Genomic DNA, 288,358 nt, shown 5'->3' with positions numbered 1-288,358 from the left:
AGATGGAGAGAAATCAGACTCCAGGTCCCTTCAACAGTACTGAGGAGAGGAAAGGTAAATAGAAGGTCTGTGCCATGGGAAGTACATATATCAAGACTGATTTTGGACTTGTAAAAAAAGTTGGGACTTCAGGAATACAAGCTGACTAAACTCTTGTATGCTCCCTTCTAATGCAGGACCTGAAGCAGGAACACACAAGTACTGTACTCAGGCAAAATGGCAGTGTTCACACAACCCTATTCTTCCATTCTGTCTCCATGTAAACTTACATTAGATGTTAAATAGGAATAGATATGTATGACACATTTTTCATCCCTAACACAGACTTGTTTCCTACTTAATAGTGTTAAAGTTTTTTTTTTAAAAAAACAAACAAACGAGAAATTAGTTGTGAAATTCTTCACCATTTCTAAAACAAGATTCCTCTCTGCTCAATTAAGTCTCTTTTACTTTTATTGTTGTGGGGGGGGGAGAGTTAGGGGGCTGGATATGTGCATGAGCTTTATATTGCTTTTTAAATGTCAAGATGGAGGTATACTGTATTGCTGTTGCCATAGCTCTGGGATACCATTTATAATGTCTTTCTGGGTGTTGGGTTGGGTGGGATTCTGGCACTTTGATTTCCAGTGCTGAACAAGAATTTCCCAACCTTAGAGATCAGGTTTTCTAGCAAAATGACTCTGGTAAAACTAAATAGAAATAAACCACTTCCCATCCATCTAGATTTTAGCTGGCAGAAATCAAAGTGAAACTCATTTCTTATTTTCTAAATTAGACAATTGCCAGTTTAATAACTGGCTGTTATGTGTAGAGCCACATTTTGTTTCAACAATCCTTATGTGATTTGGCCTGTTTTGGTTTTTATCATAGCTCTACTTGGAGAACCGCCTCAGGCAGCAACTTTTGGGGTACTATTTAAGGACAACAAATTGTCAATTAGTTTATTGTTTTACTACCATTACCACCATGGGGGTGGGGAATTTAGTTTTTCCGCCTCAGGCACTCAAATGTCTTGAGCCATCTCTTATATCACCCACATTTTAATGTGAAATTGCTATTACGGTACTTGGAGACAAACAACTGATTGGGAATAAGGTTGCCTGAAGAAAAATCCTCCCAGGCTTCCAGTCCGTCGCGCCGGTGGAATAGGACGCAGGCACTTCGCGCTACGAAGTCCCTGGCTTCGTGGAGGGGGGGGGGAAGTCTGCAGAGTGAGCGGACTCCCCGAAAAAACACCGGGTAGAGAGTCCCGGTGACATAGCCGCCCAGCTGTTTGCTCCAGACGCGATTCCTCCGCTGCCCGAGAGCTCCGTAGAGCGATCGAGAGCCAGCGGAGTGGAGTCGCGGGAGCCATTTTTTGGGTATCATCTTACCTCCTTGAAGTGAAGCTCCGAGTCCTTAGCCTGCAAGCGGCGGATTCTTCCAAGAAAACAAAAGATTTCTATAAAGTAAGTCAAATCTTTATTTGGACTTTAAAAATATCAATTTTGAAGATAGGAAGAGATTCCAAAATAACGGAAGCCGATCTCTTCCAAATGGCTAATCGGGAGGCGCATTAAATATTCTCAAGCCGAAAGGGGAAAAGTTTTCCAGATTGTGGACCCGAGAGAAAGAAAGACTTTTTCAAACCTTCCCAGCCCCCGGTGTCGGTACCCCTTGAGGTTCAGCATTAATAAGGGGGAAGGTGCCTTGACAGCTGTCAAAAGCTGTCAAACTGCTAAAAGACTAAGAAAATTGATTTTATTGTTGTGGATTGTAAAAACTGGTTGAAGATGATTCAGAAGTAATTTAATTGGAATTCAAATTTGATTTGTGATGAAGTTAAAGACAAAGGAGATCAGCCAAGATGGAGCCGACAACGTGGTAGAGAGGAATTTTCCAGTACCCTTTGGCCCTTATCTCCTGTCTGCCTGTGGTTAAGTGAAGTATGAAAACAAAGTTTTCTCGAGCCTTCCAGGAGGCTGTGTTGAACTATCTACAAATATGGGAAGACATTTACAAGGAACGGCAATATTTTAATCCAACAGTAACGGAGATTGAGGTGCAAGACCAAGATTTAGAGGACAATTTTGATTCTGAGACTGTGTGTGAGGAGCAACAATTTCATGATAATTTGGAGACTGATTTGGACCAAAAAAAATATGTGTTGGATGATGAAAAACAAAGATTTGAACAAGGAGACGAGGCCGACAAGGAGAAGCAAAGTGAAATAAAGATTGATGGAAATGAGGACCCTGGAGGGACTGAAATGTGGAGTGGTGTTAGTGAGGGAAGGGAAAGGCAGAGAGAGGGGGGAATAAAGGCCTGGAATTGGAAGTGGGAAAGAATTGGTGTGGGGTGAAAACTTTAGTTAAAGGTTTTTTTTTCCTGGCTGGTGAATAACGGTTTCTGAAATCTTGGCTAGCTAAAGGAAATGCTGATCCAATTGGGGGAAAAGACATTGGGAGGGGGGGAAGGAGAGTGTCTTATAAGTTTAGGGTTAGGAGTTTTCTGGAGGGATTAGAAGAATGGTTGAGGAAATATTTTAGAGTTTTGTTTCTAATATTTTTTGTGTTAAGAGAGGTGTTTGGGTAGAGAGCTGCCTGTCTCCCTCTCTTTACTCTTTGCACCCAGTGGCAGGGGGTGCTCTGAGGGGAGAGGGAGGGGTAGAAGGAAACCCAGACACAAAAATGGAACCTTTAGAGTGCTGAGCCCCTCGGGTTATCCTCGTGGCAGGAGGGGACTCGGGGGGGGAGCAGCATGAAGAAGGAGGAGGATTAAGTTATTATGATAAGAATAAGATTTTGAATTAGAATAGAAAACCCGCCATAATCAATCAAAGAAGTCAGGGAAACCAGGAGGAAGAGAATCGAGGAAGCCACAAACATATTGTTAAGAAAATAAGATTTGAGAACTTATAATTTTTTCTTTTTTCTTTTTCTTTTTTCTTTCTTTTTTCTTTTGTTGTTTTATTGTTAAGTAGATTGTTATGTTGAAGAATTAGCTGGGGGAAAAAACCAAACCTCAGAGAACCTCCGCCTCTGTCCTCTCAGTGGCAGGGGGGGGGGATGGGGGTGGAGGAGGGAGGGGGGAGGTCAAACCCAGCTTAAAATGGACCCCTTTGTTTCTCAATGCCCATGGGTACCACTGGTGGCAGAAGTGGTCTTGGGGGTGGAGGGAAAATGAAGGGACAGAGTTTATTTTGTATGTTTTGTCTGTCTTGTTTCTATAAAAACTAATAAAAATTATTATTAAAAAAAAGAAAAATCCTCCCTCTTATGTTTCCAGGTTCACAAAATAGCCTTTTGAAAATAATTGCCCCCCATAGCCTTTTGCAAGATTCTTAGTATTGAAGAAAAATGAGAACTACTGAATGCCAAGTACTTTTGAATAATTTTGTTCTATATAAACTGTTTAAGAAATGCCACTTTAGTTAAACTGTGGGTGGAAGCAGGTATAATTATCCATGCTATCTAGAGAGGAAATGGTTCTTGGAGCAAAGAGAATGCAACATCCCTCCAGCCAGATGAAAGCAACAAATATATTTAATGTTTCATTGGAGCTGGAACTGTCCAACATAGTTAGAATATTCCACTGAACAGCTTTCTGTAACCTGCTGCCTTCCGTATATATTCAACAACAACTCCCACCAGCTCAAGTCAGCACTGGAAGGTTGCAGTAGGGAGAAGGACTGCAGGAATTGGTTATGGTTTTAGTTAATTACTGAGGAGAAGGATCTTATATACAGAAGATGATCCCCCTTTATCTGAAAACTCATATTTAATGTGCAGCCACATAGAATTCTGTGATGCTATAATTACGGGCCTCTTCAGATTGTGTTTCTGCTACACATTTATTGTGTAACAGTTATTAATTTGTCAAGGATAATCCAGACAAGTATCATTCCTTTGTTGGTATATCACAGTTTCCCAGGACTCAATGTGCAATAATTTGCTACTGGAAAAATGTTATTTTCTCTCGTTGCCAGCATGTCAAGTACAATACGGAATGCAATATGGAGGTTACCCCTGTTTCTCCTATTTTAAGACGTAGTCATAAAATAAGCCATAGCAGGATTTTTAAGCATTCAAGGAATATAAGCCATACCCCGAAAATAAGACATAGTGATAGACACAGCAGCAATGCCAGCCGTGGCAGGAGGAGGAGGAAAAAAACAAGACAAGACATCCCCTGAAAATAAGCCATAGTGTTTTTTTTTTTTGAGGAAAAATAAATATAAGACGGTGTCTTATTTTCGGAGAAACACGGTAGTTTCATGGGTATCTGTTGAATAGTGCCAGTGGCATTGCCAATGACTGAATGCTAGACTTTCTGTCTGTACAGCTTTGTGAATGCAAATAAAAAGAAAACAGAATATTAAAATTTCAGTTTGGGAAGAGAAAGCTGCATGGGTCAGGTAAGTGAAATTTGAAGTTTGCATCTTTTTGGGTGGGTGGCTGGGTGTTCACTTAAAAATATATACACACACACTTTTTTCATATCTTAAAAACAAGGTTTCATTATTTAAATTGAAGCTGTCAGATTATACATTGAAAGCCCAGGGGTGGGGGGTGGGGAACATCCCTGGCTAGGTGTAGTAGTACCTCATTTGTATCAGGGCATCCATTCACTGGCTGCAGCCTTGCAAATAACCATCATGAGTTCAGCTCAGTAAATGAATTAAAAATATTTTACCAACTCCTGTAAAGAGATAACATAAGTGTTCATGCTGTTTTCTTGAAATACCTGTTGCTGCCTCATTGTCAGTTCACACTGAAGAGGGCAAGTGATTTCTCCAATGTATGGTGCCAATGACATGGCATTGTGCTTGTCACAAGGGCCCTTGGTTCCTGGAGCAAACAAGGCAGGATTCTGTGCCATCCCTGGGAAACATTCTGCAGTGAACCTAGGATGGCCAAGTCAGGGCATGCTAGCTGTATGCAACATCTTTGTGTTATACTCAAAGCTTTAATTCTCAAGTTGTGTAAACCCACTCACCCACCCCCAAAACCTGCTATTCCGAATTTAACTACCGGTATGTCCATTTTCTCATTGGCTTCTTCATACTGTAAAGAAGGATGAATGTGGGAGTAATGGCTACTGTTTTGAAAATTTAGGTGTAAGCACATCCTCAGGGCCAATGAATATTGTCTTCATCAAGCTGCTCTTAGCACCCCTCCCCCAAGAAGTCAGTGTCAGATCCCTTCCACAGCTACTTCAAACTATATACCTCTCAGTTTCATTAGGGCAAGATGTTTGTTCTTTTATATAAAAAAGGTAATGGCTTTTGAGCTACCAGCAGCCATGTAATCTCAACACAGCCAGAGAACTGAATATAAAAGCTGGGGACGATTTAGCAGCTGAGATTTGAACTACCTAACTACCTAACTACGCCAGTGTGGTGTAATGGTTAGGAGTGGTAGATTCGTAATCTGGGGAACCGGGTTCGTGTCTCCTCTCCTCCATATGCAGCTGCTGGGTGACCTTGGGCTAGTCACACTTCTTTGAAGTCTCTCAGCCCCACTCAACTTGTTGTAAGCCAAAAAATGGCTTATCTTCTGAGTTAGCCAATAAAACTCAGAAACAAGAGGAGTTAGGAGTCCATTATATTTATTGCAAAGCAATAAGGTTACAGTCGAATCTTTTCGCAAAACTGCAACCCCGCCCAAAGGTCGGGCAGGAATTTATAATATTTCAGACAAAGGATTTTGATTTAACCAATCACATAAAGCATTACATCATTTAATATTTTAATATTCATCATTATCTCATTTCATATTTAATACGTATGTCATTACCTAATCTAATACACATGTGCAATAAACATTGCTAACTAGGCCAAGGATTGCTAACTAGGCCTTTGATTCTCAATAATATGTTACATTGTGAGATAGTATGCGTGTTGGGAACCTGTGTTACGTGTACTATGTAACAATTTGTGTTCTAGCTTATGAATTATATCTTTGTGATTTGCGTGTTAGCTGACCTTCTGTTCTGGTAAAAGAACGGCATCTTGCTAGATCATCAGTTTCTTAAAGCAACACGTTCCCATAATTCACTATTATAAGCATATTCCAGGATTTATAGGGATTTACATTATCACCTTAATTGGGGCCCTTTGGGCCCCTGCTACAAACTCACAGAGTGTTTGTTGTGGGAGAGGAAGGGAAAGGAGAATGTTAGCGCTTTGAGACTCCTTCGCGTAGTGATAAAGCGGGATATCAAATCCAAACTCCTCCTCCTCCTCCTCCTCCTCCTCCTCCTCCTCCTCCTCTCTTCTTCTTCTTCTTCTTCTTCTTCTTCTTCTTCTTCTTCTTCTTCTTCTTCTTCTTCTTCTTCTTCTTCTTCTTCTTCTTCTTCTTCTCCAGCTGAGTCAACCATTGGAGGTGCTATTGAATAAATAAGTCCCCCAGTCTTCCCAATGCTTCTTCAGCTGCCAACCTCACAGCCTGAGGGATGCCACTTCTCAGAGTTCTGAGGAGCAAAGGTATTTCTTTCATTTAGTTAACCAAAGTCACCCTTAAGATTTAAAATTCTACTACTAGCCAGGTCTGTGCTGTGGGAGTTGCCAGGGGCAACCAGAGAATTCACTTTGAGTAGGAAGCATGGTAGGGCAGTTGAGGGTGTCAGTTGGTGCGAAGAAATAAATAAACCACATAGGATGGTACAAGAGGAATCATTGTTACTCCTGTTTGGCTCCTGAGAAAATAAAAAAAGAGGTAGACTCAAATTTACATCTGCTTCTGGGGAATGTCTGTCAAAACCTCTGAAGTGGCTTACAGAAGAGAAGAAAGATGCAAATTGGGTGCTGAGCTACTTGAAGAGGGTATGACCACTGAGAAGTGTCAATATAAATGTGCCTTTGACACCTGTGGGTCCCCTCAGCTGGACTCTCTTGAGCAAGGCCTCACATCCCCTTGTTTTCAGGTTCTTCCTTAGTAGTTTTTGTTAATGTAAAAGGGACTTGAACCAGCTGAAGAAGAAAAAGTCAAATGAATTTAAAACCTCAAATGTTTTAAATAATTAGATGAAAAAGAGACATTTTAGAGGTTTCAAAAGAATGGGGGACAATATGAAAATTGGAAGCATCTTGGGAAAGCAGAGACATATGGTAACCTTAAAAATATACCTCAGAAATTCTGATTTCACTGTCAAAACAGGAGTTGTGAGCCTTCTGCAGTGATTAGCTCTTGGCTTTTTGAATAAATTGATCTTGCATCATTCGAAAGCAAAACTTTAATATGAAATTATCAGATAAGTTTGCCTACTTCCATAGCAACCCAATCATTTTGATAAAGTGTTTTTGGTATATAATCTCAACAATAGCCAACATCACAGTCACAGAGATTCCCCTCTCCCTGCACTAGTGGCATACAGCCAGGAAACTGAAGTGTTTGGAATAATGGTAAGTAATATTTTGTTCCTTTATACAAGCCTGGTTAGGTAAGGGCCTTTGTGTCAGATCCCTCTGGGTGCAGGCAGCAGCCCTCAGTAGTATGAGCAGCAAACTAGATAATTGCTTTGTTGGTTCCCATCCAATAATAATTTGTTTCTTGGGAACAACTTCAAAGCTTAATCCTAAACTTAAATCCTTCCTTCCTTGCTGGAATTTTGATTTAGTTTTCAATGCTCTGATGAAGCCTTCATTGTAGAACTCAATGCATTTTTTGAATGCAACATAGAAATAATAGATGTTTCTTATTCCTGGTGGCTCTGTGGTATCCCCTGGCAACACCTCCCCAGGCGGGATTGGGCGATTGGCTGAGGTAGGCAGAGACCTCCAGGTATCCAGCCTGGGGAGGGCGAAGCCAGCCTGTACAACCAGGAGCCGCACTGGGATCCAGGGGGCTGCACAAGCATTTGAGGTGGGGAGTGGTCATTCCTGGTGGCTCTGTGGTATGAAATACAACAGTTGGACTCTGATCTGTACTACAAAATTTAAATATTATTTACAATTCTACTTTCATAAAGGCATTCTAGGCAAACTTCTTTCCTTAAGGCTGTACTCCTATCTCTAACTAAAGTATTCCTGACAAAATTATTTGAGGGAATTTGAACCCATGAACTTCATAATCTTCTTTAAAATTTGCATATCATGGATATAGAGTGTTGGACATGGAAGACCTGGGTTCAAATCCCCATTCAGGCATGAAACTTACTTTCACTCCTTCTAACCTCCTGTTAGATCTTCTTGGATTTGTAACTGGAGCCTCCCGGTTTGTGTACTGGTGACTTGAAGCTACAGTATATAGTGGAAAAGAAGGGCCACTATTGTCCTCTCAGGTTCCAGGAGTGATTCACCATCTCTTAACAACATGTTAGTTCCTCCTTGACCAAGCCTACAAGTCAGACCCCTGGGTTTAGCTCCTTGGCAGCTTTGTTTTCAACTTCTCAGCTTCACCGCCCATTTACCTACTTGCTCCTCCTGTCCCAGCCAACATTTTTGATGGACTACTTGGCTCTGGCTATGAGATCAACTCTGCCCTTAGAATGACTCTCCTGCATTGCTTTAGGGCGGTTTCCTACATTATGCCATAACCCCAGTGCTCCATCCAATTCTGATTCCAGTTGGTGCCAGGAACTTATACTTTCAGCCCTTTTTGTGTTTGGCTCTTGATTTATAAAATGTGTATACCACTTATAGTTAAAGCTATGGTTTTCCCAGTAGTGATGTATGGAAGTGAGAGCTGGACCATAAAGAAGGCTGATCGCCGAAGAATTGATGCTTTTGAATTGTGGTGCTGGAGGAGACTCTTGAGAGTCCCATGGACTGCAAGAAGATCAAACCTATCCATTCTGAAGGAAATCAGCCCTGAGTACTCCCTGGAAGGACAGATCGTGAAGCTGAGGCTCCAATACTTTGGCCACCTCATGAGAAGAGAAGAATCCTTGGAAAAGACCCTGATGTTGGGAAAGATTGAGGGCACTAGGAGAAGGGGACGACAGAGGACAAGATGGTTGGACAGTGTTCTCGAAGCTACGAACATGAGTTTGACCAAACTGCGGGAGGCAGTGCAAGACAGGAGTGCCTGGCGTGCTATGGTCCATGGGGTCACGAAGAGTCGGACACGACTAAACGACTAAACAACAACATACCACTTAATTCAAAAAGAAATCTCTAGTTTATGTAAGATATAAAAATGAAAAAAAGAATTGACATAAAATACACCAATAGTCAAATAAGGGCTAACCCCCCCCCCAAAAAAACATACAGTGAACTTTATGACCCATCCCTGATACCTACCTCATGCAGCTGATGTGAGGATAAAATGTAAATCCTTGAACTCTTTGTATGAAGTGTGAGACACAAATGTGAGGAATAGTCTGAATTCCTCTCCAAATGTAGAACTATGAATTTAGTTCCTACCCTCAAAGACATCGAATAGCTGGGCTCCTCACATCCCCTTGCTTATAGCAAATGTTTTCAAACAAAAAGCTGCATATGCAACACCAACTTCTTATTTGGAATGAGTTTCATTCACAGATAGAGAACTTTTACATTGAGATTCACTGAATTGAGTTAACTCTTGCAGCCTTTCCTAGACCAGCAAAGCTAAACCTCCTGTGGCTTTGCCAAACACCTCCAAGCAAAAATCATTATGTGTTTATTGGAAATGAACATATGAATGAAACAAGTATTCAGTGTAGTGAATCATGACGGAGGGAAGCAATCACCTGCACTGTCAGATTAAATATGACAGAAAACTTGGTGGTGGCATATGCAACACAGACTACTTCAAAACTATTAAAGCATAACCTCCAAGCTGAGAAAGTTTCACAGGAAGTTGTTGAGTACAAATGGCCATGTCGGACCTAAGCCCATAACATAAAAAGGAAAACAAAAATGTTTCCCTATTCCTTTAAAAACAAATAAAGCAAGAAATATGTGAAAATGTCCCTGTTTCAATATGAGCTTCAGGATTCCTCAGTGTTCATAATCTATATAGTGCACTGACCATAAGATTCAGTTGAGACCCTAATCCAGTGCTTGGGAAACAGCCCACCTTGATCCAAGGTGCTCTGTAGGCTGCTTATTTAGGCTGGAGTCTGTCCAAGTCTGCTTCATTTTCTCCCATTCATTATGGTGATGGTGGTGAACAGCTGTGTAACTCCCCACCCCCTTTTGACTGAAGTGGATGAAATTTGCAGGCATACTAGCCCTCCAGTTTAAAGTTTGCTTTTTTAAAAAAAGGAATTGTCTATAACTTAAAATTGTGTGTGGCATTAGATGAAATTTGCAGGCAAAATAATATATTCTGAGGGCATGAATCCTGCCAGATTTCAGAAGGATAATCGCTGTGGGTTTTTACTCAATAGTAGCTCTTACAGTTTTGGTGGGCTGCAATAGGAATCACTTACTCTTCCTAATATTTTGTGGGCAATTGGTCTAAAAATTATAGACATGAGAAAAGTGCCCATAGGAAAGAAACCTGACAAATGGTTATGAATTGGTCCAGGGGCTTCTTATTCCAGGCACTCTAGGTTTTTGCAGGGGTAGAAGTAAAAAATGGCTTGCTTTCTGCTGGGTGAAACCATTCAGTGACTTCAAACTGGACCTTTTGGTCACAAATGGAGTTCTCCCTCTGCCATTTCCAATCAAGACAGCCTCCCCCAATTTCATATATTTTGGACCACAACTCCCATCAGCTCCAGCCAGCAGTTGTCATAGATGATGGGAGTTGTAGTCAAAAATATTTTGGTCACCACTGGACTGGAGAAGCCTCCCCTGTGGTCTAGGTGGAAAAAACCATAACCCTGGCTAAGTAGATGGGATTTTAATTTACATCATCATCATCATCATCATCATCATCATCATCATCATCATTGTAGGGTTTGTATCATCATCAACATCATCATCATCATCATCAAAATGTATTTATATACCAACTTCTAAGTTAGGATTGAAGGTTGCTTACAGTTAAAAACAACTTTATAAAATGCAAAGTTATAAAAACAAACCAGTTAAAAAGAATAATTAAAATATATCAGAACACATTTATAACCAGCAATTAAAATACAGTTTGCCCTGACAGCAGCCCAGTGATCAGCACCATACCTTAGTTTTCAAAGGCTTCTCTGAATAGGAAGGTCTTAGCCTGCCAGTGGATAAGAGGGAGCTGATCTGACCTCTCTTGGGAGGGTATTCCACCAAATACTATTACCAGCTACAGAATATTATTATCATAAGCTCTGTGGGGCAGTTGGTGTGTGGCCAGAGGTTGGTCTCATGCCCCTTTTAACATCATAACAGTATGGCTTATTCAGATCACACACACACAGAAACACAGAATGCTACCTAGTGCTGATTTTTAAAAAAAAAACAAAGCAGAAATTCATATGGGCAGGGATTAAGCCAATCCTTAATATTATAGCTTGGAATGAGATCTAACACTCTAGAAAGATTATCTATATCAACCTGCTCAAGAGTTTTCATTCATTTTTTAAAATGAAAAATGAATGCCTCTTGTTAGCCAGGACATTTCTTAAGATGGATCACAAGTCTGATTCACTATGGCAACTCTTACATTGCTATGTTTAACTTGCTGCAATTCATTCACTCTAGGTAGTTAAATGACAGCGTTTGTTCCCTATTTACTAACACTGTGCCATTATTTTTCGGTTGTCACAGAAAACATGTTACAGTATAGGAAGCAGACTCTATTGAACTAACCCTATCAACTGCTCTGTCAGCAGTTCAAGATTTAGGGTGTAGGCCAGCAATTGCTGTGCCTATGTACTGCCTATGGAACAGCTACCTTTTCTAAATGTAGCATAGAAGTGCTGCACGAAGCTGTTGCCTAGCTTTTAAGTGAAGGGAGAGGGGCAGGGTAGGTGTGGGATGCAATGCATTGTTACAAACTAGTTGAATAAGCTTAGCTAAACCCAGGAATTTCCATGTTTGGCACAGATCAGGGGAACTGCTGCAGCCTGTATTTTCCCCTTCAATATCCTAAATATTAGGTAAATACTACCATTTATTACTTAATATTCACTAAGAGACTCTGGGACCCTGGCTATAACTGTATTAAAGGTATCTGAAGAAGTGTGCATGCACACGAAAGCTCATACCAAAATAAAAACTTAGTTGGTCTTTAAGGTGCTACTGAAGGAATTTTTTGTATTAAAGAGGAAACAGAGTGAAGGGTGCCTAACCAGGCAACAGAAGATCCAACTGGTGACACTCAGGAGGCCCAAGTGCTGTGTCTTGCTCCTCCTGCCCTGCCCTTGGACCGTAAAAGGTCCTGCAGTCTTGGGGAAAAGGTGGGCACTGCTATCACCGAATCAGGGGCTTAGGTCCCTGACTTTTGCAGCAGGCCCCTCCCCACTTTACTACTTTGCTTACAGGGTTCTGGGTACATTGTAGAGCACAGTGCTGATGAGACCCAACCATTTATTTTTCCTTGAGGCGCCTATCCCTCAAAATCAGGATGTGTAAATGTGCATCATAGCCCTGTGCCCTGAGTCCTTTAAGTAACCCAGAAACACCACTTCATTGGTTGGCATATGTGCTAGAGGCAGTAGAAGCTGTTACAGTGTTCTTGTAGCGCATTTTTTCTTTAATCTATATAAGCTGCGGTGGGGATTCTGCTGGCCCCAAAGCTGGGACAGAAAACAAAATACTAAAGACATTCCAGTCTTCATAGGTCATACTGGTGCAACTGGCACACCTAACTTTTAGTAGTAGCTTAATAGGACTGCAGATGCCAGTGTAACATGATGGATGAACTACACTTGCCATGCTTAGGATACTGCTTTCACTGCATGACAATTAGATCTTCTGTGCTTTGTTGTAGCTTGGTGAGTCTTTGTGGCATTATATAGGATGCACTAAATCCCATTCAACAGCAAAAAGGGGGGAATTTAATGATTTTCACAACAATATTGGGTCATTTGTTTTTAGATGTTCTTTTTAATGCCCAGGCTTTACAATCCAGCCCCCCTCTACACTGGGATGGTGGGGCAAATAGGTCATTTGGAAGGATGCAGGTGGTGCTGTGATGTAAACCAGTGAGCCTTGGGCTTGCCGATCGGAAGGTCAGCAGTTCGAATACTCGTGACAGGGTGAGCTCCCGTTGTTTGGTCCCAGCTCCTGCCAACCTAGCAGTTTGAAAGCCGGCGGGAAGGTAAACGCCATTTCCGTGCGCTGCTCTGGTTTTGCCAGAAGTGGCTTAGTCATGCTGGCCACATGACCCGGAAAAACTGTCTGCGGACAAATGCCAGCTCCCTCGGCCAGTAAAGCGAGATGAGTGCCGCAGCCCCAGTCGTTTGTGACTGGACTCTGCTGACCTCTGCAGAGTGACACCAGCATCACTCCACCAGTATAGAGCTCCCTGCTCTACCCACAAAAGTGCCACCAGTGGAATCCCCGATGGCAGCAGCCCACTAATACCTCTAGTTGTTGTGCCAGCCCCAGGCTGGCACAACAATTTCCCTGCTCCCTCACTTTCCACCACAGCCATGAATGTGGTTGTGGCGGCCCCACCAAACCCCACAGCTCACCAGCTGAAGTTTGGATTGCAAGCTTAACTACTGTATTAGGAAGCACTGAAAGTGCTCTGTCCTCTGAAACCCCATATGCATATAGGCCTCCTGAAATTCCTACTCACTTTAGCAGTCTTGATCTCTCTGTTTTTCTGACTGTGGAATACTCGTATGTTTCGGATTTACAAGAATTGTGTCATTGTCATACTTTGTTTGATAGGTGGATAACAGAGTGGGACTTGGTGATCTGACATACAGGGCACAAGATGGTGTTCCTTTATGACAATGGAATTCATTGCCTCTATGACGTCTAAGTTAAGAGAGGAAATACTTCATGGTGAGCAAAAAGGGTGTATTATTTATTAGGATAATTAGGAATCTATCACTTTCTTATACCGAGCAAATTAAATTCTGGCCTTTACTTACATCATCCTGTCTATAATGGCACCAATGCATAAGTTTAACGTTTTAGAAAGATGGCTTACTGGATTGTTTTTCATCTACAGTGGTACCTCGGTTTATGAACACAATTAGTTCCGGAAGTCTGTTCATAAACTGAAGCGTTCCTAAACTGAAGCGAACTTTCCCATTGAAAGTAATGGAAAGTGGATTAATCTGTTCCAGACAGTCCGCGGAGTACTTAAACTGAAGCGTTCCTAAACTGAAGCGAACTTTCCCATTGAAAGTAATGGAAAGTGGATTAATCCGTTCCGGACGGGTCCACGGAGTACTCAACCTGAAGTGTACTTAACCCGAAGCATGGGTGTAATTGGTTCCGGAAGTCTGCTCATAAACTGAAGCGAACTTTCCCATTGAAAGTACTGTAATGGAAAGTGAATTAATCCGTTCCAGATGGGTCCGCGGTGTTCGTAAACCGAAAATTCGTAAACCGAGGTGTTCATAAACCGAGGTTCCACTGTAATATTTTCACTTGGGGGCAGTGGCTACTCTGTAATTTCAACAAGGGCAGGAGGTACTAAACTGTTTTTCCATGAAAAGTTGCCTGAGGCCCAATGGCAAACACAGCAGATGAATACAGAAAGCTTTGGAAATATCTTAACTTTTCAGTGAGAGATCTGTAACCAGTTACTTCAGCTCTAGATTTCCTGCTTCAAGAAGGAAGCTAGATGACCTACAAGGTCCCTCCAATTCTGTGGTTCCCTGCTCCTTCCTTCATGTTCAACTCGCCTCACAACCTGTTTCATTTTTCCATTATCTCTCCTTATCTCTGCTCTCCACCATTCATCCAGAATCTCTTCATAGCTCAGGTTGTGCTCACACATGGGCGTAGCCAAGGGGGGGCAGCCCCCCAAATAAGTAAAACAATAGGAATACTTAACTAACTGACCAATCAGGGAGTTTCTGCCCCCCCAAGTCCTGCCCCCCTTACAGAAATCCTGGCTATGCCCATTACCAGCTTAAAACACAGCCAAGTTGTTCTCTTTCTCAATTCAGATTGATGTCAGTTAGGTGGGGGGAGAGCACATAAAATGCAATATTTCATACGAAACGACAGGATAGAAACAAACAAGTGGTGGGAGTGCACTGGAACTAACCAGGAGTGGTGGGTACATGGCCAAAATCCCCAAGCCTTCCCTAATTAACATACTGCCCCCAAAGCAGAAACTCAGCCTTTATGCACACCATACATTAAAAGCTCATGGCTTCCTGCAAAGAATCCTGGGAACTGTACCTCACACAGAGCTTCAAATCACAGTACCCTTAACAAACTACAGTTCCCAGGATTATTTGGGAAAAGTTTTGTCCTTCAAATGTATGGTGTGGATGGGGGGGGGGGCGGGGCGTGCAGAGAGCTGGAACTTTGAACTCACCATTTTTGCAAATGCCATTTAATTCATTTATTAAAATTCTATACCACCCTTCACCTGAAGATCACAGGGGGGTTTACAATATAAAAAACCATAAAAATATAGCATTATAACAAACAAAAACAACACCCCCACAGTTTAAAAGGCCATAGATTTCAGATAGTCTTGTTGTTTCTGCAGTCTGGTGATTCTCCTAGCAGTTCAGGAGTGATGGCCTAAATAGATGGTATTTTTCTCCTTGTGTGCTGGGTTTTTGTTTAGTAAACAGCAGTTGTGGTGATGAGAATCTAGATTAGACTTGCTATCTTTCAAAAAGTGAAAATCCAGACACAAGTGGTGTTGAGTTTTTTTTGGCAAAGTTGTTAAGCTTTTTTCTTTTCAAAAATGAAGTTTTCGATCTATTTTAAAGGAGATTAGCCTTAAAAACTGAGACTTCCAACTTCAGTTGCCATACGTCCTGATTTCCCCAGACATTTCAGCAATTTCTGCCAAACACTGCTTCCAACTGTAGCATTCCGGCTATGTCCGGGAAATTCCAGACATATGGCAACCCTAACCTAGACAGAGAGTGCAACAGCTGAAGCAGAGTCTTCCTCCAAACCATGGTTCGGATCCAAATCCTTCCACTTGTTCTTTAGTAAACAAAAAGTCAATCCCACAATGCCATTCCTGGCAAGTGTCTGGAAAGTTGTGTGGGTTGCACTTTTCTAACACTATTCCCACAGAGGGCAACAGCAAATTAATTGTAACTGAAGAGTGAGCTAATCGTTTGTCTAATTCAGCAAGTTTGAAGTATCTCTGAAAGTGGCTAATTGTCAGATGAATATGCACCAGCATTAACAAACAACCACAACCACTGTGCATTATAATCATACTATGGAAAAATGCCCAACAATCATCAAAGTGATCAAGCTTTAAAATAGCAGCAGTATTCTCCAAACTACCTTTATTCTGCCTACCCTGTTCTGTATGAGTCTCATTTATACTTTCTCAACCCGTTTTGAAAAATCTTAGTATTTTTCTAATCATTCTTTTTTTTGTCAGTTAATTTCATGCATAAATTATAGGTTGCACGACTGACGTTTTGTTATATCTATTTTCCTTTAAATTTCACCATAAACATTTTCTTGCAGCCTACTAGTCTTTCTATGCCATTTATTATTATATATATCCTCTTAATCTCATTTCCCTTTTCATCCTAAATTTTCCTGTGGTCAAAGCCCACAAGCCTTACTCATGCTAATAGCACTAACTCAGTGGTCTACTTTCATAATTGTGGCAAAGGAGCAGTTAGTTGTTAATTTATTTAATAACACCACCACCCCAGTGCCATAACCCACATAATTTCCTTTAACCATTTTCCTATTATACTTACATACACATTGGTCCTTCTGATATGAATTCAAACCCCTTGCATAGCTATAATGGCTCCTGCCTTTGGGAAGGTAACAATCAAAATGTCTTTCTGCAATTTATTTTATATAATAGCTCTCTCCCTCCCTCTCCCTCTCCCCGCCCCCCTCATACACTCATAAACAAATAACTTAAAGCAGGAAAATCAAAATCTTTATGTACTGACTCAGGTTAGGTAATCAGACAGTTATGTAGGGCCAACAGCATGCAATGAGGATCATAATGTGTATCTCATACTTTTGAACGCATGAACATAAAGAAATAAATAACCATACAATAAATATATATAGGCAATGGAAATGTTGGAAAAAAGAAGTCCAGATTACTTTACCCTCCTTGAGAAAGCAAAAGCATAGCTGTGGTTCAGTGTGGCACTCAGAAGACAGGAGCTCCAGGTGTGGAGCAGTGGTGACTGTCAATAATTACAGACCTTGCTGCCTAATAAATATGCCATTGCAGTGATCACAGGTGTAAATTAAGACATGTCACTGCACACAGTGCAAAAGAGCTTTGTTTTAATATGCCCTAAGCTGCTGTACACATATATTGTAAGCCTGTTCTGCCATGGTACTGCAGGGGTGTAGTATGTATTTTTTTTAAAAAAAAACACCCCACCCCAACTCATTATAATTAAGAGTTCTTCTACCCCAGCAGCTTCTTCCTAGTTATGACAAAAGCCCAGGCTTTAAAAGTAGGGGTTGCAGCCCCACCACTAGCCTATTAAAGGGTGTCCTGGCCACTTTGCCCATTGGGCCTGTCTCATATCTCTTGTCATGGGTTTGTCAGCCCATTCCACTTATGCGCCTTTCAGTGAACATCATAATGTTTGAAGGAGAGCTGCATGTCTGTAAGTAAAGTGGGACACAATGGGAGCTATGATTAGTTCTAGCTTTCTGCTTAATGTCTCCATTTTGTTTACAGTGATGGGGCTTCCTCTTCACATGTTACAGATGCTTTCTAGAGGGATGAAGGCAATCTTGTTTAGGGAAGCTTTTAATGTTTAATAGATTATTGTATTTTAATGTCTGTTGGAAGCTGCCCAGAGTGGCTGGGGAAACCCAGCCAGAAGGGCGGGGTATAAATAAATTATTATTATTATTATTATTATTATTATTATTATTATTATTATTATTATTTGTGATGACCAAGTGACAACAGTGTCTGCAGTGTCAATTGACCCTGCTGACAATCTGCTTTTGAAAATAGTGTCTGAAGGTTATTTAATTATTTGTTTAAAACACAAAGAACTACCCCCACAGCATGTTCCACATTTTAGGCTACATCCTGAGTGTGTGCCCTGAGTCAATGTCTGTCATAGGTGCCAATTCCCTGGGTTCCCGAGCACCCACAAAATTCCCCATGAAGGGGCTGGGTACCCACAAATTTCAGTGCTAGGGCCATGCACGGTCGTGGGGTCGGGTTGCCACTCCTGGTGCCCGTCTGTTCCTTGTAGCAGAATTCCTTGGAAACGTCCCATCACCTTCTTAGTTTCCGGAAGAAAAAATATTACCTTAACAGAGATCTTGAAAACTGAAATGAGCAAAACCAGAATCAAGCCTAAAGCCCTTGCCCTCTTAAAAAAGCTTTTGTCTGCCAGGACAAGGAAGGTGCTGCTTTGTTGCCTTGCCTAACTCATGCTGAGGTAAAGAAAGGAATCTCTAGTTTACACCTTTCACAGATATTCAACAGTCCTGGTCTGGTGCTAAATAGTTTCTATTAACTTGCAAACTGGGTGAACCATTCAAGATCCTGTCTTGGAAGTTGACCCTTTTGGCCACCCACCCCTCCTTCATAACTGGTGGATTTTGGTCTCTGACTTCATGCACACACAAATATGAAGTGTCTGACACGTGTGATTGCCCTGGTGGAACATGTGACATGGTGGAACAGGCACCAAGTAAAAAGGTTTCTCTGTCACCAGAACTTTGGCAGATTAAACATACTACGGCCTTTTAAATGTGTTTGTGGGAGTGGGGGTTATTGGTTTGTTTTAGTTTTGTTATGTATTTTGTGTTACCATTTTGTATTTTTATGTTGTTAACTGCCCTGTGATCTTTGGATGAAGGGCAGCACAATAAATAAATAAATAAATAAATAAATAAATAAATAAATAAATAAGGTAGGCATATGGATGATGCCCTTGTTTAGACCTTGGGTCACAGAAGATTTTCTATATGTGAGGGAAGCACTTGCGACCTTGGGGGGCTCAATCCTGTACAGAGCTCGATGTCTCTAAATCTACTGAAAAGAGTGTGTAGCATTGAGGTGTGTATGTGTGTGTGTGTATATACTGGAAATGTCAGGGGCCTGTGTGAACCCACCCCATAGTCACAACCACCCAGTTAATGCTGATTAGAGACTGGTAGGCAGATGAACTTTCTGCACTGTTTGAGTGCATATTATGGATGAAGGTGGAATTCCTATATAGTCAGTGATTTTGAGTGTGCAGCCATACAGACTATGAAGGGATGGCAGTTACTTTTGTTTAACTAATATGGTCTACATGGATTTCTTGTTTTTATCTTGTTTTATTGTGTGAACCGCCTTGAGACCTGCAGATGAAGGGTGGTATTATACAAAGTTAATAAATAATAGAATAATACAATCCAGAGGTGTGGGAAGAAGTTTTCCGCAGGTGTGAGGATGCTCAGATCCAGAGCTCTTTTGCCGAAATCGGCGCTAGGAAAGCTCCAACAGCAGCAAACCCCACGGGGAAGGAAGGCATAGCTGCCAAGTTATCCCTTTTTTACAGGGATTTTCCCTTATGCTGAATAGGCTTCCTCGCGAGAAAAGGGAAAACTTGGCAGCTATGAAGGAAGGCAAGAAGGAAAACCTAAGTGAGGCTCTTTTCTCGCCAACAGCCTGAGAAGCTCTCGAGAAGGGAAGTTTTCTCCGGGATGGCGAGCAGAGGCTTAGGCTGGCCGGGCCCCGGGGTTACCGATTGCCCCCCAATCCTGCTCGCTGGCGCCGTTCGCGGTTCTCCGCTGTCGCCAGTAGGAGGCGCTGAGAGGCTGGGCGAAGCCGGTGCTTCTGCCCTCGGGCTACGTGACGTTGGCAGCTGTCTCAGCCAGTGGCTCAGCAAGCGAGGCGAGGAAGTCAGGCCCAGAAGAAGAAATGTCTCCTCCGCCTCCATTTCTATGCTGAACGCGCGCGCGCGCGCGCGCACACACACACAGAGGTGTACACAACCAGATTCGTTGCGTGGATGCGTGTGAATGCTGGAGACTTCGTGGGCGGGCTCCTGGGAGAGTGACCCTCTCCAGCCCACGGCCCCTACCTCCCCCCCTTGGGTACCCAGGAGCGTTTTGCCTTGCGCCCCAGAGTCCACCTTACGTGAGACGTGGCTCCTTGGTTCCTCCCACCCTACCTCATATCTCTCTCTCGCCATGGTTTTCACCTTCCTTTCCTTTCACCACCAGCAACACCTCCGAGGAATTCCGTGGGGTTAATTTTTCCTGTTATTTATGATTGCAGAGGAGGACGATGCGCGCGGGCATCTCTTCCGGATTGCGCTGAGCCGCGATCGCTCGCCCGTTGGAAGAAGACCCCGCGTGTGAGCTGCGCGGACCCGAGCGTGGTCCATCTGCACTGGCCCTCTGCCCCCCTCCCCAAAAGGAGGAGAGAGAGAGTGGGGGGAAGGAAAAAGAAAACCACACCCCCCCAGCCCAGGCAGCTCCCCCGTGGACTTGCCAGTTGTTGCTCGTGGGAAGAGGCTCTTGCCGGTACGTAATGGGCTCTTCTCCTCTAGCGCACGATGGCTTGTTGGCGGGCTCGTTGCTTTTTCAGCTGGGATAGGGAAGACCGTACCCTAAGCAGCCCGCGTCTCGATCCGCCTCCCCTGCATGCAACACCGCCTAGCTAACAGGTAACCGTTGGACGGCGGGGAAGGGGTTGCCGGAGATGCTGCTGCTGCCATTGCTCCCTTAGACACACGTTGCAGGTGAGGGGCGATGGGCAGCAGCCCCGCGTGCCCGCTAGCGGTGCGTGTGCATCTCCCCGCCACCTTTCCAGAACAGTCAAATGCAGCCTAGCTACTCAGCCCGGAGACCCCCGCCCGCCCGCCTCCCATTCATTCATTCATTCATTCCCGGGGGTAGGGGGTGGCGGTGGGTTGCGGAGGAGGGGTGGGGAAGCGATCGCCGACATGTCAGCAGCAATGCAGATGGGGTTGGGAACGGCACTTGCTCGCCAGCGAAATGCTCCTCGCGAGTGGGGGGCTGGCTGTCGTGCGCACGCGCTCGTGTGTACGTGTGTGTGTGCGCGCGTTACGGGGTTCCTTCTCTCGGTGGTTTCTCGCTCGCCCGTTTCTCCAGTTCGCCTCGGTGCCCGTCCCAGCAACGGCACAGCTAGAGCATCTATGAAATATTTATAGAGCCGTGCCAGCTGTTGGCCATTCCTCTAGTGGGGGCTGATGTGGGGAAATGCGTTTTCCTTGCCATTCTTGGAAACGTGCTAGTGCCTCGCTACGGGAGCGATTCGGTCTTTCTCGCAACCAGCTCAAGACCGACCCTTTCCCCCTTTTTTCCTTTTCAGGAGGGGACGCCTGGGGAATAATCATGCTTCTCAGAGGACCAGCACCGACATCCGCGACAGCCAGAGACAGCCCCTTCTGCTAGGGCTCACAGGAATATATATTTATATATTTCTATTGTATTATCTGCATCCTTAGAAGAACCATCACGATTTGGTTTTTTTTTTAATGATCTCTATGGATCCTGCATTTTATGACCCTCCTCTCAACACGGTCTGATTCATCTTCGAAGCCGATCTCTCTCCCTCCCTCTCTCAACCTCGTTTTACATTTGCACCGCTTCAAGACGCAAAGATTGCCAAAGCCGAGCTTTCTTGCAAGAAAAATATTTTTCTCCCCCTCCAATTAGAAACATATTGCATCGCCCTCTCCCCATTTGCTCCCCAAACCTCATTCTTCTTATGTGGATATGCAAGCAAGAAGAGGAGACTGGATACTCCCAACATGCTCACTCCCTTAATCTGTCCGCCTAGAGGTTCTGCTTCTACAAACCAAGGTAGGAGGGGAAAAAAAGACTTCGCCTCTCTTTCTTTGCAGGAAAGGTGAAGAGGGGGTGGCGGGGGTGGGGAAGATAAAATCTGCCATGGAAAAGTAGCAACTCGTGTTTAGGGGCTCATTTGTACAATTGGCACGAACCACCTGCCCAGCAGCAGTAGCTCAAGCTCACAAAAGAGCCAGCCATGCTGTTCGGAGAGCAGGTACAATTTTAAGATGGGGAGCCGTGCAGACATGTTGATTCCTCCTTCGCTTGGCTCCTCAGATGAGATGGAGCAAAAGGAGGCAAGCCCCCCCCCCCCGCAGCTTCTCGCCTGCCACAACCGTGTCGCGGCTCCTCTGGCGATTGCAAAGGGGGTGGGGGTGGGGCAGGAGACAGGTGTCTAGGACAGGATCAAGATGGACTTGCCTCTCCCCCTGCACGCCCGAGCCCCCTGGCCTTCGCGAGCCGCTGGGGCAGCCGCCTCCTCGCTCTCCCCCGGCGGCCAATCGAACTGTGCAACATGGTAGTGGGCTGGCAAGATGGTGCATTCAGTCTGGCTGGAGAATGGCAGCGGTGGCAGCAGCAGCAGCAGGCCCTGGAGCTCGGGGGGAGGCCTGATGCAGCGAGGCGGCTTCTCCCGGGACGGGCTGCTGGCCACTGGCCGCCAGGGGGCTTGCCCTCAAGAGAAGGGGCAGGAGCAGAGTAGGCGGCCCAGAGAGTGGGCAGGTGCAGGAGGGCTGCTCCAAGTCCAAGCCTGCCAGGAGACAGGCTGCAACAACCCACTGCATGCTTGTATGGTCTTATTTATTTATTTATTTATTTATTTAAAGCTGCTTCTGGTTTGCATTTCTGGCTGGTGGTTTTCACCCCCGAGGTCTCCGTCTTCTTCCACCCCTCCTCTTTGATCGAACCATGCAGCCTCTCTGTCTCTCCCCCACCCCCCCACTTCACACGCGTTCGCGAGCAAACTGCTCCTCACTAGATGCAAAATGGCTCTCTGGCTGTTCGGCGGTGCCTACGCGACACACATCCCCCAGTGTAGGCACGAGAGAAATTGGACGTGCTCGTTTTCCGTAAGATGGTGGCAAGACAAAGGAGGACGGGCTTTCTCGCGAGTGGGTGTGGATGGCGAGGCGCTGCTGTTGCTGCCTTAGGAGAAACGCGAGCCAGGGCGTTAATTTTAGTCGCCATCCAGCTTAGGGGGCTGCCCTCTTCCCGGCTTGGGTTGCCCCCACTTCCTCGTGCCCTTATGCCTCCCTCCACCCCACCCCAGAGGCTCAGAGTGGCTTTTTCTATGGCCACCTTCTGAGCAGGGGTGGGGGTGGAAAGAACTGCACTTCCAGGCCCCCTCTGGCTCACCCCCCCCCAGATAGTCTCCCTTGGTCTCCCCCTGCCCCCCCCCCGTGCTCACGTTCCCCGCAGCCGCGAGACGCTGCTCGCATTCCGAGGCAGACGGGGGAGGGGGGAATCACGGCCGCCAACGGCGAAGCCGGCAGCGTGTAGCAACTGACGGCGGTGGGCTCGGTGGCCTGGCTCCGTCCGTGCCTACCACACCCCCTCGGGCTGCCTTTGGGTGAGACGGGTCGCGAAGGACCGCGCGGGGGTGAGGCGGACCCCCCTCCCGCCACGTTTGCCTGGCGCTTCTATAAATAGCGCAGGATCTCGGTGACATCGGCCTGCGTCCCCCTCGCCGCGAGTGGGAGTCTAAAGTTTACCTGCGCGGAGAAAGAGCGCGGGCGGGCGTGTGCGCGAGGGGCGGGGTCCGCGTGCCGGGGCAGAGGAGGCGTGGCTAGCTGCCTCGGAAAGGGCGGGGCTGCCTCCCTCCGCTCTCTCTCTCGGGCAGGTGTGCCCGAGAGCTCAAGGGGCTGCTTCTGCTGCTTTTGCTGCTGGGCGCCTCCTTCCCTCCCGCTCTGCCTTGCGGCACTGCTTCGGCGCCAGGGGACCGGGCTTGGATCTGTGCCCTCGTCCGGCCCTTCGGGCTTTCCCGCCAAGAAGCGTTCGAGGCTGGCGGGACGGAGCGGACTGCCGAGCGGTTAGCGGGATCGGAGAAGCGCCGGCTCCCTTTCCCACGCCCCCTTCGCCGCGGGCACCTCGGCTCCGGAGAGATCCCTTAAGATCGCTGCGGAGCTTAGGGCGCGGACTTGAGAGCGCAGCACGCCCCGGGAAGGATCCCGCGAGCGGAGGGACGCTTTTCTTCTTTTGCTAGAGGGGATGCAGGCAGGCGGGGCTGGGCAGCGCTGCGGAGATTCCGCGCAGTGGCCGCCGCGCCCGGCGGCGGATGGGTGGCCTCGAGCGATACGCTTGCCTCGCGGAGAACTTTACTCGATGCACCTGACCTGCTCCTTCGGTTCTCCAGTGATTCTCGGTTGCGTTTCGCTCGTCATTCCAATGCACGAATGTAGACGTTTCGATGAGGCGCTTAAAATATAGTTTGGAGCTCTCTCTCCTATTATTTGTGTCATAGAAGTGAATGTGGCGTGAGAAGTTTAGAACGCAGAAACTGGATGCACATTCTTACCAAGGTCTGAGTTTTAGACTCGATGCAAACTTATTTAAGCTTCACGTGTGAAGCTACTAGAATGCAGGTTGCCAGTGGTCATAGGACACTTAATGCACCTTTCCCCACATCTTTTTATCTTCATCAGTAGCAATCACCCATTCAGGCAAATAGGACAGGAAGGCTGAAATGCAAATTGTGCATCATGAGAGCTAATGTAACTTACTAGGATTCTCTCCTGCTTTGCTTTAATAATGCTCACAAACATAGCTGCCAAGTTTTCCCTTTTCTCGCGAGGAAGCCTATTCAGCACAAGGGAAAATCCCTTAAAAAAAAGGGATAACTTGGCAGCTATGCTCACAAATGATTCATTGGAAGGAATCCGATTGAAAGGTACCCAGAGCCTCATTTGTGAAAATGCCATTAGCCCCTGAATCCTCCGGTTCCAAAGCAGTCCAAACATAGGGATGGATGAAAGCAAGGGATGGGGAGCAGCAGCTCCAGGTCTTCTGTACTCAGGTGCACAGTTTGACTTCTTCAGTTCTCTTCAAACATTGATTAAATGTATTTTCAGCCACCTCTTTAATCTTTTCTACTTCATGCCACCACTATTTGGTACTTCTCTTGCTTGAATCGGTGTACAAGTAGTACAATCAACCAACAACAGAATACATCCAACAAAATGTAGGCCTCTCAAATGACAGTATGGTTCCCAAATAGCTTGGGCAACTTGGTTATGTGAAAAGCATACAAAGCCACTTCTATCCTTGGATCTGGAATAATCTGGTTAATAATCTGGACCTTCGTTCTCTTCCCATTCCAATTCATTGGATGCCTGCTGTTAATTTGGTGTGTGGGCTGGTGAACTTCAAAGAAGCTTCAAAACATAAGAGCTCTGCTGAATCAGACTAAAGGCCCAGCTTGTCCAAAAGTGTATATTCTCACAGCGGCCAATCAGGTGCCTATGCTAATCCCACAAGCAGGACATTAATGCAACTTCACTGTCCCACTCATGATTCCCAAAGTTTGCATTCACAGGCATAAAGAGGCTGATACCTGAACTATGAATGCCATCATTGGGACTAATAGTCACTGATAGCCCAACCCTCCATGAATTTGTCTACTTCCCTGTTAAAGCAGCCCAAGTTGGATGCCATTGCAACATGTTGCAGAAAACAGATGGGGTTAGGACTGCAATAAAATTACGAACTAACTTGTACAAAGTCTGACTGTTGGCAGAAAATGGGCAGGCAGATTAGGAAGTGAATGGTAAAGCAAGGGCAAAGGAGTGGCAGATATCTGTGGAAGGTCAAGGTGGGAGGTGGTGTGACCCTATAGTTAGCTGTGACAGTATTAAAAATGACAGCAGAATTACCTGTTCATTCACAGTGAGAGATACAAACATGCACATATAGATAGGCATAAACTTCAGATGTTATGTAGAATAAACAAACACAATGTGATACACATACATTCAGATGTATACACACACATTATTCCTGGGACATATTCCCCACATAGATAAAGAGCATACCAACCACAATAGGTAGATGAAAATACAGAATACACATCATGCAACATTATTATGAATCCACTCTTGCATGCTGACAGAAGAACAGACAGAAAGAAATGTACACTGATACATGCATTCATAGATGAAGATGAGTAACTCCCGAAGGGATGTAAATATAATAGCTATTTAATGCCAAGGCCAGGCTTGAAATATTTGAAGTAATTGCCTTTGAATCTGCAGCATTTTTACAGTGATTACTGGAAGTTGTTACAGGACATTTTTTCTATGCAGAGATCTCAATGTAGTAACCACCACACAATCTCTGGCACCCATTTATACATATTGTATAAACTACTTGTTTAGTTTGTTTAGTTTGCCGTGTTTCGACATGTTGGGAAGTCACAGTGCAAGCAGCTTCCAAAAACTGAAAAATAGATACTTGTGAATTCTTTGGATCTAGACATTTTCAGTAGATGCAGATTATTTCTATATCAGAAAAATCTCATCTGTGAAGTGGTCTTCAGACAAAAGCCCTAGATAACCTGGAGTAGGGCTATGGCTTCCAACCAAGTGGATGTGTCTTGCAGGGAAGTTTGAGGTGCAGCAGCTCTCATTTTAGAAATCAGGGCTGCAATCCTCTACACACTTGGTAGTAATCTCTATTGGACTCAATAGGATTTATTTGCACGTGAACATGCAGAGAGTTCTGTGCTGCAGGATTATTATAGCAATGCATATCACAAACAGTATCACACATAAAATCACACATAGATGGCACAAATCTAAAAAGTGCAGAGAAATTAAAAGAAAAATAGAAAAAGAATGACTATTGTTGCATCTGCTTCCCTGGAAGACCTTTTAACTGCAACACTAAAAATCACAGTAATTACCTTCATATTTTCCCACAATGAAAGAACCATTAAAATAATGTTTAAATGAAAATATGTGATGCTGACACACATGCGTTTTAGTTTATGTAGGTGCGGTCAGAGTGTATATGTATTGTTACCGGCCAACCCAGTCTTTCCTGAGCGGTGCACAAGATTTCAGGGGTCCTGGCACTTAACCAGGGTTTGTGTTTCCTTTGGAAAGGAGGCACAATGGAGGCTGTGGTGTATTTATGAATATGGTTTATTTACACCTGAGTCTACTATTGAAGGAGTTTCCATCATTCACACCTCAGGAGGGGCTTGCTTCCTGCAGGAGCGCCGCATTGGAATAAAAGGCACCCCAAGCACCACCTCTGTGTATCTCTTCCAGCTTGCCTCTGCCAGCCTGCTCAAAGTTCTCCTGCTGCCTGGCTTTTCAAATTTTAAAAGGCCCCTTTTTAAAAATAATAATAATAATAATAAAGATCACATTTTTTCCTTCAGCCTACAGTCAACTGTGCACTTGGAACTCCCCCTCCCAGCTTACATCATCAAACATTGAAATCCTAAACCTGGTCATTATATCCGTGCCCCCTCCCCTCACGGGAGGAGGGGCTCATACTCTTCTGTTTCAGCATAGGGTAACTGTGTCAGTTGCCCATTGCCTTCCCTTTACTGCATTATGGCTCTTCTCCCCAGGTAATTCCTGGCTAGGAAACTGATCCAGCATGCATTTCTACACTGCCAAACTGTCTCACACCTGGGTGAAGACTTCAAGCATTTAGTAATCTACATTTACCAACTCTAGAAATTATTGGTACCCAGGACTTTTATAGGGGACTCTACTCCCCACAATATCAATATATATACACTGGGAACTATTGCATATCAAAAATTCTCAGTTAGCTATGGAGTTAAATAATTGTAAGGTCCACTTCACATAGCAACATTTTCTGATAGAGATAACCAGCATCCAGGGGAAATGTTGTCAACATGTAGAGCTTATATTTACATACACACACGCAACTTGTCCGGTAGGATGACCTGTATTCCATGCCCCATCTTACATCCTTGTCCTTCCTAGGGACATCGTGGTTCCGTAGCTGATGGGCTCCGTGTGAAACTTCTTCGCATGCTAGTGATGAAGCTCTCGAGATAGCCTTGGCCACAGCAGTGCGTGCTTTCCTCAATGTGCCTGCTCATAAGTATGGCCCACCAAGTTAAGAAGAATTGTGCATATAGGATTGCAGCTGGATGCTCCTTGGAGGCAATGCACGCGTATAAATACACCGAAGAGACCCCCCCCCCAAAGCGACACAGCGGGCGCCTTTTGCGGGCTGGTAGTCACGCGCGGCTTCCCTCTCGCCCAGGAGACTCGCTTTTCCTTTCCCAGACGAGGCGGACCAAGCGAGGCCTCTTTGCCGTCGTTCCCGTTCCTCTCTCCTTGTCTACCCCCAGGCGATAAATTTCTGTCCTGGCAGACCTGGCCTCGCCCAACCTCTTTCGTCCAGGCCCGGCCGGTAAGCAGGCGCTCGCGAGCCGACACGAGCCCCGGGCCGAGCCTTCCCCCGCACCGCACCGCGCGCCTCTGCTCGCCCCGCCTGTTGCCTCTGGAGGCACGTGCCTGGCGGGAGCGCAGGCGCGTGTCCGCCACAGTAGGGCAACGGCCCCTCCGGGCAGCTGTTGCTGCTGGGCACGTTCGCAGTGCAGTGCCAGGCCTTCCTGTGCCGACGACCAGAGTCTCCCCGAGGGGCTTCTTCCCCTTCCCGCTCTTGGGTTTCGTTACCTCACGCTACTGTCTTGAGCGCGCGCGTTTCCACTTCGTAGGGTCCACCAACTCTCCGTTTCTTTTTCCTGTCTCTCTTGTATCGATTATAGCCGTGCCTTACCCGCTAACAGTATCTTAATCATACCTTAATATTTATTATACGCTGCTGAGGCGCCCGCAAATCCTTCAGAATAAGGTGAGGGGGATCAATCAGAACTCGTTTCCTTCCACACCTGCCACACCTGACCTTTCCTGCCTCCTTCAGGGCCTGCCCTGCCCAGAGTCCGCTCCCTGCAGCGCATGCTGCGCCACCGACTGCCATACCTCAAGGGGATCGCAAGGCGGTAGCAGCGCACACGCGTCGCGTTCCCAAACTGCTTCCTCAGTACTGTTCACACACACACACACACACACACACACACACACACACACACACACACACGTGTGCGCTCCACCCTTCTGTGCACACTTATCACTCCCACTCCCTTCTCCCTCTTGTACACATTTAATGCTGATTAAAAGCAACAAAATACCCTATAGCGCCTTAACGCTGACTAGTTATAACACATTCTCCCCCGTTTGAGAGTTCACGCCAGTAGTAGAAAATATTAACAGAATTTTCTTTCCTGTTATACATGAGGATGGCAGTAATTCGAATCCCTATGAGTTGTGAGTAGGGGACGAGGGCAGTGATCCCTTAGACTGGATTAATTCATCTGAAATAATAAGGCACAGCCTCAGCTGTCCAAATCTACACCCCCGGCTTATGCATTCCCACCCCACTCCCATATCCAGAGCTGCCTGTCGTTGGCATTTCACCTCCGGACTCGCATCAGACTCCTGACCCAAGCTGCCCATCTAGCAGCCGGGGAAACTCTCTTGTCAGCAACCTGAGCGGCACAGTTCCCCTCTCGTGCCTTTGTCCGGATTGTTTCATTTTTTTTAATCGCCTCTTTAAAGAGGAAAGCGGCTGCCGGCTAATCTGCCTCTGCTCGGCGAGACCTAGTGAGCTGGCCGCAGCCCAGGCAAACGGCTCCACCTGCTAGCAGGCTGTGAATCTGAGCAAAGGCTTCTTCAGTCACTGCAAGAATGAAGTTCAGGGGAGTCTGCTGTGTCTGAGCTCCTTGCTTGCTTGCTCCCTGGGATGATCGTGGACTTAAGAGACCAGGCAGAGGGAAGCTGAAACCATTGGCTGCCTTCATGATCAGTACTTCATTGATGAGGAATTAACAGCACTCTTTGGTCCATACTGAGTAACTGAACTGTGAGATTTTATTTTCTTGCAAGCTTTTCTTCATTTCCTTTTCCTTTATAGCAGGAGTCCTCATGACTCTGCAGCAGCACTGATTTGTGGGAGTCATTGCATATCTGATGCAAGCTGCCCTGGGTTGGTTGCACATACTCAACCTGCACAATGTGCAAGAAGTGCAGGTGCATGCATGGCAGTACTTGTTAGAAGTTGTATAGTTTCTGGGCGGCCCTGAAGTACAATCCTTCTTGGACAGGAGTTGGCACAAACTCTTGGTTTTTTGACCCCTGGCAATAAGGTGGAGGGGGGATGGAGAGCACATAACTTGTTACTAGGGAAGCAATAAGTTTGGGGAAATATCCAGTGACACCCCCTTTGCTCCTGCAGCACTAACAAGCAACTCAAAGATATGGGGAATGCATACACATCCTTTTGTTTTAATTGTTAGACGAAAAATCATATGGCATTTTTGGTCCAGTCAAGACAATTAGAAGCAGTGGGTCATGGAGAATCCATCCCTGCCCCAGAACTGCTTGTGCTTTTAAAGCAAAGCCTTATAAAATTTGTATTCAATTTGTAGTACAATTAATGGCATGAATGTTTTATGTTTCTGCTTGTCTTTTGGGAAGCGCAGGACAGATTGGTATCAAAGTCAAGTTTAAGGATAGATTTTAAATTATGCTAGCCCATGTAGTTAATAAAGGAAAACACAAGATTTCCAGAAAACATACGAAATGGTCAGTTGTAACCATGCATGTTTAGGAATGATGCACATGCAAGTCACATCGTCTCAGGAAATACTATAGAGTTTTGTTTCCCTTGGATGAAAATTCTTTGTTTTTACTTACAAGCAGAAGCTATTGGCACCAGGCCAATTCATAAAAGCAGCAGTCAGCTCCCCGATATCCAGAGATTTCCAGAGAGAGCTCTTTCACCCAAGTTAACTCACAGTTCTTAAAAATCCCATTTTTTTCTCCTGTTTAAACTAATTTTAACCTGTCTCCAAACCATTTCTCTGCCCCATACACTATAGGCAGGGTGTTATCATCCTAAACTCTGATAGCATCATACTTCAAAACCTGGAAAGAGATTTCCAGGTATCAGGAAGTCACCCCAGCCAGATGGGTGGGGTATAGATAATAAATCACCACCACCACCATCTCTTTTCATTGTTTTTCATTGATACAGTAACAGCTGCTTCTCCTGACTTTAACAAGCTATCATATCATGATATTGACGGTGTACACACCATATATTTAAAGCTGATGGTTTGCCCCAAATAATCCTGGGAACTGTCCCCCCCCCCCGCAAGGTACAATTCCTAGCACCCTTAATAAACTAGAGTTCCCAGGATTCTTTGGGGAAAGTGATGTGCTTCAAATGCATAGTCTGTATGCAATCATGAACAAGTACCAAAAAAAGTCTTACAGCTTCTTTAGCATAGATGGAATATGACTCCTATTAACCCCAACCAGCATGGCCAATAGTCAGGGATGATATCGGCTGTAGCACAGCAGCATATGAAAGGCCACAGGTTCTCTATGTCTGGACTGAGAACTTTACCATGGCATAAGGTTTTGGTAGAAACATTAAGTGTTATTCTGGGTGTTTGTGTGACACACACACAGTGAAAAATAAGGCAAATTGGGATGATTTGGGCCATGAACTTACTGTGAATAAGGTGTCTCAGTGGAGATGAGCTATCCCCTAAGCTTTGGAATCACCACGAGGCATCTGTTTTTCCAAAAAGTTAAACATGTAAACTTTCCCCTGTCTCTTTTCTGGGAAACAAAACCAAAGTGTGTTGGGAAACACCCAGAGCTCCAGAGGGGAGGCAGTTGAGAGATATTTTGTTTTGGGGAACAGTTCTAGCTTTTAATCACAGTGAATTATTTTCCAGTGCAACTCAAATCAAAGTGATTTGGAGGTGGGTTGTTGAAGTAAATAAGCAGACTTGTTCTTCACATGAGTTGTGTTTCTCTTCTGAGTTTTGGACCCAAATAATAAAATTGGAATGCCACATAACAGATCAGACTTATTCCAAATATTGTGGTCACTGTAGTATATATAGCTTTAATATATACAACTATATATATATATTTACAAACATGCACTTCCATGGGCTGAGAGAAAAATTGTAGAAGGCCGTGAAATTCAAGAGATAAAGTGTTATTTTTCCTCTGCAAAGTTCAAATGTATATAAGGAAAGGATTGACTCCATTCAAAAGAGCTGCCATTGACAATAACAATATTCCTGGGTTTGCTGTGCTAATTTAAGGTCTGTACTGTACTGGGAGAGAGAATTTTGGCCTTGATTAGCTGAAAGCAACACAGTCAAACCTACTGATACATTCTATTTCTTCGGTTTCACACTGGAACCTCTCTATGAAAGGCCTAAATTTTTGTTAGCATGTTTCTGAATGTTGTATTTTTGATGGCAAATTTGTGACCATTGGGACACATTTCCACTGGGATTGTTTGTCCTTTTTAAAAAGCAGAAAGTTTGGTTGGGCTGTAATGGGATAGATCATGTTGGTGGGTGAGCAGGTCAATGAACTCTTGGTTGCATATTGTTAGGTTATTAGCTGGCATCTGGGTATTTGCAGGGCCTAATCATTTTATTCTGTCTCTCTAAGGCGGCCTGTCATTGCTGTTGAGTAGTCATTTGAGATTAGGCAGCTGGGTTGTATGTCAGGCTGCAACCCTAAACTCTTTACCTAGGAATAAGCCCCACTGAATTCAATAGAAGTTACTTCTGAGTAGCTACCAGTATGACCAGGCTTGCAGTGTAAAGGTTGCGGTATTGCATATGCATGGGAAGTTCAGCAAAAATAAAAATAAAATCCACAAAAAAATATTGGGCTGCAGCAAAGATGAATCTAGTTAAATTGCCATCTCCATTACCCACTCATCCCACAACTCAAAGCCACTGCTCTGTTAAATGCAGGTGCCTTGTACCCCATTTATTTGCACAGACACATTTTGCTCTCCCCACTGCTAAAGGTAAGATCACTGATAAAACAGGAAACCAGTGTGCACTGGTAATCTTTCCATTTCTATTGTTAAAATTTGCAGTCCCACCCTGCACATGTTTACTCCCTCTGAACTCAATGTGCTCAATGTGTGCATGTGGAAAGGATTGCAGCATTAGTTTAAAATGGAATTCACAGAGTTTGAAAGCTAATTGTTGGTTTAAACAGTAACTATAAGGAATCCAGTATCCATTTGCTGTTTGGACCCCTCTGTGACTGCCTTGGCATCAGGGCTTCATGTCCCAGGTGTTAGTGTGCTTGCAGTGCCATATGGAAAGTCTGCATTTTAAACCCCCATTTGCCCTCTCTCCAGCGGACTACATGCTAAAAATATTGCAAAACCGTTGCAAAGATTAGTGTATTTTTGTAGTGAGTTTTATTCTGTTTTACTTAATTCATTTTTCAAAGCTATTAATTTTTGAAAGTTAGTTAATAAACATTGTTTAATACTGAGTAGTTGATACCTATTAATATAAATTAGAGTTGCTATTAACCCCAGTAAGACCTGAGTTAACAACCACTTGGCCAACCCTGTCTCTTGCAAGTGCCCCACTCAACTAAAATGTCTTTAAAATGTCACTGCTTGTAATATGCTGTGTCAACTATTAGGGGTTAAATAGCTCAGCTAATAGTGTGCAGATAAAAATCAGTTAGGCTGAAATGGTTCTGAGTAAAGATCGGTTCTGTCCTGAGAAGCTATTAGAAGTATTACCCTTAATGTAGGTTCCACTGCCAGATTGGTTGAAAAAGAGTGCAGAATTGGTGTATTGCTTTCATTTGTCATACTTTCCCCCTTCTGGTATTCCTTGTAACTAAGAGATGTGGCACTTTAGAAGCATAGCGGTGGGGAGGGGGAAGCAGGGCAGAAGGTTGGGACTTGCATGACAAATTTTATCATGAAAGTTATTTGGGTAAGCGTCATACATTGTTCTCAGTGCTAGGACTCTGCCCTGGGACATATGAGGTAGGATAGTAATACAGAAACTCCATCCCCGCAATAGCACCATACACCATAGCATAGTCCAGGCTTTCTCAACCTCGGCCCTCCAGATGTTTTTGGCCTACAACTCCCATGATCCCTAGCTAGCAGGACTAGTGGTCAGGAATGATGGGAACTGTAGTCTCAAAACATCTGGAGGGCCGAGGTTGAGGAAGCCTGGCATAGTCTTTCAGTTCCTGTTAGCACCTTTTATTGACACTGGGATGGTGCATGAAGAATAGTTAAGCAACGGTGCCTGCAGTCTTAACCAATCTACTTTGGAGTAAACTCCTATGTACGTGGGATTAGAACTGCAACTTGTGTGAGTCTGCTGTAGAATTGTGGAGTAAATCCCCCTTTCGCTTCATTAAATATAGTTAAGGTATAAAACGGGCTCAACTTTTTAATGGAGGTTACTATGAGATTTGAAGTAATAATCTAATGTTGGTTTCATATGTGAACCCCAGTTAATGCTAACTGCAGTTAAAACTTGTTGCCAGCGATTCCCTTAAGGTGGGAGGGAATAATCTATTTACTCCTGAAAGGGCAGAGGTCTGGGGAAGGGAAGGTTCGGCCCTACAGCTTGCCTTTAGCCAAGATAATGAGGGATCCTGTGTGTTATCTGTGCTGGTTCACTGCTGCTGCTCTATGTTACACACACATTAAGTAATTTTGTGGTGGCAGCACTGATGGCAGTGAAGCCACTGCTTTAATATCCCAGAGGGATGTAGTAGGCAGAAGGATCTCTGGGTACCATTGGCTAAGCTTTTCCTATTGGGGCCCTGCCTTCCGTTTCTGTCACTTCAGAGGAGGGAAGCTAACCAAAAGCAGCTTTTTTCACATCCGCATGAGAAGTTGCACCAGCCCAAATCCCTTTATCCTGTGCAAATGCAAAGGGTATGGGGGAGCACTTTCTTTCTTTGAACTTCTCACCACAGGTTGATCTTAGAGAGGGGTAAACAAAAGGACCTAGGGAAGGATGATAATAAAAAAGCAAAGCTTTTGAACGGAGAAAGCAGGAGGTGGATACATGACATTTTGATGGGCAAAGTCCCCAAACTGACAAGGCTTTTATTATTATTTTTTGATATACAATTGGGGGAAATATCACAAATATACAACTGAACAGACTTTGAGGCAAAAGACATGCAAAGGGAGGCCTGAATAGTACAAGTACATCCTTACATTCTGAACGACAATTTAGAATTAGATTTACTTACACTGTATATGGGATGTTATTTATCAGTCATTGCAGGGGGTACGGTATATGTCAGTTCTTGATTTGTGACCCTCAGATGGTCTGAAAGCAAGGGAGTCTAATTTGTGTTCCTCCAGATGTTGCTGAGCTCTATCTCCCTTCAAATCCCAGATAGCATGGGCAATAGTCAGGAATGATAGGTGTTGGAGGGCTGCAAATTAGCCACCCCTGTGTTAAAGAATGCTCACGTCTATGACTTGCTAGCCATTGCTACTAGGAAGGGTGCAAAGAGTACAGGACTATTTGCACCTCTCATTGTATAGAAGAGGGAATTTTTGAATGATAAGCTATACCTGCTGCAATTCCCACTTCTAAACAACTATTAATGCTGGAGTCCTGTTCTCATCTGATCACCCTGTTACCAAATGCTGGTCAGGACTCAGGAATAGTTTTCCTGGTTTTGCTGTACATTGAAGTTCAACATCTTGCAAGCCCTTTTATCCCAGTACATTAGTTAAATTAGATATCACAGTGGTTTCTGCTGTAATTTTGTTCGATGTGTATTTATGCACTAATTGATTGGAGCACTTACTGAGATAGACCCAGGGTGAGTACATTACATTTTCCCTTGCCTGGATGAGACTCACTTTCTGCAACAACTGAGATGGCTATTATCTTTTACTTTATTTTGTAAATGTTTTACGTTTTTAATTCCAGGCTTATAGAAATTGCCAGATCTATTAACTTTTTAGATTTAATTGGGGTTTGAAATTGTGTTAGTATGTTCTGCAAAATAAATGCCCATGATTAAAGCAAATAGTGAAATAGGCTCTCAGGTTCAGTTCAAGAGTGCCCAACTACTCTGTTTGATAAACTCCAGTTAGGGCATTTACAAAGGTGTTTTTGTTTTGTTTTTAAGGGAGGGAATTCAATTTCATTGTACTATTTAAAGTACAATGACAATAAAGTATCTATCTATCTATCTTTTCTTCTATGCATTCTTCATATTGTTATAACTGCAAAATCAACAACATTATGTTTTCCACTACCATTCAATATAGAATAAGGTCTGTAATTAATAGCTCTGTGATTATGCTGTTTTTTAGCTGGGGCAGTTCCTTGGCATCCCTGCTCCTTTGTTCGTTTGTTGGGACTGACTTTTCCCTTTCCTTTTGTTTTGCTTTTGAAGCAACCTTCCAGTAGATTTTCTAGCCAACACAAATAATTATGGACTTTTCATTCTCATTGTTGTTTAGTCGTTTAGTCGTGTCCGACTCTTCGTGACCCCATGGACCAGAGCACTCCTGTCTTCCGCTGCTCCCACAGTTTGGTCAAACTCATGTTGGTAGCTTTGAGAACACTGCCCAACCATCTTGCCCTCTGTCGTCCCCTTCTCCTTGTGCCCTCCATCTTTCCTAACATCAGGGTCTTTTCCAGGGAGTCTTCTCTTCTCATGAGGTGGCCAAAGTATTGGAGCCTCAGCTTCAGGATCTGTCCTTCCAGTGAGCACTCAAATGCTCACTGGAATTAATTCTCATTACTGAATTATTAAATGTTTAATTTGGGTGTTGCATTTAATAACATAGAACTACACAAATTTAGAAGAACGAGTCATCCATCCAATATCTTTGAAATTTCAGAGAGCCAATCACACTTGAACTTTCAGAAACAAAAGTGAATGCACCACTAACTTTTTTTTAAAAAGGGCAAGGTCCAATTATTTGTACTGGTCATTAAGAACAGATCATGAAGCAATGGGCTTAGACAACACATAAGATCAAACAGTTACAGGAAGAATATGTGAGGTTGATAGAGAACATCTTTTGGTGATATTTAATGTTAGAAATGGATGCCCTGGTACCCAATTACAGCTCAGCTCTCTTGTACATTTTCCTTGGTGGACATGGAAATTGAACATAATAATGGAGCGGGGGCCTGTAACAGTGAAATCCATCACTAGGAGAAGCTAGTAAGTTGATCAGCATAGGAAACATCAGGGGTTGAACTGTCTGATACGGTAAACTAAAATAACTTGCCTGTTTGATGTCACTCAGTATAGCTTCTTGAACTGTATTGACCATCAACTGGCTAACCTCTTCACATATGGTTTTGCATAAGCAAGATGACTGACCAGAGCCTTTACCTCCATACTGATTTATGTGAGCACACAGGAAAGGATCAGGTCTGGTGATTAATTCAAGCAATCCAAGAACATTACCATTGCTTGGTGAACCAAATATTTCATTGTCTTCCCTAAATGCCAAGCCATATTCTGCCAAAAGGGAAATCACTGGAATAACTCGCTGAAGTACGTGCCTCCAGTAATCCTGCTCTGCTTTGATTTGCTGTCAGAGTTTCGCTATGAGCATTTGACCACACTTTATTGTTAAGTATGTTAGCATAGAGTTCATATGATTTTTAGAATTTCCGTGGGTTTGAACAAGAAAAGTGTGTTGTCAGTCATTAAATCCAATAGAAGCTAAAGCTGTAGTTGAGGTAGTTTGGTTACAGAAACGTTTGCACCAAAACAGGAGACTTTTCCTTCTTTTGGAGAATACACTAGCCATTATCGAGGGTAGGTTTCTCCATTTACTTTGGTGGAATAGAATAAATTCGGGTTACAGGTAGGTAGCCGTGTTGGTCTGGATCGAAGTAAAATAAAAAAATTCCTTCAGTAGCACCTTAAAGACCAACTAAGTTTTTATTTTGGTATGAGCTTTCGTGTGCATGCACACTTCTTCAGATACAGTGAAATGGAAGTTTCCAGGCACTTATGTAGAGAAGGGGTGGGGAGGGGTGGGGATGGGGAGGGGGGATCACTCAGAAGGGTGGTGGAAATGGGTGATTGACTGACTGATAGCTGTTGATGACCGCAAACGACTGCAAATGGTTTTGCATGAAAAAGCAAGGGTTGAGATGGCTGAAGATCGCTTATCATGTATAATGAGATAAGAACCCGATATCTCTGTTCAAACCAGGTCCCTCCATGGTTTTGAGCTTGGTGATAAGTTGCTGAATTGCAACTTATCACCAAGCTCAAAACCATGGAGGGACCTGGTTTGAACAGAGATATCGGGTTCTTATCTCATTATACATGATAAGCGATCTTCAGCCATCTCAACCCTTGCTTTTTCATGCAAAACCATTTGCAGTCGTTTGCGGTCATCAACAGCTATCAGTCAGTCAATCACCCATTTCCACCACCCTTCTGAGTGATCCCCCCTCCCCATCCCCACCCCTCCCCACCCCTTCTCTACATAAGTGCCTGGAAACTTCCATTTCACTGTATCTGAAGAAGTGTGCATGCACACGAAAGCTCATACCAAAATAAAAACTTAGTTGGTCTTTAAGGTGCTACTGAAGGAATTTTTTTAGAATAAATTCTTTGACCATAACCAGGCTTGGTATTTGCATGTTTGTTTCAAAGTGGTAAAAGCTGCAGCTGAGTGCTGACATCCCAATGGAGCTTTCTTAATTCAGAATATTTCCTTGTTATTTGATGTGAACCACAAACCTGATTTCTCTGAAATCACTAGTCGCATGTGCTGTTGGTATTTTTGTGTCTGTAATGCGAGGTTTTTCGCTGAGATCAATTGCTTTGTTTTCCAATTCTTTAAGACAGTAATGCGCTTGAACTGCTTCTTTTGGTGTAACTGTCTCGTGGCATGTTGCTTCAACGCCTTGTGTTAATTCTTTGGCTGTTGGTCCTGTCACTTCATTCACACTTTTCTCCAGAAGTTTCTTTACTTGTAGAGGTAGTTACTGACAACTGTTCTCTGTCATGTTCTTGGGAGGCCGCATTCTGTATATAAACTGGTTGTTCTACAGTCTGCTCAGACTGGTCACTGTAGTTACAATACATTTATGTTTACAAAAAGAAGAAAATTAAGTATCTGAGGGTTTATGTAGGGCTGTTTCTGCCTGCTGTACAAAGCCATATGACGTGATTGGCTTTAAACTTTTGAGTATTTCCTTCTGTCATTTTTTCCTGCTTTCTTTTACTAGAACCACTTCCATATCGTTTATTCACCATTTTCACAAAAGGTCAAAATTAAATATTGTGATTCACAGTGATACAAAAGCATCCTCATGTGTTCTCAAAATGGATGCTATGATGATAGACAGTGATCTGAACTCTTGTATTGCTTCATTGCTGACTTAAAAGCTGCTCAGAACCAAATGATAAAGCCTCCACGAACTTTACTAAACAGTAAATACGAACTAGTGTAACTGTCATAGACTCATACGTCAAGTGTTTAATGTTACTAAGCAACTGGGCCTAGATAAATCTGCCTGTTTAAAAAAATGGGCAAGAGGCCATGCCCCCCCCCTAGATTATGAGGCTCTGGGGCTGCAGCATGTAAATCTGGCACTGGCTCTTGTGCTGAGGCCCTGCTTGCATGTTCCCACTGGCATCTGCTTGGTCACTGAGAGAACAGGATGCTGGAGTAGAAGGGCCATTGGCCTGATCCAGCAAGCTCTTCTTAAGTTCTTATGCACATAACAGAAAAATCAACTTGTATTCGATCACTGCATTTCGCTTAGAAATGCCTTTGCAGTGCACTGTAGCAGAAGGAATACACACAGCAACACATCAGATGAATACTTGTATGCATTTATAAAAAAATCCAAGAACTTGCAATACATGTGCCCATTTTCTAGTTTTGGTTCTAATTGGGAGGCATCATTGGCTACTGCTTTCCATGGTTTATGGATGCCAGGGGAAATTCTCCTGTGATAGATGTGGTTATTGGAAACATCTGAGAATGATAATGTCCCCAAGGGAAAGCCTAATGAAAGTGACAAGATGACACATCTGTTCTTTTGGTCTTGCACTTCACTTGCTTACATTCTTTGTACAAACTGAAGCTGAAATTAATCTGCAATTCACGATGACTACAAAAAAAGGGGGGGGGGTGGAAGAGGGAAAAGAAAGGAGAAAGTGGAGCATAATGGAACTTGGAATATCAGTGAATCAAGTAACACACCATATACATCCTGCTTATATCAGCATAGGAATTTTCCCAGTCTGCATTTGGAAATGCTGGGCATCTTCTGAAGACATATGAAAATGGGAAAAGTTGTATTTATTACTAAGCTACCGGTACAATCTTGGGTTTGCCTAAAGCGCTAATGTTTCAAGACCATATGTCTGAGAAAGAGGCTGTCAGTGTGGCATTTTGGAAGTAATGGCTGCCTAGGCTGTATGTCAAAATTGCTGTTACCGGTAGTTTCTGAAACAACCTCATACTTCTCATGCATATGGCAGCTGTGTCAGGAGTGATAGTGCATTTTTAAATATATCAGATGAGAATAGGTGAGTTCTTAGAAATGAAAGAGTACACTCTTTTAAAATATGATTTTAAAATTTATCATAGTGCTCAATCAAAATAATAATGCTGACCCAAACCCCACTTTGATTGCAAAGCTTTCCACTTTGGTGATGCCAAACTACAGTTTTTCTAGATTTCAACTCCTGTATGGCTTGACATATGTTTATATTTTACGTAGGGATTTATTCACTTGCAAGCATGTGCACCAAGGATAAGATCATTTTGAACATCTGGAAGGCATGTGATATGGTTTATACATAAACAAGCTTGGTTCTATTTTGAAAACATGTATTTTACTTTATACTGATCCAGACCACTTGTACAGTTAACCCAGTACTGTCTGGTCTACTGTTTTAGGCAGCAACACTCTAAGGTCTTAGGCAGATGTGTCCAGATCTGTTCCCAAATATCCTTTAACTGGAGCCATCTCAGGAGCATACCCAGGGGTTGACCAGGTTGGCCCCTGTCAAGGGTGCAAGCCTGTGTGTGTGTGTGTGTGTGAAAAGCCCTCCACTCTTGCTGCCAGGTGAAGGGATGGGGGTGGAGGGCAGCTCCTTGCCAATATAATAAATAATAATAATAATAATAATAATAATAATAATAAATTTTTTATACTCCGCCCATCTGGCTGGGTTTCCACTGCCACTCTGGGCGGCCTCCAACAAAAGGTAAAATAATACATTAAAACATCTGTTTCAGTGTATCTGCAGAAGTGTGCATGCACACGAAAGCTCATGCCAATGGCAAACTTAGTTGGTCTCTAAGGTGCTACTGGAAGGATTTTTTTTTGTTTCGATTAAAACATCAGTCATTAAAAACTTCCCTAAACAGGGCTGCCTTCGGATATCTTCTAAACGTCAGGTAGTTGTTTATTTCTTTGACATCTGATGGGAGGGCATTCCACAGGGCCCCTGGCCCACCTACCTGCAATTCACATGCTAAGTATATACTAATGAGCCAGAATCCTTCTGATAGGGCAGTTAATTTTTGATTCTCTCATTTTAAATTGTAGGTTCCAATATAGTTCTCTGTTAGACATAATGATTGCTATGGAGTCCAGTATTGGCAATGTTAAAGTTCAGAATTGTGGAGTTGAGAGAATATGACTCCTCCACTTTGCAGCTTTCCAGCTGGTTATGAAGTCCAATTATCCAAACAGTTCAGTTTTGGCTTGTACTTAACTTTCCTGGCTCTGGCCCTACTGCCTTCCACACAGCTGCCCTGTCTCAATGGAACATATTTTTTGGTGACAATGAAAAAGGTTGCTGCCCTGGCCTTTGTTAAGGTCTTTGATCCTTGAAATTTTGGGACTCAGAGTCCTAGTGCTGTGTTTCAGAGCCTAATGAAGGCCACACAACAGTATCTGTCCTCATCACTGCCACAAAATTGTCAGTGGAAAAGTGAAGGTGATAGTGGAGGCGGGTGAGAATTGGGAAGTGCACATGGCAGTGCAAGAGGTGAGATCTCTAGACCTTGCTGTGTTCATGCTCCTGATTGGCATTAGGAAATTTCACTGCAGAATGCGCCTGGGCTTAAAATTAACTTTGAAGCCTGTTCCTAACCAACCTCAATTTATTTTTATTTTAAAAAATTATATCCCCGCCCTTCTTCCCAGATGAGCCCAGAGCAGCAAACAAGTGATAAAACAATAAAGCATCTTAAAAGCAATTGCAATGCTGATGCAGACTGAAAAATACAAGGCTTGTTGAAAGAGGACGGTATTCAGTAAGCACTCTCTCAGCCACAACTACCTCTTGGATATTCAGCAATGCCAGATCTAGCAACATCCCCAAGCTGCAAATCGGTACTTCAGAGGAAGTGAAATCCTGTATGCATAGGTCTTCAACCAGTATGTGGAGACCCATAGGTGGGTCACAAAGCCACGCCAGGTAGGTTGTGGCAAACCCTTTAGTTGAGCCTGGAGGCTGCAGCCTTTTATACCCCTTTAGCTTAATGGGACGTGGGTGATGCTGTGGTCTAAACCACAGAGCCTAGGGCTTACCTATCAGAAGGTCGGTGGTTCGAATCCCTGTGACGGGGTGAGCTCCTGTTGCTTGGTCCCTGCTCCTGCCAACCTAGCAGTTCGAAAGCACACCAAAGTGCAAGTAGATAAATAGGTAAGGTAAGCTAAACGGCGTTTCCGTGCACTGCTCTGATTCGCCAGAAGCGGCTTTGTCATGCTGGCCACATGACCCGGAAGCTGTACACCGGCTCCCTCGGCCAGTAAAGCGAGATGAGTGCCGCAACCCCAAAGTCGTCTGCGACTGGACCCAACAGTCAGGGGTCCCTTTACCTTTAGCTTGTTTTAGGGAAGCCCATGTTGATTTGAGTCTGGGGAAGCTTGCTCAAGAGTGGTTTTTTCCCTTTCCAGAGCAAGGCTCTTCAAAGGCACTCTTTGATTGATGCTGGATTGGTGATTGGATTGGTGCTGAAAGCACATCTTCAAATGAGATTGCTGTAACTTCCAGTCAGCTGATCGGCAGTTACTACCTTTGAACTTTGACAGATGTCAACCACTAGATGTCATTACGGTAGGATTGCAACATGCAGATTTTACTTGCTCTGTTGCAGTTTTATGCATGTGGTGGCTAGCCAGCTGCAATAATTCAAATTAAATTAATGCAAGGCAGAGGGCTTAAAACCTCTTTCTTTACTGGGCTTTCCTGGCACATAAAGAGCTTTTAAGTTTTCTACCTTGCTTACTGGGCTCTGAGAGACTATTGCTTGGGTTCTTAAGGCCATCACAAGATCTTGCACCAACTCTAGAAGGTAAAATTTCTTACGCGGGTGCAATTTTTAGGGGTTGTTTTGCCTATATGTAGTTTTGACTTTACATGTTAAACACCCCCCTCCCGCTGCTGCCCAGATGTAATCTCCATGCAAGACATTACTTTACTGTACAGTGTTTGGCGATTGACAGATTGGTGGTCTCAACTACTTGTCAAAGTTGGCTTTGTGAGGGTTGAGGATTTTGGAATCTGGCCCCTTGTCTGGATCCAGTTCCTCATCACCACCCCACTGGTCAGTACAGGCTGCATTTTGAAAATACAAATATGTTCCTTAGTGATTAGTAATTTGTCTTTTCCCCCAGTGTAAGGATTATAAAGATATGAAGTGTCTCATTTTCTGATTTTTCTAGTAATTGGTTCCTTGAGCCACAAGCTGATGTAGTGCGGTGGGTGAGAGGTAGCCCTCCTATCTCTAATAACAGGAATAAAAGTGCTCACTTACCATACTGTGCTGTTGTAAGGATAACAACTAGATAATGCATGTGAAGTACTTTGCATAATTTAAAGTACTACATGCATATTAAGTACTATGTGTGTACAAATCTTAGCTTTATCCTTGCTGAGAAATTCAAAAGTAGTCTGTAGCAGCAAAAGCAACCAAGTGTCTTGTGGTGGTAGCCTTTAGATTCACCCTGTATGTCCTTGTCCCCCTGCCTCAGTGTTGGTCATTTCCTATAGTTAATCTTTCTGTGATTGTGGTGTTTCCTCCTTTGCCTTTATGTACCATAATTCATTATTCCTGCCTTTTCTGTCTGAACCAGGCAAACATAGTGGTTGCTTTCTATAAGACTTAACCTTGTCCAGCTAGAGGAGTTTCTCTTATCAACACACAGGTGATGCCAGCTGGACACAGAACCCACTGCTGCTGTAAAAATAATGTGGAGGGGCAGCAAAACACACCCTTATAGGTCTCTTAAATTGCCAAACTGCAATTCCGCTACTCTCGTTGAAGTCCCATTAATTTCAGTAGAAATAGTGAGATTTCAGTTTTGAAGGATGGGAGCCAAACTGAGTAAAATAATAGCTTTGAAGTTCAAAGTGCACCATGAGAATAAGCAAGATAAGGGTGTTAGAGAGGAGGTTTTCATTCAGAGCTAACAGTTAAATGAGTCTTGATGTGTATGCAGATGGGCTAAGCTGCAGCTCATATATTTGCTTTAAGCGCGTTGGCTTCATACTAGGTATGCTGGAGGGAGTTTTAAAATCACTGACTTGCACACCATTGCATCATGTCTTTCTCCCTGCTTTGCTTAGTATTTACAGCAATCTTTGCATTTGAAACTGTGTGTATTGAAGTGTTATTTATATTTATATTGACAGTTTCGAGCTTTAGGAAACTTTGTTTAAAAAGCAAGCATTTGCTAAGGAAAATGCCACGCATACTATAGTAGTCTGCAGTGTAACTTGGGGGATATTTTATTATGAACATGGCATGTACTCAGGACTTATTACAGAATGTATAATAATTGTGCTAGGCTTGTTACACAGAAGGATTCCTCAAGTTGATACAGTAGTTTGATTCAATTTGGAATACAGTACTGGATTCTGATTCCAGCTTAGACCCAATTCGCTTAGAAGTGAGAACACATCTTTATCAAACATATTAAATGACTCTTTGACTGTTGCATGCCCACCCTTTTATGTTATTCAGTCTCTCCTGAAATAGTTGGCTGGTTCTTGTGTAAAAATAGTCACCATCTCTCTCCACCCCTCCCCACGATAAAAAGCCAGACAAATTCAAATAAATAGGCTCATGTGGAATTTGCAGGATACCTGAGTGAGAGGGAAATGAGCTGGATTTTACCCTGATTCCTGAGGCTTTTCATCTTAAACTGTCCTATGTGATCATGGACTATGGAAACATTTGGACATTTTAATACTGGTGCCTTTGCCTACTCTGAGAGTCTGGATGTAGAATAATTAATTCAGTCACTTGACAGCCAGTTGTCAAGGTTTCTATGCACGTGAAGCCACAAAGTTACCTTGGAAGTGACCTCATCTGTTCATCATTTATAAACACAATATATATAGGAGGTGATATTGCTCTGTACATCACAGAGGATATAAGCGACCAACAAGCTAGGAATCCAAAAAGGGACAGACTTCTCCACAGAATCACTGTGAGTGGTAATGCTGGGCTCCAAGAGTAGTTAAATACTGGGAACATATAATTAACACACTGTCCAAAAAGCCCAGGGTTCAGCACAGAGCAAGGCATGTCTCTCCCTCCCGCTGCCAGCCCTTCCGCTTGCATACAACAGCTCTTACTGTTGTTCTCCTACATACCAGCCAGGGCAAGATTATCAGTGGCATGGCTTTGTTGTTCTACCTTCACTGTTGGAGGCAAGATGCCTCTGAATACCAGTTGCTGGAGAACACAAGAAGGAAGAGTTGCTGTTGCGCTTGGGTCCTGGCTGTGGTCTTCCCGTTGGCATCTGGACACTGTGAAAACAAGGTGTTGGACTTGATGGACCTTTGACCTGATCCAGCAGAGCTCTTTATGTCCAATAAACTCCCAGCTCCTTAAGGATTTAGTTGATTGAACCAATTTCCCTTCTTACCAGTTGAAGCTGGAAAACTGAGCAAAAGTTTTTTTTAATTTAAAAAATAGGTAATTTTAATATCTAGACATAGCAGTCTGATAGGTTGCTGATAGGCTCTTTAGATGGTTATGTGAATTATCTGTACTGGCAGGGGTGCAGATGACCTTTGAGGTTTCCCCCTACTTTGATTCTACTTCAAAAGGTGGTCAGTCAGGCCTGCTATTTTTGGCAGTCTTCCTGCTTACTCTGTTGAGTGAGGCTCTGGACTTCTGTCCCAAAGTCCTGCCCTCATAGCTAAGAGGTAACAGATGGGTGTGGGGCAGCCTAATACTAAGTGACAAAGGAAAGCATTTTTTTTTTGCAGCTTATTTAACTTCCATAGGCCGTAAATTCCTTTTGATATCCCAGAAAAGCCTAGAGTATGATGGAATAAAGGAAACGGTCAATAAATCTCCATGCACAAGCAGTAGAGGTGCCTGGGATAGGAGATTAAGTGAATTAACAGTGCTTTATCTTTTCTGGGGTGAGTAGAAGAATTATGATGGAATCTGTCATGTCTCAGTAGACTTTGCCTTAAGCACTGCCCTGCCTTTCCATACCCTTTAGTGGGACAATGTAGGAATATGAACTGGTGAGGAAAGAACCACATAGTGTAACCCTCTGCACATTTACTTGGAAGTAGGCGCTACTGTGTTCACTGGCGTTTATTCCCTGCTTTTAAAAATTATCGTCTTAAGATATTATGTGTGTGGAAAACTGAAGTTAAGGGTTGGATAGACAAGGCAACAATTTCTAAGCCCTCTCTCATGATGGCTCATAAATGATTAAAGCTCTGCAGTCACTAGGGGGAGAAATTTAGCAGTTTCTTCACATGTTGGTCTTCACACTGAAATGGAATAAGCACTATCTGCAAAGGTGTATAGTCCAGTCACAGACAAACTCGGCCCTCCAGATGTTTTGAGACTACAATTCCCATCATCTCTGACTACTGGTTCTGTTAGGTAGGGATGATGGGAGTTATAGTCCCAAAACATCTGGAGGGCCGAGTTTGCCTATGCCTGGACTAGTCATATATTTTTAGCCTCTCTTAATAGCTACACATATAGCCTCAATTTTCCAGTTGGCAGCAATAGTTCACCAGTGCCTGAAATGCTGGGCTTAAGATTTCTAAGGGTATCTTGGACTCACCAAGCACTTACCAACAGAAACAACACACACATTGGGCCCCCAATGTATAAAAAGATTGTGCTTGGTGATATGAAAATGTTTTCTCATTTTATTTGTAACATTTTATTTTATCTTTATCTCACACTTCTTAGATAGAGTTAGAGTAAACACTATTCTCTTGGGGAGGTGTGGTTGGGGGGCCAGTTGGCCCTACTGACTTTTATTATCAAACACACACCCATTCCAGGCAATATGTAGAAGGGAGTGTGCACACACACAGAATGCACAGATCATTGTACCAAAATACTATGTATTTTGATAATATCACAGGGGGCAAAAGAAAAAGACCTTACTTATATCAATGGTCCATTTGTTAGGCCAATCACCATCATCATTTTCATTCATTCTGTTGGCTATTCAGCAGCTGCACACCTTTGTAGTGCAGACCCAGCTACTCTCCAGGAAGAGTCTGGGGTTGGTCTCCTCATCATTTGGAATTCAGTGGTCCACCCCTCCATGAGTCACAGTACACATGTACTGTGTGCTTATGAGATCACCTTGCTCCACATGTGCCCACTTGACCTCTTTGATCAGCGGAACTGGCACTACTATGGGTGCCACATAATACCTGCTCTGCATTTGTAAGAACGTGATCCTTTAGTGTGGCAGCACCTGCCTTTTGGAACTCCCTGCCAATTTAGATCAGACAGGTGCCTTCACTGTACTCTTTTTGGTGGGTGCCTGCAAAAAACGTTCTTGTTTAGACAAGCCTACCCAGATGCTTAGGGACATGGGTGGTGCTGTGGTCTAAACCACTGAGCCTAGGGCTTGCTGATCGGAAGGTCAGCAGTTCGAATCCCCATGATGGGGTGAGCTCCCATTGTTCGGTCCCAGCTCCTGCCAACCTAGCAGTTTGAAAGCACATCAAAGTGCAAGTAGATAAATAGGTACCACTCTGGTGGGAAGGTAAATGGCATTTCTGTGCGCTGCTCTGGTTTCACCAGAAGCGGCTTAGTCATGCTGGCCACATGACCCAGAAAAACTCTCTGCGGACAAACATCCGCTCCCTTGGCCAGTAAAGCGAGATGAGCGCCACAACCCCAGAGTCGTCCGTGACTGGACTTAACTGTCAAGGGTTCTTTACCTTTTTTTACCCAGATGCTTAGAGAGTTGAGGTAATTTCAATTTGTTTTGGTATTTTTAACCTTAGTATGTTTTACAGTACGGCTGTGGCTTTTTCTTGATCTTATTGTTTTATCTTTTTGTCAAAATCACGTTGAGGTTTTTTTTTTTACAATCAAGTGGCATAGAAATTTTATGAAATAAATAATAAGAATGTAGCACTGCCTCATGCTTAGGGCTTCATGGCACACTTGCCAAAAACATTGACTACTACTACTACTGACTTGGAGTATAAGAAGTTGCAGAGAAATCTAGCAGTTGCTGTTAATAATGGTCCACAAATATGCATGCAAGCTAATAAAGGATTGGAGACTGTAGTATCTGAATTATATATTGGTACCTCTGTGGCGCAGTAGTCTTTTCAAGGGACTGTTTTGCACATGAGGAAATAAATGACGTGATTTGAGTGGAATCAAAATGGCCATGCACAAATTATACGTAAGTCCCTTATCATCTTCCTAGTAGGGAACAGTTTCCCATTGAAGGGAAACTATCCTTTTACAGCGTTGGACAGCGAAGATATGGAATGCAACAGCTATGCTATCATTCTTTGCCTAATAATCTTTTCTATTTCTCCACTCCGGCCCATTACAGCCTTTCCATTTATTTGTATTTTTATCTCAGTGGATAGAATTTGTATGGAAAGCTTAACTTAATTCATATCCATTCTTAACTTTCTTTGGGTTTCCTGCTTCAACTACCTGCCTCCCCTCCCTTCATTCTGCCACTTTTTGCCTTATTCAGCAAAGAGGAGCAATTTTAACCCTGGGATCATGGTGGAATTCCCTTGGGTGTTGTTATCACCTCAGACTTCTTCAGAGATAAGCACTTAAGAGAACACCCATGGGACTGCAGAGATGAAAAGCAGAATTGATTGAAAGGATTTGAGGGTCTCTCTCAATAGAAACTTGATCCTCAAGCCGCAAAGGAGGAAGTTAAACACTCTGGCTGATTTGTCAATGTTAGGATAGATGCAGCAGGGGCTCCATCTGTGCCGCTTAGGAATTCCCAGGACTGTAGCCCAATACAGGCAGGAATGTGCAGAATGAAGGCAAACCCAAGGAGGAATTGCTTCATATATGTATTATGGGCAACCTGGAAATGGAAGTCCTGCTCCTGTGGCCCCTAGTCTTACTGTGATTCAGTTGTATCACATTCTTCCTCCTCCAATCAGTCATGGTACCATTTTCACCTCGGAACAACTAAAAGAGATTAGGCTGAGACTTGCCCCATGCCACCCACTGATCTTCAGAGCTGGCTGAGCAGGAATGTGAACCTGAGTTTTCCATGTTCAAGTCCAACACTTAATAGCAACATGTTAAGTGGTGGCAGAGGTCACAGAGTGACTAATCCTTTGCATGATCCCCCCCCTCCCCCCCGTCTCACTGTGAACCAAAGAATATGATAGATACAGGCATTTCTGAAAACTCATTTGATTTCAGGTTTGCAGATTTGCTGAGAAATTACTATAGGCAGGCACTTTTGTCAGTGGGACTTTCAAGAAGATTGCTTTGATAGGTGAATGGGATGCATGATTGTCTTGGGCACTTGACCAAACCTGTTACATCACAAACAATACTTGCTGGCTCCACTTTGTTAGCTCTTCCTCTCTCTCTCTCTCTCTCTCTCTCTCTCTCTCTCTCTCTCTCTCTCTCTCTCTCATCTTTTAAGATGATGTACCTTCAGGACACCACATGATTCTGCTATGCTGCCTCTTCTCTAGAGTACCTAGTCAGTGCTGGTTTGAAAAGAAGCAATGTCATCCTTTCCTCAGTGCACTACCATGTCATTTCGGGAACTTTTCTAAGTTTTTTTTTAAAAAATAAAAATTTCAGTGGTGGAATTTCATCCAGATAGTAGAATCATTGAAAGTAGAGTTGGAAGGTATCCCAAGGGTCATCTAGTCCAACCACCTACAATGCAGGAATCTCAACTAAAGCAAACATGACTGATGGCCATCCAACCTCTGCTTAAAAACCTCCAATGAAGGAGAGTCCACCGCCTCCTGAAGAGGTCTGTTCCACTGTCAAACAGCTGTTACCATCAGAAAGTTCTTCCTGATGTTTAGTTAGAATCTCCTTTGTTATAATTTGAATCCATTGCTTTGGGCACTGCCTGCTGGAGCAACAGAAAGGAAGCTTGCTCCATCATTCATGTGAAAGGCCTTTATATATTTGAATATGGCTATAATATATCCTCTCAGTCTCTTCTTTTCCAGGCTCAACATACTTAACTCCCTCCACTGCCCTTCACAAGGCTTGGTTTCCAGACCCTTATCAAGCTTTTTTGAGGTGATACATGCCGGTACCCCATATTGCCATGTCTTTCCCCCCTTCCACCATCTTTCTTGCCACTGCTTACCCACCCCCACTCTCTCCCCCCTTTGCTTCTTCCACCACTGCTCCCGCAGCTGCAGGCACAGCTTTTCCAAGGTGCTTTGGTGTGACATCTCACTACCATAAAACAATGTGCTCAACATGCAAGCCTAGTAGTTAACATTTTCCTATACCCTTTTGGAGAGGTGAGCCATTGCTGTAGCTGCCTTGCCAATATGCTTGTCCGGCTTAGTGTTAATGGAGAGGTTGCTGGTTATGCATATTGGTGGTACCCAGATAGACAAAATCACCTCCCATATCAAGTGTGTGGTCACCAATGCTGATCCACAGAGTGCTGGCAACATCCTGACTCAAGATGTTGGTCTTTGTCAGGCTGATGGTAAGGCAGAACTCCATGTTAGCTTGGGCAAAATGGTTGATAAGACTATGTAGAGCTTCCACAGAGTGTGCTGGCAAGGCTGCATCATCTGCAAGCAACATCTTTTTGGATATAGGTTAAACGGACCCCCATAGCTCCTTGAATGGATGTACATACTGTTTTAAATTGAGCTTAAGGCATTTGAGAACAGCAGGGAGAAGAATATGCCAAAAAGAGAACACAGGCCTGTTTCACATCACTCTTTATAGGGAAGGCATCTGAGGATGAGCTTTCATACTGGGAGGTGCAACACATGTTCTTGTGGAAGGACACAATACTCTTGTGGAGCTTAGGTGGGCATTCTATCTTATTGAGCAGTGTGAGGAGTCCTTTTGGGCTGACGAGGTCAAAGGTCTATGAGAGCGATGCTCTTGGCATTTCTCCTGCAGCTGATGCAGTGAGAAAATCATGTAGGCTGTTGACCTCTGAGCTCTAACGCCACATTGTGACTTGGGACAGAGCCTGTCATGGAGGCTGGCTTTCAGCACTTCTGTTGGGATTCTCTCTTGTCTTGGGGCTTTTCCACATGTGTGGGAGTTGATGCTGTTCTTCAGCTCATTAAGGGAGAGACTGAGAGGGAAGGAGATCCAGCTCTTCCAAGACAGGTAAAGTCTGGATGCTGTCAACTGCTGCATCAGCAACCATGTTTTGGGGAAGGACAGTTCATGATAGTGCTCTGCCCATCGATTCATCTGCTTGCTGCAGTATCTGCTGATTTTTGTGAAGTAGTTTTCTTGACTGTTGATCCAAAGGCTTTCTTCATGCATTCATACATTTTGTGAGTGAAGAACCTGTTTGTGATGCAGAGGCAGTGATATAAGCAGCTTTTGTCCATTTTCGTTCATGCTGCCGGTACCAAAGTGACTATGCACTAGTCCCATGTGTGACACTTGCCCCCAACTCTGGCATTGAAATCTCCCAGCAGGGTAGGTGTCTGCAAGCTCAGACCCTCCTGACAGCCTGGTTTAGTTCTTCATAGAACTTGTCCATTGTTTGTATGTCAGAGCACATGGTGGGAGTGTAGATCCTCAAGATGTTAACTGGATGAGGTGGTTGAGAGGCAGAGGAAGAACAAGTGTTCTGAGCCCTCTGTTGGCAGTTCTATTGCAGACAGAATAGAGTTCCTACACCATGAATACGTGGTTCTTCTCGATGCCCTCTTTGCCATAAAAAGGCATAGTTCTTCTATTGAAGGTTGCCATTAGAAGTGAGTCTGGTTTTCTGTAGAGCATTTTCAGCTCACAGTCAATGAAGGCCATCTTCCGTGAGTCTTTGACCTGCAGCAGGTTGGTGGACAAGCTAGGACACATGGCCCTGATGTTCCAGCTTGCTAGGCACAAGAGGGTTTGTTTCTGTTCTTTTTTGTCTCTTCTAGTAGTTTGGTCCACTTGTTGAGTCATACTCTGAGCTCCAAGCACCCATTGAAGCAGGCAGACAGTGATGGGTCAGCACTTTTTACCTTTTTCTAATTTCTCCTGAGCCCTGGGAAAAGGCATCACTTGATGAACAGTCTTGAAAGACTGTGAATAGCATGTTGGTTATTTTTAGAGAAGTAATTAATTCTATGGGGGGGGGGGGGAAGGAACTCGCCCCAAACTTTCTGTTTTTCTCTCTGTGTCTGTATCTACATAGGGACTTAGCTGCCATTCCAAGCAACTCTGTAAACAGAAAAACCTTTAACAGGGTATGTAGTGAAACTTAATACAGTTGCAAGCAATCTCACAAATATGATACAAAAATGGATCTCTGCATTGACTAACACTACGGCACCAGCCTCATTTTCATGTCCCAAGTGAGAAGCAGAGTGAGAAGTAATTAGAGAAAAGAAAAAATGGGTAAAGGAGGTTTCCCTTTAAATCTAAAAAAAGCAAACCCCAAAGCTTCAGTCTCATTCAGTGATATGCCCTTGGTGTTGCGAGTGCTCAGCACTGCTTTTCACAAGTGCTGATGCTTAATTCAACTTTAATTTTTAGTGATGTGGTTGGTATACTCGGGGGTGGGTGAGCTTCTTTGAGGGGGGGCACACACACCATGTGTTTAAAGCAGGCTATGCTATAGACCCATTTGCTAGCAAGTTAATACAAATGTTATTACCGTAGGAGGGGGAAAGAAAGTTGGTACTTCCCTTTAGTAAAGCAGAGAGAGGGAGAGTGAAAATGTGAAAATGCTTTAATTGAAAATGTGAAATACCATATTTTTATCTTTTCTATAAATGTATCCACAAACTTGGATACCTTAGATTAATATTGTGGTTCTGAGTTAAAATGGTTGATCGGGTTTGTGCAATAGGTTGCTGAAACCTAACTATTCATTTATGTGCAGTATGTGTAGGTATTATAATAATTCTAGCAGTGCACTTAAGAGGGCACCTACAAATCGCTAAGTAAAGGATCTGATAACAGGCACACAATCATACCTGGTATTTTTAAAAGTGACAGGAATATAATCTGGAGGGGATAATAGGCTAAAGTATGTATGCTTTTAATTTATTAACAATTTGTGATTTTTAAAAATATACATAGTTATCAAACCCACAAAATATTTTGAAGAATGTTAACAAATAATCAAGTGGTCAGAACTCTACTCAGTAAACTGACTAATTGGCTATAGCCTCGTGATCCTACTTTGTTTATGTTGTATTTTCAATTAAAGTTATTAGACTGCTGCCTTCCTAAATGATCGGGCCACTGTAGGGGCTTATGGATGTTAATTTATTAAATACAGAATAAGTGAACCAGGAAGATAGAAAGGAACAAATCATACAAAAGTATATATTAACAATTAGGTAGATTAAGGGTTAAAAGTCCCTAGATAGAAAGCAGAATTAATTATATTCTGTGGCCTAACTGCAAGCATTGCAAAGCAAAGCAGAGCACTCATGCTTACAAATTAAATTTAGTGAGGACATCTTTGATTTTAAAATGAGGCCCTGCAATGTAAAGTGTAATCAGTAATAGTATGTTATATCTGCACTATTTAATGAGCATGCTTATATCAAGAGCAGATTAAAATTTCTAGCAATCTAGCAGGCTATCCACTTTAAAGAATTTAACATGGATTATATAATTCTCTGTCTTAATACTATGGTTTTATACCAAATGTTGGATAGGCGGTGGCCATCATAATGCTGAATAGCAGTCCTGTCCATAGATTTTGTAAAAAATATTGATTGCATTTCCACCTGCATCATTCATCTTAAATGTCCAAAAACAGACAAACTGAAGTTAGCGTTGGCATACCAGGAAAATTCTGCATATGTTCATCATCTCTAAACACTCTGGAAATTTTTGTCATGCTATTGGTTTCTTCCCAAATGGCTTACCTTCTGAAAGAATAATAGAATTGCAGAGTTGGAAGGGTCTCTGAGGGTCATCTAGTCAAACCCCTGTAATGCAGGAATCTCAAATAACTCATACATGACAGATGTCTACTGTCATGGGACAAATCATTCCATGACAAAACGATTTTGTATTAAAAGGAATACTAGAGTATAGGCCAGTGCTCCTAACTTGCAGTAGAACCAGAGTTGCATCAGCAGTTGTATCCATCTGAAGTATAAATGGTGCTGCTGTGCAAAACCCAAAGTCTGGGATTAGAGTATTGCAAGCTAAACAAAGAGTTATTTAATCTCTGTATTTTACTCTTATGGCAAAGAAGCAGTTCTTGGGTCAGACATTTGGTAGGAAGTAGAGAAGAAAGACAGGGATTTCATGGAAGACACAGCACAGCTGGGGGTGGACCATTCATTAGTGATGAAGTTCAAGCACTGGAACATTTCTAGTTCCCAGATAAGAATGCAGGAATATACAGTGCAACTGCCATTGGTCTTTTATTTATCTATTTTACAGTATTACAGTATTTATTCATAGTTTTGGGACTTAGATTATATTTTAAGTTTTTCGATTATATTTTATTGTTGTTTTGGCCTTCCAGTAATGACTTGGTAATGCAGAACAGAGGATTCCCCCCCCCCCCGCTAGGCTAGACTTTTATCATTAATAGCATTTTATTTCCCCCCACCATCGTTTCTGCACCCTTGATCTTGCTTAATAGAAGATTCCCCCCCCCTTCCTTTCTATCACAGTCCACTGTCACAGCTTTTAGCATCATCCTCTTATTGGGAATAAGCCCTGGAACTCAATAGTAGCAATGACAACAAAGCAGCATTAGTGATTTATTGGGAGACTGGATGCAATGGATCTCTCTCTGTTTTACGGTATGCTGGCCAAGCTTGAAAGAGGAGATGTGTGCTCAGTAGATGATTCTGCAAGGATCTGAGACCTGGATCTGCCAGGGAGGAAAAATATCCAATACATTTTTGGCTTTCTGGTGTATCCTGGGTTAGAATAGAAACATAGAATCATAGAGTTGGAAGAGACCACAAGGGCCATCCAGTCCAACCCCCTGCCAAGCAGGAAACACCATCAAAGCATTCCTGACAGATGGCTGTCAAGCCTCTGCTTAAAGACCTCCAAAGAAGGAGACTCCACCACACTCCTTGGCAGCAAATTCCACTGCCGAACAGCTCTTACTGTCAGGAAGTTCTACCTAATGTTTAGGTGGAATCTTCTTTCTTGTAGCTTGAATCCATTGCTCCGGGTTGTTCTATGTTAACTTTGGACATAAACATCATAATTTAAAAATTAATTCAAAACATGTTTCTCTAAATATAAAACAAAGGTTGATGTAAATTGATGGCAGTTTTGGAAAGAATATGCCCAAGGTGAAGTACCATGAGCACCCTTTTCTCTCCCATTTGTGACATTTTTAAAGAAACACTGATCACAAAAATTTAGGGCAATAGGATGCAACAAACAAAAACCATTGCATATATGCCAATTACTGAGTAGGTGTCTCATTTGCACTTCAGATGTTAACATTTCTGCTCTTTTAAATGTAACCAGTTTTGAAAGTCATATAGCTGAACACAATGAAGACATTGAATTCATTTCAGATGATTATTAGAATTCAGGATCCATTTAAAGAAGTACATAAATATGAGCTGATTTGAAAATTAAGTATAAATGATTGGAGCGCAAAACATTTTGTTACCCTTGCTCAGATGGATGCTGAAATTTGAGATGCAACAAATTTGCTGCGAAGGTTGGCTCCCCAGGTGAAATACTCACTGGCTTTCCAGCAATATCTAGTCCCAACGTTGCATTGATAAATAACAGCAGCTTCTCCATCAGATTTAAATATTTAGGAATGATAGGTAGTGCCATGTTACTCATGTATCCTACACATAAGGTGCTTTCAATGCTTTGGAAGTATTCAGCCACAGTCTGAAAAGTAACTGCCCCTTTCTAACATTGGGTCATCCCTCTCTTATCACTTTCTCTCCAGACCAGACATTGCTTTTATCCCACTTACTGTTCTTCTGTTCTTCTTGGCTACTTGTGCATGTCATGCATTAACCAGTTTGCCACATGTTCAAACTAAACCTGGACTGACGAGAGTGCAGTGGAAGAGCAGCAAATGCTAGTTGCATGTTAATGAACCCGACTGAGAAGCAAAAGTAAAGCACTATCAGCCATGGAGAACAGAACTCCTGAAGCACATTTCATTTCTTTTCCTCTTTGGAGGCATTTGCTCAGCAGTTTCCTTCCAGGGTGTGCCACTCAGGTATTCTCAGGTAATAAATGAAGGCACAACCAAACACATATCCTCTTAAGTTTGAAATTTCTGTCAAAAGAAGCATGTGACTGCATCGCCCCTTTGACTGTGAGCCAGCGAATTCAGTTTAACCTGTTTCTATGCAACTTACTGCCTTAGGGTATGTACAGATGCACATAATTTTAGCAATGACGCTACTGTAGAAATGTGCTCACTACATTTTTAGACAGATGTATAACCTTTTCCTTTGGATCAAGCTCAGGAGAACCATGTTTTACCTTATCGGATCAGAAATACAGAGCTGGTTGGCCAGCTCTGTGACCATTCAATAGCATTTCCCAACTACCCTTGGAACAGTGTGACATTTGAAACAATGGGATATATATATATATATATATATATATATATATATATATATATATATATATCAACAACAAAGTGCTAAACAAACATTTGAATGAATAAGCATGTGAAGCCCATAAATGAAATTAAATAGACAATCCAACTAGAGCAAGGGCAAAGAGGAAGAACTCACTCACAGCCTCTTGCATTTGCAGGTACATCTGTATGCATCTTTGATTACGTCCATGGCAAGAAGATTATTTGACAATGTGGCTGAAGATGTATGGAAAATGTTACACACGAAAGTTTTGGTCCCCACATAGTGGCTACTGCAGCTGCAAAGGGAGCTCAAGTAGCACACATGTATGTAGACTATAGAGAGCAATAATCAGGGCTAGGGTTAATGTCACTCAGTGCCACATAACAGCTTCTCTTGCAATATTACTGGTATGTTGCACTGCCAAAGCTGCTGAAATCTACAGCAGTTGCCTTTAATGACTGTGGCAACTGAATACAGAATACAAATATATTTCAGAAGAGAAAGAAGTTGCTATTACTGGTGATGAGTCTATGTTATGTGCCCACCATTGCAGATCATGCTTCAAATTAATCAGTCTTCTTGAAATTACTTTTGTTTGACTCCTTAAATGCCATGGCTGTTTTAGTTGGCTTTCCATTGTTAAATTGCTTGACAGCAGAGACTGGAATATTTAGACAAATGGGGCATTACTCTATCAACCTCAGTGTGCCTTCAGCCATCCCAATCTGCCTGCCTTCATACTTGCAAGCAGTCCAAGAGTGGCTGTCACTTTGCTCCTCAGTCTCAGTGATGTCCTCCTAGTACTCAACGGATAGGAGGACAGGAACAAAACTAGAACTAGTTGTCTGTGCCTCCCATTGGTGCTAGCCCCACCTACTGTTGGCCTTCTGCCCTACCCTACCATATGCACAGTAGCCAGTACTGATGTTGTTCCACATCTTTTTGACCCCTCTATTTTCATAAGTGCTACTTATGATAGCAAAATGATTTCATTTGGTTATGTATGGCTATGTATGATTGTCGTTGGCATCCATCTGTTTTGAGAGACAATGAAGTGAGCCTCTGGGGGTGAAGTCAAACTGCTGCGTTAGCTGCATCGAAGTGGCCTCCCTAGGACGCTAGCCTGGGCAATGTGTATAGACTGCTGCACAGGAAGTACAGAATGGATTTAATTCAGAATGGAATAAAACAGTGTGGTGCACTTTACGATGGGTAATAAGTAGTGATAGGCAAATGGGTATGATTTATATTTCATGGAATATAGGACTGGATTTCTGGGCTTGTCTCATGAGCATTATTCAGTGTTGGGTAATTCTTTTCCAAAAAGGATGCCTTTTCTACAGTAATTTGTCATAACTTGTCTATAGTGGTTCTCTTGTAAGTTTTGCTCTCCATCCCAAGATCTGCACCTGTAGACTTTCTTTCATCTTTACCTGTAGGAGAATGCTCCCTTTTCTGTCTTTTTAATGTAAATATTAACAACAGAGAAGCTGTGGGATTGACAGTTCTGACATTTGAAGCCCTTTATTTAGAGGACAAGAACAGTATGGATGCATATTTCTATTTGCAGCCTCAATATGCTTCCCACTCACCTTGTGCGCGCATTGCCTGGTCAGTCCTGAATTTGGTCAGAGCAGTAGCGCAAGGGTACTGTCGTGTGTTTTGTAGTTTTGAGGCTGCATGAACTACCATAATATGCAGTGGAAATTGTGCAAAGGAAACCTACTTGCTTGTAGTGTTCTGTTTCAGTTGGGTAGCCTAAGGTCACAATCACACATATAAATTGTTAGATTATACACCTAAAAAGGTAAATGGTGAATGCAAAAATGTGTTTTCAAATACATTAACCATGCAGTTTCTTTCATAGAGCTGTTAAGGTGTCAATGATCTTCCACTGTCCCTCCCGTATGTTTTCCCCATTGGGGCAAAAAGCAGGTTTGGGTAAACCCCCCGCCTGCCAGTACTGCTATCCCTTGTCTGAATAGGATCCCCCTAGGTGCTTTTAAGAAAAAGTGAAAATATGTGGCACAGTGATATAGGGTAGAAAATGTTCCACTTTTAGAAATGCATTATTTCATAAGGTTCATAACATACTTAATAAAAACATGTAAGATTGTTCAACTCGAATGGATACAATACCAGACCAATCTAAAAATCAAAAGTTGCACTAATTCTTTTGCAGGTAATTACCCCTATATTATAACTAGAATTTTCATTCTAATTTTGCCCTTAGGCTTGTTGCCACATAAAGTGTGAAGCAATTTTTGTTAGCGTAAATAGGAGCTTCAATTCTTTGTTTTAGCAGTTTGTATTTTTATTTTGAAAGGACTTGTTTGTGCATGCGTGTGGCCAATAGTGGCCTTTTACAACAGAACTCTGTAAGGACCTTACTTGTAAAGAAGCCGACCAGCAGTCTTCACCCTTTGCATTTGTAATAGTATAAGGTAGTGGTGACTGGTGCTGCTCAACAGTGTTTTCAGTTCTGCTTCCCTCCCCTCCACTGCCTACCTTGTCCCTTTCATGTAAGGGTCCCTCAGTTTCTCTCCCCTCTTTCTCATATTCTGTTTTTTGTTTTGTTTTTGTTTGTTTTGGTAATCACCTGATTACTCAAGTCCAACAATGCGTAACCAGGAATGAATGGATTATTATTTTGTATTTCCTGGGAGGCATTGGACATTTTCCTCTTGATGCTAATCTGATAGTCTTCTAGGTTGCTTTGTACAACCAGTGGAGAATGGGCAGAGGAATAATAAAGCATAAGGGTTGATTTTAGGAAGTGAAGTCAGGTCTCTAGAATTGCATGAAGCGGTCCCATCTAAAAGTGGATCAGGGCCAATAAGAGTTGAAGCTTCCTTCTGAAAAGAATGGGAAAGTGTGGAAGTCTGAGCAGGCTTGCTGTGTGTGTGAAAGAGACAAAGAAAGAAAAATGTGGATGCACATCTTTGTACGTGTCTGAAGGCAGGCAGAAGGGAGTGAATAAAGTAGGTACATTACTAGGAGAGATGACTGGAGCGGAGAGCATAAATGAGCTTGACAGGCAGCTCAGTTTCTTTCTCTGGAGAAAAGGAAAAGGGAGGGTGCCTGATAGAACAATACAAGAAGGCAGCATTGGCCAGCTGAATCTGCACTTTCATATAACTCCTTTGAACGCATTTTGCCTCTCCCTTGCCACTCCCTTTTCCCAATGTGCTGCTGTCACTGGCCATTGTGGCTTTGTGTCTTTCTCTCTGTGTGGCTTTATAAAAAGGGCATTGCTCTGTGCCATGGGAGAGGCTAGCAAATGCCACACCGTCTTTTTGAAGCTGGCTGTGCCTTCTAACTGCCACCAAGCATAGACCTTGGAAAGAGGAATGAGCCTTGAATTGTCATACAATCACAGGTACAGCATGGTCCAGTGCATAGCCCTAATGTATAGTGAAAATATATCATATCCAGCAGCTTGACAACTTCTCTTCACTGATCATTAAAACTAAAGGACTGAGAAAGAGTCTGGGGAGTGGAAAGAGAAGAAAGGGAAGTGACGAGAAAGTGTGTAAGGGGGAAAATTGAAGCTAAACGGAGGCAAAGGAAGATGGAAAGAGATTAGAAAGACTGCAGAGAACACAAAAGAAGCAGTTCTTGCTGAATCAGTCTTAGAGAATCAGTTTTTTAAAAATAAATAAATGGGCTAACTGGTTTTAAAAGGAGTGGTGCCCTAATCAGATGCATGTTTTTCACATATGCATTACAAAGATGTCTGCAAATGTGACATGACGGCTGGCAACACCAATCCTTCCATGTGGGAATCCCTTGCAGATGACTGCAGTGCTGGGAGACAGGCAGCCAAGTCGTGTATCCGTAGAAGTGACCAGAGGAGAAATGACCGCTGGGAGGAACGCAGAGGGAAGAAATGCCATGGTGCATCTGCAGCAGTACAACTGGATATCTTCATCTGCTTCTGCTGCAACAAAACACGTCCCACACACATCAGTTTCTACAGCCACAGCAAGCACTGCAACTGTACAAGAGCTTGACCTCACCCCCAAAGGCGCACTCCTCCATTGTCCCCCAAGGCATACAGATAATCATCAACAACAAAGCTTCCCCACATATTGGGAAGAGCCTGTATTCATGCAGTAGTTTCATAGCAGAAGACATGACTATCCCTGCAGCAAGAGGCCTCTTTCTTTTATCCCAATCTGCCCTGTGTTAGGGTCATGGCATAAAGAACAGAATTGTTCTATTAATTCTGGGGAAGATTGCCACTACAGTGGTACCTTCGGTTACAAACTTAATTTGTTCCAGAGGTCCGTTTATAACCCGAAACCGTTCTTAACATGAGGCGTGCTTTCGCTAATGGTGCCTCCCGCTGCTGCCATGCTGCCAGCGTGCAACTTCCGTTCATATCCCAGGGCAAAGTTCACAACAAGGGGCATCTACTTCCGGGTTAGCGGAGCTCATAATCCGAAGCATTCTTAAGGAGGGCGGTACATGAGGTTCTACTGTATTTTAAAGTCATTCTCAACTTGGACTCCTCCTCGATCCGAGCACACGATAAAGCAGCCGCCACATTCTAAACAATGTAGTCCATGTTGTTTCCTTTCGCAGGGAGAAAAATGGGGCATACCTGTATTAAGGGATGGAGGAGTAAGAGAGCTGGTATGGTGACCTGGTTCGTTCCTGGTATGCCCAAGACGGGTGCTGGACCAGTTTTCTATCATGCCACCAGCATCCATAATTTGCTAGCATCTTTGGGAGGCCCCAGAGGTTCAGAGCCCTAGGATTACCGGTATACTCTAAAGTCTGACCCTGACTGGGGCAATCAATGAGCTATGGGATGGCCTCAGGGTGAGCTCACTGTTTGTACCTCTGAGATCCAACATGGTGTGGGTTTTTCATTTTCCTGTTCCTTGCATAACTGATGGACAGCGAAAAGGAAATACATGGTGCAATGGTATCCCATTGCACCCCTTCTTGTGCTATACATTGCTGGGAAGAAAGAAATACAGAGTGGTGGCAGCTTCATGTTTCTTGTAACGTCTTGTTCTGCCCTCAGTTTGCTCCATTATAGAGTGGCAGCTGCTGTAAACGAGTCCTGCTGAGTCAGGGTGGATTGTTCCCCCCACCAACCACCTGGCAGTAAGAAGCAGGATTACATTGCTTCCTACTTATCCAAAGGCACAGGTCCTCCTGGCATATGCATGGCAGTTCCAGTTTGGCCCTGCAAGACAAAACAGAGGAAAGAGCATGCTTTCCAAGCTGCTATTTCTTGGTATTTATGCACCAGAGCTGGGCAGTGTCACAGTGACCCGCTGTTTCACTTAATGGCTTTTGTGTGTGTGTTAATTTTGCTCCAGCAGGTCAGTTGCTACGTGCCAGCTCATATAACCCAGACAGGACTAACCCCATCCGTAATGGTTTGGCACTTATCTTAATTCTGTCTGGCTTGTCATCTGAAAGACCAAATAAAGCTAGCATACAAGAAAAGGTTAAGAGAACTAATCATCTTTGGTTTGGCAAAAAGATGGCTGTATGTGTGGCTTGATATGACAGTCACAGATAGGTATTTTGAAGGACAGAATCAACATATGGTGAAAGGAATTGTTTAAGCTAAACTACAGGAGCGTAATTAATATAATAGGATAAATCCGAGAGCCAGAATTTTTTTAGTCCGAATTATCACACAACAGTTCCTAAGGGTGTGCTTTATTAGAATGTGGGATAATCTTCTAATGGCAGCAGCCCTACTGCTTGAATCATTTTAGACTGTATAACTAGTGAGGGAATATTCTGTGGAGAACAATCTTGAAATTGACCAGGGGAAAAATGAGATTATCAAATGGAGGCATTTCATTTATAATTTCTGTGACACAAGCAGTGCTTTTCTCTTCAAATCCCTGGAAGCTGCTGCCAAAACATCTATTTTCCTATGTGTAAATTACATACTGTACATGGGGCAGGCTTGAAAGGAAGGATTAACTTTGGTTCTGTTACTACGTAAAATAATCCATGAGAAAATATGCATTCTTCTTAGCATGTGTGTGTGTGTGTGTGTGTGTGTGTGTGTGTGTGTGTGGAGTGGCAACAAAGGGAAAGAGATACTGTACATGAAGGTGTAGAGAGAAATATGAAACTTTGAAGTGTTTTTAGGGCTTGCCTAGTTACTACCTAGTGACTAAATGAAGTAAAGAGTCAAAGACAGTGTAGTGTCTAGGACACAGAGAAGCTGGCTGTGGTGCTGGCATGGACTGGCCATGTTTATTTACAATGGCATTTTGATTTTGCAACACTGAGCTATGATCATGTGGGCTAGCACAGTTTCTACTAATTTATTTATTCCATTCATTTATTCTAGCATTTCAGAGCAAAGCTCTCCCTGGAAGCAGATACCATAAAACGAAAATAAAACAATTCTTTACGAAATATATAAAACAATTAAATAAAAAACCAAAAGCAAGAGACTAAAATAATATACCTAGAGCCTAAGCCTCTGAAAGCCTCATGATTTTTAAGGAATGTTTGCGTATTCTTTACAGGATACATTAACTGATAACAGGAACATAACTAATGCCCACCCACCCACCATCTTCTCTCTCTCTCTCTCTCTCTCTCTCTCTCTCTCTCTCTCTCTCTCTCTCTCTCTCTCTCTCCATGCACTGGACACACACACACGAGAGAGAGAGAAAGAGAGAGAGAGAGAGAGAGATTCTAACTTGTATGGTAGAACATCATACTTTTAGTAGTCTGTGCTATCCCTGCAAAGAGGTAAGTAGGTCTAAGATGGACAAGCATTGACAAGAAACAGGTATGGGCTAAAGATAAGTCAGGACTCTGACAACCTGACAAGTTACAAGAATAAGGTATGACAAGTGCAAATGGATGGGTAACTAGCCTCATCTGAAATGCCATGCAGATTCTTCCACATCCACCTGAGAATAGGTTTGCTAGAGAATAGGTTTGCTGTAGCCTTATGGACTTGGAAGTTACACTTCTTGCTACAATAGCCCCACTGACTAAAAATAAAAAAGGAGGCAGCGGAAGAGGGTGGCGGCGGGGAGAGACAGCTTTTTCTGAACCAACCAATGAAAAAAAGGGGAGAGTCAAACCCTGTTTCCTAATCAAGTATCCCTGACCACTTTAGCTTTTTGTCAATCATGTAAAGGTTCTCCATGTTTTTCCCACCATAATTGGTTAGTTTCTTCCTTTCCCTGCTGTCTCCACAGAGCAGCCTTCACACATTTGAGAGCCTTGTTTGTCTTAGTTATGGAACATGAGAACAATTTTATTTTTTGGGGGTCAATTATTATTATTTGTTTGTTTTATTTTATTTTATTTTATTATATTATTATTTTGGTCAATTATTAAACTGTGAATTTTTCCTTTAACATATATGAGAGCAGGGGCCCAATCCTTTCTTGCTTGAAGACATTTCAAAAGAAAATGCTATGATTTATATATGTCATATACATGCTTTGTACTTAGTTTCACTTTAGTCTAGTAAGAAGTGATCTTTACAAAACAATCCCATCAACTGTCAGCCACTCTGTGATTCTCAGGGAGGTCGCAGAGAAATTATCTGGAATTATGCAGCCACTGAAATAAATTGCAAACCTTTAGTTTGTTTCAGGAAGGTCATTTCTCAATCCTGGAACTCAGCACTGGTAGATAAAATAAAGCAATATAGTGCTCCCTAACCTTCAGGCACTTTGGGTCTGACTTGAAAACATAGTTTTCTGGACCAAGCCCTTTGGTAATTAAAAGTGTATGTAGTTATAGAGGGGGAAAGAGGGAGATAAAATGAAATGAGAACTGATGAGTATAGGATTCAATCAAAATCTCAATCAAATTTCACATGTGGTGGATATGTGAACATTTAAAGCCCTTCTGGCAGAAGGCATTTACAGAAATAAGCTATATTACGGGTCAGCATGTGGAATGCACCTCAAATTTGGGTTCAACTATTTTTAAAGAGGGGCAATCTGACCTTTCTTACAACAAGCTAATTACTTTTTTTTGTAGCAGTACAAAAAGGCACTACTAGAGGCACAGAAATGGAAAGGATTGGAACGTCTCTGTGTATCTCATTGGAAACAGAATGTATGGTCTATTGCTCTATCAGAAAACAATAACAAAGAGATTACATGCATTGAATAATGCAAATGACGTAGATGATTTTGTTGAAATTGTGTTTTCAACATGCTTTAACAAAATACTTTACTGATAACCCTGAATAATAGCAACTACTGAAATCACAGATTGGACTTGGGCGAACTTAATGAGACTGATCCGTCCTGTAGGGGGTAAGTTGGGATTTTGTTTTGGTATCTTTTTCCTTTTTTGTAATTGTTGTTATATATTGGAAATCAATAAAACTAAATTTATTTATTTTTTAAAAAGAAAGAAACTGGTAAAAAGGCTGATTCAGAAGAAAAGAGAGTCAAAGTAGATCCAGCAGATTTCAGCTGATACTTTATACTGAGCCAGCACCACTGTGGGTATATCAGAGTCTGAAGCCATCAAGCAGGCAGGGTTCAAAAGCCTGCTACTCTACCAAAAAGCTGGTCTAATAAAAGATTTCATATGTCAGATTCTTGAATCCTGGATCCTTTGAGATGTGTGGATATTTGCCAGGCTTTCATCCACACAGACAAGGGAAATAAAGGGAGGGAAGAAGGAATGTTGCATTAAAGTACCAACCTCTTAAATTGTACCAACCTCTTTCTAAAATTGAGGAACAGCTTGTGGGAGAATGCTCTCTAGTCCTCCAGAATGAACCATTTTAATTTCTGCTCTAAAGGGATCTTGCCCTTGCCACACTGTGTGTCAGGTTTGGTTACTTGCTTATAGATGTCAGTAGCCTCTGCTGCCCTGGCTCCTCACTGACTGAGTGTATTGTTATTCTTTATTATTATTAGTTTCAGTTATCAGTGCCCAAAGTGAACATGGCATTTTACAGACAAATAAAATATGTCAGGAATTTATCCAAATATCCTTCTATCTAAATGAAGCATGGCACTCTTACATGAATGAAACTATCTTCTTGCGTTTTTGTTTGTGTGGAACCCATTGCAGCGGGGTGGGGGCAGGCAGGCAGGTCCTGGATAAGACTATACATGATGGAGAAGATTATGGCAATAAAATATAAGTTTAATCCCCCCCATGAGGCTTAGATTGCCAAAGAGTGAGGCAGACTTGAAACAGCAGAATGATAATGATTTTCAGACTGGTGGAGCTGATGGGGACTATCTAAGGAGTTATTTCACACTTAGTCCGATATACCAGCTAAAGGTATTGAATTGTGTCTCCCAAACATAACTGCCCTGCTGAAAGTAACTCCGCCATTTAATTCAAACTGTTTCCCGCCCCCCATTTTATTCAACATGTGCCCATGCCATTATCCCATGCCTTCTGCTATCCCACCCCTCTAATCTTATGTACCTGCAACTGTGTATCATATTGTAATGTCTGTTAAAACAACATAACAGCATCTGATCAACATTAGAACCGACTCCTCCAAACTTCAGAAAAGATTTGTTAGTCCTTGCAGCCTTACTAGAAGTTGCCATTGTCCCCCAGAATCATGATGGATCATGTGGAAGAGCAGTGGCAGACTTCGTACTGTGGTGCCCTGTGCAAGGCCAAAATGTGGTTCCCCCCAGGCCTTCCCAAAGGCAGGTAAGGAGGCACTCAGCTTTTAGAAGGAGGTGCGAGGGCCTGGCAGGGTTGAAGAAGAAGAGCCCATCCACCTCCTTCCAAAAGTACTAACTAGACTTTGGGAAGGAGGCATGAGTACTCTAGGACCCTGCCAGAGCCTCACACCTCCTTCCCAAAGCCCATCGCCTCGCCTACCATTCTTTGAGATGGTGCCCGCTCGCACAGCCCTAAATCTGCCCCTGGCAAGAATGTGCAACCTGCTGCTACTGCATTCTGTGGATAAGGAATTTTTTTGTTTCAGGAAACCTCTCAGTACAGCTTATTAATCAGAAGCACTAATTGCTATAACCTCCCAATCCTGCATTTTGTCAATTTATATAAGCTAACCATGCTGGAAAGTATTGCCAGTGACAGAATCTTAAATACAGACTCCCCCCCAAGTAAAGACTTAGGAATAGGCCTGATAGGATTTTGGTATCTTGCATATGCACACATTGGCCTCAAAATCACACCCCTTATTCTTAAATCATACCCAGATTTACAGAGATTTTAGAAAATGAACCTTTCTATAAGAACAGGTTGTCTATGGTTATCTCAAGTGCTTTTTTCTAAAAAATTTTTTTGGGGTACTCTCATTTTTCTACTCATATTGAAATTCTGCCCCTCAATGAAGCCAAACTTAGTTTCATAAAATGTTTAGGGGTATGTGTACCCCTGCATCCCCCCAGAAAAAAAAGCACTGGTCATCTCCAAACTGAGGATCCAGAGCTCTCCAAATCTAGAACTGTGTTTTCCATAATGCTACATGCCATTAGTAATAGGGCTGTGCATTCTTACAGTTTTATTGATATTTGCATTACAGGTAACCTTTATAAAAGTGCAGTGTTAAATAAAGTTCTCATAGCATTTTGGTTTATTAGTTTGATATCCTGGCTAAATTCCAGCCTCAGTAATTCTGCTCACCAGAAACCTCACTGCAGGTTCAATTGAAAAAGTTATTCTTCATTTCTTCCTGTGACATAAGTTCAAACTAATTGTGGAATGTTTCATTGCTGTACTAAACCAAGCTACCTTCTATTACACAGAAAGCTGCATTTTAAGAGTGGAAGGTATGTCATTTTATAGAAAGGAATAGTGAATAATAAATAGTTTTCCTAAATTGGTACTGTTGTGTCTTTGCGAATAGACATGTTTTGCATGAAGAAAACCAATTATTCAAATATATGCTCAAGCCAAATACATATAATGCTGTATATAAGCAAAACAGAGAATTTCATTTCCAGTTTGCTGTTTCAGCTTGATTATTTTGGCCAGGGAAAGATCAAGATGCCACTTCCAAGCTTTTTTTTTTTAAGTATCACATATCTAATTCTGCACAGATGCTGAGCCCCCCACACTTGATGGGACACTTTGTTCTCAGATATGCGGTGCCTGGTTACAAAAAATAAAGTCAGAGGCAAGTATTATTACGTCTTCAAATATGTGAAAGGATCAATTGTTTTCCTTGTCTGCTGCAACACAAAACTGGAGTAAATGCTTTCCCAGATGGCTATAGCAGTGTTTTTCAACCTTTTTTGGGCAAAGGCACACTTGTTTCATGAAAAAAATCACGAGGCACACCACCATTAGAAAATGTTAAAAAATTTAACTCTGTGCCTATATTGACTATATATAAAGTAATTCTCTTGAATAGGAATCAAATAAACACAAAGAAAGTATTTTATAATTACTTTATTATGAAATAGTAAGTAAACAGAAATATGAAAAATTATAAAATACTTTATTCAGTGCGCAACCTGGGCCTGTTTGGCTGAACACAAAGCTGATATTCTGGCTGTAATCAGAATATCACGCAGGAAGAGCCCAGCTGAAAGCTACAACCAATGTGCAGCAAGACCCTGATTCCAAATCTCAATTCTAGTTGGAACTCATTGGGTGCATAGCCACAGTCGCAACCATTCTCTCTCTCTCCCTCTCCTTGCAATATAGCAAGGTAGCAACACAGAGCTATCTTGCAGAGATGCTACTAGGATTACAGAGAGGACACCCAACAAAAAGCACTTTTGAGCACCCCGAGATGCCTCATTAACCCTGGAGAAATGCAAGCTTTCACACACAAACACACACACTCCGAAAGATGCAATTGCCTTTGCAGCTCATGAGCTACCCATCGAATGCAGACTTACCCAGAAGCCCCTACCTAGTTCACGCTTCGGAGTTGCTTCCAAAGTCTGTGGGCAGCCAGTTTAAAGGGATCTCCTGCACTTGCAAGGAACGACACCCCAAACACAAAACCGGCACCTTTCCGGGGGAGGGGGGGGCAGCCGTGTCCTAGCACCGCCCCCTATTTTTCTTACCAAGTGCCTATTGTCTACCTTTCCCATTATTCACGCACAGTAATGCAACACAACAAGAACAAAAACAAATGGTTTAGGGTGGTGCAATCCTACTTCCGTACGACTCATTTACTGTAATTACATCCGAGCGGACATTGCACCCGATTTACATTGCTCCGTCCAGAAAATAAGCTTGTATTTTGTTTTTTTTCCGCACCCCAAAAATCAAGACACCCCCACCCCACCCCGTTTTGTTTTGCAACCCCCATCCCCTCCTCAATGCAAGTTGCAGGCTTTCTATGTCCGCACCTTGGTTAACCAGTCTCAGCGCGTGGGTGAAGGACGGATCCAGGGGATCCTTCTTCGCCATCAGCTCCGGCAGGTACTTCTCCTCCATGGCCCACCCGCCTGCCCGAGGGAAGGTGGGGGACCCGGGCTCGCCTAACACGCCCAACCCCCTGCGTTCGGTTTGAGGACGACGTCTCCTCCTGCTCTTCGCTGGTGTTTGAGACTCGCGCGCCAAAGTCAACGGCAAAAGGGCGGGAAGGGAGCTTGGGAGCGAGCGTTTCCCACTGCGGCGATTGGGCGTAGAGAGACGCGCGCGCGGCTGCTGTCATTCATTGAAGCGGCGCGCTCGCGCCAATTGACAGTGTGTCGAGGCTCAGGGAGCATTAAACGCCTCGCGCGCTCGCTCCCTCCCTCATTTGTTTAGTAACTAGTGGGCGAAAATTTGACATTTTTTAAAAAATCTCCCCCCCCCATTTTTCCCACGGCACACCAGGCAACATCAGTGTGCCGCGGAACAGTGGTTGAAAAACACTGGGCTATAGAGTCTGCACACAGAGGGATTGGCACAGATCATGTGTCCCTTCAGAAAGTGCTGAACCACTCCCACCTTGCTGGCTGGAACTGATGGAAGTTGTAGCCCACCATCTGGAAGGCCACAGATTCCCTGCTCCTGGCATAAACTCGTAGAGCCCTGTTTAGCAAGTCCCAACTCTTGATGCACTCTGGACTTAGAACCATAGAATTGTAGAGTTGGAAGAATCCCTGAGGGTCATCTAGTCCAACCCCCTGCAATGCAAGAATCTCACCTAAGCCCCCAAGGAATCTCAACTAAAGCATCTTTGACAATTCTGAGAGAACAGGTGAGGTCCCTGCAGACTGGAGGCAGGCAAATGTTGTGCCCATCTTCAAAAAGGGATGGGAGGGTGGAGAAGACCCAGGTAGCTACAGTACTGACAAGTCAGCTTGATGTCGATACCAGAAAGGTCCTTTGTGGTTGTTGTTTAGTCGTTTAGTCGTGTCCGACTCTTCGTGACCCCATGGACCATAGCACGCCAGGCACTCCTGTCTTCCACTGTCTCCCGCAGTTTGGTCAAACTCATGTTCGTAGCTTCGAGAACACTGTCCAACCATCTCGTCCTCTGTCGTCCCCTTCTCCTCGTGCCCTCAATCTTTCCCAACATCAGGGTCTTTTCCAGGGAGTCTTCACTTCTCATGAGGTGGCCAAAGTATTGGAGCCTCAGCTTCAAGATCTGTCCTTCCAGTGAGCACTCAGGGCTGATTTCCTTCAGAATGGATAGATTTGATCTTCTTGCAGTCCATGGGACTCTCAAGAGTCTCCTCCAGCACCACAATTCAAAAGCATCAATTCTTTGGTGATCAGCCTTCTTTATGGTCCAACACATAATTAAACTGTTGGTCTGTGAGCACTTAGAAAAGGATGCTGTGATTACTAAGACCAGGGTGCAGCTTGTGGGCCAGTTAAACGACCCCCGTGGGCCGCTTGTGGCACATGGGCCCTAGGTTGCCTACCCCTGACTAAGACCTACCGTGGGTTTCTCAAAAACAAGTCATACCAGATGAATCTCATTTCTGTTTTTGACAGAGTTGCAAGCTTGGTGGATCTGAGGAATGTTGTGGACAAAATGTTTTTTTATTTCAGTAAGGCTTTTGGCAAAGTCCTCCATGGTATTCTTGCAGAGGAGTTGTTAAAATATAGACTGGAGGAGGTAACTGTTAGGTGGATTTGTAGCTGGTTGACTGGCTGAACCCAAAGAGTGCTCACGAATGGTTCCTCATCATCCTGGGAAAAGTGACAAGTGGGGTGCCGCAGGGTGAAGAATCATACCTTTAATTTCATGGTTGTGGTGGCTGACTTGCAAACATATTGGTAGGCAGTTCAATTTTTCTTTTAAAGAAAACTTTTAATAAAATTATTCATAACTTTGATTTTAACATCTTAAACTGCTAGATAGATTTTTCCTGTTTCATATTGAAACTGTTATACCCTTAGGCTATCTCCACAAGTACCACAATATTTCTGGCTATAGATGTGGTTGAGTTATGGTTGCATTACATATTTCCCCTTTGTCCGTGTAAGTTCCTGGGCTGGTAGAATCTACCCTTTCTGCTTTAGAGAGTACTTCAATGTAGCTGCAGTGTGAAGAGATGGCTGTCAAAGCTACTCACAGCATTGCAACTAGCCGTTGCATAACCAAGTGCAATACGCTAAGAATACTAAGGGGAGTCACAGGAGAATGGCAAAAAATAACATTAAATGTGTGAAAGAGCATGTGCGGTGTGCATTAATCAGGTGTCAGAGTAGTGAGGACTGCATTTCCCTTGTAAAAGAACTTAATTTACTGACTTGTAATTAGAGGGAATAGTCCTGCTACAATGAAGTTAGCTATTCATTTTGTTACATTCTCAAAGTCATCTTTCCCCCTTTTTATTAGCTTGTTCTATGAACAGAAGTCCAGAGCAGTAAAAATCGATGGATATGTCATCCACTCATTTCTTTCAGCCTTTAAGTGGATTTGGATCCTTCTTTGAATTGTAATTATGCATTTGTTTGTTTTGTTTATAAATGACAGGACAAATGTGTACAGTCCTGAGAATGACATATTGAGGGTTACGGGTGAACTGTGCGCATGTATATTCACGTTTGATTTCAGGAGCGTTAAACTATAGCAGTGTAAATGGTAATTAAATGATCAGTGCATTACTGTATAAGCAAGATGCCTTATGAGTTCTGCTTTGAGCAAATGGAATGTTAAAAAGTTGTGTTAGGCTCTTTGTCTTTTAACCCAGGGGCTGCATCCAGGCCATGATGCCAGCCTGCTCTAGTGGCTCCACCCCTTCTGCCATTGGCAGAGCCTGGTTAGTGAAACACAAAGGAGTTAATTTGCAGCAACATTCAGCCGCCATTGCCCAGCAGCTGGTCACAGTCGGGTGACAGATACATAGGCCAGATTAGGTGCATGCAAATGTTGACTATTACTGATTCTGCCCAGTATACTGCTTTTTTCACTTCATGAACCACTTCCTCTCAGTGTGTCTAAATGAGAGAAAATGAAAAACAACAGCAAACCACCATACTGAAACTGCTCTACCACCTTTTGTTAAGGGGAGGGGGAGGAGGAAGAGAAGGAAAGCTGGAGTGATGGAGGGTGGGAGAGGTGGGGGAAGAGCTGAGAAAGTGGCACAGAGAGGGGGAGGGAGGGAGGGAGGAAGGGGAGAAGAGGAGAGGGAGAGATGAACCAGGTAGCTCCACTTGCTTTTGGCTCTGCCCATTAATGGCTCTGCCCCCCCTCTTTGACTTTTCTGTGGGTAAGCTTCCTGGATAGAAGAAATGTTTCCTCACCTTGCACTGCAGTCCTAGCAGTTACTTTATTAGTTATAGATTGCCATCAATATAAATCCAATTATTTCTTACTTTGGCTATTGACATTTATCTGGTTTGTAATGGAAATGGGGTCACGAAGAGTCGGACATGACTAAATGACTAAACAACAACAACAACAACAACAACAATGGAAATGAGTGAAGATTTGGGTGTGGGTCATGAAGCAACAAATTCCAGAGGTTCCCCTTGCATTCCTTCAATCAGCTTCTGGCATAGCAGACGGACAAGAGCTGTTTTAGTGCAATGTAATGGAAATCCCAGCACCTGGGATGTTTTGTTAAACACTGTAGATATAGAATGAGAAACTAGATCAGATCATAAATCTGAGAGGTATTTTTCAGTTATTTTAATTGGATGAGTAACATGAAACTCTAGTTTGTGCAGATGACTAGACAATACTTCTGCTTTTGCTGATACTGACTGCATCTGCGTCCACAGGGCAAACCTCACTGCTATGATTGTCAGGCTGGTAAGACAATAGTAGCAACATGTACCTTACTGAGGAGCTCTGAGGATTAATTAGTTGCTCCTTGTAAAGTGCTTTGCAGATGAAAAGAGCTCAATGTTATTAAAACAAGACACACTAAAGTATCCTGTAGGGAGTCATCTGGCACTAGCAGGGTTGCACTGATGACCTCATAGGTCTTCTTCATCACTTCAGTGCTTAGAAAAAGAAGCCAGCATTTCCAGGGAGTGAATCAAAGTTACATCAGCAGCTCCAGCTTGAAGGCTTGGAGGTAACTGATCTTCAGCCTCGAGAGCAAAAGTAATCACCTGAAGATGCTAAGAAAGGAAGATACGGTACATAACTGTGTTGTCTGCTGACTGATGTCTTCCTTCAAATAAAATTAGAATTGGCAAAAAGTTATCACTAGCAATTCTACAGCCTGAAATCTTGCATTTATCTCCACAAGGACTACATTATGGTCATGTAAATAATACTGGAAGAAAAGATACTTCAGATTGACCTGGAGTGACTGTGTTAGCTGGAGGAAGTCCTGCCTTCTTCCGCCTTTCCCCTTATCTTTAGAATCTTTTGCATAAAGGCTGGTGGAAGGTTCTTTTACAAAACTGATTGGAAGTGGACACAGATTTTGGCATAAACAAAGTGTAGATTCTGGACACGTTCATTTCAAGTGGATGAGCAGAGGACCCTGATGCTCTGTCACTGACAAACATGTAATTCTGGGTTAGAACAACAGTGTAATTATGACTTGGGTATCCTCTCTTTTTTACCACTGTCATTTAATTCTTTTTCTTGCTCTTATTATGCTTCCAGCTATACGGTAGGCTAACGTCAAAGAGCTCTCTCGTTACCACTAAATTGAAGCAACAAGTCCAGTTAATGAGCTTTAAATTGAAATTGAGAAAGAGATTGGGGGAGTGGGGCAGAATTCAATGGTAGAGTACAGACACTGCATGCAGAATGTCCTGGTTTCAGTTCCTGGGACCTCTAGTTAAAAGGAGCTTAGGTAGAAGGGCTGAGAAAAGACTCCTGCCTGAAACACTGGAGAGTTTCTGCTGTAGCCTGTGCTGAGCTAGATGGACAAATGGTCTGTTCTAGCATAAAGCAGCTGCATGTGTTCAACATGGCCAGTGCTCTGATCCACAAAGGGAGCAAATAGTAAGGAAGCTAACATGACTAATTTTCCTCTTTTTTGTCTCTTTCTAGGGAGTGCAAGAACTGAAAATGAGGCCCCTAGCAGAGTGCTATTCTTCAAAGTTCTGGCTTATGCTGGCAGTCCTGGCGACAACAGGTGGTGGGGCCTGGGCCCAAAAGAACCACCCCAGCATTGGCATTGCTGTCATCTTGGTGGGTACCTCTGACGAAGTAGCTATCACAGATGCCCACAAGAAAGATGACTTCCATCACCTCTCTCTCACGCCTCGTGTGGAACTGGTGGCCATGAATGAGACAGATCCCAAGAGCATCATCACCCGCATCTGTGATATCATGTCTGATCGGAGGGTTCAAGGTGTGGTGTTTGCTGATGACACTGACCAGGAAGCCATTGCCCAGATCCTGGACTTCATTTCTGCCCAGACCCTCACACCCATCCTAGGTATCCATGGAGGCTCTTCCATGATCATGGCAGACAAGGTAAATTATTGCTTCTTCCCATCTCAACCGTTAGAGTGGAGCTTGGAAATTAGCTTACTCGTTCACAAAATGCATACTGTTTGTTAAAGGCACTGCCAAACTTGGTCAATTGCACTGAAAGAATTCAAGCCCTGACTATCTAGATATTTGTCACTGAGGTTCTTGGAACAAGCAGCATCTTGTCCTTGGCAAGTGAGGCAGATCTGTCCTGCTTTGCTTTCTGTCAGTTATTACCAAATACCAGCTCTGCAGAATTTGGTCTATGTATTTGGCTTTGTGGGAGTGGCAGAAAAACCTTCAGAAGTTCACTGTGCTGTCCCTCACCTTCTGTGACCTTGCACAGTTACAATTCAAGGCCGAGGACATTCTGTTGGTGTGGCAATCATTATGCCCCATTTTAACCACTCATTTGCCAGTGTTATGGCTCATAATACCAGGCTAAAAACAATTAAAGGAATGTTGTTAAAAATAATGCACGGGGGTGTCAACTGGGGAGAGTGTGTGTGTGCCCTGGGTCTGCCACCAACATCTCTCCATGTGCTACCCTGCCACCTCCTCGCCTGATGTGCAAAGATCTGAAGGAGGGCTCTAAATGCCTTCAGTTGAACATGGCTAGAATCTTCTCCCAGATTTTTAAAAAAGACCCTGAGCAACCAGGGTGCCCAATAGAAGAGAACATTCTAACTATGTTCATTACTTAGTGTTATGTACTGAGCTGAATCCTAGAACAATAGGATTCAGAATCAGCGGGAGCTACCCAATCCAACTCCAGGTGGAAGTGAATCCGCAACCTGATTGGCCTGCTGGAGCAGCCAATCAGGCGGCTGGCAGAAGCGAATCTGCTACCTGATTGGCCTGTAGGAGCAGCCAATCAGGCTGCAGGCAGAAGTCAATCCACAATATAATTGGCCCACAGGTGTAGCCCTGAAGTAGCCAATCACGCAAGGCCCATTGTGTAAATAATGTATATAAGCAGATGGTTTTGGGAAAAGAGCCATTCTTCTTCTCCTCTTCTCCTTGATGACTATGAGCTGAATAAAGAGCATGAAATTCACTCTCGACTCCGAGTACATTTCACTGGCGACGAAGGTGGGATCCTGCTGAGCTGACCGCCACCACGCACTGCACCGCAGCACCGCCACCTGCTGCACCGCTGCATCGCACTGTGCATCCAGGCTTCAGCTCCAGGACCCAAGGAACCCAGAATGGCAACCGACAGCAGCTTCTCGCCATTCAAACCAGCATCAGGAGACTGGGAAGGGTACGCCGCCCGTTTCAACTTCCTCCTGCAAGCGAAAGAAGTCACCAACGATGCCATGAAGAGGGCGACATTCTTCAGCGTCTGTGGAGAGGAGACGTTTGAAATCGCCCGGGCTCTCCTTGCACCTAGAGATGTCGCTACCGTCTCTTACAAAACAATAATGGAACGGCTGAAGGAGCACTTCTCACCACAGCCCTCGGTGGTAGCTTGCCGAAATGCCTTCTACGCAAAGCGGCAAGCCCCGGGGGAAACCATAACTGGGTTTGTGACCTCCCTCCGCCAAGCCGCCCGGCTATGCAACTTCTCAGAGTTGGAGAACATGCTTCGTGACCGCCTCGTCGGTGGCCTGAGGGACGAGATGTTGCAACGACGCCTCTACGCCAAAAAAGACCTCACGTTCCAGATTGCTCTGGAGGAAGCCCTGGCAACCGAAGCCGCCGAGAGGTCAACGCAAGAGGCACGACCGGCCCCGCCATCCCAACCGAGGGTCTACCACGAAGACCTCACCGACGAATCCGAATCTGACAGGGAGGAAGTACACCGAGTACAGCGGCGCACTCAAGCAGCACACACACCACAGCAGCCTCGACGAGAAGGAGGGAACTGTGCAAGCTGCGGGGAGAACCACGAGAGGAGGACCTGTCGTTTCCGCAACGCAGAGTGCAGGCAGTGCAGAAAATTGGGACACATCGCCCGGGTGTGTCGGGCTCGACTCACCCGTCGACAAGCATCAGATGACCGACCCAGGAGCCCCAGGTCACACGGCACCATGCACCAAGGCAACTCGACGGAGATCACGGACTACCAGGTATTCCAGTTGCCCCATCCCAGCACAGAGAAAATTTATATAGAGGTACAGATAGAGGGAGCCCCATGCCGCATGGAACTGGACACGGGTTCAACTCTATCCATAATCTCGGCCCGAACATTAAGGGAACTGTGCCCTAATGGGGGTCCCAAACTAAGGCCGGCCCCATTCACCCTCCGGGACTTCCAGAAACGTAAGGTCCCTACAATGGGGGTGGGGACCTTCAGGGTGCAATATCGAGGGCGAAAGCAACAATTGGACTTGCTGGTAGTTAAGGGCCCCTACGTTAGCTTACTGGGACTGGCATGGTTTGGACCTCTGGGGCTAGCCGTTACCGGGGTGAACCGCACTAGCTTACAAGTGGACGTGGACGCCATATGCAAAGAGTTTCCAGGGGTTTTCGATGGGGCATTGGGACGATATACAGGACCCCCCATTGCCCTACAGCTAGACCCCGCTGTACGACCCATCAGGCACAAGGCCCGCCGGGTCCCGTTCGCCCTGAAACCCCGCATAGACGAGGAATTGGACCGGCTCGTGGAGCAAGGAGTGCTGGAGCCGGTGCCCAACGCCCCCTGGGAAACTCCAATTGTCACACCCGTCAAGCCTAACGGTTCGGTCCGCATCTGTGCAGACTACAAATGCACCATAAACAAGGCTCTCACGGCCCATGCATACCCAGTGCCAGTGGTCAGCCATGTCCTCGCCACCCTGGCTGGGTCAAAAATCTTTGGCAAACTGGACTTGGCCCAAGCGTATCAACAGTTGCCTGTGGACGAAGCCACAGCAGAGGCTCAGACGATTGTGACGCACAGAGGGGCATTCAGAGTAAAGCGGCTGCAATTTGGCGTTAGCGTGGCACCAGGCATATTCCAGAATTTAATGGACTCTCTCCTTAAAGGGATTCCTGGCGTCACCCCTTTCTTCGATGATGTACTGATCGCCGGGCCCACACCAGAGGAATTTGAGGACCGCCTCCGCTCCGTCCTGCACCGTTTCCAGACGGCGGGCCTCAAGGTGAAGCGGGAAAAGTGTTTACTGGGAGTGCCGCAGGTGGACTTTCTGGGATTTAAGGTGGATGCAGAAGGGGTCCATCCAACCGGTGACAAGGTACGGGCCATTTGTGAGGCCCCAGCGCCCAAGAGCAAGCCCGAACTTCAGTCATTCTTGGGACTATTGAACTTTTACCATGCCTTCCTTCCCCATAAGGCAGCGGTAGCGGAGCCCCTACACAGACTCCTAGATAAAAGGGCCCCTTGGGTGTGGGGCCAGAGACAAAGGGCCGCATTCCAGGCAGTCAAGGACTTGCTCGTCTCGAACTCGGTCTTGGCACACTTCGACGAGAGGCTGCCAGTGGTGCTGGCATGCGACGCCTCTCCCTATGGCATCGGCGCTGTCCTGGGACACCAACTCCCGGATGGAAGAGAGGTGCCGGTGGCATACTTCTCCCAGACTCTTGCTGCAGCCGAACGAAACTACTCACAGATTGACAAGGAGGGTCTGGCAATCGTGAAGGGCGTAAAAAAATTCCATGATTTCTTGTACGGGCGGCCCTTTACCATAGTGACTGACCACAAGCCGTTGCTGGGCCTGTTTGCCCCCGAGAAGCAGACCCCCCAAGTGTTGTCTCCACGTGTCCTCAGGTGGTCAATTTTCCTTGCCGGCTACCAGTATGCACTAATCCACCGCCCTGGGAAGGCGATGGGCCACGCAGACGCCCTCAGCAGGCTACCACTACCAGAAACAGGCCCCGACCCAGCGCCTGCGCAAGAGGTTATGACCCTGGAGCTGCTTCCCGACCGACCCATTCAGGCACAAGAAGTTGCGCACCATTCCACAAAAGATAGGGTCATCTCCCGGGTCCTGGACTGGGTGTGGCGAGGATGGCCCAGCAGCAGCCCCGGGCCAGAATTCGCCGGCTACACAAACCGCAAACATGAACTGTCGGCCCACAAGGGGTGCCTGTTATGGGGAAGCAGGGTTGTTGTTCCCCAGCCCCTCCGCAAAAGGGTCCTTACAGCCCTTCACGAGACACACCCAGGGGTAGTGAGGATGAAGGCCCTTGCCAGGAGTTATGTGTGGTGGCCGGGGATTGACAGAGAGATAGAGGCCTGGGTCCAACACTGCAAGACCTGCCAAGAATCCCGCCCGGATCCCCCAAGGGCCCCAGTCCAGCCCTGGGAGTCCGCCCGACATCCATGGTCACGCTTGCACGTGGACTTCGCTGGCCCCTTCCAGGGAAAAACATTCTTCATAGTGGTGGATTCCTACACCAAATGGCTGGAGGTCGCACTGGTACCGTCCACTTCTACGGCGGCAGCCATCCGGGTACTACGTAAGCTTTTTGCAACCCACGGGCTCCCTGACACCCTCGTCTCGGACAATGGAACCGCATTCACGTCAGAGGAGTTCCAGACCTTCACAGCGCAGAACGCCATCCGCCACATCCGCTCAGCACCATTCCACCCTGCCACCAATGGCCAAGCGGAGCGCATGGTGCGGACCACCAAGGACAGCCTCCGCCGCATGACACAAGGGGACTGGGAATACCGCCTTGCCGCATTTCTTCTAGCACAGCACAGCACCCCAAGCACAACGACGGGCCGGAGCCCAGCTGAACTACTAATGGGCCGGCGCCTTGCAACTAGACTGGACCGACTTCACCCCGACAGAGCTCAGGATGAGGTAGTGGTGGGGAAAGGCAGGAACCCCCGGACATTTGTGGCCCAGGACGCAGTGTACGCAAAGAATTTTGGGGCAGGCCCAGCATGGGTACCCGCCACAGTCACCAAGGTGACCGGTCCCGTGTCGTACGAGGTACTAACGGAAGGGGGGCAATGTTGGCGCCGCCACTGCGACCAGCTACGGCGACGATTCCCAGGAGGAACCCGGGAGGAGAGCGGGACAGAGGGGTGGGCAGGGGAAGCAGAAGCAGTAGGCACAGAGGGGCGCCCCGAGGCTGGAAGGACACCGGAACCAGAGCCACAACCTAGTGGTTCAGTGGCGCCAGACCAGACAGCCCCGGCACAGCCAGCAGCCTCGGAACACGAGCCAGAACCAGAACCCCTGACCAAGGAACACCCCAGGCCACAACGCACACGGAGGCGGCCAGCAGACCTTGGGGACTACGAATGCAACTTCCCGGGCAGGACTGGAACTTAGAGGGGAGGGGTGTTATGTACTGAGCTGAATCCTAGAACAATAGGATTCAGAATCAGCGGGAGCTACCCAATCCAACTCCAGGTGGAAGTGAATCCGCAACCTGATTGGCCTGCTGGAGCAGCCAATCAGGCGGCTGGCAGAAGCGAATCTGCTACCTGATTGGCCTGTAGGAGCAGCCAATCAGGCTGCAGGCAGAAGTCAATCCACAATATAATTGGCCCACAGGTGTAGCCCTGAAGTAGCCAATCACGCAAGGCCCATTGTGTAAATAATGTATATAAGCAGATGGTTTTGGGAAAAGAGCCATTCTTCTTCTCCTCTTCTCCTTGATGACTATGAGCTGAATAAAGAGCATGAAATTCACTCTCGACTCCGAGTACATTTCACTTAGCATCTTCTCCTGCAGAAGATCAGGAGAGGATGGGGAGGTGCACATAGGGATGTTTGCATGCCAGCATTCCCTACCCAGGGACAACTACACTACCAAACCAAGAAAGCGTGAGCACATACATCCTGTAGACCTATGACATCCTCCCACACCCATAAGAAGCCTTGCTTATTTTAATTGCTTTTTCTTTAAGAAGAGCATTAAGAAACCAGGATGATAAAACTGGAAGTGCCTCAGATAATCTGATTTTCCCACCAAAGACTACAGGAATATGTATTTTGGTTTCACAAAACTGTCATGGACAAACCATTGATAAAAACAGCTTTCCTGCAAAACATTCATTAGTTTTAAACACGTGTAAAAAACAAAACCAGAAAATGGAATTGGTTTAACTTAATATTCCCCTGTCCCCAGGGGCAGTTTTGAGGAAGTTCAGTGATAACCCAGAGCATCTACACATATACATATATCCAGTGCTTTTTTTCTGGGGGGGACGCAGGGGTACACATACCCCTAAACATTTTGTGAATCTTAGTTTGGCCTCGTTGAGGGGCAGTATTTCAATATGAGTAGGAAAATGAGAGTACCCCTAAACATTTTTTAAAGAAAAAAAGCTCTGCATTTATCAGGAGACATGAGTAGTTTTTTTGTACTTTGTAGATTATGATGATAAACATGTGCTTTCAGAGACTCATAGAACTGGGTCCACAGATGAACTTGCTCATTCTATGCCCAGAGGATTGACAATCCACACGTTACAGATATCAGTCTATATAACTGGAATTGTGATGTGTCATAAACACAGAGCAAGTCCACTCTAGAAAGTGTGGCCATTTTGTAGTCATTCATTCTTGTCCCCAATCTGCTTTAATATGTGAAGCTCCCCACTTTATGGTGTTAGCCCTCTCCCCCAATTCGTTTGTAGAGTACTACCACTGTATCTAAGATTAAAAAGTCAATCTCATAAGGTAAGTTCTCAGTTCTGGTATTCATCTGTTGCTCTTCTGTATACCTAGTCTACCATGAAGAGGTCTTTCTAGAATGTGGACAATGGTAAAGGATATTCAATCTACCAGCAGTTTGTATACAGCTAACTATGTTTTTGATCCCAATAGCATAATATATATCTAAGACATATGTTGCCTTGTTTCCTCTTTCCCTTCCAGCCGAAGAGTCTCAAGTGAAAACCAACATGTTTATTCTATGTGTCCCTCCAGATTGGTGTTTTATTTTGGGTGTATTCTGCAACATGCTCTTAACAATAGTGCGTTAGTGGTCGATTTATTCTGCTTTCTTCTCAATGCATCTCCATTACTACCACATTATTATTTTCTACTGGACAAAAATAAATAACCAGAACATTTGTGATATGAAAAGTTACTGGATTTTTAGCATGAAGCTACAGGGAATGTGTTGATTGGAAATGAAGCAGTATGACCACTCCAAAACCTTTGCAGGAACAAACAGTATTAAAAGCGGGATTGTCTACATAATGTATGGCATTATGAGCACAAATAATCATAAATGTGCAATAAAAAAACTTCTGAAGTCTTGCGTCTCTAGTGCAATGCCATAGGACCCTTTTATACATCCAGTAGAAAAAAGTAGCAGAGCTTTTCTGGATTGCCCCACTTCAGGCTGTAGGTGGGGGAGGCTGCATGTTTGAATGCTATCCTATGGATGAAATCCCCTGAAAATAAGAGACCCCCCCCCATACACTATGTCAGGGAGAAGGCTAGGTTGAATCAATCTCTCCAACATACTAGTTTTGTATGTGCAATAAGTTTTAAAGATGGGAAGTGGTCAAAGCGGTGTTTCCTGCCATCTGCATCCTAGAGTGATACAATCCTGGAAAAGATTTGCCATCTGATTTTGCTAAGCATATAAGCTGGCACATACTGCTTTGCATTACTGGATATTATATCACGGTGGGACGCTGAGGATAGCTGAGAGATGGAGGAGCTATGTTCCTCTGGACTGCCTGGCTGAAAGATAAAATGGCACTGGCAGCTATAAGGACTTGAGCCCAGGGAGCCATTGTCTTACAGTCATGTCCATTGTATAAGCTGGTGTCAATGTCATTTCTGGGTTAAGCACTCATAGAGCTATGTTCTCACCATGCTGCAGAGAGACCTAGTGGGGCACAACTTCCTTCCCTTCCCACCAGGACATGCAATGAACTGGTTGGGCAGTGGGCATGGGTTTTCCCCTTCTGCACACCTAGAAACATGCACCAACAGTTTCTGTGGCCCAAATATGCTTCACCAAGAATTTGGTTGAGGTGAGGAAATACACACACACAGGTTGTTGTTGTTTTTTTTTTAAAAAAAATCAGTTTGTGATTGCAGCTTCTTCTTTCTACCACCTGTTGGATTGACTGCTAGGTGAAAGACTATGAGACTTCCACTGACTTATGGGAGGATCTGATCAGGAGTTGGGGGACTTCCAGCTGAATTGAAAATCCTGCTGGGCATCTTCAGCATATCACCCCTCGTGGCTTTCCATGAACCTGGATCTGTAATGTAGACACATGGCCCAGCAGGAAACAGGGTGGTATTCAATTAAGTTTTACTTAGAGAAGGCCTATTGATATTAATGAACATAGTTTAGTCATGTTTATTAATTTCTACTCCAAGTAAAGCTTAGTTGAATTCCACCACCAGAGCATACTGGTCTCAAAATATCAGCACTGTTTGCCAATTCACTATGCATCCCAATTGAAGGTGTTAATGTTGACATATAAAGTCCTAAATGACTTGGTCCCCAAATATCTGAAGGCTTGCCTCCTCCCAAATCTACTTGCCTTGATATTAACATCACCAGGGGAGGCCCAGTTGGTCATGCCACCACCTGCTGTGGTTCAAGGAGTCTGCAGCACATGATAGGGTCTTCTCCTTGGTGGGCCATAGGTTGTGGAATGAGTTTCCCTCTAAGTTGGGTCTTGTACTACCGTAGCACAATAAACTTTTCAGTGATTGATCAAGACACAGCTGTTTTCCCAGGCCTCTGGTTGAATGGATGACTTCCTTCTTTCAGCACTGCTGTTTACCCCTGTTATGTGTTTCTGTTTTGTTATTCAGAAATTGGACATCGTTGCTGTTTTATTTATTTCAATTCTACATTGGACTTATTTTAATTATGGCATTTTTGTAACCTGCCCTGAGACTCTTTGCTGAAGAGCAGGCTATAACTAAAATTAGGTAAATAATAAGCAGTGGAGGCAGACTAGCAGTCCTTGAGTGGGAGCAGAAAGTGGTACAGGCTAGGAATCCAATTAAGAAATTTATTCAAGGGAAGTATAAAAAGGGGGAAATGGGGGAAACACTGAGTATGAACCATCAAAAGGAAAATAAAAAACACCAACTCAACCAGAATATTTGTCTACATATTTAGTCTTATACTAGGCAAACTCACGTAGCAAAGACTTTTGTTGAGGGTTACTTCCACACACATTTGGTAATTTGTGGAGATGCTGGAAAAATGAGTGACAAAGTAAAGGAGCATGATGTTATATTTTATGCTGCTTAATTGAGGTGATAGAAATTGATAGCTAGAAGAGCAATTGACCAATGGGAGGCATGCAGGCAGGGGATGCTGGAGGAACAGGAAATAAATGCCAGCAATTGCCTCTAGAAGATGAGAATTAGGATGAAGATGGGTATGATTTTCCTCGTATACTGGTGCAGAGTCAAAGGGTTGCTGGTTATGTATGTGACTGGCAGAACAATATGATATGGAGCCTGCTTTCAGCCAACTATATGGAAAATTTAGAACGTTAGGCTTCACAGGTTCCAGCATTCTTGACAGTTGCATATTTTGGAGCCTTTACATTGCCACAGCACTGCAAGACAGCTTTAGGGCTTTCTCAAATGAGGCATGCATATTGTCCAAGAGTAGCCTGCCATAGATGTATCATAGTACATACTCCAGGGAAATAATGTTGGATTTATTCCCTGATTAAAGGAGCCCAGAGGAAATTTCTTTTTTATTCACTTTGCCCTGAAACTATGTTGAATAGAGGGTACGAACAGCAAAGGAGTAATGTTCAGGCTAGATGCCAGTTGTCATGACTTTCTTTACAGGGGACTTGGGTCTGCTGAATTTGATAGAATTTGATAGGCTATTAAATAAATAATCAATGGTAGAATGTCCAGTTGCAAATCTAGCTGGAGAATTTGATCAAGTGAGACTTACTCTTCTACATACCTGTCCTTGTGAATGTAAATTATCACTCTTAATACTTTGTGTTGCCTCGTAATTTTGATGAAAAATACTAGTAGAGGACAGGCTTCCAAAAGAAGATGAAGGTGAAATAGCATATCTGCCACTAACATTTGTCAGAGGAAAACATGTCTTCTTTAAAATTAAGTAAGCCAAGCATACATAGTGTAGTAATGAAAATGCCAACTTCATGCTAATCTAGTGTATACTCTGCCAAATGATTTATAAATATTAGTTTCATCATCAACACAGTCTTGCAGCATGGTAAAGAGTAACAAATTTATTATGGCATAATCTTCCTTTAATCCACTAAAGTTTATAACATGTTAAATGTGTTGGTCTTTAAAGTGCTACAAGAGTCATGTTTTTGTTGCAACAGACTCATATGGCCACTGTTTTAGAAGCTGTTAACGTGGAAGGTCTTATAATGGCACAATGTATAGTTTCCTATAGCCCACAAATACTTTTTCATGCATTTTGCAAATGTATGCATTTTGTATTGTCACTTGGCATGATGTGCTCTTACCTTTTCCAGATGAAAAACCTAAGAAACAGAAGCAGGAAGCAGAGCATGAAGCAAGCAAACACTTTGAAACACAAAGTTAGGTACCGAAGCAACATAGGGCTTGCCTACACTTCTGCTTGTCCTATGCCTAGAAGGCATGACTCTGAGCAGTTTTCTGCTTATCCCAGTGGTTCTCAGACTTTTTTCTCTGGGCCACACTTACAGAATAAAAATAATGTTTTGCATTATTTAGGATGAAATTGTAAAATGGTGATTTTTATCTTCAATGTATTAAATGTTTCCTCTGCTGCTGGTGAACCCACTTCGATTCAGTGAAGATAAGGGCATGTATAGATAGTGTTTATGTGTGCGTGTGACCACACACACACAACTGTTGGGGAGATTGGATAGGGGTAGTCAGGTGTCCTCACGCACTGCAGTCCTTTGGGAGTGGCATCTGTGTTTAATGTGTGTGTGTGTGTGTGTGATATGGTATGAATTGGTCAGGCCTCTTAATGTGGCTCTCGGTAATATCACTGAAGCCCATGCTGATGTTCACATGTGAGAAAGAAAATATTTGAGCTTGCAAATGGCTCTTAGCCAGTCAAAGATAGGATGGGTAGATCAAAGTTTGTGGAAGTGCAGCTCTCCTACAGTTCCCCAGCAAAGTGTTCAGAGTATAACAACCAAGACAACATTAACTAATATGGCTAAAGTGAACAAAAACCTCTTAAAACACACATTTGCTACAATATGGAAAGCTAACATGAAACCCTACAGAACTGCAGCTTCAGTTAATGTGATGGTCTGATGCTCAGACCTGGCCTCTTAAGGACATTGCGAATGGGGCAGCCAGGCAGGGGGAGAAACAAGTCTTGTCTCCGGCTCCCACAGTGCATTGCCATGGACTCTGAATGCATTCTGTTGTATTGCACACCTTCCTGCCTGCCAAGCCCTGCAGTCAATCTACAACTGGATCTGCACATACTGGGTCTGCAGCAAGGGACAGAGATTCCACACTTACCTTTTGCCCACTCTTTCCAGGCACGGGTACATGCTTAAAAGCTTCATATCCAAGCATTGTTGCTGTTGTGTTTTTTTTTTTTGCCCCGGAGCAAAAACCTGCAAAACCCCACTCTTTAGCACCAAAGCAGAGCAAATGTCAATTTGGGTTTTCTGTGGATTAAAGTTTGCTCCAAACAAACTTTAAATAGCAGGTGTTCATAGGGAAAGCTTGGGAGCCAAAAAAAGGGTACTCAGGCACGGAGCTTTAAAGCACAGACCGTGCCTGGAAAGAGCAGAGGTAAGTGTGGGGTAAGCCTTGAGTCTATAACCAAGCCTAAATAGGTGTGAATGGAATAATCACATATGTTTACCCCTGCCTTCACTTTTTCCTTTCCACACTTCCTCTTCCTCTATTCTTTTCCCCATGTGAAATTACAGTTTGTAAGCTCCTCAGGGCAGGGAACCTATCCTATTGCGCTCTGTAAAGCACCATGCACATGGATAGTACAATAATAAGAGCAACCGCTCTGAGTGTGCTGGTCAATTATCTCTGGTGGACTAGGGATAGAGATGAAAGCTGTTTCCTGGTGCCTTCATTACATATCTTTAGGCCCTGGGAGAAAACATTCTTCTTCTCTCTGGCCTTGGGCTGATAAAACAATCTATGGCCTTTTAAATTATGTGTGTGGAGGGGTATTGATTTGTTTGTAATTGTAGTATGCATTTCTGTGTTTTTATATTGCAAACCACCCTGTGAACTTTGAATGAAGAGTGAGTGGTATATAAATTTAATAAATAATCATAATCATAATGCAGGCATGTGATTGTTGACTGGCCAAGAGCAGATACTTGTGGTCAGTTAGCAGTTTTATGGCTACATGGTGCTGACTTCACTATCCCTGCATCAAACGTTACCAAGCGACACCTGCCAGTAAAGGCCTGGAACCCAACCTCCCCTCCCAATGCATGCATGCACTTGGCTTGGTTGCTTATTTGTGGTGGCAGCAATTTATTAACATTGCACTACCCCTGACTGCTGCTGTGGACCATAGTCTACTCCTTCCATCACTGTCACAGAATTAGAGAGAAAGATGGATGCACTCTGCCTTGTTGCAGAATCATCTCATGTTTTCAGGCTATTAAGTATCTGGCTGAGTTTATTCAGATACATAAAAGAACTGAGAGTCAGCGAAGGATACTATCACCTCTTTCATAAATATATAAGAAGTTTAAGTGGGGAATGTCAGAATGTTTTCCCTTGCTTCTTATCACCCACTGGACGCTTAAAAGTGATTGTTAAGGCTTCACTAAGCAGACATCCAGGCTTTATCAGCATTGTCTCCACTTAAAGCAGTGATGGGCAACCTTTTGAGCTTGGTGTGTCAAAATTTGCCAAAAAAACCGAGCATAACTCGGGTGGTGTGTCACTTTTTTAAAAAAAGCAAAAAAAATGTGTTTCCGCTTTTAAAAAAAGGGAAAAGGGGGAGGAAAAAATTTATTAAAGTTTTTTTAAAAAAAATAAAAAATATTTTAAAAGTGAAAAAATAAGGCAAAACCCAGAGGACTCTGGGCTCAGGCCTTCCTCCAACGGGTCTGCCGCTGGGGAGGTGGGCTTGGGTTGGGCCAGCCTCCTCATGGCCCTCTTCAGCTCCCCTCTCCCCTCACTCGGCTATGCTTGCACGGCGGCGGGACAACAGGGAGCCAGTACTCACGCTGGAGATTCCCTCCTCCAGAGCGGGGGTTGGCCGCTCTAGGCCTCCAGGCCCTGGGGCTTTGCCTTGCCGCTTGCCAGATGCTCTCCTCCTTTGCCCACTGGGGTCACTGGGGAGGGGGTCTGGTACCTCCCGACTTGACACACTGGGCGCCCCCGGCACTCCCCCTCCCCCTCTGGAGTGACAGCAGCGGCCTTGGCGTTGGCGGTACCGGCAGCTGTTGCAGCGGCGAGGTCGGGGCCTTCCTTCTCCTCCCTCTCCGTGGTGCCGCCGTGCCTCAAAGTAGGTGGTCTCAGGCCTCGGGACCCCTTAGCTTCGGCCCAGTGGGGGCATTGAGGGGGGGTCGGCAGCTCCCTGGCCACTGCTCTGGGCTCCCCCAGTGTTCGCACGACAGCGGTGGCGATCCTGGTGGCTCAGAAGCCGGTCAGGGAGTGCAGGCATGCTGGCCGTTTTCAAGAGCTCCGCGACAATGTGCCGATTGCCATTTTGCCTCACCGGAGGTCCACAAGGCCCCCAGAGATGAGTCCTTCTCGCGGCATGCAGCCACGTGTCACCCAAAATGGCTACATGTGTCAGTGCTGACACGCGTGTCATAGGTTCGCCATCACTGACTTAAAGCATCAAAGCATCCATTTGATGGGGGCTTTGGGGCACTGACACTAATGTAGCTGGTCCCCCTCCCTCATTTTTATTTCATCCTATATCCATGTGCCTCAGCTTCAGGATCTGACCTTCCGGTGAGCACTCAGGGCTGATTTCCTTCAGAATGGATAGGTTTGATTTTCTTGCAGTCCATGGGACTCTCAAGAGTCTCCTCTAGCACCATAATTCAAAAGCATCCATTCTTCGGCGATCAGCCTTCTTTATGGTCCAGCTGTCACTTCCATACATCACTGCTGGAAAAACCATAGGTTTAACTATACAGACCTTTGTCGGCAAGGTGATGTTTCTGCTTTTTAAGATGCTGTCTAGTACTGGAGATGCTGTCTAGCTGAGGCTCCAATACTTTGCCCTCTTCATGAGAAGAGAAGACTGCCTGGAAAAGTCCCCGATGTTGTGAAAGATTGAGGGCACAAGGAGAAGGGGACGACAGAGGACAAGATGGTTGGACAGTGGAAGCTACTAACATGAGTTTGACCAAACTGCGAGAGGCAGTGGACGACAAGAGTGCCTGGCATGCTCTGGTCCATGGGGTCACGAAGAGTTGGACACGACTAAACAACAATATATCCATGTGCAAGACTATAGTTCTCCCAGTCATGATTGAAGCCCACAGAGGAGCTGCTGGGTGGCAGGGAGGGATAAGACTATAGAGCAGGAGTGAGGAACCCCCCCCCCACATTGTTGGAATTCAACTCCTATCATTTTCAGTCAATACAACTAAGAGCCAAGGATGATGGGAGTTCTAATCAAGCAACATCTGGAGAGCCATAGCTTCCCCATCCATATTTGCTATAGCAAATAGGGGGTTGTAGCAAAAATGTCATGGAAAAGGTGGGTTTTGAAAGGAATTTTAAAAGAACAGGCAGGTGACATGTTCTAAGAGTCAGTGTCAAGCGTATAGGACAGCAAGGGACTAAGGGCAGAGTCTTTGGAGGGAGCAGGATACCTTCAGCTGTGGAACTGGAAGAATAAATATCAGCGGGATAATACCAAGAACTAAAGGGAGAGAGAGAGAGAGAGATGGGGGAAGGCAAGACCATGGAAGGCTTTGAAGGTAGAAAAACACTTCACTGGTTGCCCATTTGTTGCCACTGGAGCTGCCTCATCTTGCTTCTGCTGCTGGGAAGAAAAGTCCTTTATGGCTGAGTGCCTGACATGGAATACGGCACAACTTTTTTCTGTCTCAGACAACTGGCTGCTGGATGGTTCATTCCTCAACAGGAGGAAGGATGAAGAAGGGAGGAGGTGGCAGTGTTGGAGGCCAGCTGGTGGGGAAATAGCCCTGGATTAAATGATAGGCTACCCAAGATAGGAATCTGCTTTATACTGAGTCAGACAATGGGTCCGTCCAGCTCTGTAGCATCTTGTAGTATCTTCACTGACTGCAGAGATTCTCCAGAGTTTCAGACAGGAGCCTCTCTCAGATGTGCCTGGAAATTCCAGGGATTGAACTTGGGATTTCATGCATGCACAGCAGATGCTGTAGCACTGAACTACAGCCCTTCCCTAAAGGCACATATTCATTCAAAAAATGATGTGTTTGCAATTCCATGAGCCGCTTTTTAATGCCCACCTATCTCCAGCAGCATGAGATCAGGGACTTGCAGATGGGCAGAGTCAGGATTTCACTCTTCTTATCAACTGCCAGGAATATAAAAAGAAAGCAATGCAATAATGAGCCTCTTCTCAAGTTTCCTCTTCAGTGGCATTCAGTCTGACCAGTTTGATTGCCACTGATCAGTGCTAAGGACCCACGGGCCAGCTGCAGCTCATAGGCTGCCTGTTGCTCACCTCAAACATAGGACTTCTTCCTTAGCCTTTTAAATTGACTTGGAAATGAATGAAATGCAATTGTTGGTGCTTGTGTGTCTGAACAATGAAATATATGCATTATATATAAACACCTCTCTCTCTCTCTCTCAGCAACTTTAGCTAACCATGAATCTTGATTGGTTCAGGTTGTTTAAATCCATACCACTTCTATTAAAAATGTCTTTTGAGCCTAGATTTGCTCACTAAGAGCATGTGGGAGAACATCTAACCTCACAATTGCTTATTTAGCCAGATAGACCAATGCTTTAAGAGCTGCGCTGCCACTATTGCTAATAAGCATTATATGACATTTTCTTTTAAATATGTGTGTTTCACACACACATTTATTAAATCAATTTGCACTATCCACAGCTGGTCAAGTAGATTAGATTCTTGATTGTGGAATAGGTAAACCTTTATTATAATCTAACAATCTAAATTAATTCAATATTTTCTTTGCCCCAAATCAGCATCAAATTGAAATTGAAACTCTAGAGTGTGAAATTGACTTATCCTGCTTTCCTAGATCCTCAAATCATTCATTGGTAACTGCAAGGCCATAGCTACCGTAAGTGGAAGAGCTTTGCATGCAGAAGGTTCCAGGTTCAATTTCTGCCATTCCTATCTGAAAAGTAGCTGTCGTGAAAGGCCTCTATCTGACATCTCAGAGCTACTGGCACTTAAATCAGTGCTAGATATACTGTTGTTCTGACCCAATAAAATGCAATGCCTTATGTGCAACTCACAATTGTTTTTCAAAGAGTCACTTACTTTCTTTGCCTCCCTCCCATTATTAGTTTGGAGGGAAAGGATTATAGAATCTAAGAGAATTGACTACTGTTGTTGGCATCTGTTTGTCTCTAGAAACAATGGAAGAGTGTGCCATTTAGGGTAAACTCAAACTGTTGGAAAGGGCTTTCTGGCGGTTCCCTCATTGCGAGATGTGAGGTTACAGGGAACCAGACAGAGGGCCTTCTCGGTAGTGGCACCCGCCCTGTGCAACGCCCTCCCAGCAGATGTCAAGGCAATAAGCAATTATTTTACTTTTAGAAGACAACTGAAGGCAGCCCTGTTTAGGGAAGTTTTTAATGTTTGATGCTGTACTGTTTTTAATATTCGGTTGGAAGCCGCCCAGAGTGGCTGGGGAGACCCAGCCAGATGGGCGGGGTATAAATAATAAATTGTTATTGTTATTGTTATTGTTGTTGTTATTATTATTGCGGCTATAGAAACCAATACGGGAGAGACATGTTTTTATGCAAGTGGGGCAGATGAAGGTGTCTGGTTTCGCAGCTACAGGTGCACAATGGTATTTCTTCTCTCTCTCCTCTTCCCAGCAGTCATTCCTCCTCTGGTCACTGCTGTGGATACATGACCTCTCTGTCTGTTGATACATCACCTAAAAATGGAAGATACTGGGAATATGATAGGCTTGTGGCTATAATAGTAATATCTACTAGCCAAAAAGACTATTGAGGAAGAAATAGAATATTTAAATGGAAATTTCTCACCATTAAACAAGTGTATTGTGATATTTTTCATCTGCTGGGATTGAACTTGTCATCTGAATAGTTTACTGTGAGCCATTGGCATGGAGGATGACTTTCCACAGGCTGCTTATCACAATCCAGCCAGTAATATGTGTTTGTGTGGGTGTTATTTGGATAACTATTTCACTACATGTACTGTACATCCAAACCAGGCACAGAGGAAAATGGTTTGTTACCATGCAGTGTAGCCCTCCAGGTCAGTCATACTTTAAAATGCTGGATAGGAAGCAGGGCACAAGTTTTTGGTATGGTAGACCCAAACTACTAAGAACTTGCAAAACAAAACCACCACCCTGGAAATTATTGAACTTCTACCATCTGCCCCAGTTACAGTTTCTGAACTATCTTCTGGGTAGTATAGGTCATAAAAGCAGTTCAGCCTTAACATTACAAAGAAGTCTATTCTTTAGCTTAACATTTTATCTAATTAGAAAGTCCTTTCTCTTCTATTAAGGATGTTTTGCTGGATTTTCTGTTATTCTGAACAGCAAGTGACAGATGATTTCACTAACTGCTCCTTGTATTTTCCCCTAGGAAGCAGCTGATATTGACCGCTGAATAGACTGATAGTTTGTAGGGTTACTGTATTTCTAGGAGGTGAGATCAGATAAGCTAGGTCAGTGCACTGTTGTTTGAATGAAAAGTCACTGATGGAAAATTTTTTAAAAAAAATAAAAAAATGGATTAAAATGGTCAAGGTATTCTGCAAAATATTGCCAATAAGAGAAACAAAAGTTGAAAAAAACAAAACAGTTATTTAGACTGGTTAGTGGAATGTGTTTCCTCATGAACAGTGCAATCCTGCAGAGAAAAATACCTTCTGTTGGAACGTAAAGCTGTTTCAAAATAGGAATGGACAGTGCATGAGAAACTGCATTGCAGAGACTAGCTGAGCCACAACCAGGGTGGGTGAGAGGTAAATAATAGGAAACTGCAAGGTGAGCAAGCTATAGATGCGGAAATATATGTGGAAAGGGCAAGTTGTAAAGAGAATCTGGTATGAACAAAGGGGGAAAGTTTCATTAAAAGTAAAACCTGTGAGGCAATTTACAAAAGAAAGGGAGACATGATTCTTTTCCTTTCTGTGCTCTGATGTGCTCCAAGCCATCTTTGTCAAGGTTTCATATGTGAATTATCATCTGAAGCTCCAGAAAAAGTTGGATGGGCAGGGGAAGCAAGATGAATGCAGGATGGGATGACAAGGAATAAAGAAGATATAAACTCAAGGGAGTCATTATGTCCAGAGTGTAGTGCCCAGTTCTAGAAATCATTGTCTCAGGAATCTCTCTAGTTCCACAAATGCCTTGCTTGAATGTCACTGCATCAACTTCAGCAATGCACAGTTGAATACCTCAGGTGTGCACGTAAGTTTATTTCTATCTGCAACAACAGAGAGAATGAGAGAGAGAGAGAAAGAAAGAAAAGATGTGACGGGAAGAACATGTCTAGTTTGTAAAAGGGCACCATATAATAAATACTGACAATCATGTGTAAGCTTTCTTTATATTGTCATCAGCAAGATTTGACCTATGCACTTCAAGATATGAGGCAAGCTTATGCAATCTGACTTGCAAATCTATCCCTTGCACCTTGGCACAAATATGTAACAGTTCATGGTTTACCATGTATTCAGCAATATGATTACAAAAGCCTTGGTCACGAATGCACATCTAATGCTCTGTAGGTCATAGCTTGCACCTCAGGATGAGTTATTACTTTTAAGGCTCCAGAATAGGCTGACAGCCATGGAAACTGAACCAGTGATTTTTCTTGAACCTCTTCCTTTTGAATTCGCACTACTCTCTTCTTATACTTTCTCAAACTACTTTATATTTTTCTATTAACTTGGTTTGAACACACTTGTGTCATTTCCATCTTGTGACTGTTTCTACACATGTTGAAGTCTAGGGACTTCTGAAAACAGCTTTGCCTATTATGTATTTATTATTATTAGTTATTTATCTAACAAATTGATAGACTACTTTAAAAGTCATTGAGGTGGTGCATAAGACAAAAAGCAGAATAAAACACGAGTCCTAAAAATAGTAAAACAATTTCTATAAACTCAAAAAAAAATGTATTTGCAAATTATAAAAATAGTAAAACCATCTATGCAGGCAATACAATTGGTATTCCATAAATAACTGGGTTACACCCCAGGGAAAGCTGCCTTAAACGAAAATATATTCAGTCAAGTATCTAAACATACTGGTAATGGCGCTAGGTGCCTAGGTATATATCAAATCATTCAAAAGGCTTGGAAAATATGTTCATAAAGTTGACTGAATAAGGATGCAGTCCTATATACTGTATACTTTCCTGGGAATAATCCTAATTGAACTTAATGGAACTTACTTTTGCGTAGACATGAATAGGGTTGCATTATAAATTAATCTAAACTGAAAATTAAAGATCTTAAAAACAGATCAGTTGAATGTGCCCTGGACCTGAATAGATCAGCTCCTGTAGCTGTAAATCTGAAGTCTGCTTCACACAAACAAGTGGCACACCGTTTCTCTCTTCCTCACACTCTGCCTCTCCCTGTTCTGCCTGCCATTCTCTCCTTTTTACTAACTTAATTACTGTTTCCATAGTGCTTTGAAAATGCGAAGTGCTGTATAAATGCTAACCTTTCTTTCTTTCTTTCTAGCTCTTCTCTTTGCATATGCCTCTTTGTATTCCCTTCCCTTTGTGAATGTGCAGGTCTAAATTATTTATAAGCTTATAGAGTAATTACGGAAATGATTTAATTACTCAGTTAACACAGTTCTTTGCATCACAGGCTCAACCTGGGTGGCAATCTGCTTGCTGCAGAGTGTCATTGCAGAAGGGATTAAGTGGAGGAAAAGGTGGGGGGATGTGGGGAAGGGAGAAAGGGACAACTGATACCCCACCTCACCAGCACTAACTTATCAGAAATGGCTTTTCTAATATGAAGGAGTGTCTTACAGTGATTATGTTGACCACACTGGAATGAATAATCAGATATTTGTTGCAGCTTAGGTACCTATAGACAGCGGCCATTCTTTTGATTTCAGAGGTTGGAGAAGAGTGGCTGTTGTAGAGTCACTCTCTACAAGATAGCCACTACTCACCAAAATGGGTTTGAAGGTAAGGGGGAGAATCTATCTGCCGTTACATTGGCACCTTGATCTAGTTTCCCTTTTGTTTGACAGTAAGCAGAGGCGTAGCATTGGGGGGGGGGCAGCAGGGCTGTGGCCCCAGGTGCACAGGCAGGCACATTGGTCTAGTGGCCAGGTGGATGGAGGCCAGCAGGCAAGCAGCCTGTTGGAGGAGGGCTCTGTTCACCCTCTGTGCATGCCCTCCTGGTGTGCATCCCCACCCCAGCTGCCCAGTTCACCAGGAGGGTGCAACACTTGCCCGCCCTTGGCTCTGGCAACCCACACTACGCTGCTGCAATAATGGGAAGGATCAGGGCAGTCTCGAGCAGGTCGGGCGCCCTGGCACTGAGGCGCAGAGATCACTCCGGCGCCCCCCCTCGCAGCACGCAGAATGGCTTCCGCGCTGCTTTGCCACGCAGCACCCCGCCTACCGGCCCGGCGCTCTGGCACCCCACGCCACCGGAACTATACCTAGAGCTAGCCCTGGGAAGGATTTGCCTTTGGGAGAGTGCATACTCCAGTAGCCTGGAAATACATTCCTTTATCTGGATATTGCTGGCACCTGTCTGTCTTGAGAGACAATGGAAGAGTGTGCCATTGGGGGTGAAGTCAAACAATTGGAGAGTTACAGCACCACAGAGACCAATATGGGAGAGACATGTTTTGTTGCAGCTAGGGCAGAGGGACGCGGGTGGCGCTGTGGGTTAAAGCACAGAGCCTAGGGCTTGCCGATCAGAAGGTATGCGGTTCGAATCCCGCCGACAGGGTGAGCTCCCATTGCTCGGTCCCAGCTCCTGCCAACCTAGCTGTCACGGTCCGGTCGGCGGGCGTCAGGACCAGAGGCAAGATGGTGGTGAAGAAGCAGGGTCGAAGGCAGAGGCGAAGGTCCACGGGGCACGAAGCAAGGCGAAGGCAAAGCGAGGGTCCAGGAACAAGAAGCAAGGCGAAGATCCACGGGGCAAGAGCAAGGCGAAGGCGAAGGCAAGGTCCAAGGAGCAAGGAGCAAGGCGAAGGATCCAGGAACAAGAAGCAAGGCGAAGGTCCACGGGGCAGGAGCAAGGCGAAGGCGAGGCAGGGGTCCAAGAAGCACGGCAGCAACAAGGCAAGGGTCCAAGGAACAGGAGGCCAGATGCAACCAGGCAGGGATAGCGTTGCTGTGGCAAAGAGCTGAAGGGAAATGCTGGGCTTTTATCCCTCCCAGCTCCTGCCACCAGGTGCAGTGAGATCTCAAGTGGCCTCACCTGGGTGATTACTCCTTGCTTCTCCAGCACAAGCTGAGGACTTCACCTGTGTGGCCACGCCTTGCTTCTCCAGCACAAGTTGAGGCATGCCCCAGTCCTGCAAAGCACTACAGGCCCCAGAGCCTGACTCCTGCCCATACTCCTGACACTAGCAGTTCAAAAGCATGTCAAGTGCAAGTAGATAAACAGGTACCGCTACAGCGGGAAGGTAAACGGCGTTTTCGTGTACTGCTCTGGTTCTCCAGAAGCGACTTTGTCATGCTGGTCACATGACCTGGAAGCTGTATGCCAGCTCCCTCGGCCAATAACGCGAGATGAGCACTGCAACCCCAGAGTGGGTCACGACTGGACCTAATGGTCAGGGGTCCCTTTTACCTTTAGGGCAGATGAAGGTATCCAGTTGTACCACTGCAGATACACCATGACATTTCTTCTCTCTGGATATAAGCAAGCATAACCTTAACATATCTTTGGCAGAATTGCTTATTTAAATATCCTGGTTTTTTCACAGGAACCATACATTAGAAACCACAATAATATCCAGGTCTCTGCCCACCAAATGCATATATATATATATATATATATATATATATATATATATATATATCAGCTCTTCTACTGTTTGTCTAGTTTTGTATTCTTGCCCAAAGATGCAACTGGAGCTTAACATTATAACCCTTTCACTAGCCTTTGCTGTTTCTCAGAATGATTATGACCAAATCAGAGTTGACACTCTACAGATGACCTAGTCCAAATTCCTGCCCCAAGACAGGATGTTGGTTTCTAAATATCCCTAAGCAGTTCTATCCAAAGACAAAGATCTCACAACTTCACAAGATAGCTGGTTGCATTATTTTATCTAAATCTATTGCTCTGGTGTTTTCTGACGTGGGGCCAAGCCCCCTACTTCCTGTTGCTACCATGACAGTTTTCATTCCAAATGAACGAAATAATAGTCAGAGAAGGGTCCTGCAGCTCATCTGTCCAGCTACACCAGGTGAACTGAGGAACCAATAGATGCCTTATCCTATATAATCAAGTCCCTGTGTCTCTGCGTCCAAGTTTTCCCGTGTGTCCCTGGGTTACTGCGCATGTACCCCAGGGACACAGGGATTGGACCAGAGACTTGGAACGCACGCACGCGCGCGCGCTCTCCCCCCCTCTGCCTCCTCCAACCGCCGCTCCCGGCCGGACACCGCATCACTGCAGGGCACGTCATGGAAGCAAGGGTGGAGGCCGGCGGAGACCTCCTCCTCACAACCCTCCCTGGCCCGTGAGAGGAGCGGCGGGAGGCCACGAAGCAGTGGCGGCGAGGTAGGCGTTTGTGTCCCGCGTCCTTCCTGTCGGCGGCTGCGGGAGAGGAACGGAGGAGGAGAAAGCAGCGCTTTCTCCTCCTCCGTTCCTGTCCCCCTGCCGCCGACAGGAAGGACAGGTCCCAGGGTTCAGAGAAGCGCTGTGCAAGCGCTTCTCCGAACCCTGGGATGTCTCCTTGCTGTCGGCGGCTGTGGGAGAGGAACGGAGGAGGAGAAAGCAGCAGTTTCTCCTCCGTTCCTGCCCCCCCTGCCGCCGACAACAAGGACAGGTCCCAGGGTTCGGAGAAGCACTGCGCAAGCGCTTCTCCGAACCCCAGGATTCTAGCGCCCGTTATTGAACGGGCTGAAATACACTAGTCTTACATAAACAACTAACTCAGATTTCGTCCTCAGTCTGAGTAATTTGTCAAAGAGTAGCCATATGGACTTATGTGCCTTACCTTGCTCCTCCTATACGTCATTCATTCATTCATTTAGAATTTTGCCATTTTTGTCCAACCTTGGCAACATGCCTGCCTCTGGCCTGTGATCTGTGTTTGTTGTTCCAGATCTGACCTTACTACACGCCCAATTCTGGCCTCTCAGTTGTTCTGGATCCTGACTTCAGCCTGACTTTGAGAAAATACTAGGCTCTCACCCTTCCAACTACTGCCTGCAGGCCTTATCCTATAGGATCCTACCATGTTTAAAAACGGGTTTTTATATCATTGTTATTGACGTTTCTATAACATTTTTGTAGGACTAATCATATTCAAAGTGGCATACAATAGAGGAACAAAAACAACAGAATTAAAACACTACAAACATAGACACACAATGAATTATCCCACATTAAACATAAAAGCTGCAGCATTCATGTAAAACAACTGAAAATAGCTGAGTACTAAAAATTCAAAATGGTGATTTTCATAGTCCATCTAAAAAGCTTCTCAGTTTCATTATGTCAGTACCTGCTCTTCTAAATGTTTGTTTTCCTGTTTCTCTTCCAATTTTAAATGTTATTATTACTTCTTTGCTTAACACTTTTTGTTAGTATCAATATCCTGCACTATACAAGGTCTGTATTAAAAAAAAATGCAGAAGTGGAGATAACAGTGATTATATTTGTCTGGAGAGCATAGTATGGAACGTGGTTTCTAACAAACATTTGAGCCATCCTTTCCTTAGGTGAACTTAAAGGAATTGCAAGTTAGCATGATTTTACTGAAATTTTTTGTCTCTAAGCAATTTCATGAGAACATGTCATAGGTTTTTTTGTCATTCTTTCCTGGACACAGGTTATTTTATAGGGTTTTTTTCCCTGCTCTCGATACTTTAATGCAGTTTAAAGCAGTTGGATCTCTGTGTGCATGTTGCTCTGTCTCAGCAACAATGAGGTGGCACAGTGTCTACCTTATATGCTGTCCTAGTAACCTGTGTGTGTGTGTGTGAGAGAGAGAGAGAGAGAGAGAGAGAGAGAGACAGAGAGAGACAGACAGACAGAGAGAGAGAGAGAGGACTAATTGCTTTCATGTACAGTATGTCCACATTTAATAATTCTTGATCAGTGAAGCTTTTATGAACCCATATTGTGTCCACTGGCTCCTATTCCCAAACTTGAGGAATGTCTACCTACTGTATTGCAATCTGCTCTAGAGCCCATTGCTATTCTACTATTAAAGGAACTAAGTGCTGTACTGCTTAGTCAGTTTTGCCTATAAGGTTTCAGAGTTTGCGCCTTTGTCATTCTGTGTCTTCTGTATGGACCATGAGGTTTAAGGCAAGGATGGGGAATCTGCATGGCTAATTGTCAGGGATGATGGGAGTTGTAATCCAAGAATGTCTGGAGCACCACAGGCTCCCCATACTTGGCTAAGGGAAAGAAATGACTCTAGGGATAGCACTAGCTTTTCATCTGCTATATGTGACCACTGCCTTCACAGCACTGTGTGAGGAAGGGTCTTTTTTCTTACCTGTAGATTGCTGTTCTTTGAGATGTGCAGTGGATGTAGCTTTCCTGGAATAGTTTCTGAACCATTAATCTCAATTCTGAGATCTGGGTCAATTAGATAGCTTCAGACCTCAGGGATGGTTTTCTATTGTTAATTCCTTTAACATTTTCTTTGTTCCTGGTTATTTCTAAAATCATGTACAATACATTTTTTACTGGTTGAGCAGCATTGATGTTTGGGCTTAGTGTGGGAACTTTGGTATCTGCTCACCTTAGTATCTTAGCAACATGATGGTGCCTCAAAGATGCCACACCACTCTCCCAGTGCTTCGTTGAAGAATGGAAATTTCTTTCTCTTTCCCTGCCAAGAGGAGACAGTAGTCTTACTTGTAGCTGGGTAAAGTACTAAATTGCAAACTAAAGAGGTAGAAATTATTATAGGATAAGACAGAGGAAGGAAATTGAGATGGTGGTATTGACCCTGACTTACCACTCAAAATGATTTCTGTTTTAATGATTGATATTAATAAGGAAATGAACCACATTCAGTACTGAAGAGGAAGAGTGTAGGAAGCTTTAGGATAGAAGCCATACTTGTTTGTATACCACTAAACACAACTTTGGATACATTGGCTAGTGAGCAACAACAGACTGAATTTCGTAACTATTTGTATCTTTGTGGACGATCATCTGGTATCTCTTCCAATCTGATGTATAGTAAATTGTAGTTCTGGCTAGCAGCTTCCAACTGCAGGGAAAAATCATCAAGAAATTAAGACTGCAACAAGTAGAATAGGTGTGAGGATCTGACACCATTTGGGAACAGTGCTAATGTATTGTAGCCATTTTCTATCTTCTCTCTCCCCCAAATTCGTATGACAACAAGCATATTTGCTTGCATCCATGTCTGTTTGCCCGGATGTATGTCTGCAATGCTCAGAGGGTGGGAAGAAGCTGTTGCAATGTGTCTTATGCTACCAAAATGCCAGAAGCAAGCTGGCGGCTCCCTCTGTACAGCAGCTATAAAATATAGACACTCTCTTGAATAATACATTGGCATTTTATTAACTAGCAGTAGCATGAGCTTTAGTTAGTTATTCTCTCTTTTCTGTTCCTCTAGTTCATGCTAGCGGGAGAGATATATCTTAAATTATTGCTAATAACCAATGTTGAAGGAGCCATATGCAGTAAAGGGCAAGACTGTGAAGATGTTGTTCAGCTGCATTTCTCACGCAGCACCACTAATCACTGTCGTCTTGGATATGTAGTTTCTGTAATTTGAAAAATACACTGAGTTCAAAAGCATTGTTTTTCTAAAATTTAAAGTAGCTTCTGAAACAAATCTACTCAAGATAATTCAATGAGTAGATCTCATCCTTCCGACTGTAACTAAACATGTGCACAATAGGGTACTCTATTGTTTTCCTAGAACATGTTGTTTCTTCAGTACTTAACATGGCAAACATTTTCATCATTTCAGAATGGCAACTATACCTAGGATTATCTTTAGTCTTTTCTTCTTTAGTCTTTTCCTTGTTTTATTTTGGTTCAAAATAAACCCATGCATTGCAATGCTGATTCTTATATTCAGAACTCTATACTGTATTCTTCTTCTTCTTCTTCTTCTTCTTCTTCTTCTTCTTCTTCTTCTTCTTCTTCTTCTTCTTCTTCTTCTATTATTATTATTATTATTATTTCTTTGCCAGGACAATTCAAGATCTGAGATTTCTACAAACGATGCACATTAAATTTACAGAGATTTGCTTGCTTTAATCTCCCCCTCTCTTTTCATGTTGCCTCTTTTACCGGTACTTCTTCCCATGACTGGGATTCTCTTTCCATTGTTGCCGATATAAAAATTCCTTAAAATATAATTTTTTATCTTGTTTTTTCTTCTCTAATACTCCTTCCGATTTATCGTTATAAAATGAAAAAAATTAAAAGGTTTATCAGCTTGAAGTGCTTTATAAATTACACATTTGTACATCCTTAGCTCCCTTTCTGTTCCCCTGCTCTCTTGTTGTTGTTTAGTTGTTTAGACGTGTCCGACTCTTCGTGACCCCATGGACCAGAGCACGCCAGGCACTCCTGTCTTGCACTGCCTCCCGCAGTTTGATCAGACTCATGTTGGTAGCTTCGAGAACACTATCCAACCATCTCGTCCTCTGTTGTCCCCTTCTCCTTGTGCCCTCTATCTTTCCCAACATCAGGGGCTTTTCCAGGGAGTCTTCTCTTCTCATGAGGTGGCCAAAGTATTGGAGCCTCAGCTTCAGGATCTGTCCTTCCAGTGAGCACTCAGGGCTGATTTCCTTCAGAATGGATAGGTTTGATCTTCTTGCAGTCCATGGGACTCTCAAGAGTCTCCTCCAGCACCATAATTCAAAAGCATCCATTCTTCGGCAATCAGCCTTCTTTATGGTCCAGCTCTCACTTCCATACATCACTACCGGGAAAACCATAGCTTTAACTATACGGACCTTTGTCGGCAAGGTGATGTCTCTGCTTTTTAAGATGCTGTCTAGGTTTGTCATTGCTTTTCTCCCAAGAAGCAGGCGTCTCTTAATTTCGTGACTGCTGTCACCACCTGCAGTGATCATGGAACCCAAGAAAGTAAAATCTCTCACTGCCTCCATTTCTTCCCCTCCTATTTGCCAGGAGGTGATGGGACCAGTGGCCATGATCTTAGTTTTTTTGATGTTGAGCTTCAGACCATATTTTGCGCTCTTCTCTTTCATCCTCATAAAAAGGTTTTTTAAACCTTTTATACCCTTTTAAGCTATTTTATACTCTTTTAAGGTAGTTGAATGTGTAAGTTTTCAGGGCATTGAATGATAAAGATTATAGTGGCACTAGGAGCAGTTGGTGTGATGGCTAAGCTACCATCTTCACCCAGCATTGCTGCAGTTCACCTGGATAGGGAGGTCTGTGCAGGGACAAGGGCAGAGCTGATCTCCTCCTTCTGCTGGTGCTCCTGCACAGCTCCACCTACCCTGTCCTAATAAGCTGCAGTGATGCTGGTGTTGGGTAGGTGGTTCTGTTCCATCACACCAGGTAGTCCCGACTAAAGGATCAAATTCAAAAGGAAATGAATCACATAGAAAAACCAAAGGTTATAATCAAGAAGAATCTAGAGAGTAGGTCAGTTCAGTAGTTGTACAATTATGGACATGCATATGCAAGGTCAGATAAGCATATGTTTGGATATAAAAAGTATGAACAAGAAATATTACCTGTAAGTTAGCAGGAAAAGAACTATTTATAGTTCTTGATACCAGTAGTGGATTTTGGGCAAATTCGGATGAATGACAGAAGTTCTAGGTTCTGTACATTCAGTGCAACTTTTGACAGATATAAGGTTTATAAGATTACTGAGTTTTACTGGATGTAAATCCATGAAATTGTTTACAGGCAGTTATAGAGTAGCTAACAAAAGCAGCTGAATGGAACTGAATTCGTGAACCATTTCCTTGTAGGATTAGGTGCTGTATTGTTGTGGCAGAAAGGCTCACCTATCACAGGCAATAAAAAAAAAATATCTGTGCTCAAATAGGAAAATAAATATTGGTAAGCATGTTGGGCCATACATAATTCCATTTATTCATCTCTGTAAAATCAGTGATGCTGGAAACAAACCATAATCCACAGGAGCAAAAAATGTTTGCATTATATACTCCAAGGAATCCAAGGATGGTTACTAACATTAAATAAATATCAAGTACAGGCAGACAGGAAATATTTGCTGGTGCTCTATCAAGGGCATAGGTGAATAAATGAAACTGTTTGTAGCACAAGTGCCTGTGTGAGTCCAGGAAAGGTTTGGGTCACTGAGATAACCTGTGGCTACATCATTGTTGTTGTTGGCATCTGTCTCTCACGGGAGACAGTAGAAGAGTGCACCTACAGCCATTGCCTTAGCTGCCTTGCCGGTATACTTGTCCAGCTCAGTGTTCATGGAACGGTTGTTGGTTATGGTGGAATCCAGATAGACATTTGGGTTCGTCTGCCACCTCAAGCAGGTGGTTACCACTGCTGACACATAGAGTGCTGGAATAAGGTGTACCAGATACAGTGTGTGTGTGTGTGTGTGTGTGTGTGTGTGTGTGTGTGTGTGTCTTACACACACAAAATCTATGCGCACACATAGAGGGAGATGTAGTAGGAAGCAGGTTGTTCCGCATGTAGGGAAGTACAGTGTAATAATGCAAGAAGAGGAGCAGGGAAGCGAAACCTAGGACAGCAGCCATTTTAGGATCAGTTGTTGTAGTGTTTCACTGTGTTAAGTAAAGTTTTATTGGTTCCACACTTCAGTCTCCCCTGGCATCATTTAATAAAGCTTGCAGCAGCAAATCTTGCAGTTGCAGCCCCAGGGAGGTTCAGAGTGAAAGTTGGCAAGGGGGATAGAGGAAACATCATGGGGCAGAGAAAGTAAGAGTAATGTTTAGTGTCATTCATGGGCTAAAGCAAACAGAGTTTTTAAGGCAATAATTGAATAATTAATTAATAACCAGAGGGACGAATCTTGCTCTCAGAGCAATAAAATATGCATTGTGTGAGTTTTAGCGAACAGTCCTTCCTCCCCCTCCTCTCTCCCTTTCCCTCGCTCCCACTTGGACCAGATGATTGATTTCAGCACCCACTCTGCTTGCTTCTAGCACTGACACAGTTGTCTGTTGTGTCACTGAAATAATTTCTGATGCTGGAGATCGGTGACATTCTGTTCACTGTTGGAGTACTATAAACAGCTCTAGCTACCTCATCTCAAAACAAATACAGTAAGAAACTGGAAAAAGGTTCAGAAAAAGAAACTGTAATAACCATGGGTATGTAAGAGTTCCACACAAGGAGAGGATGCCTCAGGACAGAAAAGAGGCAGGAAAGAGGTAATAATATAAAAGCATTTCTGTGTGGTTTTGAATAACAATGACAGGAGAAGAGCTGCTTATTCTGGTTAATATAAGAACCAGAGAGGACCTACTGGAATTAATGCACATCAGATCTAAAACAGAAAGGGGGTGTTTTGGTTCTGTGCACAGCTCACCAGTGAAACAGTGAATGAGCTGATAGCCAGTAATATAATCAGATTTAAAATGGGCTAGAGATATTTGTGGTAATTGGGAAATCGGGAGTAGGAGCCAGCTAAAATACTCAGAGCTGACATCTGTATGGTTCTATGCAGACAGGATCCATCGGAAGCTCAAAGTGAAAAATGAAGTATGCTATTAGTGTAGTTCTGAAGGACTAACTCACTGTTGGAGAAGACACATTGCATGTAGATGGTTCCAGTTTCAAGCCCAGCCCTCTCTAGTTAAAAGAATTGCAGTAGAATAGTTGGGAGATTCTGTTAGATTTTGGAAAGTCCTAGGCACAGTACTTGGCTAAAGGAACCTAATATTTACTCAATGGCCCCATTTAGACATAACCCAAAGCTATACCTTCTTTCAAAATCAAACCAGAGGCTCTTGCATCCCCTTGTGCCTTTTCTCTTCTCCCACATGATAGTGGAGGATATTAGAATCATCTGCTTCTAACTCACAGAAAATCACCATCACCATTTCATTCCAAATGCAAACTGTAGCTTGGTCACAAACCAGGAGCCCACATAATCTTTCAATTATAGTTTTAGGGCAAATTATACCGTATTTTTCCATGTATAAGACTAGGTTCCCCCCCCTTAAAAATAATGTCAAAAATTGGGGTGTGTGTCTTATACTCTGGGCCATCTCCTCCCATTTTCTTAAATCTGAGTCCCCCAAAATAGGGGGTGTCTTATACATGGGTGCGTCTTATAGACAGAAAAATACGCTAATTTGGGCAAAATGGCAATTTATGGTTTACCTTAAGTACAGGGCCGTCTTAAGCGGGTCGGGCGCCCTGGCACCATTGTGCGCGGATTGCTCCGGCACCCCGCCCCATTTTCCCCCGCTGCTAGTGGGCGGGCGCAGCGCGGTTTTCGCACACTTTGCCGTGCAGCGCCCCCTGCCGCCCCGCCGCCCTGCCGCCCTGCGCCACCCAGCCTACGCCTAGAGCCGGCCCTGCTTAAGTATAAGCAGAAGCTTTTAATCCTTTCCCTCTCAACTAATCTCTATCCTCCAAGTTATAGTGCTGGAGGATGTTGCACTGCAAGTCCCATGAGACCCAGTCAGCGTGTCCAATGTTAAAATATGATGAGAGTTGTAATCTAACAATATCTGGAGGTCCATAGGTTCTCCATCTGTGGTTTGAAGAGTTATCTGAATGTGACCAGTATAAGACATTTCCTTTATGTTCTCTTGCCTATTTCATTGTTTGCATTTTGTACAGATCCTTTTTAGAGGCAAGTCTCTGACTGTTGTTTTCATTGAGATAGGTGGCGTTTATATTTTTGAATCCAGTTCTATAACTTACACATCCACTGTATTATTTCTACTGATTTTCTACTTGGTTATTGGCAATGTTTTGGTGATCAGTGATGAATGTGAGGGAACTGTTTCTGATAACTTCATTAAACGTTGCTGGTTCTCAATATCTGTCTACTCTATGGTCTCCTTGAATTCACTTGCTGAGAAGTGTTTTATTAAGAGAAACTGGGTGTTTGCTTCTTCTAACTCTTCATCCAGTCCTCTTTGATTTCAGCGTACTGCCCAGGGACTGACAAGCTAGAATAGCTTGCCCTTTGAGTGATAGAAAATGTGTGTAACATGGATTCCTGGACATAAACAATTCCCATGATAAAATGGACTAGAAAATCTGCAAGAAAGAAACCAGTTGGTACTATAATCTTTCACTGCATAATCCCATTTCCCCCCCCTCTTCCAGAAGTTCAACCATTTAACACCACAAATAGCCAGTTCTTTATGCTGTTGGGTGATTCAGAGTTGCCATGGTAATGAGGGCTGCCGTTCCAAATTAGGACATGTTCCTGCTGCTTTTTTCTACATGAGCTTTCCTCTTGTCTTATCTCTCTCCTTTACTATTTTCTTTTTTTTAAATGATGCTGTAGCTGAGAACGTTACCATTTTTTCCTCTCACCCCTTGAAAAGGACAATATTTTATGAGTCTGCATTAATTCCCATGAATCTTGTGCCAAAACAGGCAGCTGTGCCAAATTTCACACTATGTCATTTAAATTTACTTGTCCTGTATTGAACTTGTGGAAGTGATGAACCAGCCCCCTTGTGATCAGAGCACTGCAAGAACCAGGGGATTATTTAGAAAAAATGGAGAATGCAGAATTGCATCCTGGACTGTTTTTTTCTGTGAGACCAAAGGTATTCTTTTCTACATAGTATCTGGTAAATAGATCAGTGGACTAGGGGGAGTTGGCAACTCCAAAAAATTGGAGTGCTAAATGTTCCATCCATCCACCCTTCCCATCCCTCTGGTCCACACAACTAAAGTTTGTCCTGCTTGCTCTAGAGCAGCTCTGCCCATGGAAGACAAATATTTTTTCTGCACAATAGCTAAGTGAAAAACAAGAGGGGTGCTCCTGCCCTCCTGCCCTGTGTAAACACCCTCAGGCCTTGGGCTGGTCATGATTGGAAACAGATTGCCTGACAAGGAGATGAATGGAGAGAAATGGCATGCCAAGACCACAACCTGAGTACACAGAAATTCACTGAACCACTCCTCTGATTCTGCATTTGCTGATGTACCCCATACATGCTACTGAAGGCTAACTAGTGAGGTTGAGAGAGGCCACATAATAACAAAATAAAGAGGTATGATCTGAGTACAAATAACCAAACTCCAATAATTTCGCCATTAGTTAACTTACTTGAAATTATTTTCCCACCTAGATTCCCACAAATCAATTATCTTTCAATTAATTTACCACTAAAATATTCTTTCCCCATCTCACTCAAAGTAGAACCCCCCTTTCCACACACTCAAGCCTGCCAGAGCTTTCATTCCCAATCCTCTATTCTCTAATCTCCATTTTTCAAAGGGTAGGACTTAGAAAACAATGACTCGGATGAAGAAGAAGAGTTTGGATTTGATATCCCGCTTTATCACTACCCAAAGGAGTCTCAAAGCGGCTAACAATCTCCTTTCCCCTCCTCCCCCACAACAGACACCCTGTGAGGTGGGTGGGGCTGAGAGACTTCAGAGAAGTGTGACTAGCCCAAGGTCACCCAGCAGCTGCATGTGGAAGAGCGGAGACGCGAACCCAGTTCCCCAGATTACAAGTCTACCGCTCTTAACCACTACACCACACTGTAAAGCAGGCAGTTAGTGTCCAATCAGCAGACACGCAGTGCGACAGCCTGTCCAGTTTGCCTCTACTGGACTCCTTCTCTTGGTTTCTCAACTTGTGTGGATAGAGTCACTATCTTGTTTAGTCACTATATGGCACTGGACTTTGCTGCAGCTCAGAGGAGTGTGGGATTTCTTGCTGTTGTTCCTGTTCTTGTTTAAGAGGGGCAATACAAGTTAGTGCCCAGCTTCCTGACTGGTTCCCCCTCTGTGTCTTCTATGCAATCACGTTGTTGCCAGGGCGCTGCTCTGCTTTCCACTGTCTGTAGGGACAGGCAGAGAGCAAGCCCTGCAAAACTCTTTTTGGACTCCTGAGCTTAACATCAGCACCCCTCCTTGAATCATTTTACATTCACTGTAAAACCCATTTTACATTGAAGAGGAGGTTGGCTGAATCCCCCCTTTAGGATGGTGATTTGTTAAACTGCGGGCATCTGGAGCAGAATGAACGTTTCAGCTTGGTTTGTTTTTTAAAGTTTCTTGTTTTTACCTTTATGGAGATATCTGGAAGGATGTGCAGCTAGTATGTATAAAGGGCTCCATTGTTAAAGAGGCAGTCTTCCAATAGCTTCTATGGTTGCATAATCTTCCTTTATACCCTCCAGTCATATTCCTGTACCCTTAAACTCTTACCAGCATGCTCCCCCATTCCAATTCTACTAACACTAGTTGTTGGACAAGGGAGTGTTCAAACAGCATGGCATTGTCTATTGGATAGTGACAACTGACAACATACGGTGTTGATGTCAGAAACAGAACAGCAGGACTTGAGGCAAGAAGCTCGGGCAAGTTGGCACTTTTCAGGAGATGTTGGGAGTTGATGTGGAAAATTTCATTGTACCAGCAGTTTTGAGTTGCCACCTGAGATTTAAAATTACATACCATCAGGCTCTATACTCTCCCAGACATAAAAAGGTGCAGGGATAAAAAGCAAAACAAAACCACCAATCAAGAGTGAGAATATTTTTAAAATGTTTGATATACACATGTTCTGAGCAATGTTCTTTAAGGAAATTTGAGAAAATAACTGAGACTTTAAAAATAAGTTTTCTTTTTTGAACAATTGCTTCTGAACTTAATACAATAAACTGCCCAACTACTTTCTTTAACAAAAGGCAAGCCATTATTTCAAATTATTAGATCTCTTCCATTTCTAATTGTGGTATGCATATTTCATTTAACTTGTCTCCCTTCCCATAATGACAAGTGAGTTGGTAGAGAAAACCTCTTGATAATAGTTACTTTTTTATATTTGCCATAAAACAAACTTGCACATCCCTTCTCAGCCCAGGCTGATGATGGTTCAAAAAAGGAAAAGAAAAAAAAGCAAGCTTTATGGCAAAACTTTAAAATTAAGGACTTTCAACCCCTGGCTTCCAATGAGACTGTACTGTTGACGGGTGGGAAGGCTTGCCTTAACTTTTCTCTCCCCAGCTGCAGTCCCACCGACATTGCTCCTCCTCTACTATTGTTAGCCCTAGGGACAAAAAACAACTGTAGCATGCATGGGGTTATTTTTGCCCAGGATTGCAGCCGAGAAGAGAAAAGTCATCCCTCTCTGTGCACTGCAGACTTGATGGAAACCAGACCTACCCCAGGCCTAGTATTAAATAAGAAAACCCTTAAGATTTGGTTGCTAATAACATGTTTAATGTCACATGCCATTTGGTTCTTAAGGATGTATGTTGAGCTGCCAAATGGGTACTACTATACTATTTTGTCTATGAATTGTTTCTGGCATGGTCTAGCATCTGCTTGTCATAGTAAAAAACCCCAGCTCACACCCATGGCTGGTTCTCATGGACAATGCTTGTTCTGTTCTTGGCTTGAGCCCAGTGTCTGCTCTTCATCTTACAAGTGGATTCATAAGCCTCAAATCAGATTTGAACTGGCTCTGATGCAGCACATTCATGTAAAAATAAACGTATGGATGTACAGTATTATGTACAGAACTTGAGTATTCAGGTTGCAAAATTGTGGCAGGTGCAGTGGAATCATTATATACTTACGAGTTGATTTTTGTGTGAATGCCAAAACCTAAAGTGATGCCCATACTGTGATTTGGCCTTTCTTTTGTGAGAAGTTATGGCTGACATAATCGTTGTTCTGACATCATCAGTGCCTTTTGCTAGTGTTTCCTTCCTGATGGCATGCCAGGGCTGCTCATGCAGCTGCAGTGGAATAATATCTTACACACTCCCACCTTCAGGGAGGGAAAAGCACATTGCTTAGAGCAGGGTTCACTCAGCAAGATGTGGAAGAGAGCAGCTGCGTCACCAAAGAAACTTTAGCATTGGCCCTGAAGAATGTCAGGAAAACAAATGCGGCACAAATCCTTTCCTGACCCCCCCCCCCCCTTGAACTGAAGCATGTGATGAAAAGGAAAGAAAGGGACTGAATGGGATGATAAAGACAAAATCCGAGACCTCTGACTGCAGGAGAAGTGGAAGTTCTTCTTATGGGCTTTATCCAACCCAAGTGCTCCTACTGCTGCTTGCAGTGATGGGCTAATCTCCATAGATTTGGTGAGCCAGTTCCAAAAGTTTAGATGCTTAGTCAGACCTTTCTGATTTGAAGACAGGTTGGAAAACAGCCAGGAACAGACTTTTCTTACAAGATTTCCAGTGCTTCATCATTAAAGCTATGCTTGAAGTACGCTGAAAATAGCTTTTCCTTGCAATACGTTGCTACCTTGACTTTCTGTCCCAGCTGGCATGCAGGGACAACCACAATAATGAAGTGGCCTGGGATTCAGGAGTGACTTTCTGGTCGTTTCTCATTTTAGTTTAATCTCTTCCTGTCATTCTAGAGATGTTTTCATTCTGTCCTTGCTGTTTTGTGTTGTGGTCCTGTGTGTTCTATGGAATTTGCAAGCTGGCAAACTCCAGGGCTGAACATGAATGGAAGAAGTAGTAGCAAGTGGGAAATGTGAGCTTAAAAACACCTGTAAGTGAGAGACGGAGTATAAGAGTTGGAGAGGAAAAGAAGCAAATAGAAAAACTGGTACAGCAGGGAAATTTGTGGATAGCACTGTTTCCAATAAATTGCAGGGGATTATTTAGCAATTAAGTGCCAATCCTAAAATGGTTTGGGGGCTTGAAAAAAAACAACCACCACCTTGGCAACACAGACTAAGGGCTTATTGATAGAATCTGAAGAACAACAATATTTACATAGCATCTTCCTTAAGTGATTGAAGTGCTTTATCTGCATTATCTTAGTAATCAATACAGCGGTGTAATATATGCCAGCACTATCATCACCCTCATATTATAAACGGAAGATTAGGCTGGAGAGATAGTAGTTTGCTGCTATCACTGAGTGAATTTATGACTGAGCTGAGATTTGAACAAGAGACCTCCTGAGGCACTTCCAGACTTGCCAGTAGTTCTGGGTGGGATTCAATCCCATACCAGCTAATTTAGGTTGTGTAGTTAAAGTTGGTTTGACACTCTTTTGCAACATATCCATTTATTCCCCCCCCCCCAATTATTGTTTTCGTGATGAGGAAAGTGATGTGAAAATGCCCTGGAAAGTGTGGGGGGCAAACAAATCAGAACGAATGTTCAATAAATAGGGCATATGGGAGAGACCCTGGTTCACAGACTATGCTTTTTTACTTTCCTGTTATGCAATCTCTTTTATCGCAGTCACAGTGCCTGCACGTGGCAATGTTACATGTGAATTAGGCAGGCACATTCCCCACCCCATCCCTGAGCAAACTGTGAACAGAACCTGACAGAACCTGATGAGCATGTTCATTAATCCATCTGAGGAATGTTGTAGTCCCCGTGTAACATTTCCAAATGGAGGCGCTCATCCAATTGCTTTTAAAAGTCATTCTGTGAGCACAGAACATTATGTTGGAAGTGGCTCAAAGTTAATCCCAAGCCATCTTTTTCATCAGGCTGATGATGATGTAACAGTTTCCTTCATGGGAATGTTTTATTAGGGTTTTTTTTTGTGGAGGAGCACTTAAATTAGAACTGAAAATATACATGGATTTTTTTAAAAAAAGATAAAATCTTGTCTTCTTGCCTTTCAAGTCTTTTGAATTATAAGTCTCTAGGCAGGCCTTTCTCTTTTTATTCTGTTTGTACAATGCATCATCATTATTCCATTGTCTCCTCCTCACGTATCTCTCCTAAATAATTTGCTGGGATTTGGAAATCTCATTTAACATTTTCCATGTACATGCAGAGTCCACAGGAGGAAGCTAAAAGCACTCTGGTACTGTTGACTTGAGTGTGCCCACAGAACATGAGTGTCTGTGTCCTACGACGGTAAACCTGCCTTACAAACCCAGGCTACTATTCTACTGCTGTCTATTCTGACTGGTGGCAGCTATCAGCGAGCTATTCCCCATGCCAGTGACATGAATGCGTTTGAACAATGATCACCTGGATTTCCTGAATCTGCAGGATTTGGGAGCCATTTGTGACCTTGGAAGCAGCTGTTGGATACGAGATTTAAATCCCAAACTTTCAGGAATGTACTCAACTTCATTACATTCCCAACATCAGAGCAAATTATGGATTGTTTTGTTCATACATGCCCATTTCCTTATCCCTTTATAATGTAATATATTTCCTCCTATATAGTACGATCCATTCCCTTCCACCAATTTAATACAAACAAATGATGAAAGACTTCTGGAAAACACACTAAAGATTAGGAATAGCATCAGCCTGAGTCTTGCTAAGATGCCTGCAACTACTGCACTTTGTTTGGAAGTAAGAACTGAGGACTGGATAAGCAAAAGCATTAAAAGCAATGTGCTTTTCTCCAGGAATGGAGAAAATTTAAATAAACATTTGTAAAGGCAAGAAGACTGGAAAAGTAAATAAAATGATTCGAAGGGCAGATCCATTTAAACAGGTCAGCGTTCTTGTAATCCTTGCTGAATATTAAAATCCTGACTACATTGCTTTCCTGGACATTTCCATCAACATTAGGTCCTTTATAATGACCGTGCATCAGTTGATAGATGCTGTAGGATCTTCGCAAGGTATTAGTGTAATTTTGAGTCATGGCCAGAGAATCTTAGCAGTCTGGAGGAAAGACAGTCAATATTTGAAGGGCGTACAATTCTAGTTAAAAGGACGTAGAAAGCTGCTTTATACTGAATCAGATTGTTGTTCCATCTAGCTCATTACTGTCTATGCTAGCAGTGGCTCCCTAGGATTTCAGGCTAGAGTCTCTCCAAGCCCTACCTGGAGATGCAGGGAACTAAACGTGCAACTTTTGGCATCCAAACTACCGTAAGTGCTCTGTCGCTGAACAATGACCCTTTCACTCCCCCCCCCATTTTAAACAAATCACAGAGGAGACTCTGTAACCAGGTAGATCAACTACAGTGTCTTATACAGCATAAAAGTTTCAATTTTTATTTGCTAGTCATTTTATATAAAGAAAAATGAAGGTTGTGTTTGGGGGATTTCAAGGTCCAAACTAGATGTAATGGGGCCACGTCTGTTCACAAATCTGCCCTCTTATTGTATAAAGTGGAGATGGGATAGGGACTGGATTTTTACACCATATGTTTGGGTGAATGCAGGGAATGTGGGGAATTTTGGGAGGGAAATTAGACTCCATCCGCTACTATACATATAAATGGGCACACACACAAACAGTCCTGGATGCCCCAGTCACAACAACAACAACAACAACAACAACAACAACAACAACAACAACAATTAATAATTAATTTGTACCCCGCCCATCCGGCTGGGTTTCCCCAGCCACTCTGGGCGGCTTCCACCAAAGATTAAAATACATTAAAATGTCACACATTAAAAACTTCCCTAAACAGGGCTGCCTTCAGATGTTTTCTAAATGTCAGGTAATTGTTTATCTCTTTGACATCTGATGGGAGGGCATTCCACAGGGCGGGCGCCACTGTCATGTCATTAGTTTCCAGCACCGTAAAATGCAAAACTCTTGCTTGATTCTGATTAGATGCTGACTTCCTGCAGGTTCTGGAGTTTAACAGAGATGTCAATTTCAGGATCAAAACTCCACATGGGTGGGGAAAAAGATGAGTTTTTAAAAGGCAAAGAAAAGTGATGTTGACATATTTCAAGGAGAAAAATGTAAAGAAGCAAATGAGAAATCATTTAAGCTATTTGCGTAAGCTTATTCTATTAGAATATGAGATATTAGAATATGAATATTAGAATATGAGATGGTCAGCGGTTCAAATCCCTGCAACGGGGTGAGCTCCCGTTGCTCAGTCCCAGCTCCTGCCAACCTAGCAGTTCGAAAGCACGTCAAAATGCAAGTAGATAAATAGGAACTGCTACAGTGGGAAGGTAAACAGCATTTCTGTGTGCTGCTGTGGTTCGCCAGAAGCGGCTTTGTCATGCTGGCCACATGACCTGGAAGCTATACGCCGGCTCCCTTGGCCAATAATGCGAGATGAGTGCGCAACCCCAGAGTCGGTCACGACTGGACCTAATGCTCAGGGGTCCCCTTTACCTATTCTATTAGAAATTAAGGACAGAAGTTGGTTGGATGTGTTCATTGGTATGTATGAGTGGATTTAACTTGCATATCTACATAGGGAGTTGCCAGTCGTTGTATTTCTAGTGCACGTGCAGTGGTTATGTGTTATTAGCTTCAGCTCATGTTGATGCCTGGCATGAACATATCAAAGTTCCAGGGCTCGACTGCACAACCAATTTCAAAGTGGTAGGATGCAAACTCCTGTGAGAACAGTTTGGTCTGGTTCCCAGGAACTCTTCCAGTGCTTGTGGTTTAGTACTAAAGCACTGACCCAAAAATGGGAACCTGCTGTCTGATTACACCCTGACATTGCATTGATTAATATTAAGTGTTTTCTGTTGCCCCATGTTCTACTAAAGATGTGTTTTTTTCCTTTGCTGCTTTCTGGCCAGACAGTCACTTATTCTGGGGACCATGAAGCTAACATTTTGGAGATTATGAAATTTACACTTAACTAATATTTATGAAATTATGTATGCATCAGTACTCCCATACTAGGCTTGTTAATTAAAATGCATGAAATGGCTCCTACAACTACAATACTGACACAAATATATTTTTAGAAAGTCGGAAAAATCAGTAATTAAGTTCCCATTAATCCCTTGCAATATTTGGTTCTGAGTTTTGTGGGGTGGGCTATATGCCTGAGACCTGTTCTGATTCCTGGATCCAGCACCGATTCAATTCTCGGAATAGCTAGCTTCCTAGTGAGGTAATGGCCCTCTAAATATGGGCCTATAAGGTAACAAAGGAAGTGGCTCTGTGGCATATGGAAAATAGGTGGGTCCCCTTCAGTCAACTTGCTGGTAGTTAGAAAGACAAAGGGCAGAGTTGAGAGTTGGATGTGTGAGCTACAAACGAGAAGTAGAAGGCTGAAATCTGTGAGACAGAGCCATGCCTGATTTCTGCTTGGGGCTGTGGCTATGGGAGAAGCAAGACGCTCTTGGGATGCTAATGCTGTGAGCCTCTCCATCTTAGGCTCAGGTTTTTTATATGTGTAAATAAACCATATATCCTAAAGACACCATAGTCTCTGCTGTCCCTTATTCGGAGGAAACTGAGCCAGGAACCCCTAGAATTTTGCAGTGCTCAGAGATTGGGATGGCATGCAACACTGATGTCAAAAGTGGGATTGGAAAGTTGGAAAGAGGAAGAGCAGCACACTTTGAGTGGCTTGTGTCAGGGACTGGCAGGACTCTGAAGAGTGTGGGGCAGAGGCAGGGACTAGGAGAGTGACCCAGGAGAGGGGATCAGTGATTTATAGGATTTGATGCCACCCACAAGGCAGAGCCAGGAGAGGAAGGAGAGTCAGAGTAGTCCAAGGTGGAGGAAGGAGCTGTCACGGTCCGGTCGGTGGGCGGTTGAAGCCCTGACTGAGGACGTCAGGACCAGAGGCAAGATGGTGATGTAGAAGCAGGAACTGGTGCAGGGCTGATGGTCCAGGAGCAGGCAGTCACAGGGTCAAGGAGCAAGGCAGAGGTGAAGGTCTGGGAGTCGAGGAGCAAGGCGTCGGCAAGGCAAAGGTCCCAGGGTCGAGGAGCAAGGCGTCAGCAAGGCAAAGGCCCAAGGGTCGAGGAGCAAGGCATCGGCAAGGCGAGGGTCCAAGGAGCAAGGCGTCGGCAAGGCAAGGGTCCAAGGGTCAAGAGGCCAGAGGCAACCAGGCAGGGATAGCGTTGCTGTGGCAAAGAGCTGAAGGGAAATGCTGAGCTTTTATCCTTTCCAGCTTCTGCCACCAGGTACAGTGAGGTATCAAGTGGCCTCACCTGAGTGACCACTCCTTGCCTCTCCAGCACAAGCTGAGGTCTTCACCTGAGTGGCCACTCCTTGTTTCTCCAGCATAAGCTGAGGCAGGCCCCAGTCCTGCAAAGCACTACAGGCCCCAGAGCCTGACTCCTGCCCATACTCCTGACAGGAGCCATGAGATAACAGACAAAACAGTAGATTAAAAGGACTTAGTTCTACATTCTGATAGTTAATTTCAGTTTTGGAAGACATCATTTCAATAAAAAAGGGCATTTCAAAAGATCCCTTGCAAAAGATTATTGGGTCCGTTCCTTAATACATTGTTAGGTAAAATAAAAGGATTCCTAAATGGAGAGACATTTATTCCTTTATTGTGTTTTGAAGACACCATTCTGTATCAATAGCCAGGAAGGAGCTAGTCCAGCCCTTTTTTGGCAGAGTATACTGTACCCTTTAATCATTTGGAGGAGGTGGGCATGTGATGTGAAAGTGGGTGTTGGGGAAGAAATATGCTTTAGTTGCAAAGGGGCCTGAAGGCACAGATTCACAGTGAGATGTTTCCATGGCAGTGCTATAGAAACCAGGTTTTGCTGCTTGCTACTTCTCAGAATGGAATTTCAATGCTTTGCGCAGCTTTGGTTCTTTTTATGAGTTTGTGGGTGCCAGACCTCTATATTCCCGGGTCCAGTAAGTGTTAGAATTTAATCAAGGCTTGGGGTATTTAAACTGGATACTAGACACTTCTAATTCCTGGATTCAGCAAGTTTTAACAGCTAATTAAGCCAGGCTAGCCTCTCCATTATGAGAATAAAGGGCTTGTGCTACACATCAAATCGGTGGGTCCTCCTCCCTCAACAGATAATGCCAGAGTTTAGAGTAGAGAGGAGGAGAGGTGACCTAGAAGGAAAGCAGCAGGCTAGAGGAAGAGCTCTTACTGTCAGAAAGTTCTTCCTGGTGTTTAGTCGGAATCTCCTTTCTTATAACTTAAACCCATTGATTTGAGTCCTACCCTCCAGAGCAGGAGAAAACAAGCTTGTTCTTTCTTCCCTGTGACCGCCAAGGTTTTCAGTTTGGTTGACAAATGGATCTATTCTTTGTTCTAGTTTGAATATACCATATTTTTCAGTAGGCCTAACTGCAACCTGAGTTATTACTGTTGCAAAAACTGTGCATAGGATGGTCACTTAATAGGGTCTATTGGTATTGCTGCATTGTCAATCAGGTACTGACATCAGGAGTGTTAGGCTGATCTTAGGAACTGAACTCTGAGTAGAGTCGCAGCTCATAGCACCAAATATTATTCTTTTGGTCACCAGCAAGACTAGAGAGGGATTAGGAGAGAAATGGTAGCTAGGAGCATCACTCTTCTGGAATTCTATTTATGTAATTGCCATGACATTATCATTTTGCAGCCATGGCAGCCATATATTCCCTCCTTTCTGAAATTTTGTTTAAATTAGAGTCAGACCCACAGCTACCAGAAACTGTCAGAATATTCACTCAACTTTTATTTCAATCATTTTCAGCTACCTATACAAAACAAATGCATTCTTTTGTGAACATTGTTGATAGAGAAAAGCAGGAGATGGATAGGGAAAACAGTGATCATGCACTAAATATGGCAGTAAAATAATAAACACATATATTGGGAAATGGCGTTGCCCATACGAGAAGGCCTCGTCTCCAGCCCCCCGTTCACTGGTTTCTTACGACAGACAGGCCTAGCTTCAAAGCAGATGGCCCCTGTCCTGATGGGTAATGGTTTGCAGATCTGGTTAGCAAACACTCTTGTGAAATAGATATGCCATTTCCTTGTGCAACTGTTTAGTTTTAGGATTCTAGCAGGTGGATAAGTAGATCTAAAGTTAATAACCAGCCACTTCAGAAAGGACCCAGTGGGCAACCATAGAATGTCCACAATCTCTGATGGACGTAGGACGTGCTCCAGCAGTTGGGACAGAGAGTTGGCAACTGAGAGTTTATCCACCCAATTGTTGTAATTCAAGGGGTGGTGTCCCACTAGCACAGCCAGTTTATGAGGCTGGAGTTGTAGATTCAAGTTATGTGCTTGTTCGTCCGGGTACTTTGCTTGTTGTGCGGAGTTGACCTGCAGGCTTAGAATATATTCATATTCTAAAATTCTGCAAGTGAATCAAATCATTCAAAGGGCTATTCATATAATATCCTTGTTTCCACAAATTCCCAGTAATCTGATTACTAAATAGGAAAAAAAATAGTATGGTTTTCTGAAAGTTTCAACATAATATGTCAAACAAAAGAGAAATTGAGACCATGATGCAAAATAGTTCTTTTACTGAAAAATGTACTGTAAACCAGATCATCAAAATCAGTATTCCCACTTCAAGCCTGCTTTTAAAAGATTGTTGAATAGGATAATTTTAATTGAATGCATGGACTTAATTTCTTAACTTGTTTTGACATGTTTAAGAACACCAACTGATTTGCTTTTTAGCCTTAGAATCTACTATTAAAACGAAGGATGTCAGACATATAAATAAAAACCTTCTTAAATTTATGCAATTGCTTAAAAGTATTATATGTTACATTTAAGGCAGAATTGTTAGAAATCTCAGCTGTTTGGTATTATTAACTATCATACCTGGTGCTGCTCAGGAATTCTAAGATAATAATAATAATAATAATAATAATAATAATAATAATAATAATAATATCAGTGCTCATTTGAAAAGTTAAGTCTGCCATCTTGATTCAAAATGCCATCTAACTGTATTCAAGCATAGATTAAGACCTTTGCCTTGATCTCAAAAACCATGTGCAATTTGGTTATCTTAAGAGGTGTCCAAGTGCACAGCAAACAGATATACATGTACAACTTTTGAAAAAGTGTACTAGATACTAGCCCTTTGGTTAAGTGGATGAGGAGGAACCCACGGAAATTAAATTCAAAAGGTGAAGGTGATGTTGGAAGGGAATGACTATGGTGTGTTAAAGATAAGCCTGATTATCATCGATGGGTTTACAGTTATCCTACTTGTGCCTAGGCGTTCTTCCGGACCCAGCCTGTTACTTGAAAGGAAAGGCCAGCCTTTGTGTGGAGGCCTTCTCCCTCCTTAGAGCAAGTTTTAAAGGCCATTCACAGGCTGGAACTCCCATATCTGTCCCTATATAAGCTCACCTGCCACTATTTACCATCTCCTGGGGACTAAGTTCACCCACAAGAGCTGGCCAGATTGGGGTCAGATGGAATCCCTGCGGACATTGCCAGCAAGCCACACCTAACTTGGTGGCCCAGCAAGCTGGTTGCCCTGGTAACTTTGAGACAGGCTGTCTCAAAGATGGGTAGCAGATACTTGCCAAGTCTTCTGGCAAGCATTTAATGGTGGAGTACTGTACAAAGAGAAGTCTAGCTGCTGGGAGATAGTAGAGTGATCAGGAGAGAGAAAGAAGGCTTGGGAGAGAGGATAATTAAAGGAGACTAAACCTCCTTCTCCTCTGAATCTAATTGCATTCAAGGGGAGGTGGCAGAAGGGAGGTGTCATGCCCAACCTGCTACACTATCTCATCCATGCATCAGGTTAGTACAGGAAACTGCTAGAATCATGGCCTTTACAGTAGTGGCTCCAGACTCTGGAATGTCATTCTGGAAAATCATTCCTGAAGAGGCAATGAAATCCACCCCCTTGTTGGAGTTTCAGAAAGGATGCAAGACATTTCTTCTATGGCTGATCTATAGCTGCACTGGTGATGTTTTGTTAGTAAGGATAAACTGCAATAAGTAGTGAAAGGGGAGGTAGTAGGAGGTCTCCCTTCCCCTCTGTGGTGGGAGCAGCAATTACCGCTGCAGCATTTGCAAGCAATGGGAATGAAGAAGGGCTGTCTTTCTGCCACCTCCCTCCTTTATAACACCGGGCATTGCACTAGCTTTGGGGGAAATAATGTTTCCTAAGGACTTCTTGCTGCCAAGTGTGATACGTTGCAGCAAGGCAGAGACTGGAAACAGGGTGGTGGGGAGAGAGAATTCCTTCTCCTTTTCCCTGTTTGACTGTTTAGGGAAGTTTTTAATGGTTGATATTTTATTCTGTTGGGAGCCACCTAGAGTGGCTGGGGAAACCCAGCCGGATGTGCGGGGTATAAATAATAAATGATGATGATGATGATGGTGGCGATGATGATGAACAGAGATTAAAATTCAGGACATAGAATAATTTAAGACTGTAGGACTCACCTTGTGTTTCAGGCAAACTTTATGAGCCCACAAGACTTGTATTTCTGAGCCCCAAAATATAAGTCTTGTTGACATCACTAGGAATAATGTTGTAATTTAATTGTGTGCAAACCATAAGAGGAATCACTGACTGTGAGCATCTCCAGATGTCCTCTTTATTCATCCTGATTTGCTTGCACAAACTACACTTTATTGAGCATTCACTCTGATTTTTTTATGGGGCAATTAAATGACAATGAGCATTCTTCCTGCATTCTTCATGATGCACAGGGTGTTTACACATCTTTCCATTTGACTTTTGTTCATCTCACATTTTTAAATGCACTTCCCTGTCATTTTCCAAACCACAAATTGTCCATTAAAAAAATAAAATAGATGTGTTCCACCAAGGTAACAGAGTGCTTTAATCTGCTTTAAATGTGCAAACCTAAATATCCAGAATGCGCTTGAATCTGTCTCGCAAAATACAGAGGCTCAGGGTGCTGCAGACATCTTTGGTAGGAACTGAAAGCATTCAAAGGTATCTTCAGTTTTCCTTGGCTGTGTTCACCAATACCTTTTCATTCTGAAGGATGGCCTGTATCATGTGTGCGGAATGTCTTGGGCATTGGAATCAGCTGTCTGGCCTTGTCCCCTTCACTCTCGCCTTCTCCTATCCTTGTCTGGAAAATTGCCTTCTGCTTGTAATATTCTGAAACAAGGAGGCTAATCAAAGGCCCTTTTCTGTGGAACAGGGACACTAAGTAACAAGATTAATTTTTGTAATCAAGCAACTTAATTTGGACAATTCCCCTCCACGCTTTTGCTTGCAGAAAATAAGGCAAATCACCTTCTGGCAAAAACCTTTCCCTCTGCATGCAGCAATTCATTTTTTTTCCTCTTGTTGAAAAGGATAGGGTAGTGATCCTTGGAATAGGGGTCTGAAGGGGGGAGGAGGAAGGAAAGGGAGGAGACAAAGTTTCAAAATTAAAATGATGCTCTTGGGAAAGAGGACTGTGCTGTATTCATCTGACTGATGATGATTTTGTTCCTTTCCACTTGGAATGCAGTCAGTGGAGCCATGGATGTAACAGTACAAATGCGTAGCATTTGCAGTATGCTTTCAGAGCACTCACATACATTATCTCAGTAGCTACTTCAAAGGGCACATCAACATTACTGTCTTAGAGAATGTGTTTCACACAGAAAGAACTTCATACAATCTGATCCCCACCTCCACCTTTGGCTGAGATAGGCCTGGAGGCTTTTGGTGTCCTTGTAATGTTTGCCATAATAATAATAATAATAATAATAATAATAATAATAATAATAATAATAATAATAATAATAATTATACCCCGCCCATCTGGTGGGTTTCCCCAGCCACTCTGGGCGGCTTCCAACAGAAAAATGAAATAAAATAATCTATTAAACATTAAAAGCCTCCCTAAACAGGGCTGCCTTCAGATGTCTTCTAAAAATCTGGTAGTTGTTTTTCTCTTTGACATCTGATGGGAACCTCTGCCTGGTTCCCTGAGACTTGGCTTCTCACAACGAGGGAATCGCCAGAAGGCCCTCGGTACTGGACCTCAGTGTCCGGGCAGAACGATGGGGGTGGAGACGCTCCTTCAGGTATACTGGACTGAGCCCATTTAGGGCTTTAAAGGTCAGCACCAACACTTTGAACTGTGCTCGGAAACGTACTGGGAGCCAATGTAGATCTTTCAAGACTGGTGTTATGTGGTCTCGGCGGCCGCTCCCAGTCACCAGTCTAGCTGCCACAGTCTGGATTAGTTGTAGTTTCCGGGTCACCTTCAAAGGTAGCCCCACGGAGAGCACATTGCAGTAGTCCAAGCGGGAGATAACCAGAGCATGCACCACTCTGGTGAGACAGTCTGCAGGCAGGTAGGGTCTCAGCCTGCGTACCAGATGGAGCTGATAGACAGCTGCCCTGGACACAGAATTGACCTGTGCCTCCATGGACAGCTGTGAGTCCAGAATGACTCCCAGGCTGCGCACCTGGTCCTTCAGGGGCACAGTTACCCCATTCAGGACCAGGGAGTCCTCCACACCTGCCCGCCTCCTGTCCCCCACAAACAGTACTTCAGTCTTGTCAGGATTAAACCTCAATCAGTTAGCCGCCATCCATCCTCCAACCGCCTCCAGGTTGTGGCACTGTGGTCTAAACCACAGAGCCTAGGCCTTGTTGATTGGAAGGTTAGCAGTTTGAATCCCCGCGATGGGGTGAGCTCCCGTTGTTTGGTCCCAGCTCCTGCCCACCTAGCAGTTCGAAAGCACGTCAAAGTGCAAGTAGATAAATAGGTACCGCTACAGAGGAAAGGTAAACAGGGTTTCCGTGCACTGCTCTGGTTCGCCAAAAGCGGCTTAGTCATGCTGGCCACACGACCTGGAAGCTGTACGCCGGCTCCCTCGGCCAGTAAAGCGAGATGAGTGCCGCAACCCCAGAGTCGTCCGCAACTGGATCTAATGGTCAGGGGTCCCTTTACCTAAGCAGAGCATAAGTGCAAGCAAGCACACATACCTATAAGTAAGGTAAAGGGACCCTTGACCATTAGGTCCAGTCGTGACCGACTCTGGGGTTGCGCGCTCATCTCGCATTATTGGCCAAGGGAGCCGGCGTACAGCTTCCAGATCATGTGGCCAGCATGACAAAGCCGCTTCTGGCAAACCAGAGCAGCACATGGAAACGCCGTTTACCTTCCCGCTGTAGCGGTTCCTATTTATCTACTTGCATTTTGACGTGCTTTCGAACTGCTAGGTTGGCAGGAGCTGGGACCAAGCAACGGGAGCTCAACCCGTCACAGGGATTCGAACCGCTGACCTTCTGATCAGCAAGCCCTAGGCTCAGTGATTTAACCACAGCGCCACCTGGGTCCCTAGCACCAATTCCCAAAAGGAATCTGAAGCAGGCATCTTAAACTCCAAACTGCTGTTTTCCTTTCAAACATTATTATTATCATCAATCATTTCATCTCTATACTGATTTATATTTAAGGAAAAAAATTCAAAGTGGTTTGCAACCCACATTAAAACATCAAATAAAACAATCCAGAACAAAACATTACTGAAGAAAGTCAAGTATACATTCAAACAACCTAATTAACAGGAAACTAAAACATTATCTTAAAAGATTTCAAAATAAGACACTACCAAGGAAGTCAAATATAAAATGCACATTTAAAAAGGCATCATTAGCAAGAGTATAAAATATTACCTGGGACTGTACTAAGAGACAGCGAAGATGGTCTCCAGCCTCTTCAGCAGCCTCAGCTTTTTTAACTGATGTCCATCAGGGCCCTGCCCTCCTAGGCACAGAGCGGGTCTTCCAGATTTCACAGCCAAGATGCTGTAGAGCAGGGGTCAGCAACCTTTTTCAGCTGTGGGCTGGTCCACCGTCCCTCAGACCACGTGGCGGGCCAGACTATTTTTTTTGGGGGGGGGGGAATTAACGAATTCCTATGCCCCACAAATAACCCAGAGATGCATTTTAAATAAAAGCACACATTCTACTCATGTAAAAACACCAGGCAGGCCCCACAAATAACCCAGAGATGCATTACAAATAAAAGGACACATTCTACTCATGTAAAAACACGCTGATTCCCGGACCGTCCATGGGCCGGATTGAGAAGGCGATTGGGCAGCATCCGGCCCCCAGGCCTTAGGTTGCCTACCCCTGCTGTAGAGCCTAGGTCTGAGACCCCCACAGCTACAGAGGAATTGATCCTTCCCAGCACCATCCATAAACATTCAAGGAACATTAAAACTGTTTTGTTAAAGGTCCTTGCAATCAAGCTAGCTAAACCCAGGTCATTCCCCTTGTTTGATGCTCGGAGTAAGGGCTTCAAAGCCTTCCCCTTCTGCTTTTTAAAGTCCTCCTTTTTAGTTTCTCCCTGCAGTGTTTCTCTGCAGGGGGCATCTTCAACTCAATTAGATCCCCTGCCATTTTTTAGCGGTCAGTTTGTTTACAGCAACAGCTCATGACATTATTTAAAGCTCTCTCCATCTTTGTCCCTTTTTTCCTCCTGACCTCTTATTGTGTACCACAGTTGCCTAGAGAATTTAAAATAAGCCCCCAAACTTAAAGCAACTTCTTTTGGAAGTTTAAATAACACAATTTTTGTGGGGTTAGTGGCAGCAGCACCTGAAAAATATTGGGTTGATAAAAACTACACAACCTCCACTTTGCGCTTCATGCTAAACCATGGTTAAGCGAGACATGTAGGAACAAGAAGGAGCTGCAGTAAACCTTGAGCTTGCATGTATTCCACCCCCCCATCCCAGTTTCTCTGAATCTCAGTTTATTGTGTAGCTGCAGTCAGTTTCAAAACAAGCTAACTTTACAATTTCTGGTTTAAGTTACACAAGAAGCTGAGGTTCAGGGAAATTAAGTTATCACTGCTGAATTCCCTCTCCTGGCAGGAGGAGGTAAGGGGAGGAAAGTGTGTGAGTCTGGAGCTCGTTCTGCACATCTCACTAAACTAGGGACTGGGGGAAACTTGTTTCCCTACATACCCTGTTTTCCCGAAAATAAGACATACCCATAAAATAAGCCGTAGCAGGATTTCTAAGCATTTGCGCAATAAAAGCCACACCCCGAAAATAAGATGCAGATCTGGAGGGCACCAAGGAAGAGGCGAGGCTGGACACATAATTAAAAAATAAGACATCCCCTGAAAATAAGCCATAGTGTGTCTTCTTGAGGAAAAATAAATATGAGACAGTGTCTTATTTTGGGGGAAACACGGTATAAGGACAAATGCAGGGGTTTTTTTTGGCACCTGGAACTCCTTTTAGATCCATAGAACACTAAGGCTCCATCCGCACTTCAATTTGTCCCATGACTTCAAGTGGTTTTAAGTCACAGATCTGAAAGGTTTTTTTTTGGTCTAGCTACCTTCCCTGGGAAACCCTGCTGTTTATTGCCAAATCGGAACAAACGTCAGTTGAGTTTTCTGCAGATTTTCTGCAGTAAATAGTGGGTTTTCCCAGGAAAGCAGTGGGACAAAAACCCGAAACATCTCAGACTCATGACTTGAAATCACAGGGAAATTGTGGATAGGCCCTAAGGTAATTATAGGACTGGAGGAGGAGCTTAATTAGACTTGATGTATTGAAATCAATTGATCCAAGTTACATTCACTGATTTCAAGAGCCTGTTCTGAGCATGGGTGTGTGCACAGTGTGACAATGTGCATTAAATGCTGGATGCAGACACCTTTTGTGGGACACTGTACACATAACATCATCCTTATATCTTCTCTCTTCCACACTATTTGTCAGCCTAAAGCACATTCTGCTGGAATGGTACTATTAGATATAATTATCCTTTGATATTTATCTATTTATTGACTAGTGCAGAAATTATAAACTTTTCTGTGTTGGATGGTAGTAAAAAAGAGAATATAAAACATAATACAAATAATAAAACAGTGCTTTTAAAAAGAATCCAAAAGGAATTAAAAGTTGCAGAAATAAAGTAGACTTATTTGGAAAGGCTTGGGAGAAAAGAACTGTTGTCAACAAATGTCCAAAACATAATGTTGGGGGGTTTGCTTCACTTCTAGGGCAAGGTAATTCTAGAGAGCTGGTGTCACAACACTAAAAGCCTGTGTTTGAGTCACAGCATGCTTTGTCACTGGGGCATGCAGCACCATTATTTGGTGGTTATGGCTGGGTTATTTGAAAAGTCTTGCGGTATCATTTGATTTGGAGACTGGCTATGCAGTAAATAAATTGTGCTTCTGTTTCTGTTTATGGCACATGCAACAGTTATCTTAGCTTCCTTCTACTGACAGCATTTTTTTTAAAAAAAAAAACCCCCAACAACTTGGTATGTTGACAATGTTAAAACTTTAGCCCTGGTTTTTAGTTAGGGCTGATTGGGTCATAAAGTATGAATTCTGTTCCTTCGTTGAATGAAAAAGGGAGATAATTTTGGCTTCAACACTTGCATGCATACATTTAGTTTTTGCGAGTACTCATGCATATAGTATTGAGATTTGCTTTCCATGGGTGAGCTTGAAGTTAAAATGCATAAAACTGTGGGTTTTTTTGGGGGGGGGGGCAATTAAAATATCAGGTGTAATGAGGTCAAGTTAAATGCAAAAGAAACCAGCACCATTACAGTGGTACCTTGCAAGACGAATGCCCTGCAAGACAAATTTTTCGCAAGACGAATGCATCTTGCGATCTGATGGTGACTCTCAAGACGAATTCGTTTTGCGAAAAATTCGTCTTGCGAATTGCGGTTTCCCATAGGAATGCATTGAAATTTAATTAATGCGTTCCTATGGGCAAAAAAAGAAATTTCAAAGCATTCCAATGGGAAACTGTGATTCGCAAGACGAATTTTTCGCAAAATGAATTGACTCGCGGAACGAATTCAATTAGTCTTGCGAGGCACCATTGTAATTGTTTTCCACTCCCTTTTGCACAACTGTGGTTGTAATTATCACACTCAGAAGTAAATCACATTGAACAAAGCCAAGGGCACTTGCACCAGCAAGTCTCACTTTATAATGTCAGCCTATTCTACTTGCTGAGGTTTGCACATAACTAAGGTTAGTATGATTAGGACAGAAGCAGCTACAGCATTAGTTTGAAAGACAAAATCTGAGCAGCTTGTTCAGTTTAATAAGCCACTTTAAACCTTCTTTCCAACTTCCCACACAAGCATCTGCAGTGTACGTTAAAGAGACTGTAGTGGGAGGAGACTGAGATCAGGCACAGGAAATCAATTTTATTATATTCTCTCTACAAAATAGTCTGCTTGTTTTGGGTAACTGTGAGCTCAAGAACTTTGAATGTTAAATCTATCAGATCCAATGGAAGATTTTAGGACTGTGGTCCTACACATTTCCAGGGAACAGGCCATGATGCTGAGTACCAAGATGTCAGCTGCCTGCTACTGTTATGCATAATAAATATCACTCAATTCTTGTGACTCCTTGGCAAAATGTTGGCCAAAAGGGTCTCTCTTCCAGCTTCTGCTTAGCTGGTTTTTGACTGTATGATCTACTACAGAAAGAGTTATACTGAAATTGTGTTGTCATCTGAAAAAAGAGAGAAAAGTGTTCCCCTTTGGTGAGGTGTATATAAGAGCAACCTGTCCTGGAACTTGAAAATGAGAGTGGTTGCAGACTGGCTGGCAGTGCATCTTCAGTTAGAAAAGCTAGAAACACAAGCAGGTTATGTGCTGACAGTTGTACGTAGTGTTGCATGCCACTCCAATCTCCAAGTAGCGAGAGATTCCAGGGGTTCCAGACTGTGGTGTCCTAATGATATACAGTTTATTCACACATATCTACAACCTGAGCCTAAGATGCAGGAGCTCACAACATTGACACTCCAAGAGGGTCTTGCTTCTCCCACAGCCACAGCCTTGGATTCCAGCAGAAATCAAGCATGACTCTCATTCTCTGCCTTCTGTTTGCTTCTAGCCTAGCCGCCACATAACTCAGATCAGGCTGTTGTCTTTCTCACAACCAGCTAGGTATGCCCACCCACCCACTTTCCCTCTGGCACAGAGCAGCTTCCTTTGTTATACAAAGGACTGTACTTAGGTGGAAATGAGTACCCTTGCCTTGCTAATTCAACGATGGAATCTTCCATTAGATTTTAACCCAGGATCCAAGTTGCATCATGCAGCCTACCTCTCCGCAACTTGCATCACATAAAGCCTTGCTGATAGCTCAGTTGGTTAGAGTGTGGTGCTGATAACACAAGGTTTGCAGGTTCAGTCCCCATATGGGGCAGCTACATATTCATTCCTGTATTACAGGGGTTTGGACTAGATGATCCTCAGGGTCCCTTCCAACTCTACAATTCTATGATTCTATGATATGGTTCCTAAGATTTGACTTTTCTTTTGTTGTTAAAATGTACTGATAACTGGTAGGAAGGAAAATGAGTTCTTTGTAATACTGTCTGTGTGTGTGAGAGAGAGAGAGAGGGAGAGAATGTGTGTGTGTGTGTGTGTGTGTGTGTGTGTGTTAAAATGAATAGAATTTGAATGTAATTTGCATAATAACTGGGCATCGTGCACATTCACCAGGTCTCATGGAGAATGTGCACATACGCCTTCCATGAAGAGGGAATTGTGCACAAGTGACATTATTTGGGGTGTGTGTGTGCAGACACAATCAGTCATTGGTGGTGTGTCTTGACAATGGCTGGTAGCAATTAAATAATGTAACTCACTGAGAGCCCTCAATAGCTGCTTTGGAATGGATTTTGTTGCTACTGTTGTCATAGTAACAAAACTGAATATCTAAATTGGGACTCAAGTTCCACAATGTTCTTCTCTCCTCCTCCTTTCTACCACTCCAAACTGGCAAAGGACTGAACAAAATTTAGGGGATTTGAGGATGAGTGGCATAGAGTGACAAATCTGTGGGCATATCAGGCAGAGTATGATAATGGGAATGAGGAAATCATAGTGGAGAGTGTGGTTGTCACTTTATAAATCTACAGTTCACTCACCTTCCATTTCCTAGGGACATAGCTGCCAAGTTTTCCCTTTTCTCGCGAGGAAGCCTATTCAGCATAAGGGAATTTCCCTTTAAAAAAAGGGAGAACTTGGCAGCTATGCCTAGGGGTGGGCAGACCACATAGCTGCCCACAAGCTGTGGAAATATCTTTTTCTGACAGGGAAGTTGGGTAACTCCAGCAGTCATTAGCACCGTGACAGCCCCATCTCTTAACTTCCAAAAGGCAATAACCACACCTTATCTGGCTGTGTATTGTTGGTCAGAACCCACCTGGGTCAGGAGCATAGCTGCCAAGTTATCCCTTTTTTTAAGGGATTTTCCCTTATGCTGAATAGGCTTCCTCGCGAGAAAAGGGAAAACTTGACAGCTATGGTCAGGAGCCCTTAAAAATTGAATGTTGCCAGCCATCAGACTTCTGCAATTTCTTCTCACAATTTTATTAGTCAGGCTCAGAGCCTATGTCCTCCTCTACATATATCTTGAAATATTGTTTTCATTTACTGCTTCAAATAGCAAATATAGGATTGTAGCCAGTAGTAGGATTGTTATCACTGAGAAATAAGGTGTGCTTGCTCAGGGGAACCCCAAGTTTTTCAGAAGTATAAAAATAAAAATAAAAATCATAGCAGCCCAGTGAAGAATGAGCATGCTCAGTAGCCACAGATGATAGAATGACAGCTTAGTTCAGTTCAGGTAAAACTTCTATTGCTTGAGGTCAAAGGCCAATGCAAAAATTAGGAGAGGCTCAAAGAGTAAAACAAATCATGTTTGCAAATAAAACTACTGAAAAAATAAAAAACAGAGTAGAGGATAAACAAGCAATAAAACAGGGGCTAAAAAACAGTAAAATGAATAATAGAATTATCAAATCAGGGTATTGCCATTACAATTTATAGTCATCTCTAGCGTCACTTTTGCACAGATACCTGCAGCAGCCAGTGAAAAAGAGACACCCTGTAACAGCAGTGTGGAATCTCCAGCCTCTTATTTGGCCAGTCCTCCTTATTTGTCTAGTGAGGTCAGCCAAACCACACCCACTTGCCCTACACCTGACATCAGGTGTGGAGCAGGAAAATATGGGGTTTGGCGGAAAGTGGCTTTGCAGTCATTTTCAATCAGCTGATTGACAATTCTTGCAAAAGCTCTTATTCAGCACTTCCCAAGTTGCCAACAACCAGCTGATAAATAGGAAATAAAACATTATGAGAAGAAATTTATGGAGAAGAAATTTATGAAGAGTGTATGTAAATATATATAAATTATAGATGCATCTTTATACATAAAATGGACATGACCAAGTTATAGTCAATGTAATTTTAATTTATGATAAGGTAAGAAGATTTCTGGGTTTGGAGGACCCCCAAGATCCTTTGGGCATTCAAGTACCTGGCTGCTCTTAATTGGCTGCTACTGGCCAAAGTGATGCCTCATGAATTAGTATTACAATCTCTCCAAATCAGCTTGGTGGTTTTTCCCATCAATGGATATTTTTCTAAGCTGATAGCTATCTACCATCTGAGCAGCTTGCTTAAGTGAAATCCCGAACATGTGAATATATAAAAGCTGTTGAGACTTTGTCTATGGCTAAGGAATTCTTGTTTCCTTTTGTAGAACCTGCTGTCCATTTCATATCTTTTTTGCTGAAGAAAGGAATCTTACTTTGTTTGAGTATTCAAGGCTATGATTAGATCTCCACTTCTGAGCCCTAGGAGTAGACTCAGGTTAAAGCCCCAAACAGAAGTTAAGCAAGGGCATTTTGTACTTTCTAAGAGGTCTGACCAGGACTTTATTAGTGGGATGAAACTTTAGTTAAGAGAGGATACTGAGCTGAAGTTGTCTATTGGAGACACTCTTGAGGAGAATCTAATTGAGTCTCCAAGGATAGTGCCCTTTCTACCTTAGAGCAGTTAGCTATCATGGTAAGATTGGACTTGTTAAGAAACAGACTTCTAAAAATAAAGAGAGAAAAAGACCACTTACCGTTTTTGATGGCAGTGGCGATTGTGACGCTGTCAATTGCCCTCAGCTGGTTGCTGGGGTTGATGGGATTTCCTACCAAAATTTGAATTGGCCAATCATGGCCTTTCTGAGAGGTGAGGCTCTGGGGATGGACCAGGTCCACCTTCACTCAGGTCCACCTTCACAGCATATAAACTTGCTGTGCTGGGAACAAGTAGTGCAGTTGGCACTGGACATCCCACTTGCCCACCCCGTATGTTGTGGCTCTGCCCAGAAGTGTGTGTGTATGGCCTTGCTGTGGAATTGGTTGCTGTATTCAGGGCCAGGGAGGAGTTTGCCTGCAGACAAATTGGGCCTGTCTGGGAGCTATGTCTTCCTCATAGCAACTTTCACAACTTTTGGTGGAAAGACGACATTATCTTTATTCAGGTTCAAATTTCAGGGTACCTTGGTAAAGGGGTCCAGGGGGAGGTTTCTGTCTGAAGGCCCAGACAGAGACTAATGGTCCACAAAACTCCCCAAATGGCGACCTGGCGGGATTGTTCTATTTGATTTGCGTCATGGGGGGATCCTTAACCCAGGATCGCCCCTGATGAAGTAATCAGCCAGCAGTCAGGCTGGTTGATTCAGGATACATACCCTATGCCTATGCCATACTGACATCTGTAGTCAATAAAGTTGTGGTCATTTTGATCCCAAACTGTTATCATGTCGGTTTTGTTGCTTTCATGCCTCCCATTCCCCTCATGCCCCAGTAGCCTCAGGCTCACAGCACCTGGACCCACAAATCTACTTTCTCCTCCCTTGGTAACTTCAAGAATTATTCTAAGAATGATGTACCAATGTATCATTTGTAGAAGGTTTTAGCCTACTGAGCTAAAACCTTCAGGGAGAGAAGTTGGATTCCGGAAAAAACGTTCCCTGCAAATAATATAATATAAAGTAATTAATGAACAACCCCTTAGTATTAGAAGAAGAATGGACATCCAGGTTTTCTGGAGACACACAAAAGATTTAACAAATTTAAGAAACCTTCTAGTAAATTTCCCCGATTCCTTTCCAGTCTTTACTGTCTCATAATGGAAGTGTATTTGAAAAGGCTAATGGGTACCAAGATGAAATGATTGCTTTCGGCTGCTATTCAAAGTTTCTCTGCTGGAATCTTACGGGCTAGAATAACAAATTTTGTGATTTGGATGGTATTACGGTACTTTTCTCTCTTTTTTTTGCCGAAAATTTAATATTCTCTGCTTACTAGAAACACAGACCCTCATTCATTACAGGGGCATTGCTAACATGCAATTCCTGTGGTTATAACTCAGTTGAAAGCTGTAGAAGAAAAGAAATGGAACCTGGCGGGGGAGCGGGGAAAAGTGGAATGATTTGCTTGGGTGGAAGGTCTGTTTGGAACCCTGAAGAGGAACCCTCTTTTTAAGGAGGAAGGATGCATTGCAACATTTTGGTGCAGGTTCCACCTCGGCCACCCATTTCCCGCTGAATATTCAGGATGAGGCAACAAGTATGTTAGTGGGCAGTTGCCCATGGGGTCATGTCACATCTACCCATTTCACTGGTTCTCAGTATGCTTCAGGGCACAATTCGCCTCTGACACTACTAGCCTGTGTGGCCTTTCTGGCTGGTGGAGGCACTTCTTGCTGTCCCCTGGGTGCATGACGCTGCTTTGTGGAGGCGTGAGATAGAACCTTCTCAACAGCTGCAGTCTGGTTGGGGAACCCTCTTCCCCCGGAGGCATGAATGGCTACTTCTTCTGTGAGCTTCTTTCTCTAGCTCAAAACATATGTTCACCTTGGCTTATGCTGACCTGTTTACAGGAGTGCCTGATGTGCTTTCATAGCATGACTGTTCAGGGAATCTATTATTATTTAACTTGTGTTTTACAGTTTAAAATATTTATCATTACTTTGATGTGTTTTTTTAATTGAGTCTTTTTGCAACCTGCTTTGTGACCACACATTGGTGAAAAGCAGTATACAAATATTGGTAAAAAAATAAAAATAAACACATTCAAAGTCTTGGCAATGACCTGTAAAGCCCTACATTTCTGCCAATTAGTGAAAATGTTTTTCTCCTCATTTACACCATAACTACAACTAGTCTGATTTGAGATTTATCCTTAGTGTTTCACAGGGCTTTGGTGTAGTGTTTTAATAAGCATTTTTAAGCTGCCTTGTCACTGCTATACATACCTTTGCAAAACCTGCTGCTTCAAGCCTTTTCCCCAGTTCTGGCTGCTTGATCCCTCCACCAGTGCCTTCTCAATGTCTGTTGTTTTAGCTTATGCCAAAATCTGCAGTCTTGCCTTGCTACTTTCTGCCATACCTAATAGTTCAGATAGGAGTTATTCTATGTGTATAATACCCCAGTTTAATGGCTTTAAAAACTTTCCTTAATCAAAGCTGCTGTATATGATAACTTTATTTGCCCACTTGAACCCCATTGAGAAGGGAGCATCTTTTACTTATTTCTCTTCTCATAAGAACAGTTTCTTTTGACCCTTTCCAAAGCAAATTACACTGTTTATTTGAATCCTGCTGTGGGAGGTAATGAACTGCCTTTTCTCTGCCCAGTGAGTGAGTCCAGAAGAATGTTTGTATAGGCCACATCTGTATTTTCTGTTTTATATTTCTAACAAATCCCTTTTCCCTTAGGGGTATGGTAGGACTTTGACACCTGTTTAGCTCATTGATTACTAAGGAAGGATGCAGTTAGATTCAATCATACTCTCCTACGCTCTCTCTTTCTTATCCTATTCTATGGGTTATCTGTAAGAACCATGGCCCATTTCAATTCTCTCTCCAATTTTCTGGTCCCACTCTCCAAAGGACAACAAACTTCCCACGGGCATTGAGCATGCTCAGCCCTCAGTGGGTTGATTTTGGGGTCCCCTCACAGGGTTCCACCCATACATATATATTTCTTAATTGTGCAAACTTTAGAGTTGCCCCAAGCCCACTCATATATCCTTCTTGTGTGGATGGTACCATTTTGCCTACACAGGGAGAGATTCCTACTCAGTTTGCTATTAAAGTAAGAACCTAAGAGCATAAGAACACCCTGCTGGATCACGCCAATGGCTCGTCTCTCCCAGCAGCCTGTTCTCATAGTGGCCAACCAGATGCCCATAGGAAACCCATAAGCAGGATATGAATGCAGCAGCACTCTTGCCCACCTGTGATTCACAGCTACTACCATTTCTGACAGTGGCAGCAGAACATAGCTATCATGACTAGTAGCCATCAACAGCCTTGTTGTCCATGAATTTTAAAGCCACCTGAGTTGTCTCCTGTGGGAGTGAGTTCCACAGTTAGCATATCAGATTTGAAAGGAGAGCCATTATCATTGCTGAAATGTAAGTGCCTGTGCATCAAGTAAATGATTGAAGGATGAGAGAATATTACAGGGAGAGAGAAGAATGATGATCTATAAAGTAGTATTGATGGTCTTAGAAGATGTGAAATGCTGGATGCAATATTTTCTTTCCTCTTTTATGTCCTTGTTTAGCTTTCTTTGTTGAGTGCTCTGACTGGGAAGACATTCTGACTGAATAGCCTGTTTCTTTCTTACTAGCTGTAGCTCCTGCTGTTGCTTCTATCTACAGCCCACTTTGCCATTGTGACAGAGTGTGGTTAAGAAAGAGAACAGACAACAGGAGATGCAGGAAAACAAGATGTTTCAGGTTCTCTTTTAAGCTTGCAAAAGAGCTATTTCTAAACCTTACAAGCCTCTCCCTGGTTTTTTATTCTTGCGGGCCCCTTTATTGTTAATACTGCTAGCCCTGCGTTTGGCAAACAAAGGCAAATGTTCCTACTGCTCAATGTCTGTGTCAGAAATCTTGCGCCACATGTGCCACTGATCTATTTTGCTCCTCTACGTGCATCATTCTTAGAGAGAAAGCTGCAGCTCAGGCTGAATGGCTATTAAAAGCGGAAAGTCTAAATCTGGACGAGATTGAAGGAGGAGGAAAGGAGGAGGAGGAGGATAGAATTAAAAAGAAAATACTTGGTTCTGATTGAAATTTTCACCACAGTTTGACATACTTAAATTCCAGAGTGGGTTCCCCCCCCCCTGTATCTATTTTTTATGTGTGATACACAAATCACGTACCAGTATCTGTAAGTTTTGTTTAGGTCTAATCTACAGCATAGTTTGTCTTCATTTAGCAATTTCTTGGTCTGCTTTCTGTTGCTGTGAGTTTGTATGAAATAAGTTTCAGTAATGTAAAAACGGAATGGAGTATGATTGTGTGAGAGTTTCACAGAGGTTAACAGGTCCATCTTCAATTCAGACCCTTAGGTGTGACTGGATAAAGGCGCTATAGCTGGTACAGACTGTTCTTGTTACGGTAACTCTTTATGCTTGGAATGCATATCTGTCTTTATCTCCACCAGGCCTGTCATCACCACTGGCCACCCTTGGACACATGTGATTCCTGCTGAGCTTCAACTCTGGATACTCAGCAACTATGACCACCACCTTTCTTTTCTCTAATTGGAATGTCCTGGGAGGTCCTTTGTTTTGGCCACTGTTGCACACATATGCCAGGGTTGGGGAGGCCCTACAGATAGGTTTTTGCAAGATTGGGGGACTGCAGGGGAAAGAAAGAATTACCAAATATTCCCCCTCCCTGTTATGTAGATGAATGCCTTCCATCCCTGAAGCAACGCTAATTGAATTCAAGCACATATCTGCTTTTTAAAAAATCCAACACCCAGCACTGTGTGAAGGGAGCCTAATTTTTCATCAGGACCACAATTGTGTAGGGAGAAGAGGTTTAACTATTCTCTCCCCACCCATGATTGTGATGTAAACCAACATTATTTGCATGCTGAAATTAGCATTACAATGGCACTTTTAGCTAATGTTCATGAGGTGCTGTGGGGAATTTATGGCTGGGAGGAGAATTGTGACTAGTGAGGGAAGGGTTAAAGCTCACCTCCCTGTGGCCGTGATGAAACAATCCTACCACACCAAGGCTATCTAACTATCTTTCTATATGTATGTATGTGCTCTCACACAAACACAATCAAACACTAGACCTGGCTACTGCTAGCTGCACAATTATACTTCTGTTTTAGTTTTCAGTTCCTAAGAGTCATTGTGGTTCCACTGAGCAGGGTCATATTTTGCTTTTATAGAGAAGATAAGCTTTACTTGAGTAATAAGCAAACCCAGCGTCTTTCTGTTTATTTTCCTGATCAGTGGTGGCAAGGTAAATTGTTACTTTCTCTGACTTGGCCAGATCCTAATGGCGCAACAAACAGAGTGTGACAGAAGCATGGGAATGGGTGTACGTAGATGTAAGAGAGTATTAGTACCTGCATCATATTTGTATTTTCTTGAACAAGATTGCAAAAACTCCTTTCTCTGGATATCAGAGACAACAAAGGTTGAGTTGGGAGTATTTTGTCTCCTTTAATATTCTTGTAAATACTAGATTCATGAACTTCATTGGTATCAGTCTCTCATTCGTGGGGAGGGAGAGAATCAATCATTTAAAACTCTAAAGATCAATTAGCTGAGCAAAGAAGGTGAAACAGTAGCTTTCTGCTGCACCTATTGCTTGCTGGTTGATTGGAAAAGAAATCTAGATAAGAGGGAAGATGGATTTTTTTTTTTACTGCTTTGCCTTTTTTTTTAAAAAAAAAATGCTCATGGTTATTAGCAGCTAGATTTTTACTCTCTGTCCAAAACAAAGAGGGCTTGATGTATGTCACTTGGCAAGGCATTCTGCAGGGCAGACTTTTCTTTTACGAAATTTATATACTGTCCTTCAACATCAGTTTTCAGAGTGATTTACAACTGAAATAATATATCAGTACAAATACATAATCAAAACATAAACAACAGCAGAAAAACATTTGCAAAGCCTCCAAATGACTTTTTTGGTTTGTGATAGCTTCCGGGGTCAACTGTAGAGTTACCATTTTGTATAGACACTCACATAACGCTGTGCCTAAGACTCATGTTGGCTGTATCTTAATTCTTTTTCTACCGTACTCCTGCCACTCCACTTTTCAGTTTTGATCAGAAGATTAGACAGAGGGACTAAAGCTGTAGTCAGGCATTTTCCTAAGCACACAATGGTTAAAAGTGTGGCTGAGGGAAGGGATAAGCCTGCAAGCCTCACCCCCAAGTTCTTCAGCTGCACCTTTTCACCTCCTGACCTTTCCTACTCAAGCAGGGAAGGTTTGCATGGGGATTTTACTCATGGTTGCATGAACTCGAGAAACCTGTTTTCAGTTCTAGAGCTTAACCATGGAGCATATGAACAAAGGATAATGCAATTTGCAGACATCCTATTTATCATCCCTGAATCAGACTCTATACATCTGGGTTTAAAGGGCATAGTCTTCCAAGGCAGAGCATGTTGTGCCTTTCATCTTTGTTGTCTCTGATTTTTTTTTACAAATTAAGCACTGCATCCAGGGTAGTGTAGACCCCAGTGCATGACCAAAGTCCCAGTGAAAGCAGTGGAACTTAAATAAGTTGTGATTTACTTGTCCAATTGGTTTCAGTGGGGCACTTGATTAACTTCAGCTACATTGAAATGATGCCATTTGGGATATCAGTGTTCTGCTCACACCCGTAGAGTGTGGCATGCTTTCTCCCACCCCCACCCCCATTTAAACACATACTGCTAGCTCTGGAGAAGTTCAGATGGCTGTAGATGCATTTCTGAACTAAATTAAAAATGGAGTTTTGAAACACTTTGAAGCTTTCTCCTCACTACTTACAATAACATGCCAATGAGACACTTAATTAAAGGAAAGCATGGTTAATTTAGAAATGGTAGTATAAATGTGACTTCAGACAGCATATAGATGATCTGTGGGATGTAATGTTCCTTGATGACCTGTTAGAAACCATGGCTGCACTTGGCAAAACACAGGGTAATTTAATATCTACTAATGCTGAAGCTATCTTGAGTTTAGCGGGGTTTACTCTACTTCCAAGTTGTGTGTATTTAGGAGAACAGTCTGTTACTTATGTAACACACACACACACGAACTAAATCAGGCAAAAGATTGAAACAAAATAACAAGATTCCTTCCAGTAGCACCTTAGAGACCAACTAAGTTTGTCATTAGTATTGGACTTCCATTTCATGCGGCTCAGTGTGGTGCCTTCCATAGTTCTAGTTACAGATAGGTAGCCGTGTTGGTCTGCCGTAGTCGAAACAAAATAAAAAAATTCCTTCCAGTAGTACTGGAATTTTTTTAATTTTGTTTCGACTACGGCAGACCAACACGGCTACCTACCTGTAGGCAAAAGATTGTTGGCTGAAGAAGCTACACCAGTTATCCTCCTGATTTTAATTGTGTTGTGTGGTAAGGCATCAAATTTTTGTGAACTTTTAATATAAACTTTCCCCATATAATAAATCAGGAGTACCATAATCATGCCCTGATCAGGAAGACAGAAAAGAATTTTCGGAGAAAGTACAGTTTCCACAAATTATTGTCAAGTGTGCAGGGTGCTAGATACTTAAAATGTTTCAAACTTGTGGTGGTGGTGGTGGTAGTGATGATGATGATGATAAAATAATGGAAATGAGGAATTCAGAGGATGTTACTTTGTCTCCTCATACTGATCTTTGAATATAGTGCCTTACAGAGATATCAACATGAGAGTACTATCACCCCAATGCTGTATCTTGGTGATAGCCTCCTCCTTGAGTGGTCCGGAGGGTGGCAACGTGAGAACAGGCCTTCTCTGCAATGGCTTCCAGTCTATGGAATGCTCTCCCCAGGGAAGTTTGCCTGGCGCCTTCATTATACACCTTTAGGTGCCAGACAAAAACGTTCCTTTTTAACCAGGCCTTTGGTTGATCTTATTGACACCCAACACCCTTTTAGAATATGGCTTTTTTGGGGGGTGGTGGTTATTGGGTTACTGCTTTTGGTTTGATATTATATGCTGTAGTCTTGTTGTGAACCACCCTGAGACCTCCGGATATAGGGCATGAGTTGTGTATAAGTTGAATTAATAACAATAATAATAATAATAATATCTTTTTGTAAACCACTTTGGAGTTATTTTGTTATTTTGTTTTTAACAATCAAGCGGTATATACATTTTCTTTTGAAAAACCAGAGTACTTTCATAATGTTTCAGGGTGGTGACCTGAAGATTCACTTTCACTTTATGTTGCACATTTTAAGCTGCAGTATTGCAGACAGTGTTATTCTGAATCTTTGAAAAAGAAATGTAAAAAAATTAATGCAGGGATAAACAAAAAGCAGAGGACTGTTGCTGCAGGCTAGTCTATGTCAGTGGTAAATGAACTCTTAAATAACAAAGATCCAACTTTCATGTCAGCTTTCTTGTAATAAATGAGATTTGAAGAATATGGAAAATTTAATTATAAGAGTCTATAGCTTTCTTTTTGAACTTCCATCCAGAGATCAGTTGTTGAATGAATTAATCTGCACACCAAAAATGTGAGGGGAATGATGCCTTCCTGGTTTGTCTTTTTAAAGGTGGGGAAATGGGTAGATTGTAGTGTGGCTGTACATTTTTGGTTCCTTGCCTTCCTCAGTCCTTCCTTCCTTCCTTCCTTCCTTCCTTCCTTCCTTCCTTCCTTCCTTCCTTCCTTCCTTCACAAAACATTTGGAAAGCTGCCCAAATACTTGAGTTAAAAGAAAAGACAATTTCCTTATAGGTCACAAATTCATTTTATAGCAGGGTTGAACTTTGGAGAACCTCCAGATTTGGAGCACCTCCAGAAGTCAGACATCCCAAGGAAAATGTGATCTCTATAACACCTGCCATCACTTTACCTTAGAAATCATCTGCTTTCCTGTTTCATTTGGTTTCATTCCAATATAACCATTACTGGGCTGATGCAGGTGGGTAGCTGTTGTTTTTAACCATGCTTCCCATTTCTACCATTGTGCACAAAAAACCTTAGCAGCATGCGAGCGGCCATCTAACTGTGATTTCTCTGCTAGATTATAGAATGTCAATGACCAGCTAACATTAATGGGTGATGATACTTGAACATCAAGAAAACAGGAAACTCTTTCCTCTCTCAGGAAAAATGTGGCTCCTGGGAGGGTGGGTATCAAAAGAACAATTTTGTCACAGCACCATATGGCAACTGTAGCAAGTTCCTTCATTAAAGGTAAAGGTGCTTCGATAAATGCAGAGATCTCTTTTGCAGAAACACAGTGAGGGAGGCATGATCACTGAAGACTTGCCTCTTAGCAATTCAGGATTCCACGGGGGCCACTGAAGCAGAAATGAGAGTGTGCAACAGAATTCGTTCCACTTTTCATTGGTTTCTGAGGTCGTCAAATGCCTTCATATGATTGTTGAGGCTCCATAGATTGTACTGTGGGAAGACATAAGAAGTTCTAATTCCAGATTTCAGTGGTAAGATGCTGTCATAAGAAGACAAGAAGAACCTATTGGTTCAGGCCAGAGGCTTATTAAGTTCAGCATCTTGTTCTCACAGTAGGCAAGCAGTCATTTTGCATGTTGCCATTGCTTAGGAAAAATAAGGAGAAGATGGATGGACAAAGCACTCCCTCTCTCTGCCACATCTGGGGGAAACAGGTGCTAAACTACACTGACAGGATCAGGGGCACACTGTGGTCTTTCAAATTTCAGTGGTGCCCTTTGCGAGGCCAAATTTGGCACCCCTGCCTCTCGGCCTCTGTTCTGCTCAATTCCTTACATCATAGCTGTGGCGCCCTGTGGCGGAACCTTGTGGTGCCCAGTGAGGCAGGCTCCAGCTGATCTAGCTACTGTGGCCTGATCCATGGAGCTTCTTCCCTGTGACATCTTCCCAGTGATTTCTTGTTGTAAGGAAGATGATATAGCAAAGCATTTTTCCACGTACATTTCTCCCAGATGGGAAAACACTCCAGAGTAGGGATGTGGGAGAAATGGTCATCACACTGGAAGCAGACAGCTGTGCCCAAACAATGAGAGAATCCTCAAATATTCAGAAGTGTTCCATGCTTCTGCCTCAGATCCATAGTTTGCTTGTCATGTATTTTAATGCTATTAACTCCGATGTATTATTTCCAGAGTTGAAATGGTTAGAAACTGATAAAAAAATAGTGAAATTTGTTGTCCTAGCAATAGTCCCTTCAGAATAGATTTTCAGTAAGGAAACTTGTTTGCGTTGGCCAACACACTGTATAGATTGGATACAAATCTCACTCAGCTCCTCAGAGCTAAAGAAAGGATGCTGATTATGGATTCAGAATGAGAGAGCTTTGTGGACTCTGGAGGAAGAGGATCTGGCAGTAGAATATGCTTCAGGCTTTTGAGGATTTTGTGAAACATTTTGCTTTTTCTCTGAAGCACCTAGCAGTAGGATCTGTGTTGCACACAGCAGGGAGGAATAGATGAGACATAACTATGGAATAATAGTTGGTTGGATTCCTGCAGACAATGATGGCGTTATCCCACTTGAATTAATCATCACTCAGCTCTAGCCATACTCTTCCACCTGAATAAAAGCCAGTCATTAGTCCCATTATATTAGAATTGGACCACATACAGTATAATACTTTTAAAGTGTTAAATTATGTTATTTAATCAGAATTTAATCTGAAGCTTTAACGTTCCCCATAATTAAAACAATGCACGTATTTGGGAAGGATACTAAATCAATTATCTCAGTACTGTAGCATTTCATTAGTTTTTCAAAGGATTCGTGTATATTTTCTAGAACTAAACAAAACAGTGTGAAGGTTCAGGCAAGTTTTATTTAGCACCAATACTGCATCAAGTCTATAAGACATGGATTATGTGACTAGACTCCGGCCGGGCAAAGCATATTTGTCCCCATGGAAGAAGACAGGTTTATTCAGTACATAACTGAAAGAAATACTTTACTGCTAAATTTAATGTGGGATTAAAATGTTTGAAAAGGTTGCTGCAGCTATAGAATTTGAAGGATATAATAGGTTAACAGGGTAAGATTTATTTAGTATCGATGTTTGTAGACCTACGTTTGTGGATCTTTTCGAAAGGTGGGGTAGGATGTGTCCTTTCTATTTTTTCTGTGGGACAAATACACCTTTGGAATTTTTTTTGCTCTAATGTGTTTTATTCTGCTTGGCTTTAAATGGTTCAGAAGCTGTTTGGTATTTTATACATCTGTAAGTGGCTTAGAGACTTTTTTGATAGAAAGTCATAAATAAATGCAAGAAATAAATAAACCAGTTCTACAAAATACCATCCTTTTAACTTCTTCATTTCCTGAAATTGTATAGCTACAGTCAGCTGCCTTTTCAAAGTGACATTTAATCCCACATTAAATTCTGTAGTAAGGTATTTCACTTATGCACTGTGCAGATCTGTCTCTGCAGTGGAGATGAATATGCTTGCTGCCTTTGAAAAAGTTGTCCTTTCCCCCCTTTGCCCCAGCCTGAGAAGAAAAATGGTAGTTATCCCATATTATTTTGCGCTGAATAAGGCGGGTGAAACTGCACTTGAAAATGACATAGTTCTTTTTGCCTATGAGAATAGAAATAGTATATTCTTGAACTGCTCAAATCTCTTCAACGGTGCACCAGAAAACAGTAATAAATTACTGTTGGAACTTCAGCAATAATTTACAGCAAACAACTACTGATCAAGTTGCAAACCATACACCAGTACAAGCACATAAAGCAGTAGTTCTGGCAGTAAACCATTGATAAAATGCCAGTGCAAATGTACCCCTACATTTGATTCATAGATCGTGCTGGTTGACCTATTTCTTGTGACAGATACCTAGCAGATGTACCAGAAGCAAAAATACAATATTAAAGAAGTCATAATATATTCAAGCTCCATAAAGAGTCCCAAACTATAGGTTTAATTCCAACATAATTTCAAATGCCTTAATAAAAGATCTAACAAATTTTTTTGAGGATCAGAACCAAACCTTCCAGAGAGCTAGCTGTATTAGTTGGTTGCTGCAAAAACAGCAGACTCTCACGGCACCTTAAATTTCTTCTGGCATAAACGATCCTTGAGTAGAGGCCACTTCATCAAACGTGTGAAGTGGCATCCTCTGAATGCACATGAGGGAAAGTGTAAAATGTGAGTTTGGGTGGCAATGAAATGCAAAAATCAGAGTCTATGACCACCACTTATTCATTTGATTAGCAAGTCTTCCCACTATCAGGCTATGTGTTAAGATCTGTAGATGAGCCCTCCTGATAGTCCCACCACAGAGCCAAATGGGGTGTGTGGTTACCCAGGAAAGAACCTTTGTCCATTATTCAGAGCCACTTGAAAACACATCTATGCACCCAGACTTCTATGGGGATCTGATATTATTCATATGACTATTTATTTATTTAATTTAACAAAATTTAACACGGCTGTTCACAATGGCAATAATTGGTGATAAGACTAAATTAGCATTTGTAGTCAGGTAGGAAACTATGATTTTTTTAAAAAAATTATTTAACAAAATTTATATACTGCTTGATTGTAGGAAAACCTCTAAGCAGTTTACAAGAAATATTAAAATGGTCAATAAACATCTATGTGTCTGGATAGGCATGTTTAAGCAGAGGTGCTGCAAAAATACAGCTATTTATTTATTTAGTGGATAACTCAGTTGGTTAGAGCATGGTGCTGATAAATGCCAAGGTTGCAGGTTCGATCCCCATATGGGAACAGCTGCATATTTCTGCATTGCAGGGGGTTGGACAAGATGTTCCCCAGGGTCCCTTCCAACTCTACATTTCTATGATTTTCTTTACTTCACTATTGTCTCTATTCAGACTCAAACAAATAGAATCAATCTTTGCTTTTAGTTTCCATTCAGCTATTTCATGCCCCCCCCTCAAATTCATATTTTTTTGGGAATGGTAGTTTTCAAACTTCTTCCTCCATGCAGATTATATTTTGGATTTGAATATTTTTAAAATAGCAATATTAATATTTTGTTTATCAGGTTGCATTTATGTGTTACAAGACAAACTACTGAAAGGCAAGAGGGCATTCTGTGGTACTCAGTGCCAGTACTCATATCTTGATAAAAGTGCCATTGGTGCCAGCACAAAATGGCTGCAATGGACAGTTAAAAAAAGAGAGAGAGGGCGGTGCTCTGTACTGGTGAGTTTCATCAGACAAAAGCATTGGCCTTCTTGTGAAGATGCAATTAACCGGGTGAATATTAGAGAATTATATGTTAGAGAATAATATTATATCTCTGGGCACTTTCATACGGCCTGTTTATTTAGCATCCATCCTGATTTGTTGGCATGGAGATTAGATGGTGTTGGCTATTTAATGTGCATTCACACTGGTATATTGGTGGGAAGCCTAAATGAAATTGCATCAAAGAAAGTGTGATCCCACCTCAAAATAGCAGTAGTCTGGAAGTACCCTCAGTTGGGATTACAACAAATTAAATTAGTTATTTAGCTCTTGATTCAAAACCTGAATGTTATCTCCAACTAATGCTTCTCCTTCAATAATCTCATTCTTAGTAGTCCTTGTAGCTGGAGAAGCTGAAAATAAAATAATTGGAGTTGTGAAATGCTAAAGAACCTGTGTGTGGTTTTGAGCCATGGATATGTTTTTTCATTGATATTTCCAATAGTGCTTCGTCAGAATCTCAATCTGATTTACTTGCTGTAGAAACACTTCTTTCCCTCCATGATATTGCCACTCTTTATCTGATGGTTGATCTCACCCTTGTGGTTGCTGATTTGGCTAATTCTGTTAAAGTTCATTTGGGTAGTTGAAATGTCATGGTGATTAAACTCGAGTATTTTGCTAGGTTCCAGGATGAATTGGTTTGAACAATCTTAGCCCCTCTGCTCGAACTGAAGTAGCTTCCTGCTGATGTTACAATAATAGGCAAAATTACAGTGGCTCTAGAATAGCGACTACATGCCTTGTGAACTAGCCTATGACATTTTTATGTGGGCTGGTTGGGTGTATTAAACAACAGTAAATTTAAAAGGAAATGGTTTTTGTACAGAGTTTTCTTTATTTTAATGTATGGAAAAGATAATGGGAGTAGTATTGTTAAAATCTAATTTTAATTCAGGGAGATTTCATTGTTGGGAAGGGAATAATCTAAATAATGCTTGCTAACATGTACAGTATATGATTGTGGATGCAATGCAAATAAAGCAACAGGCAGAAACCACTAAAACGCACTACCAAACTCCTGTTACAATTGATTTCAGTGGGATTTAACTGTCTCTGGATTTCATATTATGTATGTACAGTATGTATGCATGTATGTATGTATGTATGTATGTATGCATGCATGCATGCATATATATACGGATAGTGTTTATGGCCCATACTTCATCCACACCTGATTTTTCTCCAGTCTGCTGCTTCAGCCCCCTGCCAGGTCACTGACCCACTTTTGAAAAATGTTGTTGGAGTTTATAATTGGTTTGTCAATTTGGTGGCAGTGTTGGTGGTGTGCCTGCTGAAGCAGAAACTGATGGAAAATCATGGTGTGCATGCTTATCCACCTTGGAAATTATATGTATATTAAATTCTCTCTCCCCCTCCAACCCACCTTGCAAATCATTAAGACTTCTGCTAGTGAGAACCACCTAGGTTTACTCCAGATGGAAACTGAAAACTCTGCTCTGGAAAATAACTGCTCCCTGATCTCAGCTTCCCAAACACTTCACTGTCTAATAATTACAAATCTTCACAGTAAAAATGCTTGCCACAGTGGAGATTACAAAAACCTGTAATACACTTCTTCAATCCCACCTACATAACCCTGTTTTGTCATTTATTTAGATGCAACCCCTTCCGAGTATTTATTGGTAGTCAAAACACATAAACCGTGCTCATTTATCCTCCTCCAGTGGGTATTGCATATTTTGTGGCATATAGGGTTGTCATATTTTGAAAAGCATAAAAGAGTACACATTTACATACCCATGAAAAAGAGGACATGTCCTGGAAAAAGAGGACATATGGCAACCCTACTTTCAGCTCTGGTATTTCTGTAGTTTCATTTTAAATTACAGAAATAAATAACTGATGATGGTGATGTTGTTTATACTCCACCCATCTGGCAAAATATAAAAAATAATAAAATCAAAAATATTGATTTAGTGACAAGTGCTTATAATCACACAGGCATATTTCCCCCTTCAAAGAATTCTGGGCACTGTAGTTTATTCAGGGTTGTCAGGGTTGTAATTCTACAAGTGGTAAACTACAGTGCTCATAATTGAGGTGAGCAAATGTGTTTTGAATGTGCTTTAAGGGCATAGTGCGTACACAGCTTAAGCCAACAATGGGCTGGACTAATGTCTTACATTGGTAATAGTTACAGAAGTGTGCATGCACATGGAAGCTCATACCAATGACAAACTTAGTTGGTCTCTAAGGTGCTACTGGACGGAATTTTTTAAAGTTGGTAATGAACTGGATGAGAGCCAAGGGCTCCACCAGTCACCCACTACTTGGTTTAGCCCTTTACCACAAACAATATTTTTGAAATGGTTGCAATGCTTTGCTAAACTGTAACCTGAGCTCCTTGTGGAAAGCTTTGAAAATCGCTTTCACCACCCACCCCCTCCAAGTTTCCATGTGTGGTCTGGGACATTTTATCTCTGTGTTTAATAGGAAAATGGGGGCAGAGGCAGCCTGATTCTCAAAAGTTCTCCTTGGATTGGCACAGGATTTCCTAGGCTAAATGTTGATCTAAAAGGTCAGAAATGTGTCACTCCATCCATCCTACAAAAGCCACACACCCAGCACACTGCCTTCTTTCTTTTCCCCTGTTTTAATTTGGCAGTGAAGCCGAACTGGCAGCAGCAGTAATAGAATAGCCACTTTAACCGATAGTCAGGGATGATGGGAATCTTGGAATCCAGAGTTGGAGCAGGCTGGTCTAGATTGTATATGGGAAATGGGGAATGGGGGACAGAGCAATGGTCACCAACAGTTTACTCTGTGGGAAAGCTGTTGGACTAAATCGCTTTCCCTCCTTCAAATTCTTATTGTAGGATTTAAAGAAAACCAACAATCTGTGAGCATTTTATGCCTCTCTCATGTTGTATTTTGCTGTATTACACATGCATAATTATAGGTACAGCCATGCACTTAAATGCAAAGCAACAAGAGCATGGCCCCCTCTTCCCTATGCTGTCCACATATTCTGCCATTTCCTTCTTTTAACACCTGCTCCTTCTTTTCTCCTCTTACAGGATGAATCGTCCATGTTCTTCCAGTTTGGTCCATCAATAGAACAGCAAGCTTCTGTCATGCTCAACATCATGGAAGAATATGACTGGTACATCTTCTCCATTGTCACTACCTACTTTCCTGGCTACCAGGACTTTGTCAACAAGGTCCGTAGCACTATTGAGAACAGCTTTGTGGGCTGGGAGCTAGAAGAGGTGCTCTTGCTGGATATGTCTCTGGATGACGGAGACTCAAAGATCCAGAATCAGCTCAAGAAACTCCAGAGTCCTGTCATCCTCCTTTACTGTACTAAGGAAGAAGCCACCTATATCTTTGAGGTGGCTAACTCTGTGGGTCTGACTGGGTATGATTACACATGGATTGTACCCAGCTTGGTGGCTGGAGATACAGACACAGTCCCCTCTGAATTCCCCACTGGGCTTATCTCTGTGTCATATGACGAATGGGACTATGGCCTTCGCGACAGGGTGAAAGACGGAATAGCCATAATAACCACGGCTGCTTCTGACATGCTGTCTGAGCACAGCTTCATTCCTGAGCCCAAGAGCAGTTGCTACAACACACAGGACAAGAGGATCTACCAGTCAAACATGTTAAATAGGTAAGGGAAATCAGCATAATGGCTTGTCAGTAGCTGGCATGTTCTAACCCTCACAATGGATATGTGTCTTATTGAAGGCTTTAGGAAGAAAACTTCCAGCTGGGTCTGATTTCTGGGGTAAACAGGTAATCTGCCATGGTCCTTTGTTTCTTGTACAGTGTTCATTCATGCTAACTCAAGAGTAGTTTTGGAAATTAATTCAGAATGAGGAACTGGTCGATTATGAACTCATTGGTTGTGTGGCAGTCAACAGAAAATAGAAGCAGAGTAACAACCTCATATTAACAGTGTTTGTTTGTACACATACTTAAGGATGAAAGCTATTTTTGTTAATTTATATGTGAGGGCTTTCTGCAAGTGAGCTGATATTCAAAGTTATAAAGTACAGTACATTATTAAGATTTATCAAGGAGAAAGCTGTAGGTGCTATATAAGGAGAGATGGGTTTTAGATTGGCTTGGCAGGTCAGTAGCAGAAGAGCCAAGAATATGAGTGGCAAGAAAGAAATGTCTTAGGGCAAGAGTGGCAAAGGAAGTGAGGACACTCAGGGGTTAAATGTACTAGGAACTGGGTTATTTATTTATTCATTTAATATATTTGTACTCTGCCTTTCTCACATTTTGGGATTCAAGGTGACATACGACATTTAAAAACATTAGAAAATAAAAAGTAATAAAAACAAGCTAGCTAAAAACAGTAATATATCAATATATAAAATATATCAAACACACTTTAAACCAGCAATGATACTATAATAAAGGGAGACAAGGGACATTTGGGAAGTTTTATGATCAGTATCGGGTGGTGTGGTGGGACTGTTCTGCTCTCCTAACCTGCCTCTGGCTGAGTCACTAATGCATACCAAGACAGAGTGGGGAAGGCATGAGGCGGCAGCTAGGTCAGGGTGGTGCAAACACAACATCAGGAGCACTGAATTGGCTCCACTGCTGTGTTTTTCTTTCCCTGGCCTCACCTCTGCCTCACCACTCACCATCTCCATCCCACTATGCAGCAGTGAATCAGTTGGAGGGAGGAATACCGGTAGTCCCACCATGCTGTCCTCTACTGTTTCTACCTCTGAAGCATAAAGCAGCCACACCCATGCTTGGATGGACAACACACTTGAACCAAATGTGGCCCAAAGGGAAGAACAGGACATTCTGCAATAGGCAGCACAGCTGTCTGCTTCTTGCAATATGAGCTCAGCCATTGGCTGTGTTGCTTTCTGGGTGCCTTCTCTAGACAGCGTAAGGGCTGAATGGAAAGGGTGCCAAGGACGTGGCAGCAGAAATCTTCACTACAGCTCTGGCTTGCTACAGCCAGTCCTTAATGGATATCTTTTCCAGGAAGGACTCAGGTTAATTTTAAAGACCAGGATAGGAGGAGATGATTTCAAATTACAGACATGAACAATTTGGCCCCACTGATTTTAGGCCTTTAAATGTTATAGCAACTCTGTGGGATAAGCCCACAAAAAGGAATTTCCCACTGACAGTCTTGTAGTGTTTTAAAGTATACCAGGTTCTTATTGATTTCAACAGCATGTACTTCAGTATAAATGTGTCAAAAGTTGTGACCTTAAAAGGTTAAGCTAGGAATGAAGCCTGTGTCTTAGCTGCCTATAAAATCACTACCATTTTGTTGTTGTTGTTGCTGCTACTGTGATGGTTTCAGCTATCAGGGAAAAACATCTTTGTACTGTTGTGCAGCAAGGACAGTCTTATTAAACTTAGGTTTAAATAGCAATCGGTAATATATTTACAATTGCTTGCATTGATCCAGAACACTTTTTGCACAGGGGACTTCTGTTCTGTCCTGTTTCTGTTCTGTTCTGAGAGAGGGGCAGACTTTGGTCTTTTAAATTTCAGCAGTGCCCTGTGCAAGGCCAAAATTTGACGTCCTGCCTCTCTCTTTTTTGCTCAGCTTAATTCACTCCTTCATACGGTAGTAGTTGTGATACCCTGTGGCGTCCCCTAGGCCCAGTCACGCTGGCCTAAATCCACCTCTGATTGTCCTTTGTGCACGCAATCCATTTCTACTGGGCATGCCTTTGTCTTATAGAAAATCATGGGAAGCTCCTTCGTGTAGTCACAGTTATAGTCAAAATTTAACCTTAATATTACTTGATATTAAAATTGTCAGGGAGACATAGGTTTATGTTTGCCTAAACTTAAGTCTTTCTAAAATCATGGAAACAGTATCTATAGCTGTCATGAAACATTATGACACTTGTGTAGCTGCCACTGACAGTTGGGGTCTCAGAACTTTTCCTTCCCTCAGTACTATTGCCCAGTAATCCAAAATGTGTGATGCCACAACATTGGCTTGATTCACACATAAGGATGGGAAGAAATTCAATTCCATTCACATTTAAAGGCCAGCCTACATAGCTTTCCCCTTCTAAAACAGTACATGATCCAAAATAAAACAATCTGTAAAAACTTGTGGTTCTCCAAATTTGTGTGGTGCAGTTCTCTAGCCAAGTAATGTGTCCATAAATGCATGCATAGACTAGGGAAAATTGTGCATTAACAATGCAGATATAAGTGAAAATGGCATACCAAAATGTATTAGATAAAATTTTCTCTGAAAAATGTATATATTAGGTCAAACCAAAATGCTGGTGAATTTCCATGAGTATTATTTTTTAATTTGAAAACTGATGCAGAAATGTGGAAAGCTGAGTTTAAGGCTGGAAATAATATTAGAATGGAGAAAACCGAAAATGATAAATTCACCCCACTCTTAGTCTCATGTTGTGCTGTGACAGCCTCTCAGAGGGAAGTTCACATATGCTTTGCTCCTCCCTGCTCCTTTTCCTTGCTTTGCCACATTGAGCTAAGTTTGCTTAACATGCCATCCAAACCACAGGCTCGTGGTTTAGCTCTAACGTCTAACCAGACTAACCACAAGCCTTAGCCAAGCTTTGTTGTTTATGATTCATGGCTAGTCTTGCAGAGCTAAACCACAAATCTGGGTTTGAACAAAGTGTAAAGCCAAACTCGGGCTTAGCTTGGCACATCACAGCAGAACCTCACAATTGTCACCTGAGACAATTTTTCATTTCTCAGTGTTATGGGGAGAATGGGGAAGATATGGGCCTGTTGCTTTTACTGGCAGCCATGCATAAAGCAAAACTTATTGTCTTGGCCTGGGGGAGAGGAGGAGATCCAGAGCTGACAATGCAAAGAGATTGCAGCCAGCAGCATAAAGCCTTCAGCGAACCTATGTGAATCTATGTGTGAGATTGTGTCTTCTCTGGCAGATGAGCTATCACAGTTGAGAATGGAACATATAAGCAGGAGGTCTTGCAGTTCTAAATGAAAAAGCTAGCGGCAAGGTATTGCTCTGAGGGACCCGTATTCTTGGAAGCTGTTTCTCCTATCCAGTTTTGTCAATATTGGAGGCAGACTGCAAAACTTCAAGATTGTGGGGGAGGAACACAGCTAAGTTATACGTCTGGGCTTGGTAGACTAAATGCCTGCTGCAGGGAATGGGAGCCCTGATTTTTCAGTTATTGCAGCAGAAATGCCATCAGTTCAAAACTTTAGAAGCAAGAGGGAACTTCTGAATCCATACACATGGCACTTTACATGGTCTCTGATTGGAGGATTATATTTGGTATCACTCAGATAGAGAACATGCAACATTTCAAAAAGTTTAGCTGTAAGAATTTGGTATACTGCATTTTATTAGTCATTGTAGTACACATACACTTCAGCAGGCTCCAGAACTCCTGAGATTTTTCAATATATATGTTTGTGTGACTTGCCTCCTAGCCCACATACGTAACTCTGAATCGTGGCCTGTGATGAGGCAAAACTTGATGGAATTATTGGTTGCCTCATATCTCTTAGGGCCTACCTTGTTATTAAGTTAGAATTCTACCCCTGATCTTCAAAGTTGGTCAAAGAAGGATGACTCCGTAGAAATGAAATGTAACAGTTTCCTATTTGGTATGCAGAATTCTGATGAAATCAGGGGAACTTTAAACAATTAGTTAATATGTGATGAATAATTGGCCATGACAGCAGAATAATAAAGAAAAAAATGGCAAAATCTCTGTTACTTAAGTAACTAACTGCTGATAATTTTATCATGTCAAGGTCCTGTAAAAGAATTAGATTAATGAAAGAACATGCCTGCCTATTTTCCATTTTGCTAAATGACGCTCCTCCCTTCCCCCACAAATGTTCTTACTATAAAAATAGAAACGGCCGTGCTGCCATGGTTCCCCACACAACTTTAGAGTCTCTTTCCATTTTCTTTGATGCAATTTCACATAAAAATCTGGTTTGACAAAAGACCAGCCCAGTGCGTCCCCTAGTGGTTATGTCCTGAGGGGAAACCCTGGCAATAATCATGGTCATTAGGAGATCGTTGCAAACAGCAGAAGTGTTAACTTGTAGCTTCCAGCCTGAACATCAATTCAATTAATAACCTCAAAAAATATCTTGCAGATTCACAGTTTGACTAAACTGCTTGTTTAATTTTTCCAGGCCTAAGCTGCCAAGCAGTTGCAATATTCCACTTCATAAGGGAAGTAGCAATTTATAAGGAAATGTTTCCTGCCTTATGGCCCACATTCAACAATGTGCTTAAACAAATGCTTAGATTTTTATAATATATAACTGCATTCATTTTGATATAAGAAATAGTGACCCCAGGTGTGTATTGTTATTGTTTTAATAATGTTTTAATATTTCACTTTAATTGCCTTTAGCCTTTTAGAATGTATTAGGCTTGATTTTTGTGTGTTCTGCATTTGCAAGTTTCCCCCTCCTACACTGCATGCCACCTCTCCTTATCTACCCCTGAAAGTGGTACAAATGGCAGGATGTTTTAGCACCAGAGTGTAAATCAGCTATCCTTGAAACTATCTGAGACCTAGGAAGAGGATTTTATGATGCTGTTCTCTCGTTGAAGGCTAGGTTGCCAGGGTAACGCTGGACACCCAAGACCTAAAATGGTCAAATGGTCTGGGCACATCAGGGCCACTCCAAAGTGATGCAGGGGTGAAGATACCTACCAATACGGAGCCCTGTGTGCTTTACTTCTCATGACCTGTAACCTTTCCAGATATATGTAAAGATGTTTTATGACTCTTTGTTTGCTGTGTTTGAACTAATATATAAGCTTTTGTTCTGAAGTGCCTCGGGGCATACCTTCTCAATTGGCGTGTTGAGTTGAGTGAGCTCTGACCTATTGCAATAGTAGCTATAATAAACACTGGGTCCCTATATCTGGATGCTGGACTTGAAAATAGTTTCCTTGGTTCTGTGGTTTATTCTAAAGGTGGTTGTTCCTCACCTGGGTTATGAACAAGGTGGCGTAGAGGTGAATTCTCATCAGATTTTTTATCTGAATGGAAGCTTGCAGCTGCTTGAAGTTGGTGCTGCAAAGATATTGTAAAGCTCATTCAATGGACTTTCAATGGCTACATATGAATATTTTATCACACATTCTACCACAGATTTTATCACTCATCCATAACCAATGTGTGGTGTATTCCTCCTTACAATCTGTTAGCTTGGTCATCTGTATGGTCTCTCTTTACTTTAAGAATAAAACTGAAGTCACTCCCTAAGAGTGACAAAAAGGACTTTGAATGTTCCATTCGTGGTGTTGTAGCTGCCAAAAATGAGGAAAGCTCTTTCTGTAATGCAGGACCCAGAAGGTTGTGGTGTTTTTTCACTGTTAACTGCCCCTGTGGATTCTTGTGATTTCAGATTTGTTTGCTAGCCTGGGTAAAATGGGTGCAATCTCAATGCAGCCATTTGGACACCACTTCACGCAATCAGCTTTCCACATGGAGCGCCGCACACGTATTTCTGATTTTCCGTAATCTTTATGTGAAAGAATAGGCTATTGCCTGCTCACATGACTATAAAGCAGTTTTTCCAGTGTTGTAAGGGATTGTCCTGATATAGCAATACTTAAAACATACAAACCAGGAATTTCGAGCCGTACAGATCTTTCCAACTCTGTTGGGTCATCCACAGGTCACTGTGAGCACCACACACAATGGACAACATCATACCTTCCATTTCATTTTACATAGCATTTCACATATAACAACTGTCATTTTTTGTAGCTGTAATGCCTTTATTCTTACCAGTGGTGCAGCTAGGCAATTTCAGTTCTCAAAAGTAATAGTTTTACAGGGGTGCAGGACCTGTGTATTACTTCTTTTCTCCCCCCATCATTTCATGCTTTACCACTATTTCTATAGTCCTAATATGTTAAAGCAAAAAAAGATGTGCTCTGAGCATGTGCAGTTTCACAAAATTCATTTAAATCATAGTGCCATCACAACCAAAGGGGAAAACCAAAGGTGCCGGGCAAAAATGTTCCTCTTCAACCAGACCTTTGGCTGACATTGACTGCCAAGAGGGACTTCTCTCTTGTACATCAATGCCTGTAAAAGGCAGGCTTATTTCTGTGCTGCTCCTACCCCTTGCCTGCCATGAGGAGGGGAGAAATAAATATTTGATAGCCCTATCCTGGCTGCTTCCAAAAATGCTCAGCACAGGGATTGTATGAGCCCCACACAAGCGATTTTGACAGATGGGCAGGGCAGGGCAACTATCATGTGATGTCATAGTAACATTGTGTGATTGACAGGTGGGTGTTCTTTGCCCTTTGCCAAATTTGGCCTGTGAGGCCAATCCTGAGATGGATCTGGTCCATGAAGCCAAAATGGTTCCCCACTGAGGAAATGGAAGGATTTTTCAAACATCTTCATCTGCCCCAGCTGCAACAAAAGATGTCTCGGTCTCTACAGCCACAGCAGGTGCTAACTCTCCCCAACAGTTTGACTTCACCCCCAATGTATGCCAACCTTCCAACAGAATAGAGTCCTCTGTAAAGTAGGAGGAAGCTATCCATTCACTATCAGGTGGGTAGTAACCTGATCATAATAGGTTTTATGAAACTTACAATAGATTGGACCTGATTTTGTTTATTATATCTATAGTCAGCCTTACCAACTGGGACAGGTAGTTATGGGGAGATGGAAGTGAAAAATAGGTGATGAACAAGATGCAATAACTTTGCACAGTTTTATCTCACAGACATCCTGTTGAATTTAGTGGCAGATACTGGGTTGTTTTTTTTTTTTTGCTTTAGATCCAGGAATCCAGCTGCATGAATAGGGGCAAAAGGTTTTTTTGTAAGCTAGACCTATTTCTGTCAGTCTGTTTTCAGATAGCGCAGAACTTTCTCAACAACTTTTGCTTCACTCTGCAGCTTTGCTGCTTCTCATGCTCTTATTCAGCCAGAGGCAAATGTTTTGAAAAATCTGAACAAAAACAGTTCAACCAATTTTGAGTTATGACAGTGTGAAATAAATGCATTAGTTCTGCTCTCAAATAATTGTTCAGTTGTGAAAGTTTTTTTGGGGTGGATAATTAATTCAAATCGCCTAAGTTTTAAGCATTCAAATTCAGAGTGTATCGAATATTTAGTGAAGAATGCCTTCCTTGAGAGGCTTGGAAAAATGATTTTGAAATAAATGTATTAACTTTTGCAGATAACACACCTCGCCTTAACACGATGGCTTTGGACCCCCTCCCTTTTTGCATTGTACATCCTGCATACGTCATTTGTCTAAAAATTTGGGTGAACGTCGCTTCCTAATTCTGAGACATTATTTATCATTTATAAAACAAATATGACTTTGAAAAATTAACATGATGGAGAGAAAATCTATTAAATTGTCTATTTCACCCTCTTCTCCTGCATCATTTATCTAGTAAAATATTGAATTGTACAGCATATTCTGACATGAATTATGATTTTCCTTTGCACGTTGGAACACATTTAAAAGCCATACATTGCTTAAATCAGCTGAGTAAAGACCATCATCTGAGAGATGCTCTAAAAGAGAATATAATGAATAGTCTGCAATAAGCAAAGTTTTTTAATGGATAGATGAAGCCTCTTAGAAGAGAGAGCCAGCTCAATTGGGAGGCTTCTCATTGGTGGACAGGCCGGCTCAGATTGGAAGTGAATTTTTACTCTAATAGTACTTTAGATTAGAATCATTAAAAATATCTATATGGAAACAATTATGTGGAAATGAAACAATTAGTTTCAATTTGCAATTATAATGTAATATATTGTTAAATTTCTTATTAACTAGGATGAATTTGTTTTTCTATTCTCTTCCTCCTATTTTTAGCAACACTGCCCCTATTACTCCTCACGCTTCTTCCTCTCAAGCAGGAATATTGCCATTTATATTGTTAACTTTGCATCATTCATGTTCCCTATTGTTTATTTGTAATGAGTCAGAGTTATAGCATTTTGTATTTTGAAAGCATGACAGTAGAAATAACTGCTGAAATGCAAACAACTCTGGTGTGAAGTATTGGATCTGGGTTCTACAGGGGTGTGTTTGCAGCATGTAAGTAAGTGCCAGAAATCAGCTTGGTTCTTAACAAATTATTCTCTTTAGGGTCTTTTAAAATTACTATTACACAGGTTTTCTTCTCTTCCACCAAAGCATTCAGGGTATGGCACACAGAGGGCTTTTAGGAAGGTGGAGTGGGGCAACAGAGCTATGGGCAGCTGCCCAAGGATGCCGGGTTTTGATGCTGGCCCTGGGGGGGGGGCTACATCAGGAGTCTTCAGACCTTTCTTTGTGCTTAGTGAGCTGGATTACAGATACCTCATCAAGAAGCAGGTGCAGTTTGGGGAACTTTATTGCATGAAGCCCAGAAAAGAGGATCCAACTGTAGCAGGACTAGCTTTTGATGAAGGACAGCAATATTAATTTTGAATCCCTCTGTGAACTACAAAGTTCACAGAGGTGCTCAAGTATTGGGGTTAAGAAATAGAGTGTATCTGCATCAGTCAGCAAACTGCTTTGTTTCTTGTCCTGGATTGCAATAAGCCCCCTCACGACAATCTTTGTCCTAACTAAGCGTATTTGCTTTTTAAAAAACAAACAAACAAACAAACAAACACACTTCTGTTTTCTTCCAACCAAGACCTATTTATCAATGGAAGGCTCTCTTTTACCCAGTTTTGTAGAATCATAAGTCGGGCTGGTGACAAGCCACAGGGGGCCCTTGGCATGCGGTCAGCCTAGTTCTATTGCTGCATGCTACCACTGCACGCTACTGCGGCTGCATCCTGTCACTGCCATGCAGCAGCACTGTATGCATGGGACCAGGCATATGCACATAGCACTGAACCCGGAAGTGATCCAAAGAGTCACAAAAGGGGGCAGACCTTGGGGGGGGGGGCACACACAGAGTGTTTGCAGTCTTTTTCAATGGTGTTTCAAATATATGCGATTTCATTTAAACGCATGGTGCCTTGGAACGTAACCCCCATGTGAACTGGGAGTTGCCTGTATTCCAATATGTATGAAGTAAGGTGTGTGTGGCTATTGTGCTATAATTTCAGCAACTGGGCAGGTCCTGAATTTGTGTCCTCACAGTGAAACCACTGCTTCTGCTGCACTTCATCCATTTTGATATACAAGCTTTTCCATACATGGGTATCCTCATGCAAGAAAGAATCAGACACAAAGTGGTGCACCTTGATAAGACTCAAACTGGATAAGGGCTGATCTTAGCAACAAAACTGACCATGAATAATTTCAAAAAGCACGGTGAAACTGAATTTAATACAAAGGCCATGGGAGGTGGCTTGTTTGTTCTCAGAATGTCAAGGCCACCTTTCCACATGAAGGTGCTCCAGAGTGTTTGAATTGTTTTGAATGCCAACAGCCATACTTGGTTATCATCGTGATTTGGGGGCCCTTGTAGTTCCGGCTAATTTGTGAAGCAGCATTTTAGCAATAACCAGAACTTCCTAGGCATTTTATTTGGAGTTTGACTTCAGAGTCAAAGAAATGAAAGAAAATAAGATGGAGTAGCCAGACTTTGGTCAAGCTATTGAATCCTCATTATTGATTGTATCTTGCTGTCCTCTGTTTTGATTATCAACATGAAAACCTTATATTGAAGTGCCAGTTGTTCTACCTGCTGTAACACACTCGTCCCAGCTATTCATCAGCAGACCACTAAAGTGTACTTGTAAGAAACTGGTATAAAGGAGACTTGAGTCTAAGAACAAGAGAAATGAATGCTTGATGATCACATACTGTAAAGAGCTTACTGTCCTTGTGGAAACTAGCTCAGGACCAGGTGACCTACTTCAAAGGGTATGCACCATCAACTATTACAGTAGCCATTAAAAAAAAAAACAAATCTACTGACTGAGTTCACCAGGACTCCCTAAGAGCAGTGCTTTTTTCCTGGGGGGAGTATGCATACCCTTAAACGTTTTGTGAATCTTTGTACTTCTGTCCATTTACTATATTTATTTCCCCCGATTTGAACTATAAAAAGGTGTTTTTCTTGATTCAAAATGAGAGTACCTCTAAACATTTCTTTAGAAAAAAAGAGCGCTGCCTAAGAGTATTGGATGGGAACAGCATCCACTAATTAAATTTCCTAGATGGGTAAGTACCTTAGACTGGCATATATAAGGCCTGTGGGTGTTGCTTTCAAGAAATAATTAAAGCCTTGTACAGATGTTGTGCTAGACTCACATTCAAGTGGTCATAAGCATAAGTGAATACATGTACCTACGCAAAACATGCTAGTGTGGGAGAACCCCTTAAAATCTGGGGTGTTGACTGTGCATTTGTATGCACATGTAGTTGTGTGAACAGTTGAACACAATGTAACTACATGTCTGTGTCCAAAGTTAAATCAGCAAACCACAGAACAATGGTGCATATGGTTACTTTTTTGTCATTAGTGGTTTGTGTAGCTTTTTCTTGCCTTATTATATCCTACCTCATCCCCATTGTTGAGACCAGTTGGTACACTATCTGAGATAATTAGATCAACAAAGTACATCAATAAAATGACCACATATCTACTGAACAACACCCACAATTAAAACCACATGTTTATGGTGTATACTGATCACATGCGTATTTAATATACGTAATGTCTTAACAGGGCTTAAAACTCAAGCTACAGGTTACAGGCCATAAAACTTTTTGGTCAAGTTGGACTCCTTTTATATCGTCTACAATCCCACATGCCAACTACCTATAATCCCACATTCCAACCACCAATTTGTCATATGTCTATTGGGAAAGTTCAGCTGGGATAAGTAAGCTACAACATTTGAGCAGGATCAGAAATCATTGTCTTTCTTTTTTTCTGTATTGCTGGGCTACTGGGTTGTTGTTGATTTCTTTTGTCCACTGTAACAATGTGACGCTTCTGAGACTCTCTGTCTTTTGTAGAATATGAAAGTAAGGGTATCAAAATCAAAGAAGCAAATAAACAAAAGAAAACTACATGTTACATGGAGCTCTGTGGTAATTTTCTTTTAAAATGAAAAGCCAAAATTTAACCTGGGCAGGCTTTGACCCAGAATAGAGGCAAGGTACACAATCCCAGTGTAATCATTTCCCCTCTGGTCATTTTTCATGCTAAAACTGTGTTTCTACCCATTGAAAAGAAGAATATAAGATTCCACAATTTCCCCCTCTATTTTCCCCTCACAGGGGAAAAATAAACTTGGAAAGAAAGGATTCATTCATTCGTATTCATTTTCTTTAAAAACAGAATTCTGTAAATTCTGTAAAAGAATACAGAAATGCTTTCTCAGGGTTTCTTCCTTTATACATTTTTAAGGCAAGTTGAAAAGATCAGAATTTTAAGACAGAGTCTTTTGATCTGTTCCCCTGCTCAAAATGACCAAAAGTAGACACAGTGCTGAGGTTGGTGGAGAGGTTTTAAGTAGCTTTCTAATAGAGATGCAAATTGCTCTAGTCATCAGATGAATGAGCAAGGAAGAGCAATAAGCTGTACAGATGAGCTGTGGTGGGTGGGCCTTATGTGTGTGAGATGTGTGTCCTGTACATTGCCGGGTTGTGTGGCTACACCCACTGATGGGATATGGCCCCAGAGTGTTGGCCAAAGTATGTTTGTCACTCCTGTATAAATGTTCCATTCTAGAGCAATTAGGGACTCTGTAAAGTTGGCTGTCCAACGAGGCCTTACAAATAGCGGAGGAGAGGAGGCAAGCAAAATGCAAGGGAGATAGGGAAAGATACAGGAAACTGAATGCAGATTTCCAAAAAACAGCAAGGAGAGACAAGAGGGTCTTCTTAAATGAGCAATGCAAAGAAATAGAGGAAAACAATAGAATGGGGAAAACCAGAGATCTGTTCAAGAAAATTGGAGATATGAAAGGAACATTTCGTACAAAGATTACCATAATCAAGGACAAAAGTGGTAAGGACCTAACAGAAGCAGAAGACATCAAGAAGAGGTGGCAAGAATACACAGAGGAATTATACCAGAAAGATATGGAGGTCTCGTACACCTCAGGTAGTGTGGTTGCTGACCTTGAGCCAGACATCTTGGAGAGTGAAGTCAAATGGGCCTTAGAAAGCATTGCTAATAACAAGGCCTGTGGAAGTGATGATATTCCAGCTGAACTGTTTAAAATTTTAAAAGATGATGCTGTTAAGGTGCTACACCCAATATGCCAGCAAGTTTGGAAAACTCAGCAATGGCCAGAGGATTGGAGAAGATCAGTCTACATCCCAATTCCAAAGAAGGGCAGTGCCAAAGAATGCTCCAACTACCGCACAATTGCGCTCATTTCACACGCTAGCAAGGTTATGCTTAAAATTCTACAAGGCAGGCTTAAGCAGTATGTGGACCGAGAACTCCCAGAAGTGCAAGCTGGATTTCGAAAGGGCAGAGGAACCAGAGACCAAATAGCAAACATGCGCTGGATTATGGAGAAAGCTAGAGAGTTCCAGAAAAACGTCTACTTCTGCTTCATTGACTATGCAAAAGCCTTTGACTGTGTCGGCCACAGCAAACTATGGCAAGTTTTTAAAGAAATGGGAGTGCCTGATCACCTCATCTGTCTCCTGAGAAATCTCTATGTGGGACAAGAAGCTACAGTTAGAACTGGATATGGAACAACTGATTGGTTCAAAATTGGGAAAGGAGTACGACAAGGTTGTATATTGTCTCCCTGCTTATTTAACTTATATGCAGAATTCATCATGCGAAAGGCTGGACTAGATGAATCCCAAGCCGGAATTAAGATTGCTGGAAGAAATATCAACAACCTCAGATATGCAGATGACACAACCTTGATGGCAGAAAGCGAGGAGGAATTAAAGAACCTTTTAATGAGGGTGAAAGAGGAGAGCGCAAAATATGGTCTGAAGCTCAACATCAAAAAAACCAAGATCATGGCCACTGGTCCCATCACCTCCTGGCAAATAGAAGGGGAAGAAATGGAGGCAGTGAGAGATTTTACTTTCTTGGGCTCCTTGATCACTGCAGATGGTGACAGCAGTCACGAAATTAAAAGACGCCTGCTTCTTGGGAGAAAAGCAATGACAAACCTAGACAGCATCTTAAAAAGCAGAGACATCACCTTGCCGACAAAGGTCCGTATAGTTAAAGCTATGGTTTTCCCAGTAGTGATGTATGGAAGTGAGAGTTGGACCATAAAGAAGGCTGATCGCCGAAGAATTGATGCTTTTGAATTATGGTGCTGGAGGAGACTCTTGAGAGTCCCATGGACTGCAAGAAGATCAAACCTATCCATTCTTAAGGAAATCAGCCCTGAGTGCTCCCTGGAAGGACAGATCGTGAAGCTGAGGCTCCAATACTTTGGCCACCTCATGAGAAGAGAAGAATCCTTGGAAAAGACCCTGATGTTGGGAAAGATTGAGGGCACTAGGAGAAGGGGACGACAGAGGACAAGATGGTTGGACAGTGTTCTCGAAGCTACGAACATGAGGTTGACCAAACTGCGGGAGGCAGTGCAAGACAGGAGTGCCTGGCGTGCTCTGGTCCATGGGGTCACGAAGAGTCGGACACGACTAAACGACTAAACAACAACAACAAAGTCATCCTACTGTTCTCATTAGGTAGGCTAGGTACAGTGCTGGTACACAGACATTGTTCCAGCACCTTTTCCAGCCGGGGGTGGGGGTGGGACTTGAGCTGAAGTTGCTGGAGCCACACTTCAGATTCAGTTGATTCCTATCAACTGCCTTCATCCAGAGATCTTGTATTTTGTGCTCAAGTCCTACCTGCTGGAGCAGCAAAAAAGGAATGTGCTCTGTCACCTATGTGTCAGCCCTTCAGATATTTGAAGTTGACTATCGTATGGCCTTTTAACCACCTCATCTCCAGACTATACATACCCAACTCCTTCCATCTTTCCCCACAGGGCTTAGACACCATGTTCGTTGCCTTGTGCTTGACATGTTCCGGTTTGTAGAAACCATTCAAAGTCTGTGACCGCACTATGCTGTTACGAGTTGGGAGGGGGAGAAGGCTGTACGCTGAGACCCTTCTAATTCTTGGATCCAGCAAGTGTTAAATATTAATTGCCTGTGGTCTATTTTTTTTTTTAATCCTGCAATGTGTTTAGATTTTCACTCTGCAGATTACATTGGAATCTACTCTGGATCAATATTGAGTAGAATTCCATTACATTAAAAAGGGCCCTCTAAGTATAGGCTATTAAGGTAAAAAAGGAAGTGGCTCTGTGCAAATGTGTGAGCCCTCTTTGTTTGAGCCACACCCCCCCCCCCCCGCCAACAACCTGCTGGTAGTTAGTTAGAAAATACAAAGGCCAGAGCTGAGTTGTGTGGGGGTAAGCTATAAGCTGAAGGAAGAAGCAGGCTGAAGCCTGTGAGGGAGAAACATGCCTGATTTCTTTTCACCTCCAAGGCTGTGGCTATGGGTGAAGCAAGACCCTCTTGGAGTGTTAATGTTGTGAATTCCTCCGTCATAGGCTCAGGTTGTATATATGTGTAAATAAACCATATATCATAAAGACATCACTGTCTCTGCTGTCCCTCACGCCAAAGGCAACACAAAATCTGGGTGAGAGCCTGGAAACCCTGGAATCTTGCACTGCTTAGAGACTGGGGTGGCATGCAGCAATATTTTAAAGCAAATTCAAAGCACATCTTACCTTCAAAGAACTCTGGGCACTGTGGTTAAATGGCTAAGAGATTTAAGAAGTTACGGGTTTCAGTTTTTCACCACACAAAAGGTGGCATGACTTTTTCTAAAAACCAACAGAAAACATTTATTTCCTCCAGAGATGTATTTTATTTTATTTTGGCCATTGTACCACTTGGCAGGGCATTGACTCTGCTTCTCTGTGAGTGCCCTTGGAGAGGCTTTGTTTCCCAGCTAGCTTCATTGAGGACTTACAGAAAAAGATAATAGAGTTATTGCCAGGGTATGTAATGTACAGTAACAAAGCTTAACTCTACAAAAGGCAATTCTGAGAGGTCTTGGAAGCATAGAATAAGAAGGTAAAATGTGTTCCTGCTCTCCCCTGAGAGGTTACTATTTTCAAGGAATTTATTATGGCTTGAAGGGGTGCAAGGTGGGGGGATTGTGCTCCTCCCATTAGTAATATTTTAAATAGAATATTCACACCGGCTTTTACTCCTACACTGTTTTAAAAAGAACATTCTGAAGAAAGGCCTAAAAAGACCTTTGAAAAAAATATCAGGCACATATTCATAAAGAAAAGAATTATGTACTGAAATGCTGGTATTTCAGCTCTGGGGGTGGCTTTTATGCCTCCAAGATGGTGCCCACTGCATACTGTGATCTTTCTTCTTTTCTATCCTCCATCCTTTTGTGTCTTCATTCCTTCCTTCCATATGTCTCTCACCCCCTCACCCCCCAACATCTCATCTCTTTCTTTGGATTCTTTCTTTCTTTCTTTCTTTCTTTCTTTCTTTCTTTCTTTCTTTCTTTCTTTCTTTCTTTCTTTCTTTCTTTCTTGTTCTGCAGGTCTCCTTCTCAAATCTTTCTGTGGTCAGGCTTTATGAGTTGTATCTGCATTCCATCATGTTTCCCTCCCTTCCCCCTTATGGTTATATTTGGGGTCTCTTCAGCTGCTTCATCTTCCCTTTCCTCTCTTTTTATCAGTTCCTTAAGGTCTTTAATATACCAATTCATAGCTTAAGTATCTTTCTTGCTGGTGTAGTTTGCTAGAGTAAAACACAGGAAGGGAGAGAACTGTTGAACAGATCAAGTGCCTCTCAAGGTCTGTGGGCTCTTCATAGCTGAAGATACCTAAGCATTGGTCTGTCTGATGTTGAAGTTGCAAGGTCCCCTCTCCCCCCTGCAGAAAAAATCTGTACGTGTGTAGGGGGCTAGTGTGGGAGTTTTTGAGAGATTAGACAGGATTAGGTGAAGGAACAGAGCAGAGCAACCTATTTTGATAGCTATTCCTTCAAACATTAACTTGTTAGAAACCTCAGCCATAAAGAGTAAGCTTCAACTGAGTCTAGGAGCAGATCTCTTAGATCAGGGGTGGCCAACTTCCAAGAGACTGTGATCTACTCACAGAGTTAAAAACTGGCAGTGATCTACCCCCTTTTGGGGGTTCAGGTTGAGGTTGTTGAGCTTTTTTTAGGAAGGAAAGCCATCCATGTTTTGGCGGGTTCGGGTTAAAGTTGAGCGTTTTTTAGGAGGGAAAGCCCTGTTTTGGGGGCTTCAGGGCAAAGATGTAGAGCTTTTTTAGGAGAGCCAAAGTTGCTGAGCTGCTTTGGGGAGAGCCAGTGATCTACCAGTGATCTACCACAGATGTCCAGTGATCTACCAGTAGATCACGTTCTACCTGTTGGACATGCCTGTCTTAGATGATATAAGACGTGGAGGTGAATAGCCCTTATGGAAGTACTCTAATGGTAGTCAACTCAGTGGGCCGCTGCTTTGTACGGCTATTGTATCTTCTTGTTTACTTTGTAAAATGAAACTAAGCCCCAGCTAAATATGTAAGCTTTGTGTTTAGAACTGGCAGTGAGAAGAACTAGCTTCCCAAACACTTCCTTTCCAATTTCTTTTGCCATGTAATTGATTTGGAAAAATCTAATAGACACACAGCAGTAGGGTGCCTTCTGTGTAATTCGTCGGTCTGAAGATTAGGTTATTTTCCTTAAGAGCTTTGGAAGTTGGTTTCAGCTGGGTGGAACAACCTGAGTTTTTCTTCTTCTTCTTCTTCTGTCCTCAGCAAGGCAGTTTCAGAAAAGCAGAAAAATTTAAATAAAAGCACAGTGATCATTGACGCATTTCATACCCAACTTCCCCATAGTCTTGAGGCATTTAAAGTATTTTGAGTCAAAGGCTGTTCTAGCACCATGCTCCGGAAAGTAAATTAATCATGACTTGACCAGCTGTAGGTTAAAGCGGGAACTGTGATGGGTGGAAATAAAGTGAGGAGAAATGCAGATGGTTGTCAGCAGCATAACTTTGATCTTATCTTGTTCTAGTTTGTAAAGATTCTAGAGGGATGTTCAGACATTCACCTGATCTCTTGTACTGCTTTTAATAGGATTTTGAAATGTCTTTGTATTGATAATTTGTGAGGGAGCATATAAATACTTTTTTAAACAAGCAAGCAAACAACCAACACACCTGGGGTAAAAATTGGAGGGGGGGCAGGCACATGCAAGGCAACCCTGCCCCAATGTTCCCATGCATATGGCCCCACCCACTCAGTCCTCCAGCTTCCCTGTATCATGCATGAAAGGTCTACAAGGGTTTTTTGCTCATGTTCACTCTAATGCAAGTAGAACGGCTCATGTGATCAGGAACTCTTCTTTATTGCCCACCTCTCAGACACCTGCTGGCAAAATGGTATCAGACGACCTACTTTTGCCCACATGGTTTGAAAGTAAACCACATAGGCAAACACATAGAATCATAGAATTGTGGAGTTGGATGGGACCCTGAGGATCATTCACTCCAACCTCTGAATGCAGGATTATTCAAATGTCCCGTACGGGGATCAAACCGGCAAGCTGTGTGTTATCAGCACCACACTCTAACCAACTGAGCTATCCAGGCCTCATGTGCATAGCACCTTGGAATTACTGACAATACTGTGCACAGAGATTTGCACAAACCCCCTTTCAGTCCACTGTTATATACCCCACATATATGACCTCAGGTGTAAGGCAGCTGGACTTGGCTTGGCTTAATATAGACCAAATGAGGAGGACTGGCAGGTCTACTTAGGCCCACAGGGTGGAGGTTTCCTTAGTGCCTCTATATTATATACTATTTCGAGTATGAGAGGTTCTTCATTATTGCTGGCATTTCTTGTGCAAAGGCAGACAGATCCATTTGGGAGTGGCAGCAGGAAGGAATGAAAAGTGCCATTATAAATAGGAACGTTGAGTGTGGAATCCATCTGTCCGTTGACAAAATGTCTGGATGGAGTTGTGATGGTGGGCAATCTATCACCACTCACTGCCACCACTACACTTCCCTAATATTTGTGCATTCAATGGATGTTGGAAGGAGTTCTGCCTATATACATATGTACACACAACCGTATGTGGGTCGAACAACTTCTGACATCCATTGACTGTGCTGGCCTTGGGGGAGTGTGGAAACAGCATGCAGTGGTGTTGATGGTCTGGGCTAGCCCATGTGGAGACAGTGGGCAGGGCTAGACCACACAGCTCCTATGCCTACCCCCATGTTCTTTAATGAGAGGAGGAGTTTGTGTGAAGCTTCTGATGGTTATCTTAAGGAGAATGAGAGCCAGAGCTGCTAATAAGAATTACTGGCCTAGAGCATTTGTAATCTCATCTTCAGTGTGCATTAAAAAAAATTGACACTAGATCCCAAGGACAGGGAACAGTGTCTAAAGGGCAGTTGTCACTTGTGTATAATTAATATACCAAAATATGCTAAACTGCCATGTCTGCCTATAAATACAAATCAGATACTCAGATGTCAAGCTTAAGCAAAGTGAAATAAAGGAAGATAAAGGAAACCACTCAATCTTCTACTTTCTCAAAACAGACAAGGAATCTTTGTGTGTGTGTGTGATGGCGCTGTATTTCTTTTGAAGTGGTTCAGAAGAAATGGTTTTTGGTCCAAACAAAACAAATTAATTCTGTGCAGATGTTCCAGGTTCTGTAGGAATCACTTAGATGTGACAGGTCAATAATTTTGCATCCAGCCCAATGTTTATAAGCAGTTCATTAGAAAGGGTGAATCTTTGAAGCCAGGGCTGGATCTAGACACATCAAAAAAGTGTTTCAGGAAAATTCGTTGTAAACTTTATTATGAGAAATCACATTGGTGAAAGATGGGACTCCACAGCGCCATCTGGTGTCACAGTGTTATAACGCATATAAAACATTTTTTCTTTACTAATGTAGCAGAGTCCCAGGAACAGGAATATGTTAGAATTAGTGGGGCAGGTTGATGTGCGGCTTTTTCTTTTTTAATTCTTATTTTAATGTTGAAATGAACTACAACTTAAATATCACTTATTATAACATAAAATGAACATTAACAATGACTAATCACATGTCTTTTGGACTGTATCCTGGTAAGTCATACAGAGACTAGATTCACTGAAATCAACACACATGACTAAATTAGGTCTGTTTATTTCAGCTGGTTTTTCTCTCTGTGTGACATAGTTAGATACAAGCCTTTGTTTTAATGATGTATTATTTTTTCAACATGGATATGTTCAGAACCAAATATCCAAAATATATCGTGGCATCTTTTTTTAGAATGTCTGGCACCAAGAGCTAGACAGGTTGGATGTTGGCAGAGGGTTCCAGCAGGGTTGGGTAGGCCCTATACCAACTTAACCAAGCCACACCATCATTCACTGCTGGGCCCCTGGGTGCATTTCTGTATCGGGCAGTAGTGCCACTTTTGAGTGGATGAAAGCAGAGTTCAGCTCTTATTCTAAATCACTACTGCTCACCCACCACTGAAGTGTGTCTAAAAGCCCGGTGGATGTGGGAATAGATTTAGACACTAGGAGAGGATATATTGTTTAGTTATTATTCTTCCTTGCTCATGTGAGTGAGATCAGCATAGTACCATCCTTTGCAGCTTAAACTTGGAAACTAAGACAAAGTTGATTTAACCTTCTAGAAACAAAAATACAGGGTGCTTTAATGCAGACTGGATTTTCCTAGTGTTACCCCTTAATTCCTTTAAAAACAACAATCCCCCCACATTGTTTTGTGAAGAAATAAAAGTAGCATTTACTTACATAACCCAAGTATTGAAGCAGCAGGTACAGCAGCAATATAACTTACTATTTAAGTTACAAAAGTACAATATCTGAGTTAAAAAATGATGTCTGAGCTGCAGAGCTCAGACATGCATGTGTGGTCAGCTTGGAAGCATCATGAAGAAAGAGAGGCTCCCCAGGCAGGAAGAGAGTATGTAGTGTCAGGCCCGGCTCAGGGTGCACTCCTGGTGGCATGGGGCACCAGGATGCCGGGCCAGCAGGGGGGGGGGCACTGCGCGGCAAAGCCGCACTGCACGCTTCGAGGGCAGGGACGCCAGAACGATCTCTGCGCCTCAGCACCAGGGCGCCCGACCTGCTCGAGACGGCCCTGTGTAGTGTTGCAGCTTCCTGCCAAGGCAAACAAAGGAAGTGATGCCACAGAGTTCTCTCTAGTAAATTTTACAGGGAAGCTCTGTGAGCCATAACCCCCTCCTGTATCTCTCTGGCAAAGCATGAATTGTTAGTTTGATCACAGTAATGTCCCACAGTAGAGAGTGGTGGATGACGGAGAACACAAGTGGTGGTAGCCACTGCCAGCACAAGCAGAGTTGGGCCCTGCCCTGGTTGTATGGGCATTGGAGGGGCAAGGAGACCCATCATCAGCACCATGGTAAGCCCCCCCCCCAAGTTATCTAGTGCCCTTTGTGCCTGTTTTCCTCTTTTCTTGTGCCTCAAAGTTAAGCTTCTGATTGGCTTCCTGATGCATATTTTTGGGAGGGAAATTACTTTTTACAAAACTTTCCTGAATTAACTGTCAAATGTCATGTTAGAGAGAGAAAAGTGGGGTAAGAGATGGCTTTTGAATGCAAAAAGTGTGAGGGGAATATAAGCTTCTGTAGATAGCAGATGCAGAAGCAGGCCCAGCTCTAGGGGAAGTCTTGGTGGCGCGGGGCGCCAGGGCGCCGGGCTGGCAGAAGGGTGCTGTGCGGTTTGAGACGGCCCTGTGCAGAAGGAGCCCTTGAATTGGCAAATCATCCTATATGGATGATTTGTCTTTCTCAGTGGTAAATGTGTGGTGTGGAAGTGGATGAAAAAGTATGTATCAGCTCAGATGAGCAGATGCATGTGGGTGAATTATTAAATCATTATGTGCTTGGCCAAATCTGGTGTCCAGTAAAGTAAGTTCATTCTTCCTTGTTTTTTGTTTATGGTGTGAAGATCGTGAAGCTTGAAACCTGTGCTTTGCTTCATGCTGTACACTCAGCAGGAACTCCGAGGAAGCAATAGTTGGGCACTGCATTAACTTCTTCAGCTCTGTAGGAGATGACGACAGCCTGATTCCCACAGGGGTTTTCTAGAAAAACTTCCACCTCTAATCAAATGGTGAAGTGCATTAGTCCTATTTAAATTGGGCTAATAAGACACATAAATATATGTCATCACTTCCTTTGCTCTTTTATTCCATATTGCCACTGTCTGGCTGCCTTGTTTTCCCTCTTTTGCCCTGTCACTTAGATCTTGTTTTTGTGTTGCAGTAATGATTTTGCTTTAAAACAAGGTTAGCAGCAATTTTGCTTTCCGAGAGATAAATGCTATGAAGCTTTTGCATGATGGTCTGAAGGAAGAAGGGAAAATAAATGTTTGTTGTGGAAAAAAGGAGCTGCTGAAAAGGATTTGGAAGTTGGGGGTAAAGACTGTATTAAAAGGAGTATCACGAGAAGGAGAATGGCTGGCAGCTGAAAAGAAACAGCACAGCAAGGAAAGGAAAGGATTTATGGGGGAAAGCAAAGCCATTGGTTTTTTAGTAGCAAATAAAGCTTGGGGATGGACAAGAATTGACTTTCATTGTAGATCCCTAGTTCCCCTTTCTTCTGAACTGCATCCAGCTCTGTATTCCTTAAAGTGGAAAAGAATTCATAAACATTTACAAAATTTACAAAGGCTCACCTTTTGCCACTCTTCTAGCATCCTAATAATTGGAATCACACAAACGCTTAACACGTGGTAGCCATTTAAAGCGGTACTGTGCGGCTGGGGCACATCTGTGATGTTGACGGGCAAAGAAGCTCAGTGCGTGACCTTGGCTGGTCATTTTCTCTTAGCCTAATTTACCTCACAGGGTTGTTGTGAGGATAAAATGGGGAGAGGAAAAAACATTTGAGTTCCTTGGAGGAAATGGGGTATAGAAATGCAGTTAAAAAAATAAATAAATCTGTCAAATGAGTAAAGTAGCAGCTATCTCTAGGAACACTCCACCAAAACTTTTATTCTTTTTCTCTGCTGCACCATTGGAAAGAGATTACCTCAAACTTAATTTGTTATAGAAGAAAATAATGTGGATTATGTGATCAAAGAAATGAAGCAGAATAGCAAATAAAAAATTATATCAAAGAACATGGAGGCATCAGTATACAAAATTTAATAAGATATTATTAAGCAGTAAAATTTTCAACCGTTATTGATTGGATCAAGAATAACGATGCTCCACTGTTGAAAGCTGAACAGGAAGTATACAAAATACAACTATGGGAAACGCTTTGGCCTAAAACAAAGACAGATATATACAACCCAAACTTTATGGCCTCAGCAAAAGCGATTTGCAAAGGGTGGAGTTATTACTCACAAATTTTAGCTCCAGCAATATCTTGGATGATCTCAGTCCCAAGAAACGAATCATCTTAGGGTGATGTCCGCCCAAGTCACATGCAGAGCAGACCCATTGAAATCCATTGACATTCAGTATGACTAAGTTGGATATCTCCCTTAGAGACTTGAGAACTGTGCCACAGGGGTGCCTCTTTTTTTTTACACCTTCCCTTGTTTAGCTTTTAAAATCAGAACAAGGCACCCTTTTCAATGCTCTAGCCTTTCCTGAAGCTGCTGCTTTTATTTTATTTAGTAGTTTGAAGGCTGTGTGTTCTTCCTCTTCAGCACGGGAGATAATATCTTCCCTGACTTTTTAAATAATGGGTGAACAGCAGTATGGCAGTCCCTCCCCTGCCACTAACTGAGGCTTTCTCTTCCTCATCCATAATGTAGAAACACGGCACCTGACGATTGCCTTTTAAATGGGAACATGTAGAACGATTGTGCAAGGGGGAAATGTGATTAGCTAGGACACATAGTCACTATCATCTTCTGAATGGTATGTCCACTCTTTCTGTCCTACAGCCGAAAGGTTTTGCTTTCCTTGTCTCTCATCTAGGTGTCCGGCTTCCTTCCTAGTTGCCACAGCAAGTACCTCCCCCCCCCTCTTCTGAGTGAAACTGTGACTGTGTAATGCAAACTATATTGGTGTTAATTGCTTGAATGCTGCTTCATGGACTCTGTCGTACCTTGTTCTCTTATCCAGCAACAAGGGGTACTCAGTGGAATTAACACAGCACATGTAAAATGGATGAAAGAAAGGAAACGCACAGTCTAATTAGACTGTGGAAATTGCTGTTGCAGAATAATATGAAAGCAAATAGCTTAGTAAGATTCCATGAAGAGATTAGAGACTCCTCTGAACAGAACAAGCTTTTGTAGACATAGTAGGTGGGAAAGAAATGATAAGGATGATGGATTCCTAGGACTGTAGGAAAGTTAAGTTCCAATATGTAATGCATTGTGTTGAGCATAGGAAGCATAGCTGCCAAGTTATCCCTTTTTTAAAGGGATTTTCCCTTATGCTGAATAGGCTTCCTCGCGAGAAAAGGGAAAACTTGGCAGCTATGATAGGAAGTTGCATTTATTCGACGTTTTACAGCATCCATGACATACAGTTTTGTTCTGGCATGACAACTAGATATAGGCCCAAGGCTGGTAACTGTGCTTTGTTAATGCCTGAGCTTCATCTGGCTCTAGGGATGCTTGATGAATTTGATCTTGTATATTCTGATACAAACTGACCTAATTCTCACCTCCTAAACTAATGTGTGGATTGTAACTCTTAGTTACTCACTGTTTTCTGCATTTTCTTGAACATTCTGACACATTCCTTGGCTTTATAAAATTATCAGATGACCTCTGAAATGCACATTTTAAAAGAAAATGCATTTGGAAATGAATATTTTGAGAGGAAATGCATTTATGTATTCAAAAACATAATGTGTGAATTTTCGCACATATTTTACATTTTAAAATGCAGATTAATGCAGAAGTGCAACAGAATTAACTAATGGGAAAACACTTGCAAAAGTGAAAGTAGGCATTCATTTGGTAAAAAAATGCAGTCTAGCAGAGGACAGACAAGAAAGAATATATATGAAAGTATCAATTTAATTAGGATTCACCCTTTACCATAGTTAATATTATTTTCTTAATATGAATTCTATTGGTCAATAGGCCAAATGATACATGTTTATTGCTATTGGGTAGTGTCAGGGGACCTTCCAACAGGGAAGCTCCCCACATCCTGTTGACCAGCTCTTCGCCCAGTGAAAGCAGCAGCAGTGGGTCAGGTGGGGGGAATGAGGAAGTTAGCGGTATGGAGGTGTCAAGGCTCAGTGATGTTGGAGAGCCTTTGCGCTGCCTTGACCAAGAGGTGGCGGGGAACAGGCAGCCCCTTTTGGCGCCCACATTAAGGTGCGCCACTAAACGTAAGGTCGGGAGGAGGCGTTTTGGGGTGCCCAAACTCTTCTGCTGGTCACACAACAGGAAACGTCCACTCCCGGATTCTGAAAGTGACTAGGAGGTCATGTTTTCTGCTATCTCTGCACTGTAAATACTATGCACAATAAAACCTTTAAAGACAAGTATGGACTTGGGCGTCCTTACTCGAGAGTAGCCGAAACAACACCATTACAGGTAGATTATCTTCTCTCTCTCTCTCTCTCCACCCCCAACCTAAACATTCAGTGAAATGGGGAAAAATATTTCAGAAGGAAGAAATAACCTACCTATTGTTATGGCAATTATCTGGCATCACTTAATTATTTTGTCTGTTTCAAAATGTTATAAATAAGACACAGTTTTGCATGAAGCATGTTAGCTGTGGTTTTCACATTTAAACTGGCAGTATTGTTTGGGGGTAATAGACAGATGATGCTAACTGAGTTGTGCTCCTCTGCTGCCAAAGACCATGGAATCAGAGCTAAACAAAATGCTGCGTCAGAGCTAGGACTTGTCCCCCAGCTGCAATGGACACCAGCACTACAGTGCCTTTACTGGCTGTTCCTCTGCTCTAGCATAAAAAATGTCACAGCAAAGTGCTTTGACGGAACTGGCATGGACTGGTCAGGTGACCAGTGTTGGCACCATTCCAAGGGAGGAAGAAAGGACTCATCAGAATGCCCCAATGACAGCCTCTGCTAGAGCTGCGTGGAATCCCCCAAGCATCCCCATTGCTCACAAAGCACAGCCTTCTTACCCCTAAGCCCAGACTGGCCAGCCTAGGGTGAGATGGGGGCAGGAGGCGAGCGGCTGGGAAGCAGTTTTATCTGGGGAGCGAACAAGAAAATCAATATTTACCTTTTCTATTTTAAAAGTGCAGTTTGTATCTGCATCTGTTCCAGGGGAAAACAAAAGCTGTGCCCTACGTATGAAAAGTTGGGGGAAATGCTGCTTTTATACTAATAAATGCTGTAATGAACTCCAGCACTGAACATGCTTCCCGCACTTCACTTTATCCCAGAGTTGCTTTTCTGTGAAGGCACCAATGAGAAAATGTTCAATAATATCAGACAATTTGATTTTCTTTGAAGACATTTTAGAAAAAAAGAGCCCCAAAATCTCATTTTAAATGATTGGCCATTTGATGTACCATAGCAATTTACCTCTTAGTGCTACTTGAGGTTTTGCCAGTCATTTTATGCCCCTTCCTTGCTATTCCCTGTCACAGAAGGGCTTCATTGCACAAGTTTGAGAATGACTGATGGCATTTCACAGCTGTAAGGGTTAAAGAACTCCAATGACAAGGGTGTATTTCAGAGCCATCCCTCATCAAACAACTACTTTTGTATTGTCTGGCAGGGGATGTGCTAGACCATTATCCTTCCTTGATAAAGGACTGGATGAGAGTCAATAAATGGAAGTTCAATCTAGATAAGACTGAGGCACTGTTAGTGGGTGTCTCCCTTGACCCATGGGAGGTTGCCTGCTCTTGGAGGGATTACTCTCTGTCTGAAGGAGCCGATATGTAACTTGGGGGTCCTTCTGGATCCATAGCTGCCAAGTCTCCCGTTTTCCCCGGGAAATTCCCATTTTTCCAGCTGTTCCTAGCTGAAAAACGGATTTTTTTGTTTCCCCCCGGTTTATTCTGGCACGGCGGCCATTTTGGAACTGGGCAAAGCAGCATCAAAAGTCACTTCTGAGCATGCTCCACCCAGTTCCAAAATGGCGGCAGCGCTACTTCCGGCCTGCTATTTCCAGCTCGGTCCCTTATTTCTCTGACAGCAACTTGGCAGGTATGTCTGGATCGTTTGCTGTTGCTTGAGGCTCAGGTGGCCTCAGGATCATGGAGTGCCTTCCATCAGCTTCAGCTGGTGGTCCAGTTGCACCACTATCTGGACAGGGATAGTCAAACTTCTGTTGTCTCTGCTCTGATAATCTCTAGGTTAGATTACTGCAACACTTTATCTATACGTGGGGCAGCCTCTGAAGACAGTTTGAAAACTTTAGCTGGTGCAGAATTTGGTGGCCAGGTTGCTCACCAGGGAACACAGTTTAAGCATTTTACACCGATCCTGGCCCAGCTGCACTGGCTGCCAATTAGTTTCCAGGATCCATTCAAAGTGCTGGTTTTGTGGGATCATTTATTCCTCATCCCCATTCATTTAGTCCATTTATAGACCACATTTGAAAGATCAGTTGAGAGACATGTTTTTCCTGTTGCAAACTCTTAACTGCAAAGGGGGATCACTGTTGGGCCTCAGATGAGTTCCACATTTCTGAGGATCCACATTTCTAGCAGTTATCAGTGGTGCTTATATGGAACATGGCAGTAAGTAAGGGGTCAGATACACCATAAGTAACAATATTTACTGAATACGGCACAGTCTCAAATCCATCACTGAAGTCTTTATTGTAGCTAAAGGAGAGATCCGCTGAACTGGTGTGATATTTACTTTTTAGCTTTGAGTTTCACTTTAAACTGGTTGTACAGTGGAACCTCGGTTTACGAACACCTTGGTTTACGAATATTTGGTTTATGAACGCTGCGGACCCATCTGGAACGGATTAATTCACTTTCCATTACTTTCAATGGGAAAGTTTGCTTCAGTTTATGAACGCTTCAGTTTATGAACAGACTTCCAGAACCAATTGTGTTCATAAACCGAGGTACCACTGTATCTAAATTTGGAAGGGTAACCTCTTTCAAGTTGACAGTTTTCAGAAGGTAGAGTTTAGACCCAGCTCCCTAAGGACTCAGTAAGTAAACCTGGTACTCCATCTGACTCAAAAGAATTTGCTAAACCACATTTCAGCTGCAAGTTTTTGCTTTGGGTGGGAGCCCAAATTCTTTTCCGAAGATTTCTAAGGAGCTAGTCAACAGGTTTCATCCATAAATGACAGTGAATAATAATGAGAATGCTGTTTCTAAGACCACCATAATCTGTGGATCTTTTATAGCCATCATAAACAGCATCTTTGGGAGAGGGTAAGCTCCTACATTCATTGGGAGCCTTTGGAAAAGCTGACTGCAAACAGATTTTCACTGCCCCAATGTGGACTTATGTCAAGCTGTGCCCAATGAAAGCTGACAAGCTGACAGACTAAATCTGTCAATGGAATATGGGGGGAAAGGGGATGTCTCTTATGCCCATCTTAGATACATGGATACAAAATGTAAGGCTAGGGAAGGTCTTGTAAATGATACATGTTTATATTTGGATAGTCTTCTGATGTGGCAAACTGTGTGGGGAGGAAAAAATGTACCAATGCTGAAACAAACCATTGATTTTAAATCCCTTTGTCACAAACAAGCCTTTTGAAGCAGTTTTTTCTCTCTTCAAACTAGTATTCCCTTTGTCTCTGAATATGATTGGCCAAGTGTTACTTCCAAAGAGTTCAGTATGGGATGGGAGTGCGAGCATGCAGGCAGGGGTTACCTTGTGATCTGGTGGTTTAGCATTGAGTAGCTCAGAATTGGACAGAGTTTGGAGGCAGTAGAACTAGATTATTATTATTTCCTGGCAACAAGGATACTTTTGCATCTTCTGCTTCTTCTCTTGCTTTTTCATTACTTGCATTAAACAGATATTAGGAGAAGATCAAAACCTGGCTGATGCATGGAAGATTAGTTAAAAGGAAAATGGGGAAAAAAGTTAGGAAGGTCAGATCCCTTCAGAGAGCTTTGAGGTTATTTTAAACAACTATAATAGAAGCTCAACTGAAATATGTGCCACAGAGCAGAAAAGGTAGACACACATCCAAAATGACAGCAGCACGATTAAACAGCAGTCAAGGATGCTGTAAAGAGGAAGGAGGGTTTTTTTTGTTTTTTTTTAAATGGAATCTTGCCTAAACAGAGAAAGTAAGGAGGATAACAAACAGTAGCAAAAATGTAATTGGAACACTGATTAGGTGTGGAGTGTTAGTGAAAATACTTCAGATATAGACCACTCTTTATAATCTATTAAGTAAAAGTAGCAATTTATATTGCAGCTGATGTGGGAAACATCACTATTCCATTGATCTTTTGTGTAGTATATGCAAAAAACTGGAATTGAATATGTATAGGCATACATCTTTAAACATCTGTGTACACATGCTTGGGGTACTGATTGGCCCAAGTTTCCCAGATGCATGTAAATGTATGTTTAAGGCAATGTGTACAGGCATATTTTATTTCCAACTTTACATCTTTGTAGTGGAAAACACCAGTGACTAGGTGTTTCCATCAGCAACTGTGATCTGTGTTCACATGTTTGTCAACTAATGGATTGTTCACACTACGGAATTTCTCCAGTTACTTGCCTACTTGGATGTCTGACTGCATGGAGAAGAGTTAGCGTAATCAATGTCTTTTTCTTGGCAGCTTGAGACCCAAGAGTCCACTGGAGAGAGACTGCAGTCACAAGGGAGAGATTGTAGTTTGCAAGCAGTAGAGTCCTCGATTAGGATGACTATAAAGTGAGCCAGTGAAGGGCAGCTGGAGAGAGAAGGAGTGGTGTTATTAACCCCCTGCCCAGTGACTGTGTGGGGGCATATACGAAGATTGCAATGCAATTTCCTTCTTCATTCAACTGGGGCATGTGCATGATGGAAAAGGTGTGGATAACCTAACCAAGGGGTGCATTTTCAAAAATGTAGCAAGCAACCACACCCACCCTTGTGAATGGCAGGAAATAGAACCAATGTAGATGAGCACAAACGATTCCATATTGAGAAAAACTACATTTATGTGCTTCAAAGGGGTTCGTGTGTTTCCATTGTCAGGGAATCATCTGAATTCAAGAACTGAAGGCCTGTAGACAGCTCTGAAGTAAACAATGTGTCCTGATAGACTTCAGAGCAAAACTATGCTCTAGACAGAGCCTGAAGGCTTGAGTGTAAATTGGTTTGAGTTGGCTTTATTTAGTAAATAATAGTAATTTCAAAATCTACCCCTCTCTCAGTGAGGGAGAGTTGATGCTCTGACCTGGAACTTAGCATTCCATTGATGCTCTATAGTTACTTGCCAAACCTATTCATTCATTTTGACTTACTGTGTTTCTCCGAAAATAAGCCATACCCCAAAAATAAGCCAAACCCCGAAAATAAGCCATACCCCGAAAATAAGCCATAGTGATAGGCAGTTTAACCTTGTAGGTTAAACTGTATCATACTTAATAAAAAAATAAGACATCCCCTGAAAATAAGCCACCATGGGTTTTTTTTGAGGAAAAATAAATATAAGACAGTGTCTTATTTTTGGAGAAACATGGTATATGCTGCTTTGTGTCTAAAGGCTTCAAAACTGCTTACAACAGATTATACTGCAATACATTAGTTTCATTAAATTGTTCACATGTTAACTAACATACAAATTGATTGCAGTGCAATGGAGATGCATCACTTATTAACCTCAATGTTCACAGTAGGTCTGGAAGATGAGGTGTGTTTGGACTACCTGAAATGCAGCTGCACATCTTCTCGTAGATGTTGGAAGGTGCAGCCATATTCAGCCTGTTCTGCATCAGTTTCACTGGCTACCAGTTGTTTGTTTCCGGACTCAAGGGGCTGGTTTTAGGCATTAAAACATTGCATAGCTTGGGGCCCTTAATTCCCACCTCTACCCCTGTTAATAAGAGTGCTCTGGGTAACTGCAGCAAGCTATCATTCATATTTCCCCACAAAGCGCATTGGCCTTGCACCAATAAAGCATCTCTCTGGAGAGACACTGCATTCAGGCTAATTGTGGAGTTCAGTTGTTCACTTCAGCAGCAGCAGCCTTATACTCCACTCAGCATCACTAGGACCCATTTCTGCCATGTGCCCTGTTGCTACTCGGCTCTGTGCACCCTGCTACTATTCTTGCTGCCTGCAGTGGGCCACCCATAAGCCTTTCACTGGTTGAAATCTAGTCAACTACAGTGGTACCTCGACATACGAACGACTCGACAACCGAATTTTTCGACTTACGAATGGGGCAAATGGCCGCACGCTTATGAATTTATTGACATCTGAACGGAAAGCGCAGCGGTTTTAGATAGGGTTTTTTTGACTTGCGAATTTTTAGATGGGCTTGCTTCGACTTACATTTTTTTCCGTTTCCAATGCATTCCTATGGGAAATCATGTTTCCAATGGCGCTTTTCATCTTACGAATTTTTCGACCTACGAAGGTGCCTTCGGAATGGATTAAATTCATAAGTCGAGGCACCAGTGTAGTTTTCTAGTCTATTCTATCCTTGTGGCACCTTAGGATAATAGTTGCAAGGAGTTGAGCTTCCTTAGCTATGGCTCCAAAACTATGAGACCCTCACCCTTAAGAGGATAGAAGAACTAGGCTGTAAAACCTACCCCGCCCGGCTTTGGTTAAACTGGTCTTTTTATTTGTAAATATTTGGCTACTAGAGGATCATAATCTAAGTGCAACTCCTATATGTATTGACCAAAATATTTATTTGCATTGCTCTCGCTTGCATTCTTTTGCACCTCAAGAATAGTCAGATGCTAACTTAAAAAGTTCATCATAGGCCCAAAAGGAGAATTAAGGTTATGGGGTGAAAATGCCCCAAGAGGTGCAGTATATAATCATTTAAAATAAGTAATCATAAATGAAAAATACATCCACAGTAACAAAAGTGAATTTCCTGCTAATATACCTTGTCTTACATTCCAGGACTACATAAAGCAAATCTATTTATTTTTAAAATAGTTTTTCATTATGTTTCACTCATAATGCCCATGTTAGTTTACTTAAAACGGCAATATATCCAAAAATTCAACACAGCCAATCTCTTAATTTAGGCATTTGAGAACTCTCTTGGTATTTAGTATAGATCAGTATCACTGTTGCAGTAATGTAAAATGACATTGCTTCATTTTCTTGGTATATTGTCCCTTTTAATATTGTTAACAAGTCTATTTTAGGGTCTAAGTAATTTTTTCTCCCAACTTTGAATGGCTTTTAATATTTGCTTCCCAAATCTTCTAGCATAGGCACTGGACCACCAACAGTGGACAAAAGAGATTTAAGTCTCTAGTGTGAAAATGGCCCCAAAGGTATAAAGCAAAGTTTGGGCCACCAGTGAGCAGAAGTTAGTCACCACTCAATCTCATTCTTTCCCTTTCAGTGGGACTTACACATGGCTTACTTGGGTGATTTTGTGCCCTTTGTCTTTATTGCATAAACATCTGTTGGTGTAGGAGTAGGCAGTGTTTTCCTGCTGACATTTAGCTGAAAAATTCTATGAAAATTAAATAATACAACAGTTCTAACACTTCCAGAATGTTCAGAGTAAACATACCATCTGAAAATGTGCACAAAGAGCAAGAGTTCTGTCAGAAAGTTACAGCATTTTGCTGAGTACTTATTTATTTGAATAATTTATACATTGCCTTTTGTTGGGGGAAAAAATACTAAATTTGTGTGCAGCCATTTAAAATACAGTTAAAATCAATACATTGCAAAGATAAAATAAATGATACTGCATGATACATAAGTGCCCACAAATAGTTCAAAGACAAATCAGAACTCATGGCATCCAGAGGCCTGAGAGTAGCCTACAGTACATAAATTTTCAGCAGACCCTCTCAGGACTTCTGACAATTCAGAGGGGAAGCAGTTCTATTTGGGAGTGGGGAGAAGCACAACAGGAAAGCCTGTCCTTTTGGTCACTGCCTGATGGACTTCTGCAAGCTGGGGTATGACCAGATCTGAGGGATCAATCAAATCTATAGAGGAGCAGGCATGACCTCAGGCAGACTGTCATCAATAAAACCTTAAACAAAGCCTGTATCCTTTCTAAGGATTCACTTTACATTTAGGGATGCCTGAGAAATTAAATCCGGATTCCAAATAAAACTCATTGGATCTGCACCTCCTGGACTGGTACAAACTGCATATCAGAAGTGTGGATTCCAAAGGAGAGTTACAGACTGATATGTATTTTAGTCCAGGAATGGTTCATGGGGCAGCCATTCCCAGCCATGCCCCTCTTACAGTGTTCCTGACAGGGGTGGCAGCAGCATCAGGCCCTCATTGCAACAGGGCAGTTCTGTTTTTCTAGAAAAAGAGATGCTAGAACTCACCATGAATGCCTCCCTTGTCCTCTTATATTGGCAATGGTGCCCACCTGAGAGGTTCTGGAACTGAGTTCCTGCAGGTTCCAGCTGAAAAAGCCCTGCCCCCCATTCATCTGCATGCCCCCTTGAAGGCCTGGGGTACCCCATTGTTTTGAAGCAGATGTTTGGAGGGAGGGGTTATGGGGCTTCAGTGTGAATGAGAAACAGGTGAAGCCCAGTTGCACAAATGCCCCCCCTGCTCATGCTACTTTGAATCTCACCCATTGCAATTATCAACAAATAATTATGATCTCATCATTTAAAAAAAAAATCCTCAGCATGCTTTCAGCTTAAAAAAACCCCCCCAAACCAAACCCTGCAGATTTTTAATCCTAATAACAACAGCTGGCTTGAAAGGTTTAATGTGGAAAAGTTGGTCAGGTTTATTCAAATTGGACATTAGAGTTCTTAATTATAGAAATAATGAGAACTTTTTTCTTGGGGAAAATCTATCAGAAGTTGGCAAAATGTGACTGATTGTTCATTTGAAATTATTTTTAAATTAGTTTTGTTGGTACAATTTTAATGGTGGTAGAACTAAATGAAATTAAAGTATAAGTCATATATAAGTAATATTTAGTATGGTAATTGTTGGTGATGTCACATAATAATGATCCTTTTCATATATCATATAGTGTTTTACTGAAAATATTTAGAAATAATTCGGAAATAATTTAAAAGGTCCACTTAACCCCAATATAGTAGATTTGGAATATTTAAAATATACTGTTGCAATTAGCAAATTGTTTACTAATGGCAAGAAAAGATGTATTGAGCAGCCCTTTTAACAGAGGGATACAAATGAGTCCAGACTGTGGCATGGCTGGGAGAGAAAAAGAAAACACCAGCCACTCTTGGACAGATTTATTGAAAAATTGCCTTTTTGTAATCCACTGGAATGTCAAGACAACCTTAGACAACCTTACATATTTTTTTCTACTGTGATCAGTAGGAATGGTTGTCTCATGTAATTAGAAACACAGGATGCTGCCTTATACAGAGTCAAATCACTGGTCTATCTAGCTCAGTATTTGTTGGCACAGACTGGCAGCAATTCCTGAAGATTTCAGACAGGAGTCATTCCCACTCTTACCTGGAGACACTGAGGATCAAACCTAAGATCATTTCTATGTGATTTTCATTTATTCTTCTATGAGACAGTGGGGGAAATGTTTCATGAACATGACTTTGAATTCTTTATGCAGTGCAGTCTTATACATGCCTACCCAAAAAAGGTAATTCTCAGTACTGTACATTACTTTCTGAGATATTTTGGCTTAGCCCTAGAAGTTAGAAAGGGAACAGGAGAAGGGGAGCAAAGAGGTGGAAGGTGGTGGAGGATCAGAGTGGGATAGGTGGGTGCCATGGTGCATTTTGTCCCTAAGAGCAGTTAAGCCAAGAGGCAGGCTTCAGGTACGCCTACAAGGAGGAGTGCCTTGGTCACAGACTAGTACCAAGTTGGGCAAACCTCTTTGGCAGCTCACTGCTTAAGGCAGCCTCCTTTTGTCTATGGAGCATGCAGTGAAAGGGAAGCTTGGTCTGGGTATAGCCGGGGAGTTGCCAGGTTTTATTCAAATTACATCTTAGACATCTTGGGGCAGGATGGTGAAAATGAGGAGGGATCCAAGGAAAAACGAATTGACTAGAAGAACAGCTAATCAGTTAGCTGATTTTTTTTTTAAGTAGCTAATTTATGAGGAAGGAACATTTCTATATTGCTTCCTGCAATTACAAATGACATCTTAGTTCTTGAACCATCTGGGGTGTGAAAGCAAATGCATCTGCGTAGCCCAAATTGATCTGAAAAAGATGGAAAGGAAACTTCTTGCTGTGGAAAAATAATCTTCCCCACGCTCTTCCCCATCTTGCCTCTCCATTTCATAATGTCATTTACAGGTCTGTCCACACGTGTACATGCCCTATACTTGGTTGTGTGTATAAATTGTTTGTGCATTCTTTGATGTTTTATTTATTGCTTATAATTACTACCTTTGTTATGTTGTAGTTATGTATTTTTTTTTCATGTTGCAAACCATCCTGAGCATGGTTTGAATTACGAAAAGGTGGTATACAAACAAATGTATGTATGCATAGTTCCACAAAATTTCATTCAGCACTGATGGGATCACTGCACTGGGCTTTGGGTTTCTTGTCGTTCTTGAGCTGCTGAGAATTCTACCTGCAACTACGTCAAATGAAGTAGTTCTTTGAGCAAATCAAGGGGGAAAGATGCATGGTTGGGCTATATGTGTAAACCAGGTCTTAACACTCTTCCCGGCCTCTTTGCCCCCTCCTTCTACTTCCCTCCAACCCCTTTTCTGGGATCTTGACTTACTTTGGCAGTTAGCTGCGTATGTAACAGGGTTGCCATGGAAACAGTATCCAGCACACTGCGCTCTGTCTCTCTGTTCTCTCTTGTCTTTCCTATCCCACCCTCTTCTTCTGTTTCTGAAGCCTGTTGCCATGGAAAAACTTATAATCAACTAAAATTCTCAGATCCCCTTCCTTTTGTTTCATACATTAAGATGCTTTATCTTGAGGAAGGCTTAGGGACGAGGCTTCAGTTTCCTCTTTAAAACTCACAATACCTTCCTGATGGTATGCAGGTGTATGGTGTCTTGTGTCCTCTGTGATCACAGCAGCATAGTCCTGTCAACCTGCCTCAGTATCTTGTATGATACTGCACAGGATTTTTTTTCTTTGGGGGGGGGGGTTGCTTCTTGGACTGCCTGGCACTGCTAACTGATGCTACAAAAACCCTTGGCCAAGCAAAAAAGAAAAAGAAAAAGAGTAGTACTCATAGATTAGTAGTCTCTCTGTTGATGAACCCATATTACTTTCCCAGTAATTCACAGGAATGAACACAAAGCTCTCTCTAAGGTAAATTTGAGTCATTCATTGAAGCCCAGTGTCAGCTATATGTTGTCCTGCCTCATGTTCCCATGCATGCTGCATTCCCTGTTTCCCCACTCCTATTTTTGGGGCTGTAAGGAAACAGTGTCATGAATAGCAAACATTAAGGGTATTTGTGAGAGGTGAAATTAATTTGTTGGAGTTGGTGTGGGTAAGGAAAGGTGCTATTATTGCACAGGCCAGAAAGATGAAAGTAGGATGGCAGTGGTTATGCCAATGATGAAAAGCAACAAGCAGTTCAGGTGTTGGTATTGAAGGGGCGTCACTGACAACAATGGCAGTTTAAATAAAATGACACTGAAAATAGTTGTGGCTAATCGGGGACATGACTGTGATGAAGAAGAGGAACACAACTAATGGAAAATCTGCGATGTTTGTGCCTGTGATTCAGGATGCTACTGTTGGCTCTGGAGTTGTATTTGATTTCAGTGCTTTTATTGAGACATATCCTAAAGCTGTACTTTAGCTACATAAGAGAACTGATTTTATCTTCTTCTTCTTTTGTCTTTCCCTCATGCCTCTCTCACAGTTTCACTCTGTCTCTCTCTAACACACAGTTTTATTAATATTGCGGTCTTATCATTTAATTAGTCTTGGGAACTGTTCAAAAGTGGTATAGAAATCTAACAAACAAATGAATACATAGCATTAAATTAGCTGCTTCTGATAAGTAGTCTCAGTCTATTGGTTCCCTGAGGAACCATGCCCTCTTGGAAGGTGAACTGTGAACAAAATGTCTCAGGAAAATGAACTTCAAGGAAGTTTGAAAATGTGGTTTGGTTAGGAAAGGGTAAATAGATTAAATCCAAAGTAATTTCAGAAGCTTTAAAGAACATGTTTCTATGGAAACATCAACCCACAAAGAGGAGAGAGAGAGAGAGAGAGAGAGAGAGAGAGAAAGTGAAGAGAATAGGGGAAATTGGGGGTTTTATTTATTATTATTTTTTGGAAAGGAGGAACCGCCATGCTCAAACCCCCACATAATATTGACCCAAAAAATTAATAACTGTTCATTTTAATTGACTTCCCATTAAAAATATGATATTGCGGGCTGAAACAGCTTTGAACCATGGAATATATATTTCAATGTATATTATTGGTGCCACAGTACATTAATGTTTTCGAACCTGAAGCTCCATAAACAATATTTTTATTCCATTGCTGGAATTTGATCCAGTGTTCCTACATGAGGCATGCTAGAATTTGTGTCACTCAGATGGTGATGGCTTAGGGCAGCATAGCATTTTTCCATTAAATTTTGAGGTCTTTTAGAGTGCTTCCTGTAACATAGTGTCAGCACATTCCTCTGCTTTTCATTTGGGACAGTAAGGTTGCTTCAGACATTATATTGTTGTAAAATTTTTGGGTGTGTGTGTGTGTGTGTGTGTGTGTGTCAATCTACATGATGCCCAAGTCCCTTCTAATCTCCAATCCACTAAGGGTTAAATCTAATGGAGAATTCCATTGTTGAGTTAGCTAGGTCATGGTCGCCACCTACACAAGTACTACATCAGTGCAGTATGGTCATTACGGGGGTGGCTTTGTGCCAGAGGACACATGGGTGGGCCCACTCCATGGCTGGTAGTGAGAGAGACAGAGTTGTATATGAGAGAGCTGGCCTAGAAGTAGGCAGAAGCCAGAGAGAGAGAACCATTCTAGATTTCTGCTTGAATTCATGGCTGTAACTATGGGAGAAGCAATACCTTCTGGGGTGTTAATGCTGTGAGCCCCTCCATGCTGAACACCCTTCTTACTTTCTGCTGTCCTTGGGATACTTTCCAATTTGTGCCTTCCAGGTGTCAGAACCTGACCCCCCTCTGTCCTTTCTGCATTATCTCTACTTCTTGAGCAATAGAAATACATCTGCAGAGAAGGGAAGCTTTATTCTGTCTATGACTATTGCCAAGGTTTAGCTCTCTTAAAGTACTGTCTCTAGTCCACTTGTAATCTCCCTTAGTAAATAAATCTGAACGCAGTCCATAAAAGAAAAGAAAGTTGTTTAAATGTTAATCTTGTGATGTACATGATTCTAACCCCACCTGTTCCTGTTCCTATAGGGAAAGGAGCACAAGAAAAATTCTCACCCCCACATTCAACCATCACTTCTTAGGCATTTTGCATGGAATTGTTTTGCCACAAATTGTACCTGACACTTCCCAGATGTTTTCCCCAAACAACCAGATGCACCTACATCCCTCAGCTGACGTGGCACAGGATGCTGGTGGAGCGTGGGTTGGGGTGCGGGATGAGTGATACAAGGTTTGGCAGTTCACCTGTGATACGCACCAGAAAGCACTAGGAGTCCAATCTGGAACTGAACTAAATTCATTTGGGTCTCTTAGATTGCTCTTCATCTCTCATGAGAACAGGCTGTTCTGAGAATTTTTAAGGTCTAAAGTTGGGTCTGAAGTAAGCCTGCATGTCAGCTCATTGTGAGGATTCTAAGGTAAAGGTAGATGAGATGGAAGGGAAAACATGTAGCATGTATTTAATTTAATTTATGCACCACCAAATCAACTATGTCCTGTGGGCGTTACACAATTTACATAACTGTTTGCAGAACAAAGGTGTGGCCAAGATGCTGAGCCAGGAACTCAAAAAGTTTCTTTTGCTATCTCTTTTCCTGCTGTCATTTCTAATTAGGAGGCCCTTGTCATCTGATGAAGGATGACCATATGGAATACGAATAGGAAATCCTAAATTGATTGACATACATCTTTAAAAGGCGTGCCAATCAACGTAGGATTTCTTCTCTCCGTCCCTTTTAGAATGTCGTCTAAAAGATCTAAAAATCCCATGGATGTTAGTGCTCTGTCTTTAAGATTCAGCTGTTCTCAACTGTTACTTTTTGTCAGCTCATCAGCACTCTTTCTTTCCATTCTCAAAATGCCTTTGTTTCCTAAGAATTATGTTCTGCATATATTGCCAAGAATAAAATTGATTTTCTGGGTGTTTTTACTTTTCTTTTCCATTTTCCTCTTGCTTCTTTTGTTTATATGTCAGATTCTGTCACATTGAAAATAGAAAGGGCCCCCTGCAACTAATATTGGAGCAGTGTTTTTGTTTTGTATTTTTTTTCAACTGCTTGTTTTTGGAAAATTGTGAACATTAGAATAAGCCTGCAGTTTTCAGACTGGATGTTCATGACTCTGTAATGTAACAACTACTGACACTGTATTTGTCTGTGGGTTGTGTGTATGTGTGTGTGTGTGTTTAAGTGTATTTGAGAGACCTCTACTGGCTGAATTGGGGTATTTTTCAATTTGCCTATAGGCTACTATGGCTCAGGGTTATCTCAGATTTCAAACCTACTTCAGATCTGTATTAAGGTAATGTTAAGCAAATATGGCTTGCTTCAAACATTAAATTAATAACAAAATTAATATGAAAATTAATTTAATCTGTCATAGTTGGTCTTGTATACACCCTGATCCCAATTAGACCTTTGCAGATTTAAAAGAGCAGGCCTGACCACTGCAATGTAGGGCTGCCTTCTTCTGTTAGACTACTGTAACATCTGTCTACTCAGACTAGTAAAGTCCCAGACAGCGGACTTTTCCAGCCCTGCAGCCTGAAGTGTTTATTACAATAAGAAATGTCAGCAGTAGTGTAGTGCCTAATTCAGAAGTATAGGGTCCCTTCATGATAACCATAGTCACACCCTTGCACAGCCAGATTATACAACCTTCTAATATTATACAATAATAATAATTGGGGGCATTATAATGATCAGTGCAGATAGCCACATGCTGCCTTTCAGCTAGATCTAGTTACACATACATGGGCAAATGATTTGGGGTGCTCCAATATCTTCTTTCAGAATAACTCAAGTTGTCTTTTCTTTGAAGTTCCATTGTTCGTAACAGAAAATGCACACCATTATCTTGAAATTGAAGCAACTTGTGTTTTCATTGTTCCTAAATGCTGAACTTTGGAACATACTGTACAGAACAACACTCCCTCACTGTTCTTCTTTTATGCAGGTAAAACAGTAAGGAAAAGCATACAATCGTTGTTTTCCAAATTAGTAAAAAACCTCACCTGGCTATTTGATGTTATATGTCCTACTTTTATAAAACAATGTTAGACATACTGGGCTGCCAAGGCTGAAATTCTCTACCCACTTACCTGTAAGTAAGTCCCATAAACCTAAAAGAGACACTTGTTCTGTAAATGGTTAATGAGTGCTTAGACATCAGCTCCTGCACAGTCGGAGACTCGCCTAAGCCTCTTTGCAAAGGTCCATCTCAAATGCCTGCTGAGGCAGCCAAGGTGGAGTCACCTGCTGTTGCAAAAAAAAAAAAAAAGGGAATCCGTTTGCGCCAGCAAATCAGCAAGATCCTGGCTGCTTAGGAACAGGGTCAGGGTAGAGAGTTGTGGCAATGGAGGTGTAGCTCCATGAATGGTACATATCCTAGCCATAGCTGTCAAGTTCTCCCCCTTTTTTAAGGGAAATTCCCTTATGCTGAATAGGCTTCCTCGCAAGAAAAGGGAAAACTTGACAGCTATGATCCTAGCAAAAGAGTGACTGTTTAAAAGTCGGGCAGGTGAGACGAGCAGAGGTGCATCCAGAGAGGAAGAAAACCAGGGTGAAGCAGTTTTCCCTCTCTATGCCTGAGGCCTAGGCAGAAGCCCAGTGGAAGGGCTGGAATACCAGCTACTGGGTCTGCCACATGACAAGTGAATAATTTAGAAAGCAGAAGAATACCTGATTCAAGTTCACGGAAAAGATTGAGAGGCAACATGTGGTAGCAGAGGACTGTTAGTGCAATATGTGCAATAGAGAATCCAGTAGTCCAGAAAAAAAGAATATTTTTTCATTATTATTTATTTACTGTATTTATAGTGTGCCTTTCAGCCTGAAGTCTCCCATATGCATAGGGATACATGCAATTCACCACATTCACTGCATTATTATGGATTCTGATTTTTTCCAAGTTGTGTCATATGCTGAAACTGTTTTTTTTAAATTAACTTGGGAGGGAAGGTATATCTCAGAAGTTATAATTCCAAACTTTTAAATGCTTTTATGGAGTCTTCCAGTGGTCTGCTTTTGAGTCATTACCTTTATCAAAAAAATATGCAACTATTTGAATTTTTGGGATTGAGGAAAGTCTGAAACCAAACATATACTGGGTGGTTTTTGTTCCTTAATGTCTTTGATGCAGGTCTTGATAAAACATCTCAGTCTAGATTATCATGGATCATTGGTACTAAATCCTTCCAGAAGGAGTCTCTAAGAGCAGACAGCATGTGACCCTTTAGTGTTTTTTGAATACAGTTTAAAAACTGGGTTTACTGCACACAGCAGAAATAGAAAGATTTTAAAGCCTCATATATTTGCTGCATATGCTACCAACATAACCATTAAAAAGTTAGGAAGTCATTAGAGTCCTCATCCAACCCTTGCAACCTACATCTTGTGACTTCATCATCCTAACATTACTTCACCCACATTCACCACCCACTGCACACATGCCTTCTGTCTCCACATGCCTTCTGCTTGACTTCAGGAACTGGGCTTCTTTCCCAGTTCCTTTGTTTTCCCATGTCTCTCTCCCTACATTTGAAGTGCGGGGGACAGCAGTTCAGTGACTTTTTTTTGGTACATCAGTGCTTTTGTCCATAAATCATCAGTTCTGCAGATATTGCTTTCATCATACCAAATACCCCTCAGGTACTGATGATGTCTTGCAGCAGATATTAACCTCTACTGTGGCTATCGTTTGCCTCTGCTCCAAGTTTCTTCACCACTTTCTATTGCCCATCTATGTGTCATACACATTTCCTCTCTTTCGTCACTCTCATCCAGAAATGCTATGCACATCTTTCCTTTTAAACCTTTATTGAACTGCTTGTGATAAATCATCCACTGCTCACCAGGCACCCTATTGCATATTCCATGAGCATCTTTTCTTCTTATACCTCCTGCAGTTGCAGGTTATCTCCCCTCCTCAGTGTCTCTGTGTCGAGACAAGCCACTGAGCCAGTAAGTCAGGCTTGCAACGATGGAGAATGGAAGCCTGTTACAGAGCTAAGCAAGTTATCAGTTACCCTAACTGAGGGAGAATCAAGTTTTACGAGTTGATTTTTTTTTAACTTTAAAGTCAGACTTCCATTTGTCATATTATCAGAAGATGTAAAGTGTGCATGTATGTGTGTAGCCTGGAATTTTCTGTATGGTGACTGTATTGAGGAAAACAAGGTAACACTTTAATGAGGAAACGTGTTTAAATATTTGATGTGTATGAATTTTCCCAAAGAATTAGAGAATTCATTTGCTCACTGAAGCGTTTGCATGCCCAATTGGGAGACGAAATCTTACCAGTGAAGTGTGAAACTGCTTTGAGTGCAAAGCTTAGCATGCTCCTTTCACTGGGGTAGCACAAACAATCCTTTCCCCCACCATTTTTAGTTTTGGTTCTGAATGAAGAATTGCCAAGCAAATAAGAGCCAATTGGTAATATATTTTGCTGACCATTGGCTTTAAGGAAATAAATGACTGGCTGATAATTCTAAGAGATCCCTTGTAGAATTCTATAGACGTGCATGGTATCTCAAAGCTGTGATGCTTAAAATCCCAGGATCTGATCATTGTTTGGACGCTGAGAGAACTGTGAAATACTGCTGTGAAATACTGAGGGATGTTCAATATTGAACATTATTTTCATTTAAATGCTGTTTCCTTAAATGCTAAAACACAACCACAAAAGTTTGGTGCTGGCATTTCACAGCTTCCCAATATCACAGCCTGAGGACATTTGGCAAATGGCCCTTAGTGTTCTATCTGCAGATCTCAATTCTTTCACTACCTGGATAGGCAAACTGCCCATGAGGGCTGATTTTAGCAAAGAATCAAGAAGAAGAATTAAACAGATGAAGCAGCGTTGGAAAAAGCTTGAAGCCACTTAAGATCTTATATGAACAATTTTGCTTCTTTAAAGTAAGGTGATGTCTTGCAGCAAAGAACTGTATATGGCACCCTCCTCCACAGTTTATTGTTAGCAATTTAATGAAGAACTACTAAGTTGCACTTCTCAAACCAGCACATGAACTGAAACACAGCTATACTTCAAAATCCATACTTTTCCAAATTTTGCAGTGCAGCTTTCGAACCGCACAATGTGTACAAAAATGCTCATTTTGGGGGGAAAGCGTGCACATTACTGAAAATGGTCAAAGCTGCATACAAAAAATGTGTATATGAGGGGAAATATGCACTAAACAGCTGGTGAATTTCCATAATGAATTTTTTAAAAATGCAAATTGCTTATAGAAATGTACAGTAGAGAGCTGAATTTAAGATTGGAAAAATGACAAATCGAGAGAAACCCAACATGACAGATTTGTCCATCCTTAATCTCACAGCATCAGCTCACGCATGTAAGGGAAAAGTGACCATAAGCAAGACTCTGAGATCATGTGAGCACAGCATCCAGCAGCCCAGACTCCAAGTAACTGATGGCATTTTTGGACATATTTTGCAAAATATGCCTATGATTTTAGACTATGGTATTTGTCCATGGTTCTTCTTTTCTGTATCTGGCAGTGGGAAAATTCTTGCCACACGAATAGAGCAGGCTTATCAGCTGTCACACACGTGCCTCATGTGTATCTGCCTATTTAACAACCTTAATTACAGTTATTGGTGATACACCCAGGTTTCAGTGATACAAACCAGGTCAACCCTTTCATCCATGATTAAATCATAGAGCATTGATGTTTTATTTAACAGTGTTGTCAGATTAGGGGAGTTATAGGCTCCATCACCCAAATTCTGCAAGCTGAGAGGCAGCCAAGGAGAGGCAATAGTCTTCTACTAACAAATGGTCTTTCTATTGGTTTGTGCTGGCTGCCACCAACAGCATATCTCCCCTTGCCCATAACTACCGGGATGGTGATTCCCCTCCCTCCTTCCATTTCCCAAACATTACATATATGTAAATAAAATTAAAATATAAACATATAAATGGTCATTGGCTATAAAGATAATCACTTAATTCCCATTTCCCAACAAGGATACTGGTAAGACTAAAGCACAAAGGGCCAGGGCACAAAAATTTTATGTGCAAAATCTCAATGCTTTTCAGAGAACTGAAATAGCCACATTTCCCAAGCTGCATAAACAGAATACTTTAATTCTTTAAAAAAGTATTCTTTTTAAAATCTTGCAGTAACATAGAAATATATTAAAGTGCTTTTATTAAAGTGCTGGCAGTACTTTGCAAAATAGTGCAATGACTGACAAATAAAGTACATGATAATTAATAGATGCTAACACCTTAAATGCATGCAGTTCTTAGCAGCTTCAGCGTATATTATGAAGTACATAACAATTTGTAGATCATATATTTTGAAGTGCATACCAATGCATGGAAGCTAACAGTTAAAGCTCACAATTCACTGCAGTTTGATCATATACTTTAAGATACTCTAAAATCACCTCTCATCAGTCCTTGCAGGGAGCCACTCTTTTTTGTCAACAGTAATTGGCTTCAGCCACCTCCTTCGGTCTGGCCTCTCACCCCAGGCTCCCATTAAAGTACCAGTAATCAAATAACCAAGAAACCTAGACTGTGTTGTTGTTGTTGGCAACCGTCTGTCTTAAGAGGTAATGGAGTGTGTCTCCGGGGGTTAAGTCAAACCACTGTGGTAGCAGCTACTAAGTCACCTCCCTGAAGCGCGAGCCTGGATAGTATGTCTGTATGGCCTGAGCTGCCCAGATGACAAGACCCTCTTCCTGGCATTGCTGATGTGGTCCAAAGGAAAGCAGAGCACTATGTTTGGCACCAGCTTGGCTGCAGGAGTTGCCAGAAGGAGGCGTACAAGGCATCATCCTTCCATCTTAGGGACTCCACTCAGGATTTGCGTAGGGTGTTCTTAGCATTTTCTTCTCCTGAAAATATCCCACAAGGCAGGGCATGTTTAGGATCAGAGTTTTCCTTCTGCTAAATGGGCTACCTTCCCAGGTTGATGAGCCCCACCTGCCCTTTACTTCCCTCTACAGCATGTGCAGAAGCTGTCTTCACCGTTGGTCTCACTATTGGTCCCATCTGCTCAATCTGCTGGAGCCTGTCTTTGCATACAGTAGTAGTCCCTAATTCACCAAGGGTTTGAGACCCATCGGCTACCCTCACCTGGTTTAGCCAGCCAGTTGAAATTGTTTCTTGGGTTGTGGCCACTGTCGCATGTTGACAGCTTCTAGGAGCCACAGGTGAGAGCTGAGTGCAGGGTGGGGACCAAAGATGGACAAGTTACTTCAGAAGGAGCATGATAATGTTCTCCACTGGAGTAGTACCCCTAACACCCCATATATTTAATGTACATTTAATACAACTCTATTTGTTGTGTTAGTTATAGAACCCACCTTGGGTAAGATCCAGGGAAGGAGCTGTGCTCCATGTGTGAAAGGCAGATTGGTTTCACATCCACACACCCTAAGCCTGTCGTCATACCATGCATTTGAATCATATTTAAAGCACATCATTTCCCCTAAAGGACCCTGGGAACTGTAGATTACTGCACACAGCTGTAATTTCCAGGATTCTCTGAAAGAAATCACATGCCTGAAATGTATGGTATGTACTTGACCTTAGAGTATGTATGTGAAACCAACCTACCTTTTGCACAGAGCAGCTCCACTCAACACAGCTCCTTCCCTGGAGCTCACCCAGAGAGGGGTCTATTACTAATATAACAAAGAGAATCCTTCCTGTTCCTCACTCCTCCCACAGAAGATGACTGACTTTGGTGTAACCCCATGTGTTGAGCAGCCCACTGCCCATAGCAGCACTTCCTTTTATCCCGAGGTCATGCCCAGATCTGATTCAGGGGTTGAGGAATTCAAGGGTCAGCCTCACCTCCTTTTGCTAGCATTCTGGAGCTGCTAAAAAAATTCTCAATGCACTTAAAGCAGCACAATTCCTCGACAGGGCAGATGCTGCAGGGGGAGGGGAAAAACAAAACAAAACAATCTGGTACCCCTGTTCCGTCGTTGTCAGCTCTACTTCTTCTTAATCTTATTGACTCAGATGATGCTGAGGGGCATTTTATGTTTATACACACACCACACCCTGTAAGCTATTGAAAGCATTATGAGCCAACATCAGTAAGATTTGTTTTGGCAGAAGCTGCATTTTTCACATATGTCTCTACTTTTTCATAAATAATGCTTTATATTTTGCATCTCGTAGTTGGAAATCGATTCATGAAATAAAAAAATATCAACATATATCCATAAGCTCCTCACAGACCAATTCTATGCAAATTTAGTCAGAAATTACTGTCATTGAAGTTAGTGGAATTTACTTCTAAGTAAGCATCTTTTGAGGGACACGGGTGGCGCTGTGGGTCAAACCATAGAGCAGGCACCCCCAAACTGCGGCCCTCCAGATGTTTTGGCCTACAACTCCCATGATCCCTAGCTAACAGGACCAGTGGTTGGGGAAGATGGGAATTGTAGTCCAAAACATCTGGAGGGCCGAAGTTTGGGGATGCCTTACATAGAGCCTAGGGCTTGCCGATCAGAAGGTCGGTGGTTTGAATCCCCACAACGGGGTGAGCTCCCGTTGCTCGGTCCCAGCTCCTGCCCACCTAGCAGTTCGAAAGCACGTCAAAGCGCAAGTAGATAAATAGGTACCGCTCCGGCGGGAAGGTAAACAGCGTTTCCATGCGTTGCTCTGGTTTCGTCAGAAGTGGCTTTGTCATGCTGACCACACGACCCAGAAGCTGTACGCCAGCTCCCTCGGCCAATAACATGAGATGAGCACCACAATCCCAGAGTCGGTCATGACTGGAGCTAATGGTCAGGGGTCCCTTTACCTTTACCTCTAAGCATCTTTAGGATCAGGCTGTCAATCATTCTGAAGATTCGTTGTTCACTGAGGCATTTTACTTTCCTTCATCCTTTCCATTTTGGTTTGCTGTTTCTAACTTCTTCTTTTTAAATCTACATGGGCTTGGATCCAGATTCAGAGTTGTCCTGTGGACAAATAGCCTTCTTTTGTGGATGGAAGGAATTGAGACTCCTGCTGGAGGTGGTTTTTTTTTTTTGTCAATTTCCCTCTGCTGCCCCCAGAACCACTTCCCATGCTATCCCAAAGGTCCCCCGCCTTTTTAGAGGGCACTCAGGGCTTCAAGGGGTCATTAAAAACCTGCAGAAATTGCCTCCCACCGTTTCTCCAGTGGGAGCATCCCATGAGCAGAGTTCCACTCATGGGACTTCTGGATCCAAACCACAATGATGACAATAGTATAGAGATCAGTGACTTAAGGTTATAACAAATCTTCATTTTACAACACATTAAATGTTTGTATTTCTATGGATTCTTTTTGTGTCTCTACTCTTCTTTCTGTTTTGTTCTCAGCTGCTTCAGGCCAGCTATTAGGCATGGGGGTTTTTACACTTCAAATTGTACATCCTGCTGAGAAAGAGATTCCTGGTATTCTTGCCATGCACCCTAATTTTGTTACCTCCTGCTTGTTGTTCTGATATTAGCTAATTTTTCACTTAGCACAGTGGCACTAGCACTGCTGAACATATGTAGAGTATGGTGCTTCTGAGTTCACCGATAGTAACCTGTTTTCAGTACTGGACTTTGAATCATGTTAAGTGACAGCAGAGACATGAGTGCCCAGAGTTTCTTCAGAGTGCATTTCTGTTAATACCGAATGGGATCATGTCTTTGTGGACAATGAACACAGGAGCCCAGGAGCTTCTGGACTTGCAAATATATTGGCTGGCAGGGACATAATCTGAATTAAAAGTGCACATCTCCTTTGCATGGATGCAATGAGGGAGTTCCACAGGAAAGCTAAATGAGAAATGCTGTTGTACTAATGTTATGGGCAAGCGAAGCAAAAAAGTATTTTAACTTCCAGCAAAACATCATACAATATACTGTATAGTAGAATTTATATCAAATGTTGCAACATGAAAAAGAAGAAGATGAAAGTTACATCCATATGTGATGGGACTGTGAACAAGCAAGGACATATTGGCTAAAAAGAAGAAATATGATAGAATTAATAACATGCCAAATTAGAGATGGATCTGTTATTATCTTTATTAAGCTGCAAAATGAATTTAACTTTGCAGCATTGTTAAAAGCTTTTGTACACGATAGCAGCAGCAATAATAAGATATGCCATAAAACAGAGATTAACATCATTTCCTTCTGAGGAGGAATGGGAACATAAAACGTATAATTGTGCAGTGATGTCTGTTGGTGCAATCTTAACCTTGGCTGCTGGTGCAACAGGACCTACACTGTCACATGATGCAATTGATTCTAGGTTGGATTACCCAGTTGGTTAACCAATTATGTTAGAGTAAGTGAAGAAAGAGTAAAAATAGATCTTTGTTGGAGTGAAAACTTGTTTATTGAATTTTGGCAAAATAAAAAAGTACATACTTTTACAAATATTACATGCTTACTTAATTTGTTTTAATAGATAAGTATTGTGGGTGATAAGGGACCCAGGTGGCGCTGTGGTTAAACCACTGAGCCTAGGGCTTGCTGATCAGAAGGTCGGCGGTTCGAATCCCTGTGACAGGGTGAGCTCCCGTTGCTCGGTCCCAGCTCCTGCCAACCTAGCAGTTCGAAAGCACGTCAAAATGCAAGTAGATAAATAGGAACCGCTACAGCGGGAAGGTAAACGGCGTTTCCATGTGCTGCTCTGGTTTGCCAGAAGCGGCTTTGTCATGCTGGCCACATGACCTGGAAGCTATACGCCGGCTCCCTCGGCCAATAATGCGAGATGAGCGTGCAACCCCAGAGTCGGTCACGACTGGACCTAATGGTCAGGGGTCCCTTTACCTTTTTATTGTGGGTGATAGTCAATGCTAGTCCTACTCAGAGTGTAGAATACTTCTGAATGTATAATACTAACTTAGGTTTTATTAATGCCAATGGAACTTCTCTGAGTAGGACTTAGTTGATTGAAACCCAAAGTGCAAAGAACACCACAGGTGCATATAGTGAAAAACTCAATGGGCTGTGTCTTTTCTCTGAGCAATCCCCTCCCTTCCACCTCAACTCATCTCACCTCAACTCAAGGCAAGCAATTAAGCTAAATGGCTTTCTTCCAATTAGCATTTTAATGAATTGTTTTAACATATTATTTAAGTGTTGTTGTTATGCAGAGTAATTGTATACATGTTCACATATTTATACACACATGACTATGTGATAATTTCTTTGCATAATAATATCTATTTTGTTTATTTAGAAAATGAAATAAAATAATGATGACATTTTCAATAGAAATTTAGCTAGGGGAAAAATTCATAATCATATCAGCAAGGCCCAATTCATGAAACAGATGAGATTGTGTGGCCTGCTTTCTTCAGAAGTCTTTGTATATCTATGGATTCCTTTTGTTTCTCTTTCCTTCTGTCTCTTCTTTCTTTCTCCTTTCTGATTTGTTCTCAGCTGCTCCAGGCTAGCCATTAGTGTTCTCAGTGTTTTTTTACACTTCAAATTGTACAACCTGTTGAGAGAGAGATTCCTGGTATTCTTGCCATGCACCTTAATTTTGTTATCTTCTTTTCTCTCTCTTCTCTAGGTACCTGATTAATGTCACGTTTGAAGGGAGGAATTTGTCTTTCAGTGAGGATGGCTACCAGATGCACCCAAAATTGGTTATCATCCTTTTGACCAAGACGAGGACGTGGGACCGGGTAGGCTATGTTTGGTAACTCTCAGGCTAGGACTGGGAGGCAGAGGGGTAGAAATGTTCTTTTAAGGGCTTGAAGAGTTTCAAGAAGTAGAGTTTGCTAGCCATTTCCCATCTCATAGGTTCATTTGAGAAAGCTGTTTACTGAATAACAGATGAGCACGCATGGTTAATATTGTAATGAGATGCTTCTTTAGTTTGCCTGAAACTCCCATAGGCTTTATTTTATAATCTGTAGTTTGTAGCCCTCCTGTACAACAGAACCCACGCAGAGATGGAATCACCTGACGAATCTCCAGTGAATGTTGCCAGTCTAGTGATCACGTGGTGTTATTGTGTTAGTTACCCCTTTGCATTTTGCATGTAAAGTTAACATACCCAATGACAATTATGATGCGCTGGCAAGTAAGGAGGGACTAGATCAGTCTGTACATCTCTGCAGTTGTGGCTCCACCTACGAATGAGCCTGACAATACCGTGGTTGTCATCCTGTGTAATTAGGCTGCAGCCCTATGCACACTCAGCTGGGAGTTAGCTCTGTTGAACACAGTGGGACTCACTTTTGAGAAAATGTGTGTAGAATTACACATTTAATCCCACTGAGGCCAGTGAGGTTCAAGCAGATTAATTTTGAGCACAGTTGCAGCATATGGGAGGAGATACTTTATTTTTATTGATCTGGCTCTATCAAAACATGATGATGGGAGGCTGAGAGATCATTGGCAAGGTGACCACAACAATGTCACAGTAGAAATAAATGTAAATGTTGTATCTTGTCTCTCTTTAGTTTGGAACCTCCTGTATATTAGATATGCTGCATGTTGCACATTTCATTAAAAAAAACTATCTCAGATGCACAGAGTGTTTGCAGAGAGAAAGAAAATGGGAAACTTAAGGCCATGAAATGCATACAGTTTTTTCTCTATATCTATGTACATACTCTCACATACCAATGGGGCATAACGTCATGCATCTAATGAAGCGGGCTTTATCCCATGAAAAGCTTTTGGCACAATTAATCTATTAATCCCTAAAGTGTTACAATCCTCTCTCTCTCTCTGTGTGTGTGCTTGATGTAACAGAGTAACACAGCCATCCCTCTGCAATTTGTCACCACTGATAGATAAGAAGCCAAAGGAAAACATGTAGAGCCGAGAAATGCATCATCAGCACACTGGTGACAGCTCAGGCCACTTCCCCTGGAATTTTCCCTAGTTCTTGTAGCCTCATGTTTATTTTAAAGAGAGTGAATGTCAGAAGGAATAGTGCCCCCACCCTCACTCCATGATACATAATGCAGACAAGTGGATAATGAGTAGTCAGCTATAACGGCTTGCTATGATTTCCCTAGAAGGAGTGAATGGAAGAAAGGACTCAGATGCTATTCTGTCCAGCCCTGGGAACAGCATGCAACCTCTTTGAGCAGAGGTGGGTAACCTGTGGCACTCCTCGTGTTGCTGGACTGCTGCTCCTATCAGCCCTGACCACCGGCCATATTGACTGGTGATAATGGGAATTGGGGTCCAACAACATATGGAAGGCCACAGGTTCTACCCATGCCTTGGCTGATACATCTTGCCTTATCCTTAGAAGCATCTGATCCCTGTTCATCAGTAGGTTAACCTTCATGTTTTCCAGGCTTGTATCAGTTTAATAAATGAACCTTCCGAGATGCTATCTGACTCTCTCTTGCCTTCTGTCAAACATTCTCTATTCTTACTCTGTTCTAAGTATGAATAGATAGAGAGCACCAATCTTTTCTCTTAAAGAGACTTTTTCTTGTGCACTTCATCTAGCTCACTCTGAAATGACTGACATCACTTTGGCAACAGACACTGCAGGTGTTTTTTAGAACTATGTGTGTGAGAGAAGAGCGTTCTACTGCAGCTACATCACTGGAGCGGGAGACTTTTAATGCTCAAGATTTGATTTACACTCACCCTCAGCAAAAGAATGGCAACTTCAGTGAGCTCTCTTTTGCATTTGCTCCTTTTAGAATATAAGCTTAATAAAACTAATCTACTCAGTTTTGATCTGGTAACAGTCTTAATCCACTCACATAATAACCTAGAGAATGATCTGAAGACACATGATGAGGGCCTGCTGCTGATGTTGAACCAGTCTAGCACTTCAAGCTTCCTGGATGAGAGACCACTGGGAAATATACGTGTTCAGCTGTGCAAAGGAAGAGTGGGGTAGATGTGGAATCATATGTAATAATAGCAACTCAGTTCTCTGAGTGCCTGTCCCTATAGCCATGTATCCACAATAGGGAAGTCTTAGCAGGCTTGGGGGAATTCCAAGGTTTGCAGAAATTAAAAAAAAAATTAGGGAAAAAAAAGCAAGGTTAAATGGGCAACACCAAAACAGCCCACTGAAGGCTGAACAGTGGGTATGGTATGCTGACTGATGGAAGGAGATGGGGGACAAAGGAAAACTGGATGGGAGGGGAAAGAAATAGTGTCCTGGAAGAGGGCACGGGTGGCTGGAACCCTGAATAAGAATACTCCAACAAATTGCCTTTGCTCGTATGGAAACGTGACCATTCTCTTCATGCAATTGCTCATGCAGCTCTTCTTTGCTGAATGCAAACATTGAGCATGGACACTCTTACACATACCAAAGCAAGCATTATGCAGAATAAGTTTCTTCAGGGCCGTCTCAAGCATGTTGGGCGCCCTGGCGCCGTGGTGTGGAGATTGCTCCGGCGCCCCCACCCCACCCCGTTTCTTGCCGTGGCTGGTGGGCTTCTGCGCGGCTCCCCCCTGCCGGCCCGGCACCCTGGCACCCTGCGCCACCCAGCCTACTCCTAGAGCCAGCCCTGAGTTTCTTTATGCAGAGTGCCAGCTGTACATACCTCCAGGATAGCAGCATCAATATGTTTTAGGAATCTGTCATTATGCTTTTCTTGCTGAGTATTTCTAACTAGCTAGGAGCACAGTGAGTGATCTCCCTGGACATAGGGGTCTTGGTCAACGTGGTGTCAAAAAACCCAAAAACAAACCCTGCATCAGGGAGTCATGTGATCTCTGTGTACCTTTAATTCAGGTGAAGGTTTCTATTACTTTCAGAGATTCACCTTACCACAATCAAGCACACTGCAAAAATTTAATAAACAAATCAAGATACCTTAAACCTTTCACTTAAATTAATCTTAGACTCTCACAAACTTTAGAAAGCTTTCAGCATTTTAGATCAAATGATGACATCCTTTTCAGCATTTCATAACTAAATTATGATATCCTTTTAGCTCATAAAGTCCAATCTTTATATGTTGTATAATTACAACCTATAACTTTGGTGTATGATAGTATACAAACCCTTTTATGGATTTTGTGCAATGCGAGTCCAGGTCAGCACTGTCACAACGAGACACCTGACAACCACAGTCCTTGCATACAATCTCAATCCACTTTGCAAGGCTGCCCACTCTCTTCAGTAGTTTATTAATAAGTTTGTCCACTGATTTCTACTCTTGCTGCATGAATTGAAGAGCATTACAACTGATTCAGCTTTAGAAGTTTTATGGTTTACCCTTCATGAACATCTTCGATTTCTGTTTGCCTCCATATTTAAAAAACTGGCAGAATCATGCTGAATAATCACTTGTTTCTTAATGCCTCCATTGCAAACATGTGTTGCTTTTCCTTTTTTTCTGGACATATTCAAATTAACTCTTAAAATAAAAGTACGCAGGACTGTCTTGCTTTCTCTGACTACAAAACCCTTTGATCCTCCAGGGGCTTGTAATGTGTGCTATTATTTCTGCTTGCTCTCAGAAAAGGTCGTGCCCGAGTTTATAGGTATCCTCTCCAGAGCCCTGCAGGAATCACAGATACCTGGGAAAACATCAAGACATGGATCGTTCATAGCTGATTGGTGCAATCTTTTTCATCCGCAGTAGTTAGGTTCTGAGAATAAGGCACACAAAGGAAGAATCAAATCCCATGTTCGTAAGATCGCTGTGATGTAACTCTCTGTCAGTAAGGTGGAATGTACCACATGTCACTGCATCCTATTTAACCTAAAAAATAATTGGAAATAATTGGTTGAGTCTTTTCCACTGTGAGTCAAAAAATATTCCTTGTCGATACGCTGCTATGCCAAGCATCAAGGATACAACATCTCAGTAGGGTCCAGAATCTTTTAATAAGTTATGAGATGCATTTTCTATTAGATATGTGCTATTCCCTGTGCTCCCAGCAGAAGCAAGGAAGCATTGGAAACCTCACATTTTTGCTGACCTTCATTATTAGGACAAGTTTCCTTTGTATCTTTCTTGAAGAAAACTACAGTAGTAAATACATCTCATGTCTCCTCCTGTTCTTCCCATGATGCTTCCTTATTAAATGATGAATGGTTTTTCCTGGATGATGCTGTACAAAAGGAAGTATGGAAGACTACAAAAATGAGTCTGGTCATTTATTTCACCACAAGGACTTGATAATATTGTATTAATTTGAACTGGGGATACTTGAAGAATTTGATGTCTGTGAACTCCAATGCAAACTCCTTCGAAACTGATGTGCAAGTCTTTCTGATTTACTTACCCATAGCTAACATGCCACATTAAAGAAAGCATATTGGTGAAGATTAATGTCTGGATTTCCCTGTTACAAATAGTGTGTCCATAAGATGATTGATATCTTTAAATTTTGACTACTCAAACATTGTTAACAATCTTAGGTTTTTTAAAATTTATTTAAAAGAATGGATCTAATAATTGAAATGCAATAGAATCTTAAAAGGTTAGCTTTCCCATGGATTCCCTCAGCTTCTGAATAGGGAAACGTAACTAATTATAAAATTTCTTGGTCAGGTTCCAAACACTTTTACTAATTTTTACTGACCTACTTTTGTTGTTCGGAAGAATAAGTTTATCAAACATCTATTTTACGACAAAGGCAGGTCTTTTACCTCTGTCTCTATTATAGGGATGTCACTAATAGCTTTTTGTGAAAATTGATGCCAGATCCTTTATTTTCAATATTTTCAATATGGTATTTTTAAAATTATTGATATACACTATTGTTGTTGTTTAGTCATTTAGTCGTGTCCGACTCTTCGTGACCCCATGGACCATAGCACGCCAGGCACTCCTGTTTTCCACTGCCTCCCGCAGTTTGGTCAAACTCATGTTGGTAGCTTCAAGCACACTGTCCAACCATCTTGTCCTCTGTTGTTCCCTTCTCCTTGTGCCCTCCATCTTTCCCAGCATCAGGGTCTTTTCCAGGAAGTCTTCTCTTCTCATGAGGTGGCCAAAGTATTGGAGCCTTCTCAGGGGGAGGGGGAAAGATCGCCGGATTGGGGGGAAAATTTTACACCCACAGGCTCGGATGCCACAGACTTCTTGGGGTTTCACTCGTCCCCAGCAAGCAGAGAGCCCCTAGGGAGGGGGGGAGGAGCCTGGGAGGGGGTGGATGTGAGGGACAAGGGATACAGGGAAGTCCCTCCCATCTTAAGTTCCAGCCCATCCCCAAGCGCTGGAGAGAGTAAGGAGAGCTCTGCCTCCAGCGGAGAGTCAGGAAGTGGTGTCCGAGGCTCAGGCAAGGTTGTGGAGCCCATGCCTCAGGTGGGACAGGAAGTTGGACGCACGGGGGGGGAGGCCAATCCCCCCAACTCCCGAATTGCGACGCAAACGTAGGGGGAAGAGGTTGGGTCTGCCAAAGCTTTGGTGCTGGAAGAAAACGCGCCAATCGCCATTCGGAGGTTCTGACACCTCACCTTAAGGATGTACTTTTACTGCTCTGAACACTGTAAATAATCAGCACTTAATAAAAGCCTTAAAAGACCATGCTGGAGTCGTTACTCTAGAGTAGCCATATCAGGCCCTCTGACATTTTGGGATCTAAGATCCACAAGATCCAAAGCTTTTCCCACACTTCCAACAGGATATTCTGTGCCTACTTGATCATATGGTCTTTGACCTGTTCTTCCTGTTGAATTTGAACTATAATTAATGAACTTTTGCCAACACATATTTATTTGTCTCCAGTATAAGATTTTCAGATTCCATCACATCTCTTGTATAGCTAGACCTTGGGTTCTAAACAATTTATTCCTCCCACCTCTTAAATCTTCTCTGCATTTCTATCATCTTATCCACAATTGATTCCAGAGGTGAGGGATTCAGGTTCAATAGTCTTTTATAATGGTCCCAGGTTCTTACTGTATTATCTTTAACCTTCTGTGATCTTACATTAGGATGTCTACATAGTAAATTATGCTGCAGCTTTTGTTCAAAAAATAACATCCCACATACCATAATGACAAACTTAGTTGGTCTCTAAGGTGCTACTGGAAGGAATTTTTTTATTTTGTTTCGATCCCATCATACGGATACACCATTCAATATATCAACCAACTAAGGGCACTTGCAGCATATATTAAATTTAAATATAGCACTTGAAGCCCTCCCCCCCCACCATTGTATACCATTGCCTTTAAACTTGGCTTTTTATTATTCCATATAAACATCATTGTCATTTATTGCCATTTATTTATTACTTAGTTATTTCTGCAGATTTTTGCATTTATAGGTGTTGAAATAAAAACTAAAATTTTTGATATTTGCAAGAGGAATCCTATATGAAAATGAAAAATGTGAGCTTTTGCCATTCTAGCAACAAATATAATTATTCTTTACATAAGTGTTTGTAATTGTTGTGATAAAGGTCCTGTATCTCACCTGATAATCTAATACTCAAGTATCTTACTGATTTGGTTGTCCAATAGTAGATAGATATGCTTTTCATGTATTTGCTTTTTATGATCACTAGATATATTTAAGCCTTTTATTTCTGCTTAGTCTATGTTCAATCTGTATCCTGCCACTTTCCCGTATATTCAAATTTGAGTCTGTATTCCTTCAGCAAAACAGTGGGTTCTGTTAGTGCAAGTACTATATCATCTGCATATAATTTAATTTCCCCCCTCTTTCTCCTTCATTTTAGCCCCAGGAATGTACTATGTTAAATCTCAATTATGTTGCCAGAGGCTCAGTGGCTAACATGAAAAGAAGAGGAGAAAGCAGGCAGCCTTGCATAGTACCTTTGGATAACCTGAGCTTTTTTATTATTCTTTCTTTCTTTCTTTTTGACAGTGACCCATTTATACAGATCCTTTAATGAAGTGTGCACAGTCCCCAGCATTCAAGATTTAGGCTGCAAGCCACAAAACAGTGTAGATGCCACACTAAGGATTGCAAAAGTGCACTGTCCATGCTTAAGATGGAAAAGGGAACAGGGATCGCGCACGTTTAATAGTGATGTTTGTAGCAGGTGTGGTTTGCACCTGTGGAAATTCACTTTTCCACACAACTATTAAAGGTGCACAAGCCCTGCCTACTTTTTCATTGCATGGCCTAATTTTACTTCTATTAGCTGTCACTGAGGATTGTGCCAAAACAGCAATTTGGAACCTTTTGCCGAAAGGCAAGATAGAAAATTTTACAATAAGAATGAATGAATGAATGAAAAAAAATAGCAAACAGCACGTGCTCTATCGCCAGGTGACGCTGATCCTATGTCATTCTCAGCTAGACTTAGCACAGGAATATTTTGTATGGCTTTTAGAGCAACCCTGCAATAAACTAAGTATCGTGTTCTCAGTGGCTTTTGTTTGGGCTGAGTTCTATCCAAAATATCATTGTCAAGAGGTTTCAAATAAAAAGGTTTTGCAGGTGGGGAGTAGCTCTTCATTTTCTCAAAGGGCCTCATTTCTCTTGAAAGCCAGAGTGCAGTCTTCACCAGCTAGGTGCCCTACAGATGACCAGGGGTGATGGGAATTGTAGTCAGGTTGTCAAAGATTGCTATAGTGAGTCATGTCTCCCAAATTCAGTGGACGTACAGAGGCTGCACTGACCAACACAGCTTTTGTGACTCATTACCATCAATGCGGTCCCAAAGCTTTCCACAGTTTATACTCTGTAAGAATATTTTTTTCCTGACTGAGATTCATTTTTCTGCTGGTATAACACAATGGCCCCAGGAGTGTCCTGGGAAAACCCATTGCAGAATTCACCCCAGACATAAGCTGCAGTCAGTTAATTCCATTTTTGTGACATTTCCCTAACTGCTAATTTTCACATTATTTTTGAGCTCTCACACAACGTAAAAACCACTTCCAGAAATACAGCAGAATATAGCATCAGTTTAGCACTCATTATTTGTTTCCAGAAAAGGGGGGGGGGAACTGTTTTCAAATTACATGGAAATGACTTGCAAGCATCATCTGAGGCCCTTGTTCATGTGCCTTGCCTGTGAGAGGTCCGGAGGGCAGCAACACACAAAAAAAAACAGCTTTTTCTGAAGTGGCCTCCCACCTGTGGAATTCTCTCCCCAAGGAGGCCCGCCTGGCACCTTTGTTATATATCTTTAGGTGCCAAACAAAAACATTTCTCTTGTCCCAGGCCTTTGGCTAATTAAGCAGTCTATGGCCTTATAAAGTGTGGGTTGGGTTGGAAGATTATTACTTTTGTTTGTATATTTTTTGTGTTTTTATGTTGGAAACCGCCCTGTGATCCTCAGAGGAAGGGTGATATAGAAATTTAAAAGATAATAAAACAATACACAAATAATAATTAGTGCTAAGATTGCACAATATTCCACTATATTGATGGAAATGGCATTTATATAGCACGAAGTCTCGTATATAATGCCAATATTAACAGTTAGAGAAACATCAGGAAAACAGAACAAACTGTTGTGTGAATGCAGCCTTAGATTCACTGTGTTAGGCAAGTATCATTCTCTCAGCCCAACTCTTGCCCCATGCCCAACGTATAGCACTGGGGCAATGATACTGTTTTTCTTTATAGTGCTTTGGCATGGATCGTTGCAATAACATACATGATGTGCTTAAGCACTTGAGATGTATTTATTACTGTTTCAAGATACACAGATAATGCAAGCACCTTCTCTCTAAGATGTTGTGACATTTTTACATATGTAGCGGTATTTTAAATTCATTTTGCTGCATCGATTGTATCAGGGAAGTGGAAAAGGACCTGCCTCTCTCTGGGGCCCCCAGGTGCTGCACTTGACATGCATTTCTCTCACCTTCAGCTTTATTGTAAATCAGTGAAGCCAATAAACACCACATTTTTAACCACAAATGAACAAAATGAAGCATCATCAAGGCATTGTTGAATGAGCCCACCACTGCTTTTTAATACGTTTTGCTGGGTACATTAGCAAATAGTAGCAGGAAGAAACAAGGGAACATTCATTGCCCTAACATTTTCAAGCTTGCAGAAAATCAGGAGGAAGAAAATCTAACAATAAGAGCAGGCCTAGCTTGTGCTTAAGGAAACTTGCAGAGAATAAAACTGCTCTCAGAGCCTGAGGATGTGTTTTCATCTGTTCTGTTCCATTTGCTTGAGACTGTGTCTCATTTTGACGTTGCTTCTTGGCCTGAGAGTCCTCGGCTTTTTTTCGTTTGCTTACTTGCTGTGTTTCACTAACAGGAGATGATTGTTTTCTCCTTTGGACTTTTGGAAGGGTGCATGCCTTATTTTACTTGCATATTCAGTGTGCCCTGAAATTTTTATTTCTATTTTGTTCTTTTAGTGCTGGAGGTTTGCTTTCATTGAAACGTTAAACCGGCAAAATATACTATGAATACATCTTCTGTTGTAAGTTTCACTCAGCCTGCCAAGAGCCGATTCCCCCACCCCAGATATTGGTTTGGTTAGCCCATAATCTTGTTGGTGACCTGTTGTTGTCTTCCCCCCTCACCTTTTTACTGCCATCGCAAACCAAATGTGTTACCTGCCATCATCCACATATTTATTTGCAGTAGGCTGAAAAACATGGTTTGTTTTTGTATTAGTGTAGCATTTCCCTCTCTCCTCCCCACCTATTGGGGCATCTTTTGGATGTAGAAAGTTGTCTCACTACTTATATATCCGACTGATTACTGTGCTCTGTTGGAAGGGGCTTCCTGCAGGTAACCCTTCAGGAGGTCTGTTGTGTTGCAGGTAGGGCCTTACATGTGGTGGCATCTATCCTTTGAAACTCCTTCTCATTACATACCCCCTCTGTTATATTTTTGGCACTTATTGGAGATTACCCTTTTCCATCAAGCCTTTTAAGTGGGCATTTTAATCCGTATTACACTTGAAATGGCATGTTTTCCTTGTCAAGGTTTTTTATTGTTAAACCACTCTGGAACTTATGGAAAGCAATTTATAAATGATAGAAACAAATAATTTCTCATCATTTTAAGGACTGCACTTCGTCTACGGTACTGTGCTTCTGTTCTGTGTAATTCTTTGGATTTTTGTGGTATTTGCTACACTGCCTGATTGGCAGTGGTGGTTGTTACTATATTTACACTGTGCTCAAGTTACACTCACATTTTGTGAACTCCTCTGTGTGTTTGATGTCATTGATTATGAATGTAATGTATCTGTGCTGTTTGTTGTCCCCATGCCCAGATCGTATTTTCCCTGAGTCTGAAGGATTTCCAATCTGCCATCAGTAATGTTAGACACTAGTGTTCACGCTTGCATTGCCTCATAGTTTTGCTTGGATTTCAGTTTTCTGATTATATTCTAGAGCTGTGCCATCTTTCACAGAGTCAGGCTTTTTACAGGGTTTTAAATTTTAATACTCATGAATTTACTGTGCTCCGTAACATCTTCCGTTCTTATGCACCAAGGTATAGTTTAGTGATAGCCATATTCTTTTCAGCTTCACCTGTGCAACAGTTTATGATGGACATATTTCATATCCACTATAGATGATGACAATGTATCTTTTTATTATACTGTTTGTTAAGAAGGATCCGAGATGCTTCACACAAAAAATTAAATACAGGTATTCTTTCAGCATTGCTTACTCCTGACGTTGAGGAGTAAATCAGTGCTGCAAAATACAGCCCTGCACAGTAATTTGGAATAAAAAGTGAGGGATACTACGGTACCCAACAGCCACAAACAAAGAAGGAATTTCAAGTCAACAGCACATAATTAACTGAATTGCAGTTTTGCTTGCAACCCTGAATTATCATCACCAGCTTTAGGAACAACTACCAGAAGATTCTAAATGACAATATGTGGCCAGCTTCTTTGCTTTGCACTACTTCTATGCAACATCATTTGAGTAAGATTATTTTTTAAGTTCAATATAGGCATGTTGGCTCAGGAGTTGTTGGGTCATATGGCTCAGCACCTGCTCAGTCCTGCACTGAGGAGCCTGGCTGGATTTTAGCTACTGGATCAAAATTTGCTTAGCTTATGTGAGCTCTTTCCATGTCAGAGTTGTCTAGACACAACAGAATAGTTCCTGGTTTTCTGCCAGGAATGAAGTACATCAAGGCACAGTTAATCTATACATGCCCCAAGACTCATCCCTGGTTACCTCAATACTCCAGTGGGTGCCCTCATTTCCTCTGGACACTATCCAAGCTGCTATTTTTCACCCATGAAGTCTTCAGTGATTTGGGCCCTGCATAGTACCTTAGCGACAGCCTGTTCCTCATGTTCTGTTACCATTAATTATGTTACCATTATGACAGCCAAGATCACTCTCTTCACATTTCCATCTCTGCCCCCAGGGCCAAACTGGATGTGATGTTAATTGTGTGAATGCCATTAATGTGAACATCTTTAATAAATACAACAACTGTGACAAAGCTTCAGGATTGTGGAGTAGGAGTTTAACTACAGGCCTAGTAAAAATCACCTATTTGAATCTGCTGTTTGTATTTTAGGAGATGTTCCCACCAGGGGCGGAAGAAAGGGGTGCAGTGGGGGTAGACCACCCTAGGTGTCTTCACTGAGGGGGGTGACATTTGGTGCAGCGCCCGCTTGTGACTCCCAAACCTAGACTGAGCCGTCGGGGGAAGGGAGGAGCTGTGCCGCTTTGCCAGTGGCATTCCCCCTCCCCCCTTCGGTGTGACAGCTTGGGGGAGGCTTGGGAGTTGCGGGCAGGCAATCCCGCACCTGGGAGGGCACCCTCTGCACCCCTCACCCCTCGGGAGCCTGCCCACCCTGGGCAGCGCGTGCAGATGCTCCGCCGCTGGTTCCCACTGGTGTCAATGAGGCTTCGCTTGAAATGCAAATAGCATCTTAGAAAGGGTGGGTGTTTTTCTGGTTGTTGTCTGGACCATGGCAGGGAAAGAATGAGTTAAACTCTCCACCCTACAATCTCAAGGCTTTGAAGTGGCTGATATTTACATAATAAAAAGCATGCATGTTAGACATGCATTTTATGTCACATCTAGTTTGGCCTGCAATCTGCACCATGAAGATGCTTAGAGACAGGCTTTCTCAAATGCTTCTGTTTCCCACATTAGTGCCAAGGCACTATGCAGGGTTGAGAACCCTGTGTTTTGCCTCATAAAATATAGTTCTGCCCACAAGGTGCTGGGGATGTATGTTTATATCTCTGAGTTAACATCCACCCCACCTTACCTTCAGCCTGGATTTCATTTTTAGTGTTTGCAGCTTTGATACAGGGATTCACCCACTGCTTTGTTATGGGAGAGGATGTGGAGGAGAAACATACTGTAGAGGAAGAAAGATTAAAAGCATACAAAAGATAATAGTAAAACCTGCATTATTATAAATCCCAAATTAAATAAAAAATCACCTGTCTGAGATATCTGTTCCCCACACCCCTGTTTTAGGCACTATGAAGGATTATGTATTCTAATGAATTCCCACATCTATTAGGCAGCTGAGGTTATTCTCAGAGGTTTACACTATTACTGAAAACAGCTTTTAGCATGTGTATAAATGATGTGGTTTTCCAAAACAAAGAATAGGTCTTTAAAGTAATCTACAAATATTTGATGGGAAACGTGCAGGAAAACAGGTTTATTTGGGATGATCCATGATAAATCTTTCCAAGATTCAAAGTCTTTGATTTGTGGGTTGGATGAAACAATACAGAAAATGCAGACTGAATATACTAACATCTTCTATAGTGGTGATATCTCTTCAGTTGTAGATGGTTGTCCATTGGGACTGGAAGGATAGAAGGTGGGGAAATACCCCATTTGCCCTAATCAACCAACCTCCCCTGATGGTTACCAAAATCTCACCCCTGTGCTTGCTATACCATATCCCACAGTCTACAAGTTGATAAGGCCCACATTCTAGATGGTGTTCACTTGACCCCCCCAAACCCTGAAGGCTCTTTTTCTAATTCAGAGTAAGTACACTTCTCCTTCTATAAGGAGAACATTAGATTCTGTTCAGAATGATAACCCTAGCTCACTTATTCTAAACTAGGCTTTTTCAGGGGTTATGGCCTGCAGTTTTAGAATTTTTTTTAATGAATGAAAATTGGTGTTAGAGGACCAAGGGCACGTGTTCTGTATGTGGGAGACGATCTAAGTCCCCAATTTTGATGAGACATACGGTATATCTCCTTAGTTTCCCGCTTTCACTGCATTTACAGTGAGTGTTCTGTTCTCCCATGACTTGCAACAGATGTTTAAATGCAAAAGTGTTCATTTTTGATCTGTACATCTTAGTGGAGTTTAGGCCAGCAGAGATTTTATTCTGATAGTGTAACAATCCTCCTTGAACATTTTAGTTCTCATAGTAAGTCACTTCTTCTGTCCTTCTCTGATGCCTGTTTTGAAAAGCCCCTCTTCTCTTTTCAGTTAAATATGAGGCAGCATACAATACATTAGGAGCACATTTATAGCACCCACCCCAAGAATTTTGGGAACTGTTGTTGTTGAGGGTGCATAGCTGCCAAGTTATCCCTTTTTTACAGGGATTTTCCCTTATGCTGAATAGGCTTCCTCGCGAGAAAAGTGAAAACTTGGCAGCTATGTGAGGGTGCTGGGAACTGCAGCTCCAAGAGGGGGTAAACTACAGTTCCTATGGTGTGAGTGTGCTTTAAATGAATGGTGTGTATGCAGCCAGAGTGTTGGTGTATGACCTTTTTTTATTTATTTTGGTAAGGTGGCTTGCAGATGGAGCTTGCAAAATGTTTAAATTCATTGTGCCCATAAAACATATCACTTTAATATTCAGTACCTCTCTGGGGCATATAGCTGTCCCCAAATGCTTGCTATCCATGCTCCACTTATATTGATGGAATTTTCCAGTGAAGCCCCCGCCCCACAACAGAAAATAAAAATCAGAAGAAAGCAACTCATTGAAATACATTCTTAGAACACAGCTGACTTGGTCAACATCTGGATTTCGAACAAAGTATTTAAAATAACTTGAAGCATTTGAAATTGCTGCATGGTCACAAACTACTTCACGATAATTGCAGGCACACAACAATACAATTTAATTTCCAATAGGGTGCATCTTACAGATTCTCCCACTAAATGTTCCATAGAGGTAAATAACTAGATTCTAGGGCAGATATGCAAAATTTGTGTAAAAGAAAAATGCTTTTATTTATATCAGGAGAAAAAAGTGAAAGTATAGTAGTTTTAGATGGTTGCTTTGGAAATTTGCAGTGCAGTGGCAGGCTACACACCAGTTTATGGACATTCTTCTATAAATCTCTCGCTTGCCATGCTGTCCCCATTCATTTTTCTTCCTGTTTTGTCTAGTACTGCTTGCAGCCTCATATGCAGTTTCTTCACATGGGTGGGCCAGGTAGAAGAAGCCTTTCTCCAGTATGGATTTGGTCCTGTCAGTTGCTGACCTGTAATCACTGTAGCTTTAAACAAATGATTTGGATTAAAGGTAGCAAATAATATGGGTTATAGGTTAATGGGAAAGAGCAGATTAGAAAGTTGTTGGAGTTACTCTTGTAGAAAGTGCTTATGCCCCAAGAGCAGATCTAAAAATAATGAATAAGCTTTTTCTCTGCATTAGTTTTTAAGTTTTAATACAGTGCTTTACCATTTTCATCCTGTGAAGTAGAGAGCCATTTCTAGGTGCCTTGCTTTGTTTTGTATGCCAGCTTGAGAAAATACAGTTGAAGGTTCAGGCATCCACATTAAGAGTATATACCTAAACTCTGTAATACCTATTCTGTAATCAGATGCATCTGCTTCTTTGCAATATTCTGAGGTTCTTGTAAATGGACATTGAAGTGAGATTAGTTTGGTTTGCAGTTTGAAATCACTGGACATGTATTATATTTGAATTGGAACACAACTATCAGTCAGTGTCAGACTAAGCACTTATCTGAATTTGGAAATTATGTTTAGATTTAAAAATATGAACACAAATGTTTATTAAATGTGGGAGGAATGCATACAAAATGTATATTTTTAGGAGGAAATGCACTGAAAAGCACACAAAACTTGTATTGGGGTGCTTATAAAGTGAGTACTATTTAAGAGAACAATTTTGTGTATGTTTTTATTTTAAAAATACGCAAGAATCAGGATGGAATGGTCCTAGGATTGAGCACAAGCCAAACTAACACAGAACAGAAATAGGTTGATCTGCTATCCCTACTTTACAGTTCCACACTGTTACCTGAATTAAGAGATTTTTTTTAAAAAAAAGTTTTTTTTTTTTTGGCCTGGCTTTCCAACAGTACTTGCCCAAGGTACCAGTGGTTTCCAAAAAAAAGTTAAGAGTAATAATACTTTGAACTGATCAAAATTTAGTTATTGGAAACAGGCATAAAGGGAAGTGCAAATTCTAAGTATGTGCAAATGTAACAGTGCACAGAATTGTGACCTTTGACTTTTGAGGTCCCTCAGAAGCCAAGCATCAGTTCATATGGAAAGGTGCACTTGGGGTTGGGGGTTGTAATTAAAACGTGTATACCAAAAATGTGTGGCAAAAATTGTTTCCAAGGAAATTCACTAGGGAGGACCTATCATACTACCATGTTCACAGTGTCTGATTAATATTAGCACATTATGATATAGTGACAAGTAGATCACCTTCTCTCTAGAGCTTTGCAAAGCACTATCTAAAAATGGCTTTTCGTATGTGCCGACTGTTAGTCATATAAGATCAAGCAATTAAACATGAAATAGTGGAATGTTTCGGTTCAAAATATCCTGTGGTAGTTCACACCCACACACACCCTGCCCCTATGAGAAGTTTGGGCTTCCACTTTAAAGGATGAAAATATTAATGCACCGTAAGAAAATGTGAATGAGGAGAATTCTTTTACAAGCTCATTAATTATTTTCAAGCTATTATGACAGGGACCAGCCATGTGATTTTTTCTTTTTAAGACAGGAATGGTAGCAAACCACTTCAATTGTCCTTTGTTCACTGAATAGAATTATCTGTGGCCTCAACTGAATCTGCCCATGTTAGGGCGATGCAGGGGCATACAATGTTGACTTTCCATTTGGCACTTGCTCTTTGCGTAGAAACCTCGCCGCATTGGAAAAGCTGTCAGCTTTGCAACATCATATACATGCACTGTAGTCCTCTGACAGCATATGGGATGATGATGATAAGAGGATGCAGATTTCAGTGCTTTTAATACCCAGATAGTCCCATTTATAAACTTCTTTATGCTCTCAAGACCTCAGAGAGACAGGAGCAGGTGGCTGAAATGAACCCCGTGCATTCATGTGGCTAGACCAACATCCTTTAAAGAAAGCAAGTGGGAACTTGCAATAAATTTGGGGTGGGGTGGGTGGGAGGAGGAAGTGAGGACATTTTTTTTATTCCTTTGCTCTCTCATGCAGTCAGTCAGTTGTTTTATGGGGGATTGGGCTCAGAAAATGCTTGCATGGACCCTATTACCCCTTCCATAATGTAGACAGAAATGTGTATCCATTTGATAACAATGTAAAGTAGTTGTTTTTCTGAATCTAAAGCAATTTGGTTGAGAGTGTTAGTCTCATTTGCAGAAATGATGATAGTTGACTGATACCTTGATTAGAAAGAGATTGTTTATTTTTGGAACGTTGTATTTTAGGAACCTCCTGCAAAGTAAAATCACAGAAATTTAAAGATCCTGTCCTAATTTTAAGGGTCTTGGTCCAGAGAGTCATGGGGATCAAGACATATTAACCATGTCTGGAAGCCATTATAAATATATACATATTAAAATGCCAGAAGTGAGGGGAGTTTTACTGAGGGAGGGCTCGGAAAGCAAACATGGAAACTAGGCCAGCAGATATCCTTTTGTATGGGCGTAGTGGAACACAATACCAAAGTTTTTAGCATGGGGCAAAAAAATTTCTGTTAGGGCACACCTTAATTCTGCTGGGAGGCCGTTCCAGAGTGCGGATGCACCACAGATAAGGCTCTCTTTGCTGTGGCCGGATGGACAACTGCACTCTGTGGCACATCCAGAAGGGCCTCTGTTGGTGATAAAAGTAAATGCAGTTCTGATAGGTCATTTTTAAAAAAGAGAATACATAGGACTATGCAAAACTTAAAAATCTGTGAGGTCAGATTTTTAAGCATTCAAAAGGTCTGGTTATTAATAACAATAACCTAGAGCAGACATTGGGATGAGGACTTGCCCTGTGTCCTCGTGTAAGCTATTGAAAGGGTCTGGGTTACCCATTTCCCAGTTCAGTTTTCCATCCTATACTTTCCCTGTTCTCTTCTCACTGGCTGTGAACTGTGCTCCCTTTCTAAGAGCAACCCAGCTGGGACTGAGGTAGAATTGCAAATCTGCCTGCCGTGCACTTTCCTAAATGCCTTTTTAAACAATCTCAATAATTGATGAGCACCCAGGCCCTTCTCCGCGCGAAAGAACACGGGCGGTATTCAGAACACAGAAATGCCATTTGGCCCATCAGAGCTCATCCCAGATACAACGCCATTTCCCCAGGATACCATTTAATTGTTCTTTCCATGAAACTCAGTGGCTTTATGCTTGTCTCAACGGTCTCAGTTGCTTCGACTTCCTTGATGCAACGCTCCTTGCACGTGTTCTCTTTGTTAACTCCAGTCAGCAAAACTGAAGTTCTCTCTGGCTGTGTTTATGCTCCTCCCTTTTCCTGCAAGAAATAAGGCATTATTGTTCACCACTGGCAATCCTGTCTGAAAGGTTCATCTTCGTAGTAGAGTTCTTGGGATCAGGTACACACTTGCCCAACATATCTGATCCTTTGCAAGCCATGCATTGCTAAACTTTTTAGAACAGCCTTGTCTACTTGCTCATCTGCATTCCAGACGGGCAGTTACAAGACCAGTTCAGGGAGCATTGTACACACCACCCTGGGAGTAATGTAAATATGGGGCGGTGGGTCATGCCATATTCTTCCTGTTTGGGGGTCTGGAAAAGGCTTTTTCATCTTGTCAGCTTAATACTATAGCACAGGATAAGGTACATAAGATCTCACACAGACATTCCCCACACTCTCACCCCAAACCATTCTCATCAGCCATCACTTCATATAACTATCACCCATTGTTGTGAAGTTAATATTTAACCAAGGACTGGGTCAGACAGAGTTACAGAGTTGTGCAGAGTCTGCATACATATAAGCAAAGGGATGCAGCATCAGACACTTACAGTAGGTTATATCCACATTCACGGCTTGAAACTCAGCGAGGTCACCCCCCCCCCACTGTGTCGCAGGATGCATTTGCACGGTGTTGTTCGCATAGAATTGTAAAGTTGGAAGGGACTCCAAGAGTCATCTAGTCCAACTCCTTGCCCTGCCACGAATCTCAGCTAAAACATCCCTGACAGATGGCCATCCAATCTCTGCTTAAACACCTCCAATGTCCCAAGGGAGTCAGTTCTGCTCTTGAATAGCTCTTACCAACAGAAAGTTCTTCCTGATGTTGAGTTAGAATCTCATTTCTTGTAACTTAAAGCCATTGGTTTGGGTCCTACCCCCCAGAGCAGGAAAAAACAAGCTTGCTCCATCTTCTATGAGACAGCACTTTACATATTTGAAGATGGCTATAATATCTCCTCTCAGTATCTTCTTTTCCTGGCTAAACATACCATACCCCCTCAACTGTTCCTCATAAGGCTTGGTTTCCAGACCCTTTATCATCTTGGTTGCCTTCCTTTGCACACATTCTAGCTTGTCAATACCCTTTGTAAATTGTCCATTCTTAAGGAAATCAGCCCTGAGTGCTCCCTGGAAGAATAGATCCTGAAGCTGAGGTTCCAATACTTTGGCCACGTCATGAAAAGAGAAAACTCATTGGAAAAGACCCTGATTTTGGGAAAGATTGAGGGCACTAGGAGAAGGGGATGACAGAGGACGAGATGGCTGGACAGTGTTCTTGAAGCCTTGAGTTTGACCAAACATGAGTTTGACCAAACTGTGGGAGGCAGTGGAAGACAGGAATGCCTGGCGTGCTCTGGTCCATGGGATCATGAAGAGTCGGACACGACTAAATGACTGAACAACAACAACAGAACTGGACACAGGACTCCAGGTGGGGTCTGACCAAGGGAGAATAGAGTGGGACTATTATTTTCCTTGATCTGGACACTATACTTCTGTTGATGAAGCCTAGAATAGCATTATGTTTTTTTTTGGGGGGGGGAGGTTGTTTGTTTTTTGGTGCTGCTGCATCACACTGTTGATTCATGTTAAACTTGTGGTCTACGAAAACCCCCAGATCCTTTTCACATGTACTACTGGCAGGCCTTCATCTTATATTTGTGCAGCTGTTTCTTCCTGCCTAAGTGCAGAACCTTACATTTGTCCCTATTGAAATTCATTTTGATAGTTTGAGCCCAGTTCTCCAATCTATTGAGGTCATATTGAATCCCGATTCTATCTACCATGGCATTAACGACCCCTCTCAGCTTGGTGTCATCTGCAAATTTGATGAGCATGCCCTCAATTCCTTAATCAATTGTTTTCAAATACATTGAACAATGGGCCCAGGACAGAACCCTGTGGCACCCCACTTACCACTTTTTTTCCAGGATGATGAGGAACCATTAATGAGTACTCTTTGGGTTCAGTCAGTCAACCAGCTACAAATCCACCTAACAGTTACCTCATTCAACCCACATTTTAGCAGCTTCTCTGCAAGAATATCATGGGGGGACTTTGTCAAAAACCTTACTGAAATCAAGATACACTACGTCCACAGCATTCTCTGCATCCACCAAGAAATGATATTCATCTGGAATGAGTTATTTTTGAGAAACCCATGCTGGGTCTTAGTAATCACAGCATTCTTTTCTAAGTACTCACAGACCGACTGTTGAATTATCTGTTCTAGGACCTTTCCTAGTATCGATGTCAAGCTCACTGGTCTGTAGTTACCTGGGTCCTTCCACTTTTTTTGACGATGGGGACAACATTTGCCCACCTCCAGCCTTCAGGAACCTCACCTGTTTTCCAAAAATTCTCAAAGATCATAGACAAAGGCTCTGAGATTACATCCACAAGCTCATTTAGTACCCTTGGATGCAGCTTATCAGGCCCTGGAGATTTGAATTCATTTAAAGTACAGTCATACCTCAGGTTGTGAACGTGATCCATGTGGGAGGTACTTTCTCATCCTGCAGCGTTTGCAACCCACAGCACCATGTCTGCGCACGTGTGTGACGCGATTCGGCCCTTCTGTGCATGCGTGTGACATCATTTTTTGTTTTGTGCATGCGTGATGCCAAAACCTGCCTGGAAGTAACCCGTTCCGGTACTTCCGGTTTCAGCACAGTCCGCAACCTGAAAACGCGCAACCCGCAGCGTTCGCAACCAGAGGTATGACTGTAGTTGGTGTTCCCTTACTATCTCTTTTCCTATCTTGAGCTGTAGTTTGAGGAAAGGAAAACACACCAACAGCAGTATTTCTCAAGAAACTACAGGGTCAATATGGATTGTGGCTAACATTGTGTAAATGCAGCTTCAAAAACTAGCAGTGGGAGTACACTGGATGCAGAGTAAGAGTGATGTGAACATATCCACTTTGCCTGCATTTAAAGAAGCAAGCTGCACTTCTGTGATGTTCATGCTTCACCTTTTCTCCACAATGCAGTAACAAGTTCAGTAACCTGAGGCTCCCTCAGAATTTCCTGCTCTGCTTTTTTGAGAAAAGGCTAGTTGGTTGACAAAGGCATCCTATGAAGGAGGAACCCAAAGTGAAGGGAGTAGACAGCAAGCTCTGCTCTAGTGTTGTTGATGTGAACAACTACCGTAGTATGAAGACCTTAAATTGTGCTGTAAGCTGTCTTGGGCAACTGGAAAATAAAGGTAGGTTTAAAAAACATAAGATAGATAAATGATTTTTTAATTTGAATAGCAGGTGGAAAGTATAATGAACAAACTGTTTACGTCAGTTTGGAATGGAAGGCTGAAAGGCACTGGAAATCCTCATCTTAGAGATGGGAGTTAGCAAGAGACTATTAGGAACAGACACTGTGAACCATAGCCGAGGCACATGGACAGGGTTTCTGTCTGTTTGTGCATATATATGTAGCCTAAGGGGTGGGGAGAATGGACTAAAATAGTAGGGGATGCTATGAAACTGATTTTGTCAAGTGCAAAGTTCATCAGCCAGGTTGCTCACCAGGGCAAAACAGTTTGAGCATATTGCACCAATCTTGTTCTGACTGCACGGGCTGCCAATGAGTTTCCAGGCCCCATGCAAAGTGCTAGTTTTGATCTGTGAAGTCTTAAACGGCTCAGGACCACAATAACTAAAGAACCACCTCTCCCCATATGAACTGACCTGGACCCTACAATATTCATCTGAGGCTTTTCTTTTGTGTGCCTCCTCCATGAGAGGTCCGGAGGGTGGCAACATGAGAATGGGCCTTTTTTGTGTGTGCTGTGGATCCATGTTTGTGGAATGCTCTCCCTAGGGAGGCTCACCTTACATATCTTTAAGCACCAGGCAAAACATTCCTGTTCTCCCAGGCCTTTGGTTAAACAAGCAATCTATGGCCTGTGTTGGGGGAAGTTATTGTTTCTGTTTGTTACTATGTTTGTTACATACTTTTGCCTTTTTTATATTGTAAACTGCCCTGTGATCCTTGAATGAAGGGTGGTATAGAAATATAGAAATAATGAAGTCTTGCAGTGTCACAAGTGGTGACTCTTGGAGACCATGTTTGAAGGTATAGGGCACTGTCTTCCAATGAAAGCAATATGAGATGGTAGAAGGGGGTGAACAGGGCAATGGAGAGAATACAGTCTGTATTGTGGAACTGTGTGTGATGAAACTGTGTAGCGCTGTCCAGCTAAACTTTCAGCATTGGCATGTTGCAGTGCTGTTTTTACAGATAAAGGGGTGCAGGAACTCACCATGAGCTCCTCCCTTGCTCTCTTATAAGGGCAATGGCACCCACTGGAGAGGTGCCGGAACTGAATTCCAGTGAGTTTTGACTGGAAAAAAAGCCCTGGCATGCTGTCAGAATATGACTCCCTCTTTCCACTGCCATCTCTCATTGTGTTGTGTTTTAAGCAGTTTGTTTAGGAATTTCCCACGTAAAACAATGCCTCTTGTCAAATTTCTATGTCAAAAACTCGAGCAGATTCTACTGGCATGAGATTATATGGCTAGGACATCCCTTAAGTGATCCCTAACTGGAAGAAAATTCCAGTGTCCGAGAACAACTAGCAGAGCAGAACCCAGTTTGGATGCCCCAGGTCAGAACTGATCAGCTGTAGACAGGAATCTAGGTTCCTGAGATGGATTAAACTCATTACTTTATTGCCCTCCTCCTGAACCTCTTGCTACTGGAAGATTTGGCCTGAAGTAGCTTGTTGCCAGTCACAGAGCTTTCATCCCAAGGCACTTGTTCTCATTGTTGTGCCCAATGCGAACTCTTGAAATCTTCTTTGGAAGTTGTTATTCTTAGCAGTTGGTTTTTTGTGTATTCAAGGGAGATTACAGTATGTGTAAAAAAGGATGGTGATTGAATCTATCTCTTCCCTGTTTCACATCCCATGGATTTATCTCCATATGAGAAGCATTTACAGATGCTCCTGACATCCAAAGCTCCTGCATTTATTTTCATGTGAAATTAACCTGATTGTCAGCTTTTCTGTGGGAGGACTCTGTGTTCTCAGTGTCTATTGATTTAGACTGTATTTCTGCTATTGTGATATTAATGTTCAGGTACAGAGCACATGTCACATTATACACAATTTAGTCAACCTTAAGCAAAACAGATTGATTTTCCTTTATTAATTAATTCTCTTAATTCTTCTTTTCCTTGCCACACTGGAAATGTTTCCAACCCCGTTTTCCTTATGAGAAACATGGGCACATCTAAACAGTTTTTTTAAAAAAAAGTGCAGAAGGACTTGCAGGCACATAAGGGGACTTCTTCCTCTCATCCCCCTCCCAACCAATTGGCAGCTCCATCCCTGCACTCTGTTGGGGTCTGATTCTGCATTCATGTGGGCTGTTGGAAGAGTAGTCAATACTTCTCAGAAATCCCAGTGGTAGGGTTGCCATATGTCCAGAATTTCCTGGGCATAACTGGGATTTGGCCATTGCAAACAGTGTCTGGGTGGAATTCGCTGAAAATCAAGGCGGATGGCAACCCATGTCAAAAGTGTAGACTTTGGCGAATTCCATTAAAAATAGTTCAAAAAGCTGAACAGCTTTTGTGGATTTTCACTTTTTGAAATATGGTAGCGCTGTGGGTTAAACCACAGAGCCTAGGGCTTGCTGATCAGAAGGTCGGCGGTTCGAATCCCCGTGACGGGGTGAGCTCCCGTTGCTCGGTCCCAGCTCCTGCCAATCTAGCAGTTCGAAAGCACGTCAAAGTACAAGTAGATAAATAGGTACCGCTACAGCTGGAAGGTAAACGGCATTTCCGTGTGCTGCTCTGGTTCACCAGAAGCGGCTTTGTCATGCTGGCCACATGACCTGGAAGCTGTACGCCGGCTCCCTCGGCCAATAATGCAAGATGAGCGCCGCAACCCCAGAGTCGTCCGTGACTGGACCTAATGGTCAGGGGTCCCTTTACCTTTACCTTTACCCAGTGCTAAAACAGGAATATGACTCCAGGACAGCCAAGTCCATATGGGCTTTTTATTGCCTGACAAGATAAATCACTTCTTTGTGGGCTGTTTTTCTGACCCTTGGCTTCAGAAAGGTCTGCACAGTTCCTTAACATGTAGTCACTGCTAGAAGTTATATGTTCTGAACAATTTTATGGTTGGTAGGGGAAGAGGCCTTGTGGTTTGTTGCAGAAGGAGATCAGACCTCTCTCAAGACGACACAAAATAGCAGCACAGCATTCTTGTGGATAAATGAGCTTTTCTGCAGCAGCTTCAAAAGGGTGAAATTGCGGCATGCGGTTGTTTGCACTGCTTAATCAGTGCACCAGTGTATTCTTTCTGTTGTTGCCTGAGTTTCGGGAGCATTTTGTGATGCAGATGAGATGCAAAATTCTATGCAAAATGCTGATGTTTAGAAGTGTATGAGTAAAACAGGTTATTTGCTGGATTCCACAGATTTCAGCTACTCTTGGTCTTTTTACACCATTGTGTGCTAGTCAGATTTTGACAGGTGACCCTTGGCCCTTGCCTCGCCAGCTACCATCCTCATGCTGTGGGGGCTGCCACTTCATATAAAGGCATTCAATTTCTCATCCTGCACAGATGCACCTGAATTGGTTGGCACTAAATAAGCACAGAGTAAAGGCAGTGCAGTTGTTCCTTAGAGGGCCGGTATTCACCTTTGTCCTAAGTAGATACTTACTTTTGTCTCAAGCAGTTAAGGTAATCTTCAGTCCAAGTTTGGCTTGATTTGCTCAAATCAATATGTGAAATTCAATCCCCTGTGTCCTTGACAACTTCAGGCCACTGACCAAATGCCTCCAGTTTCCTTGCTTCTCCAGCTCCTTTTCATCCACAAACAGATGCTCTTGTCCTTTGGTTCTACAGTATTAGGCTTTCCATAGCCCTCATACTGCAGCTGCCATGATACCAATTATATATATTGGTTTTGATTGGAAGAAATATAAGGGAAAGGTAACGTAAACCCCAACATTAGCAATATGACTTGATATATTTGTATCAGCTGGCTTTTTACGTATTTGTCTTAAGTTAAAATGACATATCATAAGCTGGCTTGGCCATCCTTTCCCAATCAAAGGTCCCCTTAACCATCTCTTGATTTGTTGCTTCTCCCTATATCTTGCATTTCTTGCAATCCCAGGTTTATGAGACAGGCTCCTTCTTTACAGTCTCACTTCTCTAAACTCACCAAGAGTATACATACATGCATTTTAGCTTTTACTGACTTAAGGGGAGAGAATTGTCTAAAGATTTGTTATAAATCTCCCTTGTGAAACTAGCAGGTGAGTTTGCCAGTGTAAATCCTTAGAAAGAAATTTACCAGATGGTTTGTTCGTTTTTCAAATGTCTGCAGAATTTGAATTTTCAGATATTAAGCTCAAATATGCCTCTCCCTCCCTTACACTGTATTTGAAGGCCCTGTGCTAGAGCTGGTGAGAAATAGCAGTTCAGTCCAAAATTCATGAAACTGATCTGGTAATTCACGGAGAAATGGGTTTTGAAATGGCTCCCCCAACCTTGTTTCACTGATTCATTTTGGTATTTATGTATTATTTAAAATATTTTTAGCCTGCCCTTCTTCGTGAATGATCTACCCCAGGGTAGTGTAGAATAAGCAATTTAAAACTATAATGAAACATGAATAAAACACAGTCATACAATACAAGGAGGGCCTCAGCCTTTAAAACACAGCCAGCTATTTCTTAGTACCCCAAGAAACTAAGGAAAAAGAATCTAAGAAAGCTAAGGCATCAAAAAGCAAAAGAAGAAAAGAAGAAAAAAGATGGCATGAGCCATACATCAGATTGATAGGAACATAGAAAAAAGAAAAAGAAAGTTGCTTTATCAGTCCATCTAGCTCCATCATTGTCTTTTCTGACTGGCAGTGGCTCTCAGTGGCATAGCATGGGGGGAGAGGGAGGCCATGCCCCCAGGTGCAGAATTCCACAACAGGCTCCCTTTTCGAGGCTGAATGGCTGCTGCCTTCCAGAGCCGCAGGGAGGCAAGCCACACCTGGGATGGGCCTTCAGATCTGTGGCGGCGCCTTCTTCTCCTTGTGGCCTGTGAAGGGACATCTGCTCCTGGGTGGAACTCGGCTGGCCGGAGCCTGGACTTTTCCTGGCCCATGCTGATCCTTCCCTGGGGCCTCCCTCCTGGCATGTATCCTTGGGGGAAGCGCTTTGGGGAGGAGGCTTGCCAGAGAGGTTAAAAGCAACAAAAAGGGCTTTTATGGGTATGTCCGTAGCAAAAGGAAGAACAAGGAAACAGTGGGGTCACTTAGAGGAGAAGATGGTGAAATGCAAACAGGGGACAGAGAAAGGGCAGAACTCCTCAATGCCTTCTTTGCCTCAGTCTTCTCCAAAAAAGAAAACAATGCCCGACCTGAAGAATATGGAGCAGATGATTCAGCAGGGGAAACACAGCCCAGAACAAGTAAGGAGGTAGTACAAGAATACTTGGCTAGTTTAGATGTATTCAAGTCTCCAGGGCCAGATGAACTACATCCAAGAGTATTAAAAGAACTGGCAGAGGTGATTTCAGAACCACTGGCAATAATCTTTGATAATTCCTGGAGAACAGGCGAAGTTCCAGCAGACTGGAGGAGGGCAAATGTTGTCCCTATTTTCAAAAAGGGGGAAAGAGAGGACCCAAACAATTACCACCCAGTAAGCCTGACATCAATACCAGGAAAGATTCTAGAGCAGATCATCAAGCAAACAGTCTGTGAGCACCTAGAAAGAAACTCTGTGATCACTAAAAGTCAGCATGGGTTTCTGAAAAATAAATCATGTCAGACTAATCTGATCTCATTTTTTGACAAACTTACAAGCCTATTAGATGAAGGGAACGCTGTGGATGTAGCCTATCTTGATTTCAGCAAGGCCTTTGACAAGGTGCCCCATGATATTCTTGTAAAGAAGCTGGTAAAATGCGGGCTAGACAATGCTACCATTCAGTGGATTTGTAGCTGGCTTACTGACCGAACCCAAAGGGTGCTCATCAATGGCTCCTCCTCATCCTGGAGAGTAGTGACTAGTGGGGTGCCACAGGGTTCTGTCTTGGGCCCAGTCTTGTTCAACATCTTTATCAATGACTTGGATGATGGGCTTGAGGGAATCCTGAGCATGTTTGCAGATGACACCAAATTGGGAGGGGTGGCTAACACCCCAGAGGACAGGATCACACTTCAGAATGACCTTAACAGATTAGACAACTGGGCCAAAGCAAACAAGATGAATTTTAACAAGGAGAAATGTAAGGTACTACACTTGGGCAAAAAAAAATGAAAAGCACAAATACAGGATGGGTGACACCTGGCTTGAGAGCAGTACATGTGAAAAGGATCTAGGAGTCTTGGTAGACCACAGACTTGACATGAGTCAGCAGTGTGATGCAGCAGCTAAAAAAGCCAATGCAATTCTGGGCTGCATCAATAGGAGTATAACATCTAGATCTAGGGAAGTAATAGTACCACTGTATTCTGCTCTGGTCAGACCACACCTGGAGTACTGTGTCCAGTTCTGGGCACCACAGTTCAAGAAGGATACTGACAAGCTGGAACGTGTCCAGAAGAGGGCAACCAAAATGGTCAAAGGCCTGGAAATGATGCCTTATGAGGAACGGCTTAGGGAGCTGGGTATGTTTAGCCTGGAGAAGAGAAGGTTAAGGGGTGATATGATAGCCATGTTCAAATATATGAAAGGATGTCATATGGAGGAAGGAGAAGGATTGTTTTCTGTTGCTCTAGAGAAGCGGACACGGAGCAATGGATTAAAACTTCAAGAAAGAAGATTCCACCTAAACATTAGGAAGAACTTCCTGACAGTAAGAGCTGTTCGGCAGTGGAATTTGCTACCAAGGAGTGTGGTGGAGTCTCCTTCTTTGGAGGTCTTTAAGCAGAGGCTTGACAGCCATATGTCAAGAATGCTTTGATGGTGTTTCCTGCTTGGCAGGGGGTTGGACTGGATGGCCCTCGTGGTCTCTTCCAACTCTATGATTCTATGATTCTATGAGAGCCAACCTCTTGTTCGGGACCTGCTGGTGTCTGTCCTCGCACTGTGTTGCCAAGGAGAGGCAACTGGGGAAGGGCTGCATTTGGTACCTCAGCCTGCTCTCTGCCATCCTCCTACTTGGCCTGCTGCAGCTGTGTCTCAGGTGTTGCTGGGATGCTGCCAGGCCTGCCAAGGATTTCCAGCTGCTGCTTCCGCTGGGAGCTTGCTGAGATGGGAGGATGAACGCAGGATCAAAAGGCGACCTCTGTGAGGAGCAGCCGCACAGGGGTACAGTGAAGCCCGCCTGTTGCCTCCCATGCAAGGCCCACAAGGAGGTTAGGATGTGCATTCCTTGCCTTGCCCCAGGTGCTACCAACACATGCAACACCACTGGTAGCTCTCCCTGGTTTTAGGCAGGGGTCTCTTTCCAATTGACCTAAAGATGTTTGGGATTGAACCAGGGACTGTGCTCTGCCACTGAGCTATGACATTTGCCACCTACTTTAGTGTGTTTATCTTAGAGCAAGCCTTACTGTACTCAGAAAGACTAACATCTGATTAGACATGTGCAGGATTGAAGATTATAGACATCTGTATTCTAGTATATGGAAATGTAACTGAGTATTCCTCCCCCCCTTCATGCTCCCTCCCTTTTTTCTTTCTTTTGTTCCCTTTTTGTCACTCTTTCTGTTTATAAATGAAATTCTTCTAAAGAAAAAGAAGAAGACATGTACAGGATTGCACTGTTAATCTCTGATCACCCACAAATTGGTCTTTTAATCCTTTGGGTCTCCTTTTGCACGACATAATTTTGAGGTTTAGTGAGACATTCTTATTTATTCCTTATTTGCCACTTCACATAAACAACACACGCAACAAAATTAACGAATCGAAACAACCCATTTGGATGTGATTAAAATGGCTGTGAAATGATCGTTATTTTGAGACAGCCCTACACTTAAGTAGGCTATTTTCTGTTGATAAATTTGAGACCAGATTTTGGATTACAAATTTGCTTGATTAGGGGTTTGGCAAATGCAAACATTGGGTCCAGAAACAAAGTTTGCAGAAGGAAATTCACTGGATTGTTATACGTACAGGCCCTAATCTAGCAAACTTTACTCCTACTTTAAGTGTTGTTGAAATGAATTGGACATGTTAATATGACAAATTCATTCTGTTGATATCAGTAGCCCTTATACCCTGGATTGGCAGTGTCAATTTCAACACTTTGGCACAGCTCAATGCTGATACCTACCCAGGACCCTCTTTGCCTTCCTTTTTCTCACCCAGCAGTCTGAGCGGTGCTGGGCAGTTGTATCTAGCCACCATTTACTGGCATATTTCCCACCCTGACATAACATTGTTTTGGGGCATTGTGAGAGATTAATATGGTTAGACCAAGCTGTCCAGTGCTGATTGTGGTGTGGATACTAATCCACTGTTGCAAACCACAAGTACGTTCAATGAGATTTTTCCACATTTGTAGCTGCCATCTATTTTGGGTGCCATGTAGCCATCCAGTAACATGGACGAACATAGTCAGCAGTTGTCCGATGTGGGGACACTGCAAGTGTTCTCTGGCAGAGGCTGGATTGATTGACTGTTATTGGCAAGGAGTTATTTTTGGGAGGCAATGATAAGAACACCCTGTACTTCTGTGAGTTTGGCTCTGCCTTGCAAGGTTATTATCCAGGAGTTTAATCAGAGACTGTCAAATGCATAAAGAAAGTGGCTAGCGTCTTAAGCAGTGTCTTTCATATGATGTAAGCTTCCGAGGTACAAATGAAAGCAATAAGAAATAAAAGCTCTGCTCTTACAGGCTTCTTCGTTGACTTTTTGAGCTCCTTTTATGACAACATATCTGTAACTTTAAATCAAAGTTATATTTTATCCTACCCTTGTTCCTTTCTAAACCTTCAACAATGCTGCACAGTAGTAATATTGTATACATTTCTCCTAAAGGTTCTCCAAGCTCTTTAAATCACTACTTTAGTCAAGAACACTTCATATGTACATCTATTAAAATCCAGCATTTTTTTTAAAGAAAAGGAAATGTGATAGGTAGGAAAGCTTTTTAAACAATCTGCGGTGTGTTTATAAGGTATAGAATTAAGCATTGGTAGAGCCTACACAAAAGGAGCTGTGACAAAGACACCAGAGTCTCCAAAGGTCCAGGGCACGCATGGAGAAGGACTCCCTTTGTCTATTAAACTGAGTATGTATTGTAGCAAGTTTATAATAACTTTATGAGAGTGGGTGCAATCTGTTGAAATCCCCAAGAGGAAATACAAGCAATTTATATAGCTTTGATTGCCCAATCGTTAACTGGATGACAAGTGGATAAGCCAGAGAAAATAAAAGTTGTGACATGTTTGGTACATGGCACAGTGATTGGCTTTGCAAAGGACTTAGTGGGCAAACGTGCATTCTTGTTCCACAAGTGGGGTTTTGTACCTCTAAATGCTTCAGTAAGGTTTAAGCAAGCATGGAAGAATATGTACAGAACAGGCTCTGGTTTGTTTTTAGTAAAGGTTGTAGCTGCTACAGATCCATCTTTGTTGTTTTTGTAACCCTAACAATTCTTTTAGAGCCTTGACAGAGATCAGTGTAGGGAGGTGGAAATAGGAAGGCTGCAACTGGGCTATAAATGTAGGTTTAGGTAGTGCCTATTGGGACTGGTAGGGCAGAAGACAGAGAGGTCAACAGTCAGGGCCAATGACTGTCAGAGCCAACTAATGCTGGTTTTATTAACCTCCTCCCAGCTAAGTTCTACAAGAGCAACTCTATGACAAAGAAAGAGGAAACACACAGCTAATGCTACCCCCTGGACTGAAAGTAACAAAGCAGGCAGGTGGGGTCTGACAGAAGGTTAATGGACAGTTCCCAATTTGCCCTAATAGACAGCCTCCCCTGGGTTTAGGTAAAAGGCAAATAGGCCCAAATCACAAAGCCTTGACTGAGATTGCGGGCTTCCCAGGCCCGTTTGGGTGGTGGGGATCTATGTACACTTTTCCCAGGTCTCAGAAGGCTAAGCAGGGATCAGCTGCTTTTATTTTTGAATAAAAAAAATTCCTTCAGTAGCACCTTAAAGACCAACTAAGTTTTTATTTTGGTATGAGCTTTCGTGTGCATGCACACTTCTTCAGATACAGTGAAATGGAAGTTTCCAGGCACTTATGTAGAGAAGGGGTGTGGAGGGGTGGGGATGGGGATGGGGGATCATTCAGAAGGGTGGTGGAAATGGGTGATTGACTGACTGATAGCTGTTGATGACCGCAAACGACTGCAAATGGTTTTGCATGAAAAAGCAAGGGTTGAGATGGGTGAAGATCGCTTATCATGTATAATGAGATAAGAATCCGATATCTCTGTTCAAACCAGGTCCCTCCATGGTTTTGAGCTTGGTGATAAGTTGCAATTCAGCAACTTCTCTTTCCAGTCTATTTCTGAAATTCTTTTGTAGTAAGACAGCTACTTTGAGATCTTGTATAGAATGTCCTGGGAGATTGAAGTGTTCTCCTACTGGTTTTTCTGTCTTCTGGTTCCTGATGTCAGATTTATGTCCATTTATCCTTTGGCGTAGGGTTTGGCCTGTTTGTCCAATATAGAGAGCTGAAGGGCACTGTTGGCATTTGATGGCATACACAATGTTAGAGGATGAGCAATTAAATAGTCCTGAGATGGTATGTTGGATGTTGTTGGGGCCAGTAATGGTGTTGTCCGGGTGTATGTGGCAGCAAAGTTGGCATCTGGGTTTATTGCAGGCTCTGGTGCCAGTGTCCATGTTAAGTCTGGTGTTTGTATTATTGTGGGTGAGGAGTTGTTTAAGATTGGGTGGCTGTCTGTAGGCAATGAAAGGTCTTCCTCCCAGAGCTTGAGAAAGGGAGCTTTATTTTTGAGTTTATTACTTTACTCTAACACAGTGATGGCCAAACTTGGTCCTCCAGCTGTTTTGGGACTACAACTCCCATCATCCTTGGCTAACAGGACCAGTGGTCAGGCATGATGGGAATTGTAGTCCTAAAACATCTGGAGGGCCAAGTTTGGTCATCACTGCACTAATGAGACTCCTAGCCCAGGATTCAGACATGCTCTTCTACAGGCCTGAGGTTTCCCATGGACATCTGGTTGGCCACCATGAGAACAGGATGCTGGACTAGATTGGCCAGCAAGGCCTTCTTATGTTCTTATGATACAGTTTGTCTATCTCTTGACATCTGCTTATTTCTTATGTAGGCTGATATAAAGTAATTACGTAAGTAATATCCAAAGTTAACCAAAGGATGCATATCAGAGAAAGGAATGAATGGTATTTCTTACTTAATGACTGGGCCCTTGTGTCTCTTAGCAGAATAAAAATAAAACCAAGTGTGCATGATTAAAGAATTGTAATGCTTTGTAGATCCACTACATACATAAAAGACATCCACACTCAAACATTTGTCTCATTGATGACAATGGAGAAGAGCTGAGCACTTGCTTAAATCTCTCACTAAATGCTATGAGAATTACCGGTAAATGCACTTTCTTTTGGTTGGAGAGTGCCCCAAATATTTTACTCCTGAGCAGAGAACTCCCAGATGTACAAACAAGTTGCATTTCAGTAATTAATTAGTTCTGCTCTTTGGCTTCCCTTGCATATTAGTAACATTTTAGCAAAACTGACAAAGAACAGACGGAACATTTGCCTTTGCATTACCTTTGTAGAGGTTATGAACACTTAGGTCATACATCATATCTAATTTTTAATGCAAACCTTGGGGAACTTAACTTCCCAGCAGCACATGGTTCCTCATAGCCTGGGAGAACATTCTGCTTGGCTGTATCTATAGCTTACGCAAGACTCTGTGTATTTTATATATCTGCAAACTGTTTTAGCTTGTTGGGCTGAAAAATTCTAATACTGATGAATGGTTAAGTGAAAAGAACCATCTATGACTAAACAGATTTGACCTTCAAAGTGTTCAACTTCTGTAAATCTATAACTGGTGTCTTCACTCAGTATGAGTCTTTTTCTGGCATATTTGTATATATGCATAGATTTTGGAGCAATTTTTTGTATGTTGACATTTACCTGTAAAAAAGGCTCGTGTTTTTCTTGCCCCTTAGCAAGATGCTGCACTGAAATCCACTCCCTCTGCCAACAAAACTCTGACCTCTTTTGCTTCCTCTTGTTTTGCTCCCAAGATTAGTCCCCACAGGCCACCCCTGAGGAAACTGTTCTCAGTGCATTGACTATGTAGGAGTCTTCTGCTGGAATATTCTGCACTAAAGAAAAAAGTTTCTGCTCCCATGTGATGGGGATAAAAGGGGGGGGAGATCATTTCTATCAGCAGGATTTTGATTTTTTGATTTTTTTTTGGTGGAACTTGATGTTTCCATAACAACCTCTTGGAGTTTCAAATGTTTAGGTAGGCAACTCTTTACAACAGCTATTAAACTGTTATCCTCCTATACAGTCTTTATCTTTGGCATCCATTCATTCTCATCCATCACTTTCTGTCTCTCTGACATTAGCAATTAAACACAGCATATACAGTGGAACCTCGGTTTATGAACACCTCGGTTTATGAATTTTCGGTTTATGAACGCCGCGGACCCATCTGGAACGGATTAATTCATTTTCCATTACTTTCAATGGGAAAGTTTGCTTCAGTTTATGAACGCTTCAGTTTATGAACAGACTTCCGGAACCAATTACACCCATGCTTCAGTTTATGAACGCTTCAGTTTAAGTACTCCGCGGACCCGTCTGGAACGGATTAATCCACTTTCCATTACTTTCAATGGGAAAGTTCGCTTCAGTTTATGAACGCTTCAGTTTATGAACAGACTTCCGGAACCAATTGTGTTCATAAACCGAGGTACCACTGTAAACTATTTATTCTCTTCTGGGGTTTTTTTTTTAATGCTGCAGGATTTTTTTTAAAAAGTATCTGAGCTGTTTTTTCTTTCAATGTTGACTTGCAAAATCTGTTAATTTCAAATTTATGAATTTGGATTTAAATTCTTAAATGTGGACTCAAAATTCAAAAAGTAATTTAGACTTGGACAGTGTCTGGTTAGCTACGTAGTTGCTGGTTAGCATTTAAGGGAATGCTTTTTGACTGTTTAAGACATCATTCAGTAATTTGTCAGCACCTATCTGCATTCTATCTGTATCCACGTCGGTAAAGTCCTGGCTAGCATTCCCTTCCAGCCAAATCCAAGTTTCATTGTCTAAGGCTGCATACTTACTTAAGACTTACTTCTGACTAAATGTGAAGAGGCTCACACCATGTGAGATGTCATGTTCTGAGGAGGGACTTGCAATCTGTTGTATCTCTCTGTTAGTTCTGAACAGGGTGCAGAGAGCCATATAGTATGATGCCAGCCAGTTTTCTTTTGCTCTTCATGAACTTCTTTTTATGGGGAAGTATATATAGTCCTCTGCAATTTAAGAGGTAACTTTCACAGATAACTTCTCCATGTTTGGCACATTCAGTTCCATGTCACATAGACTGAACATTTGTTCCGCTTAGTTTCTGGAGTGAGATTTGTGCCTTCCAGCTTCAGTCTCCAGTTTGTTGTTGTATGCCAAACTCTAAATACCGTAAGATATCAGATACGTTGAAAATGGGATATCAAACACTTGGCAGGTATTGGTTATCAAATAAGCAAAGAGAACTTTAAAGACATTTATAAATGCAAATATATTTGAACTCCGGAATGTACATACTTCTCTTTGGCAATATATGTGTCAAGCCACATATGCAGGCTACATCTCCCCAAAATGTATGTGCTCTGCATAGATGGATAAGGCCACAGCTGGTAGACATACTGCACTTTTGGATAATACCATGCATGGAATTTCAACTTGGAAATGGCAGTTCCTAGAATATTCAGGAGATGATCAGTTTACTGATTCTTTCACAGACATATTGGATGTCCTTGAGCCAGCACTCCTCTGTAGCCTTTCCTTTCGCCTTTGTGCCTTGTTGCCCTCGTTCAGCACTTTGCATGCTATCTGTACACATTCTCTTCTCTCATGTTTGTTGTGTATTGCTTAAAACATTTGGGAGAGTTTTTTATTTTGAGTAATAGCAAATGTTTATCTAGATTGTTGAGTGCCTGATACAAAGTCAATGGGCTGTGCAGATTATTTATTGTAGCAAATAGATGTGAAAGAGGAGGGCCTGGGGGGAAACTGTTTGCCTTATTTGTGGGAAGTGTACATGGTAGGATTTGTGGATGGTGACAAAGGTGGTCATTATAGATTGATGAAAAGGTAGATGTGCTGTCAGATTTAAAATGTTAAAAGAAAAGGGAGGAAAGCACACTCCAAAATGAATAGAATATTAGAGGTGAGAAAATGGGACTGGATAAAGAGCACTTCAAAATCGGACTAGTCAGAACATGGAGAGATTTTGTGCTTTGATTCCATATCCTGTAAAATAGGTACCATCACTAAAATCAGCAACCAAGAAATGGACATGTGATTAGGGTGGACTATACAAGTGATATGTAATATTTGCAAATGTGGTCATGAATGTTGGATATTATATTGAGACACTGATCATCTGCCAGGTTGGCTCATTATCAAACATTTATCTTCCATGATTTGATCATGGATGAGGTGCTATACCTGGTATAGATTACTGAGATCTGGGCAAAGGACAAGCTGGAAGTCCTGGCTCCCCTCCTGAATACAGTACTCACACTCTCTGCTTGAGGAAATCTGAAAGCAGGGGTGGCATGTTCCATTTAACCACTTGAGGCAAAACAGGCCCTGCCATTGCTGCTGCCGCCACCATACCATAATACCGCAGTTGTTTATCAGACAAGGAAATGGGGGGCGGGCGGGGAAGAATCAAAAGTGTTTGGTGTATCCATGCTATGAATGAAGGAGGGAGGAGCTAAATGGGTGTGGGGGGAATTGTTTCTTCATGTATACAATCAGAAACATTTCAATAAAATGTTAGCATGACAGCAAGAGCATGATCTAGACTGGTGTGCTGCTGGAAGCTCACTCTTGCCCTGCCCCTATGCCTAAACATCGTGTTCAATCCTGATTTAAGAGGAGCGGGATAGAGAGAGGTGGGAGAGGTGGAAAAGACTCCGTGCCCAGAGAGACTAGAGGTCTAAGGCCTGCCTTGAAGTGTAGCCTTTCCCAGGTGCTTCTTACCAGGGTGAAGTGAGTAGCAGCTACTTATCTTTGAGGCAGACCCAGAGGAATGATTTAAGTCAAGCCTCCAAGAAAATGTATGAGAGGGAGCAGTTCTGTGACACAGGCATACACTTAACTGCAACTGTAAAAAGCTTGCTCACTCAAGCACGTAGTGCCAAACAAAGAAGTCAGCTTTGTGAAATGATTCCCAAGTTTTCCTCTTCCCTCGAGTGAGCATGAGACCCAGAACTCTTCTGGTAGAAAATGCTTAAAGCATGTGCTAAGTCTCTCAGAACCATGAAATAGGCTTAGATGATGTGAAATTTGAAATCAAAGAAAAAATACTTTCAATGCATACTAGTTGCCTTCCTGATTCTGATCGATTAAGACACACTGCCACCACTATTTCAATATATTATCTGAAAAAAAGCAAGAAGCTAGAAATGTATTTTTAAAAACTAATGCTGAGAACTTCTTGCCACTAATAGGAACGCACAGTGCTACCTTCTTAAGTCAAGGAAGCTGTTAATTAGGATATTGTCACCCGAGACATCTGTTTTGATGCATTAACATTGATTAGATTATCTTTGATGCACTGAGAATTGCTAAATTTACAGATGAGGAAAATGAGTGGCAGAGGTTAAACAGCTTGTCCAAGGTCACAGAAATAGTAGGCACAATCCAGCTACATGCTCTTTTCATATATACGATAAATAAGTGAGCCTTAAAAAATTATTTTTTAAAAAACTGGATTATGTACAGTTGCAGAACTCTGAAAAAAACGGTCAGGTGCCCAGGCCGTCTGTACAGTGCTTTTGGAACAAATCTGCGTTTTCTGTCTGAAAACTCAACAGAAGCAAGAATGCACTTTCTAAACGTGGCACTGTAGCAAGTAATTTTTTGGTGGAGGGGAGATATTTCTTATTCCCACAGGAACCCCCCACAGTGGATCTTTCTATTGGCCTTGATCTATTCATAAAAAACAACTTTTTAAAAAGCAATCTTTTGTAACCCTGTATGCTTCTTTCTTCCTTGCCCACATTCTGCCTTCAACATCCATTCTCTTTGGTCTGCAATTTTAAGGCAGTGACTGATCCCAGAACTGCCCAGGTTGCTTGTTAGTTAAATAACCTGTGCCTTTGCCTTACAGAGTGGTCAGTGGATCTTAGATAGTTCTCCTGTAAATTCATTACTTTTCTAATCAGTAATAGCGCTAAACTGTCTCTCAGGCCGTGATGTAGATTGGCAAGATCCCTTCCTGCTGAAAACATGCTTGAAAAAACTTGAGTGAAAGGAAAGAAAGCTCAGCAAAAAATATTGCTCAAGAAGAAAATCCAAAGGAAAAAAATCATTAGGAAAGGAATTACATGCCTGGACACGTACTATGTGCAGAGACAAACCTGTATAATGCAGATTTTTGTGCTTTCGGAGATTGGATAGTTTCATACGGCAGTAGAAACTCTCTGCTGTTGTAAAACATGAACCCCATACTTTCTGGCATGCTTTGCATAGCCAGGATATAGTATAAATATCACTGATACGAATAGACAAAGTTGTGAATTTCATTTTCTCTTAGTTTCTCATTTCTCAAATCTTACATTCAGTTATCTGCATTTCTGCAGCAATATGCAAATTTTAAAATAAAATATATTCATGAAAATCCAGGAGCATCTTTGTGCAGATTTTTCGAATGCACTCATTTTTGTATGCACTTTTGACTAATCTACACATTTTTGTGGGTAATTTCCACTAATACAATGCATTTTTGTTTGGTTTTTCACTGATACATGCATTTTTAGAAACACTTCCCCTAATACCTTGAGTTTTGGGCTGAATTACTTTATGTTGTAGGATAGGGAGAGCTATTGAGATGGCCTGCACTTATGAAATATGATGGATTCCTGAATGGAGGGGGGGATTTCTCAGCTGGCAAGGCTGCAACTCCTGCCAAGTCTCTTGTCACATTGCGGGATGGTGAGATTCATAGAATCATAGAATTGTAGAGTTGGAAGGGACCATGAGGGTCATCTAGTCCAACCTCTGAAATCCTGGAAACTTTTGTGTAAAGGCATCAACATGAGTGCCCACACTGTTGCTGTGAAGCATCATAGGTCAACTTGGTGCTCTAGTGACACCTGCCTGCGATGAAACAGGAGGATCAATGGCTTGAGCACAGGTGGTCTAAATCTTGGTCTGAACCTGACTGAACATATGTGAGGTCACATTCCCACACCTACATGGCTGCAAGGGGCTGTCTGGCATAGTTTTGTTGTCTTGGCAACTCTGACACCTGTCTTGTGCTTTCTAGGCACAGGTCAGAGAGGAAATCCCAATTGCCGTTTGCTCTGATTCAGTGCTAAACTGCAGGAAAGCGTCGGGTCAAACAGAAGTGTGGCTAAGCCCTGAGCCTCGTCTAAAGGAATTAGAAGTTAGGGGACACTATTTCATCTTGTAGCAGTGAATTCCATACAATGATTCTATGTGGTGCGAAGAAGCCCCTGCTTCTGCCTGTCGCGAATCTATTTAAGTATATAAGAAAAGCTCTGCTGGAATCATTCCAAAGGCCATCTAGTCCAGCACCCACGGTGGCCAACCAGATGTCCATGAGGAGCCTTCAAGCAGGATTTCTAGTGTAATGGCACTATTGCAATACATTTCATTGTATGATGCCAAATTCTAGAATTATGAACTGATTGAACTGTTAAAATATTGTATGAATAGAAGATAGGACTATATATGATGATATAACGTGGAAAAAGGAAAAAAGCAGATAAATGAGATTCTGATCAAATAAAACCAAAACGATGTAAAGGGGAAGTCAAGTTCAGCAGAACGGATTTACTGGAATGCGTATCTAGTTTGTGTATTTACGGGATTGGTTTATAATTTTGTGCTCGGTTTGAGTTGATTTATATTGATGTAAGAAAAATAATAAAAATCACTTTTAAAAAAAACATCTACATGAAGGCATATAGCACAGTACAGTCATACCTCGGGTTATGAACACTGTGGGTTGCACGTTTTTGGGTTGTGGACCGCGCCGAACACGGAAGTACCAGAATGGGTTACTTCCGGGTTTTGGCACATTCGCAGAAGCGCAAAATGACATCACGTGCATGCGCAGAATCATATCACACGCGTGTGCAGACGCAGCACTTTAGGCTGTGAACGCTGCGGTTTGCGAACGTGCCTCCCGCACGGATCATGTTTGCAACCCGAGGTATGACTGTATAGGAATGCTGTCAACAAAGCCTTTATTATAAATTAAACTCTATTAATTTTCACTACTTGTAAGGATTCTACCATTCTGAACGGGAAACCACATGGCCTGTCTTCAGGAATATTTGTGAGCTTGCTTGCCATAAGGTACCAAAAGACATCAGGAATAATTTAAGGCTGCACCACATATGACTCCTGTAGTCCTTATCACTTTTGTGCCACTATATTTGATCCATTGTGCTAAACATAGAAGCTTTTTAAGTTTACCTTGTTAAACTCCTCAGGCTAATTAGGTCAGAGGGCATGATTTTAGCAGCTGCAGAAAGCATGCAAATGGAGCAATAAATAAGGAAACCCATAATTAATGTCTTTTAAACAAATTGGCAAGAGTTGCATAAATGTCAATCGGGGGTGATATGGAGAATGCATTTCTAGGAAGTGATTATTTTATTTAAAGAAGTGAGAGATGAGAACTAAATAATGACATTTCCTCTTAAGGACATTTATTTCCTGCAGATCCACTTCATTAGGTGCTATGTGAATGTGAAGAAGCAGCGATCTCTTTAGCTCTGTAGCTGTCCAGTTCTGCAAAATTTAAAGCCCATTAATAACCATCACCTGTTTTGCAGGTGTAGTGAAAAAGAGAGATTTTGCCAGGTGCTGCTGAAAGGTGAACTTGAAGCTTGTGAAGGAGCACTTTTCATTTTAATTAATTCTGCACGCAAAGCTACCACCAATATTAATCTCCTTTGACCAACATGGTTAATTAATTATCCTAAGTGTTTGTAAACAGATTTTCTACATACTCCTTCTCCAACTGCTGCATGCTGACCTCTTTGATGATGTGTGGCTCTAATAGTGGAGACATAAAGAATAGCAGAGATGCTGCCAACAGGGGCTTCCAACTAAAAACAGAGCATCCACTGGGTTGCATAAAACATAGCTTGACTGACTGAACAGGGTACTCAGGATGAGTCAGGCAATGAATAAAGTTACTTGGGGTGCTTCTTGTTATTCCTTTTGCACATATTAAGATAAACACAAATGGATTTTTTGCAAACTGAACCAGTCTGGTGAGTGATCTAGCACATGGCCAGTTGCCGTTGTACGTTCCAGTTCAGTCAGCTCATCTAGAGATTTCCAGTGGGTGATAACGATTGATTTAAACAGATTGAACAATTAGAAGACCAATTCAATGTGTGCAAGTGCATGAAATGAGTCAAACATATTTAAAAATGTTGTGGCAACCCGCTTTCTTTGCAAAGCCCCCAAAGTTCTAGATCCATGGGGATCTTATGCTGTATTACGCCAAGTCAGAACGTTACCTGTACACCGAAATGAAGGGGCTCTCAAGGGTTTCAGACAGGGGACATTTCCAGCTGTATTTCACTAAACAGGAGGTTTACGGGTTTACAAGGGTGACTTCCAAGAACTGCACTGGGAGTTACCACTTAGAAGGTGAGCTGGTGCAGTGTGAAAGCCATGGCTGTAACATGGCTGTACTGCTAGCTCAAAATCTGCAGGGATTCCAGAATGTTTTCCTTTTGTTTGTTCAACCTTTCAGAATTATCATGATTATTTTAATTGGAAGCCTTAGCTTTTAATTACTTTGCCTTGAAAAATATGACTTTTAATTCTGTTAGTAATAGTGCCATCTTTGTAATACATTGCACCCTCCGAATTGCATATAATATTAAATGCTACTTTTGATATTTCCCCCCTTCCACAGTGCCGCCCCCCCTCAGATCTTTCCCCTGTTTTTATAAGAGTCAGTCATGCATGCTCATATCCATGCAAATGCATTATCCATCTCAAATACGAAAGGGGATCCTCTTCCGATCTAGTTCTCTGAGGAAGGAGTTTCTAACATGATATCTGTAGCCTACATTTAGAGACTCAAATCTGTCCGTTAGAATTGCTAAAGTGTTCATTTAAATACAAAATGTTAACTTGTGAGTGGCATTTACCTGGTCCAACACACACATACAACTTTCCCTTTCCCTCCCCTCTGGGCAATTGATATGAGGCTTATTGGAATGGAATGATTTTTTCATATTTCATTACTCCTCTAATAGGCATGCAAACTGTCAGGTTGTAGAATCAGGGCTGTCTTAAGCATATCTGGCGCCGTGGCGCCATGGTGCGAAGATCCCTCCGGTGCCCCCTCCCCGTTTCCCAGCCTGGCTGTCTGGCGGGCGCAGCAGCGCGGCATCCCTTGGCGCCCTGGCGCATTGCGCCACCCAGCCTTGCCTTAGGGCTGGCCCTGTGTAGAATGCTGTGTTTGCTGCAGTTGTGTCCTTGCTATGCTTTTCTCATCTAAAATAACGTGATGTCTTATATACACTAAAAAGAAAGAAAAGGAATGTCTCTCACACCAAGATCCTCAGTAGTGAGCCCTTCTCAGTTCCAGACACTTATTTCCAAGTAAGCATACATAGGATTGTAACCATGCAGTCAGAACCTCTTTGCCTAATAATACTGTACTTATTTCCGGGTTCCTTCAGTTGATAGTTTGCTGTCGACAGGTGACTGGATGTTGCCTTAATCATCTAAACTCTGAGACCTCATTAAGACACAGAAATGCTCTTTAAATGTTCACTCAGCCAACAGGAGGTGCTTGCCTGATGTCTTGAAGAGATTGTAGCCACACAAAGTTCCTTGTTTGCAGTGTGTCAACTTGCACACACTGCCATATTTGCCTAAAGCCGCTAGCACAGACTCTGAGCGCCCTTTGTACTGCAGATTGGAGCATCCCCTGTCATGAGAACCATTTAACAGTTGCAGTTTTCCACTATATGTTTGCTTATTCTTGAACATATCCCATGTGGTTTTGTAGAACATCTACATGACCCAACTATTGGTCAGGGCTAAGGGAGTCTTACCAGCCCCACCACCTAAAACTGGGTGCTGTTATGAAAGAGACCAATAGGGGCTTCCTGTTGCCCCTGTGGTTAAATGTTTAGATGCACCTGACACCCATGTGGGATTCTGTAATGGAGGTTTGTGCACATGGAAGTCCATCAAAGTGGTTAAACTTTCCACCAGCAACTGAAAGTTTTAGCAGTGTTTTACTTAGTATCAACTCCATACATTGTACAGCACATTCCACACTGCACACATATGCCAAGATGAGTTTCTAGGCTTCTAAACAAACCCAAAATTCATAACACTACCATGTATTTTAGTGCCTACTCAGGAAAATGTCAGACCCACCTACCATAGTTCTTGTAATACCTATGGATTTGACCTAAGTCCTTGGACTGTTCAAGTCCTCTGTCAACCTTTTGGGATCCTGAGTGAGCAGGTCAACTATGCCTGTGAATGACTTTTATTCCTTTCTTGAAATAACTTGTTTACTAAGCCCACATTGGATTCTCTCTCTCTTTTTAAAACCTTAATTTGATATTTTTATTTTTTAAAGGAGCAATAAATATTTAATGATCTGGGTGCTGTTAAATTCAGAATACCAAAAAATCCTTGATTATACTGACATAACCTTTGACATCCAAAGAGGCTATAATAAGTGCTTTTGTTCAGTGATACTAAAACATCAGATGCAATAGTAGAAGAGGGTGAACTGACAGGCATGAGGAATTAAAGCCCACAAAGCAGGTAAAGAGTGAGCAACCAAAGTTCACTTTATTCTTCCACCCACACTGCTCCCGTATTCACCTTGCCTTGACCAAAACCCAGTGGGAGGAAGTTGAGGGAGTCACAGCCACAAAATATAGGGGAGTTTGTTCAGCCTGTGCCCTCTTGTCTCATATCTGCTAACCAAGGCAGTAATTAGTGTCAATGGTGATGGAAATAATGGGCACAAAGGCAGGACTTTTCATGTCTGAAAGCATCATTGATAGGTATTCTGGACTTGCTGTGGGGAATATTGCACCTCAAGGAGCATTAGTCCTAAATATGTCACATTGTGAATGGATCAGTACCAATTTCAAAGAAATATTTTTTCTATGTTTAGTACTCAAATTAGAAAACACAGTACCGGTAATGCCAAGTTCCCAGGAACTTACTTTGGGTATTAATGGAAGATGAAGGTTCATAATGTCATACATAGTAGCACAAAAATAAGCTTATTTAAGCTTCCTGTTAAAATATTGTCATATGTTGCAGAAAACTGAACAATATATTCTTCTTTATTTTATTTCCCTACATTTTTGTAGCAAAATCTTAAATGGGTGTTTATTAAAGGTATAATAGGTATAATAATAATATTTCAGCCAGGGAACTGGAAAACCTTTTTCTTTGCAATGTGGTGTTAGCTGTGGTAACATCCCATTCAAGTACTTCACATAGACGCAGGGGTTACGTCAGCATTCAGCTTTGCTCCTGGATGTCCAGGGCGCAGTCCCACCATGAACCATGACCAGGAATCCTCTTAAAAGCTTCAAGCTAATCTGCAGCTGTTCCCATTTCTGGAGAAACTGGGCATGGCCATTTATCCATGTGTGCTAGTTGCTCTCAGGTTAGATTATTGTAATGCACACTACCTTTGAAGATGGTTGAGAAAGCAGCTCCCAGAGTTCTAAATGGAGTTTGCAAGTTAGATCATATTATTCTGATGTTCCACTGGTTACCAGTTTGTTTCTAAATTCAAGGTGCTGACTTTGACGTTTCAGGCCCTGAATGGTCTAAGACAAGGCACCCCCAAACTTTGGCCCTCCAGATGTTTTGGACTACAATTCCCATCTTCCCCAACCACTGGTCCTGTTAGCTAGGGATCATGGGAGTTGTAGGCCAAAACATCTGGAGGGCTGCAGTTTGGGGATGCCTGGTCTAAGACCAGGGAATCTCAATAATCACCTACTCCCATATGAACCTGATCAAAGCACTGAGATCTACTTCTGAGCCATTCTTGTTGTTGGACTTGGACATAAGAGACAGAGCTCTTCTTGTGTGACACCTTCCTGAGGGTTATGCATGTGTTTTTGGCCCCATCGTTGCTTGTCTTTTGGGAAACAGCTGGGGCTTTTTGTTTCAGTGGGTTTTAATGGGATGCTGCTGCTGCTTCATTAAGACCGGCTTCATTTTTGGATCAGGGATTAGTGAGTAGTTTTAAAATTAACTAATCCAGACATTCAGTTTTCATGTATTTCTACAAAGTTCAGCTGACCATGTGGACTGTAATTTGGGGCGATGGTTTCAGCAATGATCTCTTTCTGTTTTTCCATTGCTTTAGGTGGGATGGTGGAAGGACAAGCGTCTCAAGATGAAGTATTATGTGTGGCCACGTTCTGAGCTTTACCCTGACAGTGAGGAGCGTGCGGATGACCATCTTAGCATAGTGACCCTAGAAGAAGCACCGTTTGTCATTGTGGAAAATGTGGACCCCCTAAGTGGTACTTGTATGAGAAACACTGTCCCATGCCAAAAAAGAAATGTGACAGAGTAAGTGCCAACAGGATCTTTCTCCACCTGGTTCCTCCTAGCATGTTTCTCTCCACGGCAGCAAAGCCAGCTGGAGTGTCTCAGGCTGGCTTTGTTGCCACTTGCCATTAACTCAACGTTCCAATCAGCTTGCCTCATTCAGCAAAACATTGAGCAGAGTTTTCAGCTAGGGATGTAACGGAGAATGAAAGAGGGAGTAGCTAAGGAAAGAAGTAGGGGATAACAGTAGGCAATTTTCAACAATTCTGAATTCTAGCACAGATCAAAATTGTCCAAATCACATTTTTGTTGGAAATTAGCACCTTTGTCTAAGAAAAGGAAGAAGATGAAAAAAGGAAAATGACAAGAATATATTTTCAAAATTTCTGCTTATAACATTCAGTTTCTGCTGAGAATGCCACACAAAGGTTGAATTCTGACCTATACATGGTAATTCTGTGTTTTTCAAGGATCATGTGGAATTTCTCAAGATTAAATCCACTTTCTGAGTGCAGCATGAGGGGAAAAATTGGTCATATGTTTTTGTTTTTAGTTTTAAAATATCATTTATCAGTTACACTTAATCATTTTTTGTTGTGGCTGTTTAGCAACAAGACGGATGAGGAGACTGCGTACACCAAGAAATGTTGCAAAGGGTTTTGTATTGATATTCTCAAGAAAATATCCAAGTTTGTCAAGTTCACCTATGACCTTTACTTGGTAACCAATGGTAAACATGGGAAGAAGATCAATGGGACATGGAATGGAATGATAGGCGAGGTAAGCCATGAAAGGTACCTGCTTTTACTTAGAGGCTCACCAACAGACTGAATGAATTATTTCCCCCCTATGGCCAGGAGAGCCAGTGTGGTGTAATGGTTAAGAGCGGTAGACTGGGGAACCGGGTTCGTGTCTCCGCTCCTCCACATGCAGCTGCTGGGTGACCTTGGGCTAGTCACACTTCTCTGAAGTCTCTAAGCCCCACCCACCTCACAGGGTGTCTGTTGTGGGGGAGGAGGGGAAAGGAGATTGTTAGCCGCTTTGAGACTCCTTCATAGAATCATAGAGTTGGAAGAGACCACAAGGGCCACCCAGTCCAACCCCCTGCCAAGCAGGAAAGAGTCATGCTTTACAAATCTGTGTAGCAATTTGAATTTTGCTATTGGGAAAAATTATCATCAAGCAAATTTGTGAAGTTATATTATATTTACATGGTTATAAAAGCAAATGTACAGTAAGAAAAAATATTTTCTGGAACAAGCAGGAAACGAAGAGCAATAGAAATAATGTTGTTTTCTGCTGCTTGTGGTCCATTTACTGCCAGAGTATTTCTCAGCATGCGTTTGGAAGTTAGATGGAGGAGGTAATGCGAGGTATGACATGCAATAACACAAAGGGAAACACCAGTATATACACCTGTAAAGTTTAAAGGATTTTTGCCACCTTTCTCCAAGTCTCTAAATCTGTGGGCAACAGCTCAGTCACAGGGTCAACCCTTGACATCTGCAGGTAGCACTGGGAGACATTCCTGCCTGAAACCCTGGAGAGCTGCTGCCAGTCAGTGTAGACAGTGCTGAGCTAGATGGATCACTGGTCTAATTCAGCATAAAGCAGCCTCCTATGTTGTTCCTAAATGTACATCGTCTCTGATCCCAACACCCAAAGTATTTTGCAGGTATGTGTACATATGTGTGTACACAAATACTGAAACCCACCCCCAACCAATTGGTCGTCACACTTGTGGCGAGGGCTGTTGTTTTCCAGGGAAATGGAAAACAAAGATGGTCCTTCCCAGTAATTATTTCTTCCTTTCACTGATCTGACCTTCCATTCTGAATGTTCAAATATGATGTGAAATAATTCTTAGCTAGCCTGCCACTCTTTTTCACCTCTCTTATTGCACAATGTGCCACCTTCCTCCTACTTTCTTTTTCCTTTATTTTTCCCAGTTCCCATTTCCAAATGTGATGCCAACACCTTTTGCCCTTGCTTTCTCCCTTCCTGCCTCATATATATAAAACCTTATGAATGTGTGGCAGCCTGTCGCTGTTTTAACTTACCTGAAAGCATCCTTTATTCTTGAACAAGTTCCAGCTCCTGCATGCTAGACTGTAGTCTCTGCATTAACTACGGTATTTTTCTGTCTCCTTATCTCAGGTGGTTGACAAACGTGCCTATATGGCGGTGGGATCCCTCACCATAAATGCAGAACGCTCAGAAGTGGTAGACTTTTCTGTACCCTTCATTGAGACAGGCATTAGTGTAATGGTGTCGCGAAGCAATGGGACTGTCTCACCTTCTGCCTTTTTAGGTAAAGTTTTTTTTAAAAAAAAATCTATATCTATATATTGAGGCAAAGTGCAGGGGGAAATATTTAAGAAAAACAACCAGAATGTTTGCTGTTCTTTTTCTAATTTAAAAAACAAACAGCACACATACACTGCTTGAAAGAAACTTTATACACTCTGAAGTTCAATCCTGAACTAGATTTCAGAACCAGGTTCTAAATGTGAAAATGAGAATGCTAACAACAACTTCAGAAATATTGGTCCCAGGTTCCAGAACTAGAAGTTTAATTATGTTCAAATATATTTCTTCAGCTTTTCCCTGATCTTTGCTTCCCAAAGCATGGAGTTGACCTATGACATCCCAGCAGTATGACATGCAGACATTCAGAATAAGCTTTTCCTACCACTTTGCCTTATATCCAAAGAAGTGAAGGCAGAGTCTCTTTCTTGCTTTTTTTTGAAGTTAATAATAATAATTTATTTGTACCCCACCCATCCGGCTGGGTTTCCCCAGCCACTCTGGGCGGCTTCCACCAAAGTTAAAATACATTAAAATGTCACACATTAAAAACTTCCCCAAACAGGGCTGCCTTCAGATGTTTTCTAAATGTCAGGTAGTTGTTTATCTCTTTAACATCTGGTGGGAGGGCATTCCACAGGGCGGGCGCCACTACCGAGAACGCCCTCTGCCTGGTTCCCTGTAGCTTTGCTTCTCGCAGTGAGGGAACCACCAGAAGGCCCTTGGCGCTGGACCTCAGTGTCTGGGCAGAATGATGGGGGTGGAGATGCTCCTTCAGGTATACTGGGCCAAGGCCATTTAGGGCTTTAAAGGTCAGCACCAACACTTTGAATTGCGCTCGGAAATGTACTGGGAGCCAATGTAGGTCTTTCAGGACCGGTGTTATATGGTCTTGGCGGCCGCTCCCAGTCACCAGTCTAGCTGTTGCATTCTGGATTAGTTCTAGTTTCCGGGTCACCTTCAAAGGTAGCCCCACATAGAGCGCATTGCCGTAGTCCAAGCAGGAGATAACTAGAGCATGCATCACTCTGGTGAGACAGTCCGCTTATAAGCCTTTTTTGTGTGTACAAAGCCCTCAAAACACCATAAAACTTAAAAATCAAATGAAATCACAATAGCAGCAGAGAAAACAAAAAAGCTAGATATAAATTCCTAGCTGGCTAGGGCATTTCCATTCTGAGGATTTGAATCAATATGACACTCTGTGCCAATCTACAGAAAGGGAAAGGACTAAGCTGGCTTTCTGGGGCAGAGAGTTCCAGAGCCTGGGTTAAACCTGGCTGAGAGTCAAAGCAGAGTGAATAACAATGGAGTCACATGCTCCAGACAACAGGATCCCAACATCAGCCTGAAGGCAGTATTTTGAACCCATTTCAAAGGCAGAACCACTAGAACATATTGCAAAGTGTTGCAATTGCATATTACCACCTCTCCTCATACTAACCCACCCTGTGCCTGCAAGAAGGGCCTGAGGCCCTTCTTCGTGTGAGGTCTGGAGGGTGGCAATACAAGAACTGGCCTTTTCTGCAGTAGTTTCTTCCTTGTGGAATGCTCTCTCCAGGGAAGCTCACCTGGCACCTTCATTATATACCATAAGGTGCTGGCAAAAACTCGCTCCTGTGTAGGTTCTGTACCTGAAAGCAACTGCCATTTAGAATAACACTAACTGTAAAGAAACAGTAACTAAATCAGTTCTGGGTGGAATTTAATGATGGGATATTCCAATCTTTCCACCCTCATAAGCATTTCTGCTTGCCAGATGGAACAATACCAGCTCTCCTCCTTAGGGGGGAGAGTGAGGAGACGAGGGGAAAAGGCCCTTTTCATAAGTAGATGTCCTTGCACTTGGCTTCCATTGATGGGCCTGACTTGTATTTTGGGGTAGGATGGAAAGGTACCTACAAATTTTCTGTCTTTTTCTCTTTAGAGCCATTCAGTGCTGATGTATGGGTGATGATGTTTGTAATGCTGCTTATAATCTCTGCGGTGGCTGTCTTTGTCTTTGAGTACTTCAGCCCTGTGGGATACAACCGGTGTCTGGCTGATGGCAGAGGTAAGGAGACATATCTCTCAACATGCAACGATTATGGTCTTGCTTGTTTAGCTTGGCTTCATTTTATCCTCCTCCTGCATATATGTCAACCATTTACAGATTTTGTATTTTCTCTGGGTAAACAAGGAAAGAAGTTGTATCAATAGGTTCACAAACAGCAGAAAATTTAAATGGCTCTCTTTGGATGATTGGGCATTTGCATGGCTCACAATACAGAGCCACTAATTTCCAGCTGACCTGAAATTATCTGCCTGACCCTATGTGTGCTTGCTCATAATTTCTCCAAAGTAAACATGCTACCTTGTTAAACTGAAATATATATTCCCTTGGACAACTGTTCACATTTGAATTGGTACCCAGCAAATGTTCAAATTTTTGCAAATTTTGTCATGCATATGAATTTTAACGTAATAAATTTGCAACCCTTGACTGCTTTTCCTACTTTGGTTCTGCTTGCCTTGGCTGTATAACTGGAAATTTACATGACGACAATGATGATGATGATATTACAAAGCTATGTAATGTTACATTCATCTATCTCTCATTACACTAATTGCATTAATGCAATTATTTCCTTTCAGAGATTCACCCAAAGTGCCTAATGGAGAACCTCTGCACATTAACCCCTTGCAAATTAATTCACATCTAGATTGTGTGACAGGGATAAGGAAGTTACAGTAATCTGGGGTGCTTGACGCAGCAGAAACGACAAACCATCTCCACTGTCATACTCTACTGCCTCCATAAATTTGAGACATATTAACCATTAATTTCATATCCTCAGGTGGGTGGGGGATGTAGATGGAGTAGATGCGGGGGACAAGGAGCAAAAGGTGCGAAGCTGTCTGATTAGAGAGTTGATTTATGAGTGAAGGGCAAAGGCAGAATACAGAAAATAAATGAAAGCACTTGGATGCTGGTAAGATATTCCCTTGGCTTCATTGAGCTGTGAAATGGCCCCCTATGTAAGACCTTCTGGTTCACCCACAGGCTGAAAAAATGAAGATGCTTGAACTGAGATATTTGTGTGAAAATCTTTTTACCCGCTTCTCAAATTTGCCCTGAACGTATCTATGCCACCAAGTTTCTGAGCCCTGAAGAAAAGAGATTTTGAAATGGAAATTTAGTCAGAGCTTTATGTATAGTCATGCCAAAGGGAGCTGTTGTCCACAAGCTGTGGACAGCATACATGGACCAATGCACATATCTAAGGAGATGTATGCAGAGTTGTGAATATTCATGAAGATGCTCATGCTGAAATTCCTGTATACACGCCATGCACATATTTTTAGTACAGGTAGCAGAACAGATGTGAATGGTGAATAGCTTGAATGAATTATTTGGGGCAAAACTGGATTTTATATATGAAATGATGACATAAATTGTTATGAGAAACACGCATTGCACAAGGCCAATATGGATATGTTCATGTGTGTGTTTTCTGGATACCAAATGCTACACAGAGTTCACTGTGTGTTTGCAGCTGTTTGCGTAGTCCACATGATATTAGCCCATGCAACTCAATGGGACTTACTTCTATGTAGTCATTGAGGACGGTAGTCATATCTTAACTCTTAAGGTATCCTGAAAAGGTACTCTTGCTTTATAAATCTGTGGTGATTCTGGAAGAAGAAGGAACAAATATAGACCATGCAAAACTGAAAATATGCAATCTTCAACAATGTTTCTTTGCAATTATGCAGTAGAGCTAGTTTAAAGTTTTATTTTATTTATCCATTTTCCCTTTAAAAGTTTCCTTTAAAAGTTCCTTACTCGCTTCCTCAAATTTTAAAAATGCAAATGATAAACATCAATACAGAGATAAATTAATTTGCATGCAAAAATAAATGTTGATGAAATGCTTCACTGTTAAGTATTCAAAAAGCCAAAAAAAATGCAAAATGAATGTTTCTCATAATAACTTATCTCATCTGCATTGCATATGTAGGAGCCAGATTTGCCATCAGATACATTCATTCAATTCTTATTGAAAGTCAGCTGGAGTTGTGGCACATAAGCCTGCATTAATAAGCATAACTAATAGACTCTGTGAACTTGGTTTGAGTTAGTTCCATTAAAATGCAGATGGGAAAAGAGCAGCTGTGTGAAGGAACTTTCTTGGCCTTGTACTTCATTGCATGGATGTTTCTAGTTCTTTAGATCACAGTGACCTTGTAGGACTTAAAGAACTTTTTAAAACCTGTGCTCACGCTTACTTAACAGAACGACAATAGCTATGATACCAAATGCCACAATTTGTTATAGAGCTAGAGGCATCATGAAATTTCTGTTCTACTCATGGGAGTGCTCCTGAATGTCTGAAACTCGTGATGTGAAAAAGATTTATGTGTGCCTCTGTTTGCAAGTCATACATAAGTATGCCAAGACTCAGAGAGCAGCCCTGCATACTCTCATCTTTTGGGGAGGCACGTGTATCCATTCCTCCCTGTTGCAGTTTAGGTTGCAGGAGTGGCTTGCGGAATTAGTTGCTTCAGTGACTCTATTTACGATAACGTTTGGATAAACAAAAATGCATGCATGTATTGTTAAGGCAGATTACATTTTGTTATACCTCACCCTTCATCTGAGGTACTCAAAATGACCTTTCAGCCTCACAGCAACCAGAAGATGATGACTAGGTGAGTTGCCCAAGGTCACCCACTGAGCTGAGCAGCAGCCAAGGGTAGATTTGTTTCCGGGTTTCCCACAGAACATTAGGGTCCTTTTACTCATTTATTTTGTGGGACCCAGGCATATTTATTTAAGACATTTTTCTGCTGCAGGGCTGTCACATTTCCCCTGCGTTCCACCTACAGCATTCTGTGGACGGGAAATGCAAATTGTTGTCCTTTGTTACCATAAATAATGTGCAGAATGTGGCCGCTGGAATTCCATTGTACTGACCTAAATGTCAGTGTCACAACAAATAGAGATGAGCAATACACCCCACCCTCACTCATTTACTATGTTAACACAATTTTCTATACTTTTTAAAGTTCAGCTTTTAGAGTTGTGCTTTTGCTCATGTAGCCCTTAAAAGACACATCTTTGATGTGCTTTCCCTTTCTAGGGTTGGAGAGCACACCCTTTTTGTTTTGTTTTGTTTTGAGTAGTAAATAGGAGTTCCCTCACCCAGAACACTAGTCAGGCTCTCCCCAAACACGACTGCTTTCTTCAATTACATGAGGGACTGGAAAGCCTATTGGCTGATAACTGATTGGCTCTGCCATGAAACCTAAAGCTTACCACTGACGCATCATACTGCCAAACCATGCTTTGATAACTGGGAACATCCAACAAGGTTGTGCCATCTCCCAACTTCCTCCAGCTGCATAATTTTTCCTTTCTTTCTCTTCAGATTTAACACTGCAATTCTATGGACACTTACCTGGGAGTAGGTCCTGTTGGGGCTTACTTCTGAGCAGACATGGTTAGAATTCTGCTGTAAATTAGTTGATATTAACCAGGAAGAACAGAGAAAGAGAGGAAGAAAAGTGTGCAAATTTATGGAATTCTTCCAATTTACCAACCTATGTTTGGGCAATCAGACAAAGTGATATGTAAGAGAAAAGGGTCAGGATTTTGTACTAACTACTTGGAATGTCGGACTTTGCCAGTCGGATCACTATTTCTGCTTATGTTTTTGGTCGTTTCAGAGCCTGGTGGTCCTTCTTTCACCATTGGTAAAGCTATCTGGTTATTGTGGGGCCTGGTATTCAACAACTCTGTGCCAGTGCAGAATCCCAAGGGAACCACAAGCAAGATCATGGTGTCTGTGTGGGCCTTCTTTGCTGTCATCTTTCTGGCCAGTTACACTGCCAATTTGGCTGCCTTCATGATCCAAGAGGAGTATGTAGACCAGGTGTCTGGGCTGAGCGACAAAAAGGTAATCCATTTGCAACCTCAGAGGGTTGCTTCCTTGTCATGAAATCCTTTTGCTTCTTCTCTGATTTTAATTCAGTGCATCCTGAGCTTGTTTAGCAATAATGCAGCCATAATTTGATGTTAGCAATAAATAACATGATAATTCAAAAAATAAGAAAACTTTTTAATTCTGTTTTTTTGTGTGTGCTTTTTTATTGATTTGTGAATATCTAAACCCAAGTTTCTCAAAGTATAAAGTGAGCATCCCTATGTGTTGGCATCCTATAACTGTATGAGCAGTTGCCAGGAGAACTGAAAAGACCTCCCTGACAAACCCAGATTTTGTAAATATCTTGACTGGGCAAAGAAACAGAATGTGCCTGCTCTCTTCTTAGCAACTGTGAACTAATAAACTAGTGCTCTGCCTCCCATTCCTTCTGCTACCCTTTAATCTACTTGAACTCTGCTTGGGGCAAGTATGACAAATACAACATTTTGTCTTTGGCTGATTTTGTTCTCCTGCTTTCCAGTTTCTATAGGCATTTCTCACAAGCTGAGAAGTGCTGCACAGCAATGCTCTGAGAGGTTATTATTATCTCCCCTGTAAAGAGGAGGAACAGACACTGATATGCTTAAGTCCATGGCAGCAATAGGATTTACACGCGCACGCACGCACACACCCCATACACAATAGCCCACTCCTATGCATAGTTATATGGAAAGCCCGCTATATTCAATTGGCTTTACTGCCAAATAAGTGTGCACAGGATTGCAGCAATAGGTTATATATTTTAGCATGAAGCTTCAGAAAATGGAAGAATATCAGCTAAATAGCTATATTTGGAAGTACTTAGGCTGGAGAGAAAAAATACCCTCATTAAAGTTAATGTAGTTACTATGTAGTTGATAATTTGGGGCTGTGCTGTTATTGGTGAATGAGGGATCATAGCTGCCAAGTATCCCGTTTTCCCCGGGAAACCCCCCATTTTTCTTACCGTTTCCCGCAGGTGTCCCGAATGGCAAAATACCCCGTATTCCCCCGGATTACGGAGCTCCTGCCAGCAGCCATGTTCTTCTGGTGCTGCGCCGGCACTGGAAGGTACTTCTATGCACTTCCGGACATGCGTAGAAGTGACTTCCGATGCTGCTGTGCCCATTTCCAAAATGTCCGCAGCGTCAGAACTCGCTTCTATGCACTTCCGGACATGTGTAGAAGTGACTTCTGGTGCTGCGGACATTTTTTAAATGGGCACAGCAGCATAGGAAGTCGCTTCTATACATGTCTGGAAGTGTGTAGAAGCGACTTCCGGTGCCGCGGCGCTGCTGATCCTGGATTTTTCAATCCGGAACTTGGCACCTATGTGAGGGATGGGGATGCAACCCTGAAAGGAAATCTTCCCTCACCCATTTTCTTAATTTTTTTTTTCTTCCTTGCTCTCATTTCCTGATTTATTTATTTATTGCAATTGTGTGAATTATAGATGCAGATGTTTTATGGTAGGCTGGGCTGTGCATTAGACAGAGGTCACTGGCTTGTAGTCACAGAGGTGGACTCCTTGTGCTTATGGTTCATAGCTATTGATGAATATAGTGTTGTAAGCTCTAGTTTATCAGTGCATTGGTTTATTTTTTAGCAACAATAATAATATTTATTAGTTCAATATTATCTTATCATACTTTGTTAAAACCAGGCTTGTCTGATATGCTGCAAGAGTGACACTGCAGTCTCCTAGATTAGATGTCCTCAAGACAGTTGTCCATAATATTTGTGACCTTCTCAGTGCCTTTTTTATTATTCATTCTGTCCCATTTTGACCTCACAAACCATCAAAGATGATGAGTCTTCAGTGGTTGCTGATGGATGAATTAGCATATATAAGAAACACAGCATTATTGTTGGTTGATTCAAATCCTGGGGGGAAAGGCCTTTCTTCCTATGTCCCTCCCCCTCCCTTTTGAGATATTAAATGCAATTTGTACCAAACCATGGACTATTCTTTACCTTAAGGTGTATTCTGGATTTCAGGTTCTTTGATGGCTGGCTGAACTTCATGTAATGTAAGGGTTCTGTGGCTCGAATTCCTGTTGTCTTTTCCCATTACAAAAAGATCTGCCTGATTTGGAAGAGGGAGTTTAACAATTTTTTTTATTTATGTGTTGCATCCACACTTCTTAGCTCCCCATCTTTTCAGAAAGTCCTTCCCTGGGCAGCCAAAGAAGAGGAGGTGAAATGTTCTCAGCACTTTCCCCCACCCCCAACACCAGAGGTGTAGCAACTATCACTACTCTCCTCTCATTTTGTCCCACAGCAGCCGCCCAGGCAAATCCTTCCAGAAAGTAAGGGAGGAGTTAGTATCAGCCAATGGGAGTTGGAAGTCGGTGGGTTCTTCCAACTCCAGCAAATGCTCCATGCTGCAAAGCTTGAAGATAGATTATAGTTGTCCCTCTGCTTGCATCAGGATGGCAACCCACAGCTTTGAAGGCTGCCTGCAAATTACACTTTGTAACTTTATTTCTAGAAGGGCTGAAGACATACTGTTTTAAAAAAACAAACTCAGTGTTTGGGGCGTCTGCTGCCATGAGCCCTGGTGCAATTGCTGCAATTGTACCATTATAAATCCATCCCTGTTAGGACTGCATGGATTCCTATTGCCTGGGGTCCAAACAAGTCACAGCTCTGACCTCACTTATTGGCTAAAACCATTGAGAGGCAGGAACAGCCAGTCTGGCATTTGAAAGAAATTATTCAGAAAGGTTACCTGCATGTTATGATTGATAAATTTCTTATTAGAAGGGCTAGAAATGTCTTCTTTTTTAATGAAAGCGGTAGTTGGAGCATTCTTTGGCTCTGCCCTTCTTTGGAATTGGGATGTAGACTGATCTTCTCCAATGCTCTGGCCATTGCTGAGTTTTCCAAACTTGCTGGGTGTAGCACCTTAACAACAGCATCTTTTAAAATTTTAAATAGTTCAGCTGGAATATCATCACTTCCACTGGCCTTGTTTTTAGCAGTGCTTTCTAAGGCCCATTTGACTTCACTCTCCAAGATGTGTGGCTCAAGGTCAGCAACCACACTACCTGGGGTGTACAAGACCTCCATATCTTTCTGGTATAATTCCTCTGTGTATTATTGCCACCTCTTCTTGATGTCTTCTGCTTCTGTTAGGTCCTTGCCACTTTTGTCCTTTATTATCGTAATCTTTGTACGAAATGTTCCTTTCATATCTCCAATTTTCTTGAACAGATCTCTGGTTTTCCCCATTCTATTGTTTTTCTCTATTTCTTTGCATTGCTCATTTAAGAGACCCTCTTGTCTCTCCTTGCTATTTTTTGGAAATCTGCATTCAGTTTCCTGTATCTTTCCCTATCTCCCTTGCATTTTGCTTGCCTCCTCTCCTCCGTTATTTGTAAGGCCTCGTAGGACAACCATTTTGCTTTCTTGCATTTCCTTTTCCTTGGGATGGTTTTCGTTGCTGCCTCCTGTATAATGTTACGAGCCTCCATCCATAGTTCTTCAGGCACTCTGTCCACCAAATCTAAATCCTTAACCCTGTTCCTCCCTTCCACTGTGTATTCATAAGGGATTTGATTCAGATTGTATCTTACTGGCCCAGTGTTTTTTCCTACTTTCTTCAGTTTAAGCTGGAATTTTGCTATAAGAAGCTGATGATCTGAGTTACAGTCAGGTCCAGGTCTTGTTTTTGCTGACTGTATAGAGCTTCTCCATCTTTGGCTGCAGAGAATATAATCAATCTGATTTCGATGCTGCCCATTTGGTGATATCCATGTGTAGAGTCGTCTCTTGTGTTGTTGGAAAAGAGTGTTTGTGATGACCAGCTTGCTCTCTTGACAGAACTCTATTAGCCCTTACCCTGCTTCATTTTGAACTCCAAGGCCAAATGGAGGCCATTAGCTCTGTTGCTTTTGAAACAATTAAACAAATTATAGGGGGTAGGTTAATCAGAAGCTTTTACCTGTGATAGTGAATAGTGATGGGGCAGTATGCCTCTGAATAGCCAATGGTTATTGAGAACGAAAAAGGCAGTGTTGGTCTCACCTTCACATCTTGCTTATGCTGAAACAGAATGTAGAATCAGTTGGGATTTTCTGTGAGCCTAGCAGGTATCTTCCTATGTTCTGATGCCATAGCTAAACCCAGTTTCATCATTCTTATGGCTCATTTTTATTGAACCTATTTTCTTTCTCTAGCAGATCCCCCCAAACCAATTCCCATGTAGACATGCCCCCTTCAGATAATTGTTCCCCTAAATATTCATTTCCCAGTTCCTTATTCTTTAAGATCAAAGGAACGGGCCAAAGGTTAAAGGACAAATTGGTGATACCGTAACAGGCAGGTGTTGTTCATATCTCTGAATGTATACATTCATAGAGGATGCTGAACTTATTTGAAATAAATGGGTTATTTTTCACAATAGAAATCGGACTGCAGTTTATTTCTATGATTCTATGCTTTTTGGTACAGTTGATTTGTCCATGTTACTGGTTTTTAGTGTTATTCTTTTCAACATTTTAATCTTAAAATCCAAGGCACATAAATCTTATTATTCGGCTAGGCCCTTGGATATGAAACATAATCTAGCAAAACACATCCTTACCTTTAAACACTTGAACAGCCTAGTTTAAAAATCAGTAGGATTTTACTTAAAGATAAGTACATCCTCATTGTTATAGACTGGGATCCTAAGCATACTTTCTGTGAAACTAAGCTCCTTTCAAATCAATTAGGCCTGCTTTTGAGTAAATATATTCAGGATTGAGGTGCCAGGCAGCACTTTCAAGTTCTTAAGCTATAGAACACTTGTTACAGGAAGAGACCTCACCTAGCACATGGGTGGGGAACCTGCGACTCTTCAGAGGTTCTGCCATCATCACTCACCATTAACCATGTTAGATGGGACTGGGGGGGGGATTAGAGTCTAACAACATCTGGAGAGCAACAGGTTTCCTACCCCTGATCTGAATGCTGGATGCTTCAATTTTACACACTGTTTAAGGGCTGCTGTTACCGTTAGGAAGTAGGAAGAATAGAAGTGATGTATGAGGTCTGTGGACAAAGAGTTGCAAATGAAGATGGTACCACTGAGTTTTCAGATTTGGCCTTTTTAAGTTGCTTGTGCCCTTCGATAGAAGCTTCTTTGTTGGAAGAAAATAGACTGGTTAGTTTTAAAGTTATGAATGTTTAAATACACCAACGTTTGATATATTTTTTGTCTTTCCTTCCCCCCCCCTTAAATCTCAGCTCAAAGTGGAACGGCTTAAAACACTGGTATGACTGTGATGTGCTTTAGCTTTGACTCATTCCTCATAGGATCCTCTCTCTTCCTCAACGCTGCAGGGATTAATGGTGGTAAAAACTCGTAATGGGACTCTTCAGCATTAATGGGAGAAGAAATGTGTTTTTTCTCAGTACCTTAAGCAGATAAAGCCTAAAGACACGCAGAGAATAGGCATGCTGACTTTTGGGCTTGGATTTCACTCATGCTGGAAGAGGGGCATGTGTGAAAATCTCCCAATAGGCTTCACTTGAGGCAAGATGGAAAGAAATAATCAGCACATGATTTAAAAGATTACAGTTTCAAGGTGCGGCTAACAGTAATTCTGTGCTGTCTTTTCCTCTTATCTCGCTGCAATATTACATGATGGGTTTTGGACATTATATTTCTGCTCTTGTTCCCTTTGATGCTTCCCATAAGAAAATAGGAAAATGTGAGGCGCCATTATCCTGAGTCAGACTATTGGTCCATTTAGCTCAGTATTGTTTATGTTGACTAGTTGTGGCTCTCCGGGGTCTTAGCTACGGGATTTTCTGCCTAGAGATGCCAGGGATTGTGCTCTACCACTGAGTTAAATAAGAAGAGCCCTTCTAGGTCAGACCAAGAGTCCACCTAGTCCAGCAAGCTTCTAGGAAGCCTGTGTAACTAGAACAGTCAACATGCATTATTTTCTTTTGCTCATACCTGATATTCAGAGACACACTGTCTCTGTCTCTGAGCCTGGAGAGTCCATTTAACAGCTGTTGATAGACCTGTCTTCCATGCTTTTGTTTAACCCCCTTCCCTAAGGGCCAGATTAAACGAGGCATTGGTGGTCCAAAATCAGGTGTCCTGTCTCTTTTAAAAGCAGCCAATCATGTGCAAATTTGATCAGGACCATGGCCAGGGAGCAGAGATGTTAATTATTTTCTACCATGTTGTTTGTCCATTTAAAATCCCCTCAAAGCTGCTATTTTCTCTGCTGGGCTAACATACAGGTGTCAATGCATTGAGACTCTGACACTCTGTGTAGCTGGCTCTGTGCATAGAAATTCACTGGAGAATCATTGTAACATATATTTTTGCTCAGGAACCTCACAACTTTATTTCCCAGTATCTCTGATGCTGATGTGGTTTCTCCTCAATACTTTGTTACTAGAGCTCACTCACGCTCAGTATTTTATCCCTAGTATTTTAATCCATTGGAGATGCAGCAAATTGGTCATTTATATTAATTGGATCAGTTGGAAACAGCAAAAGAAGAAATGTGTGACTGACTGCTTTGCTTATCCTCTTTTCACATTGGTGCATAGTGCAAAGAGGGGCTTCACATGTTTCCTCCACAGAGAGATTTACGTGCTTCAGATATTGGTAGCATTTGGGAAAATGCTGTATATTTCTGGTGTGCATATTTGTGCTGAGAAGACTGGTGGCCAAATTTAGCATTAACATTTTGCATCCATATTTTATCTCCTGACATTATTCCCATAAATTCATCTGTATAAAAAAACCTCTTGCCAGAATTTATCACCAACAGAAAATTTATTGAATGGCAGACGCCCTTTGAATTATTACAATGAAGTTACATAACTCAAAATGAACTTTTCAATTCAGCATACAACTTGTAGAATTGGGGTGCTGCTTCAGATGTAACAATGTGGGCTTATGTGATCCCTTATCTCTGCCAGCTTGGAGAAGTTTGGAGTTTGGATGCTTTAGTTGAGCTTCCTGCTTTGCATTGAGTTAGACTAGATGATCCTCAGGATCCCTTCAAACTCTACATTTCTATGATTCTATAAGTCTTCAATTTTTATGCAGTGAAGGGATGGTGTAGCCTAGCAACAAGGTCAATGTAGAGCCTATGTAGTAACTTGGTTTCAAGAAGCTGCTCTGATCAGAGATTCAATACAATCAGAGAAGAGGTTGTGTAGCTCTGAATTACTAAACAGTCTAGTTAACGCAGAGATTGCATAAATTTGGATTCTGCATGGGGGTTCAGTCAAGTTACTGAACCTACTATGTGCACTTTACTGCAGGTGACTAAATGTGATGGAAGATTTCTTTGCTAATTAGATCCCTGCTATGATTTTAGCCATTTTAGAAGAACAACCTTCTTTAAACTTGCTATTTTTAGCTTCCTTTTATGTTCTTTTAATCTCAGAGTTCCTTGCTAATTATTTCTTTTCTTATTCCCAACTCAGTGATATCACTGACTACAATTTACAGTGACAACTATTAACATCTTGGTGCCACACACAAGTCATATTTGAGAACACCAATGCACCAACATTACTCAGGAAGCACTTTGGTTATATGTTTCACCATTTACAGGGAAGAAATGAAGGTCTCCGAGTTTGCTTTGAGTTCCTGGCTTTGATTCCTCACTTAGGATCTGGTAAAGGTATATCTGAGGGAAATAGTGACAATAGTTGATGTGTATATTTAAAGCACATGGCTTCCCTCAAAGACTCTTGGAAACTGTAGTTTTGTGGGTGCGGGGAATGATAGCTCTGTGAGAGGTAAACTATAGTTCCCCGGGAAGCCTTGCACTTTAGATGTGCTTTAAATGTATGGTGTGGAGATGCCCTAAGAAAACTCAGCCAGCTTGGGACTCAAGAGGTCTCAAATCAGGATTCTGCCTAACATTGGCTTCTTGAGGAAATCTGCTGGAAAAGTTCTTAGAATACACCTCTGCATGGGATTTCTTCCAGGGATCAGATTTAGACAGTCACCCACATATATCTTGATTAGGAATTGTGTGGCACTCGGGCAGATTCAATTTCCAATTTGGATATTGCACTCCATTGATGTGGGCAATTATTCAAAATCTACCTGACCAATTTTTACTTTTAATTGTGGGGAAATGGTGTGTGTGTGTGAGAGAGAGAGAGAGAGAGAGAGAGAGGGAGAGAGAGAGAGAGAGAGAGAGAGAGAGAGAGAGAGAGAGAGAGAGAGAGAGAGAGAGAGAGAGAATATGAATGTGGGTTATGTATGAGGGCATGGCCCTGCCCACTGCTGACACATGGACTCTGGATGGTTGGCAGTGAGGGAGTGTGGACCTTGGAGTCAGAAAGCTTCCTCCCTCCTGAATCATAGAATCAGAGAACAGGAAGGGACTTCAAAGGTAATCCAGTCTAGCATCCTTGATAGGTGACAATGGAGGTCCAGGCATCACCATCATCATGCCACTTTTCATTCATGCCTGGACCTCTGAACAGAGGAGAGGTGCATAGAGCTTTCCTCTGTGACTGAACATGGTGGTGACATGCTGCAGGTGCCCTTCCACTTCTTGATTGGGGGCAGGGGGGGGGAAGAGACATGCCTAAATAATTTTGTGGTCCTGCTACTTTTTCTGCTCTTTTAGATGTGGTAGCCATTTTTTGTTGTGCCACACCCCATGGCAGCCTTTTTGGGACACACCCACGGAACGTCCTCAAAATTCCAGATATGGCCGCTGCCCCCCCCCAAATTTGGCACCCTATGCAGTTATCCATACTTCATAGTTAATGTATGTTGATACAGGGGGTAACACTTTGAAACTGCATGGGTTATGCAAGGGCGGGGGAAATAAGGGAAATCAGGTTTGATATATATATTTGTAATGGAGTGTTTTCTTACAGCCTTGAGGTGACAGCAGGGATGGGGAACCTATGACTCTCCAGATGTTGTTGGACTACAATCCCCATCATCTCTGACCATTTGAGATCCTGGCTGGGGCTAATGAAAGTTAAGAGTCAACAAGGCCTGAAGTAGCACAGGTTCTCCACCCCTGCAATGAAACTAGTTTAAAACTCCTACAAGATAAATGAACACTGAATTTGGGAAGTGTTTTTCTAATCCAGACAAGAAACAAGCATCAGTGATAATAGATAGCACACTATCAACATCATTATGTAGAACATAAAAAGTGGAGTGACAGTTTAGTTGAAATTTGTTGTCAGAGATTCATGATGAGGACATGGTGGATCTTATCCATCTCAAGTTGCTGTCAGAAGGAATATATCAAAAGGGGGTATGGTGGACACACAATGGCTTCTATTTCACAGAGCAATGTGGTTGCATATCTTGGGACATTCGGCATCAGGGCCATCTCAAGCATGTTGGGCGCCGTGGTGTGGAGATCGCTCTGGCGCCCTGCCCTAGTGGGCGAGTGCAGCTCGCGGCGCCCCCCTGACAACCCGGCGCCCTGGCGCCACCCAGCCTACCCCTAGAGCCGGCCCTGTTCGGCATACTGGAGGCAACATGAATTACACACATGTCAACATTGGGAAGATAAAATCTTCCTCTTCCTTAAAGACTTTTGTATAGACAGGCTCGACTCCAAGTTTGTTTGGGCCCTTGGTTGCAAGGAAATTGGTGGACCCCTTTCCCCTTGGCCATTTAGTGCCACCGGTAGCTACAGCAATTCCCATTTATCCTCACAAAAGGGCAAATTTTTTTTGAGAACTTACTAAATTAAATTACAGAAGAAGGGAGTTTCTGCCTGTTTTGTTTACTGGCTCTTGTGCGTTTCAGAGCTTTGTGATAGGTAGAGAAGCAACAGGTGCAGCATTTGAGTGCATCACAATGCATCAGTGTAGAAGGAAAACATCCTTCACTGGATTTCTTGGTTCCCCTCCAGCCGTAGCTCAGTGGTAGAGCATCTGTTTTGTGTGCAGACGGTGCCAGGTTTGCTCCTCAGCTTCCTCAGGTAGGACTGGGAAAGACTCTGAAACCCTGGAGAGCCACAACCATTGTAGACAATACTGAGCTAGATGGACCATTGGTCTGACTCGTATAAGGCGGATTTGTAAGTTCCTAATAACAACAAACATCTCATTAGAAGACAATAATGAAAGAAATGAGGGGCAGATCAAGTGGCAAACAAACAAAAGTTAAAGAAAGCTTCTTTTCTTCTCACTAAGGCAATAGTCTTTAGATTGAACCCCTAAACTTATTTACGAGAGAGTACATTTTACAGAACACACTGGGACCTTCTCCTGAATAAATGTATTTGGGGTTGGGTTGTAGGATTGATTGAGATGTAAATAACATGCTACAGTTGGGCAGGCGTGGCATCTATCAGGCAGGTGAGTGAGCAAAAGAAAATAACTCATGTTGACTGTTCTAGTTACACTCCAGATGTCTTATCCACAATGACTTTCATTAACTCACATTAAACAGGACTTTAGTGAGGGGTTTATAGAGACTTAATAATAATAATAACCAAAATGGTTGATGAAATATTAACCAACTGTTTTTTCATAGTAACCAAACTTCAAATTTCTAGGGTGTTTGGAAAAGGATTGAATTGAGAACTCTAGCATTCTGATAATTGCACAATGCCTGTGTTGGTTTGTTTGCTGTATTTTGAATGCTGTATTTTCAAAACTTATCATAGCCACATTCCTTCCCTGCAATCATATTGTTGCCAGTTTTGTTGTTTTATTTATATATTGCTGATAGCACTGTGAACATCATAAATCAATAATATTATATTTAGCTGTTGAAATCAAATATTACCTATCATGTTCCTTCCAGGAGTTTGAATAAGCCCCGAGGTTATCTACACCTAGCAAAACAGTAGTACTGCTTTATGGAAACTCAAAACCACAGCCTTGTACTAGAGCTTAAGTCAGCACTAATTTAGACCACAGCAGATATGATAAAACTAGACAAAACTGCAACATAAACAGCTCCTGCACCAAACATTTACCCCTGCTGAATATCCCCCAAATGCAAACTTCCTTGTTAAATTGCCATGTAAAATTTTAACTAATTATGTTCACTGTTTAAAGACGAACTTTAAAAAGTGACACTTTCATTTTAAAAAGCTGCTTCCCCTCTGTGTCTGGAAGAGCAGCTATAGCTAAATAATGCTGCATCTTATCTTTTTTTGCCTCATGAATAACTTACCAAAGAATGTAAACTGATTCTGGCTTTTCCAAGACATTGGCTTCAATTATATGAACTGTAAAAGTATCCTTTGTGTGCATGCACAGAAAAGCTTATACCAAGAACAAACTTAGTTGGTCTCTAAGGTGGGTGGCGCTGTGGTCTAAACCACAGAGCCTAGGGCTTACCTATCAGAAGGTCGGTGGTTCGAATCCCCGTGACGGGGTGAGCTCCCGTTGTTTGGTCCCAGCTCCTGCCAACCTAGCAGTTTGAAAGCACATCAAAGTGCAAGTAGATAAATAGGGACCGCTCCAGCGGTAAGGTAAACGGCGTTTCCGTGCGCTGCTCTGGTTTCGCCAGAAGCGGCTTAGTCATGCTGGCCACATGACCCGGAAACTGTCTGCGGACCAACACCGGTTCCCTCGGCCTATAGAGCGATATGAGTGCCGCAACCCCAGTTGTTTGCGACTGGACCTAACAGTCAGGGGTACCTTTACCTTTAAGGTGTGGCTGGACAATTTTTTTATTTTTTATATGTTTATTCTTTGGAATGTTACACTTTGATGTTTCTTTAGTACGCATTTGTTCTTACTTTTTAAAGTGAGTTCAGAATAACAATTGATGGTTAAGTTGGCCCAAGACATTTTGCTGCTTGAGGCAAAAGAGATGATCCACACACACCAACTGCATGCATATGTGGCTTGCCCAGTGGAGCAGAGCTGCCACAATAGCTTCCAGGTAGCAGTATCACTTGCCACACACTGGTAGGGGTGAGGCACCAGCAAGGCTGGGGCTGTGTGGATGCATAGGTGGGGACACCGGATTGGCTCTGCCAGTGTGGTTGCATAGCCCCAACCTTGCTGCCATCTTGCCCCTTCCCATCCCTGTAAGCAGCAGTGATGCTGCTATCTGGAAGCTATCATTGCAGCATCACCCTGTCAGGTAAATGCATAGAATTATGAGCTGTTCCTGATTCCGTGTTCAGAAGCGGACTGGACTAGCAGTGGAATTCTACTTCAATATTGGCATCCTCCACTGCACACCTGAGGACAACAGGCCTAAGTGCATGGGTTGCAAGACAAGCCACGTGACACACCCAGTTCTGTCTTCCAACAGAGGAGAAAGAAGGGTGTTGAGAAGGAATGGTTGGGTGGCGGCGGCTCCCATTGCTCTAATTCCAGCATCTGCCGCCCACTGGTGGAGTTGGCCATGTTCCCAGAAGCAGTTTTGCATGTGTTCATTCATAAGTGCCTTCTCTCTTGTTCTTCATAAATCTGCATGGAAATCTGCATTCTTTGTAACTTATTTCCTCACAGGATGCACATTTTTTGACATATCTTTAGATAAAATATACTTTTTATGCTAAAATATACAGTTTTGTATGCACTTTGGTCTAAAGTTCCTAAAAACCCACCTTCTACGTATGAGTTATTAGCAAGAGGACATATTTGCTTTCCCATGTTGTTCCATTTGGAAGTGTTAAGGTACTCAAACCTGGAATGGGTCCTGAGGCATTCCCCTTTTATGTCAGAGGTGGAGAACCTCAGGCCTAGGAGCGATATGCAGTCTTCCAGGCCTATCAGATTCACAGGACTCTCCCTAAGCCACACCCAATTCCTGGTCACACATCCTCTTCACAGGCCACATCCCTCACTGGCCCTGCTCCACACCCTCCTTGAATGTTTTTGCCTAGGTAGAATGTGTCATTGAACTCTGGTGATGCCTCGTTCTTGCCTGGAGGGTGGGTGGGTGGTGGGGTATGAGCATCAGTAGAAACTAGCCCACTAGGCAAAGGAAAATTTACATTTATTGCTCTGCACACTTTCTCCTCTGGCCCTGCTCAGCTCTGGCGTGTGGCTTCTGGAAGATGGTCCAGAAGGAAATGCAGCCTTTGGGTGGAAAAAGATTCTGCCTCCTTGCTTTATGTCAAAATCAAACTCTGGCACAAAAGAGGACGCCACCAGCAGAGAAGCCTTGTGAACTTTCATAATGGCACTATGTGACAAGATGCAACGCCCTAACAGCTTCTGTATTTGGGGTCTTCCTGCTGTTTCTGCCACAGAATTGTCTCTGCCTCACCATGCCCAGCCTTCCCTCCAGCCTCTAGCTCCCTGGCCTGGCAAAAATACTATGATGACATGGTATGAACCAGGCCCTGATAGGCAGCTAAGGCTTTCTGGGGGAAAGAGGAAGCCACTTTCCTGGTCTTTCACTAATTTCCCCAGTTCTGCAGCAGCAGTCACAAATTCTTTTCACAGCCCGCCCTTTTCCTGGCCCTTTAAGGCTTATTGCACTTGCAGGTATTACAGGCTCAAAATGAATTGGTCCAAATCACTAGTTATTAGGGGCAGAAATGAGGCTATTCTTGAGGGTGGTGGGGTGTTTTCTGATAGAATAATTTCTGTGCAAAAATAAGGCATTTTCTTCAGTCTCTTCCTTCACTCCTCTAGGCCCCATGGGTACTTGAGTGGCAGCTGGTTCCCTTCAGCGTTACAAACACAAAACCTGCAGACTAGGGCTGAATATTTATGTGTGTGCTGTCAAGTTTGCAGCCAAAGATCTCAGGGTTTGGGTATCATATGGATCTTTGCATTTAATTTTCAAGATTTCTCTGCACTGGACTGCAGAGCTGGATATGGTGCCTGGGGGATGGGAGTGGTTGCAAGCTGCAGAGGTACAATTGACATTGATTGAACAATAAGCAATTTTTTAAACAGATGCTGGGGCTCATATCTTCAAGATTTGGATTCTACAGCCCTATGAACATGAGGTGGCTCAGTGTATTGGTAAACATACTTGTAGCCTATTGTTGGTTATTTCTAGTGTAGCAACACAGCTTGGGCTGAGAGTGCTGGGATCATGGATTTAGCCTGCACTTTATATATGGCAATAAAATGTAGCTTGATAGTTTGCAACACATACTTGTGATCCCACACCCCTTCCCACACCCACCTACCCACCGGTGTGCAGAGTAAAGCATATCTAAGTACTATTGATTTTGGAATGACTTACAGGTACAAAGCCATTTTGCCTTTCTAAAAGGTTTTTATTTTGTCCCTTTGGAACAGATTCTTGTGTTCTGTGCAATGTACCTTATCAGGCTTCTCATGTCTAAGTTTTTTTTTTTAATGTCCTGTATTCCAGTAAATATTTTTTTCCCATCCATCTATTAGCACAGAAACATTCGTGCCATCCTCAGTACTCCTTAATGCACATTTCTGCACATTACTGGTGGGGATTTTAATCTATTCTGCCAGCAGAAGGGATTGGTATTACCACAGAAAAGGGTACCACCCCTGCTGGTAAGGATCACAGCTATTTTCAAAGAGCTCTAAGTTTTGAACTATATGTACACATTGGCAGTCTGATTTTTTTTTACTGTAGGAAGTGATGGTGTATACTTAGGGATGCCATACGTGTGGATTTCCCCAGACATATACGGAATACTTTTCTGTCCAGATTTTCACGGTTTGAAATATGGCAACCCTAGTATACTTTTCATATAACTGCTGTGTCCATGTATGGTAAGTTTACTGTGTGTGCACCGCATAGGTCCATAGTTTATATGGTTACAACAGAGGTGTTGCAAGGTGGGTGCGGTCCGCCCCGGGTGCCACCTCCGAGGGGGGTGACAAAATGCTGTGCGGCACCCAACATCTGTGAGAGAGGGTGTGGCTTTTGCATGCGCGGGCTTCCCGCTCAACAACTCTTGCTTTGCCAAAAAAGCTCAACAATTCTGGCTCCCCAAAAAAGAGTCAAACCACTTTTGGAGACAAAATAAATAAAATAATATAAAATAAAATGGGGGGGGGGTTACAATACATTTTCCACACCGGGTATCACCTGACCTTGCTACACCAATGGTTGCAAGTTTGTGGGGTTCCTGGACTCCCCTTCTAATTCTGGGATGCCAGATATTGAATGAGAGACAGAATTTGGTAATCTTTATCATATGGTGCTCTGTGCAAATCCAAAATTTGGTGACCCCAAATGGATCTTCTCAATTATGGATCTTCTAAATTTTGCACTGTTTCGCCTTGGCACCCTTTGTGGGGGAAACCACTTGCACCTCCCTGAATCCAGTACTGATTGAATTTAGCATGTTGAAATACAAGCCAGAGGCCAGCCTGGTGATAGCATACTAATGATGAGTCGTTAGCTGGGACAAAGGGAGTGGCTCTGTGCCATAGAGCAAATGGGAGGGGCCTCTTTCTCAACTCAGAATTATTTATGAAGACAAACCGTTTCTGAAGTAGAGTTTTAGAGTTGGAAGGAGAGCAATTGTATTCAGGACAAGAGTTTTTGCCTGATGTAAGCAAGAGGGAAAAGGGACGCGGGTGGCGCTGTGGGTTAAACCACTGAGCCTAGGGCTTGCCGATCAGAAGGTCGGTGGTTCGAATCCCCGTGACGGGGTGAGCTCCCATTGCTCAGTCCCAGCTCCTGCCAAACCTAGCAGTTCGAAAGCATGTCAAAACTGCAAGTAGATTTGTATCCCTTCCAGTCGGGATTCAGGCCTCATCATGGGACTGAAACTGCCTTGGTCGCACTTGTTGATGATCTCCGGCGGGCTAGGGACAAAGGTGAGAGCTGTTTCCTAGTTCTGCTGGATCTGTCAGCAGCCTTTGACACTATTGACCATAACATCCTTCTGGACCGTCTAGAGGGGGCTGGGAGATGGAGTCACTGTTATACAGTGATTCTGCTCCTTTCTCCAGGGTCGTGTCCAGAAAGTGGTGTTGGAGGATGAATGTTCGGACCCCTGGGCTCTCACTTGTGGGGTGCCTCAGGGTTCCGTCCTCTCCCCCATGCTTTTTAATATCTATATGAAGCTTCTGGGAGAGATCATCAGGGGGTTTGGGCTGGGTGTTCATCAGTATGCGGATGACACCCAGCTCTACCTCTCTTTTAAATCAGAACCAGTGAGGGCGGTGAATGTCCTGTGTGAGTGCCTGGAGGCAGTTGGAGGATGGATGGTGGTTAACAGATTGAGGTTGAATCCTGACAAGACTGAAGTACTGTTTCTGGGGGACAGGAGGCAGCAGGGTGTGGGGGACTCCCTGGTCCTGAATGGGATAAGTGTGCCCCTGAGGGACCAGGTGCACAGCCTGGGAGTCATTTTGGACTCACAGCTGTCCATGGAGGCGCAGGTTAATTCTGTGTCCAGGGCGGCTGTCTACCAGCTCCATTTGGTACGCAGGCTGAGACCCTACCTGCCCGCAGACTGTCTCACCAGAGTAGTGCATGCTCTGGTTATCTCCTACTTGGACTACTGCAATGCTCTACATGGGGCTACCTTTGAAGGTGACCCAGAAACTGCAATTCATCCGGAATGCGGCAGCCAGACAGGTGACTGGGAGCGGCCGCCGGGACCACATAACACTGGTCCTGAGAGATCTACATTGGCTGCCAGTACGTTTCCAAGCACAATTCAAAATGTTGGTGCTGACCTTTAAAGCCCTAAACGGCCTCGGTCCTGTATACCTGAAGGAGTGTCTTCACCCCCATCATTCAGCCTGGACACTGAGATCCAGAGCCGAGGGCCTTCTGGCGGTTCCCTTGCTGTGAGAAGCCAAGTTACAGGGAACCGGGCAGAGGGCCTTCTCAGTAGTGGCATCCGCCCTGTGGAACGCCCTCCCATCAGAGGTCAGAGAGATAAACAACTACCTGACATTTAGAAAATACCTAAAGGCAGCCCTGTTTAGGGAAGTTTTTAATCTGTGTTATTTTAATGTATTTTAATGTGTGTTGGAAGCCGCCCAGAGTGGCGGGGGGGCAGGGTATAAATTATTATTATTATTATTATTATTATTATTATTATTATTATTATTATTATTAGATAAATAGGTACCGCTACAGCGGGAAGGTAAATGGCGTTTCCATGTGCTGCTCTGGTTCGCCAGAAGTGGCTTTGTCATGCTGGCCACATGACCTAGAAGCTGTACGCCGGCTCCCTCGGCCAATAACGCGAGATGAGCGCTGCAACCCCAGAGTCGTCCGCAACTGGATCTAATGGTCAGGGGTCCCTTTACCTTTAAGCAAGAGGAAAGATAGTTGCATTTTGCAAGCTGGAAAAAGTGGGTGTCAGAGCAATGTGGGGTGACTGTCTGAATCCAAGGCAGGACCCTCTCAGTGTGTCACGCTGAAAGCCCCTCCATCATAGCTTAGGTGGTATATATTTGTCAATAAACCATATTATCATAAAGACACCACATTCTCCACCATGCCTCATTCCTAAAGGAAACACAAACCCCAGGTAAGTGCCTGACCCCTGGAATCCTGCACTGCTGAGAGATTGGGGTGGTGTGATATTTTTGCTACAATATCAATACCAGGTTTGACTGTTAAGCAGCTTTCACTGCCTCCTTCATTGTGCCCATTATTAGATTGGCAAAAGCAGCTACTAAGCCACACAAAATGCCTCTCTGCAGCAGTGAGGAGGGAATTTTCCATTTACTTGAAAGGCTTTGGCATAATTTCCACCTCTTAATGCTGATTTTGGGCCCCTGGATTACATCTCGGCTCACTTTTCCCACCACTACTTCTCTGTGTATGGATTTTAAGGAGTTTTCGTAATTGTCAGTGCTAAAGTTTACTGCTCATAAAACCCCAGAAAGCATTGATTGTGACTTGGGTAAACCAAGTAGCACATAAAATCTTACAGCAGTTCAGCCTGAAAAGAGTTTTATGAGGGATGAATTTACCAGGAGCAGCAAGGGGCCTGCAAGATGGCTGCCATCCCATTTTCTACCCTTTTCTGCCAAAATAAAATAAGAGAGTGAAATGTTCTCTGTACTGTAGTCATCAGTTTAACTTTGCTGCCTTTAGATATGGTCTGTTCAATACATTATGGTATGAGGAGCATCACTTCAAATGAAGGGAGATGCCAGCAGTCCTAGAAAAGATTTGGAAGCATCTCCGAGACAAGTAGCTTTGTGAGTCTGCTACGAAAAAAAAGTAACCAAGTGCCTTGCGGTACCTGAAAGATTAAAAGGTGTATTATGGCATGAGTCTTAATGGACTAGAATTCACTTTGTCAGATGCATGAAGTGTTACATTCAGTTGTGTGGCCACACAAATGCGCATGCGTGTAGAGCTTATAGATGGAGCCATATTCCCATGAGTTGCAAAAAGTGCGGTCTGTGAAAATTCTGTGTGAAGCTTAAGACAAGCTAAGTGACCATTCATAACACAAGTAATTGGGGATAACATAATCACCCTAGCTTTGCTATGTTAATTAACACCTGTAGTAGGCCTGGAAGGTAGAAACTATTGTCTCAGAGCCAAAACAGACATTAATTGCATGGATTACATTTAATAAAAAAAAATTGTCACCCAGCATGGAAGGAGGGGATGTGTTTTATTGGAACCACAATGCACGAAGAGGGGAGAATTAACTTTTTCCTCCCCAATCACAGAACACCACCGTTAAACTGCAATCAGCATTGGAAGCAAGCTCCATTAGTGCCAATGGGAACCTTTTTTGTAATACTAATTGTGGTGGAGGGCCATTTTTGTCAGATTCATGGGTGTGGAAGGATTAAACTTTGTCGTTCCAATGAAAATGATTAAATTCCATACAAGTATTGTTGGGATATTAGAGAAATGAGACAGGACCAGAGCAACTAGATCAGGCATCCCCAAACTTCGGCCCTCCAGATGTTTTGGACTACAATTCCCATGTTCCCTGACCACTGGTCCTGTTAGCTAGGGATCATGGGAGTTGTAGGCCAAACATCTGGAGGGCCGCAGTTTGGGGATGCCTGAACTAGATCCTCTAGGCAATTTCTGTTCCCATTTTCCATTTCAATCATCTCTGGTTTAGTTTCATTCCTCATTTCATTGACAGTTCCTTCAAATCTTGTCAATTTTGTATCTATTTTTCCTCTAATACTTCTATTTTTCATTAAATGACTATTGTTTGCTCTGTAATCATCTGTTTAAGAATGTCCACGGTAAGCAAGGACCCTGAAGATCTTGTTCTGTCTTCCACCTCTTCCATAAGATCAGGGGGGAAACGCAATATACATTAAAACATACAATAATCTGAAATACTAAAACAGATTAAATTTCACATAGACGATGGGCCTTGTGGTGTGTTCTGGGTAGGAACGCACAATGTAGAGATATGAGAGGTGTTCAGCAATTTTTCAGTATACAGTGGTGATTACTGTATGTATATGACCATTACTGGACACAGTATTTGCCCAAAGTGAACCTGGTGCATGGAATGCTCTTGTCTCATCTCGATGCTGGGCTCAAAATTTATTGAAGTGGAACTTCTCAAGGGTCTTCTGACTGTGGGTCTAGATAATGATGTCCTCAATGAAGAGGAGGGTACAGAAGCTTGAAGAAGTGTTGTTCTGAATCAGCCACAGAGCATATTATGAAACAATGTGAATACTCACAGCAGTGCTTTTGACTGGATGATGTATGGAAACTGTTCAACATATCCAATTAAGACAGGGATTAGAATCCCCTTTACTCAAAATCCATTATGTGAAGAAAGTGAAGGCAGCAGAGGGAATTAATGCAGACATACTTATTCTGCAGAGGGCTTGTGGATATGGAAAATACTTCCCAGAAGTATTTGTAAACTTCTGTCTTCTCCTTTAGGAAAATGTGCAAAACATTCTTAAGAAATCATTATCTTGCATTAACATTTTTGATTCATGAACTGATAACTTGAAGCTCTTGCAATAGATGGTACTCTTTTTTTGAGAATTTTTTTTCCATAAAATGCTATAATGTTTAGTAGGAAGACGAGTCACTGTATTTTTTCAATTCAACTTCCATGCCAGGCAATTTTAAATTTACATAAATTAAAATGGATGATACATGTGGATCTCACTGATTTAGATTGTAGACCAGATTTAGGGAACCTCTGGAGTTCCAGATGTTGCTGAAGTTCAACTCTGATCATTCCTGGTCACCAGCTCTGCTTGTTGGGAGTTGAAGTTCAACAACATCGCACAGGGTGGGGTGGGGGGGGAGTTTCCTCCACCTGTTTCAGACCATGCCAGCCGAATGTTCAGAGAATCAATAGGACCAAGTAGGCTTTCAGATGTTGCTAGTTCTAGTTCCAGTGTAATTATGGTGCTCCTTCTGTATCAGCTGTATTTTTCTATATTCTTTATTTATTATTACCTTTGGGTCCCAGAAGAGAATTGCAAGTAAAATGTCGGTCATGATCATGAGTGGAAGGGAGTTTGTATATACTAAAGACTCATGAGGTTGTATGTAATATAGTGCACTTCTGTTTACAAACATGCATTGCACTCCCCACTGCACACACAATGAGACCCCAACACGTATGAGCTAGGCCATTCAGTTTTGGGGAAGAGTTTACTTTCCTTCCTAGAAAAAAAATGGCAGCAATCCATTTATATAGGAGAAAGTAAAAAGGTGGACTAATGGATATTGTTATGCATGTCTAAACTTGCTCCCTGACACTGGTAACACCAGTGGACTCAGCCAGTGGGAATTGTGAGCATCCTACATAGAATCATAGAATTGTAGAGTTGGAAGGGACCTTTGAGGATCATTTCAGTCCAACTCTTTGCAATGCAGGAATATACAGCTGTTCCATATGGGGACCAAACCTGCAACCTTGGCATTATCATACTCTCTAAGCAACTGAGCTATCCAGGATGTCTAAGCCTACTTTTCCTTGCATAGCTGTATCTCTTCATCGGCACACCACTATTATAAGTTAGAATGTTCTTTTGTGTGTAGATTTTTTTAACAAATGGCTAGTCATTCCCTCCGCCATCTCAGGATTGGCAATCACATTTGAAGATAATTTCAACAGTGTAGTAGAAAATATTCTGCTATTTAGGGAAATATTTTGTTCTGTGTCAGCTTTAAAACAAATATTACAACTGAAATGCATTGTATGTGGTTGCAAATGCAGCAGGTGATTTCACTGTTTCCCCTGCTTTGGTTTTGATAGTGGAATCGCTGTACTGCTTTTAAATTCAGTCTCTCGTCTCTTTGGCAGTATAAAGTGTTACAGTGAAAATATCAAGTAAAGCTGCTGCATCATGAACATGTATAGCTTCCTTGGATTACAGTCCTTATGCATGGCATGCTGTGGCCTGGTTGCCAACATGCCATTAAAGCTCTGAAATACCTACCAACTTGATATCCCAGAAAATCTGGTTCTCTCTCAAATAACCACTGAGAAAACAACTTGAGCGCTTTTCTTTCTCTCTTTTTCTCCAGTTCCAAAACCCAAATGCTTTCTCACCACCTTTCCGCTTTGGGACAGTTCCTAATGGCAGTACAGAGAGGAACATTCGCAACAATTACGAACTGATGCACGCCTACATGGTGAAGTTCAACCAAAGATCGGTGGGAGACGCACTATCCTCATTAAAGACAGGGTGAGATTGCCTCTTCCCTAAATAATAAGGTTGCTAATGTAAACCTTGGGATTTTGAAGAACCTTCTCCCTAATATTCCTGCTGCTAAAACGTTGCATATAATCCATGTACCACAAGGTTGTCAAGAACAATTTATCTCATCCATTATTATTATTTTTTGTTCTTTTTGGCTAGATATGTGCAAGTAATATAAGAATGATTCTTCCCTTCTTGCATCAATGCAGACTTTCTGAAAAGCAGATTAGCTGGTGGAAATATTGCCTTAAGCAGCAATGCAATAGTTGTGGCCAGACATCACTTAAAATTCTTTATTATTGAAATAACTATGATATTATCTTAATCCCTAATGTTAATTGCTATATAAAAATATTAGTAAGTTGGGGATCCTAACCACTATTATATGAGGGCTGCATCTTTTCCACAGTAAACACAACACTATACTTGTGTAAACTCACAGGTAGCCCTATTCAATTGATTCAGCTCGTGTTCTGTATCCCACAGAGATGCCCATGGGATTCTTCCCATAGGCAGGGGTCCTGGCTGAAGCTAATTTGAGTAATTACATTTTGGTTAATACTATCTTTCCAGCTGTTTGGTTGGGAAAATGGTCTGCTTTGCTTTCTTAATTCACGACATAGTTGTGGTAGGAATGCTGCTGAATTCACAAGCTGAAGAAGAAAGCGTCGTTCAGTCATAAATGAAATGGGCTGCATAGGCATCTTTAAATCAAGGTTAACTAAGTTGTGGCCCTCCAAATGTTGCTAGACTCCCATCATCTCTGACCATTGGCCATACTGACTTCGCCTAATGGGAGCTGCAATTCACCAATGTCTGGAGAGCTACAGTTTATTTATTTATTTTTATTAAATTTTTATTCACTTTTCTTTTTCTATCATTACACACATCTCATATCAATAACATTTATGTTACATCCCCTCCTGGGCTTCCCCCAACTTCCACTTCTGGTTTGTTTCCCTCTTGTTACACACTGCTGTTTCTTAAAGTCTGCTATATCATTTCTTATATTGTTTTAAATGTTCTTTATTAATAAAGATGTGAATGTTTATTTAAATCCTGCCATCAAATCAATATTCTTCCTTTGTTTCTGCAAGTATGTTATAAATGGTTCCCACTCTTTTTCAAAGCCACTGTTGTCTTTTTCTCAAAGTCTGTCTGTCAATTTTGCCAGTTCTGTATAGTTGTGCATCAATTTCTCTTGCCATTGTTCTTTAGTTGGAATTTCTCCAGTCTTCCACTTTTGTGCTATCAAAATTCTCACCGCCATAGTAGCATACATAAATAGTGTCCTGTTCTCTTTCGGCAAATCTTGACCTAAAATACCTAACAGGTTGTTTCACAAATGTTATTTTCAACATTTTCTTCAGTTCATTATATATCATTTCCCAATACAGTTTTACATTTTTACATCCCCACCACATAAAAGGTACCTTCAGCCTCACACCTCCAACACTCTTTCTTTTCATTTTTATAGATTTTTGCCAGTTTAACCGGTGATATATACCATCTACACATCATCTTCATATAATTCTCTCTCAACAATATACAATCCATAAATTTCAAATTTATTTTCCACAATTTTATCCGATCTTCAAATTGTATATTGTGACCTATATCTTGTGCCCATTTAATCATTACCGATTTTACTTCTTCATCTTTAGTTTCCCACTCCAAAAGGATATTATATGCCTTTTTTAAATACTTTCGAATTTTCTTCTATCACTTCCTTTTGGAATTTGGAAACTGAATATGAAAGACCCCACTCTTCCATGGGGCTTTTTAAGGGAGGTGCCTAACCCTGAAATTCACCCCTGTCACCCAAAATGCCCGGTAACAGTCGTCTCTTAATTGGACGATATGCTCCGCGCCGCCATTTTCCTCCGCAGACAAACCGGCAGCCTGGAGAGCTACAGTTTAGCACCCTGTTTAGATCCATTGGAAGATGCTGCAGATTTGTGTGGTCATGCTACAACCTGCCCTCATCTCAATGTTGATTGTGCCCGAGCAATTGTTCAGCCTAGCTTCCTCTGTGTTTGGTTACCTGAGGTCACATGAGAGTTCTCAACTTTCTTCAGCATCGCATAATGATTTAGGTCTGCACAGACTCTTATCTTTACTTCATTCTCTCTTGTTTCTTGACATCATGCAGGAAGCTGGATGCTTTTATTTATGATGCAGCTGTGCTAAACTACATGGCTGGCAGAGATGAAGGCTGCAAGCTGGTGACAATTGGGAGTGGGAAGGTCTTTGCTTCAACGGGCTACGGCATTGCCATCCAGAAGAATTCAGGCTGGAAGCGGCAAGTGGATCTGGCAATCCTACAGCTCTTTGGTGATGGTAAGTGATCTGGATGAGGAACTAGGAGTGCGTCTCCATTGAGTGAAGCTATTATATCCTGCCACTAATGCTAAAACAACAACAACAACAACAACAACAACAACAAGCCAGCAGCAATGCTATCTTTTTTGTTATTCACCCGTACTATGAACTTCTGATGTACAGGTGAAACTCGGAAAATTAGAATATTGTCAAAAAGTGCATTTATTTTAGTAATGCAACTTATTATTTTTTCTTTTTCTTTTAATTTTTACAAATGCTTTCTTTGGGAAATTCCACAGTAATAAAACAAATAGTTACAATAATACAAAAATAAACAAAAATATACATCACTGTTACATTTCATTAATTACATTCCATTTATAATCGACCCGCCTAACGACAAATAATTACAATTGCCAAAAATAAAGGCTTGACATATCTTGCTTTGCATGTCATGCATCTATCTCATATATTGGTTTCACCTTTTAAGTTGCATTACTGAAATAAATGCACTTTTCGACGATATTCTAATTTTCCGAGTTTCACCTGTATAGTGGCTATTCTACTTATTAAAAATAAGTTCATATGTGGACCCACCACCCCACTGCCCCAGTATAGTTTTCAGGCTAGGTGAATCCAACATAAGTGGAAATGAAATTTGAGGACTGGAGGGTCAGTTCTATTTTTCTAGAAAAAGAGGTGCCGGAACTCACCATGAATGCCTCCCTTGTTCTCTTAGAATGGCAATGGCGCCCACCAGAGAGGTGCTGGAACTGAGCTCCATTGAGTTCCAGCTGAAAAACAAGCCTTGGGGAGGATCTTTCCTTTCTAAATAGTAGCTCGTGAGAGGGAAAGCTGCACTTAAAACTCACCCACTCTTCTTTCCCACCCATCTTTTCCAGGTGAGATGGAGGAGCTAGAAGCCCTTTGGCTCACTGGGATCTGCCATAATGAGAAGAATGAGGTAATGAGCAGCCAGCTGGACATTGATAACATGGCCGGAGTCTTCTATATGTTGGGAGCAGCCATGGCCCTCAGCCTCATCACCTTCATCTGTGAACATCTCTTTTATTGGCAATTCCGCCACTGCTTCATGGGCGTTTGCTCTGGCAAACCTGGCGTTGTCTTCTCCATCAGCAGGGTGAGTACTTTCAGCCTCAAGGAAGGAAAGCCACCATCACGACTGATCCCTCCACTCAGGCCTGGAGTTTTATTATTCAACAATTTTATCTATTATGCTACTAGACCTCAAACTAGCCTTTCTCATTACTTCCCCTTGTGCCTATGGCTGTCATTTCTGGCCTCTATGTAAGAAGCATTTGGCCTTGAGAGAGAAAATCTAGGAAAAGAAAATGGAACTTTGAAAGGTTGGGAGAATCCAAATTCTTGGGAGCGTGGCCTCAGCCACTTCTTTAACAAGGTGTGAATAGGTTTTCTGTAATTCTTGGTAATTTATCTGAAAGAACAAGAGCATCCTTGCCATGCAGCAGGCGGAAGCCACCTGTTTCAAGCAGCACTATAAGAGGTGCTTGGATGAAGGCAGGACCTGGTCTCTGAATGGTAAAGCAAGACTTTTTCAAGTGTTGGTTCAGGGCTGGGGGAGTGGCCACTATTTCAGCTTTGCTTCAGAGTAAATGTCTTGGAGAAGCATAACGAAAGACTCAAAACAAGAAGAGGGGTTTCTTTGGAGCAGAAAATTATGTAGAACTCTGACTTTTAGGTAACTCCCCCCTCCATGTTTCTGAGCAGATTTTACTGATGGAAACAAAGGACACTTGGATCAAAAACTTTCTCTCTAGCAAATAATTTCTGTATGAATTTCCTTGAATTCAAAAATTCTTTCCCTTTCATTATTTCAAATATTATTATTTATTTAGTAGATTTTTTTATCCCCCCCCTTCAGCAGTAACAATCTCAGGGCAGCATACAATATCTACACAACAAATAGTCTCACTCACTCACACTCACAAACACGCAATTAGATTACTACATTAAAAACATTAAAACAGCAGCTATCATTAGATCAGAGCCTGATAAATCCAGTTATTTCCAAATGCTTGCAGAAAGAGATGAGTCTTCAAACTGGCAAAAACTAAACAATGAAGGAGCAAGCAGAACTTCTGGGGTGTGTGTGTGGCATTCCATAGCCAGGCCACCACCTGTAAGAAGGCCCTGCTACTGGTTATCACTCCAATTTGTGAGCTGTGGAAAACATACAAGAAAGCTCATTTCTCTGTTCAGTTAGAGATTATGAACTGCACAAGGCTGCATTGACAGATCCCACCCAATATTATTACATTGTGTGATGCTGCACTAAGGAATTAGATGCTCCTGCATAAGCTGCCTTTCACCTAGTAAATTCATCAGTTTGAGTCTTCCCAGGATTAAAGATGATTTGGAAGTGACAATGTAAATGTTCATTGTTAAAATGTGGATTCCCCCCCCCTTCATTACTCTCTTTGCTTACTAGACTAGGCTCTTGATTGTAAAACTCTGATTCATTTTTAGGATGATTTTAAAATGCGGGATTCTTTGACCAGAAAAGTCAAACTCAGACAAAGTATTAAGACAGCATTATTCTGGTTGGGAAAATCTATTTTGTATAACTTCCTAATTTATACAATTCTTTATCAGGACTAGGGAGAAAGAGCTGTAACTCATACCGCAATTGTGGGTCAGAGTCTGTGATCAAGATGAATAACAATGACTAAAGGCTATGCAGAGGGTCAGGAAACTGTGCCAAGTGAACCAATATGCTGTACCTCTAAAAGTCATGCCCTGGCAGTCTCAAATTTCTGACTGGTTATATGTTTCCTCAGACCTGTTTCCAAGATTTGTAAACTAAAGAATATTTGCAAAGGAAGGAGTTGGGCTTTTTAGGGTATTCTAAGTAAGAAGTATCACCTTGAATCATGCCTAGAAACTAAATGTAAACAACTGCTGTGGATCAAAGGCTTGTCTAATGGCCTATCTGCAGTAGTTGGAGATTCAGAATAATCTCATGTGCATGATTACAAACTATCTGAAGTGCTTACAGGTCATTGGAAAACAGTGATCAAGTCCTGCAGCTTAAACAGTATTCCTGGCCACAGCACTCCTGAGCATCTGATCTGTAAGAAACATCTGCAAGCATGTCTAAAAACAAACAAACCACTTCAATAAAGGTCTGAATAAATTTCTAGATTTATTTCAATTTAATAATGAAAGGGCAAGGGATAGAGGAGCAAAGGTGGAGGAAGATTAAAAGTGGAAGAACCATTATGATAGTGTCTAGATTGTCTTATCTCCCAACGATATCCCACTGAGGATCCTATTTAGCAAAGGACAAGGTTCTTTGTCTCAGTCCTCCAAGCTCTGCAGCTCCCCTGCTGGAATGCTCCCCTGCTAACCTGCCTTTGCTTTCCCCAATTGCAGGGTATTTACAGCTGCATCCATGGAGTGGCTATCGAGGACCGCCATTCTTCCATGAACTCCCCCACTGCCACCATGAACAATACCCATTCCAACATTTTGCGCCTGCTCCGAACAGCAAAGAACATGGCAAACCTTTCAGGTGTCAATGGCTCACCACAAAGTGCCCTGGATTTTATCCGTCGCGAATCCTCTGTCTACGATATTTCTGAGCACCGCCGTAGCTTTACTCACTCCGACTGCAAGTCTTATAACAACCCCCCCTGCGAGGAAAACCTCTTCAGTGATTATATTAGTGAGGTGGAAAGGACCTTTGGTAATCTGCAGCTGAAAGAAAGCAATGTTTACCAAGACCATTATCATCACCACCATCGCCCCCATAGCATAGGGAGCACCAGCTCCATCGATGGACTATATGACTGTGATAATCCACCCTTCTCCGCACAGCCTCGATCTCTCAGTAAGAAGCCATTAGATATCGGTTTGCCGCCGGCCAAACATAGCCAGTTAGGTGACCTCTATGGCAAGTTGTCTTTCAAGGGTGACCGATACAGTGGTGGAGGGGCACATGATGATTTGATCCGTTCAGATGTCTCGGACATATCGACTCATACCGTGACTTATGGCAACATTGAGGGCAACGCCGCAAAGCGGCGAAAACAGCAGTATAAAGATAGTCTAAAGAAGCGGCCAGCCTCGGCCAAGTCACGGAGAGAGTTTGATGAGATTGAACTGGCCTATCGCCGGCGTCCCCGTTCCCCTGACCACAAGCGCTACTTTAGGGACAAGGAAGGGCTACGGGATTTCTATTTAGACCAGTTTCGGGCTAAGGAGAACTCACCGCACTGGGAACATGTGGATCTGACGGATATTTATAAAGAGCGGGGAGATGACTTCAAGCGTGACACTATAGGGGGAGCAGGGACATGTACTAACAGGACCCACCACAAACATGGGTCGGGGGAGTTTGGAGCAAACAATGAGCACAAGCACAGTGTTGTGAGTGGGGTACCAGCACCATGGGAGAAAAACCTCACCAATCTTGATTGGGAGGAACGCCCTGGCGCTAACTATTGCCGCAGTTGCCCATCGAAGCTGCATAACTACACTCCGACTGTGGTGGGGCAGAACTCCACCCGCCAGCCATGCATCCGGTGTGAAGCCTGCAAGAAGGCCGGAAACCTCTACGACATCAGTGAGGACAACTCCCTCCAAGAGCTGGATCAGCCATCTGCTCCTGTGCCCGTGGTAACCAGCACCTCCACTACCAAGTATCCTCAGAGCCCTTCCAACTCTGCCTCCAAGGTGCAGAAGAAGAATCGCAACAAGCTCCGCCGGCAGCACTCCTACGACACCTTTGTGGATCTGCAGAAGGAAGACGCCGCCCTGGCCCCCCGCAGCGTCAGCCTGAAGGACAAGGGCCGCTTTTTGGAGGGAAGCCCCTATGCCCACATGTTTGAGATGCCAGCCAGCGAGTCCACTTTTGCCAACAACAAGTCCTCAGTGCCCGCCACCAGCCACCATCACCACAACAATCCTGGCATTAGTGGTGGTTATATGCTCAGCAAGTCGCTCTACCCCGACCGGGTCACTCAAAACCCTTTCATCCCCACTTTTGGGGATGACCAGTGCTTGCTCCACGGCAGCAAATCCTATTTCTTCAGGCAGCCTGTGGTGGCAGGAGGGCCCAAGGCCAGGCCAGACTTCCGAGCCATTGTCACCACCAACAAGCCGGTGGTCTCGGCCCTCCATGGGGCTGTGCCAGCCCGTTTCCAGAAGGACATCTGTATAGGGAACCAGTCCAACCCCTGTGTGCCTAACAACAAAAACCCCAGGGCTTTCAATGGCTCCAGCAACGGGCATGTTTATGAGAAACTTTCCAGTATTGAGTCTGATGTCTGAGTGATGGGGAAAAAGCATGGGAGGGGATGGTGCTGGAAATGCAACGTGTGGGAGGGGCAGGTGGTGGGTTCAGACCTAGTTCCCATTTGCTACTCTTCTGCTACTCTTTTTTTCTTTGTGGAGCATTGGAGTTCTGCTTAGGCAGCGCTAATGCGAAGTGCCACCTCTTTCTTTCCCCAGATCCCCCATCCCCGATGATCTCTTTTCATTTCTCCACTCACAGTTCCATTTCCTGGCCATCACATGTCAGAGCTTAGTAGCTTAGCTTGTGTTTTCACAGTTGGGAAAGGCAAAGGCATGGTTGAGGAGGGGACAGCATACGAGTGGGAGCAATAGCCGCAGAGTTTGGGGTTTTCTCGGCACCAAACTGTGATGGTTAGTACAGATACGAGAAGGTGGCCTGAGGCGGAGAATGGAAGAGATAGAATGGGCATGAAGAAGATACAGGTCTTCTTGCATATGTACTTTTAAGCAAAATTGATGGGACGTGAATAGTGTGGGATCAACTTAATGCATTTTATGTTGATTAAATGCAAAAAAATCATTCAGTTCTTTTATGAAGACTCTGTGGGTTAAAGGCTGAAATATGGAGTTGCATATATACATATACATATATATATATATATATATATACACTGAAGATAAAAATGTATTGAAATCTTGGTATATTTACCAGGGGGAGGGGAGGTTTGATATGTATGCAGATCTAGCCAGTAGTCCAGTCAACAGTAACCCAGTGAGGTCAGTTCTGAAAGATGAATTGGAATGATAAAAGCAAACGCCAGTGAAACTTTCAGCAAAAGTCTTGGGAAAATTCAAATGTTGGGGTCCCAGGGGAGGTTTTGTTGCAGGTTTTGTGCTACTCATGAACAACTTGTTAATTTTGAAATGGTGAAATATCAAATATGGGTTGGTTTATGCACAAGCTTAAATGTGAAAATTAATTGATACGTTGTAACAACATGAGTTTCTTATTGCTACGATATTTAGTAGACAAACCCAGCAAAGCAAACCTTTCCAGTGCAAGGGAACATAAAGGGCAGTGAATGAAAAGAAGAGCAGGGCTGGCAACTCAAGCTCCACTGTTGTTCTGATGAATTTAATCTGGCAGGGAGAAGGCTCAGCCATTTCTCCCTCCTCTAGCATTTCATGCAACACAAGCAAGAGGAATATGGAAAGGCTTTCTCTGCTGATGGTGTATAGAAAGGGGAAGAAGGCGGCGTTGGTGGTGGTGGGAATAGGGCCAGCACAACTCAGACATGTGTATATGTGTATTTATTGAATATATTCTTATATTTGATAATTATAGTGTTGTGGAAATACACAGCTTGTCTTCCACAGGGCATGAGGAGATGAATCATCAGATCCTACAGATGCTGTGGTGACGACTGGAGAGCAGAGTTGGGAAGATGTGGGGAATATTGTTGTGAAGGGGACCGGCAGGTTCAAAAGTGCAAAAGCGGTATCACTTAGCATCTTGAGAATTGTTCTGGCCCTGTCCTCAGTGCATATGATACTGATAACAGCAGTTTGGCTACCAAGGAGGAATAACTGTAAATGCAAGTTAAAATGAGACACTTGTTAGAAGCGATATTGTTTCGTTTACAGCAGGAACCCTCAGGTAAGGGCAACAGGTCCGTTGTTGCTTCCCAAAAATGTGGCAAAGCACCTCACTTTTTCATGGGTCTGTTGTTCTGCTTTCCTAACTGGAAAGGACTGTGAAAAGTGCTCTTCGGCTATCTTGGGCACATTGCAGTAGAACTGAACGCATGGACAGGCACAGGCCCTGAGCTTTGGAAGCAGCCATTCTTTTTCGAGCCACATTTCCTGCAGCTGATTCTCCTCTCTTGTATCCTTCCAACCATACCCTACTTGGCTTTATCTTAATACCTTTCTTGCATTTAAGCCAACAGAAGGCCTTGTTTTTTTTGGTAGGCAGAGGCCAGGAGGAAGGGCCTGAACATTTTGTGAAATGGGATTCCCCCACCTCCTCTGGATTTACTAAGCAAGTTATGGAAGGAGGGACGCCCTCTCTATGGTTGGAGGAGTAGAACGCCTTTTTGTTCCTCTCTTCTTTCTCCTGCAAAGAAAACAATGCTTGCTTAGCAGTCTGCAGAACATGGAGTGAACCCTCTGACAAGAGCAGTTGAGAAGGCATTCATTTCATTTGTAAATATGGTTTTCTTTTCTATTACATTTTGTACAAACTAGTGCTTCTCTTCTTGTGAATATTCAGGTTTGGAGAGAAGATGGATTTTAGGTTGTCCTCCCATCCCTGCAACTTTCAGGCGATGTGTCTGGAAGTTGTTTGATGTGGGCCCAGGCTGTTAAAAATGGGGGAGAAGGAGAGAAAACTGCATGCATTGAATACCTCTATCTACACACCTGCCACCTTTTTTCTTCATGGTTCAAAAATATATTAGATCACCTCTAGCCTTGCTAGCAGGGCTTTCATGTTCTAATGGAAGCACACTATATCTCCCTTGCTTGATTCTAAACTCCATACCATAACACTTCTCTGGAATCTGGGTCCTGGGCATTGTGCTGTTTTCCCTTGGTGATGAAGCAAACCATCATTTTGAATGTTCAGTTTAGATCATCACCCAACACTACAGGGACTTCTCCAAAGTTAATGTTGGCTTGGAAACCTTGGGACTGGGAAATCTCCTCAGTTTACTAGTACTTCTTAAGGTTTATTAAGCAGCTGGGTTTGATCCTACTGATTAAGCCTGCCTTTGGCAGCTATTTCAGTATTCCCATACCTCAGCTGAAACCAAATACAGTTGAGAATGGTACTTCGGAGAAAATTAAACTGAAAAACAAACCAAAAAGATGCTAACTGAACTCTCAGAATGATTCCAGATCTTTGTTTTGGATGACGGTTCACTATGGTTCACATTTTCTTATGACCGTTTTCTCTGACCCTAGCTCAATTTAAACGTTGAATGACATGTTTACATTTATAGTGTTTAGGTTTGATAATATTAAAGTGCTTTACAAATTTTAATTTGTGTGCACAGAGTGTGAAAATTGTCTGCTTAAGGATAACAGGAAATGTTGGAAGACTTTCAACAACAATCCATTTGCAGGTGTCTTGTGTATTGCCTTGACACATGAAATGAGCCTCTGGCTTTCTTCCCCCTTCTCTTTGAAACATACATTTTTCTTTCTCTTGAAATTTGACCAAGAGGGAAAGGGTTGGTTGGATCACACACACACACTTCTTGGAACACTGATTACAATTTTGTAATTTAAAATTCCGAGTGTTATTTCACTAAAAATAATCAAGTGAACATAACAGGAAATTTTAGCAGCAGGTGCTGTTTATGCTAGAATGGAGGCTGTGATGTTGGTTGCTTAACTTGCCAAAAAAATACATGAAACTTTGTACGACAGGCCAACAAAAGTGAATGTTTATCAGCTCAGAAACCCAGTTTCTTCTTCCTCTTAGAGAAATGGGATGTGTTCCTAATATTTCTGTCATTTCATAACATTGATTCCCCCCCCCCATGAACTAAGGGTGCTTGTTTTGCATGGGTGAGTGGTTCTGTACCTGAACATACATAATGTAACTGGTATGTTTTTCCCCCAGTCTGGCATATCTTGCCATTAATGTCTTTTAGGAGGATATATTGAAATACTTTCCAAATGCTCATACTTCTGGAGCCATGGCAATATGTATGTAATAAATGTTATGGTATAAAGGAGGAAAAGATGGGGTGGGGTAATGGCAGACTTCCCAAGCTGTTAGACATTAGTATGGCATGCTGCCGGACCAGTTATTCTGGCATTCTTTAATGGAGGTGGTATGTCTGCCAATGTAGCAATACACCATGTTATGTTATCTTATGTTATATCCTGCCATAATGTGTGGTGCTCCATAAATTTGGTGAGTGGGATATTATGCATGACATAAACATATAAAAAAATGGGTTGTCCCTGCATCAGCACTAATCTACAGGTTTTTAAAAGTATACCGCCCCTCTCCACCCCCACCCCATACTCCCTTGCACATGTAAATCAACTAGTATCTCTCAGAGTTGCCAAAATCCAACACAATCCCAATTTGGGCACAGGTATTCCGGCAGTTTCTTACAACCCACTTCCTGCCGCTGGGAGTTCTTTAAAATCTACATCATTCCTAAATACAGTCATCATTAGGATAATCAGAGGCTAGTTGCACAGAGAAACTATTTGTTCCAGGATGTTGTCTGAACAAACATGTATGCCTCATGAGTTTGCTTAGATCAAGCATGGCCGTATCCCTTCTTGTCCAAAGAGCTGGCAGACTATTCATGATTGTACTCCGTATTGCCCACCTGCTCCCAAATGGGACTTGTGTTGGTTTCATTCCATCACATCCATCAGATATAACCGCATGAAGCTACCTGAAAGATCGGGCCCTGAAGTTCCTGGCAACAATAGAAGAGAACCTCAACCCCTCAAACTTGCATTTTGCATCCTCTCCCATAAGTGCTTCCCTACAATTACATACTGAACATACCAGGTCTGTCCAAGTGGAAAACGTCCACTCTACTAATGGACGCTGCTCGAATATGAAGAAAGTAATTAGTGGGACACTAGCTTTGTCCCCCAAGGGCTTATTTCCAGTTTGTAGCCAAATAGGCTTCCAAGCCATAATTCTGTTCTTAATATTCCCTACACCCTCACCACTGGAAAAGTTGGTTAGGGTTATAACCGCCATTTATAGATCCAGACATATACCATCATTTCCATTATGGATGGGTTTCCATTTCTGACACCCATCCAGACATTTCTGGCACCCATCCAAACCTCAAACTAAACCACCTCATTTTAAAAACTTTTATTTTAAATACCTTTCCAGCCTCTGAATGTTACCAAATTCCCTTTATAGTTGACAATAATGTGAATTAGTGTAGAGTACATCTTGATAAAATTAGAATAGTCTCTATTAGCAAAGTCCAGTAAAAACAACAGTGTTATGAAGATTGAAGATCACTTCACACAACCAGACCAGCTTGGTGATAGACCAGTAAACCAAGGAGGGGCATAGACAAGGGGCACCCCCATGAGCTTCAAATTAAATTGCCTTCTTCTATGGTGAGGTGGTGGAGTTAGTGGATCCAGGCACAGGTCTGCCCGTGGTAAAGCTTAATCACATACCCAGCTCACATGTCATGCCCCACACGAAGCTATGGGGTGTGCAACAATTTGAGCATGTGTCAGACCGAGGCGGATCCATTTGGTCAGCAAGTCCATCATGCCAATTCAATCATTTGAACTGGGCTCAAGATAAAATCTCTGTTATCAGTTATTCATAATTTAATTTATTTAACCTATCACAAGTGGTTGTAATGAATACCACAGTTAAGTTCTTGGAAGGTCCGACCTATTCCATACTGAGTTAACTGCATTTCTTTCATAAACATTGGTGTGTGTACACACACACACACACACACACACACACACACACACACACCATACTGAAAAGCTGAATAAAATATATGTAGGTCTCACATAACTTCAGCAAAAAGCCTGAGTATGTATGGACACGTCTCAAACATCAAAATCAATATATTTCAGCAAAGGTTTTTGACTTTTTTTTAGTCACAATAAAGCATTTTATCAAAGCAGAAACAATGCAACATTTCCTGACATTGTTTTTAATGTTATGTATTCATGTTGTGCCATATATATCATCCGCTTATTTGATTGCGGTTATATGTAAATATAAGTGTACATATGTACAGGAGCTAATTACAGCAGCTATATTCAGGTTGGGGGAAGAGGGTAATTTTTTTATATGTACAGTATTTCCATATTAAGCAAAGGCATGGGGAAGGGGGAATTGACTTATGAGTTGTGGTTTTCCTTGGTCTGTGGTGTTTGAAGTTGTTTCAGTGGTTGCTTTTGCCAGTTTGGGAAGTTTATCTGGATGTTCTATGTGTGTGCTAAGAAAGGGACTCATGTTGGGGGAGGTTTGGGGGCTGGTGGCGGGTGGGGAGGAAAAGGGTGTTAATAGTTTCCTTAATTAGAACATGTATTGATAGCTAGAGATTACATGTTTGAGATTATATGTTTGAAACACCAGGCTACCCCTTTCCTTATACTGTCTGTCTTTATTTTTTCCCCTCTCTCTCCTCTGAAAACTGTCCCATGTTTCGCTCCCTTCCTATTCCTGGGATGTTAGTAACACCCACCATTTCGATATGTGTGTCTTTCTCTGACATTGTGTACGGGTCTTCTTCACACACTTCTTCTGCAAGGAAAAGCCATTTTCTAATATCCCTCCTATACAGCAGGTTGTTATTCTGGATCTTCTACGTAAAACCCATGTTAGAGCCTCACACCCCATGTTCAAAGTGTGTTCAGATCTCTTCTTACTGAAGTGTGTTCAGATCTCTTCTGAGGTTTTGTACCTCTTTTCTTTGTCCAGTCTACGCTGCTTCTTTGTCTCTCCCCTCACCCCCTCCTCCCCTCTTGCTGTGCATGTGTGATTTTGGGCATCTAAAGATGGCGTCTCTTTTCCAAGCAGAACCCTTTCATTGTGGGTAGTAAAACTAGTGTGGTAGACTGAGTTGAGTGTTGGATTTGTACTTCACATCCCTACTCAGCCATGAAGCTTGCTAGATGGCCTACTCTTGGAGAGATGGAATGGGATTATCCTAGATATGCCACCCTGCACTACTTGAAGGAAGGGCAGGATTTTAATTATTTAATATGATCAAAATATAAATAATCCTGTTATTACCCAGACACCCACATGCTAATAGGTACATTTCTGAAATCACCTGCTCTTCAGCTAGTCAGGTAGCAGCAGAACAGTGTGCCATCTATGATCTCCTTGGAAAAGTTCTTTTGACTCTGATAAACAGTTGGCATGATTTGACAATTGAGGCATGGAGACGAAGCCAGGACTTGTTTCTTGGTGTGTAATATTTGATATGTAACTTCTTTTTATAAACTGACCTGTTGCTAATCAAATGTTTCATAGATCCTGGTGTGTGGTCAGAATACCCAACGCTAACAAATGCAAACAAATTCTTCCCCCCATTGATTAGTCTAATGAGACATTCAGTGTGGCTTAAGCCTGTTTTAAAAGGGCAGTGGTTCTTCCTTTGTTACACCAAGTCCATTTGAAATTGTTTAATTTGCTCTGCCTTTTGCTTTCATCGCTTGCTCTTACCTGCTCTGTCTTTGATGCTCAAGAGCCATCAACTTCATGCTTTCTGTCATGAGGGTCCTCATAAATCCCATCAAATGCACTTTGTCAGCCTTCATTTCAACCATCTAACATTGTATTACCTTAAAATTGCCTTTTTATTACAAGAAGTCTTGTTTACAAGTCTTTAAATGGTTGGTTGCTCATCTTTATGTCCTCTCTAATTTTCTCAACACCCTTTTGTAAAAGTACAAAATAAAACCAAAAGTATATCTAGTACGCTTACCCTCCCCTGTTCCCTCTTGCTACTGCCCTTGTTGTCTAACATTAACCCTTTTGACACCCTGATCTTGTTATCCAAAAACACAAGACGAGCCTGCTGGATCAGGCCAGTGGCCCAGCTAGTCCAACATCTCACAGTGGCCAATGAGATGCCTATGGGAAGCCTGAAAGCAGGACTTGACCACAGTAGCCCTCTCCCCACCCTTGATTCCCAGTGGTTGGTATTCAGACACCTACTGCCTTCAATAATTAGCATCACAGGAGAGTAAGTATCTGATTCTAGTAGAGTAGTTATTGAATCTGCAAAAAAACTGTTTTATGATGAAGACCTTTTAGTAGCAAAGCAACTGCTAAATGTTATGATACTAAAACTTCTAAATATTAAATTTAAAAAAACAAACAAACCAGTGGAGGCAGAACCATGCCAGAATAATGAGCTCTTCCCACAAAGTGGCCAATGTTCATTCCCCTCTTCATTGAGCCAGCCTGACTCATATCTCCTTATCCCTGGTGAAGGAAACAGACCTCCTTTTATTTCCAAAGGCTTGGTGTCTGAGAGTTTGATTTCCATTTGGGAGGTAAGGTTTATGCTTACCGGTAGTACAACCCACCAGAATATTCTCTCGCACAAGCTCCATTGAACACTCCTTGTTCTGGATTCCGCCCATTGTTTGTAGATAGGTGCCTCCTCACCCCCCCTCCTGTGTTACAAACCTGTCATAATCCTCACCTGCTCCTTTTATTTTTGGTCATCTACAAATGTTCTTAGCATCAAGTTCATGTGTTTTAGGCTACCAATAGTGGTGTGGAAAACAATGGCCTTAGAATGTTTTCCCTGAGAAAACAAAATAGAAAGAAAGGGCTCATGGTAGTTGATGTTTTCTTCAGCTGCTGCAGGTTACCAAGGAGCTGCCCTCATCCTTCTGTCACATGCAGAATAAGGATATTAATGTTTTGTTTGGCTTTCTGAACTGTGTATTGGGGTGGAGATATGGGTCCATGCCAGCTGACCATCTTCTAAAGTAAAGTGGGGTTCAGGGTAGCCTTTCAGCCCAACAATTTGCCTTTTTAGTTAAAAGCATCTGTATTTGCATTGTGCCTTTGTATTATTCTTACTGATCTGGAAATAACTTTTCTTAATAATATTTTCCCATGGAAAACTGGTAATTGAAATCTATTGGTTGACCAGTTCTCCAGGCAGTTAACTAGCTTTATTTGTAATGATTTTTACCATAACGTTATGTAATGCTTATTGTGTGCCTTTCATTTATGTAGCAATTTACAGGTCAATCCAATCTGTTTGTTTTAGTAGCAGCATCTGAAACAATGATTTGCAATTTTCCTAGCTCAAGTTCAATCCACCCTTTCTACAAGCCCCAATCACAGGATGCTGCCTAGGGGCAGGGGGTATCTTGCGTCCCTCCCTCCCTCTGGACAATATAACTACTCTTGTGTGACCTAACTGTTCTACAACAAAGGCAGGGGCAACAGAATATATACAGGGTTGTGGAACAAGCCATGCCCTTTTATTGACTCTGTGACCCTTCCATCTAACCATATGAGCAAATGTGTAAGAACTGGACATAGGGAGTTCTGTTCTGGATAAATAATGTGTAGAATATCATGAAGAGCCATGACTAAAGCCAGAGAGGATGCTGATGTTTCTCTCTGCTGTGTTGTAAGCTCCACTTGCATTGTGGTTTGCGAGAGGGAAGCTGAGAGTATATATAGTTTTATCTTAAAGGTAGGTGTTAGTTTTTGTGATTTGCTGTAGGCAGAGAGCAAAAGTAAAGCCTTGTGGAACGAGTTATTATTTTGCCAAGTATAAAACTGTTTAAAGCTCTTGGTTGGGGGCTCAATGGGTGTGGCAAAAGACTTTGGCTTCCTCTGAAAGGTTGATTTTACAGCTCAAAAGTCCTGTGCGTACGTGGTGCACATTTGCCACCTGAATAAAGTGGACTGAGAGTAGCTTTACAGTGTACATATTGCTAGATTTGTAGACAGGAAGGACTAATGTGTGGCCTATTTTTCTGTGCAATTCATGATAGGCAGAAGAGATTAAGAACAGATTTGAAGGATTCCTTGCTAGCCAAATATCATTCCATAGAAGTGGGAGAATTTGCCCTCCTGCAACTAGAATTCTGTTATTCCCACAACCCACCAGCTCCCATATGTTCTTAGTGGATGGTGCTGTCAGATGTAGGGCAATGTGTTTTTCAGTATGTGGACAGTATGTCACAGATGCCTCCGATCGTCACTGATGACTGCCTATTGCTCTTATGTGTAACATTTCCCCTCCGTGCTGCTTCCGTTTCAGCTATTGACTGCATCATCATCCTTGTTAGTGTGCCAGGCTCTTTTGCTTCGCAGCCAAGGGCTGCACTGTCTGCAGCACAGCGCCTTGCTTTTCTGCCATGTCCTCCTTATTGACAGCTGGGTGCCAGGCGTCTTTCACTTGGTGCCAAGCTTCTTTCTGCCTTGCTACCAACTGCTGTGGTGCATACATCACTGAGTAACCTCTCATACATCTCAGAAACATTGCTTGGAATGCCCTTTGGGTGACTCCCGAGACTATGGCAAACCCATCAACACCCTTTAATTAATTGTTCATACTCTGTTGGTTCAATTTGCACTATTATCATGGCCACCTTTACTCTTTAACAGGATGAAATTTAGACTTTGAGCCATAAG

At 42.4% G+C, this 288,358-nt stretch overlaps 1 protein-coding gene across 1 annotated transcript; it reads left to right on the top strand.

Moving 5' to 3' along the window:
• Window positions 1–73,920: 73,920 nt before the first annotated feature.
• GRIN2B (glutamate ionotropic receptor NMDA type subunit 2B) lies at window positions 73,921–281,858 on the top strand. The gene is made up of 12 exons (XM_088652051.1): window positions 73,921–74,344; window positions 146,353–146,951; window positions 196,169–196,283; window positions 240,651–240,859; window positions 241,447–241,618; window positions 242,996–243,149; window positions 245,073–245,198; window positions 248,855–249,084; window positions 270,431–270,591; window positions 272,759–272,946; window positions 273,831–274,069; window positions 276,343–281,858. The coding sequence occupies exons 1-12, from the start codon at window positions 73,934–73,936 to the stop codon at window positions 278,239–278,241; spliced, it is 4,503 nt and encodes a 1,500-aa protein (XP_088508177.1). The 5' UTR covers window positions 73,921–73,933; the 3' UTR covers window positions 278,242–281,858.
• Window positions 281,859–288,358: the final 6,500 nt, after the last annotated feature.

This window comes from Zootoca vivipara, chromosome 9, assembly GCF_965207765.1.
Source record: "Zootoca vivipara chromosome 9, rZooViv2.hap1.1, whole genome shotgun sequence".
NCBI classification, from domain to species: domain Eukaryota; kingdom Metazoa; phylum Chordata; class Lepidosauria; order Squamata; family Lacertidae; genus Zootoca; species Zootoca vivipara.
This window is presented reverse-complemented; position numbering and strand designations above follow the sequence as displayed.

Bases quoted from the DNA above. Each gene is read 5' to 3' on its own strand.
- GRIN2B (XM_088652051.1), top strand. From the start codon at position 73,934: ATGAGGCCCCTAGCAGAGTGCTATTCTTCAAAGTTCTGGCTTATGCTG. The intron at 74,345-146,352 runs GTAAATTATTGC...CTCCTCTTACAG, and splicing joins CCATGATCATGGCAGACAAG to GATGAATCGTCCATGTTCTT. The intron at 272,947-273,830 runs GTAAGTGATCTG...CATCTTTTCCAG, and splicing joins CCTACAGCTCTTTGGTGATG to GTGAGATGGAGGAGCTAGAA.